At 44.3% G+C, this 288,358-nt stretch overlaps 2 protein-coding genes and 1 long non-coding RNA gene across 6 annotated transcripts in view; 1 reads left to right on the plus strand and 2 right to left on the minus strand.

Annotated features, from left to right (window-relative positions):
- Positions 1 to 29,265: 29,265 nt before the first annotated feature.
- Positions 29,266 to 60,734, minus strand: LOC128831028 (uncharacterized). Its single transcript, XR_008443726.1, has 2 exons — positions 60,645 to 60,734; positions 29,266 to 29,484 (listed from the first exon to the last, which is right to left on the minus strand). It is a non-coding gene; the product is annotated as an uncharacterized LOC128831028 (long non-coding RNA).
- On the plus strand, positions 60,673 to 213,614 carry ELAPOR2 (endosome-lysosome associated apoptosis and autophagy regulator family member 2). 2 transcript variants are annotated; one of them, XM_054017049.1, is made up of 23 exons: positions 60,673 to 61,301; positions 129,512 to 129,632; positions 158,707 to 158,902; positions 159,911 to 160,058; positions 163,984 to 164,070; positions 167,850 to 167,955; positions 168,773 to 168,925; positions 170,880 to 170,968; positions 182,304 to 182,484; positions 183,182 to 183,310; positions 185,198 to 185,288; positions 186,899 to 187,001; positions 187,533 to 187,670; positions 190,976 to 191,239; positions 191,912 to 192,085; positions 193,569 to 193,758; positions 197,017 to 197,113; positions 198,095 to 198,196; positions 201,217 to 201,343; positions 202,615 to 202,793; positions 203,509 to 203,674; positions 205,764 to 205,871; positions 210,293 to 213,614. In XM_054017049.1, the coding sequence occupies exons 1-22, from the start codon at positions 61,116 to 61,118 to the stop codon at positions 205,839 to 205,841; spliced, it is 3,105 nt and encodes a 1,034-aa protein (XP_053873024.1). In that variant the 5' UTR covers positions 60,673 to 61,115; the 3' UTR covers positions 205,842 to 205,871; positions 210,293 to 213,614. The 2 variants fall into 2 exon arrangements, with proteins under 2 accessions (XP_053873024.1, XP_053873033.1); XM_054017058.1 differs by lacking the exon at positions 205,764 to 205,871 and having other exon boundaries at positions 60,675 to 61,301.
- An 8,848-nt stretch (positions 213,615 to 222,462) lies between these two features.
- The window catches only part of GRM3 (glutamate metabotropic receptor 3), a 151,961-nt gene continuing 86,065 nt past the window's right edge, over positions 222,463 to 288,358 (minus strand). For all 3 annotated transcript variants that reach the window (XM_054017092.1, XM_054017082.1, XM_054017076.1), the window contains 5 exons: positions 274,594 to 275,197; positions 257,396 to 258,251; positions 232,270 to 233,336; positions 226,922 to 227,096; positions 222,463 to 223,010 (listed from right to left, as the gene is read on the minus strand). In XM_054017092.1, coding sequence (XP_053873067.1) covers positions 222,937 to 223,010; positions 226,922 to 227,096; positions 232,270 to 233,336; positions 257,396 to 258,251; positions 274,594 to 275,091 — 2,670 coding nt within the window. In that variant the 5' untranslated portion in view covers positions 275,092 to 275,197 and the 3' untranslated portion in view covers positions 222,463 to 222,936. The remainder of the gene's footprint in view (positions 223,011 to 226,921; positions 227,097 to 232,269; positions 233,337 to 257,395; positions 258,252 to 274,593; positions 275,198 to 288,358) is intronic.

Here is a 288,358-nt window from a genome sequence, read left to right on the forward strand (position 1 = left end):
GAGACAGGGTCTGGCTGCGGGCAGGGCAGGGGATGCAGGGCTGGCCGGAGACAGGGTCTGGCTGCGGGCAGGGCAGGGGGTGCAGGGCTGGCCGGAGACAGGGTCTGGCTGCGGGCAGGGCAGGGGATGCGGGGCTGGCCGGAGACAGGGTCTGGCTGCGGGCAGGGCAGGGGATGCAGGGCTGGCCGGAGACAGGGGCTGGCTGCGGGCAGGGCAGGGGGTGCAGGGCTGGCCGGAGACAGGGGCTGGCTGCGGGCAGGGCAGGGGATGCAGGGCTGGCCGGAGACAGGGGCTGGCTGCGGGCAGGGCACGGGGTGCGGGGCTGGTGCGGGCAGAGGGTGCGGGTACAGCCCACTCTGTATGGTAAGTGCCCCCTCCTCTTCCCTCTCCCACCAGGGTAGCAGCAGCAGCCCGGGGCTCGGGGGCTATTTAAAGGGCCCGGGGCTACCCTGCTTCCACCGCCCCGGCTCTTTAAATAGTCCCCGAGCCCCGGGCTGCTGCTGCTACCCCTGGGTTAGCGGCGGGGCTCCAGCGGCTATTTAAAAGGCCGGGGCGGTAGAAGCAACAGGAGCCCCGGACTTTTTAAATAGCCCCCAGAGCCCCGCAGCCATACCCCAGGGCTCCAGCAGTGGGGCTCTGGTGGCAATTTAAAGGGCCTGGGGTTCCAGCCCCAGACCCTTTAAATTGCCCCCTGGGGAAGCCGGGCCACCCGGGTACAGCACACCAGCTCTTGCCGGTACACCATACCGGGGCTTGGAGGTGGGGCCCTCTTAGGGGGCGGGGCCCAATTCAGGGGAATTGGTTGAATTGGCCTAAAGCCGGCCCTGCTCCCACCCCACCCCTGGGTGCATAGGTGCTGGAACTAGGGGTGATGCTGTGGTTTCCAGCATATACAGAGTTTACAGTTTGGTTCAATAGGTCTCCGCACCCCCACTGTACAAATTGTTCCCTTACCACTAACCAATGTGCAGAGGTGCTGGAACAGTTTTTCTAGTGGGGGTGCTAAGAGCCATTGAACCAAACTGTAAACCCTGTATATAATGGAAACCACTTCAAGCCTGGGGGTGCTGCAGCACCCTATTCCACTAGTTCCATCACCTATGAAGTTGCCTGTTGGCAAGATGATGCTTTTAAGTGCCCTGATTCTTGGCAAAAGTCACTGCATTTCTCCTTGTTTAACTGAGATCAGAATATGCCCCTTAAAATTTGCCCTTGATCAATAAAGGAAGAGGAACATTTCAGACAAACTCTCATCTCTTTCCAGAGGAAACTTTTTTTCCTGGTGCTATGTAAGAATTATGGAAATACTGGACTTCAGCTCTCCAGGAAGTCATCATAGAGCCTGATTCTCCCCTCATGTGGACTTGCATAGATCAGGAATAACTCCATGGAAATTCATGGGACTATGCTAGTGAAAAAAGTGATGTATATCCATTTTCTGTCAGTGCTGTCCCATTTCATAGACTCATGCATTTCCCTCTTCACACTTGTACTGTACTGGTGCATCGGGTTCCTTATCTAATACAGTGAAACCTCGCTGTTTGGCTTTAATGACTGGAGGACCTACAGTGAATGAGTGAATTTTGCAAATTAGTAATGAAACAGATACAACACAAAACCAGCCAAGGGACTGGATCCCAAACTGTGTTTTGTGCATTTAGTTTGTATCTATGTAGCTTAATTATTTAGGAAAATCCTGTATGGTACTTCATAATGGGCTCATTCCTGCAACTCCTACTTACTGTGTAGTTCCTTTGAGGACAGTGGGACGACTTGTATGAATAAAGACTATTTGCACCCATGAAAATGGGCTGCAGGATCTGCCCCATTGTACTAAGTGTCCTGTAATATATTCAGTAAAAGGAAAATGAGACTCCACTATGGCGCTTTGCAGAGAACAGGGGAGAGATCACATTTGTTTTGTGTGAATTATAAAATGTGCAAATTAGCTAGATTCTGTTCTTCTCTTCTCACTGTGTCTCAGAGGGGCTTTAAAACTAAGCATTTTTACTTGTCAAAGAGAATTCTCTTTGTCTCCATTTAGTGAATTGTAAGATGGGGATAATATCACATCATGTCTTGTAAGGGTGTTAAAAGGCTTCATTAATGTTTGTTAAGCTTCACATAGCTTGGCAAGAAGAGGATCGGGGAAGGGTTATGCACTGGATATATTGTTATCTGGATCCAGCAGTCAAGAACTAGAGATGTCTGCTAATCCAGAAGGAAAGATCTAGTTTGTAATTGTTAGGTTCCCAAATTTCCTCAGTCATTTTCTGCTTCAGTAACATTATTTCTCTGTAAATATTTCGTGGTTATGGTAGCAGAGGTAGCAATGCAATAGGTACAGTTAAGGGCACGGGTGGAAGTAGGGTGACCAAACAGCAAATGTGAAAAATCGGGATGGGGGTGGGGGGTAATAGGAGCCTATATAAGAAAAAGTCTTATATAAGAAAAAGTCTATATAAGAAAAGCCTCATCTGGAATACTGTGTCCAGTTTTGGGCCCCACACTACAAGAAGGATGTGGAAAAATTGGAAAGAGTCCAACGGAGGGCAACAAAAATGATTAGGGGTCTGGAGCACATGACTTATGAGGAGAGGCTGAGGGAAATGGGATTGTTTAGTCTCCAGAAGAGAAGAATGAGGGGGGATTTGATAGCAGCCTTCAACTACCTGAAGGGGGGTTCCAAAGAGGATGGAGCTCGGCTGTTCTCAGTGGTGGCAGATGACAGAACAAGGAGCAATGGTCTCAAGTTGCAGTGGGGGAGGTCCAGGTTGGATATTAGGAAAAACTATTTCACTAGGAGGGTGGTGAAACACTGGAATGCGTTACCTAGGGAGGTGGTGGAGTCTCCTTCCTTGGAGGTTTTTAAGGCCCAGCTTGACAAAGCCCTGGCTGGGATGATTTAGTTGGGAATTGGTCCTGCTTTGAGCAGGGGGTTGGACTAGATGACCTCTTGAGGTCCCTTCCAACCCTGATATTCTATGATTCTAAGTCCCAAAAATCGGGACTGTCCCTATAAAACCGAGACATCTGGTCACCCTAGGTGGAAGTGAGTTGGTATCAACTGGTACGGCGTACCGGTAAGAACCCGCACCGGCCTGTACACAGCCCACATTAAAGCACTGCCGCGGCAAAGGACCCTGCAGCACTTTAACATCCCTGCCCCTTTTGTCCCAGCTCGGCTGCCAACGGGCAGGGAAGGGAGCAGCTCCCCTGGAGCCGGTGATTTAAAAGGGCCCGGGGCTCTGGACGGTGCTGCCACTACCACGCTGTTGCTGGCACAGAGGGCCCGAGGGGGGCAACAGCGGGGTTCGTTGCCCGGTGTGCTTCGTGCCAATGAACACACCAGGGTGGAGAAGCAGACAAAGTTTATTCAAGAGCTCTGAATAGGCACTAGGAGACCAGCATGTCTCAAATCAAGCGTGCTGATACAAACAGTTTTTCCCTTTTTATCCTCTTTTTTCCTTCCCTACCTCCCCCGCCTTCCTCCCCCTGCAGCAGTTACATTAAACGACCTTGGCTGTGTAGCTTGTTCGCAATGTTCCCTTCTGCAAGTTATTTTGTCCTTCAGCTAGAAGCATGTAGGTTCCCCTTATCACTACCGCTTTCCAGCTGCTGGCCTTTGAGGTTATAAAGTTTAACATGGAGGGGCTTTGGTTCACTTTGGCCTAGAGCGGGGGGGGCTTCACTGACTCTCGTGGTCTTCCACCCCCCCCGAGTTACCTAGGGTGATGCCTAGTGACACCAACAACGCCAGCGGCATCCGGAGCCCCCGGGCCCTTTAAATCACCACTGGAGCCCTGGGCGACACAGGTCAGGGGTTCTGGAAGGGCTGGCTGGGGGATGCTGACCCTCAGCCCCACCCCTTCCACCTGAGGCCCTGCCCCTTCTGGGGCCGGAGACGGCCCATGCCCCATACCAGTAAGTGTCTGGAGTTACTTTCTCCCCTAGTTACGGGTGCCTGACACTTCCCATTATAAGAACCTATTGTCGACTGCTTATAACTTTGCCAGATTTAGCTGTTCAGGCTGAAGTTTTCCGTGCCAGGTGTCTGCCTCAGGCTGAATACTTTGGGGAAATGTCAGCAAAAGTGATTCAGCTGTTTCTCAGAATGAGGTTAAGGAAAACATTGTTTCACGCATGTTAAAAAGTTCTTACGACAGTTTTATTGAGAAGCTTTAGTGCCTCCATCATTTGGAGTAGGGACTTGAAATTTGCCAGAGGATTTTCCCAAGTGACAGGGATGTTCTTTTGCCATTCCCATGAAAATATGCCCAAAGTTAGCCAAGTTATGAGCCTCTGAAACACCTCAGCTTGCACATTTTCAGTAGAGATTTTTTAGAGTTCAGCAGCTAAATTCTCCAAAGATTCCATCTACATCGAGCATGCTCCAGCCCAGGCTCCAGGCTTCAGGCTTAGCTGGAGTTTCCCTGCTTTGTTCCTCCCTGGAGCCAGGAGTTGGTGTGGCACAGTGCACAGGAACTGAGAACAGGGAGTCTGTATAAGAACGCATGAGCATAAAGAGGGGCAAATTCAGGTTGTATAGACCATGTTAATTCTTTTCAGTGCTATACTTTGCAATCTTAATATTTTCTTTACATAGTTTTTTAGAAGTAATATTATTAAGAGCCTGTACCTGCAGTCCTATAGACTCATAACTTTCATAGAAGTCAGTGGGAGTTTTGGGTGCACAAGAAACATAGATTCAGATCCCAGTTACAGAGAGCAAAGCTTCTCCTCTCTGTACATGTCATGTTCTCCCTACTTTACCTCTGTGCCACTCATAGTGGAGGAGCAGAATATCAAAGTAGACTGGATCTGAGAAGTGAATTTTACCCTTAGGCCCCAATCCTGCAGAAATTTATGTGCTTAAATGTATGGAGATATCCTATCTCCTAGAACTGGAAGGGACCTTGAAAGGTCATTGAGTCCAGCTCCCTGCCTTCACTAGCAGGACCAAGTACTAATTTTTGTCCCAGATCCCTAAGTGGCCCCCTCAAGGATTGAACTCACAACCCTGGGTTTAGCAGACCAAAGCTCAAACCGCTGAGCTATCCCTCCCCCTGCTTAACCTCAAGCACATGAGTAATGCCATTGTCTTCAGTGGATTCAGTAGGATTGATCTTGGATCTTAATTTTAAAAATTTCCCAGTATACAGAACAGATATAGAAAAGGATTTCCATTATACTATGAAGTAATAATATTTCAAATAAATTAAGCAGTAATATTTGTAGGCGCTAAGGAGGGAATGAGAAAAAAGAGAAATTTATCATGGCATCACGAGTTAGTACTCTGCTCTTCATTGTGTCAAAATTTATCAGGGTGAGAAAGCTGCTGTGTGGGAAGTGACAACAATCTAGCACAAAGAGAAGGACTACTTGAATACCATACTTATCTTTTCTATATTTTAACTCCTGCTTTGTGAGCGATTTAAAATTGTGATTTTACTCTAGTGTTTCCCCCTTTTTTGGCCATTACTGCCCCGTGTTCGTGTATCTGTATTTACTCTGTGAGAAACAACTGCATTGCAAAATGTGCACCTGCTGGTAATGCTGACATACCAGTGCGCAATAGTGCTATAATGCCAGTATTATGTGGCAGCATTTTTTGATGTGTAGTATAGTGAACTGAGTGTCAAGACCCTTGGATCTTATTCCTAGCTCTGCAAAAGACTTTCTGAATGACCTTGGGCGAGTCACTTCACCATTTTGTGTCTCAGTTTCCGGGTCTAAAATAGGGATGATACCACCTTCCTCACAGGAGTGTTGCAAGACCTCATTCATTAATGCTTTTAAAATACTGTTACAGCATCAAGGTACACAGGAAAAGGTGCTGATTATGAAGGTGAGTTTTGCAACATGATGAAGCCCAAAATTAATTTTGAACTGTTTAAAGGACCTGATCTTGAGAAAAGCCTAGATCCTAGGCCAGAAGAGCTCAGTATTGATCCGAATTGTCCTGTGACTATTTGGATAGCAGGTAATCCTGACCTAAAAGCAGGACCAGTTAGTATCAGTACTATAGACAGGACCTGTTTCAATTGAGCGTGTCAGTAGATGAGAGAATTGCTGGAGTCAAGGATGGACTTTATGTATGTATGTATTTATTTATTTTGCTGAGGCTTCTAGAGCACAGCTGAATCTTGGGAAAACAATAGATTTACTGTAGAGATGCATAGCTCCCGAATCGCCAGTCCACAGGCGCGGCAAACTGCTCCCATGGCTACGAGGCAGGAGTGACCTTCAATCCAGCGTTTGTGTTTGGGAAACTTATTTGGCTGATTTGATTGTACCCTCGCAGCTGGTGTTCACGCGCTCAAGAGATGGGTTCGTTATCTTATGTGCATGTATACTGCCTGGCTCTTCTATGCGCAAGAATGTAACCACTAAGAAGAGTTGTAAACAAAGTAAGGAGAGAAATAAAAACCCCAGGAAAAGTTTTCCTGAGAGGCTTTTTGCAAGAGGCTTGTAAAGCTCTCTAGCTACCACAGACCTGGCGTTCTGTTTCCTTTCCTGCGTCGTCACCACAATTTACCTTTGTAACAAGCAATGACTCTTTTATGGGTACCATCAATATCAGATGCTTATCATCACTGAGGCTGTGTCTACACTGAAGCTTCTGTGAAACTCTCCCACCAACACTGTAACACTAGTGCTGGCAACTGTGGTGCGCGTTAGTGTGTACCCATGAACAGCATTTTGAGCACCATGCTGTCTAACTCTCTTCAGAGAGGGTGTAGATGACTCAGTAATTGGCTGCTGATCTACTCTAGCTCTCCTGCAGTGGAGCTACACTGGCACTGCAGCAACAGTGGGAGATTTTCACCAAAACTCCATGGTAGATGAGGCTCAAGTTAACCAATCTGTATATTTCCTGAGGTCTAAAAACTTTCACTAGATGTAATAATAGATATAGCTCTTAAACAGCATGTTTCATCAGTAGATCTCAAAGCTGTTTACAAAGGAAGTCAGCATATCATTCCCATTTTACAAATGGGGAAATTGAGGCACAGAGTGGTGACATGACTTTCTCAAGATTACTCAGCAGGCCAGTGGCCAAGCAAGGAATACAACCCAGGTTTCCTGAGTCCCAGTCCAACACTAGGTTACCCTGCCATGGTGTTTTAATACTTTGCTGTTCTTTGACCAGAAATGTCTTGGGTTATGTTGCTGTTGTTTTGTGTTGATTCATTTTTAAGTACTGAGATTTGGGGCCAAATATTCCCTTTTGCTTCTGGATGGGCCAGAGGCCCTTGTCTATTCCCCGGGGTGCCCCTTATGGCCTGACAGAAGTATCAGGTGGAAATTCTGAGTGGGCTTTCTTGTTCCTTATGTCAGAATAATCCACATAGAGGACAGTTTGGCTCTTGTGTAATAAACTGGACTGTCTTTGTGCGTTCCTCTCTCTCTGTGATCAGGTCACTCTATAGTGGTTGATCCAACAGAAAGAATAAGTAAAGAAATCCCCATGTGGGTCATGCCAATTGATCATCAGTTAATTGATATGAAAAATCAGAGACACTTTTTAGATCTATATGTTCTGAGTTTATAATTGCATATTGCACATCCAGATTGCGTCAAAGAAAGAAAGATTTCCAATAAAAAAGTTGGCTAATAAGATTTGGATTATATGGAGAATCTTTAGGTCCACCAGGGCTCACTGAGAGTGATAGAACCTTATAGTCTTACATTTATTTCTTGGTTCTATGGATTTATATTCAATTCTGAGAGCCTGATTCTCCTCTAACACTGAATAAACAGAGTTACATCAGTATAAAACTACCACAGGTGACGGGAGAATCAGGCTTCCAGTATTACCTTTGCAGGGTTGTTTTTTGCTGGTTGGTTTGTTTTCCCCTTGAGTACTCAGCAATTTTTCTTCTGATGGCTTTTCCATAACAGCCATCAGATGTCATATCCTTCACCCACTGGTTGCAGCCCATCACTTGTGTTTGTCTTCTTTCACCTAGGTGATGTTAGAGATAAATGAGTATTGCTCTCCAATTACAGAGCTCTTCACCTTGCACAGATAGTCTGTTAATCCAGTTCCCTAGCTTTGTCAGACACTGGGAGAGCACTGAGACTGTAGAACCTGGGTCTGATGAAAAGGAGATACAGGACAGAGGATTACCAACATGTCGATGACTCACCATGGTGCTTTGAGATGGTCTGAAAGCATAATAAATCAATTCAACCCACCCTGAAACTTTAATAAACTTAATCCAAAGTCTGGTTACTTGGGACTTGGCAGAATGTACTACAAACCACAGAGTTTGGTACAGATTTATACACTACTTTTTGTTTTAGTAGCATATGCTTTTTTCAATAAGATACAAGAGTGGATAAGTAGAGGGAACAGAGTTATGAAGGGGCCTTGCAGCTGATGCAGTAGAGATCAGAAGTGTGCGTGAGGGGGTGGGCCATGGTCAGGATGATAGGCAAGGAAGATAATCTTAGCAGCTTCTTTTGTAATGGACCTGTGATAGGGTGATGTCAGTGTCAAGGACGCAACAGAATAGGAAGTTGTGATAGTCAAGTCAGGATAGGATGACCAGATGTCCCAATTTTATAGGGACAGTCCCGATTTTTGGGTCTTTTTCTTGTATAGGCTCCTATTACCTCCCACCCCCGTCCCAATTTTTCACACTTGCTGTCTGGTCACCCTAAGTCAGGAGATAATAGGAGTCTGAAGGAGATGGTTTAGGTCAGAATGCTGGATCTTTGGATATATTATCAAAGAAGTGGCAGGATTTGGACATTGCCTCAACCTGGGATAGGAGACAGAGACTGGAATCAAAGGTGACATATATTTTATAAGCATGAGCAACAGGGGGGATGGTGGTATTGTCAGCAGGGATAGAGAAAGGGCATAGTGGAGAAGGTTTGACAGGGTAATATCTCGGAAGAGAAGTTTGAGCGGCAGACTGAAATGCTGGGTATCTTGCAACACCTCTTTATTTCTCTCTCCCTCTGAGGTTAACTCTATATTTAGTTGTTATTTTGGGATACGGATTTCATGGGAGATACTCTGACAAATCTTATATTTTTACAGCCAGCTGCTATCTGCATTTTCAGAGATTTTCTTTGTTTACTGATGAGAATTTATCTGTTGTATCTCTTTAGCATGAGAGGCTACATCTGTCACTTTGGACTGGTTCAGCCAAATCACCGATCTGACCTGCAAAATGATTGACAGTGCATCTCCATCAAGTCTCTATTAAAGTGACAGGTGTCCGTGGTTCCATACAGTAGTCCAGGGTCTGTCAGGTTTTGCATGATAAAAACTTTTTTTGTGAGTGATAACAATTTGCTCCAGGCAAAATGCAAGTTACTATACAAGGCACAGATTGTACCCTGTGGATTCGCACCTGCGAGTGGTCTTTTGTGTGTGGTCCTACCCATTTTCTTGAATAGGAGATATGGATTAGCTTAGCTGTCTCTGAGGAATTGTGCTGCCCTTCCCCATACCTGTTGAGGGCACCCCCTACGGCTGGGGATCCATGAGTGGGGAACTGGGAAGGAGCAAGCAGGTGGTAGGAGATGGAGGGCAAAGGGCAGGGCTGGGAGGAAAACACATCTTTCCCTTCCACCCAGTCCTGTAGAGAATCTGCTCAGTATTAGGGTATTATTATTATTATCTATTGGTGGTAGGTGCTGTGCAAACACTTTAAGGATAAACAACGAGGAGTCCTTGTGGCACCTTAGAGACTAACAAATTTATTTGGGCATAAGCTTTCGTGGGCTAGAACCCACTACATCAGATGTATGAAGTGGAAAATACAGGAGCAGGTATAAATACAGGAAAAGATGTGATTTGCCTTACCAAGTGTGAGGTCAGACTAACAAGACAATTCAATTGACAGCAGGATACCAAGGGAGGAAAAATAACTCCTCGTTGTTTTTGCTGATACAGACTAATATGACTACCACTCTGAAACTTTAAGGATAGTTCATGCTCTGAGGAGTTCACAGTCTAAAGGGGAACGGCAATAGTAGATAGTGAAGTTGTATGAACTCTCCTCTGCAGAGTGGAACCTCTCTTTAAGGGGGGTTTTAGGAACTGTGACTGGCAAATAAAGCCCTATTAACTTGGCTGCATGGGAGCCAGGCTGAGAAGGAGCCTGGAAAAAGTTGTGGGTCATTTTCAATCCCATTAGGAAATGGTCTCCCAGACTTTGCCCCCAACCATGGACAATCAGTTTCACACATGTTCCCTCAGCTGCCTCTCAGTGCTATCCTAAAAGGACTGATGCTGTCAGCAATGCCTTCTGCACTGCCCTTCTACTGCTCCTTGCTGTAATTTATACCATGGGGCAAACTGGTTTTCCTCCCAGTCTGGAAGGTCAGTGCTCTGGGAAAACATTTCCATATTTCAGCACACTTAGCAAATCTCCCACTGCAGTCTGTGGAGCTGAGGGGAGGGTATTTTTTTTTTTTGCTGAAGGTCTAATTGAGCACAACTGTATATAGACAGCGGAAGCTGCTGCCGGTTTTACCTCCAGTTTAACGGTGCTTTTAGATGATTGTCAAGGGCACCTAGATGGTTGGGGTGCCTGCATAGAGGTTGTCTGTATTCGTACATCTAAAGGAGGAGTAGGAGGAGAGAAAACAGGGGCTGCCCATAAGGACTGCAGCTGTCAGGCACCAGCTGGAGCCATCAACAAGAGGGCATCAGAAGTGCTGCTAGTTGGACTGGATCTGCCAGTGGGAGAAGAACGTCCAGAGGAGATAGCAAGAAGGGAACCAGGCCGCTGGGTAGTACATCCAAAGTAGCAAATGGAAAGGATGGCTGGATAGAATGTCTAGGTGAGCAGCAGGAGACAACCAAGCTGCAGAACAGCATGAGCAGAGGGAAAAGAGGAATCAGTGGACGTGCTTAGTGGGAGAGACGGAGGAGGGACCAGACGGCAGAGAATCACATAGAGAGGAGAAAGGAGAGAAAGGTACAGAACAGATGGGAGCGGCAGATGGAATAAAGAGCAAAAGGCAGACAGCGTGATCAATATTTTTTTAAAAAAGAGAATATTTAGGGCCAGATTCTGCCACCCTTATTCATGTTGGGAAGTAATTTACTATTGCCACTGAAAGCAAACGGAGTAATTGCAGAGTAAAGCAGTGCTCAATGTGAATAAAGGATGGCAAAATCTGGCCCTTATTGCATTAAAGACAGAAAAATACATCAGTACTTTCCCCTGTAATCATCACTGGGATTTTGCATAATTGTGAATGGAAGGAGAAGCTGTATGTGCAGCTGAGTATGGGAGGGGAGTTAGACCATGGGAATGAGGCTGGATCCTCAGCTGGTGTAATTCAGCATAGTTCCAATGGAACAACAGTGATTTACCCACTGAGGAGCTGGCCTGGTATCTATAATAAAAGATGTGCTGCACATTGTGAAAAAACTTTGAGAACACCTGCTTTAGAGCTACACACTGACAACTGTTTAAGATTTGCTCAGCCTAAGTGTAGGCTTGGCCCTTTGTCAGTCAGTGATAAATGTTGCATCCCGTGAAATCAATGGCAAATCTCCCATTGGTTTTAAAGGGACCAGGATTTATCCTTTAGTTTCATTTATCATAGAATTTTTATCCTCTGTCAGCAGGTGGTGCTGCTACGTGTTCAGAATTTACAACCAAACATTCCAAAGAAATAAAGGGACATTGGCAGGTTTAAAATAATACATTAAAAAAAATCTTATTAATAAAATCTTAGGGTTTTTTTTAAATCATTTTTAAAACTCTAATTTGTCACCATACATATTCCTGGCTTGTTTGTTGTTCTGCGTTCAGCTTTCACAATTAAAATAGACAGGTCAGTTTTATTTCTGACTCTTATGCATTAGCACAATGCTGCAGTGTTGGAGTTGCAATCATTGCCAGAGAATCTTTAAATCTAAACCCAAATTTTTCATTGGAAGGGAACATATTCATGGCATTATTTCTACTAATCCTAGATTTCCCTTTGTTTTCACAAAACCAGTACTTTGGGCCTAAGCTGACCTGAGAGTGTTCTTTTAGTAACTGGTTTTAGAGCGGTAGCCGTGTTAGTCTGTATCAGCAAAAACAACGAGGAGTTCTTGTGGCACCTTAGAGACTCACAAATTTATTTGGGCATAAGCTTAAGTGGGCTAAAACCCACTTCATCAGATGCGTCTGAAGTGGGTTTTAGCCCACTTAAGCTTATGCCCAAATAAATTTGTGAGTCTCTAAGGTGCCACAAGGACTCCTCGTTGTTTTTGCCTTTAGTAACTGTTTGGAATTGTTTTCAGTGTGTATAACAGTATTTATCTTACTTGTAGTGATACTGTGGATTTGCTACTTCTCACTTGTTTTTGCTATAGGACATGGTGGGGTAAGAGAGACATCTTGATGGATTTTTTTCTGGGGAGAAAGTTATTGTAAATAATTAAAGTAAATCTTGGAGAAAACTCAATTTGAATGCCGAATAAACAAACAAACAAATTAATCAGACACTTGGGACCCAGTTCTGCAAAGTTCTGAGCACCTCTTCCATTGATTCTAACCCCCATTAACACAATGAGAGTTGAGGGTACTTAACACAAGATTGTGCCCAGTGCCAATTTTCTAACCTGGTCGCTAAATTTGAGTGCTCCAATCCCCCATTTGGGGTGCTCTGATGGATTCATGTACTTTAGTTTAGGCTTTCATTCTGCAATGAGCTCTATGAGGATAGACCCCTGTGCCCACAAGGTGCTCCATTCACTTCAGTGGGGCTTTGTGCAGGTGCAGGGGTCTGCCCACATGGAAAATTCATTGCAGGATTGGGGCCTCAAGCACCCAGAGTTTGAAAACTGAGCTTACAATCTATTGTGCGCAGATGGAGGTGTGGCAAAGTTGGAGAGAAAGAGCTTCAGAACTAAGCAAATAAGAAAAAGAAAATAAAACACTATATAGTGCAGCCAGGATAACACCTGTCTGCATAAGTGACACATTTATACTTTATGCAGGTCTGTATTTCCATGAGGTTTAACAGAAAATATTTTATACTTCAGTTTTAGTCGTAGACCAAGGAAAAAGTGGTTAACTGAATCAATACTGCTACATGACAGCTGTCAAATGAGTAACTATTTGCTGCCTAGAGATAAGATTGGCTGAAGAACATATGTTATGTACAGGGCTCCACCAAATTCATGGCCTTGAAAAACGTGTCATAGACTGTGAAATCTGATCTCCCCCATGAAATCTGGCACCTAGCTAGGAGCTTCTACTTTGCACAGGGCTCCAGCTGCAAGTCCTGGCTGGGGTTGGGGACGGATGGAACTTGTTCTTCCCCTGCAGGAGCTGCTCCCAGGGCAGGTCAGACCCACTTCCGGGAACCTCTCCCGGCTGCAGGAAGCTCTGTGGCTCCAGCTGTCAGCCCCATGACCAGGGTGGGAGGCTGCAGCTCCAGTTGTCACTCCTCCATCATAGGGGGCTGCGGCTCCAGTTGTCACCTCCCGGCGGGCGGATGCTGCGGCTCCTGCTGTCAGCCCCCCACTTGGGCGGGACACTGCCGGGAAAACTGGACATATGGTAACTCACCTCCTCCATCCCTGTGACCCTCACTTCTGTGCTGCTGCTGGCGGTGGTGCTGGCTTTAGAGCTGGGAGCCCAGCCAGCAGCCTTCACCTCTGGCTTCCCAGCTCTGAAGGCAGTGCCCCTGCCAGCAGCAGGGCAGATTTAAGGGTGGCAATCCCACGAACCCCTTACAATAGCCATGGGACCCTCCATCCCTGACCACCTTTTGGGTTGGGACCCCCACGGTTACAACACTGTGACATTTCAGATGTAAACATCTGAAAATGTGAAATTGATTATTTTTAAAACTCCCTGGCTGTGAAATTGACCAAAATGGACCGTGAATTTGGTAGGGACCTAGTTACGTATTCTGAATATGTACTGCTTAGAGGTGAACAAAATAGAAAGATTTTAAAGTTATAAATATGATGATGCATTACGCTCTTTGGACAGCTTGTAAGCTGATTAATGGCATCAGGGTCCGAAACTGAAGTGGTCATATTAATTGCTTTTTTGAAATAAGATTCTTTCCAATGAATTAACTAAATCTGACTCATTTGCAGAAGAGTTGGGATGAAATAATCAGGTTAATGTAAATCTGCTTATTCAGGGTCAGCTTCTGAATTTGTTCCAAAGCGGAACTGCCGTCGGCAAGAATGGATTCAATCGTCACAGGGAGCCTTAAGCGTGGGAGGAGTGTAGAATGTGTCCCTACGCACCTATCTTTCAGTAGTGCCGTGCTTGCCTCCGAGAAAGTTTTAGCATCTTTCAAATCACCCAGCTAAGTGTGTGTTCTAGCTCATTTAAAGAATTTTTCACAGTGTCTATCACATCTAAATGCTTCACTAGCATTTGTAAACAGCTCTGTTGTATAGTTTGCACTCCACTTTTGCCACCGAATTAAAGGTGAAATGTAATGCTCTATGAAAGAGAAATACAGGTTACTGCTTCAGATCGCAAACTCATCCTACCCTGGCAAGGGGATGAACTAGATGTGCTAATAGTTCTTTTCCCAGATCTGAGTTCAGTGATCCGTGCCTAAGTTCTCTCTCTTTTCATCAAGCCCAAGAAAATGGGTTTTGCTCTGTTTTTTTTTTTTTGCAGAAGTGGCATAGGGCTTGGCTGCCCTGAAGCACCCTTGTGCCGGCTGAGCATAGCACTGCCAGCACTCCCTGCCTCAGTTTCCTTCCCCAAGGTGGATCTCGTCAGCTCTCCAGTCATTGGACTGTGCTGGAGATGTGGCTTAGCCATCTGGCCACGTCACAAACAACATCCCCTTCTGGGGCATCAAAAGTCCAACTGAAAAGTTCCAACAAACAAATAGTTTCTTCTGCCCTTCAGGGCTTCTCTTCAGCCTGCCTGCTCGGCTCCATTCCCAGCCCCTTTCTGAGCTACCTTTAAGAGCCTTTCTGACTATGGGGTAGAGCACTCAGCCCCTAGTCTGGTTGTCCTGGAGCACCCAGCCTCCTACAGACCCTTGCTCCAGTCCTTCCACAGAACCCTACCCAACCCCTGTGGTTCTAGTCTCCAGAGAGAGCTCACTCAGCCTTTTTATAAGTCCCAGGCATCCATTAAGTTATCACCTGACCCTCCTTAGTCTTCTGCCCCTCCTCCCCAAGCCTGAGAAGCAGTTAATTGTGGCACAGGTGGGGCTTGCCCCATCTCCTCTTAAAAGGGGCCAATCACCCTGTGACAAGACGTTGGAAGGATAGATCCTATTTCCCAAGCTGTGGATTAGTAACAGCGTTGCTTTGTGATTTCAGTAGCCTTTACTCCTCCTGGGCCAAATCTTCTGCTGGTGTCAATCAGTTCAGCTCCATTGAAATCAATAGAGCTATACTGATTTACAGCAGCGAAGGACCTAGCCACATGTGTATTTGAGGTGGTGGTGACGAAGTTGTTCTGTCCAGGTAGGCATAGAACCACTGACCACATCCCATCTCCTCGTCCACTCCGGAACTCAGCTCTGAGCTGCATGGATGGACCTCCAGTGGCTCATGGACTGCTCTGAACTAGCTCTCTGTAATCATGACCCATCCTCACTTTGTGGCAATCACACTTCAATGGAGCCACACAAGACCTGCTGCCTCTTGGACACTATTCTCCTGCAGAATCAGGGGCAGGAGGGACAGGATATGGGCCTAACAGAATATAAGCTTATACTTACAATTAACAAATAGATGCACTTCATACAAATGAACTGACAACCAATTCCTCATTTACTTAATTGCCAAGACTGGAGTCCAGGGTTTGGGGTGTAATTCTTTGTGCAATGATGCTACACTGAAGCATCCAGAGATGATAAATAAGTCATCAGCTATTTAAGGAGAAAAAGAGCCCTGAACTCAGCTCTTGGCAATAAAAAGCCTTTCAACTCATTAATATACTGTGGCTCTGATCCTTGGTTGTGGCTCAGGAGTGATCACTCAGCTCAGGAAAAAGGGCACACCAGTGGCTTTAAACCACAATTGCACTCCCCTGATCCTGAGGCTGTTTTTCCAGCAGTCTGGTCCGGCCGCCTAAATTAGAGCAGTCCTTGGACTGCTCTGATTTGTTTCAGCTGCCAATAGCTCCAAGGGGCTATTCAGCTGGGGATCACCAGGGCACAGGGACATCCCGATCACATTCCCTAATCACATCCTGTACCATGTCCACAGAGATACACCACCCAAGGGTTGTCCCATCCACACATGGGTTAACCTCCAAGGTTTGGCTAGGTTGAGTTTACATCTACTGTTTGGCGTAAAGCTGCCTCAGTGCAGAGCAAAACTGACCCGGTATTTTTTATTTTTAAATTCACACATTTATTTGGGAGTTTTATTTATTTATTTATTGTGATTGCATTTACACAGACGTTCAAGTCAAGCTTGCTACTCTAAATGTCTTAACCATTCAATAGCCGAGCGGGGAGTGGGGGGGGACATTGTGCAAGTCCATGAGGGAATCAGGCAACTTTTGCCAATGGATACCAGGCAGCAAGTATATGATTTACATCAGTGGTTCTCAAACATTTGTATTGGTGACCCCTTTCACAGAGCAAGCCTCTGTGTGCGACCCCCCCCCCTTATAAATTAAAAACACTTTTTTACATTTAACACTATTATAAATGCTGGAGGCAAAACAGGGTTTGGGGGTGGATGCTGACAGCTTGCGACCCCCCCATGTAATAACATCGCGACCCCCTGAGGGGTCCTGACCCCCAGGTTTAGAACCCCGATCTACATCTTCTAACTGGTCACAGTGGCAAAAGGGAGAGTCATGAAGGTCTCACTTATAGCCATTTTGCTGCACATCTGATCACACTGCATCTGAAGTGATTGAGGTTCACCTGCAGATGGCATGGAAGGGCAAACCAGGGACTGGACAGTTGGATCTGTCATGAGACAGGCATTGGCTATGTTTGCAGCTTGTCCTTGCCACTTAGGGTACGTCTATACTTACCTCCAGGTCCGGCGGTAAGCAATCGATCTTCTGGGTTCGATTTATCGCATCTTGTCTAGACGCGATAAATCGATCCCAGATCGATCCGGGAAGTGCTCGCCGTCGACGCCGGTACTCCTGCTCCGCGAGAGGAGTACGCGGAGTCGACGGGGGAGCCTGCCTGCTGCGTCTGGACCCGCGCTAAGTTCGAACTAAGGTACTTCGACTTCAGCTACGTTATTCACGTAGCTGAAGTTGCGTATCTTAGTTCAAAGTGGGGGGTTAGTGTGGACCAGGCCTTAGTATGCCATATGGAGGTGACATCTAGATTCTTTAAAGGAATTGTCCAGACAAGGTGTCTTGAACTAAAACAGTAGGTTGGTGGATTAGACACATCTTTAAACGGGGTAAATATTGCACTTCTTGAACCTTAAGGAGCAGCGTCTGGAAGGCGACTTGTCAGTGTTGGACAGGACCAGCAACCAGATTATAATGTAGTAGATATAGATCTTAAAAAAGCTTTTCAGTTCACCTTCGGACTTGATTCTTCTGCAGATTTTATACACAGAACCTTTATTTCAATGGGTATTATGTGTGCATGGGGACTACACGATAGTACTTTTGCACTACATTAAAGAATGATATCTAAGGCCCTACTTGAATTGCGGGATGATTGTCAATTGTGGCTGAGTTGCGAACAAGACATGGAAAATTGTGGAAAACTAATAGTGGATCTTTATTAATTGTGCTAATTTGGAAAAGCCAGAGAAGACCTATTTGTTTCAGAAAAATTTGCTGGAACAATATAAACACTCAAGTATTACGTTTTATGCCTGCTAATTTTTTGATAACCAGACATTTTGTTGCAACTATTTTTCAGTCATTAAAGCACGGGGCTGACAGTGAGTGCACCGCTGTGTGTGGGGCTGACAGCTCTCGCCCCCGCCGCTATCAGCTCGGATAAATGGGGTTGTACTAATGGGGAAAAGTGTGTGTATGCAAAATTGTGGACTGTGCAAAGTAAGCTAATTAAAATCAAAATGGCAGTGGAAGCCTAATATTGCAGGATCTGCAATTTCCGCAATATCACAAATTAACTAGGGCCTTAATTATATCCTAATTCATTTAGTACCATGAAATATCTACACTGTCTGTAAGGTAAATCAGATCATATGCAAGCAGAAAACTTTGCTTTAAATTTGCAAATTATTCACTATATTATGATTTTTTCTATTAGTATTATAATAATAAAGTTTTTTTATCACTCTACATGACTGAAATACGTTATTCCTTCACTTTTCTGAAGAGAAAGGAGTGATCCTTTCATGATTTAATGCAGTAGCAACATCTTTTCATTGTATCTGTTTATCTGCTTCTTGCCTTCAGTACGCCTGGGGCCAAATTCTCTTAATTTATGCTGACTTAAATCTGGAGCAATCTCACTGACGTCAGTAGAGTTACTTTATATTTACACGTGTAACTGAGATCAGAATCTGTCCAATGTTTTTTTCAGCATCGTTTTTCACTTTAAGACTAAGGACCAAACCAATAGGACTGTACACATGAGTTAATTAAGCAGGAGTTAGCCCTAAGGTAAATGATTCATTCCCCTAGCTGTTTTGGTAAAGTTTTCCTAATCCTTTTTGAAATATTCAAAATTATATAAAAATGAATAACGATATGATTTTGAGATCACATTTCCTGTATTGTAGCAGTCAGCAGCAGATAGCAACAGTCATCTGTGAGCTCCAGTTCCCATTCTAATTGCTTTTTTCAGCTACTCCTAAGTTTCTGAAACAAATCAATTTTTGAATGAAATTTCCCACAGTCTCAGCCCAAATATAAATAATTTATTTTATTGCATTTTAACTTTTTTGACAGCATTAGCCATTTGTAGTTATTCAATTAAAAATCAGCTGGTTTTAGTTATTCCATCAAAAAACTACATTAAGGGCCTGGATCCAACTCCCGTTGACTTCAGTGGGTTTTGGATCAAGGCCCTAAGAATATTTTGGTGACAGCCAGACGCATTAAGGCCCTGATTCTGCGAACAGTTAAGCATGTGCTTAACTTTATGCACATGAATAGTCCCATTGCCTTTAATGAGGTCAATGGAACTACTTACATGCATAAAGTTAAGTACACGCTTAAGTGTTTGCAATATCAGGGATTAACACTGCTTTGACTGCCTATATGTATGCCCATAACAGGGAGGAATGGAGTCTTTCATGTAGATCTAGAATTTCCCCTTATAGTTGTAACTTCTCTCCTTATTAAATCCAAAACGTACATGAAATCTAAAAACTGCTGACTTATCAAACATTGATGAGAAAATGGAAAAGGTGTCAGCAGAAAATGAAGTCATTAAATCCTGAAAAAAACAGTATTACCCATCAAGCTGATGCACAGTGAAAGCATATCTAGCCTACTTTTAACAGGTGATTTTGAGCTGTCTGTTCAAGAAATTCTTTTTCATCCCCATAGCTGATGAGGAATGTCACCAAGGATCAGAAAATCTGTGTTCAAGGCAAAAAGGCATCTCTGGTTACAGGACCAACAAGAAGAAAAGAAAAGAAATGAAATAGGTTTTTCAAATGAAAAGTAATCCAATGAAAATGTTCATCTGATTTGGAACTGAAGTGGAATTTGTTCCATGTTTTAAGGCCCCAATCCAGCCAAGATTTATGCACCTGCTTAATTTTGCTCATGTTAAGCCTCAGGTGAGCAAAATTAAGCACGTGCGTAAGTCTCTGCAGGAGCGGGGGCAAACTGATCAAAATAATCTCCTGTGAGAGGTTAAAAATAAGCATATTTAGGGTCCCCTATTTGCAAACACTTAAGCACATGCTTAACTTTAAACATTAGTCCCATGAGTTCAGTGGAGCTACTCATGTGCTTATAGTGAAGTGCATGTATGTTCACAGAACCATGGCCTAAATACACTCTCTGTTTTAACTGACATTTGGATATTTAGGACCCGATCCTAAGCCCACTAACATCAACATCTCCACTGATTTTAATAAGTGTTGGATCAGGTTCTTGGGCTGGGATTATCAAAGAATTCGAAGGGATTTAGGCTCCTTTGAAAATTGCAGCTTCCAATGTATATCTAACAGCAGGGAGCACTCCACAGCCTCTTTAGCCATGGGATTAGAATGGCTGGTAAATTCTGGTTCTTTTTAAAAGAAATTTGAATTTTTGTTATAAACTTCAAAAATATACAGAAAAACCCCACCTCAGGAAAAGGAGTCTAGTTTTTAATAGAAGCCACTGAGTGTATCATGCAGTTCCCCGATGCTTTTATTTGTTGCAAAGATGGGTTTTAAAAATTAATTTTGCCACATTCACTTGTAGCATAAATTAGAAATAACAGAAACAAGGGAGAAATAAACTGAAATGTATGGAAACAAAGGATTTGTGTAAAAATAAATCACTGTTGAAGTTTTATAATCAGTACAGATAATAATAAATATCACTGAGGTGTATCTAGCCATGTGACTAAAACTAAGACGCTTTTATTCTGTTTTTTGTGTACTGCACCTTTAAATGTAGAGTTGTTTTGTTGCTTGCTGCCGGAGCAGCTATGAGTCAATGGCCGTGTAATATTTCAGGTCTGATGCAAAATGTTACACCGGGAATCTTCTCTCTCTCTCTCCTATAGAGACTCTGAAGTCAAAAGTTATGCCGATTTACATCAATGTCTGAGGATCTGGCCCTTTTATGTTCTGGTCTTATGTTGATGGAACTAGCTGTGGGGTAAGATGTTGATAATCTGGAGTAAGGGTATTGGAATCTGACCCTTAGAGATAAGTTTACAGAGATAGGGTACAGAGTGGGATCCATCCCAAAGTTGGAGGATATTCATATCTGAGATTTTGGTTCAGCCATAGTAGGGACCAGGTGTGAAGTTCACACTGAAAATCCAAACTTCCCTCAAATGTGGCAGTGTCCAGATCAGGGCGTTTGGTTTGGGCCAATCTCTAAGATCAGTCAGTTAAATATTTACATGAACCACTGAGTGAGACTGTGAAAGGAAGTAACTGGTTCCACTGCCTGCATGGATTTTTTTTTTTTTTTTGAATGCAGCTGCATTCTTTCTAGATAGCCATTGTTTAACTGACAGTATGCAGTATACAGCAGTTGCATTACGCATTCATGAATAGTTGAGATGGATATGTGAATAAAGGGATTTTTATATTCCACAACATGAATAAAAGAAGCACAGCCCTGAAGAAGTGACAAAGGCACTACATGCCCTTTCATAATAGTTCTTTCCTTGCCACTTTATTACATTATTTATTCTTCACCAGCACTAGAAAGATGGTTGAAGAGAGAATTGCTGTTCTTTGTGGATTTAAAAAAAAACAGCTTAAAGATAGTTGATAATGAGAAGATCTTGCAAACACAGAGAGATTGATGTGTGGCTGCTAGAACAGTGAAGAGGGTAATGTTTGTTGCATTCAAGTTGGGCAGAACATTCGGGACCCTTGGGAGAGGAGACTGATGCAAGATAATGTGCCAGCAAGTGTTTAAAAGAACAGCAAAGGAACTTGTGACTTGTTAACACTTACGAGTATAATCATGAAACCCCAGACAGCAAACTTCATTAAAAGAATTAAGTTTGTAAGTGTGTTTTAGCTAGCATCCAATTGATTCCCCCCAGAACAATGCACTTTGTCAACAAACATTCTATGCCTTTAGAAAACCCAAAGTTAAGCCTAGAAATCAGCATTTCAGGGAACTACCTACATTTCTACTGCCATAATCCACCCTCATTCACTATTGCCCCACCAGACTTATACTAACCACCCAACCTATTGATGGAAGGCTGTGTCTTTGAGTGGTGTGACAGCAAAGTGTATGGTTGCTGTATGAATTTGAACTTGTCAATGGAATATCAAAACCATTAACTAGGAGCAGGGTGAGAACCTAAATTGGAACATAGGAGCATAGGAATTTTCAGGATAGGAAAATAGAAGCCATCCATTCAATCCAACTGCAACCATGTATGGGCGCTTTTTAAAGATACCATAATAGAGGCCCAACTTCAATGTATACCCCAAATTAAGAAACACAGTAAAAGAACTAAAAAAGAGCCACCGTGGCTTATCAACCATGTAAAAGAAGCAGTGAGAGATAAAAAGACTTCCTTTAAAAAGTGGAAGTCAAATCCTAGTGAGGCAAATAGAAAGGAGCATAAACGTTGCCAAATTAAGTGCAAGAATGTAATAAGAAAAGCCAAAGAGGAGTTTGAAGAATGGCTAGCCAAAAACTCCAAAGGTAATAACAAAATGTTTTTTAAGTGATATCAAAAGCAGGAAGCCTGCTAAACAACCAGTGGGGCCCCTTGATGATCGAGATACAAAAGGAGCGCTTAAAGACGATAAAGTCATTGCGGATAAACTAAATGGATTCTTTGCTTCAGTCTTCATGACTGAGGATGTTAGGGAGATTCCCAAACCTGAGCCGGCTTTTGTAGGTGACAAATCTGAGGAACTGTCACAGATTGAAGTGTCACTAGAGGAGGTTTTGGAATTAATTGATAAATTTAACATTAACAAGTCACCGGGACCAGATGGCATTCACCCAAGAGTTCTGAAAGAACTCAAATGTGAAGTTTGCGGAACTATTAACTAAGGTTTGTAACCTGTCCTTTAAATCGGCTTCTGTACCCAATGACTGGAAGTTAGCTAATGTAATGCCAATATTTAAAAAGGGCTCTAGAGGTGATCCCGGCAATTACAGACCGGTAAGTCTAATGTCGGTACCGGGCAAATTAGCAGAAACAATAGTTAAGAATAAAATTGTCAGACACATAGAAAAACATAAACTGTTGAGCAATAGTCAACATGGTTTCTGTAAAGGGAAATCGTGTCTTACTAATCTATTAGATTTCTTTGAAGGGGTCAACAAACATGTGGACAAGGACAAGGGGGATCCAGTGGACACAGTGTACTTAGATTCAGGGCTGGCTCCAGCATTTCTGCCGCCCCAAGCAAAAAAAAAAAAAAGCCGCGATCGCGATCGGCGGCGGCAATTGGGGGGGGGGGGGGGGGGAAGCCGCAATCGGCGGCGGCAGTTCGGCGGGCAGGTCCTTCGCTCCCAGAGGGAGTGAGGGACTTGCCGCCCCCGAATTGCCGCAGGTGCCGCCCCTCTCCTTTGGCTGCCCCAAGCACCTGCTTGTTAAGCTGGTGCCTGGAGCCGGCCCTGCTTAGATTTCCAGAAAGCCTTTGACAAGGTCCCTCACCAAAGGCTCTTAAGTAAAGTAAGTTGTCATGGGATAAAAGGGAAGGTCCTTTCATGGACTGAGAACTGGTTAAAAGACCGGGAACAAAGGGTAGGAATTAATGGTAAATTCTCAGAATGGAGAGGGGTAACTAGTGGTGTTCCCCAAGGGTCAGTCCTTGGACCAATCCTATTCAACTTATTTATAAATGATCTGGAGAAAGGGGTAAACGGTCAGGGCCGGCTTTAGGCCAATTCCACCAATTCCCCCGAATCGGGCCCCGCGCTTAAGAGGGCCCCGCGCCCAGTGGCAGGGTCGCCCAGGGTGGGGGGCAAGTGGCAGAGAATCCCTTCCCTGGCTAGAGGCACCTTTTTAATTTTTGCTCACCCGGCGGCACTCCAGGTCTTTGGCGGCGGGTCCTTCAGTGCCGCCGAAGACCCGGAGCGAGTGAAGGACCCGCCGCCAAAGACTAGGAGCGCGGCCCGGGGAGTACAAGCCCCACGTGTTTTTTTTAAACGTGTTTTTTTTTTTTAAGTCATCCCTGTCGGGGCCCCGTCGAAACTGTTCGAATCGGGCCCCGCACTTCCTAAAGCCAGCCCTGTAAACGGTGATGTGGCAAAGTTTGCAGATGATACTAAACTGCTCAAGATAGTTAAGACCAAAGCAGACTGTGATGAACTTCAAAAAGATCTCACAAAACTAAGTGATTGGGCAACAAAATGGCAAATGAAATGTAATGTGGATAAGTGTAAAGTAATGCACATTGGAAAAAATAACCCCAACTATACATACAATATGATGGGGGCTAATTTAGCTACAACAAGTCAGGAAAAGGATCTTGGAGTCATCATGGATAGTTCTCTGAAGATGTCTGCGCAGTGTGCAGAGGCGGTCAAAAAAGCAAACAGGATGTTAGGGATCATTAAAAAGGGGATAGAGAATAAGACTGAGAATATATTATTGCCCTTATATAAATCGATGGTACGCCCTCATCTCGAATACTGCGTACAGATGTGGTCTCCTCATCTCAAAAAAGATATACTGGCACTAGAAAAGGTTCAGAAAAGGGCAACTAAAATGATTAGGGGTTTGGAACAGGTCCCATATGAGGAGAGATTAAAGAGGCTAGGACTCTTTAGCTTGGAAAAGAGGAGACTAAGGGGGGATATGATAGAGGTCTATAAAATCATGAGTGATGTGGAGAAAGTGTATAAGGAAAAGTTATTTACTTATTCCCATAATACAAGAACTAGGGGTCACCAAATGAAATTAATAGGCAGCAGGTTTAAAACAAATACAAGGAAGTTCTTCTTCACACAGCACACAGTCAACTTGTGGAACTCCTTACCTGAGGAGGTTGTAAAGGCTAGGACTATAACAGCGTTTAAAAGAGAACTGGATAAATTCATGGTGGTTAAGTCCATTAATGGCCATTAGCCAGGATGAGTAAGGAATGGTTTCCCTAGCCTCTGTTTGTCAGAGGATGGAGATGGATGGCAGGAGAGAGATCACTTAATCATTGCCTGTTGGTCCACTCCCTCTGGAGCACCTGGCATTGGCCACTGTCGATAAACAGGATACTGGGCTAGATGGACCTTTGGTCTGACCCGGTATGGCCATTCTTATGTTCTTATCTGTTTTTCTGACTGGTCTTAAATCCACTTTCTACTTTATTGCCATGTCTCTCAACCCCCTTTTTTGCAACATAATGTATGTGCTTTGCTTCAGTTACCTTCCCAGGTAGTTTATTCCATATGCTTAGTACACTTTGGTGAAATAGTTCTGCCTGAATTCATGACTTATTCTTAGTGTTTGAATAACCCCTTCACCAATATGAACAGTTTACATCTTAGGAGGAAGCATAGTCTAGTGGAGTGAGCATGAAGGAGGAATCAAGATCTTCCAAGTATTAATTCTTGCTCTGCCACTGAGATACTGAGTAACCCTTGGAAAGTTATTTAGGCCCCATCTTTACTCAAAATTAGAGCTGGTTGACATTTTTTCAATTAAAAGTTTTTAATAAAAAATGAAGTTTAACTGAAAACAAGACATTTGGTGGAAAAATATTTTTTGATGAAAATATTCAGGTTTTCATTGCAAAACCTAAAAACTTTTTTTTTTTTTAGTTTAAAACCAAAAAAATTTCAGTTGCCAAAAACACAGAGTCCCATTGGTACCAGCTGGCAAAGGCTTCACTATTCTGTAACGGTAACTCCTAAGAGTCCTGACAAACTCATTACACCTAGCACACAGCTTTCATAGTATTTACCCATAAAGAATGTCATGTAAGGACCCTAATAAAAGCTTATAGACTTTAAGGTCAGAAGGGACCATTATGATCATCTAGTCTGATCTCCTGCACAACACAGGCCACAGAATCTCACCCACCCACTCCTGTATCAAACCTATGTCTCATAATCATAATTATGATCCTCATAATCATTGCACGATATATGTTTGGATGCTATTTAAGGGGCTGTGTATATGCACTGAAAATATACACCTCTACCCCGATATAACGCGACCCCATATAACACGAATTCGGATATAACGCAGTAAAGCAGTGCTCCGGGGGGGGGAGGCAGAAATGCACACTCCGGTGGATCAAAGCAAGTTCGATATAACGTGGTTTCACCTATAATGCGGTAAGATTTTTTGGCTCCTGAGGACAGCGTTATATCGAGGTAGAGGTGTACTTTAAAGTCTGTTGCCAACCAAAGAGAAAAACAGGTTTCTTCCAGAGTTGGGATGTATATTCACTTATTTATCTCAGTTCACAAGTAAATTAAACATTATAAGCCATCACAATGGGAGCCCAATTTACATATGAAGTCAAAGGGGGATGGGAAGGCACCAGAGACTAAACCACAGAGGGTTGGCCTGTCTTTGGGGACAAAAAATGAACTTTGAAGACTATAGGAACTGCCAGACTTGGTCAGACCAATGGCCCATGTACCCAGTATCCTATCTCCGACAGTGGCTGATAACAGAACTTCAGGTGGAGTATACAGAACAGGGCACGTGGAGTGATCCATCACTGTCTTCCCCTCCTGGCTTCTGGCAGCCAGAGGTTAAGCATTGCCCTGAGCATGGGGTGGCATCTATGACCATCTTAGCATTGATGAACCTATCCTCCATGAATTTATCTAGTTCTTTTTTGAACCCAGTTGCACTTATAGCCATCACAATATCCCATGGTCATAAGTTCTACAGATAAATTGTGTGTTATGTCCTTTCGTCGTATTAAATCTTCTGCCTATTTATGGCATTGGGTGACCCTTGAATTTTGTATTGTGGGAATTAGTAAATAATACTTCTCTATTCACTTTTTCCACATCATTCATGAATTTATAGACCTCTGTCATATCCCCCCTTCGTTGTCTCTTTTCTAAGCTGAACAGCCCTAATCTTTTCATTCTCTCATCCTGTGGAAGGCATTCCATATGCTTGATCATCTTTGTTGCCCTTCCCTGTACCTTTTTTGCAGTTACACTTTATCGTTTTCAAGATGGGATGTCCAGAACTGGACAAAGTATGCAAGGTGGGGGCGCACCATGGATTTACATAGTGGCATTATGATATTTTCTGTCTTATTTTTGATCTTTTTCCTAATAGTTCCTAACATTCTGTTAGCCTTTTTGACCACTGCCGCGCATTCAGCTGAAGTTTCCAGAGAACTGTCCAAGGTGACTCCAAGATCTCTTTCTTGAGTGGTTATATATAATGATGGGTTCTAAATTAGCTATGTGTAGTGGGAATTATTTTTTCCCATGTGTATTACTTTGCAATTATAATATTAATTTTCATCTGCCAGTTTGTGGCCCAGTCACCCGGTATTGTGAGATCCCCTGTCACATGTCACAGTCAACTTTAAACTTAACTATCATGAATAATTTTGCATCATCTGCAAATTTTGCCATTTCATTGTTCATTCCCTTTTCCAGTTTATTAATGAATATGTTGATCAGCACAGGTCCCAGTATAGAACCTTGGGAGATTCCACTGTTTATCTCTTTCCTTTCTGAAAACTGACCATTTATTCCTACCCTTTGTTTCTTATCTATTAACAAGTTATTGATCCATGAGAGGATCTTCCCTCTTATCCCATGGTCCTTACTTTGCTTAAGAGTCTTTTGTGAGTGGCCTTGTTAAAGGCTATTTGAAAATCTAAATACACTATATCCACTGGATCATCCTTGTACACATGCTTCTTGACACCCACAAAGAATTCTAATAGATTGGTGAGGCATGACTTCCCTTTACAAAAGTTGTAATGACTCTTCCCCAACAAATCGTGTTTATCTGTGTCTGATAATTCTGTTCTTTACTATAGTTTTGACCAATTTTCATGGTAGTGAAGTTAGTTTCACTGGCCTATGATTGCCAGAATTTCCTCTGAAGCCTTTTAAAAAAATTGGTGTTACATTAGCTAGCCTCCAGTCATCTGATACAGAGGTTTGTTTCAGAGATGTGGTTATATACTACAGTTAGTAGTTCTGCAATTTCATATCTGAGTTCCTTCAGAATTCTTGGGTGAATTCCATCTGGTCCTGGTAACTTATTACTGTTTAATTTATCAATTTGTTCCAAAACCTCTTCTACTGACACTTCAGTGTGGGACAGTAGTTCAGATTTATCATCCCAAAAGGTTAGCTCTTATGTGGGGATCTTCCCACATCCTCTGCAGTGAAGACCAATGCAAATAATTTATTTATCTTCTTTGCAATGGTCTTGTCTTCCTTGAGTGCTCCTTTAATACCATGGTCATCTAATGGCTCCACTGCTGGTTTGGCAGATGTCCTGCTTCTGATGTTCTTAAAAAGAATCTTGGACCAGATCCTGTGCTCCACTTAGGACTAAATCAGGAATTGTCTCTACTCTTGTGGGTTCCAGGACCATAAGAAGCAGTCATTTGGTGTGTCTAGAAATTTTATCTCTGCATCCCTTCCTGAGGTGATATGTACCCAGTCAATATGGGGATAGTTGAAATCCCCCATTATTACTGAGGTTTTTTTGTAGCTTCTCTAATCTCCCTGAGCATTTCAAAATCTCCATCACCATTCTGGTCAGGTGGTCAATAGTATATTCATACCACTATAGTTTTATTATTCAAGCATGGAATTTCTGTCTATACCGATTCAATGGTACAGTTTGTTTCATGTAAGATTTTTACCTTATTTGAGTCTATGCTTTTTTAACATATAATGCCAGTCCCACACCAGTGCAAACTACTCTGTCATTTCTATATATTTTGTACCCTGGTATTACTCTGTCCCATTACTCTGTCCCATTGATTATCCTCATTCCACCAACCTTCCATGTTGCCTATTATATCAATATCCTAATTTAATATCAGGCACTCTAGTTCACCCATCTTTGTATTTAGACTTCTAGCATTCATATATAAGCACTGGTACATTTTGTCAGTATTCAGTTGCTTGCCTTCATGTATTGTATTTAAATGGGACTCGCTCTATGTCATTTAACTGTTCTTCACTAGCTCCTACTTGTACTTTACCAACTTCTTTCCTATCCTTCATACTAGGATATAGAGATCCCCCTTTAATAATTCATCCCCAGGGGATGTCTCTGCCCAAACCATGTAGTCCTCCACACCTGTCAGCTTCCCCCCAGTCCTTAGTTTAAAAAATCCTCTATGATCTTTTTAATTTTATGTGCCAGCAATCTGGTTCTATTTTGGTTTAGATGGAGCCTATCCCTTCTGTATAGGGCACTACACCATCATCTCATCCACGCCTTGAGACCTTGCAGTTCTGCCTGTCTTACTGGCCCTGTGCATGGAACTAGAACCATTTCAGAGAATGCTATTAAGGAAGTCCTAGAGTTTAATCTCTTACTTAGCAGCCTAAATAACCTCTTTCCTACTTTTCTCTGTGTCACTTTTACCTACTTGTACCGTGACCAATGGCTCCTCCCCAGTACTACCTAGAAGGTTATCTAGATGTCTTATGAGATCTGCTCCTTTGCACCCAGCAGGCAATTCATTGTATGGTTCTCCCGATCATCACAAACCAACTATCGATATTTCTAATAATAGAATCCCCCAGCTACTATTAAAAAGAACAGGAGTACTTGTGGCACCTTAGAGACTTACAAATTTATTTGAGCATAAGCTTTCGTGGGCTACAGCCCACTTCTTCAGATGCACAGTCTCTTCCTTTTCACTGGTCTCCCTGTTCCTGGAGGAATATCCTCAATGCAAGAAATCATGACATCATCTGGAAGGTTGGTCCCAACTATGGGATCGTTTCCCTCTGCTCCAGCTTGATGCTCTCCTGCCCTGAGACTTTCATCCTCCTTAACAGAACAGGGAATATAAAGACATTTTGTTATCTATTCACTGAGCAAAATTTGTGGTGGAAGGCTTGGATCCCGGTTTGTCTGAAACCAGCTAGCTCTGCAAAAGACTGAAAAACCTACTTTATTATAAAGGAAAGGTAACCATTGATAAGCATAGACCCAGATTTGCATTTTATGATTTTGTTTTATGCATATCCATTTTGTTTCTAATTATCCTTATTCACTGTCTCTTGTATCTTAGTCTTTGATAATACTTATGATTGTTTTCTCTGAGAATATAGCTTAGTGCTGTGATTTTATAGAGGAGTTGATCCTTAGTTGCCTCAAACAAGCTAGTGTATGCACTGTCCCCCTGGGGATAGCAAACATGGTAAGATCTGTGAGTGTCCAGATGTTAAGGGCTGGGCACTGCAGGGAGCGCTCTAAGGACTCGGGGTGGTGTGTGGGTATATGCCTATCACTAGCCTGCGCAGAGAGAGTGAGGTTGTCAGAGGCTGTTGGTTTCAGGGAGCTGAGCTTCAGCAGGCACAGACAAGGCCACTTCGTGGTAAGGGTGCCCTGGGTACCTCTGGGGAGCAACATGGTGACATAATCTCAATTTGGTCTCCTGCAGGGCTTTAGTATGTTTCTATAACATGATTATAATGGCTCCATGCAAAGAGACAAGACCAAACTGTGCCATGTTGTCCAGCCACGAACATGTTACAACACAGTGCTCCAACCATCCATAGTGGTGTAGCCTCTCTGTGCCTCAGTTTCTCCCTCTTTGAGATGAAGATACTAATACTCCTCACTCTACCCCAGCGACTGGAGCACATGCTTCTGCCCCTCCCCCATGCTGGGAGTGTCTTCTGGGACCTGTGGTGGCTGGAAGGTGGGGAGAGGAGAACTGTTCCTATCTACTCCCCAGCAGTTGGCCTGATCTCATGGGCCGTGGTGGCCACTCCAGCTTCTCCTTTGAGTCCCGCTCTTGCCTCTGCCCCCTGGTGCTCATATGCAGGGATGGAAACATAGTCGGGTCCCTCCCTCACCTCCGCGAGATATTGAGGGGGCGAAAAACATTGAGGTCAGCAACATACGTCAGCCCTTCCAGTATTTCCACTGTGGGGGTGCTCCCTAGGTCTGCTGTCCCAGCTGCACCAGTTGCTTCAGAGGAAGGGATAAGAGCCACATAGTAGGCAGGTGTGGAGTAAACTGCCCCCACCACTCGGCCTCATCCTGATTGAGGTTAATCTAAGCCCTCAAGCATGTGGTTTAACATCCCTCCAACAACATTTGAGTTATTAATTAAGGTAAATTCTTGATACCCATATAAATGTCCGATCTCCTTTTTGTTAACACTTCCAACAGCAAGGGCCTGGTTCAACTTAAGTCAATGGGAGTCTTTCTATTTTCTTTAATGGACATTGGATCAGGCCTCAGGTGAACAACTCCTTTATTAGCACCCAGAGCCCCAGGCATGGACCTGGACCCCGTTGTGGTAGGCGCTGTACAAACCCAGAACAAAAAGACGGTCCCTGCTCCAAACTTACAATCTAAGGATAAGAAAAGACAGTAAGTGGACATAGACAGACAGGGGAACACAAGGGAACAGCGAGGCAATATTGGTCAGCAGGCTAGGCTGCGGTCTCAGCAAACCAGCAACTTAACCACTGCCAATTTTTTGGTGAGCTTCTGCACTCGGCATGTTTCAAGCTGGGAGAGTTCTGGGGGCAGTGGGGATGTCTGTATTACTTATGAAATTAAACATTTTTAGATTTTCAGCCCTTTGGACCAAATTGCCTTGCCTTATTTACACAAATAGTCCCACGGAAGGCAATGGGAATACTCAGATGAGTTAGGACAGCAGGAATGGACTCCTGATCTTGATTCATTTCCTTATCTTCTAGGTCTTACAGCTTATGAACGTTAATTAAAATTCATATTTGTTGAGTGAACTCTTCATTGACTCTCTAGCTACTGTTTACTTTGCCTTTTGTTTGTCTTTTGGATTTGCATACTGGCAGTAGGGGTTTTATTGGCTTCTTCTTCTTCAGGCAGTCTGGGATGGGGAAGACATACTGTACACATGTAGAGTGGGTGGAGGCAGGCATTCACCATAGTGCACAATTTCCAGTTGTCTGGGGGGGGTCACTACTTGCAGTCATGTCTGGCAGGTTTTGTGTCTTCCCTATCAGGTCTTTTGCTAACACATCACTAGATCTCCCAAAAGCACACCTGTTATGTGAGAGATCAGATTGCATGCAATGACCTATGTAGTGTGAGAGATTATGGGCTAGATTTTCAGACCTTGGCCTCCAATTTCTATTGGGGTCATTTTGCACCTCCTGTTTGTTATCTACAGTTTCATAGATTTTAAAGCCAGAGGGGACCATTCTGATGACCTAGATTTCCTGTATAACACAGGCCAAAGAACCTGACTCGGTAATTTCGGCAACAAGCCATAACTTCTGTTTGAGATATAGCATAGCTTTTAGAAATATATTTTGTCCTGATATAAAGATTTCAAGTAATGGAAAATCCATCACGTCCCTAGGTAAATGGTTCCAATAGTTAATTAACCTCACTGTTAAAAATCTGTGCCTTATTTCTAGACTGAATTCATCTAGCTTCATCTTCCAACTGCTGGATATGATGCTTTTTCCTGCTAGATTAAAGATCTGTCTATTATCAGAAATCTCTTCCCCATGTGGGTGCTTGGAGACTCCCCTCTTAACCTTCTGTTGGATAAACTGAATGATGGAACCTCTTAAATCTCTCACTATGTGTCACGTTTTCCAGACCAATTTAGGTAATTTAGATGTTTAATTTCCTGATTTACAGGCATGATCAGGGACTTGGATATCTATATGCAGGCTCAAATTGCATATTCACAGCCTCATAAAAAGAGACCTGGTTAAGGCTGGGCTGGAAATGTGTCCCTATGACTATCCTGTGGAAAGGGTGGAAATGTACAAACCAGTGTATAAACACTCATGGTGGCTGTGTATATCTGATTCATTGAAGACATCCAGCAATGCTGCTGCTGTGGTTTGAATTAGATGATTTTCATATTGATTAAAAAAGGCCTAAAACAGGAATTAATTGAATGAGCTGAGACTCCAGGAGCTTATGGAAAGTCATCCCCCTTACTACAATTTTGTTGATGTGATATAGTGATGTAACCCTCACGTGATGTTTGCTAGCTTCTGGAACTCTAGCAAATGAACAAATAAAATAGAGCAGAAAGAACAGTGGTCCTAAAGGAGTCCTCCGTCTCTTTTCTGATTAGAGAAAGTTTATGAAAAATACATAGAATATATACACATCTCATCAGATTTAGGCCCCCGGCTTGCAGGCTGATTTACATAGGCAGAACCCCGCTGACTTAAGTGGAGTTCAGCTCAGGCATAAGGGTCCTGCTGCATTATTAAAATTGTGAGACAGGGGCCCTGGTCGTGCGTTCTGACTCAGATTTGCTTTGTGTCTCACAGAATGCTTAGGATAGTCAGTTTTCTGCTCTAATTTTATTAGATTTGTAAGAAGCACATATTGCTGAACCAAAGGGTGGTTCATCCATGCCAGTATTTTAATCAGTATCTAGGGAGTTCCAAGTCACCATTTTTGTACTGTACTTGACAATGATGCATAGATGGATTAGCTGTCTTATTACACAAGTGTTCAGTGCATCAAGATGGGGGGAGGGGTTAACATCTTTTTTAGGTGTTGCAGAAGAATTCATATAAACAGAATCCCCCTTGGTTAAAACGTGAGGGAAAGAAGTCTTGATGGCCCTTACCTAGTAAAACACCATCTGTTTCTATTTAAAAAACAAAAACAAAAAAACATGATAACTGAACCCCAAACACTTTGATCAGCTGTTTAATGTGAATTGAAAAGTTTTAGATTAGTATCCATCTATACTACCAGACCAACTTTGCAAAACCATAACTGCTCATTAATCCTTACCCTGGAAATTGATTGAGAATGAAAAAAGGGATATTTTCCTTCTCCCAGGACAAAAAAAAATGACTCTCCGTACATATGAGGGAGTGTGGTACAGCCACACAAAGAAGCCACAGGGGCCTCAAGGTAAGAGCTGAGTAGAAAAGATAAAATGGAGGGTGGGGTTATGTTGGAATTTTTAGAAACTTCAGCTTCAGATTAATATATTTCACAAGAAAGGACCCAATTCTGCTTGGAGACACCTACATGAATCTGGAGTAACACCACTACACTCAGTCAAAACCGAGTCCAGTGTCACTGAGATCAGAATCTGGCTTTTATAATCCTGTTTATCTGGAATTCGATTTTCTGTTAAAAAAGATTCTACAAATGCACACCAACTCCACAGTGCCTCAAACACATTCACATTTCCCCGCTCTCAACTACAGTTACAAAACAAAATCAGATGTGCAGCACCATAACTGCAACAATATATATGAGATTTTTTATTGTAAATCAAAAACAAGCTGAAAACATCCCCTCTCCTTTATGGAAGAACAATGCCTCTCTCCTGTTGAAACCCAGGTTTCTCCATGTTAAATCTATTTTCTAGACAAGGTAGGGGCAGGAATCAGGTTTAACATGTGTTTGTCTAGTCTCCACTGAACCATGCAAGGCATATTTAACCAGTATTAGGTACTCCTGGGAAAATTCTGCACCAAAAAATAAAAAATTCTGTGCACAATATTTTAAAATTCTGCAAAATTCTGCATATTTTATTTGTCAAAATAACACAATATAATCATGCCAATTTCAATTATTTTGGTAATTTATTTTTCAAGCTTACACTGAAGAAAAGCTCTCCATAAGCTCAAAAACTTGTCTCTTTCATCTACAGAAGTTGGTCCATAAAAGATATTGCCTCACCCACCTTGTCTCTCCACTATGCCTGAAGACAGTTCTTTACAGTTGTGATAGCTAACATGATGCTGACTGGTTTAGCAGTCATTGTAGGCCAGGACAACCCATGTTTGGCATCATTCCAGCTAACATGACTGCGGACAACTGTGTCAGACACAGTAACATTTTCTAGGGTAGACCAGCCTAGATTTACTTTTCCAAACCAACAGGTCTGCCCTGATTACTTTTTATACTTAACACTTCTCAAATATCACATGCATTCTCTTTGCTCCCTGATTCCTCCATACATCTTTAAAAGTAGATATGTTGTTTCCTATCTAATCATACTGAGATTTTTAAGAACATCATTTTTAGTGTCTGTGAAACATCCCCCTGAGTTTTCTAAGTCAACAAATTGAAGACATCTGCTTATAAAGTTCTTAAAGAATAAATTAAAAACCAGGGCTCAGATCCTCACCTGGTGTAGATCAACATAGCTCTAAATTAAATGGAGCTATATTGATTTATACCAGCCGAGGATCTGGCCCAAAATCTCAAAGTAGTCTTTTAAATAATTGGTCCAATTCTTTTTACAGATGGATATTCATGAGGACAGTTTGTAAGCAGAATATCTACACTGCCAGATTTCAGGAAAAGTTTTGCATTGAAAAAGGCAAGTCCTTTATTCTAACCATTCAAATTATATGATGCACTCGAGAGCCTGTGTATGCTGAAATCACTTATAGTAATTCATTAGAACTGCTTTAAGTAGTTAAAGCATCCAAAAATGTAACCAGCGAGAATCTATAATAAACAAAGGCATTTGGTGCAAAGCTAGGAAGACAGAGCAGAGTTGTCTCCAACTTTTTTTTTGTTTTTTGTGGTTTTTGCTTTTTGGCCACCGACAAAACTTGAATCAAATGAAGCTTGGAAAGCAGAAAACATTGTGTTGTGGTCTTTGTCCCTCCCATGCCACTCTGGCCCTACCAAATGTAAAAAATATTTCCCTCATTCGGCAACTACATTGATCTTAGACCACAAATGAGCTCTGAGCTGGAGATTTACCAGGAGAGCTAAATTGATCTCACCGGTATAAAACTGGAGTAATTCAGCTGTCAGTCAAGCCCTTTGAATTCGTTATGTTTACATGTTTCATGGGCTGCTTTTAAACCTCAGGGAGCTGTTTATGGAGCTGAAATAACATAAAACTGGCCTTTTCATGACATTTCAGCTTCTTGATGATTGGTTCATGTTCTGAACACAAGAAAACCAGATTTTATTATTATTTTGGCCCCATAATGGTTCCCTAGGGCATTAAAGTGTCCAGAAAACTTAAACACAAATACCAAGAAACTAAGTTTTATTCTGGTTTACCCAGTACTTCTTTTTGGGCCTTTATTAGGAACCTGGTAGACCCCAAATGGTTCCTGCTCAAGCTGCCTTCACACACTCTCTGATTTCTCCTCCTCCTTCCCTTTACTTCTTCCTAATCATTCGTATCATAAACACAATATAAGTAACTAGGCCACAAATGAGCACAGAGCTAGAGATTTACCAGGAGACTGGAGCCATTTTCTCTCCTAGACAAAAAGCATCAGAGTACACCCAGACTGTTGCTTCCTCTTCCCAGACTTCAGTCATTGCTACCTGGAGCCCGGGATCTTGCTGTGTCTCCTCTCGATGAGCTAGAGGTATAGTTTCCCCACTGCACCTCTTTGCACAGCTGGGAACTCCAGTGAGGGCCAGCCAGGTGGAGGCTGCTCTCACAACAGTCTTCCCAAATTCCAGGCCTGACACATCATTAACCCAGCAAATTGCTTGTCCCTATCACCCAATGCAGAAGCCTACTCCATTCTGCCCCAACCTCTGACTCCAAGCATGCTGGGAAATGGTGTCAGAGGACTCTGGGTAGCCATTATTGTTGTAGTCCATAGGGTAGGAACCCCCAGAGGCTCAGGCTAGACTCCTTTAGGACCACTGTTCTTTCTGCTCTATTTTATTTGTTCATTTGCTTATGCATTACTTGAGTTGTGTGCCCATGCAGTAACTGTCTGTATAAATTGGGTGTGCATCTAACTTAGTTGAAAACAATGTGCCATAATGGGGGGAGGGATAGCTCAGTGGTTTGAGCATTGGCCTGCTAAACCCCGGGGTATGAGCTCCATCCTTGAGGAGGCCACTTAGGGATCTGGGGCAAAATCAGTACTTGGTCCTGCTAGTGAAGGCAGGGGGCTGGACCTGATGACCTTACAGGGTTCCTTCCAGTTCTATGAGATAGGTATATCTCCATATTATGCTCCAGGGTTAACACCAATGATAAATAGGGCAGTTAACATAAATGGAAAATGAAGGAGAGCCTGATATGCAAAAGGGGAGAAAGATAGCCAAACCATGGATCATCTAGTGATTCACCGCCTTCTAAGATCTTTCTTTGGAGGAACATTCTTGATTCATCTCATGTTACCAGAAGCCATAGAATGGATGACAAACGTGGACAGCAGCCTTTAGTACTGCTTTTCAAGTTTGCCAAGTGGAAGAAAAAGAACAGGAACAACTCACACCTTTCTCTCTCCTCGTACAACTTCTTGAGGCTATCTAAAATGCTCCTATATTGTATCTGATCTTAAAGGGGGTCCTGGCAAATCATAATGACTGGAAACTCAATGTTTTGAAAATAAATGTGAACTTGCATCACAGTGAGCCTGACTCACATCTGGGCCAGTGATATGAATTAAGCAGGGTGGATCTGGCTCATGGGCCAGGAGTTGGACAGCAAGATGAAAAGTGAAACTTTTCGTGCAGCACTGAATGCTAAGGCCTGCAGGACCTGTTAGGCTGTTACCATGACTGATGCAAAATGACCCTTGAGTCTATATACTCTTCATTCCTATACATTTTTCATGGAGGTTGAGAAAGATAATGATCTTAGTAAAAGCAGCATCTAAAATCTCTGCACAACGCTGAGTTTCAATGCTTAGAAGGTAGCGGAGGTAGGTAGCCACTGCTCGAGAGATTGTTTCCATTCCTGCATTTCTGAGATTAACAAGGGCTCTGCTTTAGTTTTTCTTGCATATAATGGTACAGCAACCTATCACTGTGCCATGACAGTTCCGTACCTTTTTACACGATCCCTTTGAAATACTATTCAATAAATGACAGGTTTCAGAGTGGTAGCCGTGTTAGTCTGTATCAGCAAAAACAACAAGGAGTCACAAGGACTCCTCATTGTTTTTATTCAATAAATGTTACATTTGCTGACAAACACAAAACTCCATTTTAAAGTCAATTTAGTGCAGGTGAAAGCTGCTGGAATAACAATCCTAGAGAATGAACAACTATCTATCTACAGCTTGGGCAACGGCACTTCATGCTTCCTCGATGCTACCCGGCCATGATTTTTCAGCTGTGGCTTCTAGGGTTGAAAAGCTCGATAAGTCTTCATGTTCTTATCCCCTCCTGGTGAGTCTGATGGCCAACATTCTACCAAATGCTAATTGTGGGGCTGGAACAAGTTATAGCCGGAACTTATATGAGGGCCTGGTCCAAAGTCCATTGAATTCAAAGGCTTCTATTGGATTCAACGGGCTTTAGATTGTGCCCTGAAACCCACAACTCATTTCACACTCACCACTATCAACCTGGAGTAATTTAGAACCTAGATGTGAAATGCTGTATATCCATTTGCCATTTCCTGCCCAGCTGTTATTTATGGGGTTGAGGATGTTAGTGTTGAGTATGGATTTGGCATGTGTACAGTCTTGTAATAAGAACCCTGAGTGTTTTCAACTCCAGGCTCTGCTCCCAAGCTTGCATTGTGCCAATTCACTTGCACTACGCATTCCAGTACCGTGCAGTTCAATATTCTTGCTCTCTGAAAGATTAAAAAAGTTTTTAATGCTGTAAATGGCTTTGTATTATCTCCTTTTGCTTCTCCTCCTTAAATAATATATGAAGTTCTAGCTTGGCTTTCTTTGTCTTCTAGAAAATCAGTGCAACTGGTGACAGGATCCCCAGGGTACAACCTGGAACTGTGGGACCGCAGTGCCCCCTTAACTCTCCAGTCTGGGCTGTCTCTCACAATGCTTTGCTAGTGACAAGCAGCAAACCCCTCCAGGCACTGCTATCAGTCAGCACAACAGCATGTGAAGCCTCACACCCAGCTAGATTGTATGAATGCTCCCAGAGCCACTTATGAATCACAGAGAGAAAGGCACCAGCCAAATCCCCCTCAGCTCCCAGCACTGTACCTCAGGAATATACCCTCTTGCACTGCTCAAGACAAGCAATGCAAATTTATTAATTGGTTCACCACTTCATCAATGGAAAGGGGATATACACCAACCTTTGCGAAACCTGAGCAGATTTACCACACTTCAGGCAAATTCATTGGTAAAGATAAACAGTAAAACAAATTTATTGATTACAAAAGGTAGATTTTAAGTGATTATAAGTGATAGGCAAAAAGTCAGAGTGGTTACCAAAATAAAATAAAATATAAGCACGCGGTCTAAACTCTCAACGCTATTAGACTGGGCAACATCTAGATTAAGCAGTTTTTCTCACCCCACTGGATATTACTAGGGTTACCATACGTCCAGATTTTCCCGGACATGTCCGGCTTTTTGGTCCTCAAATCCCTGTCCGGGAGGAAATTCCAAAAAGCCGGACATGTCCGGGAAAATAGGGAGGGGTCGTGGGGCTTGGGTCCGGGCTGGAGTCACTGGGGCCGGAGCCGCTGGGGCTGGGGGTGCTCGGCCACCGGCCAGCACCGCTCGCCCAGGGCCAGGGCCGGGCTGGAGCCGCTTGGCTGGAACCTGGGCCCGAGCCGAGCTGGGCCGGAGCCGTTGGGACTGGGGCTGGGAGTGCTTGGCCACCGGCCGGCGACGCTCGGCCAGGGCCGGGGCCGGCGCCCCAGGGCCTGAGCCGAGCCGGGCCGGAGACGCCGGGGCCAGAGCCTCTTGGCCGGGGCCAGCCGCCGGAGGGAGCCGCTCAGTCCCGGGGGGCCAGACTGGGCCGTGCCTCCTCACACACCCCCACCACCCCAGCCCCAGCTTACCTGCTGCCTGCCTGTTTCAGGCTTCCCGTGAACATTTGATTCATGGGAAGCAGGGGAGGGGGAGGATCAGGGGGCGGAGCGTTCAGGGGAGGGGGCGGAGTTGGGGCAGGGACTTTGGGGAAGGGGCGGAGTTGGGGCGGGGCCAGGACGGGGAAGGGGTAGAGTTGAGGCGGGGTTGGGGGCGGGGAAGGGGCGGAGTTGGGGCGGGGACGGGGCCCCGTGGAGTGTCCTCTTTTTGGACTATTAGGCCTGGTCCCCACTAAGTCCCCACTTCGGACTAAGGTACGCAAATTCAGCTACGTTAATAACGTAGCTGAATTCGAAGTACCTTAGTCCGAACTTACCGCAGTCCAGACGCGGCAGGAAGTCTCCCCCAGTCGATGCCGCGTACTCCTCTCGGCGAGCTGGAGTACCGGCGCCGACTGTGAGCACTTCCGGGATCGATCCGGGATCGATTTATCGCGTCTTAACCAGACGCGATAAATCGATCCCAGAACATCGATTGCGTGCCGCCGGACCCTCCGATAAGTGAAGACGAGGCCTTAGAATATGGTAACCCTAGATATTACAGTCCTTAATATACAGGTTTGTCCCTTCAACCTGGACCAGTCTCCTCTGTTGGAGTCTTCAGTCTTCTGAGTGTCTTTGTTGCTTGCAGCCTAGGTGGGGGCAGGAGAAAGGCCAAGCCTGGGGCTACCGTGTTCTGTTTTATTCCCTCACTCCCATGTGCTTGAAGAACACAAGTCCAGGCATGTCTGGCATCATTGCTGAGTCCCCAGGCAAGGTTGAAGAATTTCCCTGGTGTGGCCTTATGCAGGTGAGTCATTGAATTGTAGTTCCCTTGCTGGACAATGGCTGTTAATGGTTCTTTGACACCCGCCCCAGTGTTGGTTACTTTCCTTGGCATTGTCTCTGGGGAGCTAGTATCTAGGCACTTCCCAAAGCAAGAGCATATTTTAGTTAAAACCCTACAACACAGTTCTCATAAATTCATATGCATTAATGATATACATCAGGGGTAGGCAACCTTTCAGAAGTGGTGTGCCGAGTCTTTATTTATTCACTCTAATTTAAGGTTTCGCATCCTAGTAATACATTTTAACATTTTTAGAAGGTCTCTTTCTATAAGTCTATATTATATAACTAAACTATTGTATGTAAAGTAAATAAGGTTTTCAAAATGTTTAAGAAGCGTCATTTAAAATTAAATTAAAATGCTGATCTTATGCCACCAGCCTGCTCAGCTCGCTGCCAGCCGGGAGTTCTGTTCACCTAGGCCGGCAGAGGGCTGATCAGGGCCTGCAGCCGGGAGCCCAGACCTGAGGGGATGTTTCAGGGGTCAGGGCAGAGGGCTGAGGAAGGGGGTTCAGGGCAGAAGGGTGGTGTGTGTGGGCGGGGGTTCAGAGATCAGGGCAGAGGGCTGGGGGCTGAGGGGGGTGCAGGGCAGAAAGCTGGGTGTGTGTTGGGGTGTGGGGGGTTCAGGGCAGAGGGCTGAGGGGCATGGGGGGTGCCGGGCAGAAGGCTGAGTGTGTGTGGGGGGGTAAGGGCAGAGGGCTGGGTGTGTGGGGGGGTGCAGGGCAGAAGGTTGGGTATGTGTGGGGGTTCAGGGCAGAGGGATGGGGCTGTGGGGGTTCAGGGCAGAGGGCTGGGGGTGTGTGGGGGTGCAGGGCAGAAGGCTGGGGGTGTGTTGGGGTGTGGGGGGTTCAGGGTAGAGGGATGGTGTGTGTTGGGGTGTGGGGGGTTCAGGGCAGAGGGATGGGGGTATGGAGGGTGCAGGGCAGAAGGCTAGGTGTGTGTTGGGGTGTGGGGGGTGCAGGGCAGAGGGCTGGAGGGCGTGGGGGGTGCAGGGCAGAAGGCTGGGTGTGTGTTGGGGTGTGGGGGGTTCAGGGCAGAGGGATGGGGCTGTGGGGGTGCAGGGCAGAGGGCTGGGGGTGTGTGGGGGTGCAGGGCAGAAGGCTGAGTGTGTGTTGGGGTGTGGGGGTTCAGGGTAGAGGGATGGTGTGTGTGTGGGGGGGTTCAGAGATCAGGGCAGAGGGCTGGGGCCTGGGGGGGTGCAGGGCAGAAGGCTGGGTGTGTGTTGGGGTATGGGGGGTGCAGGGCAGAAGGCTGAGTGTGTGTGGGGGAGTTCAGGGCAGAGGGATGGGGCTGTGGGGGTTCAGGGCAGAGGGCTGGGGGTGTGTGGGGGTGCAGGGCAGAAGGCTGGGGGTGTGTTGGGGTGTGGGGGGTTCAGGGTAGAGGGATGGTGTGTGTTGGGGTGTGGGGGGTTCAGGGCAGAGGGATGGGGGTATGGAGGGTGCAGGGCAGAAGGCTAGGTGTGTGTTGGGGTGTGGGGGGTGCAGGGCAGAGGGCGGGAGGGCGTGGGGGGTGCAGGGCAGAAGGCTGGGTGTGTGTTGGGGTGTGGGGGGTTCAGGGCAGAGGGCTGAGGGGCATGGGGGGTGCCGGGCAGAAGGCTGAGTGTGTGTGTGTGGGGTAAGGGCAGAGGGCTGGGTGTGTGGGGGGGTGCAGGGCAGAAGGTTGGGTATGTGTGGGGGTTCAGGGCAGAGGGATGGGGCTGTGGGGGTTCAGGGCAGAGGGCTGGGGGTGTGTGGGGGTGCAGGGCAGAAGGCTGGGGGTGTGTTGGGGTGTGGGGGGTTCAGGGTAGAGGGATGGTGTGTGTTGGGTGTGGGGGGTTCAGGGCAGAGGGATGGGGGTATGGAGGGTGCAGGGCAGAAGGCTAGGTGTGTGTTGGGGTGTGGGGGGTGCAGGGCAGAGGGCTGGAGGGCGTGGGGGGTGCAGGGCAGAAGGCTGGGTGTGTGTTGGGGTGTGGGGGTTCAGGGCAGAGGGATGGGGCTGTGGGGGTGCAGGGCAGAGGGCTGGGGGTGTGTGGGGGTGCAGGGCAGAAGGCTGAGTGTGTGTTGGGGTGTGGGGGTTCAGGGTAGAGGGATGGTGTGTGTGTGGGGGGGTTCAGAGATCAGGGCAGAGGGCTGGGGCCTGGGGGGGTGCAGGGCAGAAGGCTGGGTGTGTGTTGGGGTATGGGGGGTGCAGGGCAGAAGGCTGAGTGTGTGTGGGGGAGTTCAGGGCAGAGGGATGGGGCTGTGGGGGTGCAGGGCAGAGGGATGGCTGTGTGTTGGGGTGGGGGGTTTCAGTGGAGAGGGGCAGGGGGTGCAGGGCAGAGGGCTGGGGTGCTCGGCTTGTGGGGGTGCTCCCAGCCCCCTGCCCTGAGCGGCTCATGGCAGGGGGCTGGAAGGGATATGCCCTGTTTCACTTCCTTCACCCAAGCTCCGTCCCTACCTCTCTCTGCCTCCTCTACGGAGCTGTGTGCACGCTGCCGCTCTTCCCCCTCCCCCTCGCTAGGGCCATCAGCTGATTGGTGCAGGGAAGGAGAGGAGGAGGGGCCGGAAAGCACCACGCTGGGGGAAGAAGCGGGGGAGGGGGGAAGCTTGGCTGCCGCAGAACCAGAGGCTGAGTGGGGCTGGGGGCCGGGACTGCAGCAGGGAGCTGTGTGCCACTCAGAATCAGCTCGCATGCCATGTTTGGCACGTGTGCCGTAGGTTGCCGACCCCTGATATACATATTTTGATAGAACAGTGACTTTCAGCAGATCATAACCTTTTCCCTGATACCTCATACAGCCTGCTTTATATGCAATATCACAATTATATAAATAAATGAGGAATATGGGGGTTACAAGACGCTCCCCCAAGCATAGGCCTCAACTTCTGCCGGCGCCGGTGGGTGCTCGATCCGCTTCTGCCCCCGGCCCTGCCCCAACTCCACCTCTGCCCCGCCCCCTACTGCCCTGCCCCCATTCCAACCCCTTCCCCAAAGTCCCCGCCCCAACTCCGCTCCCTCCCTGCCCCTATTGGACTCTTTCCCAAATCCCTACTCCGGCCCCACCTCCTCCCCTGAGCACGCTGTGTTCCCGCTCCTCCCCATCCCTCCCAGAGCTTGTTATGCCGCAAAACAGCTGTTTCGCGGCAGCAAGCCCTGGGAGTTAGGGGGAGAAGCGGGGACATGGCGCGCTCAGGGGAGGAGGCAGAGGTGGAGGAGAGATGAGCTAAGGTGGGGGGGCAGGGCGGGGTGGGGAGCTTGGCTGCCGGTGGATGCAGAGCACCCACCAATTTTTCCTCGTGGGTGCTCCAGCCTCAGAGCACCCATGGAGTCGGCGCATATGCCCCCAAGATATAGAGTGTCACAATCTGTTTCAATCAAGAGCTGCAGCTGGTAGAAGACACTCAGTTGCTATCTGGTAGAAGACACTCGGTTGCTCTGTGATTGATCTAAGAATGTTATAAGATTCCTAATCTAAGCACAGGTTCTGGGTTGTCAGTTATCAAACAATGAGCCAGATCCTCATGGGGCAGAGCTCCACTAAAGTCAACAGAACTACATCATCTTATGATCTTGCCTTATTTATTTTTATGATATTCTTATCTGTTTGCCAAAAGGACCATTCAGTGTGGGAGAGTGTAATTATGCTATTGAAACATTGCCTTGGACCTTAGAATGGAAAGCAAAATTTGATGTCAACTCTTCCCTTAAGACAAGCATTTGAAGAGGCAGAAGGGATCTGTATGACAAATTGCAGCAGCATAGGTCAGACTAGAAGATCATAATGGTCCCTTCTGACCTTAAAGTCTATGAGTCTATGGGGAAGGGAACCTTATGAGAAGCAAGAACCCTGATCACAGGCCTATTTTATGGACTTAAGCTCTTTTCCTTGGTGCAGGGATATTCAAATGGTGATGAGTGCGCTATACCAAGACTAGTGGACAGATTGCACATTCCAAGTTTATATCCTATATCCTGATAGAAAAGACACAGCTTCAAGAATTGTTCTTTTGTGGCAAGTTTTCCTTAGCTCGTCAAGTTTGAAGTGGCCACATTACTTACAAGTAATGAAGCTGGGGTATGGATTGCCTTCAACAACTCCATTAGCACAATGGACCTGTCACCAGCAAAAGTAAAACCTATTTTGTGCAGTATAAGGAACAGAATAGAATGCAGTCCTCAGATCATCCTAAATAACTGCCAATAAAACCTTTCTACCTTGCCCCATGAGCCTGCTTTCTGAGTATGTGGAATACGAGATGTTTTCTTTTTTTATTTAATTTTCTTCCAGATTGAGGCTGCATATTTTCCACTGGGGCCTGGGGAGGAGAGCACTTGGGATGATTCATAGTAGTGTGGGTTAGCTATAGAAGCTGGTCAGAGGGGGTGTGGCTTGTGGAGAGAAACTATCGCGTACTAGATCTGTACTTCTGACACATTACTTGTGTTGATTGGGTGCTATCGGACTATAAATAGGAGGCTACAGGATTTGGTGTTTCATATTGGAAAGCGACAGAGTTGTCCTGTTCACTAAGGCTCTCATCAGCTCTTGAATATACCTGTAGTATTTTCATTGCCTTGATAAATATCAAAGGTCACTTTGGTTTCCAAAGCAGAGATCGCTCAGATGAGGCTGTTAACTGCAGGCTGACATTATTCCTACCTTACCGTCACGACAAAGCATTTTTAGAGATTGATTAATACATACTGTTTACTTTGCAAGGTTCATTTTATATGCTGTACAACGGCCTAGGCCCCTGCAGGTCTGCTGGATTTTAATGACATTAGAATTTGCATTCATAAAGTCTAGGGTACAAGAACAATTATCCTCAATCTTTCCCAGCTCCTTAGACTTGTTGAAGAGCAGCCGTCTCTGGGAAATTGTTGGTTAGTTTGTTTTACTGATATGACCACTTCTATTCACTTACTAGCATTCAACTAGACCATGAAGGAGTCTATTGCTTCCCCGAGGTTGAAAGGTTTCCAAGACTAATTTCTACAGGATAGCAATAATACTTCTTATTTATAAAGCACTATGAGCAGTTTGTACTTTTGTTCTACTCCAGAACAATCTAGATGCTGGGTTAATGTGCACCTGCCACATTGAGTCAGTAGGGATCCAATAGCACCCACCTGCAGCATTTATCTTAGTTATTTATATACCCCATTGTCATAGTATCTGAGCACCTCTGAGGTACAAAGAGACTAAGCGACTTATTCAAGGTCATACATGAAGTCTGTGGCAGAGCAGAATTAGCTAGTCCCAGGCTAGCTTTTATAATCACTGCACCATTCTTCCTCTCCTCCTCATTATATGTCTACCGCCTGCTAATGGAGCAGGTCAACAGACAAACCCAGCTGTCCTGTTAGAATCACCTGTCATCCATGTATCTGAAACTTCTCTAGAAAAGTGGGTAAATATTCCCCGTTTACAGAGAGAAACTGAAGCACAGAAATGTGAAGCAATTTGCCTGAGGTTACAAAAGATGATTCACTCCTGTGAAACAGGTCAGAAAAGGACACTGCATTAAGTCCCATTTAAGCCCCATTTTAAGCCCGTAAGTGGCATATAAGCCTTGTGCTGGCACTCTGCAGAAGAGAGAATTTCACCCACACTGAGTCAGTGGAAGAGCCTGGGGAATAGAAAATGTCTAGTAGGTAGACTAGAGATCTCTCAAGAGACATCACTGTCTCTCAGTAGGTTCATTCTATTCTGAAATGCTAAACTTTGTTCACAATCAATGAAACTTAAGCATGCAACTGGTTCATTATTCTTGCTATCTAGGATGTTTCAGAAACTTTTTACAGCAAGAGACAGATCCATAATATTTTGTTCAACTTTTTTGACAGGAAAGAAGGTTATTAGGGAAATGCTTTTGGTGAAGGGGTTGATGCCTCTTTAGCTAAAGTAATAAATAAAGCAGTAGTTTAAGTGGTCAGGGTGAATCCAATATTAAGAAAATAACGTAGGAAAGACACAAGCAAAATCATGAGAAATGATTAATGACACATTAAAGTTAACTTCAGAACTAGCCTATTTTGCTCAGTGCTATTTTAACACACTGTGTGTTAATGTGGCTGGATATTTATATTGCAATATACTCAGTGTACTCCTTAAACTGCAAATTTGCATGCATGTGTTCTGAATATTATGAGGTATTACAGGAGTTTAATAAAGGGCTCCTGAAGCTAACAGAATAATCTGTATCTCCGGTATCAAATCACCTTAATGTATTGAGATTCTATGTCAAAATAATATCATCCCGAGGGATATGGTACAGTAAACAATCACAGGCAAAGGAGAAGTCCATGGTATAAAATTGTTAGATTCTCTGTTCATGTAATGGTTTTAGACTCCTAAAAGCAGATGCTGTATAATGCTTTTTAATCTATGGAAGACAGAACAGCTGTTTAAGAGATAATTAGTTGAGAAACCCATATGTGAAGCAACCAAGACTGACTGAGTCTTCTCTTGAATGTTTAGGTGACTGATTAAAAGGAAAGGAAAGACAAGGTGCGGGAGATATCTTTTACTTCGGTTGGTGAGAAAGACAAGCTTTCTGGCTTACACAGAGCTCTCCTTCAGGAAAGGAAAGGAGGGTGTTAGAGAGAAGCTTTCACATCTGACCCACACTGCCTTGCTTTAGAAGAGAAAGGCAGCATGGAAGCAGCACAGCTGAGCTGCCCTCAGAAGGTACATGGCTCTCCTTTCAGGTTCTGGCGGGCAGGACTGGCCAATATAAAGGTAAGAATGTGCCTTTACATGCAGCCCTGTGTATAGAGTGGCATGTATCTTTGCCACCCCAGTAGCAGTTGATTGCTCCGGGGGAAAGTAACCTGTGACTGCCAGGGCCGGCTCTAGGATTTTTGCTGCCCCAAGCAAAAACAATTTTGGCCGCCCCCCCCATTTTTTTCTTACCCCACCCCCGGCCCGGCCTCAACTCCGCCCCTTCCCCAAATCCTCAGCCCTGCCTCCTCCCCCTAGGCTCTCAAGCCTAGGAGGGAGGGAGAGGGAGAAGCAGCGCGTGCGCCACGGCCGCTCGGGGTCTCCCCCTCCCTCCCAGGCTCTCAAACCTGGGAGGGAGGGGGAGATCCTGAGCAGCCGCGGCGCGCGAAACAGCTGATTCGCGTGCCGCAGCCGCTCGGGATCTCCCCCTCCCTCCCGGGTTTGAGAGCCTGGGAGGGAGGGCGAGCAGCGGCGCAGCGGAGGTGAGTTAGGGCGGCCGGGGCACATTTTTAGGGGCGGCATGGCCCGCGCCAGAATGCCGCCCCTAAAAATGTGCCGCCCCAAGCACCAGCTTGTTTTGCTGGTGCCTAGAGCTGGCCCTGGTGACTGCCCTGACCAGGCATAGATTATATCATCCCACCTTGCAATGGCTCTGCACTGTAAAGAGGCTCTTACCATTCCCTGCTCCTCTCCAATGTGTGGAGATGTGGAAGTTCTGGGCATGCAGACCCTGCTTTCTCCCTAATGTCAATAGAAGAGATGTGGGGAGGTTGTGTGTTTGTGTAGGGTCATATTACTCCTTACTCCCCCGACCAAGCATATAAGGGCTAGTCACACTCTACCTGTAACTCTACCACTTCTCTCCCCCAGCTGAGCTTTTCTTCCTTTCTTTCTTGAAATAGGCCCAAGCCATACAGCTTAGATCTGGAACTGAACTTTCCTAGATTGTGGGGTTTGCTTATATCCATGTGTAGCGGGGTGGTCACTCCACTCTGGGACTGAAGGGGTTAAAGTAGCCCCAGAGAGGGCTGTGGTGGGGGAAAAGCTAGGCTGATTGGGGGAAGCAGCTGCAGCTGCGGCTATGCCCCAATCAGGCCACAGCTGACCCTATAAGAGGGCTGAGGGCCAGAGGCTGAAAGGCCCCCTCTCTCTAGCTTCAGAGAGAGAAGGACCTGGCTGCTTGGGAAGCTGAGAAGGGTATCTAGGGTGGAGCAGTTCTGGGGAAGGGCAGAGGGAGCTGGGGAGCTCCAGCCTAGCAAAGCTGCAGGCCGAGTTAAGGGCCCACAAAGGGGTACTGGGGCTGCAGATGGGCAGCCCAGAGATAGATAGAGGCAGCTGGTCCACTCATCATCGGCAAGAGGGTTGGTTTACAGACTGCAGTCTGCCCCGCGGAGTGGGGGCTAGATGATGACTGGCAATAGCCACTGAGGCGAGATGGGGATGGGGGGTTGGGGTTTCCCCTGGATAGGGAGACCCAGATTGTGGGTTACTGCGGGAGCAGAACCTGATGTAAAGAGCACTGGGATCCAGGAGGGACATGGGGGCCAGCGGCAGGTGAGACACCGGCCTGAAGAGGGCACTCCAGAGGCTGGAAGAGCTCATTCCCAGGATGATGAGCAGGAGGTGCTATGCTGGTGAGTCATTGCCCTGCCACATGGGGGTTTTGCCTCAGGCCCATCTCTCTTCTTGGAAGCTCAGCTTCAATAAGGGTACAAAGAATCGAGTTCAATTCATTTAAAATGTGGTGGAGTTTTACAAGAGCAGTGTTGGTATATTGGCCTATAGCAAGGCAGGTGAACAGTTCGTGTTCTTTATTTCTGAAGGTATAAGGCATCCACCACCGCATCTGGTGTGCTGTAATACAGAAATGAAACAAAAACTGGGCCCAATGGCCCAAAGTAACCAGCCAATTCCTCAAATACAGCTAGGCAACAGAGAAAAAGGAAATCTTAACAGTGACCATAGCCATGTTAAAGCAGAATAACTTTCCAAATGCATGGAGTGTGTGAACAGTCAGATCTGCTCATCAGTTCCTACAGCTGATATAAGTTCACGGTTAAGTTTTTGCATTTCAGTGCAAGTTTGATGAAGCTTGTGTATGTATCATTTTGGGGTATCTGTTGGCGATGGCAGTGAGACTTATGGACATTCAGAGTGCATTATCAACAGCATTGTAAGTTCAAAGCTTCCTTTGGTGGTATCTGCAGTTCATAATTAAACTAATGACTATGTCAATTTTAATTGTTTTCATTCTCTGAGTGTATCTGTATGGCTGGGGGGCATAACTCTTTATCATTAAGATCATGATGCTGCAATCTGATTTGCAGTGCCATACCTCTGTCATTGATTTGATTGGAACTACGTGTAGATTTATGGGTCTACCTATGTGCATCAGATGACATGAATTTGATGTCCTTTGATACTGATCTCACTTACTCTGGGGTAACTACATTGAATTCAGATATTCTTGAGTCACACCAGGGTAAGTTCAATCAAAATGTGGCTATTCCCATGAAAAATGGCATCTTTGCTGTTTTCTAAAATGACTTTGCTATAAGCTCTGAGGTTTACTTCAAAATTTGTTGTGGTAAATTTTTTTTGCTGAAATTACATGAAGCATCCCTTAGAAGAAATCAATGCTGATGTTAATACTTTATTAGTCATTTTCTGCTGTTATGTGCATCAGTGCAGTGCAACTAATTTTACTGTCCTCCATAACCACAATATGGGAATAAATATGGTTAAGTAGGGAATCATGTAAATCTGACAAACATTTCAGGTGGGATTTTCAAAAATATTCAACATGGGCTTAGCTTTACTCCTGATGAAGTCAATGGGAGTGCTCATCATTGGCCTAACTGTTGTCAGTGGGAATCTTACCATTGACTATAGTGGGAGTAGAGTTAGATCAATGCCAAGCACTTTTGAAAATCCATCCTCCTTTCATAAAGGACATGATCTGGCATTCACTGAAGTCAATGGAAAGGCTCCCATCGACTTCCAGGATCATTGTTCTATCCTGTTTTGGGCCTGACCCAATGTCAGAGCTGTGTCATTTAGATTTTATATGGGGATAGGGTGGGTAGGAGGAGTTGGAAATTTCTAAGGACCAAATCCTCTCCTCCAACCTCAAGAAACTGGATTTGACTCAGGGTCTCAGTGGCAGAGGGAATCCTTCCCACCCAGCCATGGGGGGCAATGCTGATGTTTCAGTGCCATGTATGAATTTGAATAATGGTGGATTCCCCAGCCCTGCCTCATTGAGCTGGGCTTCCAAGGTTCTAGCCTCCAGCTGCTTCTCAGAACTGGAGATCCATGGAGAGCTGCAGGTTCTGAGCTGATCCAGAAGAATCATCTTCTGCAGGGACATTGAAATCACTAAAGACTATTGGGCTCATCTCCAGGATCATTGTAACAAGAAACCTGACCAGCCCAGATAATGCCTCTGCGTTGCAGAAGGGCAATCTATGCACCAACCCTACCCTCTCCCTGTCCTGGGGCTCAGACACCAGCTGGACACAGTCAATCTGATATTGCTTTGGGATAGATGATCGCCTGCACTTGAGGTTGAATACAAAAAACAGAGCTGCACCCTTCTTGTGATTCTCTCCTCCTCCCCCCCCCCCCCCCGCTTCCTTTCCTGCTAGATTGTATATCCCTGTGGGGACAACTGTGCCAACAAGGATACTGAAGGGTCATCCAACCAGGCCTTGGTTCTGCATGCAAAGTCAGGGCATTCTCATTAATCAAACTGTGGCTGACATCAGATAAAGAGGTGTGGTGGGAATACTCTGTATGCTAGCGAATTGTTATAAAGCTCAGTCAGCAGTAAAAGGAATGTCATCACATCTGCCTATCACCAGTTTTCTCAAATGTTGTAGCAATGCTGATGTTCTTTACTCCTAACAAACGCACAACCTAATTTCAATGCAAAAACGGTTTGCTTTTTATGCTAAATCCACTGAAAGAAAAGAGAGCTTAACCATGTATCCTAAAATTGAAGTTAAATAGGATTTTTTTTTAATCTGTAGACAAGTAGCTGTCAAATCTTAACAATTGTCGGAGAAGCTCTCTTCCTATGGCTGAACTTCTTCTGATTCAGATTTCAGCAGGAGACATTAATTCTTTAATCTAGCTCTCCAAAACCATGGATAAAAATGATGCAGGATGTCTAGGATCTTTTATGTCTATCATTTCATAGACAATGTTAAATTCTATATATTTATAGACCACCTTTAATATAAAAGCAGTGGGAAAAGTTTACTGAAGAATACAACAGATCACAATGGAGAGCAATGACCAACGAGTAGGTCACCTGAGAGTGTCTCAGTTTACCAAAAAAAATAGGTTTATGAAAGAGAAGGGAATTTAGATTACTAAACAAATAGCATTAAGCAGAGGAAAAGAGCGGGTTTTTTTAAATGATGAAGTTGGTCAAAAAAGCAAAAGGCAGGAGTTCCAAACAGCTGCAGTTAGAAGACAGGAAAACCCAGTATTCAGAAATAGTAATAGATGGATGAATGTTGGTAAGACTATGAGAAGATGATGGAAGGGACCAAGCAGGTTAAAATAGAGGGGGGGAAATGAATCAGTTCAGGGAGAGTGTTAAGTGAAATGGTGAGAATGCTGACATGACAGTGCAGATGGACGCTGTCTCTTCTCCAGCCAGAACTTTGGTCTCTTTTCATGGTTATGATTGTTACAAACCAGAATGTTCTGTATCAGTCTTATGTTACTCCATTCATACAGATCCAGTGGTGGGAGCCACAGGCCTGATCTAAAACCCACTGAAGTCAGTGGAAAGACCCCCCCAAGTGTCTTCACTGGGTTTGCACCACACCCCATAGGATAGCTAAATAGCCCTTTGAAAAGAGATTTGGATTTTTTTTTTGCCAGAGACTCCAACTTTTGAGGGATTTCTCAAGACTATCTCCAAAAACTCAGAATCTTGGTGCCATATGTATCCCAATAACAAAAGTGACATTGAAAGACTAGTATCAGAGGGGTAGCCGTGTTAGTCTGAATCTGTAAAAAGCAACAGAGGGTCCTGTGGCACCTTTGAGACTAACAGAAGTATTGGGAGCATAAGCTTTCGTGGATAAGAACCTCACTTCTTGCATCTGAAGAAGTGAGGTTCTTACCCACGAAAGCTTATGCTCCCAATACTTCTGTTAGTCTCAAAGGTGCCACAGGACCCTCTGTTGCTTTTTATTGAAAGACTAGAGAGTTTAAGCAGCTTACAGAGTTCTTGAGCCAAATTAGCTGTGCTGGTGTTGGTGAATTGAGTGACTTGTGCCTGTTTATGCCCAAATTTAGTTTAGCCCCCTGACATTCTGCAATTCCACTCTTCTCTGGAAGTAGGGGATATAGCTTGCAGCAAGGTAGACTTAAGTTAGATATTATGAAATACTGCCTAACTATAAGTTTAGTTAAACACTGGAACAGGTTACCTAGGGGAGCTGTGGAATCCCCGTCACTGGAGGTTTTAAAGAACAGGTTAGATAAACATCTGTTAGGAATGGTCTAGGTATACTTGGTCCTGCCTCAATGTAGGGGGCTGGACTAGGTGACGTCTTGAGGTCCTTTCCAGCCTTACATATCTGAGTCTGTAGAATTTCCTGGTGTGTGTGTGTGTCTATATTTTTTAAGAAAGAAAACTGACTAAAATGTATTTGGTATTCTTCCCCTCCCCCCAAACCAGAGGGAAAGGTGTGTGTGTGTGTATATCTACAATAATACACTTTTCAGTTTGCCACTGTAGGCAGGCATAGTGGAAAGGGGTTAATGGTTTCACTTACAATATGATATAGTTCCATGCAAGATATTCTCCTCCCAGAGGTCTGACTAATCCTCAGGGTAGTTAACTGTTATCATCTAAACAGAAGTTGGCATCTATTTATTTTTACCTTTCTGCTGGTGTGATTTTAATATTAGAGACATGACTGCCTCTTTTGCCCTGGTTCTGCTGAATATATGGAGAATCTTCACACACTTACTTATGTGCTTAACTTTAATGTGAAGATACATTGACTTTTTATTTTGACTACTCCTGTATTTTAAGGTATGCATGTTGGGCATTTGCAAAATTGAGCCCTAAGCCCCTAACTCTTTAAAAGCTGACCAGTTTTAGGCATAGATTTTACTAGCGTAGCAACAAAAATACAAAGATGAAACTTTTAAGAGCTTCTTTGTCTTATATCGCACTAATGGATAGATATTTGAAAGCAGTTCCAGGCAAATTGTTTGTAATATTTCTCCAAGTTGCTCCAGTATAAACTATTACTTAAAACTTGATGGTTTTTTGTGTGTGTGCTTTAAAATGGAATAACAGGGCAATTATTTTAACCCAAATTACATGATTCTTCTCAGCTGCCTCCTTATCCTCTTGTTTGAATCAAGCTATTAGTCAACTGAAAGATTTCAGCTACATGTCTTAATTTGTCTAGTATCTGTTTATATTGGCGTTTTATTATATTAAGTGCAACTCCCATGCACTAACACATTGGCCTGGTCCCCACTAACCCCCCACTTTGGACTAAGGTACGCAAATTCAGCTACGTTAATAACGTAGCTGAATTCAAAGTACCTTAGTCCGAACTTACCGCGGGTCCAGACGCGGCAGGGAGGCTCCCCCGTCGATGCCGCGTACTCCTCTCGCCGAGCTGGAGTACCGGCGTCGACGGCGAGCACTTCCGGGATCGATTTATCGCGTTTAAACCAGACGCGATAAATTGATCTCAGAACATCGATTGCCTGCCACCGGACCTGGAGGTAACCCATTGTTAAGGTTGCACAGCGTAGCAGACAAAAATCAGGAAACGTGAAAGTGAAAGACCCTGCTTGGGTCTGAATGAGCTCTCCCCTGACAGCTAGCTGGGGAAAGGAACAGCGTCAGGACCAGACTGTAGTTACATGAACAACCCACTCTGCCTAGGTATCCGGCAGACAGAGCTGTTTTGCCAAAGTCGTCAACTTTGGCTGGTGTTGGGTTACAAATTGGAAAGTACAGTAACTGAAATACTTCTCTGGATTATATTTACTAAGGGACAACCTATCCTAAATGCTCAATTACTGAGGGACAATCTACACTCATTCCTATATTTGCTTTCTACAACCAACTCTCTCTAATCTTTCATGAGTGATGTACCTCTGAAAGTAAAATGAATTATATTGTAGAAGTAGAATGAATTCAAGAAATGCTGTATGTTCCTTTACGCAGGAATGAGGAATGTTGAGATAAAGTTGTCAGGAAGAGGAACATTAAGGTATTGAACAATGGGTCCACTTAAGCTGATGGTGGGACATTAACAGGAGATTGGTGAGAGTTAATAAGGGCATGATATGTGTTTAGCCCCGGGAAAACTTATCGATTCTGCTCACTTTGTAATCTTGTTAATTTCGCGCCCTTTTATCTGTATAAATAAGGTGGTTTGAGCCTTGTGTGGTGCTCACATTTTCTGGGTGTATTAGCAGAGCGCTTTTGCTAATAAACAGAGTGGTCTGACAAATTGTGAGTCCTGAGTCTGACTTTGACATACCCGTGTATTCGGCTTCTAATATCTAAACTGTATTGTTAAACGTATTCAACTCAATTTAGGTTATAGCAGATTCTGTACTATAAGTATTTTATGACTTTTAAACCAGATTTTGTACTTTGGGATAATCTAAACTCTATACCCAGATGTACAGCCACTCTTTCCTTAACCTGTGTATTATAGAATTTTAACATTAGCGTTAATAAAACCATTTTAAACTTGAATGCAGGGTTAATGAAAGGTTATCCTTATTGTGTGAGTAAAAGGCAGCAAAACTGTACTTACCCTGTCCTGATTGAGGGGGCATCCTCAGTTGGACTGAACTTGCTAAGCAGGGGGCTCAGATGTCAGACCCCTGTGAAAGAGAGAGGGGGTGGGGACAGATGTCCCTGCTGGGAGGTGTGGGCTCTAAGAGTCCTAGGTATGGTTTAACTTATCCCTCCCTACTGTTCAAAGATAGAGCCTTAATTAGCTCTATTAGGAGTCTTTTGTTTTGTTAAGTGATCACTACAGCTGAAATAGGGCTACCATATGTCCGGATTTCCCCGGACATATCTGGCTTTTTGGTCTATAAATAGCTGTCTGGGGGGGATTTTTAAAAATCTAAAAATGTCCGGGATTTCCCCCGGTCGGCTATTTACAGACAGAAAAGCAGCGGCCAAGCGCCGCTGGGCACCCAAAGCCCCTTCCCGGCTCCCCCCATCCCCTGCAGCCTTACCATGCTGTCCAGCCCCGCAGCTGTCTTCCCCCCTCCTCCCCTCCCCTGAATGCTCCGCCCACCTGCTCCTCCCCCTCCCCTGCTTCCTGCGAATCAGATCTTCACGGGAAGTCTGAAAAGAAGCAGGGGCAAGCAGGAGGCAGCAGCAGGTAAGCTGGGGCCGGGGGGTGCAAGGAGGAGCCCTCCGGGGAGGCGTGGCCTGGGCCGAACAGCTCCCTCCGGCCTGGGCCGAGCGGCGCCTGGCGGCTCCAGCCCGGCGGCCCCGGTTCCGGCCCCAGGGCAGCGACCCCAGTTCCGGCCGAGCACCCCCGGCCCGGGCCCCAGCAGCGCAGGCCCAGCCCCAAGCCCTGCAGCACCGGCCGGAGTGCAGCCCGATTCCTGGGCTCTTTAAAGCCGGCCCTGGTCAGGGGACAGGGAGGGGGCGGTTGGATGGGTCGGGAGTTTGGGGGGGGAGATTGTCGGGGGGCAGGGGTGTGGAGAGGGGTCAAGGCAGGCAGGTAGCAGAAGGGATTGGATGGGTCAGGAGTTCTGGGGGTCCTGTCAGGGGGCAGGGAGCAGTTGGATAGGGCATGGGAGTCCCTGGGGGTCTGTCTGGGGGCAGGGGTGTGAATATGGGGTGGGGGTGTGGATAAGGGTAGGGGCAGTCAGGGGACAGGTAGGGTCGTAGGGGGTTCTAAGGAGGGGGCAGTCAGGGGACAAGAAGCAGGGTGGCTTAGATGGGGGTGGGGTCCTGGGGGTAATTAGTGGCAGGGGTCCCAGGAGGGGGCAGTCAGGAGACAAGGAGCGGGGGGGGGGTTGGAGGTTCTGCGGGGGGCAATCAGGGGGTGGGAAGTGGGAGGGAGTGGATGGGGGCGGGGCAGGGGCAGGGCTAGAGCGGGGCTCCTCCCCCCAGTGTCCTCTTTTTTGCTTGTGGAAATATGGTAACCCTAAGCTGAAATCATTTGTTGTGGGACAGCATTTCTGCCTAGCCAGCTTTAGCAATGAAGTTCTCCCACTCAGAACTGAAAATCACAAAGGGCTTGTCTACACTTACATTTTTATAGTGCTCTAACTTGCTGGCTCACCCTCCTGAGCGCAGCAAGTCTGAGTGCTTTAAAGCGCTAGTGTAGACCGGCTCAGAGCTAACCCCCTCGTGGAGGTGGATTACCAGGAGCGCTGGGAGAGCTCTCTCCCAGCCCTTGCGCGCGACCACATTCGCACTTCAAAGCGCTGCCATGGCAGCACTTGGAAGTTTCCAGTGTAGACACCCTAAGAGCTGGGTGGGACCTCAAGAGACTGACCTGCAGAGGTGACAGTAGAGAAGCAGGTTGCAGTAGAAAGTGATAGTGTGCATCGGTGACAGCAGGACACCCGGCGGGGCGGCAGCAAAGCAAGCAAGCATGTGCCTTCTTCCCTCCCCCACACAGAATAGAAGGTAAAATCACACAGATGGACCTCTGAACTCCTGGTTCTTCATTGAACAAGGACAACCACTGGGAGTGGGGTGTGGTGGAGGGAGAAGAGAGTTAAAGGAACTTTTGGTTGTAGAACTCAAGAACCTGAGGCAAAGGACACTGCCCAAGGTACTCTGGCTGTCTTGTTCAGTTTTTTTTTTTTTTTTTTTTTTTTTTTTTTTTTTTTTAAATGAATCCAGCTTGCAGCGTTTTCCCAAATTAATGTCAGGTGTTGTCTTCCCTCCTTTCATGAAAAGTTTATTTTCTACACTCAGACTCTGTGCTTGCGAGTGGGGAAGTAGTGCCTCTTACACACCACCCCTGGGTGCCCCTAATTTTCCCAGGTTACTGGGTGGGGGCTTGTGGTACTCTGTACCTCAAAGTAGCACCCTGGAATCCCCATATTCATCCTATTATATGATTATGATATATTTCATACAAAGCGTGCCATATAAGAGATCCTATGAAAAGTCATGATCTGCTGAAATCTGATCTGACAAAATATGTATATCATTAGTGTGTGAAGTTATGGGATTTTGCTGTATAGTTGTTAGTGAAATATGCGGTAAGTTTGCTAGTGATGACAAAGGAGGTGATCTGCATCCAGGAAGGTGTTAAACAACCATTAATCAGCAGGGGAGTTGTAAACAAGGGATTTACAATACTGCAAGAGGGCTGCCCAAGCACCACACGAGGGGGGGATTGCTCAATTCTGTGATGCAACAAAGCCCACCAGGACATGTCTGGGCTAGTGTTTTCCAGGCACATGGACTGAGGTTATAAAATAAGGGACACTGGCATCATACCTTGGTCTTTCTTCTCCCCCATCTACACTGGAAGCAACAAGAAGGGTGGGAAGACAGACTTCAACTGAGGAGACTAGTCCCAGGCTTAAAAGGGGAAGCCTGTGTATTAAGAACTGTAACATCCAGTGGAGTGAGAGAACTGCTTGATCCAAATACTGCCGAGTGTAATAAGACTTAAGATTTAGACTGTGTACTTACCTTTATTTTTCTTTGGTAACAATATCTGACCTTTTTATGCCTATCACTTAAAATCTATCTTTCTATAGTTAATAAATCTGTTCTATATTTTATCTAAAACAGTGTTTTGGTTGAAGTGCTTGAGACATCTCAGCTCGGTTTACAAAGGCTTGTGTGTGTCCTCTCCACATCAAGGGAGGGACGGACTGGGTAACAAATTTACATGGGGTCAGGCTTTTGACCAGGGCAAGACAGTACAGTACTGGAGTGCAAGGCTGGGGCTTGGGAGATTTGCTGGTGCCTTTCTCTGTGTGATTTTTGTGAGTGGCTCTGGGAGCATTCATACAATCTAGCTGGGTGTGGGGCTGCACCTGGAGGGGGTTGCTGCTTGTCACTAGCAAAGCATTGTGAGGGACAGCCCAGGCTGGAGAGTTAAGAGGGCACAGCGATATCCCAATTCCAGGTTGTAACCCAGGAATCCTGTCACAGGGCTTGAGCTGGTTCTGTGTTGTGTTGTTGAAAAGGAACCCCTAGATATTGAACCTGGTCCTCGTTGCTGCCGATTCCTGGAAGAGGGTTACAAAAGTTCATGTTGAACCAGCAACCTTAACTCTGCTTTCTTGTGTATATACATTAGATACATTTTTGTGTGATCACGTACTAATTCTCAAATGCAACAATGCTTTCTACAACCTCAGCTCTATATCTCTATCTATATCTATCTAGGTTAAGGTGATTACTTTTACAAATACTGCAGACAAATTATCTTCAGACATCATTCTTCCAAATAAAGTACAGAATGCCTGCCCTTATACCTGCAGATAAGATTTGAAGGATTTATTGCCTGGGTCACATCAGCTCATATTCAAATGAAACAGTAAATACTATGTCAGCCTCAATTTTAAAGATGAAAAGAAATTTTGCTTTGAAATATAGTAGCAAAAAACCTGAATTCATATATATATATATATATATATATATAAATTTTCTTCTTGCTAAGAAATTAGCAACTACCATAGGGGATATTTGAGATTTTTTTGGCAACATGTACTAAGCACTTGAGATTAGCATCTAGTCTTTTGTCAGTTGAGTTTCCCCATTTTCCCTAAATGCAAAAATAAATTAATGAACGATACTAAAGGAAAAGGCAGCAGCTGTTGCTGCTGCACAGCGCCTTCCATTTCCAAGAGTTATCACCAGTGCTACCAGTATGATGACTAGCCGGGAGCTCTGCTTGCTAAAATGGCACTCCTGCTGTTGCTGTATTTAGTGACTTTCAGTTGTGCCTCCTTGAGCATTCCTGTGAAGGAGTAATCAAGTAGTGGAGAACAATCCTGCAAGCAAAAATCTCAAGAACCTTCTTTCCACTATGTAGCCCAGCTCAAGAGCTGGAGAAAGGTGTGCAGTACTTGCGTGTTAATCTTCTTTGCATTAGTATTTGGCTTTCTTGATACAGGGGAGATGTTGAATCCAACAATAGTTGTAGTTTTTTTTTTTTTTTTTTTTTTGGTAGAGAGAATGCCCTATAGCATCCCTTGTTGCTAGGTGTTTCTCAAACTTTATTTTTAGAAATTAGGCCTGCTTGAAGTTGATATGAATTTTGCCATTGACTTAGGACCAAGATTTCACCCTAGGACTTATCTAATGTATACTGAAGCAATAGGAAATTTTGGGCCCTCAGGGGCTAGACTATAACCTTACAGGAGCATGAACTGTGAGTGAGCATCACAATTCCTTTCTTGTTCCTCACGTGCTTTGGGGAGTAATAAGATACTTCACCTTTTATGGGGAGTAGTTCTGTCTCCTGTACAACTTGCTAGCTACTGTAGCTGGTTGGGGGGGGGGGAAGGAGGGGTGTGTGTGTCAGGGCTCCACTCATTCCCCTTCCCTGCCCACTTCCTGATTCACAAACACCTGCAAACACACAGAGCCTACTGAAGCAGGAGACATAGTCCTGTCCTCCTTTGCACAGGTGGGTAAGGGCTGGGACAATGTCTCCCTTAATGAGCAGAGGTGTAGTAACAATAGTTGAGGGCAAACAAATTCATTCAGCAAAATGGAAGGATGGAAAAGGAAATAGACCATCACAGACAGGGTGAGACTGTTGTAGGGAGTGTAGTTGTAGCTGTCCTAGCATATTAGGGACACAAGGTGGGTGAGCCAATATCTTTTATTGGCCCGACTTCTGTGGGTGAGAGACAAACTTTAAGCTATACACAGAGCAGTTCTTCAGGTGAGTCTGTATCACACCTGACTCAGTTTGCTGCCCTAGGGGGTGGGTTATTTAAGTGGGTACCTGAAAGTTAAATAAGAGCACTAGACAGGTATGAGTAGACAAAGATAGGTGAAGAAGCAGCACTTAGGTCGATGACAATGACAGGCAAGATGCTGGCATACACTTGATGAGTTATGAAAACCAGGTCCTTAGCAAACACCAGTTTACCTCCCCTTGCCAAAAATGTCAAACACCTTTTTCACTAAATGGAAACAGAACCGAAGTCAGCTTAGAGCATAGTTCCCGGGGGAGCAGCTCAACCTCCAGCCCTGACAGTGTGTGTGAAATAAACTCTGGGTCTCTTCCCAGTGCCTAGCTGAGAAAAATCCATGTTGCCTGAACCTCCGCCACCGCAGCAGAGAGGTCCAGGATCGATGTGGACAGTGCCCAGCACCACAGGGCCCTGGCCTCTAGGGGCTCCCCTAATGCAGCTACCGGGAGGAGCATGTGAGCGCTCGGCCTCACCGGCGGGCCCTGCCCAGGAGACTGGATGCACCGTGGGGAGGCAGCCGGTGGCCCTCATCTCCCCGGGGGCAGGGCCACTGGAAGGAGCCCGCTGCCCCGGCTGGGCTGCGAGCGAGAGGGGGAGGGGGTGGCCCTTTCCCCCGCTGCAGCGCGTCGCTCCCAACCCCCCGGAGGGGAGCACTGCAGCCGGCGAGCCAAGGCTGCGCCCAGGGCCGCTGCAGGCGCGGAGGCTCCGCGCTCCCCGGGGCTGGAGAGCCTTCCCCAGGCACGCGCCTGCGCTGCCTCCGCCTCCTCCCCCGGGCCCCTCCTCTCTCCGCGCGGTGTCGCTCACCGGCTTTGTCAGCCCTGCCCTGGCGGTCCGGGGAGGGAGCAGCCGGGGCGCAGGCTGGGTGGGAGCCGCTTCCATCCGCGCGGACTGCCTGGAGAGCCGGCTGCAAGCCAGGGCGCTACGGCCGGCGAGCGGCGGGGGCAGCCGGGCAGGGACGCGACGAGCCCGAGCGTGGACACTCTCCTGCCCTGGGTGTCGTCTAGCGGGAGCCCCAGGGAGCCCGGCAGCTTCCAGCCCTTGCGGTGCGGAGAGCGAGACGCCCACTGCGCCCGGCGAGCAAAGAGCCGGGCGGGCTCTGAGCCGCTGCCATCAGCTGGCAGCGTAGGCAGAGGGGCTGGAAACCCGTTGCCATCAGCAGACAGCAGGGGCGGGGAGCGGGGAGCCCACGGCCATCGGTGTGCGCCGGCCGGCCGGCGAGCAAGTTGGGGTGCAGAGGAGGAGGGGCGTCCTGCCCGCTCCAGGGAAGAGTCCGGCATGCAGAAGATGCCGTGCATGGCAGCGAAGAAGAGGTGGTTTTGTGGTCCCGGCTGCTCGGGGTTTCCCTGGCGCTCTTGCTTCCCCTCTTGGATTTGCTGCTGGGCTCTAATCTGCTGTCAAACGGCGCGGACGGGGGATGCTGCTGAGACTTCCTCCGGCGTGCAGCTGCCTCAGTGTCAGGAGGTGAGATTTCCTACCCCCCCTGTCTGGCTCAGTGAGACCCGCTGCTTTCCTTGCAAAGCAGCCACTTCACACTCTTCCCGTTGTTGCAATACGGGGCACGATGCTCCGGGTTGCAGAGCAGCGAGTGGGTTTTGTTCCTCCACCCACTGGTAACGATGCCTCTTTAATGTTGTGAAAGAGGCGCGATGTGCCGTCTGTATTTTAATGCTTTTAAACAAGGGAGCCCTTTGAGAATGCAGTTACAAAGTCTTCTAACCCGTTCCCTGTGCTCTCATAAGTAGTTATAAAGGCTGTGGCCTTAACATGATTGTTTTCATTCTGGATCAAGTCACGCTAGGTTTTGAGGTCTGGCTGCCTGGCCTGCTTGACTTAGCATCGTTATAAAACAAAATGCTTTGCTGAATGCTGAGCTCTTTCTTTTTATTTAATGTCTGCGTTAGGCTCTCAAGGACTTTCTGTTCTCCCCTGGCTTGTAGCACTGTTTCACGGGACAGCAATCTGTAATAATGGGATGGCAGAGGAAACATGAGGGAGCTCTCGAAATGTCTTGGTTGAAACATTTGTAACCAAACCCAAGAGTGAGATGCTTGATTAAAAAAAAAAAAAGCCTCAAAATGAATCCAAAACCACAGAGGTTTCCTCTAAACAAGTGAGATTTGGCAGGTCTCTGGCTATTTATTGTCACTGTGTCAAATACTTGTGGCAAATCAGCAGAAAGGTACAAATTATGAAGAGAGAAGAGATCACGGTCTTTAGCTGATGCTAAATTGGCTGCCTGGAGTTGCAGGGGTAGTTGCAGGGCCGGCCGGCTCTAGGTTTTCTGCCGCCCCAAGCAAAAAAAAACTTTGGCCGCCCCCGGGGCTCTCACCCCCACCCGCACGCCCTGCCGCCCCAGTCCTGGGCTCTCCCTGCCGCCCCAGCCCTGGGCTCCCCCCACCAGTGCTGACTCTGCCTGCTCCCCCCTTGCCTCCAGCTGGTCTGGCACTGGCAGGGTCGGGGTAAGCAGCAGTGCTACCGGGCCGCGCCTCAGCCCAGGGTCCCTCCAGCCAGGGCTCCCGCCTCCAGGACTGGCCGGGACCTGGAAGGGCAGAGACAGGGTACTGCCCCGGCAGGGGGCTGAGGAGCCGGGGCAGGGTAGCCCCAGAGGGAGAGGAGTCCCAGGGAGCGGGATGCAGGCCCGGCACGGCAGCGCCCCGCCCTCTATGGCCCCACTGCTGCTTCTGGCCGCCCTGCCGCAGTCCCTGGGTGGCTCGGGCTGCTTCGCTCAGCCCTGGCTGCCGCCTGGGGGGGGCAGTTGCCCTGTGGCATCTGCAGGCGGCTCCGTGTGCCCCGAGGGGCGGCCCCCAGTCCGAGTGTCCCCCGCTAGGAGCCTGCCCAGCCACAAGGTGCGGGTGCTGCTCCCCCGCAGCGCAAACAGCAGCGGCCCCAGGGCGACGTGCTGCTGCTGCCAGGGCCGGTTCTAGGCTTTTGCCGCCCGAAGCAAAAAAAGAAAAAAGAAGGGGGGGAAAAAAAATGGCCAGAATGCCGCCCTTGAAAATGTGCTGCCCCAAGCACGTGCTTGGTTTGCTGGTGCCTAGAGCCGGCCCTGGGTAGTTGTGTTCTAGATTGAACATTCACGTAGGGAAAGATACAAATTTTGGTTAACTCATCTTTTGCTGCTGCTTTGAGGCAGGAATAGTGGTGACTTTAATTTCCTCTTGAGCAGAGACTATTGGTTTTTCTTTTTCTTTTTTTTTTTTTTTAAAGTATGGCAGATAATGCTAGTTTAAAAAAAAAAAAAGTTGAGTCAGATTGCAAGCTCTTTGGAATAGAGACTTCCTCCCTACATGTTTATAAGACACCATGCATACCTGTGTGGACGCGATATGCTGCAAAATATAATTTTGAACATTTTTTTGGGGAGTGGGAGGAAAGAGACATCCCATTTTAGGAGGCTTGCAGTGAATCAGTGTGACAGATCAGCTGATTTGCATTGTCCTAAGCAGAAAAGTTGTGGTTTATCTATAATTAGTCTAGTTCTGGCGGATATGCCTAAGGCTCAATCCTTCATGTTTTACCATAGCTCAGTCTAAGTTTATGCACCCAGTTCTTTTCCTCTTTAAATCAGTGTCACAGCTCCGATTGTGATTTACTTCAGTCACTGCATGATTAGGCACCATATTTCTGAATCAAAAGATTCAGGCTGTCATTAGAAAGTATTGTAGTTTTTTTTTTTTTTCTTTATGCATGTCAAAATCAAAGACTTGATAGGGGCATTATCACTGGCTATCCCAAGGGCTTGAAAAGCACGTCTTAATGCACAGACATACAGTTCATTTTGAAATTTGTGTACGCCCTTTCCATCCGCTACAGCCACCATTTTTTTTTTTTTTTATTACTCCCCTTCTGTAGGAGAGGAGCAACATTTTTCCAATTTTTGGTCCCCTAAAGCTTCAAGTCCTTGGTCTCTGCTAGAAATAGACTCTCGCCCATTGTTGTGAGAGTATATATTACAATATCAGTAATTTTTTAAATATAGATAATGGACATCCTGGGGTTTAAAGACTTAAAAAGTTATCTGTAACACTGTTTTTTTCTAGTGAGGCATCAACTAGTTAAATGAACTGAGTTTAAGAAGAGTGCAGAAGTCAGGAAATCATCCTGCAAGGCACTAGAGCTATGATAGACTAGGGGCCAAAATTACAGCTGGCGTAAACAGGAATAACTACATGTACTAAAACATCCTTGAAATTGCTAAACATTATAGATGGAATTTCCTAACTCAGTGGGGCAGACAACACAGGAATTCTTTATCTGTTAAGATAAGGGCTAATCTAGAAGAACTGATCACAAAACTACAAATTAATCATAACTTAGGTACAAGTGATCATGATTTGGTCACATTTATAATATGCAACCAGAATAGAGTCCAGACCAGTAATATATATACTTGGTGCTTTAATAGGGCTAATTTCACAAAGCAGAAAACAATTGAGCTAAATCAGCTGAGAGGAAGAATTTAATCAGAAAAATATGATTTGATAATTGGGAATCATTAAAGAACATTTTACCAGCTGCCCCAAAAGCCACAACTGAGGAAGAAAGCTGTGCTGTTAAAAAAACACCCTGGTTTAGAGGGGAAGCAAAGGTATCTGTAAAAACAAAATCTATCCTCTCAAATGGAAGAAAGGGGAAGTTGATAGTAATGAATGTAAATCAGAAGTTAGGAATTGTAGAAAATTGATAAGGGAAGCCAAAGTACACAAGGCAAAATCTATGGCCAGCAGAGTTAAGGACAATAAGAAGGATATTTTTAAAAATATAGTAGGAACAAAAAAATCCTGACAATGGCGTTGTTCCATTACTAGATGGAAATGATAAAATTATCAATAATAATGCAGAAAAGACAGAAGTGTTCAATAAATATTTCTGTTCTGTATTTGGGGGAAAAACAGATGACACAGTCTCATGATATGCCTATGATAACGTTTTTTCCATTCCACTAGTATCTTTGGAGGATGTTAAACAGAAGCTACTAAAATTAGACATTTTTAAATCAGCAGGCCCAGATAACTTGCATCTAAGAGTTTTAAACAAACTGGGTGAGGAGCTCGTTCGACTGTTCGTGTTGATTTTTCAATAAGTCTTGGAGCACTGGGGAAGTTCCAGAAGACTGGAAGAAAGCTAATGTTGAGACAGTTTTTAAAAAGGGTAAATGGGGTTACCTCGGTAATTATAGGCCTGTCAGTCTGACATTGGTCCCAGGCAAGATAATGGAGTTGCTGATACGGGACTTGATTAATGAAGAATTAAAGGAGGATAATGTAATTAATGCAAATCAATATGGGTTTATGGAAAATAGATCCTGTCAAACTAACTTGATATCTTTTTTGATGAAGATATCATTGTTAGGAAACGTTAATTAATAGTCATCCTAAATTGACCTCCTCTTAATTTCCTCTCATCTCTCCTAGTTACTGACCTTTGCACCAGCCTAAATTATTCTTTCCCTCATAGGTGTTTAGATTCATTGAAAAAGGTACAATGTGGTGCCTCCCCTCTTACTTGTCTTGTAGCCAAGCTCTATATAGTTGGGGCCAGGTCCTGATCATCACCTACAGGGTACCACTGACCTCATCAGGAGTGAGGGGGCTCAGCACCTTTGGGGATTCATTTTTTTTTTTTTTTTTTTTTTTTTTTTTACTGTTCACCTTTCTTCATAAATTAATCTCTTCTGAACCTCTTAAACATTTTGTTGTTCTTTTCTGAATTGCTTCCCCCACTTTGTCTTCTGGTCAGGCAAAATCAGTAAAATATGTGGGCTGCTGATGTGGTGTTAACCTCATAGACTCATAGACTTTAAGGTCAGAAGGGACCATTATGATCATCTGGTCTGACCCCCTGCATGCTGCAGGCCACAAAGCCGTCCCTACTCCTTCCCTTGACTCTGATGTTGAAGTCCCCAAATCCTGTGGCTTAGTGACTTCAATTGGCAGAGAACCCTCCTGCTAGCGACCCCTGCCCCATGCTGCGGAGGAAGGCGAAAAACCTCCAGGGCCTCTGCCAATCTACCCTGGAGGAAAATTCCTTCCCTACCCCAAATATGGCGATCAGTAAGACCCCGAGCATGTAGGCAAGAGTCTCCAGCCTGACCCTTGTTAGCCATTATACTATTTACCTGCTATTGCTCGGTATTCCTCAGCTAATATGTTTTACCATTAAACCATTCCCTCCATAAACTTATCTAACTTAATCTTAAAACCAGACAGGTCCTTTGCCCCCACCGTTTCCCTCGGAAGGCTGTTCCAATATTTCACCCCTCTGACGGTCAGAAACCTTCGTCTAATTTCAAGCCTAAACTTCCCCACGGCCAGTTTATATCCATTTGTTCTCGTGTCCACATTAGTACTAAGCTGGAATAATTCCTCTCCCTCCCTTGTATTTATCCCTCTGATATATTTAAAGAGAGCAATCATATCCCCCCTCAGCCTTCGTTTTGTCAGACTAAACAACTCGAGCTCCTCTAGTCTCCTTTCATACGACAGGTTTTCCATTCCTCTGATCATCCTAGTGGCCCTTCTCTGTACCCGTTCCAGTTTGAGTTCATCTTTTTTAAATGGGTGCTCTGTAGTGTTTGCTGTTTGCTGGAGAATTGTAACAGAGAGAGTAGTCCATCGGATAAAGTACAGTGAGCGCCAAGGAAACTTTAAAGCTTGGCACTACGGTTCTAGGGCCTGAGCTTGAAATGCTTACTCACACAGGTAGTCTTATTGACATGGAAATAAGTTATAGGACCTTATCTTGCAAATCTTACTTGCATGATCAATCCTTATGTGAATAGCTTCACTGAGAGGAAGGATGGTCCAATGGTAAGGTACTAACCTAGCACCTGGGTTTAATTCCCTGCTCTGCCACAGACTTGCTGTGTGACATTGGGCAATAGAACTTAGGAACCTAGCTCCTTTTGAGCATTCAACTCTTAGCCCCCATTTTACAGATGGGGGAACTGAGGCAGAGAGGCTAATAGAACTTCCTTACCTCATACAGTGTCATGAGGATAAATACATTAATGATTGTGAGGGACTCAGGTACAACAGTGATGGGGGGGGCCATATACGTACCTAAGGTAGACTGATGTTAATGAGTCCATTCACATGAGTAGGAAATACACTTGCTACTTACTCATAAGCCCAGGAGCAGGGCCATGGTGGTTATTGCAGAGGCAGGAATCCAATGAAAGGCAAAATGGGTCCCCAGGACTAGAGCAGGTTGGAAACTTTCTGATGAAACTGTTATGTTGGAAAATGCCGATTTGTTGTAATGAACTGTTTAGCCGAATTTATTTCAGATTTGACAAAAGCTCACTGAAACATGCAGGCTTCCATTGGAAATCTGCCAATGTTTCAGGGTCCATAACTTTGTCAGGGAGCCTTATTCAGTGAATAGCAGCACATTTAGTTTCAGGAACACCATATTTCGGTGTTTCTGAAACAAAAATTTCAGCTGTCTTCAGTTTGCCAAGTAACTTTGGTAAATTTTTGCTTTTGGTCTGAATCGGAATGAATGCAAATTCATAAATATCGAAATTCCCAAGTTTTGGCCAGCTCTACCTGGAACTGCTGATAGAGTTGCCGACTCTTGTGATTTTTTTATTGCAAGTCTTGCAGTTTTTGGTGATTTGTTTTCTCTTAAAGCCCCAGTTTCTGGACTAAAGAGATTGCATGAGAATCTCAGCTTTCATTTGAAATAAGTTTCTCACCCTCATAATGAAGGAAAACCTGAAGTGACTGCACCCTAAAGGCCCAGAGACCAGAAGGCAAAGGAAAAGAATCCAAAATGTATTTACCCCCTTCCTCTCCCGCATGCTCTTCAAGACAATCTCAGGTAATACTGCTACTAGGCAATTAAGGAGGATAAAGACATTGCAGAGAAGAAGCCTGGGATTACTTTAAGTTAAAGATGCAAGAGCTGTCAGAGGCCTGTATCCCCAAAAAGGGGAAAAGATTACTAAGCAAGAGACTTAGACCGAGCTGGATGAGCGACCGGCTGAAAGGGGCGATTAGGAAAAAACAGAAAGCGTACAAAGAGTGGAAGAGGGGAGGGATCAGTAAGGAAACTTACCTTAGTGAAGTCAGAGAATGTAGAGATAGAGTGAGAAAGGCCAAAGGCCAGGAAGAGTTGGACTTAGCAAGGGGAATTAAAAGTAATAGTAAGAGGTTTTACAGCCATATAAATAGGAAGAAAGCAAAGAAAGAAGAAGTGGGACCGCTGAAGACTATAGCCGGAGAGGAGATTAAAGATAATCTAGGCATGGCGCAATATCTCAATGAATATTTTGCATCGGTGTTTAATGAGGCCAATGAAGGTATTAGGGATACTAGCACCGTTACAGAGGGGCATACGGGATGGGGGATTACCGCATCCGAGGTAGAAACAAAACTAGAACGCCTTAATGGGACTAAGTCGGGTGGACCGGACGATCTTCATCCGAGAATATTGAAGGAATTGGCGCGGGAAATAGCAGGCCCATTAGCGACTATATTTAATGAATCTGTAAACTCGGGGGTAGTCCCGTTAGACTGGAGAATAGCCAATGTGGTTCCTATTTTCAAGAAAGGGGAAAAAAAGTGACCCGGGTAACTATAGGCCTGTTAGTTTAACATCAGTAGTGTGCAAGGTGCTGGAGAAGATTCTGAAAGAGAAACTAGTTGAGGACCTTGAAGTTAATGGCAAATGCGATAAATTACAGCATGGTTTTACGAAGGGCAGATCGTGCCAAACGAATCTGATCTCCTTCTTTGAGAAAGTAACGGACTTATTAGATAAGGGAAATGCGGTGGACCTAATATACCTGGATTTCAGTAAAGCGTTTGATACAGTACCCCATGAGGAACTATTGGTTAAAATGAAAAACATGGGGATCGATAGGAAAATCCAGAGGTGGATAGGGAATTGGTTAATGGGGAGAATGCAGCGGGCCGTATTAATGGGTGAATTGTCGGGTTGGAGGGAGGTTACTAGTGGAGTGCCTCAAGGTTCGGTTTTGGGACCCATCTTATTTAATCTATTTATAACTGACCTCGGGACCGATTGCAAGAGTGGGCTGATAAAGTTTGCGGATGATACGAAGGTGGGAGGAGTTGCAAACTCGGAGGAGGATAGGGATACTCTGCAGGGAGACTTGAATGAGCTTGTGAATTGGAGTATCAGAAATAGGATGAAATTTAATAGTAAAAAGTGTAAGGTGATGCACTTGGGGACGAATAATAACAATTTTAGTTACAAGATGGGGACGCATTGGTTAGAAGTAACGGAAGAGGAGAAGGACCTAGGGGTCCTTGTGGACCGCAGGATGACTATGAGTCGACAATGTGACGTGGCGGTGAAAAAAGCCAATGCGGTCTTGGGATGTATTAGGCGAGGTATATCTAGTAGAGATAGGGAGGTCCTGCTTCCGTTGTATAAGGCGCTGGTGAGACCTCATTTGGAGTACTGTGTGCAGTTCTGGTCTCCAATGTTTAAAAAAGATGAACTCAAACTGGAACGGGTGCAGAGAAGGGCGACTAAGATGATCAGAGGAATGGAAAACCTGTCGTATGAAAAGAGATTAGAGGAGCTTGGGTTGTTTAGTCTGACAAAGCGAAGGCTGAGGGGGGATATGATTGCTATCTTTAAATATATCAGAGGGGTTAATACAAGGGAGGGAGAGGAATTATTCCAGTTTAGTACTAATGTGGACACGAGAACGAATGGATACAAACTGGCCGGGGGGAAGTTTAGGCTTGAAATTAGACGAAGGTTTCTGACCATCAGAGGGGTGAAATATTGGAACGGCCTTCCGAGGGAAACGGTGGGGGCGACGGACCTGTCTGGTTTTAAGATTAAGTTGGATAAGTTTATGGAGGGAATGGTTTAATGATAAAACATAGTAGCCAAGGAAAACCAAGCAATGGTACATGAACAGCATAATGGCCAACAAGGGTCAGGCTAGAGACTCTTGCCTATATGCTCGGGGTATTACTGATCGCCATATTTGGGGTCGGGAAGGAATTTTCCTCCAGGGTAGATTGGCTGAGCCTCTGGAGGTTTTTCGCCTTCCTCCGCAGCATGGGGCAGGGATCACTAGCAGGAGGGTCTCAGCCGATTGAAGTCACTAAAACACAGGATTGGGGACTTCAACGGTAGAGTCCAGGGAAGGGTCTTGCGGCCTGCAGCATGCAGGGGGTCAGACCAGATGATCATAATGGTCCCTTCTGACCTTAATGTCTGAGTCTATGAGATATTAAATGACACCAGCACCAGTCTTCTCCACAGAAGATGTTGGGGGGAGAGAGAGAGCTATCCCAGATCTGTTCCCTTCAGGGAATAAAGATGAGGCACTGTTAGACACTGAAGTATCTAAAGAGGAAATGTTAGAACAAATTGATAGTTCAGCCAAAAACAAGTTACCAGAACTAGATAGTGGTGTTCATTAGGTACTCGGATACTATAGCAATAGTATAGCATAAGAGTCTAAATAGAACAGAAAACAGAATGAAGTGTCTGAGCTGCTAACAAAAATGTGCAATCTCATAAAAATAGCCACTGTGCTGGAGGGTAGCAAAAAAATGTTACACCTATATTTAAAATAGGTGCTAAGTATGATGCTGGGAATAAACCAGTTAGCCTTTCTGGAGTACCAGGTAGATTTGTTGATATGATGATTAAAGATAATCCTAAAGTTTTGTTTGGCCTTTTGACCATATCTGCACACTGAGGTGATGTTTTCCTTGGACTGTCCATAATGATGCCCCTGTCTTGAAGTTTCTCAGATGGTCATCCTCGCACAGATCACACCTTCCTTATAAAGTGTATTAATATTACTACATTTTGCAAAAACTACCAACCAACAGTTCCCTCCCCCACCTGCAAAACAAAAACCTTAAATCAGAAATCTATGACATGTACTTTTTCTCAGGCCTTTTCACTCAGGGCTCTCTTCTGCTGGCAGGTTAATATTATTTATTATATGGAGATATGCCTATCTCATAGAACTGGAAGGGATCTTGAAAGGTCATAGAGTCCAGTCCCCTGCCTTCACAGCAGGACTAAGTACCGTCCTGATCAAATGCTGCTTGTTTCTGGTGAGCTGACCTCTAGCTCTGCATTTCCTTAAAGCCAATGAGGAAAAAAGAAAATAAGATTTCCTGAGCCAGCTACATTCTTCTCCCCTTACTCACCATGTTCTAGCCAAATCTTTAAAGTTGACAAACCTTCCTTTAAAGAGAAAATGCAGGTGTCCTATTAATAGTTCTTTTACACCTGGACTTATGATTAATATATGCAGTTTGAGTGTGATCCAAGGCCCCATGAAGTCAATGGAAAGACTGTGCTGCCCTGAACTCAGTTAAGCGACACCAGTTTGATGTTGGTGTAGTGGAGTGATGACTCAGCTCTTAGAACTTTACTTTTCTTGACAGGCTTCCTCTCTGCACACCATATTAGTAGATAAGCACCCGGTCCTGGCACTTGCCTATTTTTAAGTACTCTGATTAGCGAGGCAATAACTACCTCCACCCAAGCTGCTCAAATAATAGCTGGACTGTAGCAAACAGTTCATAGTGAACATATTTCCTGATTCAGTGAGAATAAGACAAATAGACCAGATTGGCTGGGTCTGTCTCTTAGCACCCATATCTGGCACTGAATACAGGATTTTTAAAAATGCATTATCCTATCCAAATATGGATCACTTTCTTTCCTTTCCTCCGGTTGGGTCATATATCTAGGGTTGGGGAGATATAAAAGGTATTGACACTCTGAATTCTCAATTGGCCTGTTTTGTATTGGGCTCTAAAAAAGGAAAGACTTACACCTATTCTGATTTCATGAGGGAAGAAGTTCCACTGCCAGGGTTCAATCTTTCACCAAGACAATGCCTTCCCAGTTACTTTATGGATTGGATTTCTTTTTGAGACCTGCAGACCAGCTACAATGTGCAGCTGAATGCTTAGTCCTCTAATCCTGAAATGTCATTCTCCAGGGTCTGATTCCCATTTATACTTTTACACAGCCAGAGCAGTGTAAATGGGCCTTAGTGTATGGGAATCAGGCCCCATATCTTTATCCTCTGTGTTGTAGGCACTCAGCGTGTGGCTTGCATGTTGGAAGGCTGTTTGTGCGCGACCCAGGTGGGAGCTACTTCAACAAAACCTTGTAAGGCACCCAAGGTTGCAGGGCAGGGGTGGTGCAGCTACTCATTAGTCTGGATTGTGCCTGGGTCTGTCACCCTGGCCCTCCTGGTTGTGGAAAAAACCTGGAAAATGTGAACCCTAAAAGCTCAAAACCAAGGTGGTAAATAAAAGGAACCCAAACTTTTAAACATGTCTCATGATTTGTGGTGGCCTGACTCATGATTTTGGAATGCTTGGTGTCAAATACTGAAGGTGCACTATGATAAGCAAACTTTGCTGTAATTCTTGTTTAATGTTTACGGTCACTGGCATTTCACCTGGAAACACACACTTTCAGGAAGTAATTGCAAAACACTTGGTGAAGTCCTGATCTCATTGAAATCAATGGGAGTTTTGCCATTGACTTCAACAGGGCCTGGTCTTCACCTCAAGTGTCAAATTAAAGTCAGTGGGCTCATGTCAGTGGAGTTACATTAGATATTACACTTGCTCTAAAGCTACTCTGCGAAACCTTCTAGGCCACAAGACTGAATTGTGTTCTAACAGTTTGGCAGACTACAACATTGTAACTAGGTCCTCCCATAGGCTATAATTACATTGTAGATGGGATCTAAGTGTGTGCCTCTCAACTACTGAAAGGTCTGGAAACAGTTGGGCTAGCTTGATCCTGAAGTGCTAATTTAATGAGTAAATAGTAAAATTAGGGTTACCATATTTCAACAATCAAAAAAGAGGATGGGAGGAGCCCCGCCCTAGCCCCGCCCCTGTCCTGCCCTAGTCCCGCCCCTGCCCCTTCCACTCCCTCCCATTTCCTGCCCCCTCAGAACCCCCAACCCTCCCCTCCACGCCTTGTCCCCTGACTACCCCCTCCTGGGACCCCTGCCCCTAACTGCCCCCCAGGACTCCACCCCCTATCTAAGCCTCCCTGTGCCTTGTCCCCTAACTGCCCCCTCCTGAGACCTTCTCCACATCCTAACTGGCCCCCTAGGACCCTACCTGTCCCCTGACTGCCCCAACCCTTATCCACACCCCCGTCCCCTGACTGCTCTGATCCCTCTCCCCACCCCTGCACCTGACAGCCTCCCCCCAGAACTCCCAAACACCCCCCCCGCTCCTTGTCCCCCTGACTGCCCTGTCCTGGGACCCCTGCTCCTAACTGCCCTCCAGAACCCCACCCCCTACCTAAGCCTCCCTGTGCCTTGTCCCCTAACTGCCCCCTCCTGAGACCCCCCCCACCTGTACTCTGCCCAAAACCTTACACCCCCAACCCCCAGACAGCCCCCCCCCGAATTCCTGACCCATCCAACCCTCCCCCTGCTCCCTGTCTCTTGACTACCCCCTCCAGAACCTCCCTGCCGCTTCTGACCCCCTTACTGTGCTGCAGAGCGGCGCGCTCGGCAGCGGGGGAGGGGAGCAGGGTTGGAGCTCCAGACTGCCGGAGGCCCGAGGCGAACAGCAGGTGTACACCGCCCTGCATTCGCAGATCGCCGGCAGTAGGGAGGGGGAGAGAGAGGGGGAGGGGAGTGGAGTGGTGTCAAGTTGCAGGGGAGAGGAGGGGGAAGTGGAGGAAGGGCTCTGGCTGCCGGAGCCCCGTGCGAGTGGCACGATCCGGCCGGCTGCTCTGTAAGCCCCGCACGCTCTGCATGGGGGGGGGGGGGGGGAGGAAATCCGGACATTGATAAATTCCCCCCGGATGCTATTTTTAACTGAAAAAAGCCGGACATGTCCGGGGGAATCCGGACGAATGGTAACCCTAGTAAAATGGTTTTTCTTAGTGACGGCTTACTACCAAAGACACAATATGGCACTGCAGGATCCATTCATATCTGAGAAATAATTGGCAGCTTTCTGTCAGAGTAAATTTTTGCCAGTGGTGTGTACCAGAGCAAATTGGACATGTACATTCCCGTGTAAATAGTCTGATTCTAGTTTGACACATTTTTTTCAAATAAGCTAGAATTCTTTATGGATTTAGATTGATAACACAAAGTGGGTTTGGATTTTTTAACCTCCTGAAATGATGCTGTTACAAATTGTTGACCCACTCACACTCCCGTTGGTTTAGTTGTGCTGGTCATGGAATAGGGAGGGTTGGTGGCAAGGCTCCACCCATTCTCCATCACTCCTTGCCTGACTGCTCTGGGGAGGGGGGAAAGTGGGTGCAAGGAACGACACCTGCTCACATCTGGACCCAAGGTCTGAGTAACATGTAGGGATGTTAGTGGGATTTCTCATTCCCCTTCATAAGCCTGTAAACCAAGTCACAATGTAGCTGGTAGTAAGCTTTGAATTTGTTACTGCCTAAAAACGGAGCTAGTTTTATGGGTTGGATGGCAGTGAAAGAGAGGGAAAAGCCTTAGGAGAGGGCTTCTCCTAAACCATCCACCCATCCTTCTTACTCCTTAAGCTACAAATTATTCTTAACCAGATAGCATCCAATTTTTATTTGTGCTTTTGGCTGCTTAATATCAGGTATGTGCAGTTGTTATGCACTCACACTGGACCCAGTCCTGCCCTCAGATACACAGGCATAATGCCGATTGAAGTTACTGGGCTAAATTCTGCAACCTACCCATGCCTAGAGGCTGGTAGGAGAATACAAAAAGTGATTCACCAACACTTGACAAGTAATTCATGCCTTTGATATACAGGGGGTCCTATCACATCTCGTGCACCAGTGAAAATGAAATAGTCATGAAAATGTTCACAAATCTCCAGAATTTCCCAAGTTTAGCTTGAATGAATCATCTGAAAATTTGTAGGAAGTGCATTATTTTCTATATTATCCGTTATTTTCTTCTTTGAAAACATTCAGTCATCCAGTCTGGGAGCAGACAAAGTCCCATGTGATGCTGGCAGCCAGTCACTCATTAAAAGTAATGAATAGCAAATATGCTAAATGAACAGTTCCCAAACAATCTATAATCTGGCACTATTCTTACATAAAATACTGGCAAATACTTATGAATAAAGCATATGTTTGCAGAAATCGGGATCTAGTCATGACCTTCAGTTTTGCAAAATTGGGCTTTCACAAACCCTAAAGTCAATAGAAGTGTTTTTGGGCTTTTATTTAATTTCAAAAGAAACAAATTAAAAAAACCCAAACAAACCAAACTATTCTCTTGATATGTTAGCACCCTAACTTTGTAGCCTTTGGGAACAGGAAGCTTGGTCTGCACACAGTTATTGTACTGGTATAACAATTGATTAGGGGTGTGATGAGTTTTTATTGATATAATTATTTATACCAGCACAACCACTGTCGTGTGGATGCAGTTATACTGATCAATCTTATTCCCCTTCCCATACAGGAATAAGCTATACACACATAAGCACACTTATATCAGTATAACTGGCTCCACACGAGGGGAGTTGTACTGCTTTACCGATACTGGAGTAGCTAAAACAGTATAACTCTCTTGTGTGTAGACAAGGGCTGAGAGTGAATGGAAGGAAATGTAAAACTGATTAGTCTATTTCTATTGTTTTGAGCTCTGGGACACACCAAAACTAAACAAAGCTGTGTAAATAGTGACAAAGAAATTCAGGCCAGATTCCGGAGTATATATACATTGGCAGTTCCATTGAAGTCAGTGGAATACCGGTTTACACCAGCTGAAGATCTGGACCCTGATTTTTTAACCTGTTAGCGTTTCTCAGAGGAATAAAGGAAAGGTGAAGAAAATGTGTTTTGAAGAACATCCTAGAAAAGAAGAGAGTGTATAAAAATGGCACAATAGGAGGCAGGTGACCACCATGCAGAATTGCCCTCTGGTAACAAAGTTGTTGCTTTGAAATGTTTTTCTGTCCCCTGCTTTGGTATGAGAAACCCACACAAACAATGGGAAGTTGACTAACTGCTGGTACAGGTGGAACATTGAAACTGATGCTTTGCAAAGCTCCCCATTCAGCAAAGCATTGAAGTGAGTTCTTAAAGTTAAGCACCTGAGTAGTTCCATTGAAATATTTAGAGAAACATCAGCTTAATATCACACCTTTGCCTTGATTTCAATCATAAAACATCCTTCTCTTTTAAATGTCTTGAAAACTTTTTGGCTGATCCTGGGTTTTTGGCAAAAGACACTTTTTTTTGATTTTTACATATGGGGGACCTAAAACTGACTATGTCCCTCTAAATGCTCTTTTAAATTTTAATTTGTGTAGCAGATTGGACCTGTTTCTTTGGGACTGCATTATGATAGAGGAAATGCAATGAAAAGGGCTGCATTGATTCCTCAAATGACTAATGCTGGCACTGGTTCAGAGTCTCGCTAGATTAAAAAGGACAACTTGTTAAATTATATTACTTTTATACTGTTCCAGATAAATACCCTGCAAGCCTTCGTAAGTGCAGAATGAGACATGAGGCTTGTTTGGCAATATTTTGTGCAGCAAATCATTGGAGATTGATTTTCCTTCAGATACTGTAACTGTAGAAATTAAACTTTATTCAGACCATTGACTGAATCACTGTTTTAACAAACATATGGAAAGAGATACACATCTTGTAATATATACACACACATGTGAGCCAAAAAAGATGTTCATGTTGCCATAAATGGATCATTCAAATTGTAGAATCCTCCTAAATAAGTGACACACATTTGTTGTAACTTTTGCCCCAGCTATATATCAATTGGGTAATATTACTCCTATTGAAGTCATAATGCAGACAGATTTTTTTTTTTTTTTTTTTGCATTTGCTGTCTTTTGAAAACAAATAATCCCCTCCCCTCCCCCATCATTAGGGGAGAGATCAACAGGTTTGAAAGGAAAGTAGTGAATTAGATGCAGCATATTGGCATTCTGATTAAAATTATGATTGCATTCAATATTGCCTGGCCTTTTTGATGGTAATGATGATATAACCGTAGTGAGAGGGCATGGCCTCCCTCAGAGATGGACAGAGGGACAGCTGCGAGCCCCCCCAGTGTGCAGAGGCGGGACACCCACAGCCGCCCTATCAGAAGCAGAAGGGCGGAACAGGAACCAGAAGTATAAAAGGCCAGCCCTCCAGCTCCGTTAGAGGGGAGCCACCGGAGGAAAAGGACGTCTCTCACCTGCTGCTGGAGCTTGGACCTGACAGCAACCGCTGCAGCACCTGAGATCTGGAGGGACTGCAAGAGCTGTCGGTCGCCGGAGACCTCGAGGAGTTGCTGGGACTGCTGTTATCTGTTTACCCCAGCGAGACGGACGATGACCCCAGAACCCACGTACCCCCCGCAAATGGGAGTGTAGGAAGTAGCCCAGGAGAGCCGAATATAGTTTGGCTGTGTAGCTGACTGACCGCTGGTCCGTGTGTTGCAGCCGGATTTCCCTGCTGACCCAGTGGCAGACCACTCTGCCCCTGTTAAGGCCCTGAACTGGGACACAGTGGAGTCAGGTGGGCCTGCGTTCCCCTACCACTGCCACCCCACCCTGACTGTTTGCTGCCCCGCCTTGTTTGAGAGCCTGGGCGTAGAGACTCATTATTGCTCGGTCCTGAGTACAAGCCCTGAGCATCCTGACTTTGCTGCCCACCTTGTTCGAGGGCTTGGGCTAATAGATTCCTCATTTGCTCTGTCCTGAATACTGGCCTGAGCCACCTAACTGCTTGCTGTCTCACCCTGCGGAGGCCCGGGGCTTGTGGACATTCCTGCTCTACCCTGACTGTAGGTTAGAGCCCCCTAACTGTTTGGTGCCCTGTCCAGTTGGAGGACCAGGGCCCCGAGACTCAGTACTGGATTACCCTGCTGAGTGGCAGTGAACCCAGTGCTAATTCCCCTCTGAACTGTGATCTTCCAGAGGATTTGTAGTGAGGGGGTGTGGCCTCCCAGACAGACAGAAGGACAGCTGCAACCGTCTTATAATAGCTCTGCAAATATGGTTTGGCTCTTTATTTAGAAGATGAGCATTAAGCCTGTATAATAAACCAAAGTGTGTTCCAGTCCTGGCATGTGTAACTTTTTGTACACTGTATTGACAGTTTGTGTGAGCTTTCATCTTGTGTGAACTCGCACACATTGTGATCTGTAGATGACTTATAGTATTCACTGACTGTGAATAACAGGCACAAAAATGACTGCCCTCAATGCAAAAGGACACAGGTGATCTTGCATATGGAAGTTGTCTTGTGATGAGGTCTCCTTGAGTTCTTGCAACTGCATGATTAACAAAAATACTTGCAAAATTCTGGTGTTCTTAGTTTATTTGTAAGCCTTTCCCAAGAAGCTCAATTGCTTAATCCCTTAATTGCTATTCTCCGTGTCTATTCATTATTACTATTTTTTTTTTATTTTTCATATTGTCGTCATGCCTAGGTGCCCTAGTTGTGGACGAGGACCCCATTGTGCAATATTGACGTGTGCATAGGGCGACCACATAGCAAGTGCAAAAAATCAGGATGGGGTGGGGGTTAATAGGCACCTATATGAGACAAAGCCTCAAATATCGGGACAATCCCAATAAAATCGGGACCTCTAGTCACCCTTCAGCTGAAGTATAGAATATGTAAAGCTTGTGGGCTCCATTCTCTGTTGCCTCTCACCTCCTGTAGTCAATCACACCCACTGCAAAGTGAGTGAAAATGCTCTGAGGTTAGAATGGTAGCATATTAGACCCACTTTGCAGTGGTTTACATGATTAAATGAGATGCACCGCAGCAGAAGTTCAGAATCCATATGGATAGGTGAGAGGGAATGAAAAGAACTGGGCAATTTATTGAGTGATCCATCCCCTATCATCCAGTCCCAGCTTTTAGCTTGGGTTTAGGGACACAGAGAATGGGGCTGCATCTCTAGCCATCTTGGCTAGTAGGTCCATAAATGACTATCTTCCATGAACTTATCTAATTTTTGTTTGTACCCAGTTATACTTTTGGCCTTCACAATATCCCCTACCAATGAGATCCACAGGCTGACTGTGCATTCCTTATGTTTTAAACCTGCTGCCTATTAATTTCATTGGGTGACCCTTGGTTCTTGTGTTATGTGTAGGGCCCTACCAAATTCACCGTCCATTTTGGTCAATTTCACGGTCATCGGATTTAAAAAATAAATTTCATGAAGGCAGCAGCGTGGAAGTAAGGGTGGCATGGCATGGTATTGCCATTCGTACTTCTGAGGTGCTGTGGATGAGGCACTGCCTTCAGAGCTGGGCGCCCAGCCAACAGATGCCACTCTCCCGGCGGCCCAGCTCCGAAGGCAGCGCGGAAGTAAGGGTAGCAGTACCGCAACCCCCCTAAAATAACCCTGTGACCCCTCCTGCAACTCTCTTTTGGGTCAGGACCCCCAATTTGAGAAACGCTGGTCTCCCCCGTGAAATCTGTATAGTATAGGGTAAAAGCACACAAAATACCAGATTTCATGGTCTGTGGTGCGTTTTTCATGGCTGTGAATTTGGTTGGGCCCTAGTTATGTGAAGTGGTAAATAATACTTCCCTATTCATTTTCTCCATACTAGTCATGATTTATAGACCTCTGTCATTCCCCCACCCCTTAGTCATCTCTTTTGTAAGCTGAACAGTTCTAGTCTTTTTTTTTTTTTTTTTTAAATCTCTCCTCATATGGAAGCTGTTTCATGCCCCTAATAATTTTTGTTGCCCTTCTCTGCACTCTTTTAAATTCTAATATCTTTGGAGAAGGGGCAACCAGAACTGCATAGAGTATTCAAGGTGTGGGCGTACCATGGATTTATATAGTGGCATTATGATATTTTCAGTCTGATTATCTATCCCTTTCTTAATGGTTCCTAACATTCTCTTAGTTTTTTCAACTGCTGCTGCACATTGAGCAGATGTTATCAGAGAACTGTCCATGGTGATGCCAAGATCTCTCTTTTGAGTGGTAACAGCTAATATAGACCCCCATCATTTTGTTTGAGTAGTTGTGATTATGTTTTGTACTGTGCATTACTTTGCATTGATCAACGCTGAAATTTCATCTGCCATTTTGTTGTCCAGTCACTGAGTTTTGTGAGAACCCTTTAACTCTTTGCAGTCAGCTTTGGACTTACAAAATTATGCAAGATAGTTATCATCTGTACACTTTACCACCTCACTGTTTACCCTTTTTTCCAGATCATTTAGAATATGGTGAACAGCACTGGTCCCCAGTACAGATCCTTGGTGGGAGAGGGGTGGGGGGGCTGGCTCTCTCCACTGTGAAAACTGACCATTTATTCCTACTCTTTTCCTATCTCTTAACCAGTTACTGATCCATGAGAGGACCTTCCCTCTTAGCCCATGACTGCTTACTTTGTGTAAGAGGGTTCCTGAAAGGTTTTCTGAAAGCCCATGTACACTATATCCACTTGATCACCTTTGTTCACAGGCTTGTTGACACCTGCAAATAATTCTAATAGATTGGTGAGGCATGATTTCCCTTTACAAAAACTGTGACTCTTCCCCGACATATTGTGTTCATCTAAATGTCTGATAATTCTGTTCTTAACTATAGTTTCAACCAGTTTTCCTGGTACTGAAGTTAGACTTACTGGCTTGTAATTGGCAGGATCACATCTGGAGCCTCCAGTCCTCTGGTACAGAGGCTGACTTAAGTGATACGTCACATACCACAATTCATATTTCTGCAATTATTTGACTTTCTTCAGAGCTCTTGGGTGAATACCATCTGGTCCTGGTAACTTAATACTGTTTCATGTATCAATTTGTTCCAAACCTTCTCTTACATCTCAAAAAATAACTCGGGTTTTTTCATTAAACTCATTTTTTATTTTCAATGAGCTTTGCTACTAGAGAAAGGAAAATCTTAGCTATGTCACTAGTGGAACCTGAATGAGGAGGTGCATTTTACAGCACTTTTGAAGGGTCATCAGGTTTGGACTAAGGCTAACGTGTTTTAATCTTCTATTAAAAATATTTTGTATCTATCTAAGTCAATGGAAACTGGATCAGACCCCTGGTGCATTCCATCTGAGGTTCCCAAAGCTGTTGTAAAACATCAGTTAAAGGCTCAGTCCTGCAAGACCTACACATGGGGAACTTGAGTGGGAATTTTTCACCTACCCGGCTCGTGGGATCTTACCTTAAGCCTCGCAACATGCCGATGAAATAGGTAAATATTACTACAGCAGTATTACAGGTGAATAAACTGAAACACAGAGAGGTTCAGTGATTCACTTCTGATCGCACAATGAATCAGTGGTGGCAAGACAAACAGAAGCTAGAAATCCCTATTTTTAGTCCCCACTCTAAACACTAAGGGACATTCTCTTTCTCCTAATGAACTCCAGAGGACTGTCCTTAATCATGCAGCATGCTGCCATTGGCTCCAGGGTTGTCAATGTTTTGATCTGCTCTCATGCTGATGCTGCTGAGAAAATCTTTAACCCCCTATAACTCAAAATCAATATTGTAAACAAATTATTTTCATGACTTTCAGTCAGTATTTTAGGAGCTACGATTTATTACAGAACCACAGGCTTGATTCACTTTTCTGTGCATCTGTGAGTAACCACGCTGACACAATGGTGTAAACATTTTCAAGATTCGCTGTAGTAGTTTCTTAGCTTCAAAGTGAAATCAATGCGTAGTTAAAAGTAACTGCCAGACTTACCAGTGGATCAAAAGGATCCAGTGGTGGGAAGTGGATGTGTTTCAGCTAAATGGTTGAGGCTTAATTATTAGTAGACTTCTGTGGAAGAGAAATCAAAATATGTAACTGATGAGCTGGAGAGGGAGGGATAGCTCAGTGGTTTGAGCATTGGCCTGCTAAACCCAGCATTGTGAATTAATCCTTGGGGGGGTCACTTAGGGATCTGGGGCAAAAAATCAGTACTTGGTCCTGCTAGTGAAGGCAGGGGGCTGGACTCGATGACCTTCCAGGTCTATGAGATAGGTACATTAATTGTAGAATCTGAAGGCTGGTCTACCAAAGTTAGACAGACAAGGTGGGTGAGGTAATACTTTTAGTGGACCAACTTCTATTGGTGAGAGACAAGCTTTTGAGCCACACAGATCTCTTCTTCAGTTCTGGGAAAGGTATTATGAGTGTTAAAGTTAAATGCAAGGTCCAGTAAAAGCTATTACCTCACCCACCTTGTCTCTCTAATATCCTGGAACCAACATGGCTACAACTACACTGCATACTACCTAGAAAGTTACGTCAGCTTAACTACATAGCTCGGGGCTGTGGGGAAAAATTCACACCCTGTGTGATGTAATTAAGCTGACCTAAGCCCCAGTATAGACATCGCTAGATTAATGGAAGAATTGTTCCATTGACCTAGCTACTGCCTCTCGGAGAGGTGGATTTACTACAGGGACAGAAGACTCCTTCCATTGCTGTAGTGTCTACAATACAGCACTACAGCGTCGCAGCTGTAACATTTCTGGTGTAGACATACCCTGAGTAGTACCAAGTCAATGACTTCTTAATTGTTACAGGACTGGGATGTGAACACTGTGGACAGGTCTAGTAGTTTAATTTTGGCATGATAAATTCCCTTTTCCCTTCTACTATACAAAAACTAGCATCTGCCAACTCAGTCATTATTTAATCTGTGAGCAATGTTTCTTTCTTAATTATAAATGTCAAGGTAAAGTCAGCTCTTCTGTTAAGAGATTGAGATGCCTATTGTCTTTAAAAGGCTAGTGAGTTCTCAGTATATGATAATATATTTTAATTAGCAAAGATCATTTCATAGTTAGCTAGCCCTGCTGCACTAAACTCTATATAAAGATTTTTGGATGGCCTTCTAAGTAAGGTGTGAAAAATCATTAAATTTTTTTAGTTGATCCAAGTTGGCAATAATAGGGGATTGAAATGCATAATTTTCTTACTGCATTAAAATAATCTTCCTTTTAAAGTGATAAACACTTCTATAGTGGATGCATCTAATGAAGATGATGATAAATATTACTTCTCATTTCATGTTCTGCATGTGTCAAAAAATCCTTATTTTAATTTGAACATCAACAGGTGATACATATGATGTTTAGGATCACCCCTGATTAGTTTGATACAGTGCCTTCCCCACTGGCACTCTTGCAAACACTCTCAGGAGAAAGTTCAAGGAGTGAATGGATATGAAGTCTGAACAGCCCTTGCTAATTTTTTATTTTTTGTTTTTTTTTTTAATAATGGAGATATCCTGTCTCCTAGAACTGGAAGGGACCTTGAAAGGTCATCAAGTCCAGCCCCCTGCCTTCACTAGCAGGGCCAAGTATTGATTTTTGCCCCAGATTCCTAAGTGGCCCCCTCAAGGATTGAACTCTCAACCCTGAGTTGAGTAGGCCGATGCTCAACCCATTGAGCTATCCCTCCCCCCTTTCATATTGCATAGTTGCACCTTCCTTTGGAGAAAAACATGGGAGGGGATAAAAACTCAGCTGGGCCTCCACGTTTGCTGGACATAATTGCTTCTGTTGGGAGGGACTTGGGTGGCCATGGAATGGGCAGGGATGGGGCTTTCCAACCACACAGATTTAGAGTACGATACCCCCAGATCCATGGAGGGAGGAGCTAACCTGCATGGTCAGCTGTACCTCTAGATGGCTGACCTACACCCTTCTCCTGGTGGCCTGGCTCCAGTAGGGTTGCCATGTTGCAGTTGACTTAGTCTCCCTTGGCTGTGCAATAGGAGTGTGGAGGGGTTTGTGCAAAAAATAATGCTGCTTTAAGCATTAAAAGGCGGCTGGAGGAAATATCACCTATGCTAGGGCCTCTCCACTTAGGGGATGCTCAGGGCCACTAAATGTGTGGGAAGCTTGCCCTATTGCTCCCATGCTGTATCTGGTCTGTGGATAGATAGAGGCCTTGACCTTCCAAGGCTGTCAATCCTTGACTTGTATCCTTAGCATCCCCATCACTAAATGACTTGGTGAAAGGGAAGGGAGCAGCTATAACAATAAGGTTATGTTTAAAAAAATAATGGTAGAATAAAATCCTGTCCTGCACCATGAACTCAGATGAATCCTCCCGTTGAAGTCAATGGGATGACTCACCAGAGTCAAGGTCACTGGTTCTTAAGTCTGACTGGCTTAGTGAAAGTAGAATTGTTTTAATAGGTTTCTGCTCCTTCAGGGCCTGATCCTAAGAGGAACTGAGTGGCCACAACTCACTGCACAGATGGGAATTGTGGGTCTTCAGCATCTCTCAGCGTCAGACCATTGGTGGAAAATTTTAATTAACACTAAGGGACTGAGATGGAAAAACTGCCTCAGGAAGAGGTTTCCATTATGTGTTTCTTTGTACTAGCGCAGTGCCCAGAGAGCCCAGGCAAGGAGCCGTTCTGTGTTTTGCTGGGTGCTGTACACCTATGATCTCGGGGCCAGATCCTGGGCTGGTGTAACTCAACATCCCTCCATTGAAGTCAATGTGCTGCGCTGTTGATTCTGTCACAATTTCTTCAGCAGGTGCAAATGGTGCAGATGGACTGGCACACAGTGGCACGGTTCTATAATTCTACATGAAGTGTCTCGAAAGTGAGCATGGGATAAAAGCCACCCGGGACATATGATTATAGCGACGTGTCCAATTAATCTCAGAGGGCTTTAGGTGCAGTTCTCTCTCTCTCATGCTTCAAGTTGCAATTTACTGCCGGAAGTGACTTGCCTGTTTGAATAATCAGGCTGGTAAGGGACGGACTATTCTTTTGAAAAAGACTTGCTTTGCATAGTCCTGTGAACCTAATACCTTTGCTGCACTTTAATTTCATTGTTATTCCCTTTTGAGGTTGAGTTCAGCAGACTTTTAGTATTTGTAGCATAGTGAGCTTCAATAGGTGATTCTTAACATTCAGAAGAATATGCCTTCCAACAAGAGTTGCATATGCACCAGAATATGAAATGTTTTGAAACACTTTCCAGATGTTCTGAGGGGTTAATAATGTTACAAACAGTTTTTAATTTCTGGACTGACAAGACTGGGCAGTAGGACCTGATCCTATTCCATTGGTGCTGATGGTGCCATTCTTCTAGACCTGGATTCAGGAAAGCAGTTAAGCACCTGCTTAGATCCATCCCTATTCACATTCATGGCTTCAGTGGGACTTAAGCACATGCTTAAGCACGTGCTTAAATGCTTTACTGAGTCAGTGCCTTAATGAGTAAGGTGTAATCAAAGGGATGGTTCCAAAATCCTAGTGTGGCAGCGGGATGAAGGATCTTAAACACCATATTAGTAAGGGCCAGCAGACTAGAGTTCCTCTGAAAAAGAAACAAAAAATGTCCAACTGGATTCACATGAGATCCTGGGGATAAAAATCACTGTACTGGAAATGGAAAAGGAAAAAAGCAAGCACACAAGGATATAGAGGGTCATCCCTGGCTATTAGGGAAAAAATAATAGCACCAAAAAAGGGGAAACGGTCACATTACAAGACATAAAATGTAATTCTGGCCAAAATGAATCAGGGAATTTGGAAGGGCTTTTACAAATGTATCGGGTGGGAAATACTGGTACCTCATTTGCCTTTTTCAAGCTCTCCAGATTTTTCACAACTGATTCATTGACCAAACTCCTCACACCATAGAACATGTACGAGTCAGACGTGCTCATTTTTATATGTTCATATCAACCCACAACCTCATTTCATAAAGACTGTTGACAGCCAGCAGAACATAAATGCCTTCAAAAATCCTGGCCCTATGGAAGTCGATGGGAGTTTTGCCATTGACTTCAGTAGGATCCAGATTTCACCCAAGGTCTTCAGGTCTTGGCTGTCATCAAAGAATTCACAACCCAAAAACATATAAAACAAAATGTATGTCTATTCTTGAAAGAGCCCTTTCAGAGAGCAAAGAGCTGATCTTCCCTGAGCAGCAGCAGCCATCCTGTTACCATAATGGCTGCCTTATATAAAGCTCAGTTGGGTGTAGCCTTCTCTTCTTGGAACACCTGAGAAGATCCCTTTGGATCCAGACATCCCCTTACAGTTAGATGTTGCTATGCTTTGCTAGGGAAACTGAAGTGAGGGTGGGGGGACTAAAACCACACGGGCCCCCTTTTGGATCTCTACCACCCATAGCAGGTTGACGTGTGAAGAGAAATTGAAATCCCTAAATAAGTATAACTTGGCAAAGCAATGTCTGCGAGGGGAGCATGCTAATTTGAGGGGTATGAACACCAAGGATGGCTGTTGATTAGGGAAGTACAAAGAGATTCAACTAGGATTAACTGGATACAACTAAGAGGGAGAATGCAACTGTGAGAGCTATTCTGCTGCAGTGTAATCTCCCAAGAGTGGTGGTGCAAACTAGACTGTCTGAAATACTAAATGTGTTATGAGGACAATCCTACCTGGCAAGAGAGACCTACATCAGTGGTTCTCAAACTACGGCTGCCGCTTGTTCAGGGAAAGCCCCTGGCGGTCCAGGCTGGTTTGTTTACCTGCTGCATCCGCAGGTTCGGCTGATTGCAGCGCCCAGTGGCCGCGGTTCGCCGCTCCAGGCCAATGGGAGTGGCAGGAAGCGGCGCAGGCCGAGGGACATACTGGCCGCCGCTTCCCACAGCCCCCATTGGCCTGGAGTGGCGAACCGCGGCCATTGGAGTTGCAATCGGCCTAACCTGCGGACGCGGCAGGTAAATAAACCGGCCCGGCCCGCTAGGGGCTTTCCCTGAACAAGCAGCGGCCCTAGTTTGAGAACCACTGACCTAGATGACCTAGTTGTTCTGTTCCATCTCTAACTTGATTGATTCTAAGACTTCCTGAGTCTGTCTTCGTAAATCGTAAGGAAAAGCCTGTTCAGTTCTCAGGATCTTTTTCCTTTGGGAACAAAGGCCCAACATATCAATATTTTCCTAAGAAGAATTTTTACTTTCTAATATAATGTAAATGCCCTCTGGGAAACTGATGATGGAACTGCTCTCATTTGAATACTTTTAAAAACAACACCCACTCAGCAAGGCCAGATATTATTGAAATGTTCTTAGCTCCATTTCCCAGCCTCTTTCACGTTACCTCATCAGAATATTTTTATTGGCCATCATTCTAGGACTCAAAGATTTGGTAAAGCATGCAATTGCATTATACCCTACATCTCACTGTGTTCAGTTGTCATTTCATTATGGAAGGATGGTTCTTGAAAGCTCTGCCTCTGCCTAATGTATTTATATGACCCTCATTACCATAGTATTTGAGTGCTTCACCATCTCTAGTGTATCTGTCTTCACAACACCCCGGTGAGGTAGAGGGCCGCCTGGGGGCGGGCAAGTGGGGCAATTTGCTCCAGGCCTGGGGCCCCACGAGCCCTGGCCGAGAATCCCGTCCCTGGCTACTCACCCGGTGGCGGTCCGGGTCTTCGGCGGCATTTCGGCGGCAGGCCCTTCAGTCACTCCGGGTCTTCGGTGCTGCCGAAGCCACGGAGCGAGTGAAGGACCCACTGCTGCCGCCACAGACTCGGAGCGCCGCCAGTGAGTACAAGCGCCGCAGCAGGTGGCGCCTTTTTTTTATGTCCGCTCCCCCGCTTTGCCCCAGGCCTCCTGAATCCTTTGGGCGGCCCCGGTGAGACAGAGAAGTGCAGTTATCCCTATTTTACAAATGGTGAATGGTGCCACAGTTCCCCAAGTGACTTGCCTGAAGAAGTCTGTGCTAGAGCAGGGAATTAACCCATGTCTTCCAAATCCGAGCTTAGTGCCTTTTCTACTGGACTGTCCTTTGTCTTAGGTCTGGTCTATACTACCCGCCTGAATTGGCGGGTAGAAATCGACCTCTCGGGGATCGATTTATCGCGTCCCGTTGGGACGCGACAATCGATCCCCGAATCGGCGCTCTAACTCCACCAGCGGAGGTGGTAGTAAGCACCGCCGACAAAAAGCGGCAGAAGTCGATTTTGCCGCCATCCTCACAACGGAGTAAGTCGGCTGCAATACGTCGAATTCAGCTACGCTATTCACGTAGCTGAATTTGCGTATCTTAAATCGACTCCCCGCTGTAGTGTAGATGTACCCTTAGGCTATATCATCACTGACAAAAGGGTGTGTTGTTACAGCAAGTTAAGTAACACAAGTTAGAACCCTCACTGTAAAATCCTAGTGCAGAAGAGGCTCTGCAGTTTTTATCACTATGGAGCTAGAAGAGGTCAAGCACAGATCAGGGAATATTATGTTCACTTCACATAGCTGCACTGTGGTAAAAACTACCTGTGCCTTGTCTCCTAGGATTTTACAGCGAGATAGGTAATGTGCATTAGCCATCTTGCTGTAACCCCACTTCACCCCCTTTTTGCACTGAAGCCATAGCCTCTTTCCTGTTTCCATCTCTGCTCTCATTCCCTCCCTCCCATGCTGCCTGTACTCATCTCAAGCCTCCCTCTTACCAACCCTTTTATCTCTTCCTCCCCCTTTCAGCTGTGTGCTTCATTCTAAGACGTTCCACACCTGGATTTGGAAACCATTGGCTTTTATAAAGCAGATATGAGTTAAGCTTTTCAGAGATAAAGGCCTGATCCTGTAAGGCCTGTGTGTGTAGATTGATTTTCAGGATCGGGTCTGAAATGGATCTGTGGGAGAGATCTAATATTTATAAGTTTCAGGTTGCATTTAGTTTTGCATCTGATTATTTCTTCCCTGCTCTTTCTCTTTTTAAAATGCATCATTGGGTCAGATTCTGCTCTTGGTTATGCTAACTCCATTGACTACAGTGGTGCAAAATTGGACTTTTACCCTTTGAATTGTATTGACATTGGCGTGGGATGTTTTCCAGGACAATACATCTACTGGAAAAAAACAGAATTGCTGCAAATGTTAAAGAAGGATCACTGAAGAGGAAAGGCGGCTCTTTCAATCGAGAGATTAAGAAATCCTTTCCATTTTAATTTTTGTATTGCTTACTGTCCTTGGTGTAGAAGTCAAATTGGCTTCAGAAAATTAGAATTAAATGACTAGAGGGTTAGTTTACAGATCATCTTTGAGCTATCAAAATACACTTAGCCATCTGCTTAAGACAGGAAAACAGATAGCTAGGATATATTTTAAAAAAAAGTGGGCCAAATTCTGCTCTCAGTTACACGGGTAAATTTAAAATCATTTCATTGATTTAAATCCAGAAAAGGTTCAATTTATGGTTGTGTAACAGAGTTGAGTTGAATCCCTAGCATCTAAATGCACTGGTGGCCCAACATAAAAAAACAAACAAGCCCTTTGCAGTATTTAAAATAATAGTTGAATTTTATTTCAGGAAATAGTTTCTTGCTTTATTAAGAACAATTTTACCAATGTTTCAAGAGTAAAGAGTTACAGGCCTGAAATTATTGCAAAACTGATGCATTATTTTCTTTTTATGTAAATTCTATATTAAAATGAAAATAAACAGGAATTTTGAGAAGGGCTGAAATGATCATTTGCACATGGAATCATGTTTGGAGTTGAAAAGAAATCACACGACGGAAAAACAAGGAAGGAAATTGTTGGCGTAGCAGGAAACGGATAAGAAAGCAAAAGTAAAGGGAAAATTAGACTAGGAATTCCTGCAAATTGGTATATCCTTGCTAATCTCAATGTGCTTCAAAGGCCCAGTCCTACAAGGGTCTGAATTTCCATCGATTACTACTGAAGTCAGTGGGAGTTAAGAACATTCAGTATGTCACAGGAGTGAGCCCCAAGAGATGTCAAAGTTTGTCACAATATTTTTAGTTCTTTTAAAAAAAAAAAAAAAAAATTAAAAGGAGGAAAAAAAAACACCCCGATTTAAATCCTACTCAAATAGGGACTGATCCAAAGCCCATTGAAGTCAATGGGGATCTTTCAATTAGCTTCAATGGCCTTTGGAACAGGCTCATCCCTTTTCTTTTCTCTGTCTCCTTCATTACACACATCACCCCTGGCAGGGCCGGCTTTAAGCCGATTCGGCCGATTCCCCGGAATGGGGCCCCGCGCCTAAGAGGGCCCCGCAACGTCCGGGGCTGCCGGTGGAGCGAAAAAAAAAAAGGCCACGTCCTGCTTCTCCCCCTCCCTCCAGCGCTTGCGCTGTCATACAGTTGATCAGTGCAAGCCTGGGAGGGAGGGGGGAGGAGGAGGAATGCGGCGTGCTTGGGGAAGAGGCAGGGCCAGGGCGGGGATTTGGGGAAGGATCCAATGGGGCAGAGAGGGGGTGGGGCCGGGGCAGAGTTGGGGCGGGGGGTGTGTGGCACGAGACAATTCACGTCCCAGCGTGGGGCCCCACACCTGCTAAAGCCGGCCCTGACCCCTGGCTGGCATTTTCATTACCTGTATAGCTGATTCCTCATGTTACACCTACTGCAGCTTTTCTTTCTAGAGAACACTTTTACAGGGTGCCGTAAAACAAACAATAATAAAATGATCCACACTTAGGAAAGTGACAAGCTAGACTGAAGCTCTTCTGCAGTCTCTTCTAAATGGCAAGCCAGGCTGTGCATTCCACAGTCACTAGGCAGAAAATTCTATAGTAGGAGTACAAAGTTCTGGACAATCCTGCTCCCATTAAAGTCAATAGAAGACCTCCCATTGGTTTCAATGGTGTGTTCTCAGACTCCATAGATTCTTTTTTTAAGGACAAGAAGGGACCATCAGATCATGTAGTTTGACCTCCTGTATAACACAGACCATAAAACTTCACCCAGTTACTCTTGTATTGGGGCTAATAACTTGTCTTTGACTAAAGCGTATCTTCCAGAAGGCATCCAGTCTTGAAGATCTCGAGAGATGGAGAATCCGTGACTTCCCTTTGTAGTTTAATGCCAGTGGTTAATAACTCTCTCTGGTAAAAGCGTGTGCCCTATTTCTGATGTAATTTGTCTGGCTTTAATTCCCAGCCATTGATTTTAGTTAGGCTTTTAACCACTAAATTAAAGAAATGTCCAGAGGTACCAGATTATAACTTGAGCAAACCAAGGGGCCTGATTTTGTAAGATGCTGAGTGCCCTGAATTCCTAATGAACTCAGGGTGTGAACTTCCTCTTTGGTTTGGCCTGTTCTGTTCTGATCATAGTGAATGATGTTCCTTCCTCACTGAACCCTAGTCCATTCCCAGATACTCCCTAACTTGCAACTTGTTCCTATGTATTATTAATCTGGTAATGGCGAGAGGCCCCAACCAAGATGGCCCTATGTGAGAGCTTCCACTGGGAGCTGGGTTGCAAGGCTGATGACCTGCAGCTCTCCTCCTTCTGCACCTCTAAGAGTAACGAGTTTCTTTTGGAATGATCTAAACCAGGGAAAAACTACGGCCTGTGGGCTGGATCCAACCTGCCAGTCATTTTAAACTGGCCTTCGAGGTCCCGCTGGGGAGCAGGGTCTGGGGCTTGCCCCACTCAGGTGCTCTAGCCAGGGAGCAGGGTCAGGGGCCGCTCCACACGGTTCCCGGAAGCCGCAGCATGGCTCCCCTCCGGCTCCTATGCGCTCCAGTGGCCCCCTCCGGTGCTCCAATGGGAGCTGCAGGGGTAGTCCCTGTGGACGGGGCAGCGTGCAGAGCTGCCTGGCCATGCCTCTGCGTAGGAGCCGCAGTAGGGACATGACACTGCTTTCGGGAGCTGCTTGAGGTAAGCGTCGCCCGGAGTCTGGACCTCTGAGCCTCTGGTTGGGGGTGCGGGTTCCAGGGTGGGACCAGAAATGACCCCCTCCCCTAGCCCCAGCCCCAACCCCCTCCCCCAGCCCCGATCCCTCTCTAGCCCTCCGAACCCCTTGATCGCAGCCCGGAGCACCTTCCTGCACCCCAAGCCCCTCATCTCTAGCCCCACCCCAGAGCCCACACCCCCAGCCAGAGCCCTCACCTTCTCCCCCCCCCCCCCCCGCACTTCACTCCCTAGCCCGGAGCCCCCTCCATAATCCTGAACTCCTCATTTCTGGTCCCACCATGGAACCCGCACCCCCAATCAGAGCCCTCACCCCTTCCTGCACCCCAACCCCAATTTTGTGAACATTCCTGGTTCGCCATACAATTTCTATTCCCAGATATGGCTCTCAGGCCAAAAAGGTTGCCCACCCCTGATCTAGACCTTCGTTTCCAGGTATGAGTCTCTTTCCCTGTTACAATTATTTGGATAACGTTCCCAGTCCTGTCACTGTTGCACTTTACAGTTGATGCGCCTGGTCTCTATATGGTCACATAACTCACACTGACATTAACAAGAATTACATATGTACATGGAGAGACTCCTAAGAAATTATATGTTGACCATATGTGTGTGGGTGCTTTAAGTGCTTGTCACTCTTTGTTAGCCTGATTTCGTAACCTTTGTCTCCATTTCAGCGTGCTGGGAAAGGGAGCGGCTGAAGTGACAGCTACGTGGGAGTACTCATTACTGATTTTTCTGTTAGCAAATTAGAGCTGCTGCATGTGACATAGTTCACTGCATCTGAGTTTGTGGCACTAATTCTATCCTGGATCCCTGATATTTGGGCTTTGTAACTCAGTCATAAACATCGGCTCTGAGCTGAAAGTTGGGGAAAATAGTCTCCTTTGCAGTGACTCTTTTCGTAAAGAAAATTTTGTGTTGCATGCATAATTTTTAGATGCTCCCCCCCCCCCCCCCCGCCTTTAATGTCTTCTCTGTGGTGATCGCTGTAGGTTGGCGGCTTTCAAACTTTTTGAGCTGACTCCCCCACTCTGAGTTAAAATTTTTGGTTGCACCCACCCAATCCAGACAAAAATAGACGCATGTAAAAAGTATGCTTGATAGCCTGCTCAGAAACCGAGACCTTTAAAACAACTTTAATTAAATTACCCTACCCCTGTAAGTTACAAATACTTATTAATTAGTGTGAAGGGGGTGTGCCTGTTTCTCTGGGAAAAGTTTATCAATTTGTGGGGAGATTTTTGAAACTGACACTCTGAAATTGTCATAGAATATCAGGGTTGGAAGGGACCTCAGGAGGTCATCTAGTCCAACCCCATACTCAAAGCAGGACCAATCCCCAATTTTTGCCCCAGATCCCTAAATAGCCCCCTCAAGGATTGAACTCACAACCCTGGGTTTAGCAAGCCAATGCTCAAACCACTGCGCTATTCATATTCTGTGGAATCATAAAATCATTGTCCTGCATTTCCACGCTTGAATGGTACTTTGTCTTTAGTACAGCCAGTGCGTAGAATCTGATCTCATACAAATAAGATGAACCAAATGGTGAAAGAGCTTTGATCGCACAGTTTTACAAAGCTGGATCTTCTGAGACAACTTTCAATCAGAAATCCCCCCCAAGACTTTTTTAAATTGAATGTCCAGTGTCCTCTCACTCTGACCTTCAGTTAGCTTCTCCCGACTGTCATTTATGAGATGAGACAAGATCACTGTCTCAGTTACAAAAGGTTGGATAATCCAGTCATTCAGGGGTGCATTTCCTTCAGGAAACTATTTATCCAAACTCTCTCTGAGAGAAGTCAAGTGATTCTTGATTGGCTTCATAACACTCAGTAGTTTAGATTCCCTTTCACCGATAGTTTCAGTTAACAATGCTTAAACCAGTTTTGATCTTTGTTTTCCAGAGATCCAGCTTTCTCTTGAATGATGATATCTTGTTGTGCAGGTCAAAAATAGTACTTTCCGCTCCTTGCAATGAGACATTTAGAGAATTCAGTTTGACAAAAATATCAGCAAGGTAAACCAAAAGCACAAGCCAGCAGGAATCACACAGTGTTTCTATGTTGCTGAAATTCAAATCCACTAGAAAAAAATCGAACTTTGTTTCTCAGTTCATAAAGGTGTTGCAACACTTTCCTCCCGTTAGCCACTTGACTTCCATGTGAAACAACAGAGTATCATGCTCCGCTCGCATTTCTGTACAAAACATTGCAAAGAGCTTTTGTGGGCTGTGTCTTGATAAAGTTCATGATTTTAATAGCAGAACTCAGAATACGAGTAATTTCTTGATCCATGTTTTGAGTAGCAAGGGCTTCGCCATGTGGCATTCAATGAGTCCACAATATATGTGGAGCAATTTCAAACACTTTGGCTTTCAAGCCTGCTCTACCTCCAGACATAGAACAGGCTCCATCCATGCAGATTGTGACATAGGCTCCCCGCTTCAACTTGTGAGAAGTTAGGAAGTAATTTAAAATGGAACAGTTCAGATCCAGTTGTACACATCTTAATTGGCTCGCAGAACAAAAAATCGTCCAATATTGATGTTTTGCAATAGTACTGAACGTAAGCAATTAAGTTAGCTTCTTTTGCTATATCCATTGCTTCATCCAACTGAATTGCAAATAAACTAGATTGCAATCGAGATCAGCTGTGCATTGATATTTTCTGACATGTCAGAGAGTCGGCGGCTGACCGTGTTGTCTGACAGCGGGGCCTTTTTCTAACTTTTCTGCCGCACTGTCACCAAGCATCATCCTGCAAATGTCATTTGCTGCTGGGAGAATCAGTTTTTCCCCCAGTTGTGTAAGGCTTTTTTTTCTTGGCAATGTGGTACACAACTTGATATGCTGCTTGTAAAGCACTTGCAAGAGTGGATACCACATTTCATTGTGATTTTTCTTTGTTAATTTGTTGTAGCTTTCATTCGAAAAAATCTCTGTTCTTTCCTACTAGATTGCCATGTGTTGTTTCTAAATGGCATCTTAATTTTGCTGGCTTCAGGCTATCGTTTGCTAAAGTTACTGCACACACTACACATCGAGGCCTAATTTCTCGATTAACTGCAATGGACGCGAAACCAAAATCTAAATATGCTTCACCATATTTTCTTGTGTATTGACTGTAGCTGTTTCAGTGTCTGTCTTTCGTTTCAGAACACTTCCATCTTTTGGCAGTAAGTTCAGACCCATTTTTCACCACATAATATGAAAAAATATCCAACTCACCGGCCAAATAAGCCCTGCACAACTGCTTGTTGTAACGACAGGATATGATATATGAAACCGGAAAGGCAGAAAAAGTAGTTGTTGCTCTGGAAATGATTGTGGCTTCCACCGCAATTTTGTCAGCCACCTGGCTGACAGCGGGAGTCCTGCCATGCGTGGGGCTGACAGCGGGAGCCCCGGCCGCTAGCTGCCTGGGGCTGATAGCAGGAGCTGTCCGGTGGCTGGGCCTCCCGCTGTCAGCCCTGGGGGAGTGGTGGCTGCCGCTTCTGAATGTTCCTCCATTCCTTCTCCCCTGGGAGTGCGCCCCACAGTTTGAAAACCTCTGCTGTAGGTTATATAAGTCAAAGCTGGGACACTTCTGTCAGCTCTGTGCTGTTCACTTTGGTTTGCTGCTTAGAACTTGCAATATACCAATGTGACAAACACAGTCATACTGAAAATTGGAAGTGAAGTGTGGATTGCACTGTGGCAGGCAATAGTAACTTTCCAGCTACTTGAGATAGCTTCTGTGCTGTAGTCTCAAAGGTGACATCATGGTGGACTTTTTCTTGCCTGTTAAGAGTGCTAAATCTTCACTTGCAGTAAGAACACTGGCCCTGATCCTGGATGCTTTATTCAGGGTATGAGCCTACATGGTGCACAGCCTCTTGAGACAGTCGGAGTTGAGAGAACTCAGGACCTGATCCAGTGACCACTGAAGGCAATGGAAGGATACTAGTTGACATCAGTAGGCTTTGAATAAGGCTCCAACGTCCTTACTCTTGCAAAATATCTATTATAGTCCAATGGGAGTTGTGTCAGAGTAAGAACTGAGTAGGACTACGTGACTGAAAGTGCTGGACAGGAAACAGTTTTCCTGTCCCATGAAAATCTCAGATTTTGAAAAAATGTCCTGCCCTGAATCAAGAATAAATATCTTGAAAACTGTCATGAACCAAAAATCCAAAATGTCAGTTCGGGTCCATTGAACCATTTCATTTTACTTTCAACCGCTTGTTATTTGTATCTACTGTAGTTAGCTTAAATTTCTAAACAAAAAGACATTTTCAAGTAGGAGACTGGAATTTTTCATTTAAAAAATGTCAAAATGAGATGTTTGAACAACTTTTCATTTTTTTTTCAAAATTTTGAGTTGTCAAATGTGATTTAAATCTGACCCTTTTCCCTGAAAAGATTTGATTTTGACAAATTTGACATTTTTTTGGTTGAAGAAACATTTCATTGAACAATTCCTGACCAGCTGTAATGATTGGGCCCTGTCTGCATTTATTAAACATACGTAGCCAGATTCTTAGCTGTGTCAGCGCTGTGCCCAGTGTAGCCAAGTGTGAGTGTGGGGTCATAGATGGCTTCACTCCACCTTAATACTCCCCTCAAACCCAGCACAATTTGTAGCAGTCCCAGGACTACTCTAAGCTGCATCTGACTGCAAGGGTTTCCCCAAGGGGTCTCACCAACAGCCAGAGATCACCAGAGTGCTGCAGGCATGCCCCATATTTCCAGGCCATGCCACTGACATCCACCCTTCTACCAAAACCCAGGATGGAATCTGGCTGTAATCCAGTTAGCATTGTCATATAGCAAGAACATTGTCGGGGGGAGGGGCAGAGGGGAGGGTTACTGTCGTCTATACCAAAGCAGGAATCTCCTTCCTTAGAGGAATCTCCTTCCTTAGAGGTTTTTAAGGTCAGGCTTGACAAAGCCCTGGCTGGGATGATTTAGTTGGGAATTGGCCCTGCTTTGAGCAGGGGGTTGGACTAGATGACCTCCTGAGGTCCCTTCCAACCCTGATATTCTATGAATACTATTTTAATCTTCTCACCCAAGTTTAGAAACAGCCACCTAGCCTCCCGGATACTCCCCATTCCCAGAACAATGTAATTTTTTGGGGTGGGCTCTAAGCATTACATTTACGAATGCACCGTATTTGTGCTGAATATAATCTATTTAACAGAATGTTCACCTGAGGCTACAGAATTCGCCAAAGCGTTGGGCAAATCTAATTCAGTAGCAGTGCCCGCAGGCCTGCAGAAACCATTTTTTTTCCTTCTCCTTGGCATTAATCTTCAGAGAATCCTTAGTCATGTGTTAAGTCTTCTTTGGCCCGAGGCGTTAATCTTTCCCAAGACCGGACTCTCTCTTGTGTGTGGTTACAGATGAAAGCTTGCTCTAAATCCATAAAACTCAGTACTCCAGAAAGTCTCACAGCGTTGTGCTGAGCAGACCACTTCCCCCATGCTGGAGGGCTCTGGTGTTTCACCAGTGTCTTCTAATCTTCGTGACCTTCCTTCACTTCAGTTATTTTGCTGAAATGAATTTAGTGCTCTTGAAACATGCCAGCTAGTCTGTTTGTAGGGGAATTTAATCTTCTTTGTAAAACAGGTACAAGCCCTGCCAGCACACACTTCCTTGCACTTCCCCAACTCACTATGTGCCTTAACCCTGCGCTGTAGAGCAGTAGAGACATTCAGGGTATGTCTACACAGCACAAGCTGTGGCCCAGGCTCACCTACCAAAGCTAGCCTAAATTCAGGTCCTACAGGTAACAATATCACTGAAAACAACATGGGCTCCAGAGCAGGCTAGGGAGCCAAGAATGTACCCAGCGTCTGTACCACTGTGCTGTCTTCATTACTATTGTTACCCCTCCTAGCTGAGTTCAAGTTACCTTGGGTAAGCTAGCCCATGCAAGCTTTTGTTCTGCTGATGTGCCCTTAGTCTGCATGTGAGCTCAGCCCTTGGCCTCTCCACTAAAATAGCTAGTGAAAGTGACTAGAACAACTTTCCGAGTTTAGAATTGTGCAGATGCCAACACCAGGAGCTCAATAGTCATGAGGCAGGTCCCCCAGAGTTGGGAGACTGTGTCATGACCCCAGCTAGGAGGCCGTGGGTTGAGGTCGTAGCCTGGATGGGGCCTTGAACATGGTCAGGGTTCAGTCTAGAAGGTCAAGGCCAGAAGCTGCAGTCTGTACCAGTACCATGCGGTAGGATCAGGTTGAAGAGCTGTGCTGAGTCAGAGCCAGGTGACTCAGCTGAAGTAGAGTTAGTGGAACGGAGGCAGGGTGCGGAGTCAGGAGAAGAGCAGGGGACCAGGAGTGAGGCTTGATATCCGGAGCAGGGCTGGGGCCAGAAACAAGGAGCAAGGCAAGGTATCAGGAATGCACAGAAGGGTCTATTTGCAGCATCAAGTCAGGGATATGCCTAGCGACACAGACAGCCGCCAGATGTTTCCCCTAGGCCTTAAATAGCATACATGAGCCACTCAGGGAATGCAGTAGGCTACATCAGTCAGGACCTCTGCAGGCAGGACAGCCAGTGGTGTTTGAACCCATAGGGCTCATAGGCTGCTGTTTCCTACTTTGCCAGGGTTGGTAGTGTGGTTATGGCAGAAGCCAGAAGAGCTGGGTTCTAGGCTTGTGGATCCTCATAGATTGGCTCAAAAATCAGGGGATTTAAAAAAAAAAAATTAGATTCTTTTTATTTCCCTTCTGGGTTTTGAGCCTTTAAGGTTCACATTTTCCAGCTTTACTCAGCAGCCATGAAATACTTTTTTTAAAGAGGAAATCGGAGATTCTCACATGATTCCAGGAGCTGGGGTTTTAAGAAACACATAAAAAGTTACAAAAGTAGCTCACAAATTTTTGGGAAATGTGTTTTGCATGCCCTGATGTTCAAAAAGGTTCAATGTTCTCATGAAACGTTTCCATTTCCCATCCCCTCCGCTTCTCATGCCAAACCTGTAGGTGAAATTTCAGGTGGTTGGGTTCATGTTAGCTTCAATTAATTCACACTGGTTTGCTGGTTCATCAGTACTGGAAATGAGACTAGCCTGATGTAACAGAACTCTGATCCCACGGGGGAAACAGAAAGCTTGTTTTTATAACAGAGTGCTATAATCATGCGAACTGAAATACACAATGAGACCATTCCTGACAATTAGGGGAACAGTAGGCAAATTGCTGCTAGATACAGGGACAGATACTACTCCAACAAAGGGACTAGGAGAAGTTGTGTTTTAAATTTATGCAGCTGGATCACAGAATTTCCTCTCACTGAGAGACCCAATGAAAATGTTATCAGCTGAGTTGGGCCTCTTGACCAGATAGGACAGGGGTCAGCAACCTTTCAGAAGTGGTGTGCCGAGTCTTCATTTATTCACTCTAATTTAAGGTTTCGCGTGCCAGTAATTCCTTTAAATGTTTTTAGAAGGTCTCTTTCTATAAGTCTATAATATATCACTAAACTATTGTTGTATGTAAAGCAAATAAGGTTTTTAAAATGTTTAAGAAGTTTAATTTAAAATTAAATTAAAATGCAGAGCCTCCCGGACTGGTGGCCAGGACCCGGGCAGTGTGAGTGCCACTGAAAATCAGCTCGCGTGCTGCCTTTGGCACACGTGCCATAGGTTGCCTACCCCTGAGATAGGAGAATCTCAACTAATCAGGGACGTAGGAGAAATAGCATTCACTAAAATCCCTCTGTCCTGCATACAGATGTGATTTCTAGATAAAGGTTCACAGGGTCCTAGGACTGGACCCCTGGTACTGGGGGTTTAAGAACACAAGCCTTTACCATTTGACCTAAATGTGATCTACCCTAGTATGTAGTAGGTTCCTTTACCTTTGAGGTCAACAAATACTCTTGTGCACAGTCAATATATTATAGTGTGACTTCTACCATGTGATTAACAGTATTTCAGTTTGGACCTGGAGTTGTTAAAAGAACAGGGACACAGGTTTGAAAGAAAAAAAAAAAAAAAAACCCAGCACTTGACTTCTTACTTAGTTTCAGAATTCACACTAATTAAGAAACACAAAACAAAAAGCCCTTATATTGGGAGTGAGAATGCAGTGACCTTGCAAAATACTGCTAAGCCAGTAACTCCCACACTAGCTTCAAAACACAGATTTCTGTTGAAAGGTGTGAGAATTGCCATTAATATTCCATTTACATTCATCTTGCTCTACAGCTTGGCTTTTTGTGTGTGTACACTTGGAAGTAATTACTGTAGGCCCAGTCATTCCAAGTGCTGAACCCTCAGCTCCTTGGAGCCAATGGGAGGTGAGCCTTCCCAGGGCTTTGCAGGATCCAACCCAGTGTCTGTTACAAGCTACCTGGGAGAATGAAATTACAATGAGAAACTGATGCTTTCTTGGTGACAATAACAGCCCCACCCCCCATCTCCATGACGGGGCAGGTAAACTGTAGCTAAGACCATCTCCACTGAGTGACCAGGCTTTCTGCAGTCCAGTAATGTAAGAAAACAAAAGGCTTCTCACAGCCAAGATGTCTACATTAAATTGAGTCAAGTTCTGCAGCCAAAGTTCAATCCCCCTTCATTGGCATCCTGTCTTGCTTCTGTGCCAAGTTAAACTGCTCACCCTTGCCTTCCAGGCTGTGCTCACCTCTGTTCACAGTGATTCACGCTCTTCCCTGGCCTTCTCCCTGAAATAGGGATGAATAACACCACCGGCCCTTTGTCTCTCTGCTGAGATAATAAGGGCTTTGGGAGAGGGACTGTCTCATATTAGTTGTGTGTACAGCACCTCAAATAATGAGCTCCTGATCTGGGTGGGGCGTCTACATGCTATTGTAATACAAATAATAATTAATAATACACTCTTAGCCCTTTGCCAGATGCTTTCCTAGAGCAATTCTCCCTTGATCTCTGTTGTCGCCCTGTTTCACTAGCACTCCGATAGCCTGTCTCATTATCTGACTGATGTGCTGGGGACATATTCTCTTATTCCTTCATATACCATAATGCGCATCAATGACTCCGCATGGTCAGTAATACACTTGAAAGGCTCCTGATCAATATTTTTCCCCATCTCCACAAGAAGAATGCAGCTCTTAATACAGACGGGACCAAACAGAGAATCTACCCCAAGTGTGTGCTGCTCTGATAGTTCCTTTGGGATTCACTGACTCACTCCAGCTGAGCCCAGCCTCATTTTCCCCAATGACTGAACTCCCTGGTAATTTCTTCACTGAGTGAACAGCTGTGTTGTTTTCTGTGCTCAGGGATAGCATGTTAACCCTTTCCCTGCTGCCCACAGAATGGGTTCGGCACATCCCATCACACATTCTCTGTTTTTGTCACTACTCCTATTAGTTCTATCTATAAGAGCAAACTAAATTGCTAATACCATCTGTCTGCATATGGTATTTCCAAAGCACCTGTCACTGTGATATGTAAGGATCCAGAGTAGCTCACTTCTTTGAGGCTGTCTCAATGAATCATCATAATATTGTTGTGTGGTGGGAGGAATCTGAGTTAACACAGCAGCTTAAATCAATCCGATTGATTTAATCCTCCTGTTTATATTTTATGCTATTTACATGTTGAACAGGATCTGTTTTAAATTGCATATTTCAAATCCTGCTGAATTATCATTCATAAATCGCAAAGTTCATTTGCATTTTGTTTTTAAACCCACATGCTGGTGTTCTACGGTAATTCTCTCAATGGCAGCGTCGTGTGGCAAAGGATAGGTCACTCTTGGGTTTCATTTTGCAATCATTTTGCTGCTGCATTATACAATTAAAAAAAAAATCTACAGGCAGATGGTCTGTGCTCATAATCCTTCATTGTAATGGTGCCTGCTAGGGCTGATATAGGTCTGCATTGGTCAGTGTTTTCCATTTACAGACAATGGTTTTTCCAGGGTTTGTAAACTGAACGTATCATTTTTGTTTCAGACTAGAACATTTCACACAAAGGCCCAGTACAGTATGAGGGAATTATTATTTGGTTAAACTAAATATAATAGTGTGTGTGCGGAGTTAATCCCTAAATAGTTTATCAGGATTGGATGCTTTGTACTCCATTATTTTTTTAAAATGACCTCCCCTTTTAATATGCAGTGTTTCAACCCGCCCATCTAGGATAATATACAGCAAGCTAAATTCAGCCCAGGGGAAGCTGGGCATAGACTTTGATAGAGACCAACTGGGGAGGCTGCAGGGGTTAGTATTGCTCAGAAAGTGGGAAGTGCTGGTTTGCAAGGGGATGTGGCCCAGATTGCTAGGAGATCGTTTGATTTAGTGCCTCTCCCTTCATCAGTCTCCAGCATTGTGGCTCCTATGGACATAAAGCTGTTTGACACCCCAAGGGAGAGCAGGTGGCATTGCCTTTCCTCATTTCTGCAGGAGGTGCCAGGTTTGTGCAAGGGGCTGTCATTTTACTCCTCGCTGCATTAGGTTCCATGAATCTCTGTGTATGCGTGAGGGGGCGTAGCTATGTATATTTATTATCATGCTTGTGGTGGAGGGGTTATCTTTTATTACTATGCCTGTCAGCGCGTAGTTGTATTTTGATTTGCTGGGGATCGAATAGACTAATTCTGACATTTTGTTGTGAACATTAAATTATGTAAAGCCCCCGGAGCAAGGATGGGCAATCACTTTATATTTTATAAATGAAAAATAAATAGAAAAGAATATTACACATACACACTAAACCCATCAGGTCAGATTTTCAAATAATAGATGCAATACAGAAAGGGCAGGGCATTTCTGTGACTTGATTCACTGTGCTAAAGCGCTGAGTAGCAGATCTGCAGCCATCTCCCGGGATGCTGCAGAAGACCTTTAAATCTTGTTGAATGGGGTTTGCATCTAATATGTATTAAGGTGGCTAAAACTGTATTGATTATATCTCCATTCTATGTGCTAATTCTTTGGCTAGCATCCCTGTCCCTAGCATGACAGTGGGTCCAGAATGACAGCTTGTGACAGTCCTTAGTGAAAAATCTGGACAAATTTTGAGATATAAAATACATTTGAGGCTGGGAAGAACTTGATAATTATGACTATAGAGGTGGCTGAACTTTTCTGTCCAAAAAAATGTTTCCATCAGAAAATGTCAATATTGACTAAATTTTCTGATTTGGAGAAATTAAACAAAACACCATGTTTTGAACTGACATTTGGAAATGAAACAGTGTTTTTCATTGTGAAATGAAAAATGTTGTGCCTTCCTTCTCCTCCTGCCTAGAGAACTAAATATCCTGATATTAAGTATTGTGCTAGCGCAGGGAACACCAGATTGTGTCAAGCACATTGGCAGTGGTCTCCCCTGAACCTTGAGTGGTGGGGAAGAGCTGACACCAATAAAAAAGTTATTGCCCCCAAGGTCAGCTAAGGCTGAATTATGCTACATCTGATTCTGATTTTCAGAGACGATGAGCAAGCACCTTTTGAAAATAAGGCCTTCTATGGGGACTCAAAAATGAGGTGCCCAAACTTATAAGATACTTGAAAACCTTGGCCTGTTATATTGCCTAATGCTTGCCTGCCACACATGGGTGTGGTGAGGTTTGTTTAATGTTTGTAAAATGCAGTGAGATCTTTAGCTGACAGATGATGTAGAATCACATGCTGGTATTATCCTATGAAATGATGAGTTAACAGTATTTGGGAATCCGCTGTTTTAACATAACGTAAGAATGGCCGTATTGGATCAGACCAAAGGTCCATCCAGCCCAATATCCTGTCTACCAACAGCGGCCAATGCCAGATGCCCCAGAGAGCGTGAACCTAACAGGTAATGATCAAGTGATCTCTCTCCTGCCATCCATCTTCACCCTCTGACAAACAGGGGCTAGGGACACCATTCCTTACCCATCCTGGGTAGCCCCTCTGTCCCCAACTGCTTTCTACCTCACCATGACGAGCTCCCAGACACACACCAAACACCATTCACGTGACTTTGAGAACTAGGTAACTCTTAAGTGAGGGTCACTTCCCCGAAATGACTTCAACGGAGGAATACAAAGCAAGAACCATTAAGCCATTAATGGACTTAACCTCCATGAATGTATCCTGTTCTCTTTTAAACCCTGTTATAGTCCTAGCCTTCACACCCTCCTCAGGCAAGGAGTTCCACAGGTTGACTGTGCACTGTGTGAAGAACAACTTCCTTTTTGTTTTAAACCTGCTGCCCATTAATTTCATTTGGTGGCCCCCTAGTTCTTATATTATGGGAACAAGTAAACAACTTTTCCTTATTCACTTTCTCCACACCACTCATGATTTTATATACCTTTATCATATCCTCCCTTAGTCTCTTTTCCAAGCTGAAAAGTCCCGGCCTCTTTTGTATGCACACAAACTTCCTTTGTGGTGGTGGTATTTTTTTACACATCTAGACTACATTAACCTTGTGCTGGCTCCAGGATGCAGACTGCTATAAGATAGATGGTGACTGCCGCTGTGAGCTGGGTATTATGGTCCGCATTCATGTGCTACCAGAACTCCCATTGACCTCAGTTGGAGGAATTTTGTTTGCACTATGAATGCAGGATTAGAAGCAAGGTATGCATAAGTGACTAGAAAGTCCATGGGCCTGCTTTTATATAATGATCGTGGCTGGAAATTAGACATGTGCTTACGCAAACCTTGGAAAACTAAAGAAACCGGCCCAACTGCTACTGTGGTGTAAATATCAAGATCAAACCTGTATATAATTTAAGGAGTAAATTGAGGTTCCTGCAGTGGGACCTGCACCAGAAAATGGGGGATGGATGAGGTGTAGCAAACAGAGACCAGTAAAGGTATTATGGTCTAGGGATTGCGCTTGCTGATTGCCCAAGTGACACCGTATAACAGCACTCCCAGCCACTGCAGTACCATGGCAACTGTGACATGGACAGGTCCCTGTCTTGTTCAGACATGCTTCCTTTGGGACAATGTGTTATTGCCAGTAGTGTTAGCTGGGTTCCTGCCCTTGATCTCCTGGGGCGAAATTTACCTGTGTCAAGGACTAGCATAGGCTATGCATCACTTAAGTGCCATTTAAGTCCTATTTCGTGGGGCTTAATTGGTGCCTAGGCCTTATTCTGGCCCTTTGTCCAGGGGTGACTTTCATTCCCAGAGTGAAAGCATCTTCTCCCTTAATAGTTCACTTGTGCAGGGTCAGCTGTAGCTTTGTACTAAAGACTTACTGAGGATTTAAAGAGGAAGGATAGTCCAGTATGGAGGCGCTAGCCTTGGATTCAGGAGACCAGTGATCAATTCCTTGCTCCACAATACACTTCCTATGTGATCTTGGACAAGTATTTTAGTCTCTCTGTGCCTCTCTTTCCCATCTGTAAAATGGGGTTAATAGTACTTCCCTGCCTCACAGAGGTGTTATGAGGATAAATGCTAGGGTGAATAAAAATCAAAGATTTTTACATAAAAACTCCAATTTAAATTTAAAAAAACTGATTTTTTTTAAATCAATCTAAAGATAGTTTTAATTAAGATACATTATAGCTCAAAGATCTCTCATCATGGAATAGGGATTATAAATTCTAATTCTATAGTATGAGACAATATATTCATGTAATGTTTAAGAAAAGTTTTGTAAATGAGTTCCAATAGTTCATGGATTAGGGACCCAATCTTATGGGGTTCCACAGGCTTCTGTATAGATTATTTAGGTTAATCTTTCTATCTACCCAACAGGACTCAGTGCTCAGTCTAGAAGATACCATATGTGTGCAATAGATGGCACACATGTCCCAAGTTTGGCCCCAGACCATCTTGCGACAGAGTACATCAACAGAAAGGGCTACTTCTCTATGGTATTGAAGGCGCTAGTGGATCATTGGGGTCATTTCACTGACATCTACCGGGGGTGGTCAGAGAAGGTGCATAACATATGCATCTTCAGGGATACTGCCAGTCTGTATAGAAAGCTGCATGCATGGACTTTCTTTCCAGACCAGAAAATTCCAAATAAGGGGATGTGGAAATGCCCTTAGTGATCCTAGTGACCCAGCCTACCCCTTACTCCCGTGACTCATGAGGTCATACACTGAAAACCTTGACAGCCGCAAGGAGCACTTCAACAGGCTCAGCAGGTGCAGAGTGACATAAAATGTGCATATGGCAAATTAAAGGGTTGCTGGCATTGCCTTTTTGGCAGGTTAGACCTCACTGAGGAAAATATTCCCATGGTCATAGCAGCCTGCTGTGCTCTGCATAACATCTGTGAAGCCAAGGAGGGGAGTTTTCCCAGGAGTGGAGCATTGAAGTGGATCGCCTGGCAGCTGATTTTGAGCAGCCATACACCAGGGCTATTAGAGGGGGTCAATGGGCAGGGGGGATTCGAATCAGAGAGATTTTGAAGCAGCATTTTGACAATGAGCACTAGTAATGTGTCATTCTGTAATGAATTGAGCCAGGCATTATTTACTTGCTACCTTGAATGACCCCTGTAATGATTCCTGCCTTAGCATTAATTGTAGTCGGCAAATGTGCCGATTGCTACCGTATGTGAATTTCTGTTGCAAGCACCCTGTGTAGGTTGCAGAAAGCTCTATGCCACTCATTGAGGTGGTTTTATTATGTCAGCAAAGCAGGAGAGTTAAATCAGTGGGAGGAGCATTGTTGTGTGTACACCTCCAAGGTTTTGTTGATGAAACCTGATTTTTGTCGACAAAACTCTGTAGTGTAGACAAGGCCTAACTAAGAAAGGCAAAGACTCTATAGGAAGGGACATTACCCACAGTACTCACTGCCCCAATCCTTTCTGCAGGGGGAGGTATGTGACGGGGTGTACTGGGCCCTTTGAGGTCACCTGCGGGAGGCCTCATGGTCCTACCACACCCCCACCCTAGAAAAGGAGCAGTAAAGGTGGGTCCTCCTAGTCTGCCTAAAGAGGCTGCAGCAAAGTGGCTAATCAGCACACAGCAGGTTCAGTTAAATGGCACTGCTGGGCCCGAGCAGATCAGTTGCAGGCTGGGACCAGAGGAGCAAAGAAGGTGCTCCTTGCTGGCTGCTGGAGCTCAAGTGAGATCTTCAGCCCTGAGGGAAGGGTGAAGCAGAGGGGCTATGTGGGAAGTGGCCCAGGGAATAGCAGCAGCAGTTATTAAAGGAAGCAGCATGGGGCTGTTATTTGTAGGGACCCTGGGTCAGGATGCAGAGTAGTGAGTGCCTTTCAGGTCCCCCCATCAGCCACTGGCAGAGGTGCCAAAGCCCTGGAAGCAGACAAAAGTGAAGGCGTGACTTGGCTGGAGAGCTGGGGACATCACAGGACCACTAAAGGACTCAGGGTTTTGGGTCATAGGGTTCTGGGGGCACTGTTCTGTAACAGGGCAGGGACAGATTGGAAACTATCCCAGAGACAGGGCTAAAGACATTACTGAGAGCACAGGGCAGCTTGTTTGTGCCTCCAGGCACATAGACTGTGTGGCTTAGCCAGAGGGCGGAGTCCCCAAAGACCCACCTGACAAAGTTAACTGCTGATGGTGGGAGGAGGCACAGCAAGCAGAGAGGGTACAAGTCTGCACACACCCGATGGAGGTGCTCACGAGAGGTGAGTGGCCAATCACAGTGAGCCAGAAGGGTGGGCCCAGAAGAATATGAGCAAATGCTGCAATACCTAGTTTGTTGTGAAGTAGCCTCTGTAGAGTGAGTTGAAAGCAGAGAGTAGGAGCTACTTCTCTGGCTATGTATGTAGCCTGGGAACCATCTGGATGATACAAGATGATCTGGACGACCTTGAAAATTGAAGTAATATAAATGGGATGAAATTTAATAGTGCATAGTGTGAGGTCATGCACTTAGGGACTAACAACAATAATAATTTTGCTATAAACTGTGAACTTTTCAGTTGGAAGTGACAGAGGAGGAGAAAGACCAGGGTGTATTGGTTGATCACAGGATGACTATGAGCCACCAATGTGATGTGGCCATGAAAAAAGGCTAATGCAGTCCTAGGATGCATCAGGCAAAGTATTTCCAGTTGAGACAGGGAAATGTTAGTACCATTATACAAGGCATTGCTGAGACCTCATGTGGAATACTATGTGCAATTCTGGTCTCCCATGGTTAAGAAAGATTAATTCAAACTGGAATAGGTGCGGAGAAAAGCTACTAGGATGATGAGAGGAATGGAAAACCTACCGTGTGAGATGAGATTGAAAGAGCTTGGCTTGTTTAGCCTAATCAAAAGAAGGCTGAAGGGAGTTATGATTGCTCTCTATAAATACCTCAGAGGGATAAATACCAGGGAAGGAGAGGAGTTATTTAAGTTAAGCACCAATGTGGACACAAGAACAAATGGATATAAACTGGCCATCAACAAGTTTAGGCTTAAAATTAGATGAAAGTTTCTACCCATCAGAGGAGTGAAGTTCTGGAACAGCCTTCTAAGGGGAGCAGTGGGCGCAAAAAACCTAACTGGCTTCAAGACTGAGTTTGATAAGTTTATGGAAGGGATGAGGCTGCCTACAATGGCATGTAGCCAATCTGCAGCTGCTAGCAGCAAATATCTCCAACGGTAGGTGGTGGGACACTAGATGAGGAGAGCTCTGAGTTACTACAGAGAATTATTTCCCAGGTGTCTGATTGGTGGGTCTTGCCATATGCTAGGGGTCCAACTGATCACCATATTTGGGGTGGAGAAGAAATCTTCCTCCAGGTCAGATTGGCAGAGACCCTAGGGGTTTTCTGCCTTCCTCTGTAGCATGGGGCACAGGTCCCTTGCAGGTTTAAACTAGTGTAAATGATGGATTCTCTGTAACAAAGTCTTTAAATCATGATTTGAGGACTTCAGTAAGTCAGCCAGAGGTTATGGACCTCTTACAGGAGTGGGTGAGTGAAGGTCTATGGCCTGCGATGTGCAGGAGGTCAGAGTAGATGATCATGATGATCCCTTCTGACCTTTGAGTCTACACGTCTCTCTGTTCCTTTTCAGCTAGTATTACTGTTCACCTTTCAACTGTCTGATCTTTCTTTAAAAAACAAGGGGCTAGATCCTCAGCTGGTTAAATCAATGTAGTTCTGTTGAAGCTCCTGGAGCTTCTTGAAATTTCACCAGATGAAGAGGGTCTGGGCCTACAAGTTAAATGCAAACAAAAGGTAGATTTTGTGTGTGTAGATCAGTGGTTCTCAAACTTTTGTATTGGTGACCCCGCTCACACAGCAAGCCTATGAGTGTGTCCTCCCTTATATATTAAAAACGCTTTAAAATATTTAGCACTAGTATAAATGCTGGAGGAGTTTGGGGGTGGAGGTTGACAGCTCGTGACCCCCCCCATGTAATAACCTCACGACCCCAAGTTTGAGAATTCCTGGTGTAGCTGCATGCACATGCATGCATACCCATACAGCTGGGGATAACTGTGTATTTATTTCTACATTTATATTAGCTGTACTTGGGTATCCTACATAAATGAAAACAGTAAGTGACATAGCAACAGAGCATAATAGATGCGCCTGCTTGTTAAATGATGGGACAATTTTTGTTATGAAAAAAGCCAGTCAAAATCCTGACACTAAAATGCACTCCCTCCCCCGCCCAACATCTTACAAATCAATGTAGTGTAAAACACAGGACAAAGAGGATCGATAGCAGGTTGCAGTGCTCTTCATTACAGTGAATTAATTGATCGTGTCTAGCAGATGGTTTTTCCTGACAGAAGCTGTATATATCAAACGTTTCTCTCTCTCGTTTCTGTCCCACCATTGTCATTGGGAATACAGCACACAGCCATAGTTCAGAAATCTGAGAGAGCCTATCTCACACTTGAGGAATCCTGTTAACTTGCAGCAAAACACTTCAGTGGTGTTGCTCATGCTATTGGTAATGGACAGGGGTTAAGACATCTTCTTACATGAGGCTCATGCTTTCCTTCCAGGTCAGTAGTTACTGTCCAATGGCTGTTTTGGTGGCTTGCGTGAACTGGATTTGGTGTTGCCAGTTCAGCTTCCAGGTGGCTGGTATCCCATTATAAAACCAACATCACAACTAACTGGCATTACCTAGCACCGTTGTTCAGTCTCAGGCAGAAGAGGCAAAGGAGTGAATGGATGTGGAGAGACAACTATCAACCTCTATAGGTGGCTTCCTCTTCCCTGTCCATCTGAGGACTGGTGGAGTAGTGTGGGGAGGCTTTTGCATTGCTGCTGGCTACGCTATGCCCAGTTTATGGCTAGAGAGAGTTCGTTCTCCAGGGTGGTGGTTCCAACATTCTTCACAAGCAGTAAAGCCACCCTTGAAACTCAAAGGAAAGAGGAAAAATTTCAATAGAGACTTAAAGTTCATATTTTAAACTTATGCCCATAGAGATCTTTCCTGATATAGACTTCCGCAACCTATTGGCACTGAGGCTGTTTTAAAATTCCACACAAGGAAAACAGATGTTCTGAACCTTTCATTGATAGATTCGCTGCTATACTGGTAATGTCTGAAACATTGTAGAGTTGTATTTAATTTATGCCCCTTTCTCTTTACGCAAAAGGGCAGTCAATGTGGTGTTTGGCTATAACAGGGGATTAGGAGTCAGGACTCCAGGGTTCTATCCCGGACTTTGCTCATAATTTGACTTTAGGTAAATCATAGTCCATGAAGGGGCTGTAGAGAGACCATCATGGGGCTCCACATTTTTTCTCCCAGCTGTTTCCAGCTCATATTTTCTCAAGACAGAAGTGAACATTGCCTTTTTTACATAGTCACTCTACTTTTGCATGTCAGGCTTTAACCTCCCTGTGCTATATTTTTTCCACATGTAAAAAGGAGGCAATATGTGGAGTTGTGGAGGCTTTAATTGAGGCTAGACTGAGGGCTTGTCTATACTTACGGCTAAATCGGCACTGATGCAATTGATGCAGCGGTTTTGATTTAGCAGGTCTGGTGAAAACAAGCTAAGCCGATGGCAGAGCACTCTCCCATCGTCATCTGTACTCCACCTTCCTGAGAGGTGGAAGGTCAGCCAGCGGGAGAACGTCTCCCGTCGACATAGGTCAACTTACAGCGGTATCTACACTGCGCTAAGTTACGTCGACTTCAGTACGTAACTTGCGTAATTGAAGTAGCGTAACTTAGGTCGACTTGCAGCTTTAGTGTAGACCAGTTCCTACTCCCAGTTCTGTGAAAGAAATATAATACTTAGCACTTTACTAGAGCTAGTTGAAAAAACTTTGATGGAACTATTTTGCATCAGAAAATGCAGTTCCATTGAAATCAAAACACTTTGCAAAATTGACACAATTTCACTGAAATTTAATGTAGGGCAAAAAAGGTGACCCCCCCCCCCCCAATAATATCAAAACGTCCTGTTCTGACACTTTTGAAATGAAACATTCAAATATTTTGTTTCAATTTTGACTTTTTAAAAATTTTATAATGCAAGAGTAAAAAGTATTACATTCAAAAGGAATCGTCATTTCAAAAGGAAAAAAATCAATCTGAAATTTTTATAAATATTCTTTCGCAGTGAATTTTTAAATTTTTCAGTTTAGGTCCCATGAGAATCAAACCATTTTTAAAAATCTCATAATCCTTCTCCAAATGGAATTTCTGTTCTCCACACAGCTGTGCATTTTACAAAGGAGGGTGAGTATTGTTATTCCCATTTTACAGGTATGGGTGTGTGTGTGGCGGGGAAACAGGTGCAGAGAGGGCAAGTGTTTTGCTCAATGTCACCTAGCAAGCCAGTGGCAGAACGGAGAACCAAACCCAGTCTCCTGAATCCCAGTCAGCACTTGAGTCCTAAAACAGCAGTGCCAGAATGACAATCCAGTCCTTATGATAAGGAAAGTAAAGTTCACTTCAGTTATTGGAAGTACCAGAATGCCCTTCCGGCTCTTCAGAAATGTGCGGGAACAACATTCCGGAGCATTCCAGCATAACTCGAGCCCTGCACTGCTCCAATGACTGCATTACACCGTTGTGAGAAGGCAGTCCACACCTGGAGCGACCTTCTGTGGCAGGTCATGATATGACAGGCATGTCTGCCTCAGTTTCCCCCTTCAGGTAACCCAACGAGCTCCACTTCAGACTCTTGCGTAAACAAAACCCCTCCTGGGGAACCAGTTTATCATCAAACATAGTGCGATTAGCCTATAGCAAAAGTCCCAAAGCAAAGTCCAAATAACCTCCCACAATGCATGTAGTCCTTAAAACCCCACTCTTTCCAGCAGGAACCTCCTACAGCCTCCCTGCTGGGAATACCCCCTCACTATACTCCAATGTCTTCCACCACACCTAGGCTCCTTGTCCATCCTCCCCTATTCCTCTGCCAGGACTGCCATTTCTCCCAGTCAGAGTACAACACTGTCCTTCCCAGCAGGAACCCTCACAACCTCGTTGGTGGGAGACCATCCTTCCCAGGGGAGCATCCCTCACTCCCCTGGGTCCAGCACTCTGGTGTGGAGATGTCTGTGGGTAAGTCCCTCTGCTGCTCCCCTTTCTTCAGTCCTCTCTGGCCCTTGGCACCATCTATCTGGTTTAGCCAGCAGGCAACTCCCTCAGCTGCTGCTCCTCTTGCCTTCAGTCCTCTCCAGCTCTGGCTGTCTGGCTTGGGGAAGTTAGCTGGTAAACCCCTGTTGATGCTCTCCTTGCCTTCAGCCTTTCCCCAGAAAACACCTTCTGAGACCTCCTCCAGTTGCCTGGTTTCTCGCAGTTCTCACCTACCCCTGACTGACCCAGGGCAGCTCCTGTACTCTGTGCTCTCAGGCAACCCTGACTCACCAGGTCTCCCTCCCTCTCAAATTCTCCCTGCTTCTTTTATAGCCCCCAGGTACTGGCCCATCCTTTTAACTGGCCAGATGGGAGCACCTGTTCCAGCACAGGGGAGCTCAATCTACTTCATTTACTGGGGCCAGCCACCCTGTGACAACTGCCTACCAAGTATAAAAGATCCACAGTTCCTTCCCTACTCGTGCTCCTACGTGGTTAATCTGTGCTACCCTTTTACAAGGCACAGATTACTTATTGCACCTTTATTTGAGGGGAGGCATATTTGACATGCAGCTTCTGCTCCACCCCCATGCCCAAACTAAGATGTGGGGAAGCCATGCAGGGGGGAGGGAGCGGGGGAAGGCCTATTTCCCCCATACTCCCTTGCCGCCTATGTTGGGGCCAGGCATTTTAGAGTCTAGGGATGGAAGGCACCATGCCTGCCTTTAATATTCTGCGTTTCCTGGCAGTTCCTTAGTATAAAGCAGGATAATGAAGCAGGATCAATGTCTCACCAAAGACACAGTCTAATTGCAAGTTAAATAATTAACTCCCTAATTTTATTTTTATAGCCTGACTGGCATCAAAAAAGTGTCTTTTAGCTACAGATGTGAGTGGTTTCCTTGCTAGGGACTAGAATTTCGTTTGGGAATTCTGTTGCTGTAGTTTGCCAGCTATGGAGACCTGTGTCCTTAGAGAATGTCTTAGTCTCTCATGTCATTAAGGCCACAAATCTCTGAGGCTGTACAAAGCTGAACACACCAGTATTCTTGTAAACCCAAATGTGTGGGTGCACTTCTCTTCCTGTTCCTGGGATCAGGGGCGGTTCTAGCTTTTTTGCCTCCCCAAGCACGGCAGGCAGGCTGCCTTCGGTGGCGCACCTGCGGGAGGTCCCCGGTCCCGCGGATTTGGCGGCATGCCTGCAGGAGGTCTGCCGATCCCGCGCCTTCAGCGTACCCGCCGCCGAATTGCCACCGAATCTGCAGGACCGGCAGACCTCCCGCAGACAAGCCACCGAAGGCTGCCTGACTGCTGCCCTCGCAGGGACTGGCAGGCGCCCCCCGCAGCTTGCCGCCCCAGGCACGTGCTTGGAGCGCTGGTGCCTGGAGCCGCTGCTGCCTGGGATTAGGGGTAACTTCCTTTCCTGGTCTAGGAATGTGATCCCTAATCATGGCAGTGAGCAGACAAAGGCCAGACTTCTGGCACAGCCAGTGAGAGAACTAGGCTCCGTAATAGTTCTTCAGCACCATAAAGCCATTTTCATATTGTGCTCAGTGGGATTCCAGTAGAGGCCTGTAGCTCAGTGAATCCAGCCTTTGGGGCTCTGTGAAATAACTATTCCTCTTCTTTCCTTTTCCTACACCCTTACTTCCTACCTCTACCCCCAACTAAAAATCACCCCCCTCAGCCACACACAATCCATGTAACTAACAAAGCTGTGCCAATTCTTCACCATACTCATGCTGCAACCCTACTTGCAATTCCCTACCTTTCATCTGTTCGTGTCTTCAGATTTAACCCCTTAGTTCAAGGTTTTTCCCTTGTCTATTTGGTACCACGTCCAGCTCAATGGGGCTCCAGCCCTGATTATGGCCTTTGGGCACCACCATACATACATTTGTACTACTGACTACTACTAAGGGGGAAATCCCCGTGTTTACCAGCACTCTGTTAAGGGCCAGTCCTGGAAGGTGCTGAGAGATGCTGAGCATCTTCAACTGCCATTTTGGAAGTCCCAACTCTGAGAAGTGCTCAGCACCTTGCAGGATCAGGTCCTAAAGGAGAGCAGGGCCCTTATGAAGAAATAACCCCTGCCTTGAGGCAGACAAAATCAGGTAGTAGTGGGAATTCCTGTACCACTCTGTTCCTGTGCTGTCACCAAGCACTGAAATAATGCTGAAAATGCACAAAGGGTCACTCATCATGGACTCTCTCTCTCACACTCACATACACACGGCCTGAGTCTTCTCTCACCTTTGCATCTGTAAATTGGGAGTAACTCCATTAAAGTCCTTGGAGTTGCAGGGTTATAAAACTGCGGCAGGTGATCCCAGACTCAGGCCTCAGCCCAAATCTGCTGATTAGGAACTCATTGGACCCTTTAGGAAAAGCCCTATAGAATATAATAGGGGTGAAACCAATAAGCTTATGCAGAAATGTAAAGAGGTTCTCTAGAAATGACTCTAAAATACACACACAGAATTTTAAATAGAAAATGTTAAGCTTTTGATAGGATTTTGAACCACACTACAGAATTCTATAAAGGATATAATTCTCTATTCAATTTAATAGGATGGATTTAGAGAATGTATAGAAAGTGTATCTTTTTCTATAGGATTCTTAACCACAAGGATGGCAACATCCACCCTCTGTTGTGTAATATATATATGGTGTTGTGAGAATATGTACTGCTCCGTTGGGGCCCATTCCACACTCCATAATAGTGGTATCTTTCCACTGACTTCAGTGGGCATTGGATCAGGCCCCAGATGATAGTGCCATGTGTGGCTTGTCTGTAATGTTTTGTTGTAAAAGGAAAAACTTCTTCTAGCTGAAGGGCCCACTGTCTAATTTGAATTTTTTATACTGAAAATGACCACTAAGAGAAAAATGAAATAAAATAAACCCAGTAGTCACTAGTGGGCTGCTGCTGAAGAGAATTTGGCAGAGGCTGAAGGTGTCACTATGACAAACAGCAGCATCTTCGCCAAAGCAAACCGTGTCTGATTATTTGGGATCTGGTCCCATGTCCATTGAGTCAATGGAAAAATTCCACTGATTTCAATGGGTGTTGGAATTGGTGAAACATAAATGAAGACATTGTGCAGTGTGTACACACAATGCTTCATACCTGGCTCTGTGATGCCAAGTTATGTGGGGGGTGATACTTCCTAACAAGTAATGGCCAAGGGGCAGCAAATGTTGTTTCTGATGGGGACGTGGATAGCATTCACTACCAGGCATGCATCCTGAACCTAGTGATTAGGAATTCACTGGATTACAGTAAATTCCCGTCGTTATCTGCTGGGTGGGTGATCCATGCACATAGTTATCATTATATCCGAGTCATTAAATATCTGAGGATTATTATTATATATTATTGTTATTAGGAAGCACCTAGGAACCTAATCAAGATGCAGAGCCCCGTTGTGTTAGGCGCGGTACAGATGTGTAACAAAGACATTCTCTGCCCCAGAGAGCTCACCATCTAAATGATTGTCAGGATGTAACAGGTGGACAAAATAGTCAAAAAGGCTGCGGGTGGATTGGGAGGATGGTAAAAAGTACAGAATTAAGCAGGAATCACAGCTTGTCATTTGCCTAACCAGTGGCAGATGGCAATGAGCTGTAGGCATCATAGCAGAGGTAGATTTTTAAAGAGAGGTGGAGAGGTAGCATTATGAAGGCTGGTTCAGTGATTAGGGCACCAGATTAGGACTTGGGAGACCTGTGTTCTGCTCCACATGACCTTGCTTCACTACAGACTTTCTTTATGACCTTGGGCAAGTCACTTAGCCTCTCTGTGCCTTAATTTCTGATCTGTAAAATGAGGATAATAGCACTACCCTTCCTCCCAGGAGTATTGCGAGGATAAACACATTACAGGATTATGAGATGCTCAGATACTACAGTGATGGGGGCTGTATAAGTACCTAAGAGAGAAGCTTTACAGATGGTTTGATGGTCTATATCAGTGTCTCTCAACCTTTCCAGATTATTGTGCTCCTTTCAGGTATCTGATTTGTCTTGTGTTCCCCCAAGTTTCACCTCACTTAAAAACCACTTGTTTACAAAATCAGACATAAAAATACAAAAGTGTCACAGCACACCATTTTTGAAAAATGGCTTGCTTTCTCATTTTTACCATGTAGTTATAAAATAAATAGATTGGAATATAAATATTGTACACATTTCAGTGCATAGTATATAGAGCAGTATAAAGAAGTCATTGTCTGTATCCAATTTTGGTTTGTAGTGACTTCGCTAGTGTTTTTTTATGTAGCCTATTGTAAAATTAGGCAAATATCTAGATGAGTTGATGTACTCCCTGGAAGACCTCTGCGTACCCCCAAGGGTATACATACCCCTGGTTGAGAACCACTGGTCTATAAGGCAACAAAGCCTATGGACTGGAGCCACTTCTCAAAGCTAGGGCAGTTTTTTTGACCTAGTTTATATGAGAACTGGCTAATTATAGAGCTCTCTCCATTTTATCTGGGTCAAAATATTCCAATGTTTTTCTCTGAACCAGTTGTTTCTAAATACTGATAAAGACAATCTATCTCTGTCCTCTTGCCTACTTCTAGAGCAGCTCAAGGCCCTTTGAGTGACCCTTTCTTTCTGCAAGGGAAAGCCTAGCGCCCATTAGCCTGTTTGGACTAAACATTTATCGGCATGTCAGGGGGTGTGAATACCGGGAAGATATCAAAGATGCTGCCTGATCCACTTGCAGTAAGGAGAAGTGGCTAACGAGGAGGGGAAGATTATGACTGCACGAGCGATTGCTACTCAATCATTCTGACCTGTAAATGACAATGTATTTTATTGAATAGAAATCCTGCTTCAGCAGAGTGCTTATGCATATTCTCATCTTCAAGTCAATGGTACTTAAGCATGTGCTTAATGTTAAATACATGCTAAAGGGCTCTGCTGAACGGGATCTCAGTACTCCAGAAAGGGGATGGATGGGGCAGTTCCGTAGGCCTAGGCCAACATTTTTAAACTTGCTGCTTAAGAATAGGCTCTACGTAATAAGTGGGGCTGATTTTTCAGAAGTTCTGAGTCTGTACAGCTGCCATTGACATTGCCTGGAATGCTGCACTCATTTCTGGGCGTCTCATTGCCTAAAGCCTTAAACAAACTGGAGCCAGCTCAGAGAAGCACAGCAGAAGGGGATGGAGAGACTGACATAGGGGGAGAGACAGAAATAACCATGGACTCAGCCTTCAACTGAATAGAACTTACTCATATAAGTAACCCCATGGACTTCAATGATTGTATTTGTGTGCCCAAGAACTACTCCACGTGAGTAACAGCTCCAGGATCAGGCCCTAAATCTGTGTGTTATGGCTGATTAGTGGCCAAGGGTGGACATGCTGCTCGTTCACAAACAGTGGAGAGTGTAAACATAAAGAGAGAAGAGGAAATATTTACTGCACAAGAGGCTATCATTAGGAGTAATGGGATGCAGTTAAGGAAAGAAGAACATAGGCTGGATCCTGAGAGGAACTGAGCATCTGCATCTCCCCTTCCAAGCCCTGAATAGCAGGAAAAACATAAAATACCTATAAGGGCTCGTCCACATGGGGAGTTAGTCCACAGCAAGGCAGTGTATGAATCTGCAGCGCACCAGCCTGCTGCACACTAACTGGCAGTATGGACCCTGCTGCCACGCACTAGAAGTTCTGTAGTTTGAAAGGGGAGTACAGTATGTCAAAACGTGCTGAAGAACCTCTGGTGGGTCCACATGGCCAGTTAGTGTATGGAGCGCTTGCGCGCTGTAGATTCACACCCAGCTTGCTGTGTGCTAACTCTCCATGTAGACAAGCCCCAAGTAACAGGTGAAATAGTCTCCTGTTGGGAAATGTTAGAAGCCTCATCCCTGGACACATTAAAACTAGACTGCACAGAGCACTACACAATACATTGCAGGGAACCTCCTGACCTGGTAGGCGGACTGGGGTGACCAAATGAATCTTTTCCCCTTCTCTGATTCCTGTGATCCTTTGGGATATCACATCCTTGTGCACAAAGGGAGTGAAAGTGTCTTCTCTCTTTCAGTCTGGCGGGATCACTAGAGTGTTTGACTAGGTTGAAATCTCTACTAATCCCTTCTGACTTTGTTCTTTCCTCAAAGAGGCTTTTTTAATGCGCAGCTAATCCCTATTTCACATGTAAATATAGATAGCTCATGGGTCTCTAAAGATTATGGATGCCCCTTTTGGCAAACTGTATCTTTTAATAGCATAGGGTGCACTTAATTGGATTAAGCTCAGCAAAAGTATTTCTGAAACAGGTAACACAAATTCATGCACCCTGCAAAGGGAAGGAAGAAACAGTATTCTTGGGGTGAATTGTGTTACAGTAACAGGGTGGCAGGTAAGATGGCAGCGTACTCTGGCTCCTTGCCAATGTGATCAGAAGGTAAGATGAGCAAAGCAGCCTGCAGAGAATAGAGTATAGAGGCTCTTTTCAGTATAAATCCTTATAGATTTGGTAACATTTATGGCTTCTGGACTTGATTCACCCTGTCTGTCTAGATCAGGGATCAGCAACCTTTCAGAAGTGGTGTGCCAAGTTGTCATTTATTCACTCTAATTTAAGGTTTCGCGTGCCAGTCATACATTTTAACATTTTTAGAAGGTCTCTTTCTATAAGTCTATAATATAGAACTAAACTATTGTTGTATGTAAAGTAAATAAGGTTTTTAAACTGTTTAAGAAGCTTCATTTAAAATTAAATTAAAATGCAGAGCCCCCCGGACCAGTGACCAAGCCCCGGGCAGTGTGAGTGCCACTGAAAATCAGCTTGCGTGCCGCCTTTAGCACATGTGCCATTGGTTGCCCACCCCTGGTCTAGATCAAAGTTTCTCAACTTGAGGGTCATGACCCCTAGTGGTGTCAAGGGGTCGTGACCTTCCAGCCCTCCTTATATTGTTAAACGGGAGCAGGATCCTGGCTATATTCCAGCTGGATGGAAAGTGATTATTGGTTGGTCTCACTATGGAAAAGTTTGTGAACCGCTGATCTAGATATTTACCTGGCTTCTTTCAGTGTAGTATGTGAAGCTGTATCCTAGAGGGAATCCACCAATGAGGGAGGGCAGGGATCGTCCAACATATTGATAAATGGTCTGGAAAAAGGGGTAAACACAGTGAGGTGGCAAAGATTGCAGATACAAAATTATTCAAGATAGTTAAGTTCAAAGCAGACTGTGAAGAGCTACAAAAGGATTTCACAAAATTGAGTGACTGGGCAACAAAATGGCAGATGATATTCAATGTTGATAAATGTAAAGTAATGCACACTGGAAAATATAATCCTAACTATACATACAAAATGATAGCGTCTAAATTAGCTGTCACTACTCAAGAAAGAGATCTTGGAGTCGTGGATAGTTCTCTGAAAACATCTGCTCAATGTGCAGTGGCAGTCAAAAAATCAAAGCGAATGTTAGGAACTATTAGGAAAGGGATAGATAATGAGGCAGAAAATATCATAATGCCACTATATAAATCCATGGTGTGCCCACACCTTGAATACTCTATGCAGTTCTGGTCCCCTGATCTCAAAAAAGGCATATTAGAATTAAAAAAGGTACAGAGAACATCAACACAAATGATTAGGAGTATGGAACAGCTTCCATATGAGGAGAGATTAAAAAGACTGGGACAGTTCATTTTGGAAAGGGGATGACTGGAGGGGGGATATGAGAGATGTCTATAAGATCATGAATGGTGTGGAGAAAGTGTTATTTACCCCTTCACATAACCCATAAACCAGGGGTCACTCAATGAAACTAATAGGCAGCAGGTTTAAAAGAAACATAAGGAAGTACACCTCTACCCCAATATAACGCGACCCAATATAACACGAATTTGGATAGAACGCAGTAAAGCAGTGCTCCAGGGGGGGCGGGGCTGCACACTCCGGTGGATCAAAGCAAGTTCAATATAACGCGGTTTCACCTATGATTTTTTTGGCTCCCGAGGACAGCGTTATATTGGGGTAGAGGTGTACTTCTTTACACAACAGATGGTCAACCTGTAGCACTTGCTGCCAGGGGATGCTGTGAAGGCTAAAAGTATAACTGGGTTCAAGAAATGAATTAGGGAAGTTCATAGAGGACAGGTCTATCAGTGCCTATTACCAAGATGGTCAGGATGTAACTCCATGCTCTGGGTGTCCCTAAACCTCTGACTGCCAGAAGTTGGGACTGGACCACAGGGGATGGGTCACTCAATAACTTGCCCTGTTCTGTTCATTCCCTCTGAGGCATCTGGCACCGGCTGCTATCAGAATACACGACACTGGTCTAGTTGGACCATTGGGCTGACCCAACATGGCCATTCTTATGATCGGATATTCTCACCACTGCCCTCCCTGGGGGTTCCACCAAGCCAGCCACTTGAAGACACGAGAACACAGGAACCCATTTGACAGCCTGTACAGGGGGCCGTGCTGAATCAGTGCACCCTCTGAGTCTGCTGGCCAAGCCCTGCTCTCTGGACAAAGCACTTGTCGGGTGGCACTATTTAGCTGTGGGCCTCCCAGTGCAGCAGGGATTATGGTTGCCTTGTGCCACATTGACCAGCTGTGACAGGGTAGTCTGCCTCTAAAGGGCAGTACCGCTTACTGATCAGTCCTCCCCATCATATGGTGTGGCTCTTTAAGAGACTGGGGTGGTCTGATACACAAAGCCTGAGGAGATATGGGGAGAGAGGAAAGGGGTCCCAGGAAGAAGTAGCATTTAGAAGGAATCTTGTTACTATATCTTTAGGACTTGGAGAATTGCAGAGAGGGTAGGGGTAGGGCTTCCTCTCACTGAGCCAATAAGGAATTAGCTGGGAGAAGGGCCCAGCATAAATGCTGGCTCCCTCCTTCACAGCAGGGTAGATGCCTGTAGCTGTTGCAGGGAGTAAGAAGGCTCCTGCAGGGCCCTGAGTTAGCCGGGAGAAGACAGCAGCAGGACTGCTATCGGGGAGGGTCTGCTTGCTGAACCCTCCCTGCCTGAGGGTGGAAGGACTGATTGGGAAAAGGGCCAACTGGGGGACAAGCTGCTTGAGGCTCTACATCTGGTGCAAATTACAACTGCCACCCCAAGGAGGAGAGTGAGGAGGCTCCTGCCTTAAGGAGAGGGACAGAGGGATTGTCTGAAATACAACCCAGCCCTTGGAGAAGGGGTGGGACCTCGTGAACAGAGGAGGAAACTGCCCAGAACTCTTACATGGGAAACCCAGCTCTTCAAATTCAGTCTTCAGGCTGGCAAGATCCGAGAGTTACTAGCTGAGAAGGTGAGGCCAAAGCTACGTACTAGAATAAGTGCAGCTAAATAAGTGAGTTACCCTCTCCAGAATGCGTGAATAAACCAGACCCGCAAGGAGAGGTTGAACTAATCTGGATAATTGTCTGTAAAGACCCAAGGGGTGCTGTGTGCAGTTGCCTGCAGGGCCACGACAGGCCACAAGGGGGCATGCTGGAGAGACACGCCCTATAATGCTATCGTCCATGCCAACATTCCTCCACCAGGGTGTGCAACAGCAGATGTTGGAGCTGACTCTCAGCGAACAGAGCCTTCTGTTTTAATTCTCTGCTCTTCCTCTCACCCAAGTAAGTTTCAGGACATCATGCTATTAAAACTCAGCCTTTTTAAAGAGGGTGCATCACGGACTGGAGTATTTTATCCAGTGTGGAGGTTGAGCTCTAGATTTCAGAGCCTGCTGTACAAATTGTGCCACAAGGCTCTGTTCTCTGCTGCTCTGAGATACTCCCACACACATCCACAGGGCAGTGTTTTTATTCCCCATTAGTGCTATGCACTAGCACTACTGGCATCACAGATTGCGCACAAGGGTTTCTTTTTGCCAGTACATAGTGTCCATCAAAGAAGGCGAATGATTGTCAGAGATTCTTATAACATTCTTAAATATGTTGCCTTATAATACACAGATATGTCTCAACTAACTCTCGGTCAAGAACAAGGTAAAATTCAATGTAGAGTGAAATAAATGAACAGTGTTGAGTGAATAAGCCTATTTTTTGGCCGCACTGCCCCAGTTGCTATTAATCTGTCATTTGAAATTTAATGTTGCAGACCTTATACGTTGGTGCTTTTCCAAGAAACCAACCAGAATCAGTCTTCCATTTAGAATTTTTTTTTGTAACCCTACAGTGGGTTTTCAGTAGATACTGGGAGAAATTTTCATATTGAAACACAATCTGCTCAGTGGTTTGAGCATTGGCCTGCTAAACCCAGGGTTCTGAGTTCAATCCTTGAGAGGGCCACTTAGGGATCTGGGGCAAAATCAGTACTTGGTCCTGCTAGTGAAGGCATGGGGGCTGGACTTGATGACCTTTCAGGGTCCCTTCCAGTTCTGGGAGATAGGATATCTCCATTAATTATAAATCTTAATACCTGAAATTCAAGCCAAATGTGCCACCTTTTGTGCAATAAAAAGACGGGATGGAAATGACAGCTGAACTGGAGGAGGGACCGATTCACATCCTGGAGGTAAATCCCAGAAAAGTAACCAGGTGTCAGACTATGGAGTAAAAGAGAAATAGGCACGTTGCCAAATGTAAAGACTATAAATGTGAGACGCTTTAAAAGCAAACATAGCTGAATGTGAGATGCCGTAATATCTAGCCATAAACTGCACAGGAAGGACAGATGAAGTCAGGGAGGTGGGGGACTATGCCTAAAAAATTCCATAGACTCTAGTGCAATAGTACTTTTGGACAGAGTGGCTCATTGTTGAGCACATACATGCAGAGCCCCAATAGAGCTCCCTGTCTGGCTGGGTGCTCCCCAGTCTGTTGAATTTGGAGCTCAGCTCACTGGGCCCTCTGTGGTCTTTAAACTTCTTGAGCCTGCACTCCCCCTGGCTAGGGCTGTAGGCTCACTCTCTGAGTGCAGATCCCCCTCACCTGGGAGCTGGGAACCCACAGTCTGGCTGCCTAGCTCCTGGACTAGTGCTGATCCCTCAGACTCGCCCATAGATTTAGCACATCCTGTCCCAGAACTATAGGCATGTGGTTACTCTGGGTTTACAGTTTGCCTCCTTAGGGGCACATGATGGAAAGGCAACAGACAGGCAGACTTGGCCCAGGATTCTAAAACACCATTGCTCTTTAATTAATAGCATAGAAGTGTATACATGTAGACAAAATAATAAACCCACCTCTATGCATTTCCCTGCTTCAACTTCCTCATCACTCTGTATAGTTCTTTAGGGTTGGACAGAGCCCTCGGGGCTGCCCAGAATCCTTCCCCTGCAGCGCATGGTTTCTCTTGTATATGATACAAATCCAGTCATAAGAATACAACTATACTCTAATAGAATTATAGAACTGGAAGGGGCCTTGAGAGGTCATCTAGTCCGGTCTCCTGCACTTTTATCAGGATACATTTAGGAGTGCACAGTACTGAGGGAGAGCAAAGAGGCAAACCCCTCCTTAAAACTCTTTTGCTGTGAAGCCTACAAAAAACTTTGCAGTTTGCAGGTGACGCAAAAATTGGGGGAGTGATAAATAATGAAGAGGACAGGTCACTGATTCAGAGCAATTAGGATTGCTTGGTAAACTGGGTGCAAAAGCAAACGATTGTGTTTTAATATGGCTAAATGTAAAAATATATATCTAGGAACAAAGAATGCAAGTAGGCCATACTTACATGATGGGAGACTCTATCCTGGGAAGCTGTGACTCAGAAAAAGATATGGGGGGTCATGGTGGATAAGCAGCTGAACATGAGCTCCCAATAGGATGCTCTGGCCAAAAGAGCTAAGGTAGTACTGGCGTGCATAAATAGAGGAATCTCAGGTTGAGTAGAGGGGTTATTTTATCTCTGTATTTAGCACTGTGTGACCATTACTGGAATAGTGTGTCCACTTCTAGTGCTCACAATTCAGGAAGGTTGGTGAAATATTGGAGAGGGTTCAGAGAAGAGCTAATAGAATGATTAAAGGATTAGAAAACGTACCTTATAGTGGTAGGATGAAGGAGCTCAGTCTATTTAGCTAAACCAAGAGAATCTTAAGGGGTGACGGTCATGGAGTGTGGGGGAGTCAGGGTCCTGCACCCTCACTTCCTGTGAGTCACCATGACTCTCAGCCAGCCAGTAAAATGGAAGGTTTATTAGAGGACAGGAACACAGTCCCAAACAGAGCTTGTAGGTACAACCAGGTGGATAGAAAGCTGGCTAGATCGTCGGGGTCAATGGCTCCATGTCTAGTTGGCAGCCGGTTTCAAGTGGAGTGCCCCAGGGGTCGGTCCTGGGGCTGGTTTTGTTCAATATCTTCATTAATGATCTGGAGGATGGCATGGACTGCACTCTCAGCAAGTTTGCAGATGACACTAAACTGGGAGGAGTGGTAGATACACTGGAGGGTAGGGATAGGATACAGAGGGACCTAAACAAATTAGAGGATTGGGCCAAAAGAAACCTGATGAGGTTCAACAAGGACAAGTGCAGAGTCCTATACTTAGGACGGAAGAATCCCATGCACTGCTACAGACTAGGGACCGAATGGCTAGGAAGCAGTTCTGCAGAAAAGGACCTAGGGGTTACAGTGGACGAGAAGCTGGATATGAGTCAACAATGTGCCCTTGTTGCCAAGAAGGCTAACGGCATTTTGGGCTGTATAAGTAGGGGCATTGCCAGCAGATCAAGGGGCGTGATCATTCCCCTCTATTCAACATTGGTGAGGCCTCATCTGGAGTACTCTGTCCAGTTTTGGGCCCCACACTACAAGAATAATGTGGAAAAATTGGAAAGAGTCCAGCGGAGGGCAACAAAGATGTTTAGGGGGCTGGAACACATGACTTATGAGGAGAGGCTGAGGGAACTGGGATTGTTTAGTCTGCAGAAGAGAAGAATGAGGGGGGATTTGATAGCTGCTTTCAACTACCTGAAAGGGGGTTCCAAAGAGGATGGATCTAGACTGTTCTCAGTGGTACCTGATGACAGAACAAGGAGTAATGGTCTCAAGTTGCAGTTGGGGAGGTTTAGGTTGCATATTAGGAAAAACTTTTTCACTAGGAGGGTGGTGAAGCACTGGAATGGGTTACCTAGGGAGGTGGTGGAATCTCCTTCCTTAGAGGTTTTTAAGGTCAGGCTTGACAAAGCCCTGGCTGGGATGATTTAGTTGGGAATTGGTCCTGCTTTGAGCAGGGGGTTGGACTAGATGACCTCCTGAGGTCCCTTCCAACCCTGATATTCTATAATTCTATGACCCCTCAGTCAGGTCCCTCAGGGTGATTGGGGAGGGGGGGGGAAGGAGGGAGCTTAGTTCCCAGCCTTGGGATTCCCTCCATTTCCCCAGACCGCTCCAAACTGAAACCCCCTCCAGCAGTCTCACCCAGCCTCCCCCTGGCTCCTCCTCCAGCCTTTGTCCAGTTTCCTGGGCAAAGGTGTCGCCTGGCCCCAACCCTCTTCCTGGCTCAGGTTACAGGCTCAGGTATCATCCCTCAAGTGAAGTCACCCCCTGCTATCCCATTCCCAGTGCAGAAGGTCCCAGTAAAACTTCCCTGCGACATCCCCAGGCCAATCCTCCCCACTCCATCCCCCCCACAGTGACTTATTACAGTCTGTAAGTATCTACACAAGAAGCTAATAATAAATAATGGGCTCTTCAATCTAGCAGAGAAAGACATAGCATGATTCAATGGCTGGAAGTTGAAGCTAGACACATTCAGACTGGAAATAAGGTGTACATTTTTAATGGCGAGAGTAATTAACCATTGAAACAATTTACCAAGGGTCATGGTGGATTATCCATCACTGACAATTTTCAAATCAAGTTTGGATGGTTTTTTTTTTTTTTTTTTACAAGATCTGCTCTAGGAATTATTCTGGGGAAGTTCTCTGGCCTGTGTAATACAGGAGATCAGACTAGATGATCACAATGGTCCCTTCTGGCCTTGGAATCAGTCATCTTGGCAATGGTTAGTCTGCTTGTGTGTAGAGATCATAGTCTGTAATGCTGACCTGTCTTACTGTTTCTTTGTACTCCCGTGTTGTCTGTCTCAATTTCTTGTCTCTTGTCTCATACTTATTAGATTGTAAGCTCTTTGGGTAGGGTCTGTCCTTTTGTTCTTTGTTTATACAGCACCTAGTGCAGCAGGGCCCTAGTTCATGACTGGGGCTCCTACGTGCTCTGACTATATAAATAATAAGTGAATCCATTAAAACAGTAATAATGGGTGAGTTCTAATATCTACCTATGTCATATCAAGAACAAATTTTAAAAAGATATTTCTCGACACGTTTATTGTTTGCTTCTTGGAAAAGCTAGTTCTAGAGCACACAAGAGGAGCGATGTAGGAGACTACAGGGCTGCACAGGTGTTCCTGAGGGCAGAATTTTACTTGCAGATTTTTTTATTACAGGTGATTAATGTATGAGCCAGAAAGAACTCAGATTAATTTTTAAATACAAGAATGGGTTGCCTTTCACTTGAAAACTGATAAATTCTGTGATAGATGCCATAGAGGGAGGATGCTTTAGGAAACTAGTTAAGTTTTGTATCCCTACAGGTGACCTTTTTAAGTCCTCCACCAATCTGGCTTTCCACACATGTGGTGGGGCAGGTCAGGGTGAGGGAAATGCACATGTCCTAGAAAGCTTTTGCAGAAAAGTTAATGAGGCATCTGCCCCTATCCTCTTCCACAGGGATCTCTGCAGGAGGGGTGGGGGCTAGCCCATTGATCTCAGGCAACCAATGACTTTCCACCTGCCTTCAGAATGAGCACTGAAAATTACCTTTCTATGATTTTTAATTCATTTTCCCTACTAGAGAAATTATTTTTGTCATTGCCTAAAGGTGGGCTAACATTCAGACAATGAGACTCAATTATACTAGGAAAAATGTTACAAGACCAACATGTGTTGGCTCGCACTAAACCTGCTCTGTATAATTTTGCTGATCTGATGTGAAGCAAAAAATTAGATCTGAAGATGTGAGACAATTATAGGGTTGAAATGTTCTCTTACATTTCTTATTCCAGTCTCAGATATCTAATTCAGACTGTAAATGAATTTTCCATGCATGATATAAGCCATGAGATGGTTTCAATCCATTACCTTTAAGTTATTTATATATTCTGCTTGCTCTACAGGAAGGTTTCAATAAGGAGGTGAGCAAGGACTGGCCTATTTTCTTGAAAATAATACGAGAAGGGGAGAAATGGACACTGAATATGTTCCATAGTCTTGAGATTGCAATAAACTTATGTCTCTTGCAGCTCAAGAGATAGTGTCTTATTCTCTATTATTATATCATTTAGAAGACAAATATTTTCCTGAATCCATAGTTTCTAATGCATTGTTGATGTTTTGTTTGAAAACTCAAGTTGAGTCAAACATATTTATTCTAAAGCAAATCAGACTCACTTTCAGCTTTGTGTAAAATACTAAAAACTTTAACAACATTAAATAGAATTGGATTATTGTCCAAAGATTTCAGGAGATTCCCAGTAACAGCAGCAGAGATATTAAACCTCAGTGTTGCTTGTTTTTCTGTAAGTAACCGGGAAGGAAAGTTGGAACTCTTTTTTTTGTGAAACAATTGTGCATCTGGGCTTTGATCTGATCTACATCTGTGCCAGGATGGATCTCCATCCTTAGAGGTTTTTAAGGCCCGGCTTCTTGACAAAGCCTTGACTGGGATGATTTAGTTGGTGTTGATCCTGCTTTGAGCAGGGCGTTGGACTAGATGACCTCCTGAGGTCTCTTCCAACCCTAATATTCTATGATTCTATGCCCTGGGAATCTGGGAGCCACAACAAGTGACTCGATCCCTTCCCTTTTCTCCTACACCAAGTGGAAAGTCGGTGCAGTGGAGAATCATGGAAAGCAGTGGTGCAGGATTACCCACAATGCCCTGCCAGTGTGCCTGGAGGAATCACCTTTAGGGCAGCATGGACTGGTGTGGGCTGGAATTCGTGGAAGCTGAGTGCCATTCCTCCTGCAAGTACCTTTCCTATGCCATCATTAATCTGATTCACTGCCTGATCGTAGTCCACAAGATGTGTTAAAATGAAATAACCACTAAAAATAAACCTGTCACTTCCATGGGTCTACAAGATGTGCCCACATCAAAACAGAGTGATCCTGTGATCTTGTTACTGTGACCCTGATCTTTCCTGACCCTATTGTTTTATTCATTGGGCCAGGTTTTCAAAGGGCTCGGGTCAGATTTTCAAGCGCTCAGCACCCACGACTGAGGTCTGATTTTCAAAAGAGTTCAGCTCCCATTTAGGCACCTGTGTAAGGGCCAGATTTCCAGAAGTGCTCCATAGCCAGCTGCTCCCATTTTGATACTGATGGTCAGATTACCACATAAGCTCAGCAACAAATGGCCACTTATTTGGGTTCTTAGGCGAGAAATGAGCACTTTTGAAAATCTGGCCCTTAGGGTCATGCCTCAATTAGAATTTAAAGGGAAGATTTTCAAAAATACCTAAATGATTTAGGAGCATGTCACTGACTTTCACTGGGGCTTGTACTCTTCTATCCCTTGTGTGCTTTGCAAATCTCCTAAATTGTGTGGGGAAAGGAAAGTGGCTGGGATTTTCAGTGACGCGGGAGCACAATTTTAATGGGACTTGTGATCTTGAATCTCTTATGCTTTTGAAAATCCCACCCCAGTATCTTTCTGTTTGCTCCTGTCAAGGCTGGTTCCCCACTAGGAACCTTAGGGTACAAATTTGGGGGCCTGCATGAAACTTCTAAGCTTAACTACCAGCTTAGATCTGGTCCGCTGCCACCACTCCCAAATGCTAATTCCCTTCCCTGGGTAGCCTTGAGAGACTCTTCACCAATTCCCTGGTGAATACAGATCCAAACCCCTGGGATCTTAAAACAAGGAGAAATTAGCCATCCCCCCTCCTTTCTCCCACCAACTCCTGGTGGATCAAAATCCAACCCCCTTGGATGTAAAAACAAGGAAAAATCAATCAGGTTCTTAAAAAGAAGGCTTTTAATTAAAGAAAAAGGTAAAAATCATTGTAAAATCAGGATGGGAAATAACTTTACAGGGTAATCAAACTCAAAGAGCCCAGAGGACCCCCCTCTAGCCTTAGGTTCAAAGTTACAGCAAACAGAGGTAAACACCCTAGCAAAAAGTACATTTACAAGTTGAGAAAACAAAGATAAAAACTAACACGCCTTGCTTGGCTGTTTACTTACAAGTTTGAAATATGAGAGACTTGTTCAGAAAGATTTGGAGAGCATGGATTGATGTCTGGTCCCTCTGTCCCAAAAGCGAACAACCACAAAAACAAAGAGCACAAACAAAAGCCTTCCCTCCCCCAAGATTTGAAAGTATCGTGTCCCCTTATTGGTCCTTTGGGTCAGGTGTCAGCCAGGTTACCTGAGCTTCTTAACCCTTTACAGGTAAAAGGATTTTGGAGTCTCTGGCCAGGAGGGATTTTATAGTATTGTACACAGGAGGGCTGTTACCCTTCCATTTATAGTTATGACAGCTCCGTACACAGCCTAGCACACTTGTGCATGCAATATGGAATAATAAATGAGAACAGTGTGATGGGAATGATGCATGATATGTTTTAGTTTATAAAAGAAATGGCAAAATATTGGATTCTTGATTAATGATCCTGGTTAAGTGGAGGAGCAAATGTTATGATGAAACTGAGACTCTTTGTAATTATTTGCAGACAGATTACCACTATGAATACACAGAATGCGATAGCAGTGGATCCAGGTGGAGGGTGGCTGTCCCAAATCAGTCGGCGGCGTGCTCTGGATTACCCGACCCTGTGAAAGGAAAAGAATGCAGTACGTTTGCACTTTTCATTTAACATTTTATCTTTATTAGTAATGCATATTATTTCCCTGATTTAATGTTACTGCACTGGCATAAACCATCGGCACTGGTTAATTTCAGTTAGAAAGGCAATGTGGGCTATTGGATAGTGCACTGGAGTGGGATTCAGGAGATGGGTGCTATTTCTAGCTCTCCCACTGACCTCTTATGTGATCTTGAATAAGTCATTTTCCCTCTCACTGCTTTTGTTTCCCTTCCCATCCTGTCTTGTTTATTTAGACTGTAGGACAGGGACTGTCTTTTACTATGTGTAACCCACAGATGAGTATGTGGTACACATTCCCCTCTGTGCTGATCTATAGAGATTATATGAGTCTGTCACAGTACCACTCAGGCAACCACAGCTCTGTAGCTCATGCTTCTGTGCAGGCTCCTGTTTAATACATTTAGGACTCTTCTCCACTGGATTATCTCCCTCCCTCCCTCCTGGAGCATTGCTGCTAGGATCACAAGGCAACTCAACCAGGTTGGGAACCAGCTGGATATGCCACTTGTTTTTCCCTTTTTTCCTCTGCTGAGTACTTCATTCAGTCTCAGCTATAAAGGATCTCAGGATGCCGCTCCGTTCAGTGAGAACAGCTGGTATTGCCCAATTTTTGTGTTCATTTGGTTTTCTCTGTGGTTGGTCTCCTGGTTTAACTTTGACAAACTTCTGACTGAATTCTGATGGTTAAAGACTTCTTAGATTTGGCACCTCTCGGATACGCATCCTTTAAGGATAAGGCTAGTTAAGCTCTGGAATAGATTTCCAAGGGAGATTGTGGAATCCCCATCATTGGAAGTTTTAAAGAACAGGTTAGACAAACACTTGTCAGGGAAGGTCTATGTTTACTTGGTCCTGCCTGAGTGCAGGGGATTGGACTAGATGATCTCTCGAGGTCCCTTCCAGTCCTACATTTCTATGAGTCTGTAAGTAGAATTTCAACACATCTAGAAAAGTAATCAGTGGCTTTTTGATAGGGATGATCCCTCTCTTCACACAGGTCTAGTGCTATTCTTTCCCAAGGCCTGTCCAAAAAATACTGTAACGAGGAGAAACTCACGCTGTGTCTTTCTGGACATTCTACAAAGTTAGTGTAACCTACATAGAGGGGAGGTAAGTAAATTTGCTTACCAATTCTGTGCTACAGAACTCCTCTGACAAAGTATTTGCAGAGACCTGGAATTCATAGCTTTGTGAGAAACTACAGCTGGATTTTCTATAAGAACCTTTTAAATACTAAAAGTGGAAATTATAATGGTGTTCACTTTGTTTTTCTTCTTATGAATCCAGTACCAGTCTTTATCATAATTCAGTTACACTTACTTATACACCCACCCACCCACTTCTTTTTACTGAATAACACTCTAAAGATAAATTGTTACAGCACTGCAGTTACAATGCAGCCTAGCTAAACTAACATCACTAACTAGAGTTTTTTTATTTTCCTTTAAAATGAAGTATATAACACAGGGCCCAAACCCTATTTAAATCTCACAAGAAAGTACAGAGATTCTGACTTGACAATCGGAGATCTTCTGCTTTTGTAATGCCGACAAATCCCCATTGTTGGCGGGCGGGATCGAACCTTGGACCTCTGGAGTTTAGTGCATGAGCCTCTCCTGCATGAGCTAAAAGCCAATTGGCTGTTAAGAAACTCTCTCTCTCCCTCTCCCCCCCCCCCCCCTTGGTGCCACCACACCCGGGAGGTGGGTGGGTTACATACTTCCCCTAGCTGAGGAAGCACATCCTGATCTTCAGAGACTTCCCAGTTGAAATCCCGGACGAGCCCCGACTTGTAACGCCAACAGACCCTGGTCGTCAGGATTGAACTGGGGACCTCTGGAGCTCAGTGTATGAGCCTCTACTGCCTGAGGTAAAAGCCAACAGCTTGTTAGGTAAGGCTGTAGAGCAAATCTCTCACTCTCACACTCACACACCCAGGAAGTGTGTGGGTTACACTTTCACATGGGCTCACCCATTTACAACTAGATAAAACATGTAGTTGTACCACAACTAGTTGTTTTAGCATCCATGATATTGAGCACAAACACAACTGTGAATAAGAAAAAACGGACAATTACTGTAGCTGTTAGGCTGGCAGGGTGTCTTTGGTTCAATGATGTAATATAGCTCACGAAGACATTTGGCCTCCAGTCTGCGATTCCTCCTTTACGGTGTTTTCTCAATCCCAATGAGTTTTGTAAAATTACAGGAAACCGTATTGAGATCCAGCCTACAGATTCAGTCTGGTTATCCAGGGGAGCCCTATCTTCTCTCGGCAGGGCAGGGCTGGATCTGACTGGTGCTTCCTGTTCCTGCCAGACCACTTGTCTGAGCAACTAGTGACAGTTTTCTACCCTTGATTGAACTCGCTACTGATTGGCAAGGAGCTTCCAGCTTCTAACTAAGGGGAGCGTGTGTGTACATTCAGGAACGTCTGCCCTTAATAAACACACAGCTTCAACACAGCTATTGAACATGGTTAATCACTTCCTTCACCCTGCTAGTGTGCTGAAATAGCACCTGCTTATTTGCAGCCACTCAAGGCTCCATACTGCCACCTTGTCTGGGGATGGTTCCATATCAACTCAGAGCAGCTGTAATTACTGCGATGAGGTTTTTGGCTCAACAGAAAATAGCATGATTCCATTTTAGCTCCTGCCCTATGCTGGGCCAGCATATTGACATTTGGGCTCCTTCCTGCCATTTTGTGGAGTCCCTTGCATATCCCTTCGACTGTGTCATACTGCAATGGCCATGGGACTATAATTAAATTACTGTAGGTGACTCAGGTTCAGAGAACTCCCCTCCCATTGCTCGAAAGTCATGCACTGCATCTGGGACCCCTGATAGGTGACTGAGCCAGCCGTGTCTGATACTCTTGGAAACAGGTTGCTGTTGTGTATCAGCGGTAGTGGCTGTCCTCATTGGTTCTGATTTATGCAGTGAGGCTGGCAGACTATTCAATGGAACCCCAGTGCCTGTGGCACGACTCAGTGTGTGCTCCTGTATCATCCCGGCTCAAATTCAGGACCATGAGGAGTGCATAGCTCAGAATATCCTGGATTCCCACATATGCAGAGGAGCACTGTATTATCTGATTGACTGGGAAGGTTACGGGCCTGAAGAATGTTCTTGGGAGCCAGTCCATCATGTTCATGCCCCTCCAAAAGTATGGACCTTCCACAAGGATCACCCTGAAAAACCTGGTCCCAAGGGACTGTCAGGGACCACAGGTCTCAAACACAGGCCCCAAAACAGGAGCTTTACTGTTTATGGCACTGTGCTGCAATGCCAAACAGGGAAACCGTAGATGATACCCTGCAAACAGAGACTACACCCGCTGCTTCAGTGGGATCAGCTGACTAATAGCTTACTGCTAATTGGTCACCTCCTAATATTAAGCTTCTTGTTTCTGCCAGACCACTTGTCTGAGCAACTAGTGGCTAGGCCTGCTGCTGACCAGATGCCCCAAGACCAAGTTCCTATCTCCTTGCCTGGTTCCTCCTCCTTGTTCCTGTTACTTCACCTTGCTCCATGGTCCTGCTCCTTCATACTGACCTCAGTTATTGACTGTGGCTTAGACTCTTGGTGTGACTTCTGATTCTGGTTTGACCCTTGGTGTGACTCTTGTCCACGGCCCTGACTCTTTTCTCTGAGCTTCGACGGTTATGTCAGACTGCCCACAAACAGCCCCTGACACTCACTGCTAAGAAACACTCCCCAGACACCTGACCATCTGGCTTCCTACTAGACCTTTAAAGTTGCATTATGCCTATCCTCCCAGGGACTAGTTATGTGTAAGGGCTTGCAGGCAAAGACCTTTAATTAGTAAAAATCCATTGGTTTTCTGCATATTGTTTGAACCTTTCCAGTCCTCCTTTTTGATATGGAGCACACTTTGCTTATTTTTTGGCTCCTGATTTTTAACTTATCATTTAATTATATCTAGATCTCATTCTGAATCTGATAGCATGGCAAGAACTTTGCTAATAAGAATGGCTAGCACTCAGGGCAGCCTGATTTATTGTTTTTTTTAAATGTAGAATATTTATCTCTATCAGCAACTGAAGTAGTTTGCCTTTTGGGCTGGCCTTTTGCCTGTACCTCCAGTACTGCTACAAGCTTCAATTTCTCCTGGAAACCCTCAGTTTTGTCTATGCAGTGAATTATGGGGCTCTCAGTGAGCACGGAGGGGGGAACTGGATTTGTCCCTATGGGCCAAATTGGGAGTATTGACATTAATGGGAGTATTGCATTTTATTTCAGTGGGAGCAGAATTGGGCCTTTTGCCAACTGTAACGTCATGTAATACATTTGTATAATATGACTTAATCCTGACTATAGACCATCTAGCCATACATCTTATACGGCTCACATCAGCCTAGTCATGTGAATGCCTAACCTAGACTTTGAAGCTGTCAGTGATGTGAGTAGTTCCACTGACATACCTGTGTGAATAGCTGCTCGCCGGTGAGGGAGTAAAGGGTTCACATTCTGACATTTAATTCTTTTTAACATTAAACCTTTCATTCGATAGAGCAATAAGCACCTTATTCTGCTGCCCTAAGTCGCAGTAGGTAGTTTCTTCTTGCAGGAATAGTTCCACTGATCTCAGTGGAACAGTATGCAGCATTGGGTACTGTTCAACCTGAGCAAGCATGGCAAAATGGGACCCTGACAAAAGCAGTGGATTTCACTTTATTTAGGAAGGCAAAGTTTAGTAAAGTCATCGGTCGCAGCTAGCATCCAAAGGCCACTTACAATGAGCTGGGTTTTTTCTTTTTTTTTAATAAAGTGGTGCACAAACAATGTTAATTGTTTAAGTGACTTTAACTTAGACAATAGAAAAAAAATTGATTGTAGACCTAGTAACAGAGAAGAATTTGATCAAATGCAGTCCACTGAAGTTGACGACAAATTGGGCCAAATTCTGTGCTCACTTAACCCCCGAAAGGCTGAAATAACTCCACTGAAGTCAATGGTATGATTCAGTTCTGAGCCTGCGTTCAGCAAGTTATTTGAGCATGTGCCTCGCTCCATTTAATGAAATGGGTCTTCAGCCCCTCTTTAAAGTTAGGCGCATGCTTAAGAATCTTGTTGAATTGTGACCTGAGAGCAGAATTTGGCCTGATCTGTTGTTAGGGTTGCCAACTTTCTAATTGCAGCAAACCGAACACACTTGCCCCGCCCCTTCTTCGAGACGCCACCCCCCACTCACTCCCTACCCTCTCCCTCTGGGTTCTGAGCTGGGGAAGGGGGTCGGGGCGTGGGAGGGAGTTTGGGGTGCGGACTCCAGGCAGTGCTGACCTCAGGCAGCCCTGGCATTTCCCAGGGATGGAGGAACTCTGCACGGCTCCTGGGAATTGGTGATATGTCCCTCCAGCTCCTAGGCGGAGGAGCAGCCAGGGGGCTCAGTGCGCTGCCCCCACCCACAGGTGCTGCCCCTGCAGCTCCTATTGGCCCCAGTTCTCTGCCAATGGGAGCTGCAGAGCTGGTGCTTGGGACGGCATCTGCAAACGGGGGCAGCAAACAGAGCCCCCCTGGCCACCTCTCTGCTTAGCAACTGGAGAGACATGCCAGCTGCTTTCCAGGAGCCGCGTGGAGCCGGGTAAGAAACCTGCCTGCCCTGCTGCGGCCAACTGGACTTTTAGCGGCCCAGTCAGCTGTGCTGACCGGAGCTGCCAGGGTCCCTTTTCGACCGGGTGTTTCGGTCAAAAACTGGACACCTGGCAATCCTATCAGTTGTGCCTTTGCTCTGTTTATTTGCAGAATTTATTCTGACTTGTGCAATCTACTTGTAGGCAGTCACTGGAGGGGCCATAGATTGCCCTGCCAAGTACAGTGCACTATAGACAACAATTGAGATAAATGACCGTTTTAGTGGTTGAGGATTTTATAACTCTTGAAAGCAAACAAATGACTGGGACAACTTTGATTTTAACTGACTCTGCTTTTGGGAGTGGAAACTTGTTTATAGATTCCAAGGCCGAAGGGACCATTGTGATCATCTAGTCTGACTTCCTGTATAGCACCGGCCAAAGGATTCCCCACAAATAATTCCTAGAACAGATCTTTTAGGAAAAAACACCCGATTTTGATTTAAAAATTGTCAGTGATGGAGAATCCATCACAACCCTGGGTAAATTGTTTCATTGGTGAATTACTCACTGTTCAAAATGTACGCCTTATTTCCAGTCTGAATATGTCTAGCTTCAACTTCCAGCCACTGGGTCATGTTATGCCTTTCTCTACTAGACTGACAAGCCATTATTAAATATTTGTTCCCCATGTAGATACTTGCAGACTATAATTCACCCCTTAACCTTCCCTTTAAGCAAACTAGATTGAGCTCCTTGAGTCTGTCACTAAAATACATGTTTTTTTTAGTGCATTAATCATCCTCTTGGCTCTTCTCTGACTGCTTTCCAATTTATCAACACCCTTTTTGAATTGTGGGCACCAGAACTGGACACAGTATTCCAGTAGTGGTCACACCAGTGGTAAATACAGAGGTAAAATAAACTCTCTGCTACTACTCAAGATTCTCCTGTTTATGCACCCCAGAATCATATTAGTCCTTTTGGCCAGAGCGTCACACTGGGAGCTCATGTTCAACTGATTATCCACCATGATCCCCTCGTCATAGATTATTAGGGTTGGAAGAGACCTCAGGAGGTCATCTAGTCCGATCTCCTGCTTAAAGCAGGACCAACCCCAACTAAATCATCCCAGCCAGGGCTTTGTCAAGCCTGACCTTAAAAACCTCTAAGGATGGAGATTCCACCACCTCCCTAAGTAACCCATTCCAGTGCTTCACCACCCTCCTAGTGAAATAGTGTTTCCTAATATCCAACCTAGACCTCCCCCACTGCAACTTGAGACCATTGTTCCTTGTTCGGTCATCTGCCACCACTGAGAACAGCCGAGCTCCATCCTCTTTGGAACCCCCCTTCAGGTAGTTGAAGGCTGCTATCAAATCTCCCCTCACTCTTCTTTTCTGTAGACTAAATAACCCCAGTTCCCTCAGCCTCTCCGCGGCAGCGCTTTAACGTGGCTTGTGTAGTCGCGGCATAGCTGAAAAAAAATCACCTCCACGAGGGGAATAGCTACCAGCACTGGTGCACTGTCTACACTGGCATTTCACAGCGCTGACACTTGCAGTGCTCAGGGGGGTGTTTTTTCCACACTGCTGAGCGAGAAAGTTGCACCGCTGTAAAGTGCCAGCCTTAGACTGTGCAAATGTTGGTTGAAAGAATAGAAAATTGCTTTTAGTAGTTTTAATAGTTTGATATTTTTACCCTCTACTAAGCAAAAAAGGCCATTTATTAAAGAACGACATAACCAAGTGTTTACTGCATGGTCACTGCTCATATATAGGAATTACTTCTCACAAGTTTTTAAGAGGTTCCTTGAAGCAAATGTGTAAATCATAAGAACTCAATATACTTTTTTCACCTTTCTCCATTTGACACTTGCTGATTTGGTTTTCTGCTCTCACTACCGGACCTTGAAATGAACAGGATTACTTTTTGGCAGCGTTGTTGTAGCCATGTCGGTTCTAGGATATTAGCGAGACAAAGTGGGTGAGGTCATCGCTTTTATTGGCCCAACCTCTGTTGGGGAGAGAGACAAGCTTTCAAGCTACATAGCGCTCTTCCTCCGGTCTCTCACGATTACCTTGCGTACTTCTTTGAATGAGCACCACCAGTGAAATTGGCAAAGCTCTTAGAATAGGGCATGTCCATTCACACTCCCTCTCTTGGATCTGCAGCATTAGGCTTTGACTTCACTGGCTTTGTTCCCCCAATATTTTTCATCTTTGCTGTCACCAGTGCAGCTCCATCGTTGGTAGCAGTGCTGGGGCCCCTTGTGTAGAGAAGATGTTAATGACTGCTCGTGTTTAATCACCATGTCTTCTAGAGATGACGTGTGTACATATACACTTAAATACTTACACATAAGGACACATGCTTTTTGGTATCCATATTTTAAAATGTGCTTCCTGGGTTGTAGGAAATTGGATATTTTGAGATTATTCACTAAAAATGTACTGAAGGCACATGCCCTTTCATCCCACCTCCTCTGGAGCTGATCACTTACTCTCTTACCTGCCTGTCTCCACTCATGGTCCCATTGACATCAGAGGAACTGCTCAGGGAGTAAGGTGCTACTCAGCATGAGTAAAGGTATCAGAATCTGGACCTGAGGATGAGCACAGGTAGCTCCCATTAAGTTAGTGAGAACTGAAGGTCGCTTAACGTATAGGTTTGGCCCCTGACTTACTAGTTTTTCTCTTTTAACTGTTGAAAGAGATGAACAGAAATAATTCAGAGGGTCCTATGACACCTTTAAGACTAACAGCCTTAAAGGTGCCACAGGACCCTCTGTTGCTTTTTACAGATTCAGACTAACATGGCTACCCCTCTGAGAAATAATTCAGTGGCCCAGTCCTGCAACCCTCACTTGCATGGGAAGTACTTAATGATTCAAGAAATCCCATTTACTTCAAAGGGGCTACTTGTGTAGGGATTATTTTCATAAATACAGGCTGCAGGACTTGGACCGTTGCATTCATTCTCTCTCTCTCTCTCTGTCTTGCCTGTGAGAGGGTTTTATCTGCTTTCTAAAGAAGCTCTGCTGCACTAGCTAAAAAGGAAGATTTGCTTTCTAAGGCCCTGATTCAGAAAAGCACCATAAGCACGTGCTTAACTCCATCTCTGTCTAGGGCAGCACTAATGCATGTTTTTAACTTTAAGCATACTCACTGAGTCCCATTGACTTCATGTGTTGAAATGCTGCCCGGAATAAGGATGCTTTTCTTAACTGGGGTTCAAAACTGTGTTTACATGGCTTTTCCCCCCTAACATATCTTGTTATCTGAGGAGTCACCAGAGGGTGCTGTTATGCATAGTCTTTCAATGTTGTATGCAGTGTTTTGTAGCCCTGTTGGTCCCAGGATATTAGAGAGTCAGGATGGGTGAGGTAATATCTTTTGCTGGTCCAATAAAAAAATATTACCTCACCCATCTTGTCTCTGTAATAGTCTTTCAGGTTCTTTTAGTATATGAGCAGAGTACAGTCTTTGAAGTAATGCTGTATTTGTGATGTAGATTTTTTGCAACAGCTTCTCCAAAACAGGAAGAGAGTTTACTCTCTGCCTTTATCTCTGCTAGAGTTAATTATTGGGGGTGGTGAAAATTATTCTCTGGGAGGAATTGGCATTTAGACTAAGATTTCTGAAAGGGGAGGTTGCCCACATGACATTTGTGACCACTTCTGTGGTCTGACTGGTATAAATAAACAAATTACACTAATAAAAAAATCCCTGTCTCAGATTCACGAATTTCTCTTCCAGCATGAAGCCAGCCTCTAGGCCCTGACATCTGCTAGTACTCAGCAGAGGGGTGACAATATGTAAATGTGAGGGAGAGAGAGGGAGACTATAAGAGGAGGCAGAAGGGACTGCTAAATAAGTTGGAGGAGATGTCAGTATATTTGTATTACTTCTCAGGGTAAAAGTGATGTATCGCTTTCTTTCCTTAAGAGGAGGAGATGTCTATAATGTGGAGGACATTCCCTCCCAGATTACACTAGTTTTCAAGGTGATCACAGACCTGACAGCATCCTTTTAAAATGAAGATTCAGTCTAATCACTGATAACACATCCAATATAACTATTGGCGAAAACGAGCAGGAATTACTCATACTCTGTTGCAGACGCCTCACATAAATTATTCACATCAGACATTCTGAATCAATAAACGGAGGTTATAGGAAACATTACTAATAACAAAGCAACAAGTCCTGCTTTCTTTTAACTTTCCTGTGCTTCCCCCCCTCTCCCTTCCCTCCCATTGGTTCTTAGATCTGCCTTGTGTCTTGTGGTTTGGACCTTTTGTGGTGTAGAGAATCTCAGCTGGACTGCCAGGAAGCCCTACTGTAGACAGCTCTAAATAAAAGAATATATCTGCTCTTCACACTGTGCCTTGCCCACTCCTCTCTTGGAGGCTTGTGCATTGGCATCTGTACAATCAAACTTAACAACCATTAAGAGCTGAGTGACAACCGCATATTGCTGCCATCTGGCTACCTACCACTCCTCTCCCGAGCTGCAGTTTTAGCCCCTGGCCTCACCAGGGTGAGACAACTCAGCAGAAGGTTTGTAGGCAGAGTGGAAAACCCCAGACTACTACCTGGAGCTCAGGCAGATGAGCTTTGAATGCTATGAGAATGAAGTGGAGCGATCTAAAGAAGTTGGTGGGGCTGATTCTCTTCTCATTAAAACCAGTGTATCTCCATTGACTTTAGTGGTGCTACTCTGGGCATTCACTGTTACAATTGTTAGTAAAGTGAGAAAAGAATTGGGTTCTGTCTTTAATAGTTGGACTCAAGGTTGTGGGAGCTACCCATGGTCTCCAGTGGAAGGCAGAAATCCAAACAGAATACATGTTTCTCTATTGCCACTCAGTCAAGGCACAAACAAGTCATGGCTGGGGAAAAGGGCCTGATGGGAAGTCTTAAGAGGGTAGAATTAGAAAGTCTGAGAGATTATGGGGAAAGGGAAAGAGGATAGAAGGGAATGATGGAAAAAGATTCAGGTGGGTTAGAAATGAAGAAAAAATGAAGAGGCAATGAGGGATGGCAGATGACTATAGTGTGAAAAGTTGGAACACAGGTAAGAGGAGAATGAGATTGGGAGGTGAAAGAAGAGGATGAGAAGGGATAAAAGAAATGACACAGCAGGGTAATGTTAGTAAATTCTGTTTTATTGCAATATTTGATGCCCTTAAGATTCAATTTACTAATGTAAGCCTGATGGAGTGATTGGGAGTCTGGGGTCCTTGGGTAGATGGAGTGGATGGAGCAGAGTAGGAAAGAAGCAAGCAGACTGTTGTATTGAGATAAGTGAGGGAGGATCAAGGGTACTACATTGCTCTCTTATTTTCCTGTGAGCTCTCACACATCATGATTCTACTCCCATAGTAAAAATAATTAATCTTGATTCTACCTAAATACATGAGAAAATGTATATGAAGCATGTTTTAGATCTGGGATCCTAGAAAGTAGCGATAGCAATATTTACATTGGAGTCTAGGAACGATTTACACTTGGCATTTTCATTAACAAGCCTCCATTAACCATAGAAAGCAAAGCAATGTTAGATTTCTGTGTGAGTCACTGTAACGGCGTGGACTCACCACTGCTGGCGCCTCCTGGTGGTTGTTCCGGGAATTAGGTCAGTCCAGCTCCAGAGCACCCTCCGCAGGTGGTATTTTGCCTGTTATCTGCTCTACTCCGCTGTTTCAAAGCTGCATTGCTGCCCCGCTCAGTGGTGTCCTCTTTTTCACTCCCCTTCTGAGGGTCACTGCAGTCCTTTGGCTTGCACCCACTGCAGGTGCCAACCACAGCCTAAAGTCTAGCCCCTCACTTCAGGGGCAAGTTGCAGTCTGTATTGGCTATGCTCCTCTGTGGCCAGGTGCAGTGCAAGGGGGGGACCCAGGCCTACCCACTACTCTGGGTCCCGACCCAGGGACCCTCTAGCGGCAGCCTCTCTGCCCGCCTTCTCTCCCCTTGTCTGCCTATCATCCCTGGGCCACTTCCCCTTGGCCCTTGCACCTCCTTGGCCCTTTCTGGCAGGGGCTTGCAGCCTAGCAGGTAGCAGGTAACAGGCCAGAGCTCACCCTCCACTCCCCTGAGCCTGCCCAGTACTGCTCTATCTCAGGTGCTATCCCTGGGAGCCAGTCCTCCTCCCTTGCTTGTCAGGGAGAGACTCTCCTCTGCTGGGCAGCTCCTTATATCTGGGCTGCCCCAGCAGCTGCCTCCTGTCTGGCTCCTAACAAGCCTCACCCTAATTAGCTGCAGGTTTCCACAGCCTCCCTGGCTGCTTTTGCCCCACCCCCTGCTGGAGTGGGTCACCTGCACCACTACAGTCACTGAAGGCCAAATTCCACCCTGAAATCCACTGACTACGATGGATGGTGCACAAGTATAACTACGAGAGGAATTTGGCCCTAAAAACCTTTTAGTAAGAAGTGAACTGTTGCATGCCTGAATCTCTGCCAACTTTCTCATGGTATAGTCAATGCTACCAAAGGGAATTGGTGGTGCTTTGCATCCACTTAGCCTAGATGTATATAATTACTTAAAGGGCAAGGCAGCAGAGAAGGAGGCCCTGGCAGTATAGCTTGACACAGTGGGGCAGTGAGAGATGATATGTAATAATACATAATAGCGCCTTTTATCCCGGAGACTAGCAAGCTGTACAAACTACAACTACCTTTGCTTGGTTTGAACGAATTCTGCTCTCACCATGCCGTAAATTTGAAGTAATTCCAGCTGCTTCAGTGGAACTACTCCAGATTTACACCAGTGTAACTGGTAGCGCAATATGACCCATGGTTTCTAATTGCCACTGAAAGTATTTTCTAATCTAAAATACCCATAACTAGGCATGGCGGGAAAACAGCTCCCTTAGATACCTTCATGCCTAGTCGTATGTCTTAGAAATACTTCCAATAGACTGATGCAAGTAGTCTCTAGATATCTAATTCTTTGTATCCACAATTTGTATTATTACATATAAGCTGGTGTGTGTGTGTGTGTGTGTGTGTGTGTGTGTGTGTGTGTGTGTGTGTATAGGTATATACCCAGAGTTAATCCTTGAACTATATCTAGAAGCTCTCTCTGCTGCCAGTGGCCTTCCATACCAGGGAGAATATGTTCTAAAGCAGGGATGCCCAAACATTTTCAAAGTGTGAACCATGGGTAAAATTTTCAAAAGTACCTAATTGACTATCGAGCTGAATTCCCATTTTCAAAAGTGACTTAGGCACTTAGAGGCCAGATTTTGAAAGGTATTTAGGCACCTTACTCCCATTGATTTTTGCATCTAAGTCACACTCAAAGTTCACATTTAGGCTCTTAAATGCCTGTCACTTTTGAAAATAGAAATTAAGCCCCTAAGCCTCTAGGACACTTTGGAAAATTTTACCCCCATTTTAACAGTGAGATTATCTTGGGGACTCCTCCTTTCTCTTCACAATCACCCACCTCTCTCAGTCATGCTTATGTAACATTGCTTTGGCAACAGCCGCAATTCATGTGAGCAAGTAGTAACAGGAAAGCATTGAATGTATGTTTAGCTGTATTTTAATGAATTTTTTTAGCAGCTGTGAACAACAAGAAGAGCCAGCACCCTACAACCAGTTGGTTCTCTTTTTGTGGACCACTAGCAGGTGCCTCATGGACCTAGAGTTTGGGGATATCTTTTCTACAGAATTCCCAGCGGTTCAGTCATAACCCACTCACCATCAAAATAATCCCATCACCATAACAGCTGACTGGGAGACAATAGATTTAAAAGGAACTTCTACATTTTGATACATGTGGCTTAGATTCAAAATAGGTTGGCTTTTTTTTGTTTTGTTTTCCTTTTTTGTTAATGACTGCAGGCAATGAGACCATATCTCTGCTTATCACACAGATGCTTCCACAGCAATACGCTTCTCATCCCATTCCTCCCCACCCCATCGCCGCTCGGTACTGACTGGAATAAACTCAAGTTATGCAGCTGTTCCAATGTCAAAAGTGGTTCATTTTGCCATTAACCACATTCAGCCTCTAACTGAACCTGGCAAGCAGCTGGCCTGCACAGAGCTAGTTTTGCTTGTAGATGTATGTGTTTTGACAGGAAGCACAGCCTCCTGTGGAGTAAGGTAATATCTGGCTGATATAAGCTAGCAAATTTCAAAACAAAATTAGAGTGGGTGGAGCAAGGGGGCGTGGCCTCCCTCCACACCTGATGGGAGGAACCACCCCGCACCCCCTAGTGGGTGGAGCCAGGCAAGCCACCTCCACCCTGCCCAAAACAGAGGGGTGGGACAGAAAGTATAAAAGGCAGGCCCTACAGCTCAGTTGGGCCAGAGCCGGTGAAGGAGACGGCCACCTCATGTTTGCTGCTGGGGCTTGCACCCAAGGGGGTCCTCTGCAGCACAGAGGACCCGAAGGGACTCAGAGCAGCCAGCAATGACGCCAAAGAGCTACTGGGATTGCTGCTAGCTGTGTACCCCAGGGAGACGGAGGACCTCTACGAGCTGAAGGTACCCAGCGAGGGGATCATAGGAAGTAGCTCAGGGACACCAGATAATAGTTCAGTTGTGTGGCCGGAATACTGGTCAGTGTGTTGTGATGGGATCCCTGCAGACCCAATGGTGGAGCCCTCCGCCACTGTTAGCCCTCTGGGTTGAGACCTGGTGGAGTAGGGTGGGGCTGGGTCTCCCTACCCACTGTTGCCAACCTCACCCTGGGGTGGCAGCCTCCCCACCTTAAGCCAAGAGGCCTGCATTTGTCTGCCATCTGCCTGAGCCAAGATGGTAGGCCCTAGACTCTTTGGTGCTCCGCCCTGCCTGAGGTCCTGAGCCCCTAGCCTGTTGTTGCCCCTCCCTGCCTGAGGGCCCAATCCTCTGGACTGTTTGGTGCTCTGTCCTGCCTAGAGGGTCAGAGCCTGGGCCCTTTACACTGGCCTTTACAGACACGCAGTAGTGAGGGGGTGCGACCTCCCTCCAAGTCTGACCGGGAGGGACAGACATGACCCTCTACACATGGTGGAGAACACGGGTAACCCCTGAGACAAGGGGACTGCACGTGCTCCTAGCCCGCTGCCCACCTGAGAGACTACGATGGAACTGGCCAAGTTTATAAAATGGTGGGTGGAGAGCCAGATGCAGCAACAGGCAGTCCAGCTCCAGCAGCAGCAGGTGCAGCAACTTGGGGCCCAGCAGCAGCAGTTGATCGGGTAGGTGGGGACCCAGCACCAGGAATAGCAGCAACAATGCTTTCAGCAGCTGGCCACCCTGCTTCCCAGCCCCTCCGGCCCCACTCCTGGAGGAGCAACAACTGCCATAAGGCCGGTACACCTCACAAAGATGGGGCCTGATGATGACCCAGAAGCCTTCCTGAAAGCTTTTGAGTGGGTCACTTCAGTGGCGGGATGGCCACCGAACCAATGGACCACGCTCTTGGCCCCCTACCTAACGAGGGCGGCCCAGGCTGCTTATTGCGGGCTCTCCAACGATGAGGTCTGCAACTACAGAGCAGTAAAGTTGGCCCTCTTTGGCATCACCCCTGAAACCTTTTGGTGCCAGTTCTGGGGCGAGACCTACCCGCTAGGGACCCGACTCTGGGTCACGCCACAGGAGCTCAAGGACATCTGCTGGCAGTGGTTCCAACCCGAACAACACTCCACCACTGAAGTAGCCAAGCAGGTGTTCGTCGAGCAGTTCATTCACATTCTCCCACTCTGAGGGAGAGCCTGGGTCCTTCAAAATCAACCCACCACCTCGAGGATGGTGGTCGGCCTAATGGAGGATTTTCTGGCCGCAGAAACCACAGTAGCACCCATAGCTGTGGCGGCACTCTGGAGCCTCCTGGGCTCGGATAGACCCTCCTACCCTAAGACAGTGGCCTGGACAGGCTCAAGCCACAATGAGGGACGCAGCAGCGGCTACCTGCCACAACCCATCCCGATATCCCGTGGAACGCCTGCAGGCCATGGCAAAGGAGGGAAATCCCTGAACCAGAGCCCTCCAAATCATCCGCAGAACCCCGAGAGCTGGGCCAGCCACACTGAGATTGGTTCCTGTTTTGCTTGTGGTTGATTTGGACACCTCCACCGACAGTGCCCAGTCATGGACTGCTCCTCTGGCCAGGTTTACACTGGAGAGGCCCATGCCCGCTTAACTGTCCCCAGGGGCCTTGGCAGGAAACAAGTGCATGACCTGGTGGACTCTGGCTGTGGGCAAACCCTAGGGCATCAGTGACTTGCCCCGGCAAGCGACCTTGCACCGGGCCAGATTCAACTCCTCTGTATCCATGGGGACTTGAAGTCATATCCAAGTGCCCTGGTACCGCTAACTGTGGACGGAGTGACCCAGGAAATGACGGTGGGGGTTGCCCCGAAGCTGCCTACCCCATCATTCTCAGATGAAACGGGCCAGAATTCACTAAGGTTCTGCAAACTGCGAGCCTCCGGGATCTACTGGTGCAGATGGCTCTCGAGGGAGACCCCCTTGAGGGCAAGGTTGAGAGCCCCAGGAAGACTAACCCAGGTGACCCCTCAGCCCCACCTGGGGGCCTCAACACCCCAGAAGGAGACGAGCTACCCCGGTTGGATGGGAGGGAAGCCCCTTGGACGCGGGAGTCAACTTCAGCAGGGACCAAAGAGAGGACCCCACCCTCAGCTGGGCCTATGAACAGATAGTGTATATCAACGGGATGGCGACGGATCTGCAGTGAGTGGCCCAGTGGCCACGGTTCACATTGACAGGGGAGCTCCTGTACCAGGTCGACTGAGACCCTCGGACCCGTGAGCCTCATTCCCAGCTGGTCGTGTCCTAGTGTCACTGGTGGGCAGTACTGAGATTAGCCCATGACATCACTGCGACTGGCCATTTGGGACAGGAGAAGACCCTGGCCTGGGTCTTGGCCCGGTTCTTTTGGCAGGGCATGCACTGGGACATCAAGGATTACTGCGCTTCCTGCCCAGAGTGCCAACTGGCAGCGTCTCTGGGGTTACAGAAAGCCCCACTGATCCCCTTGCCGGTGGTAGGGATGCCCTTTGAGAGGGTTGTGATGGACCAGGTGGGGCCACTCATGAAAAGCGTTGCCGGCTTCCGCTACATTCTAGTAGTGATGTACTATGCTATCCTCTTTCCAGAGGCTGTCCCCCTAAGGAAAGCCACCAAATGGATCATCGCAGCTGAACCCCTGAAGATCTTCACCTGGGTGGGCTTACCCCAGGAGACCATTACGGACCAGTGGACAAACTTCACCTCCCAGCTGCTCTGCAAAGTCTGTGGCCTCCTAGGGATCAAGACACTGTGGACATCAATCTATCACCCCCAAACGGATGGATTGGTTCAGCCGGGCCCTTAAAGATATGTTCTGGAAGATCCCAACTAAGGACTTGTGCCACTGGGATCAACTGATTCTCCCCCCCCCCATTACTGCTTGCCATTAGGGAGGTGCCACAAGCCTCCATCAAGTTCTCACCATTTGAGCTACTGTACGGTCACGAGCTTTGGGGTTTGCTCGACTTAATGTAGGAGACCTGGGAACAGGCCCCATCCCGGACCCAGGGGCTCCTACAGTATGAACTGCAACTGCAAGGTCCCTGTGGTGGCGGAGCGCGAAGAGCCCCTGCTCAGGGATACCCCCACGAAAGAGTAGTGGAAGCAGACAAAACGGCTGCTGGAGGCCTTTCCCAAAACCTTCATAGCCTTACCTGGACAGCATACCATCCAGACCAACCCAGGGGAAATGGTTCGTGAGGTGACGAGACCTCTTCCGCATCGAATGTGGGATGTGATAGAGCAGGAAGTCTAGGCAATGGCAGACCTAGAGGTAATCGAGAAGTCACAGAGCAAGTGGTGCAGCCCCAGAGTGCTGGTCCTCAAGCCAGATGGGACCCTCCGGTTCTGCATTGATTTCTGGAGGGTCCACACTATCTCTAAATTCGACGCATATCCAGTGCCCTGGATTGACGAGTAACTCGACCGACTCAGAGAGGCCCGCTACATCAACACCTTGGATCTGACCAAGGGCTAATGGCAGATCCCACTGGAACCTGGATCGAAGAAAAAGACAGCCTTTGCTACACTCAGCAGGCTCTACCAATTTACCAGGATGACCTTCAGCCTTCATGGAGCCCCTACAACCTTCCAGTGTCTGATGGACAATCTGCTGCAGCCCCATGTTGAGTACGCTGTGGCCTATCTCAATGATATAGTGATCTACAGTTGCCACTGGGAGGACCACCTGGACCAGGTGGCAGCTGTCATGAGGACCCTCCAGCAGGCAGGGCTGACTGCAAACCCTAAGAAGATCCAGATCGATTAGCAAGAGACCACCTACCTCGGTTACACCCTCGGGCAAGGGAAGGTGTGCCCCCCCTGGTCAGAAAGGTCCAGGCTACACAGGACCACCCAGCCCCAACCACCAAAAAACAGGTGAGGCGACTAGTGGGGTATTATTGCCGATTCATTCCCAGCCTCGTCACAATTGCCGCACCCTTGACTGACCTACTCATTAAGGACAGCCCGCAATGGGTACGCTGGTCCCACAAATGCGAAGAGGCTTTTTGGACACTGAAGGACCACCTATGCCAAGAACTGGTACTGTAAAGCCCTGACTTCACTGATGGCTTCGTTGCCCAAATGGGGAGTGTCATAACTATAAAGGGAAGGGTAATAGCTGTCCTGTGTACAGTACTATAAATCCCTCCTGGCCAGAGACTCCAAAATCCTTTTCCCTGTAAAGGGTTAAGAAGCTCAGGTAACCTGGCTGGCATCTGACCTAAAGGACCAATAAGGGGACAAGATACTTTCAAATCTTGGGGGGGGGAAGGCTTTTGTTTGTGTTCTTTGTTTGGGAGTGTGTTCGTTCTCGGGGACTGAGAGGGACCAGACATCAATCCAGGTTCTCCACATCTTTCTAAACAAGCCTCTCCTATTTCAAACTTGTAAGTAAATAGCCAGGCAAGGCGTGTTAGTTTTCCTTTGTTTTTCTCAACTTGTAAATGTACCTTTTACTAAAGTGTTTATCTTTGTTTGCTGTACTTTAAACCTAAGACTAGAGGGGAGTCCTCTAAGCTCTTTAAGTTTGATTACCCTGTAAGGTTAATTTCCATACTGATTTTACAAAGATAATTTTTACCTTTTTCTTTAATTAAAAACCTTCTTTTTAAAAACCTGATTGATTTTTTCCTTGTTTTAGATCCAAAGGGGTTTTGGATCTTGATTCACCAGGAGTTGGTGGGAGGAAGGAGGGGAATGGTTAATTTCCCCTTGTTTTAAATCCAAGGGGTTGGATTTGTTTTCACCAGGGATTTGGTGAAGGTTTTTCAAGGTTTCCCAGGGAGGGAATCCATTAAAAATGGTGGCAGCCGAACCAGAGCTAAGCTGGTAATTAAGCTTAGAAGTTTTCATGCAGGCCCCTACATTTGTACCCTAAAGTTCAAAGTGGGAATCTCAGTCCTGACATGGTGGCAGCGGTGGGATTATTTTAAACCCAAAAGCCAGTAAGATTTTTTTTTCTCCTTCTAGCTGCTTGGAAAGCCGAGCTGGAAGTAGATAGATGCATATCTTATCTCTCCTTGCCTGAAGGCAGAGGTGTTAAGTTTTTTTAACAGGTCCTTTGTTAAGAGAAGTGTTCAAATGAGCAAACAAAGCTAAAGGGAATTTACAAGCTGAATTGTTTTTTTTTCTTTTTACATCCTCCGAGTAGCTACTTAAAAAGTTTCTGTTAACTCAGCAGCAGCCAGAGCTGAGAGCTTCCCAGTTTCAGTCAACTGAAAAGGGGGTGACCCAGCACAAAAAAACAGGAAAATAACTATCAAAGAAGTAGCTAAAAAAATAGAACTGGCCAAACTAAAAGCAGAAGAAAATAAAAGAAAACATCAAAGACTGCTTCAATTAACAAAACTCAAGACAGAGCAGAGAGCAAGAAAAGAAAAAGCCAAAAAGGAGGCCCATAAAAAAAAAATGGAGCTGAAAAAAGCCAAAGAGAGGGCCCACAAGAAAGAAATGGAGCTGAAAGAAAAAGAGATGGAGGAAAGAAAAAAAGAAAGGAAACATAAACTGGAACTAGCAAAGGCTAAGCAAGTTTTCACCCCCATCCCTGTTCCTGAGCCGTCCACCAGGGCCCCGTCTGTGTTACCGGAGACCCAGACAAAGGTGGTGGAACTGGATCCTCTGCCAACGACTGCAACAGCCGTAGTGGATCCAATCCCAGAGACCCAGCCAAAGCCAGTCCCAGAACCGGAACTGGCAACGCAACCAGCACCAGAACCATTGCCAGTCCTGAGTCCAGCCCTTGCAAACCCGTCTACAACTCCAACGCCAGAGGGCACCAGCGAGCCTAAACTGGCAGAAGCAGCAGATAACCCTACCCAAGAGGCTCAGCCAGAGCCTAAGATACCACATAGTGCACCAGCGGACAGCGGTTCACAGTCAATGAAAACAGCCCCAGCACCTGCATCGCTTCCAAAGGGACCAAGCCCCAGTCCACAGTCCAAGGAGGAACTGATGTCTCCAGCATCAAGGGAACAGTTCCAGGCCGAGCAAAAAGCAAATGACAGCCTTCAGAAAGCTTGGGCGGCGGCGCGGAGCACCCCACCGCCTCTCAGCTCTTCTAACCGATCCCAGTTTGTTGTAGAACAAGGACTTTTATACAAGGAAACTCTTTCTGGTGGGCACCAGGAAGACTGGCATCCTCAAAGGCAGTTGGTAGTTCCCACTAAGTATCGGGTAAAGCTCTTGAGCTTAGCCCATGATCATCCCAGTGGCCATTCTGGGGTAAACAGAACCAAAGACCGGTTGGGGAAGTCCTTCCACTGGGAGGGAATGGGCAAGGACGTTGCTAATTATGTCCGGTCTTGTGAGGTGTGCCAACAAGTGGGAAAACCCCAAGACCAGGTTAAAGCCCCTCTCCAGCCACTACCCATAATTAAGGTCCCATTTCAGCGCGTAGCTGTGGATATTCTGGGTCCTTTCCCAAAGAAGACACCCAGAGGAAAGCAGTACGTACTGACTTTCATGGATTTTGCTACCCGATGGCCGGAAGCAGTACCCTTAAGCAACACCAGGGCTAAAGGTGTGTGCCAGGCATTAACAGACATTTTTGCCAGGGTAGGTTGGCCCTCCGACATCCTTACAAATTCGGGAACTAACTTCCTGGCAGGAACCATGGAAAACCTGTGGGAAGCTCATGGGGTGAATCACTTGGTTGCCACCCCTTACCACCATAAAACCAATGGCCTGGTGGAGAGGTTTAATGGAACTTTGGGGGCCATGATACGTAAATTTGTAAATGAACACTCCAATAATTGGAACCTAGTGTTGCAGCAGTTGCTTTTTGCCTACAGGGCTGTACCACATCCCAGTTTAGGGTTTTCACCATTTGAACTTGTGTATGGCCGTGAGGTTAAGGGGCCATTACAGTTGGTGAAGCAACAATGGGAGGGGTTTACGCCTTCTCCAGGAACAAACATTCTAAACTTTGTAAGCAACCTACAAAACACCCTCCGACATTCTTTGGCCCTTGCTAAAGAAAACCTAAAGGATGCTCAGGAAGAGCAAAAGGCCTGGTATGATAAACATTCCAGAAAACGGTCCTTCAAAGTAGGAGACCAAGTCATGGTCTTAAAGGCAATCCAGGCCCATAAAATGGAAGCGTCGTGGGAAGGACCATTCACGGTCCAGGAGCGCCTAGGAGCTGTTAACTATCTCATAGCCTCCCCCGCCTCCAACATAAAGCCTAAAGTATACCATGTTAATTCTCTTAAGCCCTTTTATTCCAGAGAATTAAACGTTTGCCAGTTTACAGCCCAGGAAACAAATGACGCGGAGTGGCCTGAAGGTGTCTACTACAAAGAAAAAAAAAATGGTGGCGTGGAAGAGGTAAACCTCTCCATGACCCTTGAACGTCTGCAGCGACAGCAAATCAAGGAGCTGTGCACAAGCTTTGCACCAATTTTCTCAGCCACTCCAGGATGGACCGAACGGGCATACCACTCCATTAACACAGGTAATGCTCACCCTATTAGAACCCCACCCTACCGGGAGTCACCTCATGCCAAAACTGCTATACAAAGGGAAATCCAGGACATGCTACAGATGGGTATAATCCGCCCCTCTAAGAGTGCATGGGCATCTCCAGTGGTTCTAGTTCCCAAACCAGATGGGGAAATACGCTTTTGCGTGAACTACCGTAAGCTAAATGCTGTAACTCGTCCTGACAACTATCCAATGCCACGCACAAATGAGCTATTGGAGAAATTGGGACATGCCCAATTCATCTCTACTTTAAACTTAACCAAGGGGTACTGGCAAGTACCACTAGATGAACCCGCTAAGAAAAGGTCAGCCTTCGTCACCCAGGCAGGGGTGTATGAATTCAATGTACTCCCTTTCGGGTTGCAAAATGCACCCGCCACCTTCCAAAAACTTGTAAATGGTCTCCTAGCGGGATTGGGAGAATCTGCAGTTGCCTACCTCGATAATGTGGCCATTTTTTCTAATTCATGGGCAAAGCACATGAAGCACCTGGAAAAAGTTTTCAAGCGCATCCAGCAGGCAGAACTAACTGTTAAGGCTAAAAAGTGTCAAATAGGCCAAAACAAAGTAACTTACCTGGGGCACCAGGTGGGTCAAGGAACTATAAATCCCATACAGGCCAAAGTGGATGCTATCCAAAAGTGGCCGGTTCCAAAGTCTAAGAAACAGGTCCAATCCTTCTTAGGCTTGGCTGAATATTATAGGCAATTTGTACCCCACTACAGCCAAATCGCCGCCCCGCTAACAGACCTAACCAAAAAAAAACAGCCAAATGCAGTTCAGTGGACTAATAAGTGTCAAAAGGCCTTTAACCAGCTTAAGGCAACACTCATGTCTGACCCTGTGCTAAGGGCCCCAAACTTTAACAAACCGTTCCAAGTAACCACAGATGCGTCCGAGCGAGGCGTGGGAGCAGTTTTAATGCAGGAAGGACCGGATCAAAAATTCCATCCTGTCGTATTTCTCAGTAAAAAACTGTCTGAAAGGAAAAGCCATTGGTCAATCAGCAAAAAGAAATGCTATGCCATTGTGTATGCGCTGAAAAAGCTACGCCCATATGTTTGGGGACGGCGTTTCCAACTACAAACAAACCATGCTGCGCTACAGTGGCTTCATACCGCCAAGGGAAATAACAAAAAACTTCTTCGGTGAAGTTTAGCTCTCCAAAATTTTAATTTTGAAATACAACACATTTCGGAAGCTTCTAACAAAGTGGCTGATGCACTCTCCCGGAAAAGTTTCCCAGAGTTAACTGGTTAACAATTGTTTTTAAAATAAAACATATTGTTAGTTTTTATATAATCAGTAGTATGTCTAAAGGTACATGTGTCTTATTAACTCTGTTTTCTCCTAGAACTCCAGGAAGAAATCACAGCCAGTGTGGAACCAAACATCCAACACTATCTGTGATTTGGGGGGCGTGTCATAACTATAAAAGGAAGGGTAATAGCTGTCCTGTGTACAGTACTATAAATCCCTCCTGGCCAGAGACTCCAAAATCCTTTTCCCTGTAAAGGGTTAAGAAGCTCAGGTAACCTGGCTGGCATCTGACCTAAAGGACCAATAAGGGGACAAGATACTTTCAAATCTTGGGGGGGGGGAAGGCTTTTGTTTGTGTTCTTTGTTTGGGAGTGTGTTCGTTCTCGGGGACTGAGAGGGACCAGACATCAATCCAGGTTCTCCACATCTTTCTAAACAAGCCTCTCCTATTTCAAACTTGTAAGTAAATAGCCAGGCAAGGCGTGTTAGTTTTCCTTTGTTTTTCTCAACTTGTAAATGTACCTTTTACTAAAGTGTTTATCTTTGTTTGCTGTACTTTAAACCTAAGACTAGAGGGGAGTCCTCTAAGCTCTTTAAGTTTGATTACCCTGTAAGGTTAATTTCCATACTGATTTTACAAAGATAATTTTTACCTTTTTCTTTAATTAAAAACCTTCTTTTTAAAAACCTGATTGATTTTTTCCTTGTTTTAGATCCAAAGGGGTTTTGGATCTTGATTCACCAGGAGTTGGTGGGAGGAAGGAGGGGAATGGTTAATTTCCCCTTGTTTTAAATCCAAGGGGTTGGATTTGTTTTCACCAGGGATTTGGTGAAGGTTTTTCAAGGTTTCCCAGGGAGGGAATCCATTAAAAATGGTGGCAGCCGAACCAGAGCTAAGCTGGTAATTAAGCTTAGAAGTTTTCATGCAGGCCCCTACATTTGTACCCTAAAGTTCAAAGTGGGAATCTCAGTCCTGACAGGGAGGAACACCCAGTCCTCTACATGAGCCGGAAGCTATTCCCCTGGGAGCACAACTATTCGGTCATTGAGAAAGAAGCCCTAGCAGTTAAGTGGATGGTAGAAGCCCTCCATTATTACCTCCTGGGTGGGCCCTTCATTGTAGTGACAGACCATGCACCCCTAAAATGCTGACAAACCATGAAGGACACCAATGCAGGGCTGATGTGGTGGTACCTTATCCTCCAACCTTTTGCATTTACGGTGCAGCATCGTGCTGGGAAGGAACACGCAAGTGCGGACTCCTTGTCATGGCTGGAGGACGGGGACCAGGCCAGCCCTGAGAGCGGAGCCAAGCAAGCTATGCTCATCCTGCCAGAAACAGTGGGGCAGGACAGAAAGTATAAAAGGCAGGACCTACAGCTCAATTGGGCTGGAGCTGGCGAAGGAGACAGCCGCCTCCTGCCCACTGCTGGGGCTTGCGCCTGAGGGGGCCCTCTGCAGTGCCGAGGATCTAAAGGGACTGCCAGAGCTGCCAGTTGACAAGGACGCTGAAGAGTTGCTGGGACTGCTGCTAGCTGTGTACCCTGGGGAGACAGAGGACCCCCACGAACTGAAGGTACCCAGTGAGAGGATCATAGGAAGTAGCCCCAGGGACACCAGACAATAATCCGGTTGTGTGACCAGAATACTGGTCAGCTTGTTGTAGTGGGATCCCCCTTGACCCAGTAGCGGAGCCTTCCACCACAGTTAGGGCCCTGGGCTGGGACCCGTGGAGTAGGATGGGCCAGGTCCCCACACCTCCAGCTGCTGCCCCACCCCTGGGGTGGCTACCTCCCCATCTTAAGCCAAGAAGCCTGCATTTGTCTGCCTGCCAAGACAGCAGGCCCTAGACTGTTAGGTGCTCTGCCTTGCCTGTGGGCCTGAGCCCCTAGACTGTTGGTGCTCCGCCCTGCCTAGGGCCTCCGAGGCTGTTAATTTCCCTTTACACTGGTCTTTACAGAGACACAGCAGCGAGGGGGCGTGGCCTCCATTCAGGCCTGATTTGGGGCGGGAGGGGGAATGGACAAGACCCTTTACAGTGGTCTTTGTCTCTAGTGCTGAAGGTAATGAGCTTTAGCCTCCGGGACAGCAGTCAGTCTTGTCATTCAGGCTGTTCCTCCTTCAAAAGGTTGCAGTGATTTTTTTTTTTTTTTTTTTTTTCCCCCCCCCCTTCCTCCTCATCTGAAGTTATCAGAGCATAAGGAATGCAACAATACTACTCCATTAAAGCGGGAATCTCCGGTCACCTCCAATAGAAGCTGAACAGGAGGCTTTGATACCTGCTGTGCTGTCAGTATGGCAGTGAATTTCCCTTGGATACCGATCCCCTATTTGAAGTTCACAAATTTGGAACATGTGGTTCAGCAATATTCTCAATTTCTTTTTTAACAAAAACATTAAAAAGATTGTTGGGAGTTGATAACGGGCTTAAACAGCACCATGATATGTCTTGCCATTTTTTTCCTGATGCCTTCTCTTCCCACTCTTCAAGAAAACAAAACAGGGAAAGATTAAAAAAAAAAAAAAAAAAAAAAAAAAAAATAATGGAGATATCCCATCTCCTAGAACTGGAAGGGACCTTGAAAGGTCATCGAGTCCAGCCCCCTGCCTTCACTAGCAGGACCAAGTACTGATTTTGTCCCAGATTCCCAAGTGGCCCCCTCAAGGATTGAACTCACAACCCTGGGTTTAGCAGGCCAATGCTCAAACCACTGAGCTATCCCTCCCCCCCAGTATTAGTATTAGTATTTATTAATGATGCTATAACATCTTCATGACTAATCAGGGATCGGGGTGCCATTGTGCTACTCTCTATGTACACACAAATTGAAAAGTTACTCTTTGCCTCAAAGAGTTTACAATATAAGGCCCCAGTTCAGGAAAATTCTTGAGCAAGTGTTTAATTTTAAGCATGTGTTTAAATTCAGTTGAAATCAATTTCAGTGGGACTTAAACACATGTTTAAAATTAAGCATCATTCCTGAAGAGGGATGCTTTCCTACTTCGAGACCTAAATAGATTCCTCTCCATTTCATGAGTATGAAGACTGTATTAGAATGGATACAATGGTTTGTTTGGAAAATCATACATTCAAATTCATGGAGGTTGTATCAAACTTATGGAGAGGAGAATTTGGCCTATCTACTGATCTTTCCCTCTAGCCCTGCCAGTCAGGGATGATTACACAAAGGAATGCTGTATGTGAGTCAAATACATGAGTGGGAACCTGAAATTCAAGCTTAGCTGGGATTTGGATATGACCTGTACTTTCTGCTACCGTACAACAATTTTCTCAAAGTGTTTTAAGTCCATCAGATTCTTCTCTTGTGAGATAGAGATCAGTACATATGTACAATATCATGCATTACATCCTTGGCTGGTTTGAACTGATTTATGCCAAGTTACATTAGCTGAGGCTCTGGCCCCATGAACATAAATGGTGCTTTACCAATCGCACAGGATGGGGCTTGCAAAATCCATTTGCCCATGAAAGAATGCCTGGCTTGGGGATGGTAGAAAGCAAAAGTGGATGGTTTAGGGGTCATGGAAGGGCTTGGGAATTCCTCCACTTGGTTATGGTGCCTCATTATATATTTTTAAATAGTGGAGATATAAATCATGGTAGTGATTAGTTTTATTGAATATATATCATTGTAGAATACGAAATTCATGATATTTTCAATAAGAATATATAAATAATATATAAAACCTATAACACAGCTGGCCACACAGAGCCTGGCATTTAAAATGGGAGATATGACGTGCAAATAAGATATGATTGTGACAGGTTGCCCCCCTTCTGGGGTGCCACCTGATGTACTGGGGTACTACTGAGCCCACTTGTTCCACCAGTCTGGGCTCCCTCACCCTGTCCTGCTAAGCCAGACCCTCAAGACTTCTGTAGCACACACACAGGTAGGGACACACCCAGCTTCCGAAAGACACAGGTAACGAAATCAGTACTGCATGGGAAGGCTTTCAGCTAAGGAATTGCCCAGTGCCCCCACTCTCCCTCTGGAGAGTAAACTCAAAATTGTATTGTGTTGCTCTGCACCGAGAACTGTACAGCATGAGCTAATTGAAATTCGCCCTCTCCCTCACTGTGGAGAGAGAGATGCACAGCTTTTTGCCCCCCCAGTTATGAATTACACAAACTGGGTTTAGAATAAAAACAAGTTTATTAAAGTACAAGAGGTAGATTTTAAGTGATTATAAAGGATAGCCAACATATCAAAGCTGATTACCTTAGTAAATAAACAAAAACTGCAAACTGATCTTAACACACTAGATAGGTAAGATATAAATTAGCAAATTCTCACCCTGAGTGATAAACTGGCTGGCAGACTTCTAAGGCACAAGTTGTCTTGGCTTTCCCAGGTTTTCATATACCAGCAAAAGATCCTTCTAGCCTGGGACTATTACTTCCCACAGTTCAGTCCTTGCCCCTCAGGTGTTTCCAAGTGTGTTGTTGCAGGGAGAGTGAGGTCCCCCCTTTTATAACTTCTTCCCACTTGCTGGAAAGTTCTTATGCTGTGACGTGCATCAAACATTTCCCATTGTGTAGAGCTAGTTCTGAGAGGTTTCTATTGCACACAAGCACAAGGATTACCCCAGGAACTGTGTACATTTCCTCAATAAGCCATTAACATTGTTTGTTGTACCTGAAAGGCTGCTTGTGGGTATTTTCAACCTCACAACATGTTTCAGTAACACATACATAGCCAAACTTCATAAATTCACATATGACGATAACACATACAATCCAACGAGATATTAATGTCTAGCAGATGAAGACTTTTAGAATGATGCCCTACAAGACATACTTTGTACAGAACATATCCTAAGTACATGACAGTGGTGAATATTGGGGTGTCAGGGTGTCACAATGATCATGGAGGCTAGGTCCATCAACGGGTATTAGCCAGGATGGGCAGGGATGCAAAACCATGCTCTGAAGTGTCCCTGCCTCTGTTTGCCAGAAGCTGGGAATGAGTGACTGGGGATGGATCCCTTGATCATTACCTCTTCTGTTCATTCCCTCTGAAGCACCTGGCATTGGCCACTGTCAGAAAACAGGTTACTGGGCTAGATGGACCTTTGGTCTGACCCAATATGGCCGTTCTTATGTTCAAATTGTCCATATTTAGCTATACATGCTTATGTTAGCCATATTGGCACTATTAACTTAAAAATACCCAATAACAGATTATTAATGACATCATATATTTTTTCACTGAAAAAGGATTCTGGGATATTAAATCATGAGAGGAAAACGTGATGGTGGAAGGATGGTCTAATAGTGGTCAGAGCACTGGACTGGAACTCAGGAATCTTGGGTTTAATTCCTGGCTCAGCCATTTCCATTGTGACCTTAGGCAAGTTACTTGATTTATGCTGAGTTTCAGTTCCCCATCTATATAATAGGGACATTTCCCTTCCTCACAGGACTGTTGTGAGGATAAAATTAATTAATAATTGAGAATGGTTTGAACACTACAGTGATGATGGCCATAAAAGTACCTAGATAGTGGAAGAGTAAAGTTGGTGGTTTTTGAATCATGGGTGGAAAAAAATTGAAACCCTAACCACTAAATTATGCTATCATTTATTCCATACACTGAGGTACTGTACTTACCCTAGACATAGCTGAAATTTATTTTGAGTGTTGTTATTTTTATCCCAGTAGTGCCTAAAGGCCCCTATCAAAGATAAAGATGCACCATATTGGATGCTGTACAGATAATAATGAAAGACAGGTGCTGCTCCAAAGAGTTCACAATTTTAGTCCAACACAAGATGCAACAGGTGGGTGAAAGGAATTGGGAGGATGATGAAGCAGAATGTGACAACAGTGATACAAATATATTTTTGCAAAGATTAGCTACACTTGCAGTTTGTAGGTGTAGATTTTTTAAAAAATTCCTCTTTGCTAATGGAGACAAATAAGATGATCAGTAGCCGTAATTTGAGATTTGGCTCCAGGGCTGTCAGTTAAGTGAAAAACAGAAGTCAATTTGCACCTCAATTTTTACAGTGGTTTTCTGAGCTAATTAATCGTGTTCCTGATTTTCATGGGTGGGACTTTGGTGACTGGTTGCTTTAGTGACAGCTCACCGATGCTGCTAATTGCCTTTCCAATTAATCAGTTGTAAATGATTGTCTTCACAGCTTTTTCATGTGCTTCTGGTGAATACCTAGAAATGAAGAATCAAATGTGCAGTAAATGTGCCGCGGGGACATATTCCTTGGGCAGCGGGATCAAGTTTGATGAATGGGATGACCTGCCAGCAGGATTCTCCAATGTGGCAACTTTCATGGACACGGCTGTCGAATCAGCTGAGAATAAAGCAGATAGCTGTGACAAGTAAGAGGCTTATGGGCTGGTCTGTGGCCACACTGGTGAAGGGGTTGGTTTGACTCTCATGGATTTCAGTGGGCTTTGGATCAAGCTCATATTTTGCTGTGGGAACCAGTTGCTCCGGTAGTATAGTAACATGTAGGTGGTGCTCACTGAAAACAGTGACAGGTAGACTACGCCCCTCAGAATGGAATGCTGGTTATGTGTTAGTGAAAGCTCGTGGAGTTTGATGCCATCAGCTGGTTAACGGAGAGGACAGTTGAACCTGCTATGCTGTGTAAGTACAGAAAAATACATTGTGCAATAAAAGCAATCTCTGCACATTGCCAAGAAGCACACTTCAGGGATATTGAATAGTTGAGAATAAAGGATAAATAAAATGGGCCCTATTTGACCCTGCTGGTCCACTGGGACAAAGTTAGTTTCATCATCTACCCGAGCCTTCCTCTGTGCTGGAGAACTCCTCAGGTAGCATAGAGCCAGCGGAGTAGCATGACAGGAGTGGCTAGCGAGCCACTACTTTCAGCCAATCCCCTGCTGTCATAATGGCCTCCTGGATATCATTAGCAACCAGTGAAACTTGGAACAGCCCTGAACTGCTTTAACTTGTGCCTGAGTGGCTCTGGGATCAAGGAGGAGTAAAGGTAGCTTAAAATTATGTTTACACCCGGCATGATCTGTGCTGATTGCAGAAGGGCTGTTCTTAAGGATATGGCCCTCTGTATCCTAGACAAGCCTTCCTGATTGGGATGCATTAGAAGTTTCCAGGAAACAACATACGTTTGCCCCCATTCACAATTTTGATGTGCAAAAAGGTACGTTTTGACAGAGAGCTCATAATCCTTTGTGTGAAAAATATGTGGGAAACCGATGTGAAAGGGTTGGGGAGTGAATCTTGCTACAGTGGGGTACTGTGTCCTTTACTGAGCAATATATTTTAAAATAGGAATGTTATAAATGTCTTCAGGGTTCCTGTGATCTAAAATAAGCCTTGTTTTGTTTATCTTTATCCAGCTCTTCGTGGACTCCTCGTGGGAATTACATAGAGTCCAACAGAGATGACTGCACTGTTTCTCTAATCTATGCTGTACATCTGAAGAAATCTGGTTTTGTCTTCTTTGAATACCAGTATATTGACAATAACATCTTCTTTGAGTTTTTTGTAAGGCTTTTATACGCTGCATCTAACCTCAAAGTAAAGAGATGTGTTCCAGATAAAGACCTAGTTTGGAATCAGCTTAGTTTTCTCCTCATCCAAGTTATTAATGTCTTTAGCTTATTAAATCTGAACAAATTTTAAAAATCTCATTTCCCCTCTACCATTTATGCTGCCTGTCTACTTTTTGCATGTCATTCAGCTTTGACAACAAGCCTAAACTGGTTGCTTTTGCTGTATGGTACGTTTTTCATAAGTGCCTAAGGGAGGTAGGAGCACAAAACCCATTGAAAGTCACCTTAATTTCTAGTCCCTTTCATAGCTAGGTTGTCTACAGTTTGCACAGTGCTATCAGTGACATGCCATCTGTGTATGCAAGGCATGCATTGCATGTCCCAGGACCAATTATGCCCATGGGATGATTCCGTCTGACCTCTGAATGCACATGGAGAATGCCATTTTGTGAAGCCCTCCACACAATGTGACCATGCATGCACTGTACATGTGAGGTCACGCCTCATGGAGGACATTTTGTGTGCAAGTGTAGAATTGCATGCCTGATTAAGAATGCCATGGCATGCCACTGAATGCCAGGACGTTTGGGTTCCTAGAACCAAATGGGAATGTTTAAATTCTCACAGAATCCATTTTTTCATATTTCTTTTGAATGTCATGAAAACATTCCTGGGCCTTGATAATATGTCTGATCCTACAGCTCTTCCATATGTGAGTACTGTTCACTCATGTAGGTAGTTCTATAGATTCCAGTGGGAGCTCTGGCATGAGGAAGGCTCTTAAGTTTGGGTCTAGAGTAGAGCTGGTGAGAAATGGTTTTCCCATCCTGAATGCTTTCGAGAGATCGAAATTTTGTCCCGTCTCAAATACGGATGGAAAGTCAGAATCTTGAAAATATTCACAAACTGAAAAACAAACTTTTTTTGGTTCAAACAATTCAAATGTCTTGTTTTAATTTAGCCCCTTTTCTTTAGTCTGATCAGCTGAAATTTCAAAACGAAAAGTTGTGTAGAACCAGAAAAATGGGTCAGTTTTGAACATGTTGAAACAAAACAGTTTTTTGAAACTTTTTTCCTCAATGTTGTTTTCAAGCCAGGAAATCCATCAAAACTGACCCTCCTGTGCCAATAGTTTCGGTTTCAACGAATGGCCTTTTATGCCTGCCCCCCCCACAAAAAAAAATTGTTGAAAAATTCCTGATGAATTCTTGTCCAAAGTCCCTTTAACTTGGAAAAATATAATCTAGTTTGGCCAGCATTGTTTACACAGACAGTTGTGTGGGACTCTAAACATGTGAATGTCCTTACGACATTCTGGAAATGAGAATCCCAGTGTCAGACAGGTGGCAGCTTAATCCCAAAGTTTCAGAAATGGCTAGTAATTTTGGATGCCTCTGTTTTTGGGTGTCTGATCTGAGACACCTTCAAGGGACCTGATTTTCAGAAAGAGCTGTGAACCTGCTTTCTGCTGAAAAGTGTCTCAAGTTGGGCACTCAAAACTCAAAATCACTAGTCACTTTTGGAAATCTTGGTCTCCATCTTTGGGAAAGGATTGGTCTGTGTCGCTACCAAGCAGAGAGAAGGATGAAAAGTGAGCTATTTCTGAGGTTTAAGAAAGGGATTTTTTAAAGAGCTCCACGTAGCTTTCACTGCCCACTTGGTACTTCTTCAGACAAGCACCTTCTGTGCTTTCTTCCATGCTTCCTCTCATGCTTGAGAGTTGCTTCCTGTAACTATCCACAGAGCTACCTCCTTATCCACCTTCAAATCCCTCCTTAAAACTCGCCTTGTGACGCCCACAAAAAACTTGACAACTTACAGAGACCACTGCCTATCATGGTGACAGACATTGCCATTCTAAGCCTCTTGGGGCAGAGACTATCTTTTCGTTCTGTGTTTGTACAGCACCTAGCACAGTGGTGTCCTGGTCCATGATTATGGCTCCTAGGTGCTATTGTAATCCAAATAATAATGATAAAAAGACTTAGGAGTGCAGATCCCATTGATTTTCAGTGGGACCTATAAGTCACTTATGTGCTTTGAAAGATTCTACCCTGAGCTATCTCGCTTTGCCTGTCAGTGTTGCATTTGCTGCTGAGTGTTGAGAAGGGGGCAAATGAGGACTTAAAACAGAGAGAGATGGCAGCTCAGAATAAGTGTGCTGGAAATTGTACATCTCCTCTGTCTCCGACTTTCTCTTGCTGTCTCTGGCGGGTGAGTCATTGCCATCTGCAAAGCACTGTCATGCTATTTCACAGCGGGGCTAGGCCTTAATTAATGTTTTTACTGGATTTTGAGATGCTGGGATGAGAGCCTCTCTATCTAAGTGCAAAGCACCATTATCCTTAATAAGGGATAAGAGAGGAAGACAAAAAAACCCTTGATTTTGATGCCTGAGGCCCTTTATTGCTGCGGCTGTTACTTGAATAAAATCTACTGCACTTTGATAATAGAAAGTGCATACTGTATTATTAAACCTCTTTCGCTTTTTATCGTATGTCCTGCCTGATTCATAAGAAGTAAGCAGCAAAATGTGCTTTTACCGCCAGATGCATGTAGCAGAATATGATCCTCCCTGTGGTTTCTTGACTGACTAGTGATTGATTTTTCTCCTGCAGAGGAGCAAAAACATTGTTTATTTGAGCACTGGGTCTGAAAGCTGCTTCCCACATATGATTTGCTCTGATCAACATAGCACTGATGGTTGGTCACCTCCTTACATCTGTCGTTCCCTTTATATATATCAATTAGCAGGCTGTCATTTTAAAAGCCATTAACCAAATAATTGTAACTTGGCAGCTAGATTTTCATCCTGATGCTCTGAACTTCAGGGCTCCATATGTAATAGGCCTTTAAGCATGCACTTTTCCCCAGAATGCATTGTTGATTAAATATTTTCAGTCATTACATCAGCATCCCCCTATAGTTTGGGTATAGAATCTATCTGTCTTAGATATTTATATGGCCCCCATGGCATCTAAATACCTCATAATTTTTTCACATATTTAAACTGCCCACACCTCTGTGAGATAGGGCAGCCCCATTAACCCCATTTTAAAGATGGGAAACTGAGGCACTGAGAGACAATGGCCCAGCTCCACTTAGGCGCCTATCCCCCAGTTTTAGTGCCCAGTTTTAGGCAAAACCCCTGCTCAGCTGCCACCCTAGCCTGTTGGTGCCTAAACTCATTCAGCACCTATTGTTTTACAGTAAAAGTTCCCTTGGTGTCCAAGTCTGTGCTGTGCATGTGCACTGCTGCCCCACTCTAGGCATCTGGATGCTTGTCTCCCGCCTAAGCCTCAGTTTGATCCACAAACCTGGGAAAAATAGGTGTTCCTCCCCTTAACTCACCCATGGAGCCTAATCTGACAGGTATGTTCAGAGGCCACCTATCTCTACCCAAAATAGCAGCACCTGGAGGTGCTCTAGAGGGTATTCCCTGGGGAAGTGGGAGACCCCAGGTTCAAATCCTGTTCTGCCTGAGAAGGGATTGGAATAAGGATTTGCTGCTTCTCAGATAAGTGCTTTAACAGCTGGGCTATAGGGGGATTCTATAGGAGCCACCTAGGTCTACACAAAGCAGCAGCATGAGGAGGAGATCCTCTTCCATACTTCTAGCTCAGTGGCTAAGGCACTCAGCTGAGAGGTGGCCCATCCCTGTTCCAATCCCTTCTCCTCAGGCAGAGAGGGGAATTTAGCACTATATTTGGAAGCCCCCTCTTAGACTGCTAGTGATTTTGCATGTGTTTTCCGGATGTCCTTTGCAACAAGTAACACAGCCCCTGTCCTGAATGCTGTGAGATGGGGACAGACAGCAGAATCACACAGCCTTTAGTCTATAGGCATCCTTCTGCGGTGTGTCCTGACCAAGACCGTTAACCAGATGTCTGATTGTGGCCACTGTTTTTAATTGACAGATTCAAAATGATCAGTGCAAAGAGATGGATTCCACGGCCGACAAATGGGTGAAATTAACAGACCACGGCGAATGGGGCTCTCATTCCGTAAGTGCTAAGTATCACTCCACAGAGCTTTCCTTTTGTTTATAAATTAACATTGATTCTTTTGAGCGAGAGAGAGCCACATCCCGTGAATTCAGTGGCTGTGAAAGGAGCGCAGCTTCTCTCAGGAGCAAGAGATGTGTGCTCCAAGCTGATGTGTGCTTTAAGGGCCTGATCCAAAGCGTGTTCAAGTCTATGCAGGCCTTCCCACTGACTTCACTGAATCAGGCTCCTTAAGAAATCAAGTAGATATATGGGAATCCAAATTCCACAGGGTGCTCCCATTCATTGTGATCCATATCTTCCAAAACGCTTGCTCGTTCACTTGCACCAAAGATTGTTCCCTGCCATGTGAATGACACTGCAGTCCACGGGCGTTGTGTGCACATTTGAGGATAGGATTTGGCCTTTTAATTTCAAGTGCATTTCTAGGGGCTGGACTGCACTGATTTTTCTCAGCAGTTTGAAAACCAGCTGTGACCGGGTTTCCAGGGGTGCCAGGCTGAGATTGCTCAATTAGGGAGAACTGCAAAGAATGGGGCAGACAATCCCCAAATACTTAGATTTACCAAGCCAGCAACAAAACAGCTTCTACAATACCTTACTGGTTACCCAGAAGCCAAAAACAGTCCCCTTAAATAATGACAGGTTTCAGAGTAGCAGCCATGTTAGTCTGTATCCGCAAAAAGAACAGGAGTACTTGTGGCACCTTAGAGACTAACAAATTTATTAGAGCATAAGCTTTTGTGGGCTACAGCCCACTTCTTCAGATGCATAGAGTGGAACATATATTGAGGAGATATATATACACACATACAGAGAGCAGGAATTGATATGCAAACTAGATACAATCAATTTAGGATTGAATAAGGACTGGGAATGGCTGAGCCATTACAAACATTGAATCTATCTCCCCTTGTAAGTATTTTCACACTTCTTATCAAACTGTCTGTACTGGGCTAGCTTGAGTATCACTTCAAAAGTTTTTTTTCACTTACTTAATTGGCCTCTCAGAGTTGGTAAGACAACTCCCACCTGTTCATGCTCTCTGTATGTGTGTGTATATATCTCCTCAATATATGTTCCATTCTGTGCATCCGAAGAAGTGGGCTGTAGCCCACGAAAGCTTATGCTCTAATAAATCTGTTAGTCTCTAAGGTGCCACAAGTACTCCAGTCCCCTTAAAGCAACCCAGCCTGGGCCTTCCTCCCAGACAGCCATGTCAAATAGGATGAGGATTATTGAAAATCTTGTTCATCATATGAAGAAGTTCTACCAATCCCAAAGGATCGGACACATTACCCACCAAGTTAATTAATATTTCAGATCTTACCCAAATACACGTTTACAGCCAATTCTTATTAACTAAACTTACATTTTTTAAAAAAAGAAGAGAGAGTATTGGTTAAAAACTCATTATACATACAGACATGAATATAGTTCTTAGGTGAGTTTCGTAGCAGAGATGGTGAGCTTTAGAGTTGCAAAGAGTTCTTTCATAATTAGTTCATAGGTTCAGTCCAATGTTCAATTTCAGGGTATCCCAGAATGAAACTGGAGATCTCAATCTTGTGGCTCAAACTTCCCCTGACAAAGCATGAGCGGATATGAGAGAAAAGGATCAGGGTCCCAAAAGCCCTTTATACATTTTTCCGGGCAGCCTCTTGACTGCATGCAGTTCTTGGGTGACCAATAGTGTCTTTTAAGAAACCTCCTATTTCCTAAACATCACCGGTAAGTAGCTACATGGACTAACATAAGGCAATTGCCTATCTCCCACCATTTGCAGATGATTTGCTGTATACTTCAAAGAGAAATCAAGAGAGTGATATCACTACGTTCACAGTTCATTTAAATGTTAATATCTCCTTTTGATCTCTGAATTAACAGAATACAGCAACAGACAGGAATTGTCTGGTTACATTTTGTTAACCTCTAACAATATATATGTAAACACACAAAACCACAAACATTATCTACTAATATGTCTCTAAAGGTTGAATCTGGGTCAATTAGCCTGCTAGTTGTGTAACCCTTTCTGGCCCTGTGTCACACAGTTTAGTTGAATTGGTGCAACCGCTCCATATGCAGCTCCTCTTAAATCCGATTGGAGGTCCCCAATAGGGGGCCCCCACTCATTTAACTAAATTGGTTTCTACATGAGTTGTGTTCAGTCAGTGCCCAGAGCACGTAAACTAGCCCTGAGTTTATTTGTGGTGAACAAATTTCATCCCTCATTAGCCCCCAGACTGAGGCTTGGGCTACCCAAAAAGTTTTGCTGGCATAGCTATATGGGTTAGGAGGGTTAAAAAAATCACATCCCTGATTGACATAGCTATGATGGCAAAAGCCCCAGAGTAGACACTAAAGAGTCCTTTTGTTCAGGGGACTGGTATAAGCTGTTCTTTTTGCCAGTATAAGCTGCGTCTCCACTAACAGGGTTTGCTGGTATAGCTCCACCAGCGGCAAACCCTTTCTCATGTAGACAAGGCCTCCCACTGGTGGGTTTTACTCTGGAGTGCTTTCTGCTTAGACTGTAACAAGAATGCAGTTTTTAGTTTACCTGTCTGTGAGCCTGGCTGGGCTGTTTGCAGAGCCGGTGCAAGGCATATGCAAACTAAGCAATTTCTTAGGGCTCCAAGCAGCTCAAGTGGGGTGGTGGTGGTGGGGGCTATTCACTTTTTATTATAAGTACTTGCCTGTTTTAGTATTGTTGGGGGAGGCGGGGGACGGAAGGGGGCAAAATATTCCTGCTTAGGGCCTCCAATGGGCTAGCACTGGCACTGGCTCTTAGCTCAGTAGCCCCTTTATAATTCCTCACCTTGAGCAAACACAAAGCATGAGGTTTTGAAAAGTGCTCAGTGTTAGCCTAACCCTAGCCCTGCTTGGGCCTGTTCTGCACTTGAAAATGGTACCTGTCTAACTCTGTCAGTTAGGAGGGTGAATTTTGTATCGAGATAGTTATACCAGTGCAGCCCTTGTGTGGCTGCAATGATACTAGTATACAAGTGCCGTATCCTGGTGTAGCTTATTCTCTTTTCCATAGGGAATAACTATGCCAATACAAAGCACCTTTATTACTTCATCCACACTGGAGGGTGGGAGGGTTAAAGGGTGGTACTGCTTTTACTGTACTGATATAGCTAAAATGGCACAACTTTCTAGTGCCATCAAGTCCTTGGTAAATGGGAGCAGAGATAGGTCAACGGTGAGCACTTTTGAAAATCCCAACCCATATAGCATACATAAAAGTATGGCTTGTTAAAATACTGGACGCTGTTTTTTAAAAGGTGAATTGTGTGGCTTTTTAAAAAAAAAAAACTGATTGATTTAAGATCCTAGATCCGGAACAGAGTAGAGTTTAAAATGATTGCGCATGAGCACCAGGGGAATGCTATCCACTCCCGGTGTACTGGGCACCTGCAGCTGTGGGTTGGCTGGATGGGACATGACTCTTCCCGCCCCACCCCCACTGCTTTCTGTTGGCTCAGGGGGACTTGCAGTGCACCTCTTCAAGGGAGGTGTCAGAGCCTCCCTGCCTCCATAATACCTGCATCTGCCCTCCATAAAGAGGGCACTGCTGTATATTCCTTATCTATCTGTGCCTCCTACAGCCCATGACTTACAAAACAGTTGACCCACAGAATCCCCAAATGCTCCAAGGATGTGAGGAAAATGAGTCACTGAAATGAGTGACATGTATTAGGAGATAAAAGAACAACGTCGAGCAGGTGGTCGCTCGAAAGATGCTGATGCGAAGTATCATTCTTTTGTTGTTGCAGGTAGCTTTGAAACCAGGAACTAATATATTATATTGGAGAACAACGGGGATTCTTATGGGTTCTAAAGTGGTGAAACCTGTTCTGGTGAAAAACATCACAATTGAAGGTATGGAATAGCATACTATCAGCTAATAACTAAACTGTCTTCTGTACATTGCAATAATAATTGTTTTATTCCAGCCACTGTCTTTAAGGACAGATACGTTGTTTTTGGAGAAAAAAATTGACATCATAATCGCAGTAAACTTTCTTTCTTTTTTAGCCTTATTTAAAGTAATTATTCCATGCATTCTTTTTTACTTTTCCAAATCTCTAGGAAAAGATTTAGTCCACTGGTGTCCTGAGAAATATGATACATGGAATTAATTAGTAAATGGTGACGCCTGCTGGGGAAGATTGGAATTGTAGAAGAAAAAAAAACCCCCTCAGGCTGTCTGCAACAGCACAGCATAGCAGACCTTTATTACAACTGGGCTTGTCTACACTTGGAAATGTACCAAAATAGCTATTTCAGAATCAGAGTGGAGACTAATACTGAATAACTGTTACAGAATTATTACTCTAAAATAGTCCATTACATTATAGAACACTCAGGACTTGGAAATTTACTCTAATATTCCAGAATAGCTCTGTTGGTATATTTCCAAGTATAGATAAGCCCTTAGTTTCATATAATGTAATACTCATCCAGATCAAACTCTCGTTGAAGGGAATGGGAGTTTGGCCTGGGTAAGGACTGCAAAACCAGAGTCTCCGTTAGCAAAGCCCAACGGACTCAAACTAGCAATGACTGTTTGTGACTGTTCAGTGATCTTATACGGTGTCTGTTTTTCCCAAAACAACTGTGTAGGCCGGAGCTGCAGGTACTGCTGCTCTCTATTTTTGTGCCTATTTATGTGCTTAACTTGTGCTTTGCTTTACAGGAGTTGCATATACATCTGAATGCTTTCCATGCAAACCTGGTACATTCAGTGATAAGCCAGGGTCTTCCAATTGCCAGGTGTGTCCCAGAAATACCTACTCAGAGAAAGGAGCTAAGGAATGTACCAACTGTAGTGAAGAAACACATTATGCAGGTACAGGGCATAAGCCAAAAAGAATACATGAATATGCGTCTGCTTCAGTATTATTATCAGCTCTGCATGCTTTTATGGAGCTCTGTACATACATACATACATAGGAATAACTTCGCCCACCACTGAAAAGTAGTCAGAAGAGATTGGGACACAAAAAGAAGGTTAATATGGTGCCGATCTGAAACTGCAGAGGGAATTTGTTTGCAATTTATAATGGCTCACACTGGAATTTGGCCAGGGTACTTTATAACTCCCATGCTCTAACAGAAAGCACCATGAGATCTTCAATGGCCCTGGTTTTAGATTTCCTCCAAATTATGGTAACCCCCAAGCTAACCTGAGGCATTGGTTCAGTACTGATTCACTGGCAGCTCCCAACTGCTTCCTTCGGCACCCGAGTGTTTCCTGGAGATCTCTTATTCAAACAGTCACCTGGTCAACCCCTCCTTGCATTGGGAGATCTGACTGGATCAGAGCACATGGTGGTTTGGCTGCACACTGGACACGTGATAGCCTTCAAAGCTCCTCTGTTTCCTTACCATGATAGCAACTAGAAACCACTAAGTAAAATGGACCACATTCATCCGTGACATAGCTCCATTGCACTAAGCACATGCTTAACTTTAGGCATATGAGCAGGGTCGGCTCTAGGCACCAGCAAAACAAGCTGGTGCTTAGGGCAGCACATTTTGAGGGGCAGCATGGCCGGCGCCAGAATGCCGCCCCTAAAAATGTGCCCCGGCCGCCCTAGCTCACCTCCGCTGCTGCCGCTCGCACGCCACGGCACGTGAAACAGTTGATTCGCATGCCACTGCTCCCCCTCCCTCCCAGGCTCTCAAACCTGGGAGGGAGGGGGAGATCCCGAGCGGCCGCAGTGCGCGGAACAGCTGATTCGCAGGCCGCTGCTCACCCTCCCTCCCAGGTTTGAGAGCCTGGGAGGGAGGGGGAGACTCCGAGTGGCCGCGGCACGCGTGCCGCTTCTCCCCCTCCCTCCTAGGCTTGAGAGCCTGTGGGGAGGAGGAAGGGCTGGGGATTTGGGGAAGGGGCGGAGCTGAGGCGGGGCTGGGGGTGGGGTAAGAAAGAAAACCGGGGGGCGGCCAAAATTGTCCCTGATAGGTGTTTATCCAACCTGTTCTTAAAAACCTTCAGTGATTCAGAAGAATTGGACAGAGTACTCCAGATGAGGCCTCATCATTGTGAGCATATGAGAAATGATAGGTAGCATGGGGATAGGCCATGAAAGTGAAGTCAAATAGTCTGTTTGTTGCATATACTGTGTATAAGTAGCATATTTGATGCATGCACATACACAGTACTGTGATGTTATCTCAAATACTGCCCATTTGCTTCGATGCTCTTGCAGACTAATTAGCATCTACAGTTCTTTTTCTTATAGATTAACGTTTTGTATAGAGAACTGATTATCTGCCAGAAATGTCTCCTATCACTTTAACTGCTAACATTAGTATGGACATCGATTAGGGACTTGTGCCTGCTCACATTGAAGTTAGTGGGAATTTTGCAATTGACTTCAGTGGGAATAAGTCCGGGCCCCAGCAAAGTAAAACGTTTCTGAAGGGACAGACAAGTCAGTTTTCATTTATTATCAGATAAGAATTTGATCACAGTGCTTGCATGATTGATGCAAACTGGGGTTTACTGTTATCGCAGAGAAAAAGGGTTAGGTGCCGGTCTGACTGTACGGCTGTCTCAGTCCGTGCCAAAGAAGAGTATCGGACAGTACAAGTAATGCCTGAGCTTGTCAAAGGAACCCGCTGGATTTCAGTGGGAGTGGGGTGCCTGATTCTCATAGGCTCCTTTGAAAATCCCAGCACATGTATTTTTGTTCCTGAATTAGCATTTTTCCTGTCCCATCTTGCAGTCTGGCTGGTTACCTCAATTTTCAGCCCTTTGGAAATCCTTTACCACTCTGTTCCTCATCCTTCCTTTTCAGATGAAGGCTCCAGCCAATGTACAGCACGTCCTCCTTGTACGAACAAAGACGTTTTCCAGATCCATACGCTGTGTGATAAGGAAGGAAAGGTAAGTCAAATGTTTACTCAGATTCATATTATTCGCCAGTTCATTGAGCCATTTGTGATCTAGTGGCCTGAACACGGGACAGGGAGCCTTGAATTTCTGAATTCTTTTCCTGCTTCCAGCACTGACTCTCTTAGTGGCCTCGGGCAAGTCCCTTAACCACCCTCTCTTATCAGTTTATCCTGTAAATGTCCATTGCTCTTAGGTTTTTCTAAGACATCTATCATCGTGGTATGGAAGAGCCTAATCTTGTAAACACTTGCATGTGTGATCAGTCTGACTGGGTCATTGGGATGATTCATGAGCATAGATGTTTGCAAAATCAGGGCCTTGATAGAAATAACAACATATACGTGCCTCATAGGAGCATCTTGAGGATTCATTGACTAGGGCTAGATAGTTTAAGCCAGGGGCAACCAGATCTACTGGGTCTATTAGAAGGTGAGCTGCATTAGGAATGTGCCAGTTTTGTGGCTTTATTCTCATTCCCCTCTCCCCTAGTCTCATGGGAACGCCTTTGCCAAAGCTCTGTGGGATTGTAGGTTGGATTTAGAGGTTGAAGCAGCTGCTCATTGCAGCATTTTCCCCTGCAGCTCTTGCAGAAACTTGTCTGATCTGAGAGTTGATCCTTCAGAACTACTTTGCCCAAACCCTAGATCCTCTGACCCCAAGAGGCCCTTCCACTTCCCTTAGATGCAAGGGAGGAGGTAGCAAGTGACCTGCCTCAGCAAGTCCTCAAAATCCACTTAATTGATGCCCAACTAGAGCAACACCTGCTAACAAGATGGAGCCTTTCAGCTTAAGGTTGGCAGTCGATTATACCCCTCTTTGTACCTGCACCTGCTTTAATAAAAATCATATTAGAACATTCACTTTCAGAACATGGCAGCATGTGTAACCTTGACTTATCACACACATTTCAAACCACATAGTACTTGTACTCTGCAACCTCTTTCTGATGATGATGATGGGCGATCACTCGTTACCGAGTATGATCATCTTCCATGGGCGTTAAGGGTCCTCAGGTGGCTAATAAGGCCAATCCTTGAGCCACAAGCTCTATTGCAATGAGGGCAGATGTTTTCAGGCTCAGCAGGAGGTTGCTGACCATGACTGGAAGCCAGTCTCTCCTTCCTCCTGCACCTCTTGTCCTCTTCAGCCTGTTGGCGAGCAAGTTCAAAATGCAGGGGACCATCACGTAGGACTTCACTCCATTTTAAGCGATCCTGGGCAAGTGTCTCCCAAGTGTTAATGTCAATATTACACTTTTTTAGGTTATCCTCCAAGTCCTTATAACACTTCCATTGTCCACACACGTTACGGTACCCTTCTTTCAGCTGAGAGAACAGGACCTGTTTGGGGAGGCGATGGTCTGGCATCCGGACAATGTGACCAGTCCAGTGGAATTGCTGATGGGTGATCATTACTTCGATACTGGTGGGCTTTGCCTATTCCTGTCTTCCCATTTGATCTTCAGAAATTTACAAAGGCAGCATTGATGGTGCCTCTCGAGGAGTTTCAAGTGATGTCTATAGGTTGTCCAAGTTTCGGACCCATGCAACAGTGTTGGGAGAATAACGGCTTGATAAACAAGAAGCTTGGTGTCTGTTCAAATGTCGTGATCTTCAAAAACCCTGTGCCATAAACGAGAAAAAGCTATACTGGCCCAGTCAGGCGATGTTGAATTTCTGCATCAATATCTGCCTTGGATGAAAGATGACGTCCAAGGTAGAGGAAATGATCGACATTCTCCAATGCCACTCCATTGATTTAGATAGCTGGCGCATGTAATATCTCATTTGGAGAGGGCTGATAGAGCACTTTAGTCTTCTTGATATTAAGAGTGAAACCAAGACACGCGTAAGCATCGGCAAACACATTCAAGATAGTTTGAAGATGTTTCTCAGAGTGGGCAAAGATTGCGTTGTCATCAGCAGACTGAAGTTCCACAGTAGATATTGTGGAAATCTTACTTTTGGCTTTCAGCCTGTTAAGCCTGAACAGCTTTTCATCCATTCTGTAAATGATTTCAACACCAGCTGTAAATTTCCCAGCAGTTAGATAAAGAATGACGGCAATAAAAACCGCAAACATGGTGGGAGCGATGATACAGCCCTGTTTGACTCCTGTTTGTACTTTGAAAGATTCAATCTGGGAGCCAGTGCTGCTCAGAACAGGTACACAATGTCACCAAGCAGATGAAGAACAACAAGGCAGCAGGTCTAGATGGGATCCCCGCTGAAATGTTTAAAGATAGTGGACCAGAGCCAGTTCGGCAGTTTTACATGCTTATCCTTAAAATCTGGATAAAGGAGGAGATGCCCAGTGAAATGAGGGATGCCCTGATTGTCCCCCTCTTCAAGAAAGGGGATAAAGTGGATTGTGAAAGTTATTGTGATATCTCCCTCCTTGCCATTGCAGGCAAAGTTCTGGCGTGGATCCTTGCAACCCGCCTTCTGAACCATCAGAAGAAATTTTACCAGAGTCACAAAGTGGTTTCTGACCATGTCATGGAACTGCGGATATTATCTTCACAACACGGCAGCTGCAAGAAAAGTGTCAGGAGCAAAATCGACCACTGTACATGGCTTTTATTGATCTAACTGAAGCCTTTGATTCAGTGAATCGCCGTGCCTTCTGGACTGTACTCTCTAAGATTGGATGTCCTAAAATTGCTTCATGATAATATGAAAGTGACTGTTCTGAAGAGCACTGGCTCCCAGAGTGAACCTTTCATTCAAAAGTAACCTCTTTCTAATGACTTAGTAAATTAATAGCGTTTACCGCTACACTCAAGGTAGCAGGCTGTAATTGTAGTCTCCTACAGATTGCACTGTAATTGATCTGTGAAATTCAAGTCCCTCCTCAAGGCTCACTTGCTTTGATTAGCCTCCCAACGCCGACCTCCAAGTCCACCACTCCTGCCTTCTTGATAACCTTTCCCTCAAACTACTATCCAATGAACTCATCACAATTACATTTCAGGGTATAGAGCAGTATAAAAAAGTCATTGTATGACATTTTGGTTTGTACTGACTTCGCTAGTGTTTTTTATGTAGCCTGCTGTAAAACTTGGCAAATATCTAGATGAGTTGATATACCCCCTGGAAGACCTCTGCTTACCCCTGGTTGAGAACCACTGTCCTAAGGGAATGCTCCAAAGCCTGTTGAAGTTAATGGAAGTCTTTCCATGAGCTTGAGGTTTTCAAAGGGGCCTAAGGGATTTAGCCACCCAGTTCCTTTTGGGTTTCATTGACTTTCTCCTTTGAAAATCCCAACCTGATTGGCTAAGTTCGTATGCACATTAAGTTCAATGGGATTACTTATGGGTGTAATGTTTACTCAATTGCATGAAGTCTTTATACAAGAGCTAGTAGTAGTAGTAGTAGTAGTATTTTATTTTAAATGACATGCATACCTGCTCCAGAAATAACAATATGCTGGCAAGTCCATAAGGCCGTGTCAACTGCACTGCAGCTTAGAACACAAAAAGGGCTGCATATTTACCTTGGATTTCCCCTATTACTACGTGGCAGTTATCTTCTATTGTGACAGTCCTCTCCAGAGAGGTAAAAAGAGACGTACATGAAATCTATAATTTTAAAATGCTGCCAAATTGAGGCCTGTGTATATTGTTCCACTTTGGAACCTATCTACTTTTCTTCTCTTGAGCTATTGAATCTTTTTGGGCCTAATCCAATGCCTAATGCATTAGTTTTCAAACTGTGGGGCATGCCTCCCTCCTCCTCCCCCTCCCCCAGGGTTAAATTCAGGAGTCTTAAGAGGGGATCTGGATTGAGTAATGTGGCTTATGTAAATGAAATGAGAGATTTGGTAGATAAGTGGGTGAGGGGGAAAGGCATTATAAACTTTGAAGGAATGTGTGATTTGGTTACTTGGGAACAATTCCTGAATATGTGCAATGATGATGTAAAACCGTATTTGTGGGACAAAAAGGTGAATGCAGTGGGTGAATTAGCTGTGTTTGCAGACTTCTATGAGCATAGAGTGACCAGACAGCAAGTGTGAAAAATTGGGACAGGGGGTGGGGGGTAATAGGAGCCTATATAAGAAAAAGACCCGGGACTGTCCCTACAAAATCAGGACATCTGGTCACCCTATATGAGCAAGGACAAACTGCAATTAAACATAAACCACTGGCAGAGGGGTACAGGGTTGGGGGAAAGCAAAATCACCATTTTACCCCTGGGGAAAAAGGAGGCTGGGCATTTGCCTCCCCATTCCCCTATTACTCGTCATAAATTTCCTGTACAAGCAGAGGAGCCCAAAAGGTGCTATCATTGAGGAATAACTGTCCTTGGCTAAGAGGGAACAGGCAGCAGGTAACACATGAAGCTGCTGCTTCTCAGAGCCTGGCTGCTGCCTCTTTCCACACAGGGTTTGTAAAGGTTGCTTCTACCCAGCCGAGCAGTGAGCATATGCATGCTGTTAATCTTAATGGTAAATTACGCGTTGGATTGAGAGATACGGGGGCTGAGGTTTCTGTGGTCAGGAGGGACCTGATCCAGAACAAGGATTTGTTGCCAGGGAAAATGGCAGAATTAGAACTGGTGGGAGGTTACAAAGTCCTTGCACCCTTAGCTAAGGGTAAAGCTTCACAAGGGAGTGGGGTCCAGCCCAGAGAAATTCCAGAGGGAGGGGCCGAGGGCAAGCATGGTTGCAGTTCACCCTTGCCAAAGCCTCAAACACATGCCTGAATTAAAAGCCTTCTCCAAAGAGGCAGAAGAATCTGCATCAGGGCACCTATCATGGTTCACAAAGGAAGTGAAAAAGGTAATGGACACTAAACAAGACAAATTGTGTGAACAGAGTGTAACGGGTTGGATCACAGAAACCCCCTTGGGGCTGCCAACTGATGTGCCAAGACTACTTCTTCCCTTGCTTTCCCTGCCAGCCTGGGACTCCAGCACCCTGTCTTGTTGAGCCAGACATGCCAGTCTGCTCCAACGCAGACCCAGGATCTGAACCACATGCCCCAAAGCTGCAGACTTAACTGAAAGCTACTTAAGAAATGTTCTTGTCTAGAACACTCAGATGCCCAACTCCCAATGCGGTCCAAACCCCAAATAAATCTGTTTTACCCTGTATAAAGCTTATACAGGGTAAACTCATAGGTTGTTCACCCTCTAACACTGATAGAGAGATATGCACAGCTGTTTGCCCCCTGCCTGGGTATTATTAATTAACCCAGAGTATGTATTAAGTAAAAAATGATTTTATTAAATACAGAAAGTAGGATTTATGTGTTTCCAAGTAATAGCAGACAGAACAAAGTGAGTTACCAAGCAAAATAAAATAGAACACGCAAGTCTATGTCTAAGAAAACTGAATACAGATAAAAACCTCACCCATAAGCTTCCTTTTACAGACTAGTCTCCTTCTAGTCTGGGTCCAGCAATCACTCACACCGCCTGTAGTTACTGTCCTTTCTTCCAGTTTCTTTCAAGTATCCTTGGGGGCAGAGAGGCTATCTCTTTAGCCAGCTGAAGACAAAATGGGGGTTTAAGTAGACTTTCTCTTGTGGTTGGAGACCCCCTCCTCTCTCCTATGCAAAGTCCAGCTCCAAGATGGAGTTTTAGAGTCACATGGGGAAGTCACATGTCTATGCATCACATGTCCATTCAGCATGGACGCATGTCCCCTGGAATGGTGGTTGAAGATGAAGGGACATATGAATCTTTTGTGCACCTGGCACGAAAATAGCTTGCGATGTTGGCTACAACAGTACCATGAGAATGCCTGTTCTCACTTTCAGGTGACATTGTAAACAGAGCGGGCAGCATTATCTCCTGCAAATGTAAACCAACTTGTTTGTCTGAGAAATTGGCTGAACAAGGAGGACTGTGTGGATTTGAAGGCTCTAAAATTTTACATTTTTATTTTTTTGTGTTATTTTTTACCAGCCAAGCCACATTCCTGGAAAAGCTCCAATGTGATTGGTGTCTTCGAGTTCATTGTTGGCTTAAGTGGTTCTTGATTGGGCACTTAATTTGCACATTCCTTTCTCAAGAAGCTGACCAAATGCTTTACTAAGGCTGCTTAGAAATCAAGCAAGTATACAACCAATATTCCTAACTTCAAGTACAAAAATGATACATGCATACAAATAGGAGGAATGTGTTCAGTAGATCATAACCTTTACATAGATATGTTACATGACATATGTGGCATAAAACATATTCCAGTTATATCATATATACATTCATAAGCATATTCCCATGAAGCCTTATGGGGTACACCATCACACAGAGCCTGTCTGCCCTAGATTTGCTGTTAATCTTGTGTCTTTTGCTACTTCATCTATGGGTCAAGACAAAGGAGTTAATACTAGTGGTAAACCCTTTAAAGATGTGGGCCATACCTGATTTGTGGAAGAAACTGTTGTACATGCTAGGGATGGTGACAAGACAGTCCCACAATCCTGTTACCCTTCATCTTATACCTTTAAACAGGCTGGAAGCTTGGCACAGCAGCAACAGCATAACAGGCTCATGCTGCTGTGTAGAAGGGGAAACTGAGGCACACCACCTCATGGCATTGGTGGCTAAATGCCAAGACACCTACACTTTAACAAATATTTCTGTTTGCATTCTGTTAGCAACACTACACCCCAACCTGTTTTCAGGCACCAGGGGACCAGGCATCCCAAACCTTGCTAGAACACCTATGAATGACATCATATGGTTTAAAGGTACTGAAAGGGAGTGTGACCAAAGACAAACAGGGATTTTACATGTACTGCCTCCATCGTGGACAGTGCCCAAGTCTCTGGCAGTAAGTTCAGGAGGAGGGTGTGATGCTGCACCCCATAATGCTTTATGGAAATATGCTTATGAATGTAAATATGACATAACTGGAATATGTTTTATGCTACATATGCCATGTAACATATCTCTGTAAAGGTTCTGATCCACTGAATATGTTCATCCTATTTATATGCATGTGCCATTTTTGTATTCACAGTTATGAATATTGGTGTACTGGTTTAATTTTAAGTAGCCTCAATGAAGCAGTTGGTCAGCTTCCTGAGAAAAGACTATTCTAGTAAGTGCTCAATCAAAAAACACTTAAGCTAACAATGAATGTGGAGATGCCAATCCATATCTGAGCTTTCCCAGGAATGTGGCTTGGTCTGTAAAGTTCTGAGTCATGCATGGACATGTGACTTGCCCATGTGACTCCAAAACTCCATTTTGTAGCTGTAATTCTATACAGGTGGAGGGAGGGGCTTAGACCCACAAGGAGAAACTATATAAAGCCTTGGGAGACCCCTCCATTTTGTCTTCAGCTGGCTCAAGAGATGGGCTCTTCACCACCAGAGGATACCTGAAAGAAACTGGAACAAAGGACAGTAACCATGGGGGTGTGAGTGATTGCTGGACCCAGACTAGAAGGAGGCTAGTTTGTAAAATAAGCTTACTGGAACATTGCTGAGGGTGAGGTTTCATCTGTAATCACTTTCTTACTGTATTAGGCATAGACTTGTGTGTTTTATTTTATTTTGTTTGGTAATTTACTTTGTTCTGTCTGTCATTACTTGGAACCACTTAAATCCTACTTTTTGTATTTAATAAAATCACTTTTTACTTATTATATTAATTAACCCAGAGTATGTATTAATATCGGGGGGGGGGAGGCCGGGGGTAAACAGCTGTGCATATCTCTCTATCAGCGCTATAGAGGGTGAACAATTTGAGTTTACCTGGCATAAGTTTTATACAGGGTAAAACGGATTTATTGGGGGTTTGGACACCACTGGGAGTTAGGCATCTGAGTGTTGGAGTCAGGAACTCTTAAGCTGCTTTCAGTTAAGCCTGCAGTTTGTGGGACATAGTTCAGACCTGGGTCTGTGTTTTTAGTCGGCAAGCGTGTCTGGCACAACCAGGCAGGGTTCTGGAGTTCCAAATTGGCAGGGAAAGCAGGGGCAGAAGTAGTCTTGGTGCATCAGTTGGCAACCACAGAGATCCACCTCTGACTCATCTCCCCCCACTTAGGCTACGACTCCCATGGATTGCAATCACTACTCCCTTCTGCTCTCCCAACATGGCTCTGACATTTCCCGTGATCAGCCTGAGTTCTGCTATGGGATTCCTCACTCTGTTTTCTGTTGTTTCAATCCAGACACTTCCTGTTCCAGCCTGTTACTCTCTCACTCACTGTCACCCCCACGCTTCTGCAGTCCTACTATCTGAGCTGCCCTGTTCTACCACCCCCTTCTCCTATTACAAGTGAGTTTTTTGTTTTGCATCAGTCCTTCCCTCTTCTCCACCACTCCTGGCTGGCTTGCCAAATCTGTTACCCAGGATTTTCAGAACCCAAAGCAAATTTCACTGTTTCACTCCAGGCAATGTCAGGAATAAATCAGTGGGAACACAGCAATTCTGCCTGATGAAATATCAATACAAGTAAGCATGCTCTGATCTAAAACTACAATTTATTAGATATTAAGCAAACACAGACATAAGCAATAGGTTTAGGACATCCCAGCTATAGTTACCCACGGCCTGAGACGGTTTTGAGTGATCACCAGCCAGGCTTTCAGGGACACTCTTTAGAAGTCGGCTCCTTTCTGGAAGAAAAGCTCCCTTGGATTGTTGTGAGGTATTTACTTTTACCCAATCTGTTATAGTTAATTCTAACAAAACACGCAACCTACAGTGACTCCTAGTGGGTCGGCATAATAACCTCTACTGGGTCACCAGTTCTCCTAATTTCAACAAACTACTCATTATCTCAAAACATTTCGAGCATTTCTAGCCATAACAACAATATGTCAGGGGCACCTAAAACCAAGGTCATTATCCACTCCGTCTCTTCCATAACTTTCTATCCCATCCTCCCATTCTAATTAACAGACTGCAAGTATGCACCTGTCTAACCTTGTCTCACAAAGGCCTAAGATTATTCCTAGCTATGCGACAACATGGCTGAGTGCAGTACTGCCAAGTTCTGGGGTACACGCAGGAATGTCAAGGGACAACAGGAGGAGAGAGGTGAGGCGGGAGGGGGTGTGGCCTCTCCCTGTGTTGGAGATGGGGAGGGGCCCATTCCAGTTTGCTCGCCTCTCTAGAGCTTGATACATAAGTGCCCCCCCTCCCTATGTGGGAGGTAGTTCTTCCCTGCACACACAGCCTCTTGCAGATGAGTGCTGGAGGTTGCACCAGGGGCCAGAGGAACCTGTGGCCTGTGAGTGATTCTGGGGATCCCAGGGACATGAGAAAAGGAGTGCAAGCCTATCTGTCTGTGTCCTGCTGGGACTGCATACCCAGAATGTGCCCTGGGCTGGGGAGCAGCAGGGTGCCCTGGCCGGGATAGGCTTCTGACCCTAGGCATCTGTGGAAACACTGTTTCTTAAAAAGAGGGGGGGCATGCATGGTGGGATGTGACTTTCTGAAGGGGGACCCAGCAAAAAAAAAATTGGGAACCTCTCGCCTAATGAAATCCTGAAACCAAAATCCTGCAATGATCTATCCCTTAGGAACCCTTGGGATGGCAACTGAGCTTTGCACGGACTCAAGTCTGCTCATGGGGGATCGAATTGCACAGTCTGAGCTGTATGTCAAATGAACAAATAACATTTCACTGCACATAAGTCACTCCTGGGGGTTCAGGAAAAGGCAGCTCATGCTACCTGATCTCATTTCCCTTCTAAACATGTGTTCGCTGAAAGGATTGGAGAGTCAAAGTATTGGCAAGTCTTGAGATAATGTTCAGCTTGTGAAGTTCTCATATACAAATGCCTCAAAATACGCTCCGTTTTCAAAATGGGGGAGGGGAAGGAAGTGTTTTTTGTATGTGTTCTTTATACAGAGTAACCCAAACGCTTCACAGAAAAAAGTCAATAAAATGCTTCAGGGAAAATAGAAAGTTTTTGTTTTTAAAGTCTGGTTTAAAGAGGGAAAGTGATTAAAGCCGACATGTTCCAACGGGAAGTCAATGGAGATCTGCTGCGGTGCCTAAAAGAAATCAACCAAGTAAGGCCTGATCCAAAGCACATTGAAAAGACTGACTAATATCAGTGGGTTTTGGGTCAGGCTCGTATTGATGGGAATGGTAGTCGGAGATAACTGATATTTGTTTGTTAATAAAAGAGAAACATATTTTCAACTGATTTGTAGCTATCAAATTGTGCACATGGACAGCCTATGTAACTGTGCGATATTATTACTGTTACTCTCGTCCTTTCCTCATATTGCTTATTACACTCACTTTTTGCATCTAGTTTTAAATTATATTGTAAGCTCATCAGAGGAAGGCTGTAGATTCTTATGTGTATGTACAGCACCTTGCACAGTGGGATGCTGATCTTGATTTGGGCCTTTGCATGCTACTGCAATACAAACAACAAATAATAATTAATAAAATCAGATGCGTGTCCTCTTGAAAATCAGGTCACTTATTTTGGTGCCTTGCTATGGATTTAGGCTCCTGTCTTCAGGCATCCATGCTGGAAGATGGCTTCCATGTGTAGGAGGAAATGAGGGAGGGGAAGAAAGCTCCAGATGTGGCATCCAAAGTGCAAAAGAGGCCCCCTATTTCCAGTGGTGAAGAATCCTAACTTATGGGAGGGGATACAGAGAAGCGTAGGGCAGAAGGAGGCTATGAGATCATGGGATTAGAGTGGAGAAAGTGCAAGGAGAGTTTCTAATGAAGGTGACAGAGGGATGGGGTGATGCTACTGGAATGAGAAAGCAGTCTGTGCTGCTGGATCTGCTGGAGGTTAGAGTGTAGGGATTCAGGAAGCCTAGCGTAGGGGATTGCAGTAGTCCTTGTGTGATTGATTTCAGCAGTGTGAACCTAGCAGTTTTGTCAAATGACCCAGGGATGAGTGTGGGTGTGTGTGAGCTTGTGTGCAAGTGTGTGAGTGTCTGTGTGTGCAAGTGTGTATGATAAAATGACATCCCACCTTGTCAGACTCTCCTTTTTCTGCCTGTCTTGACTCTCTCGGCTCCTGTCTACACCATAACTTGCGCCTAATGAATGCTTCAGGCACGGAATCCTTTTCCTAGGTAAAAAGTTCTCTTTGTCCCATGTTTCTGACTCCACTAACACTCTTCACAGTCAAACCTTTGCTTTGCTCTTATAGCCTAAAATCTTGGAGTCATCTGTGACCCCAGTCTCCTCTCTCCTCCCATGACTCCCTTGTATTCACTTAACATTATTGTCCAAAACTCTCTGATTGGTTTTCATTTTGTCATGTCTGGGTCCCACCGAAAACACCCAGCGCCTTCAGGTGAACATTAATTAGGAACTTAATCAGCTTTGAGTCCTAATGCCATCTAATGTAATGTGTGACTCAAATACTTTTCAATTTCAGACTCAGATAATGTACAAATGGATAGAGCCTAAAATCTGCAGGGAGGATCTTCCTGGTGCGTTGAAACTGCCTCCTTCTGGAGAGAAGAAGGATTGTCCACCATGCAACCCTGGGTTTTACAACAATGGATCATCTTCCTGCTCTCCTTGCCCTCCGGGCATGATTTCGGATGGAACAAAGGGTATGAGGTCTATTATCTGGTGAATACACCATCTCAATAACTTATGGCAGTTAGACGCCTACAGACTTTGTTTGTTTTTATGGAGGCTGTCACTTGTTTGTGTGTGGTCTACATTTCTGTGACATGTCCCTGTCAGTCAGTGTTCTGGTCTGTAAAATAGATATTGGTTAAATGACATTGGAGCAGGATTGGGGAAGGGAGGGAGAGATGGAGAACATAAAGAACAGGAGTGTCCCAGTTGATCCCCAGAATGCTTTGTTATAATGTATTGCTGCCGTTATTTACTGTGATGTCTCCTGGATATGTCTCTTGGCTGGTATGCACATATTTAAAGTTATTTTTTAAGCTCTCTGAGAATGGAATCAGAACCATTCCAGACAAAACATTCCATCTAGTCCATCCCTCTGCTGGTGCCTATTTGTTCCCTACAGTTCATTAGTCCAGCTGATCTGATTCAAAGTATCATCCGCAGTGAGGCCTCTGTCATTCCAGCTGGGAGAAAGTTCTGCAGGTCTGATTCTGTGTGATCATTGGCTGTTCATTTTTAAAGGGCTTAATTGTTTCTTTTGAACTGTCTTCAGATTTGCTCACAGCTGCCCTGAATGAAACGCTAATGGTTATGGAGTTTTTTAAAGCGCTGTGTTTGATATTCACTTATTGTGTGTAATTTTCTTTTTCTGCCTTTCTCTTCCTGTAGAATGCAAGGCCTGCCCTGCTGGGACTGAACCAGCTCTCGGGCTTGAATATAAATGGTGGAACGTTCTGCCAGTCAATATGAAGACTTCTTGTTTTAATGTTGGCAATTCAAAGTGTGATGGAATGAATGGTGAGCCGGTCTTTCTATCTTATTACTTGTCTGTCTTTCATGGGTGCCACTCACCATAGTATTTGAGTGCCTATCCCAGTGAATATATGTGCTTTATGCAGTTCATCCCAACATGCAGCTCCTTTTCGTCCTCTCACTGCACAAGGATTTGATACCTCTAATAGATATAAAACTTGTTGAATACCAAAAAGGAGAAAATAAATATCCTCAACTGGTGTAAACGTTTTGGCTCCGTTGACTTCCCTGGAGCTACACCGTTTTATACCAGCTGAGAATCTGGCCCATAGTACACTGTTATGCATCTAAAGGTCTATATTAGAAAAAAAGTCCTCTCCGAGTTCTATTTTTGGTTCTTTCCATTTGTGTCTTCATGATCATTGTGACTTTCAAGGACATTTTATTAGTGTTTTTGAAAACATACAAAGTTTTCAATCTTTGCATCAAGCCAGCCTAGTGCCTTCAAAGCAGTCTCCCTGCATGTGCGCTGAGATGGCAGCAGAGAGCCATCACAGAACCCCTATGAAAATATTCTTGTTCAAAAATTTTCCAACCCATCCTTCTATTAGTGCCTATGAGGAATTGTTCTTGTTCTGTATAAGGATCCTGGTGAACAACTGTTCTCTATTTTACATGCTAAAACTGCTAGGATGATGTAATTCAGTCCTTGATTCAGCAAAACACAGACTTAACTTCAAGTGCTTACGTGCTTTGCTGAATAGGGATGGACTTCCACAGATTTGTAGATTTTTAAGGACAGAAGGACATTATGATCAAGTAGTCAGACCTCTTGTATGTCACACTCCATAGAATTTCAGTTGCTTTGATAAATCATGACTTCATGGTAATATTTGCCTGTGAAATTGACAATTAATAGCTAACTTCCAGGAGATGCAAGAGAATGATGGGCTCTTACCACTCCAAAAAAAAAAAAAAAGATCTTGGAGTCATCGTGGATAGTTCTCTGAAAACATCTGCTCAATGTGCAGCAGCAGTCAAAAAGCAGAACAGAATGTTAAGAGCCATGAGGAAAGAGATATATAATAAGACAGAAAATATCATAATGCCACTATATAAATCCTCCACACCTTGAAAACTGCATACAATTCTGATTACCCCAATTCAAAGAAGAAATATTAGACTTGAAAAAGCTATAGAGAAGGGCAACACAATTGATTACAGATATGGAAGCTGTTCCATACAAGGACTGATTAAAAAGACTGGAACTGTTCAGCTTAGAGAAGAGATGACTAAGGGGGGGGGGATATGATAGAGGTTTATAAAATCATGAATGGTGTGGAGAAAGTGAATAGGGAAGTGTTATTTACCCTTTCACATAACACAAGAATCATGGGTCCCCCAATAAAATTAATATGCAGCAGGTTTAAAACAAACATAAGGAAGTACTTCTCCCACAATGCTCACTCAAACAGTGGAATTTGTTGCGAGGGGATGTGAAGGCCAAAAGTATAAGTGTGTTTAAAAAAAAAAAAGAATTAGATAAGTTCATGGAGGATAGGTCCATCAGTGTCTATTAGCCCAGATGGTCAGGGATGCACCCCCATGCTGTGGGGTCTCTAACTTTCTGACTGTCAGAAGCTGGACTGGACAACAGGGGATGTATCATTCAATAACTGCCCTGTTCTGTTCATTTTCTCTGAAACACCTGGAACTGGACATTGCTGGAAGACCGGATACTGGGCTAGATGGACCATTGGACTGACCCAGTACAGCCAGTCTTAAAACAGTTTATTAGGACTTTACAATTTAGTCTAAAGATTTTTTTTTTTAAATAATTAACTAAATTTTGAAAAATACATTATATAGAGAGACTTGCATATTTAAATAAACTGACTGTTTCTTGTACAAAAAATGGCCTTTCCTTTGCAGGCTGGGAGGTGGCTGGTGATCACATCCAGAGTGGGGCAGGGGGCTCTGACAATGATTATCTTATCCTGAACCTGCATATCCCAGGATTTAAGTAAGGAACATAGTTTCTTTGTCAATTTTTCTTGTATTTTTTCCTCTTGTACCTGTTTCACGTTGGCTCATGCTTGGAATACAATGGAAAGAAAGTTACTATGGGCTAGTCTACACTAGAAGCGATACAGCTGCACCGATGCAGCTGTGCTGCTGTAGTGCATCTGGTGAAGATGCTCTATGCTGACAGGAGAGAGCTCTCCCATCAGCATAATAAATCCTCCTCCACGAGAGGCGGGAGTTATGTCAGTGGAAGAAGCTCTCCTGCCAACATAGCGCTGTCCACACCAGTACTTAGCGTGGTGTAACTTATGTTGCTCAAAGGGATGGCTTATTCATACTCCTGAGTGACATGACTTATACCGATGTAAGTGGTAGCATAGACCAAGCCTGATTCTCCAGTACTACATCATCCATAAGTAACTCATTATCCAGTGTTTTATTGTGATTGGGACTGTTGACAACATAAGCCTTGAATTTCCAATCAGGCTGCTTCTTACAGCTGTATGGAGTGAAGTCATTGCACAGGATAACAGGATCAGGGCCTTGGCCAGCAGCTAAGGGCCATATTGTGCTTTCACTTAGGCTGGAGCAAATTGAGTGCAATTCCATTGAAGTCAAACCAATGAGATCTGAATCCGGCCTTAGGTTGTGACCCTGCAGAGCTTACTTACGTAAGCAATCCTACTGAAGTCAGCGGTATGATGTATTCCCATACACAACGCGCAGCCATATGGCTGACTTTTATTTTAGAATAAGGGATGACAACAAACAAGAACAGTCTCTAAGAGAGAGATCACAGTGACTCTGAATGTGTGTGTCCTCTCTGACATGCTCAGTCAGCTCTCCTTCACTAGGGTCTTGCCTTCACTAGGAAGAAAGTTGTTGTTGAACAGGTGGTGGATTTGCAAACCAGGGGACTACAACTCCCATCAGCCCCCTCCCCACCGTACATCCCCTTTCTCCTGGCTATGCAGAGATTATGTATCCCATCAGCCTTCTCCCCGTGCACTTTCCCCTTCCCCTGGCCAGGCACGGAGGAAGGTCCGAAAGGGGAAGTGGCCAACCTCTGTTTGGAGGTGGGAGCCACGTGGCAGCAGGAAGCTGGAGAGAAGCCGCAGGAATTGTGGACAGAGCTGCACGTGGAACAGGTGGTGGCTGCCAGACCTCACAGCTGGGTGCGGATCTGCATGGGACTTATAGGGAGCAGCAGTGGCTGGGCAGGAAGCCAGTGCAAAGGGGCCCAATGAGAGACACTAACTGAGCCTGCTTGGAAACCTGCAAATGCTTTTTTGCTTGAATAGAGACTGGGCTGGAGAGGGCACCCCAGGCATTAGGCCTGAAGAGCCCTGACAGCTGACTGGACTGCCCCAGGGATCCAGACAGGTAAAACTGTATGTTCATTGTAAAAAAATAATAAAAAATCACACACACACCCCTCCCCCCGAACTGAAGTAGTGATACCGGTACAAAAACCGGTTACATTAGGACAGGTTTCATGTGAGTGAATTTCTTCACCTCTCTTGTTGATTAAAAAACCAATTGGCATAATTGACTGCTAGGTGTCCTTAGAGCACCTGTTAAATATTTCATTTCCTGTCTGTTAAACAGACCTCCAACATCGGTGACGGGAGCAACCGGGTCAGAACTAGGACGGATTTCTTTTATTTTTGAGACCATCTGTTCAGCAGATTGCGTGATGTACTTTATGGTGGTAAGTGAGACCTCTATCTGTATGGCGGAGGGATATGATCTTGGTTTTCCACATATCTCTTTCATAGTTGTATATGGGCATGAATTAGCTGCGCTAGGTTTATTATCACTAAGAGTAAGTGTGGCATTAGTTTAATATCTGCAGTGCCCTTGTAGGGGTATTTATCTGATGCTCTAGCAGGGCTTCTCCATCACTCATGGTAATGATCCTGTTCTTTTCTGCTATCTGATTATTTTAAAAGAATACAAAAAAGGACTAAATTCTGCATCATTCAATCCATTGGCAAAACTCCCATTGACTAAAATATGATCGGGATTTTGACCTCTCAAGTATAGTAGTATCGTGATTCAGGATACAGGGCATGGGAATTGCACTCAGAAAAGTTGAGTTCTGTTCCTGATTCTGCCACTCACTCACTGTGTAAGTCTGGGGAGTCGCTAAGGCCTCATAGCTATTACTGTAACACACTGGCATTTAATATTTCACAGCTTTATTCCACGGTATTGTTAATTCTACTATGTACATTTTTAGGATATTAATAGAAAAAACACGAATGTGGTGGAATCCTGGGGCAAGACGAAGGAGAAACAATCTTACACTCACATTATCTCCAAAAATGCTTCCTTCACATTCACATGGGCCTTCCAGAGGACAAACCAGGGCCAAGATGTAAGTATTAGATGCTTGCTTTTTTAACAACATAGCCTCCTCTTGACGTTTGCTCGAAGTGCCCAGAACTCCCAGTCCACTCCAGCTTGTTTCTCAGTTCATTTATAGAGGAAGCTGGCAGATGGTAGACCTCCTGTCCAACTTAACTGCCACTTTCTGCCATCTGGATTTGTGGTTGTGGATATATCAGACTTCCAATAGTGGCTGAGTAGGGAGATGGAAAGTGGATGGGTAAAAAGGAAGAAATGACATAGAAAATAGCGAGGAGCTGGAAAAGTTGAGTAAATTTCTAAAAGCAAAAGATCTTGGGCGATCTCCAAAAAAGGTGGTTGATCCAATTGACTCCCCCTTATTGGAAGAGATGTCCCTCATTTCAGATCCAAATTTGCTTCCATCTGACACAAAGTAGGTGTTGTCTTGTTTTAATAATGGTAGAGAGTGACATGAAAAATGCTGACTTGGGAAACTGAGGGGACAGAAAATGTTAGAAGCATAAGCTTCCTGTGCTTGCACTTGTACATTGTCCATCCTGTTATGTCTTTCTCAGCACCTTGCATTTGGGCCATGATTCAGCAAGGTACTTAAGCGCATACCTAGCTTTGACCTTGGGAGCAGCTCCATTGGAAAAAGTGTGAAAGAATTGTCTGTGCAACTATCTCGTGCTTGAAATTAGGCATCTGCTTAAGAACTTGGCTGAAATTGGGGCTTTTGGCTTTATCAGGTTTAGAGGCATGTTGGGGAAGCTCTAACTTGTGTGAGCAGCATCTACATTGCACTTAACCCAAGGTCTCCTTAACCCTGGCAGCGTTAGGAGGCAATCTTTATATACAGATGAACTCCCCTTGCATAGATTAACCTCTGAAGGTAGCACAATGCTTTTCTTCAACACAGGTTATGTGTTAATAGTTGGTTCATCTCTTCCACCAAACTCAGCCCATTGAACAAACATCTTCGTTGAGGACACCCCAAGGAAGATTTCATTTTGTATTTATCTCTGCGTTTTCCTGTGTTCTTCATAGGTAATTCTGGAGTAATGAGGCACTGTAACACCATATCTTGTCTCACGTTCATAAGCCAACTGGTATTGAGACTTCCTCTGCCAATAGTTCTTCTTTTCGGGTTTTCAAAATAGTTTCACTGATTGTGGCCTGGTGCCCAGTGTCCCAGGCAGCATTTCCATCTCTTTGTATAATCTACACTGAGGCATTTCTCCCACAATTTTCATTTCGATGTCCTTTTCCTACATTTTTGGTTAGATTTTAGTAATTGTGAGAACTGAAGGAGTGACAGCAGTCAACCATAAACGTGGGCATGTGCAGTGCTAACCTGCACACACAACACTGTTAATCTACCATTGCAACCCTGGAGCTCTGCTCAGCAGAGACTGCCATTCATGCTGATGTGTTACAAATTCTGTGCTGGTTTTGTAATAATAGGCACATGCCTCTTGGAGCTAGTTGGAGGGAACCAAGTATAGCATCAGGGGCTTGAGACAAATCCCAAGATCTTTGAAAGCAAAAGGCTCGCACATTCATCTACTCCACCACAAACCAAGAGACGCTGTTCCTTTGTTATTGAATTAAGCATGAAGGCCTGCTCAGTCCAGAAAATATTGTAAGGGGCAGTTAAGTGCCATAGTTTTCTGCTCTCTCTTCTAATCCCGACTCCTGCATGTAGGACACCAGCAGATTGCTCCACTCTCATTATAGCAGCTCTTGCAGTCCATATTGACTAGTTAAGGACCACTTCTGTACCAAATATACATTGTTTCATTTATAATACAGAATAAACATGCAGTGTTGGAATTAAGACCAAGTCATCACCATCAAATGACTGATTGGTAGCTTATGTGAAATGAATTGGTAAAGCGGTTCTTAGTAGACACAAAGCCCCTATCACCAAGTTGGCACCAGGGTCAGTGATCTCAGTAGAGATAGGACTGACTCAACATGGAGACTAGGTCTCCAGCGGGTACCTTGGTGATGTGATTGTGAGCAATCATGCCTGGCTGCTGCCTTTTGGGGGTGGGGGAGAGATAGCTAGTGGTTTGAGCGTTGGCCTGCTAAACCCAGGCTTGTGAGTTCAATCCTTGAGGGGGGCCACTTAGGGATCTGGGGTAAAATCAGTACTTGGACCTGCTAGTGAAGGCAGGGGGCTGGACTCAATGACCTTTCAAGGTCCCTTCCAGTTCTAGGAGATGGGATATCTCCATTAATTAATTAAAAAAAAAAAAAAGGACTTAGCCACCAGGTCTGTCAACCCAGCACAAAAGTCACTACACATTTTTTTTAAACAGTTAAAAAAAAAAAAAAGAAGAAGACACTCCCTTGCCTAATTACATTTCCCTTTTCTTCAGCCTCAACACATGATTTAGCTAAACAAATCATTTCAGGTATGATCTTCTTATCCCTTAGATGTGAATTTAGGAATTACATTTAGACCAGTCAGGTGCTGGTAATCATATGCTGTTAGAAGCCAACGTTATGGACTTCAGATGGAAACAGACTTGCAATACTACAGGCTGTGAACTTGGTAATCTAGAATGAGGTGGAGGTGGAGAATGGCCAGGAGTTTTAGGTATTTGTCAGTTAAGAAATGGTCTGAGCACACACTGTTAGTCTGAGTTTTAGTCATTGCTGTGAAGTTGTCTCTTCCTGTAACCTTGGGCAGTGAACCTTCCTGCCTCAGTTTCCCCATCTGTTAAATGTGAACTCACCAAGTCACTATTCAGAAAAACATCTTAAGCAAGTGCTCAAGTGCCATTAAAGTCAATGGGACTTAGGCCCATTGTAAACCAGTGGGTAAACACACCAACCAGTGCATTAAATAACATTCTCAACAACAGAACGATTTCAATCCCTTTACTTCAGGGTTAAGTTTCATTTTCCAAATCAAACCAATTAAACCTAAATCAAAACAGACAAAATAGGCCCCTTCCCCTGACCCAGGCTCTCCTGGAAGAGCAGGTATCACTGGTGCCATGCTCAACTAAGCTGCTTGTTGGCCTTTTATCTTAGTCTGCAAGTCACCTATTCCTATCCCCTGATCCCTTGCCTCAGCCCCATCACCTGAGCCACAGCTTATTAGTCACAGATAGGGGCTAAGCCCAACTCCCTTAAAGGGCCATCCCACCCTGTGACACACATGTTTAAAGCTAACTACATGCTTAAATATGTTCCCATATTTGGGACCCAATTGCACAGAAGATGAGCATTCCGGATTCTGATTGTGCTATACTATAGGTGAAGTATTTAACGTGTGACTCGAAAGTAGCTCTAGGGTTATTTCTTCTGCACTTGTTTCAGAGCAGGCAATTCATACACGACCTGGCAAAGATCTACTCGATAACAGTGACCAATGTGTTGGATGGAGTTGCCTCGTATTGCCGGGCCTGCGCACTGGGGTCTGAACAGTCTGGGTCATCCTGCGTACCCTGTCCTGCTGGACACTACATTGAGAAGGAAACCAACCAATGCAAGGAGTGCCCAGCCAACACATATCTGTCCATACATCAGGTGTACGGCAAAGAGTCTTGTATCCCATGTGGGCCTGGCAGTAAAAGCAACAAGGTACAGAGATTGAAAGTGGTTTTAACCCTGACTAAAGGCAGAGATGGGAGGTTGTAGTATAAGCACTCTAGGGGCAGGTCTTACTGCTTCACTGTAGAAATGCCACCAGGTTGCTTGTCCTGCAGTGTAGTTAAAACCAATGTTTCATAGCTCTAAATTCATCCCTGGTGTAACTTCTGTTTGTAAACATGAGATGATATGCTATATTTGTGTTTCTGTGCAACGAAACCCCCGTCTAGTCCATCTGCAGGGATCGAACCCAGGACGTTGGGATTCAAAAGCCCAAGCTTCTATTGGCTGACTGAAAGCACGAGATCCATTAGTGAAAATGTAGTAATGGACTCGTAAACTGCTATGTGTTATCTAGCTACAGTAGGGGACAAAGACCAACACTGGATTAATTGGGGTTGCATACACTTGCCAATGCCCTCTGCTGACTGGAATTCTAGACTCACGTCAGATTGCGATATAATGGTGGTAGCCTGCAGCAGATATAAGCTGTGGTTAAAATAGTTTGGAACAGGAGTGGGAGCTCTCACCTCACCAACCTAGGAGAGGGGAAGATGTGAGCCAGGGAGATAGGAGGGACTCTCCCTTTACTTTTAGCAGAGGAAGGGGAGTTGTTGGGGTCAGTAGCTGTTCTGTAATATTTACCTTCTCTCCTTCCCAAAGGACCATTCCGCCTGCTTCAGCGACTGCACGCTCTCTTACCTCAGGGACAACCAGACCCTGAATTATGACTTTACCAACCTCAGCGGGGTGGGGTCATTAATGAATGGACCCAGCTTTACATCCAAAGGGACAAAGTTCTTTCATTTCTTTAACATCAGCCTGTGTGGGAATGAGGTGAGTGGTGGCTTTTGCAGGTGGGCGTTTGCATTTCCTGACATTGATACGTTGCAGTACCCCACTGGTCAGTTGGGACTTGATCTTGGGTGGTGCTAATGGTCCTTGACTCCCTGAGCTACTTACAGAAATGGGCCCTGCATAGCACAAGCACTTTCCAGTGGGCTTTGAATCCAGCCCCGAGTGAGGCTGCTGTATATGGCAGAATGATTCTCCGGCGAGGGCACAGGCGTGCTAAAGGCTGAATTGATGCACAGAAATGGAGCTTGCTGACTCCGTAGCTTCACTGATTTTTCCTTTGCTCTCACGCCGTGGGGGGTCTCCTAAATCCAGTCATAAACCCGAGTTTTCGGCTGCTAACGTGGTGTGCCGCTGAGCTAGCAGCTGAGACTCTTTCCTGTTGACTTCTTTCTTCACGGCCCCGGTGTTTCTGTCTATGGCGTCCCTTGATGCCCAGCTGTCTGCCACAGCTGTGCACTTCCTGCGTCTGTACTTGACTTTCTGTTTTCAGACTTTTGGAGCAGTGGTGAAAAGTGTTTAACCGATGCAGTTGAAAACCAGGATTTCCAGCAATGGGGGCTTAATCTGAGTCTTGAAATGTCCCGACACAATGCTAGTGTGGACCCTGATCTGTCAAAGCACTTAAGCCCATGCGTAAATGAAAGCATGTAAGTAGTCCCATGGATGGCAGTAATCCAAGGGGCCTAGTTGCATGCTTAAAATTACGCAGATGCTTAATTGCTTCGCTGGATCAGAGCCTCAAGGCTCAGCCCTGTCAGGTGCTGCACACACTTCCTGATCCAGCAAAGCATGTAAGCACCGGTGTGACATTAAGCAGGTGAGTAGTCCCATCAGCTTGGAGTGACACACCTGCTTTGAGTTAAGCCTGTGCTTAAGTGCATTGCTGGATTGGGAACATGGAGTGCTCATTAGCTTGCAGAATTGGGCCCTTGATGAGTAAATTGCTTTGTCCTTTGTTGCTGTTGCTCTAAAATTTTACTGTAGGTCTGCGTGGAAGGATATGTAGGACTCCATGAGACACTAATGCAGGCTTGTGGGCTCGAACCTAATATACATGCATTTATGCTTTGCATGCATTTATACTCTTTCAGAGAACAGCTTTTCCGGATTAAACCCCAGATAATGAGGTACTAAGGGGAAAACGCTTTTCTTTTACAAGGCATTTTATTATGCTTTGCAAATAAACACCATGTTGTCAAGATAAACAAATAAAGGTGCTTAGTATCACAGGTTCTGGATAGTACATATGGGAATGCACAGCGGGTAGGTGACTGGCTGTTTCAGAATTTGCACCAGAATTTAATTGAAAGCTTAATGATGGCAAAGTAATGTTGCATGTTTTCTCTTTCTTGATGACCATTGCTAATGGGGAATCAGCACCCTCTGTTTGCATCCCCTCCCTCACAAGGCTGCAAATCCTGCCAGAAGTTAACATCTTCTCTTACTCGTTTAATATCCATAGGGAAAGAAGATGGCGATTTGCACAGACAATATAACAGATGTCACAGTAAAGGATATGGTAGCTGAATCAGAAGACTCTTCAAGCTTGGTGGGAACTTTTGTATGCCAGTCTACGATCATCCCATCAGACAGTAAGGGGTTCAGAACAGCACTGGCTCTGCAGTCCAACAGCCTTGCTGATACATTCTTAGGTACATGGTTTTGTGCCTTTTACTTTTTGTTCATGAGGAAGATTCTGTAGGCTGTTCAGCTGCAACTAAGAAAAAGGGCGATATTGTTTTATGGTCTAATCCCGCAAATCCTATGCGCATCAGTGGGGATTGCAGTGGTTTAGCCTCTCTGTGGAGAAGGCTCTCTATTTATTAGTTTATACTTGGTCACTCTTCTGGTGGTGCAGTTCAGACTAGTAAAGGGCTGTGTCAGCACTTACCCTGCAACCTGGCGTGCCTTACAGTGCTTTGCTGTTATACCTTCCGAGCTGGGATGCTCACAGCCAGCCTGCAAGCATGCAGGTGACACGCTAAGGGTATGTCTACACTTAAACCACTACAGCAGTGCAGCTGCGCCACTGTAGCACTTCAGTGTAGACACTACCTATGCTGACGGGAGGTGTTCTCCTGTCAACGAAGGTAATTCTCCTCTCCAGAGGCAGTAGCTCGGTTGATGGAAGAATTCTTCTGTTGACCTAGAGCTTCTATACCTGAGAAATGTAGCTATGCAATGTAAGTTCCCAGTGTAGACCAGCCCTGAGTGTCTGTGTGCTAGGCAGCTCTAACCCCAGCAGTTCGTCTACAGCCCCACTCTGGCTTCCACCAGCCTTGGTTACAACCAGCAGGGTGACCCCAACACACTCCCAGTCCCGAATTTCCCCAAAACTGTGTGCCCTGAAGTGTCCATCCCTAGACAAAAGCACTTTACAGGTTGTTAACTTAACTGGAGTAAATACGCCACCCTTCCCTGAAAACACAGCACTGAGTTCGTTTATAGAAATATAAAACCAGTTTATTAACAAATATACATAGGATTAAGTGAGTTCACATATAAGGAATGAAAATAGAAACAGTTACAAGTAAAACAATAGAAAATATCCTTTGTAATAGCTAAGACTCAACAAGCTACAGTCTTTGTTCAAGATTGATTTCTTACCAGTCTTTCTTCTTTCCAGTCATGGCTGCCTTTCTCTCAGTCAGGACCTTCCACAGAAACAGAAGGGGCTGGTTTCCCTTGTCTTCCTAGGTGAAAGATCTTTGCCTAAGCAGGTTTCTCACCTATATTCAGTTTCCAGAGACTTCAGTCCCCCTCGGCTGAAGGACCAATCTTTCTCAGCTCTGTTCCCTTATGTCTGTCTTATGCTGGATGCCAGCATGGCTTTCTGTGTCTGCTTGTATCTTCCAAAGTTCAATGATCTTGTTTCAGGAGGTAGGATGACCTCATGCTGTTCTTCCCTTCCTGTGATCTTCCCAGCCTCACACTGATTTGCATGTAAATGAAACTTCCATTGTTTTTGGTCACACCTTGCTTAATTTCATTGGAGACCGTTAGATAGCTGCCTTCCTTCCTGTCTGAGTGAAACCTGTTTCTCCCTTTGTTTGGTCACAGACTGTAAAGCCCAATATCAGTGAGTATTCACAGTTCCAGATACAGTGCTAATACATGCATTTCACAATGATATTAATCACTAGTGTGTCATTAGTTTTCAGAAAAGAACTGACTTGATACACTTTTATAACACAGTAATCAGTTGATTCAATTGCTTATCACCTGACGTTCAGACCCTCTCTCTTTATATCCCAGATAAAGTTTCATTTCCCTACTGGAAGCTGTCTCCTCCCTCGCTTGTTAGCTTGATCACTTTGTTTACCTAATATGTAAATGGACCTTTCTTGTCTTTGCTTGATGACTGGGCTGGCCAGAGAAGCAAATAAACATTCCTTTGCCTAGGGCAGACCTCTTTACCAACTTCCCCTGACGTGCCTGGTTTAAATACATTTTAGTCATAATTCCAGCATATATCCCTAACTCTTAATACATACCCCATATATACATCACACAAGAATACCAAGGCTCAGTGAGTTATTAGTTTTCCAATGACATCGGCCATGACATCCATTAGATACAGATTATGACATAAGTAAGTCAGGGCACACTGACCTGGTCTGGCCAGCTGAAACTCATTACCCGAGACCACCGTGCCCTTGCTCTCTGACACTGGGAAGCTCTCAGGGTCACACGCTCCTAATGTGTTTCCTCCTTCTCTGATCACTGAGGAGATGGTGCAGAACGGATGCCCTGTGCAATAGGTGGGGAGTGCCCAATCTATGACAGATGTCGATACTTTTCAGGCCCAGCAATGAGCAAGGAAGACAGCAGAGAAACAAAGGCAAGAAGGCTTTCAGGCACCTTGCTGGAAGATATTTGGCAAGGGGAATGGAGGAGGTATTTAGGGAAGAAACCTGTTGTCATGGTTTCAAAATAATATATTTAGGACTAGACTGAGAGTTTAGTCTCCACCCAGAGTAAGGGGCAGTGAATAGCTGCATCACCCTAGAAGCAAGCCAGTAGAGTCACAATTCAATCTCTGGCTCCCCCTTTGCTCCCCTCCAGGGGAGGTTAAGCAGCTACTGGTCTATACCATTAACCAGTTTGTTTTCCCATTGTGTTGGCTTAGCTGTGTTGGCCAATGCAAGGCAGAGAAGAGCAAAAGCTCCTCCCATTCCCTGCCTTTCTCCTCCTCACCTGCGCAGGAGGTGGAGCTGCAACATGTGGAGTTCATTGTCTCCCATGCTACCCTGGGTAGGCCCCCAACCCCAAGGGTCACAGTGCAGGGGGATAAGGGAGCTGCTCAGGAATTTCAGCACAAACTAATGGGCGAACATTTATTGGGAAAAAAAAAAAGTTTGTGAATGTGTCCCCTTACTTTTCGCCTGTCTCTAGTGGTCTAGGGCCATCCTCATTGAAAGTACAACCCCCCCACATTGGCAGTTCTGCAGACACAGAATGAGCATGAGCACAAACTTTGAACCCCCAAGAGGCGGTCCACCCATGTATTGGTAGAGGAGAGTATAGAGCAGCGCAGGGAAGCTCACACTGTTAATTCCTATGCAGGACCTGTTATTTGGACAGAGGATTCCACTCGTTAAGGTTGTAGATATGGAATCCTCCAAATTGCACATTCCCTTTGAAAAACGTAAAACTCTATCTCACACCATGAATTTTAGTATTAGCTCTTTGTTTTATTGCATACCCTTCGATAATAAAATTGTATCTTATGAGATGGGTAGAAGTTCACATGGTTTATTTTTAAAAAATTGTGCATAATGCAAAATTACAGGACAAATTCTTAATTAGCAAATCAAATGCCATTCTGGAAAGCACACTTTGGAAAGCATGTACCTTTCAAAAACCACATGCTTAATTTGTTCTCTTTTTTTGTTTGCTCTTATTTTTAGGAGCTACGGTTGAAACCACACTGGGAAATATTAACATTGCAACAGAAATGTTTCCATCTTCCCAAAGGACAATACCTGATGTGAATTTCTTTTTCAAGTAGGTGGAAAATTCTCCGTAGGAGGAACATCAGCGCTCTTTAATTGTTTAAAGGGAATGTAGACTTAGGGGGAAGGTCTTTAAGGCACTCTTCCAGGGCTCAGACTGATGGGCGTGCTGATGAGTAGGTTGTGAAATCAGTTAATGCAGCAGCTTGCACAAGTCTGAGTTATTCCTGATTTACACAGAGGAGAGCCTGGATATTTCCAGGTGCCATCTTCAACCTTGTTTTCTGGGCCCTGGCTTCTCCTTAATTTCTTTTTTAAATGTGCGCTTTACATTTATATACTTCCTTTTGCATTCATTTTTATTTTTACATTTTTGTTACAAAAATGAACTGGAGAAAAAAAAATCACTTGGTTTGAGACACGCTCAGCCTACAGTGTCCTCTTCCTAGTTTGTTCCTCCAGGTACTATCCCTACCAGTAAGGTGACCAGACAGTAAGTGTGACAAATCAGGACAGGGGGTAGTGGTAACAGGAGTCTATATAAGACAAAACCCTAAATATCGGGACTGTCCCTATAAAATCGGGACATCTGGTCACCCTACCTATCAGCAACCCTGCTGTGGGTAAGGTCATTGTAGTTTTAAGCCGTTAGCCTGCAGGGGGCATATTGATGCAACATATGTCATTCTCTGAGTCCTGCCCACCTTCTGCAATTGCAGGGAAGTGTAGTTTGCAGCTTCCTGGGGTAGTGGAGTGAATGAGTCGACTGTAGTGTTTCCTGCAGAGTACATTCAGACCATGATCTCTGTGGTTATGATTTTCTAATACTGTTATTTTGGATTGGGGGGAGGCTGTTCCTCAGAGGCGAGCCCAGTGGTGATTTGGGTCAGAATGATTCAGACTCTCGCTAGCTCTAGGTGCACATCTAGGCAGAATTGTGTGCATACATGTAACTATGCATTTATTGTGCAATACGTAATTTTTTAAAGTAAAATCAATATTCATTGAAAACTTTGCTCTTATTTCATATTAGGTCTTCTACACTTACAACCCCCTGTGAAAATGGACGTGCAACTGTTGTGGTGATGAGGTGTAATCCCACCAAACCAGGCCAAGGCGATATTTCAGTCCCCAGGTATTTAATTAAGGGTATTACAGTATTGCCCAGATGCCTAGTCCTCTTAAGCCATCCTTGGCAAAACTCTTTTAGTTGCCTTAGATTAGCAAGTAGTGAGAAGTGCTTTCTCCCATCTGTGACTGTCCAGGAGATGACACACATTTCTTCCAGGTGAGTACCTGGCCACAGTGGTCCATATATATGTCCTCTCCAGGTGAACTGCAGGCAGCACATTCTAGCTGTTGCTGGCCCCTGCGGTAGCACCTAAGACAGATACACAACAGCCTGCTCTTAGGCAATAAAGCCAGGAAAGAGTGCACAATAGGCAGCTTATTTAACCTATTTTGTACTTGTGCAACCTCTACTTGAACACTGTGTCCAGTTCTGGTGCTCACAATTCAAGAAGGACGTTGATAAATTGACAACAAGGAGTCTGGTGGCACCTTAAAGACTAACAGATTTATTTGGGCATAAGCTTTCGTGAGTTAAAAACCTCACTTCTTCGGGTTGATAAATTGGAGAGGGTTCAGGGAAGAGCCAAGAGAATGATTAAAGGATTGGAAACCTTATAGTGATAGATGCAAGGAGCTCAGTCTGTTTAACTGAACAAAGAAAAGGTTAAGGGTTGATTTGATCCATAAATACCTACCCGGGAAACAGAAATTGGATAATAGAGGGATCTTCAATCTAGCAGACAAAGATATAAAAAGATAGTTAAATTCAGACTGGAAATGAGGTACAAATTTTGATCAGTGAGAGTAATCAGTCATTGAAACAATTCACGAAAGGTCATGGTGGATTCTCCATCATTGGAAATTTTTAAATTAAAATGTGGATATTTTTCTAAAATATAAGCTCTAGTTTAAACAGGAATTAAGCCTGCTCCGCCACAGACTTCCTGTGTGACCCTGGGAATGTCCCTTAGCCTCTCTATGCCTCAGTTTCCCATTTATAAAATGTGGTACTTCTCTAACTCAGAGGGGCGTTGCAAGGATAAATACATTAAAGACTGTGAAGTGCTCAGATATTATGGTAAAGGGGATCATATAAGTATCTTGGATTGATTGAGGAAGATCACGATCCAATAACAGTTCAAGCAGAGCATTTAATATCAGAGTAGACATCTGTATTTGTAACAAAAATGTCTAAATAAGCAATGCCTTCTTTGTAGTTTATTCCTGGTTTAGCCAGGGTGTGAGATGAAAGGAACATGGGAAATAGGCCTACCAATGTTCCTGAGAAAATACTCTCTGATTCAGAGGTGGTGGTCTGAATTAATCAAATCAAGGCAAGTGAGGTTGGTCTTCTAGCTCTCTGGATTTTGTTAAGATAAGTCAAATGTGTGACAGATTTCAGGGTGACACGACAAATCTCTCTTAAGTCAATTTTTCTATAGCAAGTATGATCCAGATTTAATGAACCAATTGTGTATTTTTGGCTGTTGAATAGACTTCCAGTTACTGTCACTGTTAGAACCAATCTAGCTGCGGGTAACATCAATTGAGCAAGTGTCGTAGAAGTGCAGATAGTATTCTGTTCTACTAACTGAACATGGAATAGGGCCATTTGTACTTCTCAGGTTTGTGGAGAAGCTGTTACCTATTCAGTAGGCTAGTAAACATCCTTCCGCTAAGTAACAATTACGGAGCATGTCTGCTACCTACGGAGGAAATCACTCAAAGCATCACAATTACAATTAATGTTCCCCTATCAACTCAGAGCAAGAAGAAACAGCAGCTGTAATTATTGCAATACACGTTTTTGCCTGAACACCTTGAAATAAAAAAAAGAAATGGGGTTTACGCAAGCTTCTGGGTATCGGGGTGGCAGCAGTGGTGGGGTTACCCATAACATAATAGAACACTGGGGTTCTGTTTCTAATTCACATAAATATCTGAAACTGTAGGGGAAATGCTAGATGTTACTAGAAAAATAGATTGGGACAAAATTTAACTTTTTTCCTGCCAGTGGGGTTACACCAGGGATGAACTTTGTCCAAATATATATAATTTTTTCTAGTAATTTATAGCTTTTCCCCTGTAATTCTAGATATTTGCCAATGAAATCATTGGAGTTACATCAAGGATGAATATGGCCTGCTATTTTTCATATACATTTTGTTTCTCAGCTTTATTCAAATATAAAATTTATTCTGAAAAAGAATTCAGAGTCACTAGAGCAGAGGTCTGTATTACCTGGCCACCTAGTGGTAGCTGTATAAATTATGCTGATGAAATACAGCTGTAATTTTGATATCTTTATAGAACAGTGACATCTACTTAAACTACTGACAACTTTCATTTAGGTGTGGCAGGCAGTGGGGTACAAAGTTAAAATTGCTTAGCCCACAATTTTCAAAGGCAGATACTGATTTAGGTTACCTCAATTTTGGCATGTCCAACTTGAGACATCCCAAATCATTGGCCACTTTTGAAAATTTGGCCTTTGGTGTATAGCAGTCCATGGCAACTTGGCTCAGTTAGTCAATTAATAAATCTTCGTTGTTTAGTCACTCTAATTGATTGACTGGAACACATCAGAAAGACACCCTCAAGTACAAAAGATATACATAAAACACAGTTATGAAATCAGAAGTTGATGCAACTTCATCTTAGGAAGTGCTTTTTAAGGATATTAGAATATATTTACAAAGCTGAACATTATGGGCCAGATTCTCCCCCTTGCGTACATTGGTGCAAATCTGGAATAACTCCAGTGCTTTCAGTGACTGCTTCTAGTTTAGTTTATAGAGTTTTATATCAGCGTAGTATCAGTGGTATCTGGACTCTTATTGCCAGTAATTTGCGAGACTCACACCTTCTTTATTTGAAGCTAGATATTTCACTGATTGAAAAATCTTTCCCTGGGCTTTTTTGGTTTGTTTTGGAAATGTTGAATCAATAGGTGGTTATTAATTATCATAATTATTATTAGCGCTCTTGAGCAGTAGTCTGGAGGCAGAGAATCCAGACCGGTTCGCCTTTCCCCAGATTGAAACCTGTGTCACAAGTGCTAACCAAACTTTGCTTTTCTCCTAGCACATGCCCCGTTGGCACCTGTGATGGATGCACCTTCTACTTCCTGTGGGAAAGTACAGAAGCCTGTCCTTTGTGCACAGAGCATGACTACCATGAGATTGAGGGAGCTTGTAAAAAGGGATTTCAGGTAGAGGACTGAAGTCTTTTAGTGAAATTGGATGAGTTGTGTGGGCTCGGGGGTGCTGTTAAACTGCCTGTGTAAAAGCCACAGGGCTAGATTGTGCCTGTACATCACCTAGCCGTGCTGCTCCAAGAGCAGACCAGGGAAAGAGTCACAATTCATTCCACTCCCTCTTTGCTCCCGGGAGAAGTTATCTGCTACTGGCCTTCTCCATTTGCAGATTACTAACCCTTCCCCATTCCAGATCTGCTCTTCTGAGCACCATGTCAGAGGCAGGCTCCACCCATTCCCCTCTCTGTCCATCCCAATCTCTGCTAGCCTGTGTGAGGAGCAAGCATGGAGCGTACATCCTTTGTCCCCTCCCCGTGCCTGCAGCCATGACGCAGGGGAGTGCAGTTGGGTCTCATTCCAAAATTATTCTTACTGTTAAATCTCAGGTTACTAGGCCAAGCCATTTTGGAGACATGGGCTAGATTCTGCCCTGCACGAGAACTCAGCTCAGCACAGGAGCAAGGGGTCGGGGCGTTGGGAACCCTGTTACAGCTCCCTGATAATTAGGGCTGTCCCAAGCCCCTGTGTAGTATAGAGTACCTGCCACACTGCTCTAAGGGTACGTCTACACTGCAATCGGAGGCATGATTGCCACTCATGTCGGTATAGCTGCACTAGCTTTAGTTTAGCTAGCACAGAAGACACAGCAGCATGGACTAGTCTGACCAGAACCAGGGTGCGCACTGTTGCAACAGCGCGGGCTTGCATCGTCTTCACTGCTATTTTTGGGGATCAGGCTAGATTAGAGCTAGCATGGGTATGCTACCTGGGGTGCAGTCACGCATCTGATTGCAGTGTAGACATACCCTAAGTTGCTCCACTGGGGTAGGGTCCTGGACGTCGTAGCCAGACTACACCACACCTACTCCCTTTACCCTACATCTCTTCTCCCAACACACTCCTCCATGCTGAATGGGGCGGGGGGAGGGGGCAGCATAGGCAGAGGACCTGAGAGCAATACACTTGTGCCAGCAGGGATTTCTCCCAGGCATTTACAGCCAGTATACGTCCCTGTAGTGTATGGAGAAAAGGTGCATAACCCAGTGGAGAATCTGGCCCTCACATGAGTAAAAATATATATATTTTTAAAGTAAATAACACCTCTGTTTTCTGTAATTTCACTGCCTCAAAAACATGTTGTTGGCTTAACCTCAAAATGTCCATAAACGTTCTCTACATTCACATCGCTTTTCCCTATTCTCTCTCATTTTTTTTTTTTTTTAAAGGAAACCTTATATGTCTGGAATGAGCCAAAGCAATGCATGAAGGGGATTGCCTTGCCTGAGAAAAGGGTCAGCACCTGTGAAACCATGGACTTTTGGTTAAAAGTTGGAGCAGGTGTTGGTGCATTCACGGCTGTGCTGCTCGTAGCCTTAACCTGCTACTTCTGGAAGAAAAATCAGAAGTAAGTACTGCACTTGAGGTGACGTACAAAAATAAATCAAAAGCCTGATCCAGAGCTCATTGAACTCACTAGAAAAACTCCCATGGATTCCACTGGACTTTGAATTAAACCCTAACACAGTGTAGGAAATGTCATACCTGATCAGTCCAGTGATCCACTTAGTCCGGTTTCCTGTCTCCAGCAATGGCCATAATAGATGCTGCAGAGAAAGGTGCAAGATACCCTGAAGTAGGCAGTTGTGGGATAGCCATGAGAAGTTTCCTCCTAACCCTTGACAGAGGTTGGCTTAAGGCTGGAAGCAATAGAGATGGGTAAGGTCATAGATTTTAAGACCAAAATGGACCATTATGATCATCGAGTCTGACCTCCTGCATAATATAGGCAACAGAATTCTACCCAGTGATTCCTGAATCAAGCTCATAGTTTCTGCTTGGTCTTGAGTGTATTTTTTAGAAAAAGTCTTAAAAAAAAGTCTTTGATTTAAAGACCTAATGGGACGGAGTTTGTTCTGTTCTAGTCTGGAAAACAGGAAATGGCTAATGCAGTTCTAGTCATGCTTTCTTACTTCTGGTTCTTAAAATATAACTTCTGATTCTTTATAAATGCTTAACAAATAACCCTACGGAATAGCTGCAGATAGTGTTCTGACCACCTGCACTGTCGCAGCTAGAATATGGGGTATTAAGAAAATAACTGTCCAAGTTTGTACCTTTAGGTTGGAGTATAAATATTCCAAATTAGTGATGACAGCTAACTCGAAAGAGTGTGAGCTTCCAGCTGCTGACAGCTGTGCTATAATGGAAGGAGAAGATAATGAAGAGGAAATCGTATATTCAAATAAACAGTCATTGCTGGGGAAGCTCAAGTCATTGGCAACAAAGGTGAGCATTAATATTATTATTTTTTTATTGACACTGATGTAGCACAGTTAGTTTAATGTAGCTAATTAGCTTATTTTATAATTTTGTTGTATAATTGTTGTAGTTACGTTATTTCATATGCAGTCAATGTGTGATGAATAGATAGAAGTAGGACAGGATTATATGAATATAAATTTGACAAGTATTTAGGAGTGACAAGTGTGTATTAGCAAAAAGAACAGGAGTACTTGTGGGACCTTAGAGACTAACAAATTTATTTAGTCTCTAAGGTGCCACAAGTACTCCTGTTCTTTTTGCGGATACAGACTAACACGGCTGCTACTCTGAAGTGTGTATTAAGTATACAAGTAAGGTAAGGCAGTAATGCAAGGCCTACAGGCTAAGGCTGAAAGATTTCAGCTTTAACCACACTAGGCCTCAAGGTTAAGGAGACTTGACACGAGTGAGCAACCTAAGACTGACTTTATGCCAGTAAGGTTACCTGCTCCTGAGGGCATTCTGTGCCAAAAAATTAAAAATTCTGCGCACATTTTAAAATTCTGCAAAATTCTAAATAAATGGAGAGGCTCCAGCGTGACAGTGGGGAGCACAAGCCACTGGCTGCATAAAAGTGGGAGATCACCCTGCAGCCCCCACACCCATGGGACATGGACTCAGCGGTGAGGCTGCACCCGACCCTGACACAGCACAAGGCTTGGGCCTGCCCCAGAAACACCCTGTGGCTCTGCCCCTCTGCGCCAGGTGCACCAGGTGTGGGGCAGGCAGGCTCAACCAGGCAGGATCCAAGTGTGAAGGGGCTCAGTGTGGGGGGATCCAGGTGTGGGGTGAGAGGGTTTTGTGTGGAAAATATGGGTGCAGGCAGCTCAGTGAGGGGTCTAGGTGTGGGGGGATCTGGATGCACAGAGGCTCGTTGGGGAGGCTTCTAGGTGCAGGAGCAATGGGATTCTGCCTGGGCTTCCAGGTGAAGGTGGTTGGGGCTCAACAGAGGAGTTTGAGTGTGGAGGTCTCAGTGGGGAAGTCTGGGGGCTGGGGGAGTGGGGCTTAGTGGGGTGGGAGTCTGGGTGCAGCTAGTTGGGGGTCAGTGGCATGGGGGTCTTCAGGTGGGGGCTCAGAGTGGTGCAGGGAGGATGTGGCTCGTCAGTGGGGGGGTTTGAGTGCAGGGAGTTCAGTGAGGGGTGGTTTGGATGCAGGAGTTGAGGTCTGGGTGCAGGGGGGCTCCAGATGCAGGGGTTGAGGTTCAGTGGGGTGGGGTTCGGGTATGGAGGGGTAGGGGGGTTCTGGGTGTACGGGGTGAAGCTTGGCAGGGGTGTCTGAGTATGGGAGGTCCAGATGCATGGGGGTTGGGCGGATGGGGAAGCAGCTCCCCATACAGTGACCCCTCCCCCCGCAGTTGAGGAGCAATGGGGGCAGGAAGCAGGGGAGGATGCTGAGCTTCCTGCTGCTGGGGGAGGTTTCTGGGGGTGGGTCTGACACAGCCCCAGCCACTCATTGCAGGGGAAGAGGAAGTCCCATCCTCTCCTGCCTCCAGCCCAGCTGGGACTAGCAGCTGATCCTAGCTCAGGGTAGGAGCCACTGGTTGGGATGTCCCCACCCCATGATGATCAACCTCTCTGCCGGCTGCTCCGAGTGCTTAAAATGATGTACCTGCACTGCTAGGGAGTGGTGCGTGACTGCTCTTGCAGCTTCTCTTTGCTTCCCTGTCAGAAAGTAATATTTCTGTGGGGAAGTAAGGAAATCTGCGGGGACATGAATTCTGCGCATGCGCAGTGGCACAGAATTCCCCCAGGAGTAAAAGTGACATGATTACTGTAAAGAATGTGCTAATAGGTGATGTTCTGGAAAAAGAGACCGAAATGTGCCCACCTAGACTGCAAGGCATCTGACCGCAAATCACCATGGAAACATGTTTACATAAATGCTAATGAGAAAAAGGGGAACTCAGAGAATAACCTGTGTAAAGCAGAGCACCCCAAACTGGATGGGGTGTGGAAGTACAGATAAGGAAAAGGAAGTTGGAACCCTCATGCATAAGCATAAAGTGTTAAGCATGGTCAGAACAACAAGATAACGGGTTGGTTGGTATGGATAGGGTGGGAAGACCCTGAGGGAGGACCTCATTGGGATGACCCCAGCAAGAACCACTCCTCTATCAATGACCACCTGTTGAAAGATCCATCAGACTCTGTAATATCCTTGGGTATGTGAGTATGAATACAGCATTAGCGAGTGCATGGGATTTCTGAGGTTTTTATATATTTGTTTATGATTATAATTTACAAGTGAAAAATCTTGTTTGTGGTCCCTGTATTTGTTCTTGTGTGCTCCTAAGAGTCTCCCAGTCTAATTGATCTGAAAACTGTAGCACCACAGGAGCCGAACTCACTTCCTAGGGACACGACAGTTTAACACAGAGTTATTCATTCAGTTTTAAAAAGAGGCTACACTTAGGGTGACCAGATAGCAAGTGTGAAAAATCGGGACTGGGGCGGGGGGTAATAGGTTCCTATATAAGAAAAAGCCCCCAAAATCGGGACTGTTGGTCACCCTAGCTACACTAACTAGCCTGCAAACACACACACATCAATAGATCTAGGGCTCCATTAATGTCAATGGGACTGAGTTGCAGGATTCTCTCTTGCCCAAAGAACTTATAACACGGATCTTCAGAGTATGGAGAACAACTGAAAAGAGTTTGTCTGATGGACACCTCACACAGGTCACCTCCCATTGCTGATTAAACATCATCCCAGGGGCTTCCATAGCAATTGCTTACATGGAAAATTAACATTCGGAAAGCGCCAAGTGTCTAGCCAGCTCTCCCTGGCTTATCTGTAAGTGCTCTGTAGACACTGGAGGTCCATAGACCACAGTTTGAGAACTGTGGGCTTCCAGTCTATACATACACATCTGCTAATGCTTGGTGTCGTGCTTACTGCCCTGAGAAATCCCAGCCATTTCAAGGGAGAGCGCAGTAGTAAGCTGTAGTGTTTGCAGGATGGGGCCCTATATTAGACAAAGCCAAAAAAACACAAGCCAAAGAAGAGGGAGATTCTAAGGGTCTGCGCTTGCAAGTACTTCAGTCCTTTCCCAAAGCCCCAAAGACATCCACTGCTTCAAAGTGGATCAGGCCTGTAGTGTACAACCAAGTGTGTGTGTGTGTGCGGGAACCCCACATCTGGAAATCATTCATTTTATTGTAGTGAGTGGCAAGAAGAAAAAATGGGAGGGGAATATAGCATATTGAAAATTAAAAATGTCAAAATGTGATTTTTTTTTTTAAAAAAGCAAAATATTCTGTCCCTTGCCCCCTCAAAAAAGATGTTTCCCCCCATTTTGAACCTTGCAAAAAAGAAAATGACTCAGAAGTGCTGATTTTGTGAAAGCTCTCTACTGCTGAATGTAGTGAAAATTTTTGACCACCTCTGCTGCTGTATTTTGCGTTTACTACCATGAATAGTCCTGATGAGTTTAAAGGCTTGGTTGAAGTATGCAGGACTGGGCCTGTAATGATTAGAAGAAGAGAGGAAGGATTGCTGGAAGAAATAGGTTTTGTAGTTTAAAAGTAGGCTTAGAGCTTTATATTGAGAATAGCAATCACTTGCACACCTGAGCACTGTTTTCAAACAGACTATTCTTAACTCAAGTTCCTATGTTCATTTTAATAGGCTTCCCTGTACACTGTTACCTTTTCAAATAAGGCTGTCAGATATCTCTGGCTTTTTTCCCCATCTGCTGGATAATCAGAGCTGCCAAACTCAGCCTCCAAGACCTCATTAGCTTGCTCAAGTCTGCATCCTATATCCCTGCAGATAACTGGGATTTATTATGTATTTCCTCAAAACACATGTGATAGGCATCATTCTTCATTACTGCAAAAGATGAGAAGTACAACTTCTTAAAAAAACAGAGAAAAGAGAGAGAGAAAAATATGGGGGACAGGGATAATGTAAAGATGTATCAACAGAGAGAGAAAAAATCAAATATATTAAAAATAGGATCAGACCCTAGGTGATTACTTTTCTGTGTTCCAAAACTTCTCATGAAGTTATTGAGAGCTTTGACTAGATAAGAAATGCAGAGCTGAGCCCCTAATGTAAAAAAGGAAAACTATTTATTTGCAGTATTATTGTAATAACAACACAGAATATAGGAATTGCTGTGCTGAATCAGGCTGAGGAAGTGCAAGAAACCCTGCAGTAGGCAGCTAGGGGAGAATCTGACCCTGCACATGCATTAGGTCTCATTGTAATAGTTAGAGAGTGATTTTAAACCCCAAAGAGTGAGTTTAGTTTCCTATCTCTTTCCAAAATATTTGTTAGCATTAAGTAATATAGGTGTAGATTTTCTTGCCTTCCATATACACGTCCACTCCATTTTTTAAACAAGGTCTGTATCGTAGGTACACCAAGGCAAGTTTGGTATTTGTATTAGCATTATGAAGACCTAATTTAATCAATGTGTTGATGCATGAAGCTTCTACAGTTGCAGGATTCTCAGCCTTTTCCTACCAATAACCTCAAAACCACCCACCCTTTTTCTTCTCTCCAGTATCCTGGAGTTCTTGTCTTCAGCAGCCTCCTGTGGCAATGAGATCCACAGTCTAATGACACATAGTGTGAAAACGTATTTCCTCATCAGTTTTGAGTTTGCTACCTTTTACACTAATGACTCTCTTTGCTCCAGCTAAAATTATCTACAGTGTTGTCAGTGAAATGTTCTGCAGGAGAATCAACTTGGGTGTACCCACACGAGGTAAATTATAGGGCAGGCTAGAAAACAACAATTCCACTTCAGGAAAAATTTTGAGGTTTTGACATTTGTTTTCATTCTGTGGGATATTTTTTGTTAACAAACAGGAGAGAGCTTGATGTGCCACAGAATAGCCAATGTCCTGGGGGGTAGGGCCCTCACCCAGAATGTGGGAGACTCAAGGTATGTCTACACTACCCGCCGGATTGGTGGGTAGCGATCGATGTATCGGGGATTGATGTATCGCGTCTCATCTAGACGCGATACATCGATCCCCAAACACACTCCCTGTTGACTCCGGAACTCCACCAGGTCAAGAGGCGGAAGCGGAGTCGATGGGGGAGTGGCGGCCGTCGATCCCGCGCCCTGAGGACGCGAAGTAAGTCGATCTAAGATACGTCGACTTCAGCTGTGCTATTCTCGTAGCTGAAGTTGCGCATCTTAGATCGATCTCCTCCCCCCCCACCTCCCAGTGTAGACCGGGCCTCAGCTTTGAATCCTTCCTTTGCAAGAGGGACTTGAATCTGTGTTTCCCACATTTCAGGTAAGTGCCCTAACCACAGTGCTGCAGACTCCGTCTCGTTTGTTGGCTCAGTGAATATTAAAGTATTTATATATTTGGAACACAAGAAATTGAACTAGAAACTGACTCTGCAGGCTGGTGGCTAGTGCACTAACCTAGATTTGGAGGGGGGGACTTGCACCTGGGTTTCCCACATCCCAGCTGAGTGCCCTCTCTCACTTGTTTTTCAGGACAAATTTCCAAAAGTCACTGGTTTCTCCTGGTGCAGAAAGGAAATTTTTTTTGAAATCTCAAAAAATTTCACTGGACTGGAAAAGCATTTCCCCCCCAGCTCTAGTTCAATCCCCAATTAAGCAAAATGCATAAACGTGGGAATAGTCCCATTTTAGGCCCCAAACCTGCAAACACTTACATGCTTAACTTCACTACTATGAGTAGTCCCAATAAAATCAAAGTGATTGCTCACTATAGTAAGTTAAATGCCTGGGTTAAGTGTTTGGAGAATTGGTACCTCAGGGCATGTCTGTATGTACAGAGCTGTACTGGCGCAGCTGTACCGATGCAGCTGCGCTACCCATCAGCATAATAAAACCACCTCCACGAACGGCAGAAGCCGGTCGATGACATCGTGCCGTGCACATGAGCACTTATATCGGTGTCACTTACGTTGCTTGGGGGGTGGTTTATTCATATCCCTGAGAGACATAAGTTATGCTGACATAAACTGTAGTGTAGACATAGCCTTAGTGAAGGGGGTGGCGATTCACGCTCTGAAAGGTCAACACATGTTAAATGCTCTGCTGAACTGAGGCCTAAGTGGGTTGGTTAAGGCTACCGAAGGAGTCAGTGTCAGAGTTCAAGAGTTTCTCATTCTCAGTTCTTTGCTCAAACTGCTCTCACTCTTGAATGTTTTGTATTTTTTTTACAGTAATTCATCATAATTTCTTTGTAATTCTATCATAAAATCCATAACCTTGACATCTCTGTTCAATGCTGTGCAAAATATGCCATTTGTGTATGTACCTGTGGACCTATCTATATACTTCCTATAAAGGAAACACTAAAAAATTCATATCCTTTCTACCTCACAATGGAATTTTGAAGTTTGTACAATTTTTATTTTTAATTTATAGAGATGTTACCATTTAGTTTAAAATTAAAGGCCAAATTCTACTCTCATTTACTGTGGCACAATCCCAGTAAAGTCTTCAACAGGAGTTGCATTCAAGTTACTGAGAGTAGAAATTTGTTCCAGGACTTTTTATACTGAGTGAAGAGATGTTCGTACACTTCAGAATGAATTTGAGAAATCATGATTGACGGGAACTTGTCTCTTTACATTGCAGGAAAAACAAGATCGTTTTGAATCTGTTCAGCTGAAATCTTCAAGATCACAAAATATATGAGGATTAAATGCTACCTTCAAAGAAACAAACCTGATTTCTATTTTTACGGGACCATATTTTAAACATATTCCTGCAGAGTAATGGTTGCAGTGAGAAATGCTGAGCCATTTAAGAAAAAAGAGGGTTGAAATCAAAACAAAAGATTGGATTGCCTTATTCTGTGGTCAAGTACCTTGCCAAAAACAAGAAGCAGACTGCTTGGATTCCAAATTAGGAATGAAACGTAACTCAGGAAGAGATATACAGACTACAACTGACATGAGTTTTGTATTCACCTGTGCATTGCTCAGGCATGCTGTGATTTATTGGTACCTTTCAATGCATAATCACTTCGTCCATATGCATCATAAGAACTAATTTTCTGGGAGATTCGAAACTTTCTGAAAAGGTTCTGTACTGTCCTTTTTGTAGCCTAACTTCAAGTCTCTCTTAAAATCAAAATGGAGAATGGTACTTGAAACAGAACCATGGATGACTTTTGATCCTTGGATAAAATAATGCTTTTGGGGCAAAGGGCTGGATGTCCTGCAACAGCCTTCAGTGTGGCAGGGCCAATTTTGCACCCATGGATCAAACCCACTTAGATGCCAACATGATGACCATCTGGGTTGGCTTGAACATGACACTCCTGAATCTAAGGCTATAGCTATACCTACAGCTAAGGGTGTGATTCCCAGCCTGTATAGACATTTTCGCATCTGCTGTCATCAATCTAGCACACTAAGAATAGTAATGTAGCCATGGTAGCACAGGCAGCGGCCGCACGGGCAAGCTGTGCCGAGTATGTACCCACAGGGTTCAGGTGGATTTGTACTCAGGGTGGCTAGCCCATGCCACTGCTTGGCACTGCTTGTGCTACTGTGGCTACACGACTGTATTTAGTGTGCTATTTTGAGAGCTAGAGCAAGTCTGGCTACGCGAGCTGAGAGTCACACCTCCAGCTCCAAGTGTAGACATACCCTAAATGTGTGCGCTGCCACTGCCGGAGTTGAAAGATCAGAGCCATCCGTTTAGAAGCAGCAGCAGCAGCACTCAGAAATCTTTTGACGTGGTTTAGACACTGGGGGGACCAAAGATCCACAATGTGAATTATGCATTCTCCCTGCCTGGGGAAGCTTGTCCTGAGCATCGAGGTTGACAGCAGTTCAGTACCCGGTTCGAGATGTCATTTGTGTGTCAACCCCCTGGGATGAGCATCTATAGGGATTGAATCCTGGACTCTTTGGGAGCGAGGGGAACCACAAACTTCTAGTGTCTAAGCTAACCGAGCCAATTTGCAGTTGAGAGGCAGTATCAGACTCTTTAGCCTGTATGTGGTCTAAAAAGGGACAAGGACCCCCCCCCCCTTTGCAGGTATTAATGTTGGTTACACCATCATGCATCTTGGCATACAAATGGGTTCTACTGTCGATGCAAGTTATTGTACATTTAAATGAGGGGACAAAAAGGTGCTTTGACTATTGAAGGATGGCCTGAGATCCTTTTTCAGGGCTAAAAATCTCTGACTTATCAATCACATTAAAAGTATGTGATCTTCCTAATATCGAGTCTATGAAAAACTGTAATTTCCTGAAATTCCAGTGCAAATTGAACTGAAAATAATCTACTAAAATGTGGGTATAAAATCGTTGATGAAAATTATGAAGGAAAGAGTTGCGTAAAGCTAGGAAGAAATGAGGCTCCAATCTTGTCCCTCTAATCAGACCTATATCTGCATCACAATAAAATGACTGAATTGTGAAATGCATATAAAACTTTGGAAAAGACACAGGCAAAAATGGTGTTTTTACTATAAAGGATATATAGATTTGGGCTTTTGTATGACTCAGTTGCATCAACCAGTCTGAGAAGAGTCCACTTCTAAATTAAATTGAATCTAAAATGAAAACTGAATATTTTATTACACTATGAGATGTGAAGGAGATTTTATGAAGATTAGAGCTTCTTTTTCTTGTTTAGGGAAATTTATTTCAATTATTTTATATATCCAGAAACTGAGATCTGTTCTTCTGGTTGGAGTTACGTTGGGCATCTCATCAGAGGTTGTGTACATTTCTTTTTGTTCTTGAAACAGCGTTTCATTTTCCAGAAAGAAGGGATTTTTATGAGGTATTGAACCATTTTTTGATGTTTTTGAATGTATATTAAATACAAGTTTCTTTTTTTGTATATTTTGTACTGTTGCACATTTATTATCTTACATTGTATTTGTCATCATCCTATCGTTTACACGCAGTCAGCAATGGTGACATGCTCCCTTAGCAAATGCCAATTGGGACTTTGAGATTTCAGTTCTTTGCTGATCTTTTATGAAGAGGATTTTTTTTGATGTCATTGGATTTTATTCAGATAGTGTGTTGTAGTGTCAAAGGTTTTCAGCTGGTCAGCATTTGTACAGTGAAGTGAAAATCTATTTGAACTGCGAATTTGCAATCTTTGGAAGAACTGCAGCCTGCGCTAAATTTGGCAGTGTTCTTCAATGATGGGTGGAGCCATGGAACGTCCCACCTTGCACAGAATTACATCTGTCACCACTGTTTTCATCTATTGCTCTTATCTGCACCCGTTTCCCAAGCCATAGAGATATAATTGGGATTCATTTCCAGGAACATCTTTTCTTCTGCTGCTGCTGGAGTCATATTCCTGACATGTTAAAATGCCTTAAATTATAACAAACTACCTTTCAGTTTTATTAATACAAAGGAGGGGTTTTATATGTTTTGTTATTTCCCTCCCCCCCCCATGACTTTTTCAAATTTAGATATAAAATAGCATTTTTTGTCAGCTCCTGCAGCCTTTGCTATATGACACTTCTTATATGAGGTTCCAAATGATCTGTCATATTATTATAAGAAATTCTTCTGGGCACCGTGAAGGTACACCTGGTTGAGCACTATGAAAAGCCGAAACCAGCTAAGCCTATAGAATTGATTTAAGGCTAGCGTAAAGTATTGTAATGGAATTTTCCAGACATAAATAAGTTTGTTCTGATACCTTTTAGCTGAGTTTTGGCTGTTTCTCTTTTTCTTTCCCTAAAGATAGACAAAAAGGCTGTTTTCATGTTCCCATAAAAGGCACAGTTTTGAAGTCTTGAAACACTTCATTAAGCAAACTGTTGCCTGTGACATCTAGTATTCTGCCAAAATGTACTCACAGCAACCATCCCATCAGCAACGTTATGTACGAATTTGTTATTTAAGGCCATAAACAAATGCAAAGCGCTCTGTTATGTGTTCAGTTGATTAAACGGGATACATTTTTATCGCTGCAGTTGCCTGCTTTTCTTTTAAATCTGGATCCGAGCAACTGAATCTTTTCATGGATTAAACACATTTAAGTGGCCTCACTGTATAAATTATTGGCAAAGTAAGTATGGATGTGATTGGGTCTGCTCTGACGCTGTTTTCTCAGAAAAACAAAAATGTGCAGAGAATTGATCTGCAGTCAGCTTTGCTAAGTATACTCGGCCACATCCAAAGCTGGTGCAAATTGGGGTAGCACCACTGAACTCAATGGAGCTTCTCTGATTTACACCAGTAGAGGATCTGGCCATGAAGATTAAATCAGAATTTGACCTCCCCACCTTGGTTCTGACTACTTTTGTTGGTTTTTGCAGTGTATTATATGATTGATTTGGAGTCCAAGCCTAGGAAAAATTAGGTCTCTCAAGGCCATAACTACCAGCCATTGGGTAGTTGTAGGCAGCTGTTAGCCCTTCTAATAAAAGGAGGAGGTTCTATTGTTTACCCTTTAAAAGGAGACTCTGAGATTGGGGGCTTGTCAAGGAGTGTGTGGGGATTCTTGGTTTTCCTGTCCCAAGGGTGGGATGGCCAGAAGGATAGCAACAGAGTTGCAATGCAAGAGCCATTTCCATCTCCAACAAGGGCCAGTACCACCAGATACTTCAGAGTAAGATACAAAACTCGCACAATGGATGAAGTTGCTTCCGAACCCCCGACTGTTAGTTTTTGGTTTATGTCCTGAAGCATGAGGGGGGCAATCGCTCTTAAACTGTTGTGTCCTAGCTAGTGTAACTGTGAACGGTTTCTTGAAATGTCTAATCCTACCAAGCTCTCCTACAAGGCAGTGAGTATCACTTAATTCTGGGGGTTTAACCTCTTACAGCTTTCTCCTTCTCTGTAACCATTGGCCAATGTGTCCTCCTTATTGTCTTCCTTTTTTGATGTCATTGGATTTTATTCAGATAGTGTGTTGTAGTGTCAAAGAAGGACATCATGATCCTTTTGAGAAGTAAGTGTGTAGGTCGGAGCAGAAGAAATCAGACTCTTATTTGATGGCTTGTGTGATTTGCTGCAGCTTCTCCTGGAATATGCTGGGTAGGTGATATGGTTTGGTGGGATCACCAGTGACCTCACCGGCGTGCTATTGGTTAAACAGCAGAGATGGGGAGGGGCTACAAAGAGATCACGAGCGTCTGCCGTGGTTTGTGCGTACCTCCAGGTGTTAAAGTTGAAACTGACAAAGGAGCAAACTGCCACAGGAAGACATTTTGGATCGGACTCATGGTCCATTAAAAAGGACTTGAAAGCCAGAACGAGGTGAGATGTGTGTTGTTTTTTTTCCTCTGTGTTTTTTGGTGAAATAAAGGGTGTGAAAGAGTGAATTCTGGGAGCTTTGGTTTTATGTATCACCCCCACACACACACACACTAGTATTCCCCACAAAAAGTCACTTAGTCTCAGAGTTTCTGCAAAAACTCTGCCTGAGACACTCCCAGGCCATGGGGAATTTGAAACTGCATCTGGAATCTTTGTTGTATCATTGCAGCCATATGCTGATTATGTTGCTGCTGCTGTTTTATTTTATTTGAGTTTTTGTTTAAACCCATTTATTTTGACTAATAAAAGTCTGTCAGACACACAAAAGCAACCAGCTCAAGTTGTGCCCGTCCTTCCAGCAAAGTCATCAAAAAGGTGTCTTTCCCCCACACCCACTATCCTCAAGTGACATTTACAGAGATGATGTAGACTTGGGGATAGTTCGACTGCAGCAGTACTCAGAAACCTGCAGATAGGAGTATGCTGCTTGAATTTGATTTTCTATGGGGCTTTTAGCAAGTGGATAGCTTAAGAATTTGAACCACACATGGAGCACTGTTGTGAAATCTGCAGGTCAGTCTTCACCACACACTTCAAAGGCTGCTGCAATTTTTCTCAGCTCATCACATAATATTAGATTTCTAAAATCTTTACTAGGATTTGACAGCTGGAGTTGGGAGAAGGGAATGGGCTTTACTAACGTTGCTTCATCGGAAATGGGTTTGAAATTGCTGTATACTTGGAATCACTGGCATTCGCAGGTCAAAGTGAGGGGGCAAAAATAGCTGCAAACTCCATTTTGAAAGGGCAGATTTTTGTCTTTTCTGTAGTCCTTTCACCTCCATGTAGGACCTAAATTCCAACAGGGCGGTACAGGGCTGACAATAGATAATGGTTAACGCTGGAGTGGGCTCCTATTGAAATGGAATAGGTCTGAACACTAGATGGCTCCCAACAAGCAGAACTGGTTTGTCAGGGGAGAGGTCCCCTTGGCAACAGTCACTTGTCAGGGGTGGCTGGTCACCTGAGCACCTGATACAGAGGGCTAAAGGACAGGAGCTGTGTAACTGAGGGGCCATTTTTATTTCAGCTCAAGAGGAAGGAGAAGAAACCCAGCATGTAGGGGCCTGATGAGGCAGGGTCCCTGCCTACCTTTGGGAACGCACTTGGTCCCCCCTGGACTCCCAATAGAAGGGCGAGCTACCTAGAAGGCTCACAACTTTGGGTAGAGCTCTGAGAGAGGGTGTATTTAGGCTACAGGGAAGTCTGAAAGGTCAGCAATGAGCCCAGGGGCTAGACAGCTGGACAACAGGTTGCTAGACCAAGGATCTATGCCCTGACAGTGTGGCTAGTGACCCAATGCCAGGTCAGTGGCTGGACACTGTTCAGGCTCAAAACACACTGGGATCCAGAGGTGTGGATTCCCTCCCAAGCAGTCTAGTCAGTGGCCACGAGGAAGTGCACAACTAGAACTGTGACATCCTACATCAATGATGGAGGAATGCTGAATTCACGTGGAGAGTAAGACTTTGTGAGAATGTGGATCAAGTGCTTCACTATAATCCAGATGCATTACCACTACTCCGTTTCAATTGGCCACTGGCTCTGGAATGAAAAACAGTCCCTTGGCTCCAAAAGCTCAGCATCTCAACCTCCTGAGCTAAAGAAACTCCTGCATTAGTTGGCAGACGGGGAGTGTGAAGGGACACACCCTTCCATTGGCCGGGAGGCTAATGAGCTCCTCTGGACCTGTGCTGCACTAACAAGGCACACCTGCATGGCTTGTTCAACACGGAGAAGGAAGGGCTTAAAAAGGGAAGCTTACCATAGGAAGGGGTGGTGACCAGGAAGAAGGCTGCTAGTAACAGAGGCAGACCAGCCAAGGAGGAGAGATCCACAGAACATCGTTTCTGGAGCCGCCCCAGGAAAAAGGGTAGGAGGTAAACCGTGCAAAGGGGCAATAGACTTTGAGTGATGGAGCCTGTAAAGCTGTATCCAGGGGCTGTTTGAGAGGCTGACCCTTGTTCCAGCCAGACTCTCCTCTCCTGCAAGGGGAAGGGAGGAAGAAGAACCAGCCCCCTGAGAACTCTCCAAAGTGCAGCCACTGGCGGAGTACAGGGGGTAAATGATGGACAATCATAGAATCATAGAATATCAGGGTTGGAAGGGACCTCAGGAGGTCATCTAATCCAACCCCCTGCTCAAAGCAGGACCAATTCCCAACTAAATCATCCCAGCCAGGGCTTTGTCAAGCCTGACCTTAAAAACCTCCTAAGGAAGGAGATTCCACCACCTCCCTAGGTAACCCATTCCAGTGCTTCACCACCCTCCTAGTGAAAAAGTTTTTCCTAATATCCAACCTAAACCTCCCCCACTGCAACTTGATACCATTACTCCTTGTTCTGTTGTCTGCTACCACTGAGAACAGTCTAGATCCATCCTCTTTGGAACCCGCTTTCAGATAGTTGAAAGCAGCTATCAAATCCCCCCTCATTCTTCTCTTCTGTAGACTAAACAATCCCAGTTCCCTCAGCCTCTCCTCATAAGTCATGTGCTCCAGTCCCCTAATCATTTGTGTTGCCATCCGCTGGACTCTTTCCAATTTTTCCACATTCTTCTTGTAGTGTGGGGCCCAAAACTGGACACAGTACTCCAGATGAGGCCTCAGCAATGTCGAATAGAGGGGAACAATCACATCCCTTGATCTGCTGGCAATGCCCCTACTTATACAGCCCAAAATGCCGTTAGTCTTTTTTGGCAACAAGGGCACACTGTTGACTCATATCCAGCTTCTCATCCACTGTAACCCCTAGATCCTTTTCTGCAGAACTGCTGCCTAGCCATTCAATCCCTAGTCTGTAGCAGTGCATAGGATTCTTCCGTCCTAAGTGCAGGACTCTGCACTTGTCCTTGTTGAACCTCATCAAGTTTCTTTTGGCCCAAACCTCTAATTTGTCTAGGTCCCTCTGTATCCTATCCCTACCCTCCAGTGTATCTATCACTCCTCCCAGTTTAGTGTCATCTGCTAACTTGCTGAGGGTGCAGTCCATGCCACCCTCCAGATCATTAATGAAGATATTGAACAAAACCGGCCCCAGGACCGACCCTTGGGGCACTCCGCTTGATACCGGCTGCCAACTAGACATGGAGCCATTGATCACTACTCATTGAGCCCAATGATCTAGCCAGCTTTCTAGCCACCTTATAGTCCGTTCATCCAGCCCATACGTCTTTAACTTGCCGGCAAGAATACTGTGGGACAATAAGTCCTGGGGGGCACTAGGAAGTCCTGCACCCTCTTACAGGGAGCTTATAAACCAGGGGTGGCCAAACTGTGGCTCATGAGTCACATGCAGCTCTTTTATAGATAAAGTGCGGCTCTCGGCACTGCCCCCCATGCCCTCTGCCTACCAGACTGGGGAGAGCTCGCGGCTTCTGCCCTCCGGTGAGGTCGTGGAGCTAGGTGCTTCTGCCAGAGAAGACTGGTGCTTGCTGTGAGTGGGGGGCACAATTTAAAGGTTCAGCACCACAAACAGCTTGAGTCATGCCCCCCCCCAGGCACACTCCCTCTCTTTCTCTCAGCAGCCCTTCCCTGCAGCTCCAGATGTTAGCTCTGCCTGGAGAGGCAGCGGCAAACAGCTGGGAGCTGCAGGGAGGGGCTGCTGCTTTAGCTCTGTGGCAAGAGGCAGCAGCTCTCCTTACAGCTCCCAGCTGTTTGCTGCTTCCTCTCCCCACGACTGCAGTTCCCAGCTCGCTGGCTCCAGCAGCTACCATGCAGGGATGGGGCCTGGCGGCACCATGTGACCGAGCCAGCAAACCCTGGCAAAAATCGGGGGGCATGTGATCCAGGTGCCTCCCCCCATGCATCGCCTCTGGCAGTGGGGAGAGGGGGGGTCTCGGGGCTTCAGCCCCGGCTCTCGAACTTCTGAAGATTGTCATATGTGGCTCGGAGGGTCAGTAAGTTTGGCCACTCCTGTTATAAACACATGAATGGATCAGGTGTCTTCCATCTGGTAGTGGAGCCCTACATTTTCTAAAGTGTCTAGTGATTTTGAGCGCACAACTTGAGAGATCTTAAAGAGACTAATTTTGAAAGTGCTGGTACTTAGCACCCTCTGAAAATCAGGTCCCTTTGAGGTAGCTCAAGTTAAGTGCCCAAAATCGCTGGCCTAGATTGAATAGTACGTCAGAACCTGACCCTAAACATTTAAACCTGTCCATGTACAAGTGCTTATGGATCACTCCAAAGATTCACAGTTCCACAGATAAATGGATTCTTCCGCCTCCCCTCCCCCACATCCCCTGCCCTTTCTGTATAAAAGCAGAGAGATCTAGAGCCTCAGCTGGTGTCACTGAAGGCAATGAAGGTATGTCAGATCACACCAGCTGAGGATCTAACTGTCTCCATTGGCTTCAATTACACCCATTAAGGAAATGGCCCCAAGTGTCTCTTCTGAACATTTGTTCTGAGTAGGCAAAAAGTTTGGAAGCCATTGGTGTTTGCAGCTGGCTCAGTCATACGTAAAAGTGTCCTAGCTGATATTCAAATTGTGCTGCTCTCTGAAACCTGTTGGTCCTGGTGTTTGTTGTATTTTCCTGTGTTTGTCTTGAGTGCTTTATGTTACTCTCATTTGGATTTCCAGGGAATTCAGATCATGTGATACTTGCTGATGTTTGAAATAAGCCAGTGGCAAAAGAAGAAAGGAAAATATCAAAGTTTGCTTGTACCTTTGCAGACACTGCAGTAACGCAGCATAAGAATCTGTTGCGCCTGATTCAAACCAGACTTCAAAATGGGCTTTTGACTCTAGCCTGCTACGCGGGTTCAATCAATACCTTTTGATATTGTCCTGTTGCAGAAGACTCAAGGTAGATTTTACTCTTTGGAAAAATCTTCTTACATTCTTGATAGTCCATGTGCTGTAATTTCTTTACCCTCAAAGTGCCATGCTCGAGGGGAGTGTGCTAATTTTCCTTGGCGCGAATCAAATTTATTTTGTACGGGATATTGGCCAGATTGCTAATTTGGCGAGACTACACAGGTAACACTACTGTCAGCTCTGTGCATTGTCTGTCAGGACTTCTTCTCTTAACTCTGCTTTAGCAAGTACTATTGATTCCATTACTAAATTGAATCCTGCTTGTTTAATTCCATTTCATTTCACTGGAGGGGAAAGAGAAATAATTACAGCTAAGGAGCCAGACACCAGGTTTGTTGAGTTATTATTTTTTATTATCAAATGCACATAGCACCTACCAATGTGCTAGACAATTTCAAGGGTTATGAAGAAAAGGGGCCTGATTCTCAGTGACGCTAAGACTCATTCCTAACCACGCTGTCAATGTGAAAGGGGCCTCGGTATCAGTCAGAATCTGCCTCGGAAGAAGAATTTACCCATAAATGGAGATGTTCAATGCTACCTAAAGGATTATGATGCCCAGTTCCCATTCATTTTAATGTGATGGATGTCGAAATCCCTGCAGTTCTCAAACTATGGGGTGGGCAAGGGAGGCAAGGAAATGTGTCCAAAAAACTCTGTCTGTCAGCCCCAGATGGCTGGGTCTCAGGCAGAAGGGCCGCGCACACCTAGGTGGCAGAGATAAAGGGGACAGCTGGAGCCCTGCCATCCGCATTTGTCCCCCCCACACCAATTCCTCACCAAGAGGCAGCCAGGGCTCTCCACCCAGGAAGTGGTGGAGTTTTGGCTATCAGCCCCCAGGTTGGCAGCAGCCGCAGCGCAGAAGTAAGGCTGGCAATGGGGCGCTAAGTCTGCTGTGAAAAGTGAAATTGACTTTTCACATTGCATCCCTTACTTCTGTGCTGCTGCTGGCACGGCGCTGCCTGCAGAGCTGGGCACCCAGCCAGCAGCCACAGCCTCTGCTCTGCCTTCAGAGCTGGGTGGCCGTATATGTGCTTATGGAGGAGGAGGAGCCACAAAAGACTACAAACACAAAGAAGGGGGGGCCTGATCAAATACGATTGAGAACCGCTCCCTTAGATGGATTTGAATGTTTCAACCACAATCCAAATACAAGAAGGGAGCTGGGAAGCAATGCAAAGCCCCACGTGTGATTGAATGGGGATGTTTAGCACATGCCTCCTTCGTTCCACAATTTCCTGGTTTGTTTTCTAGTAAATATTTTCAAACATCTGCATAGCCAAAAATTCTTTGAGGCAAGGCTTAATACCTGTCGGAGGAAGTGTGTTTTAAAGGGAGGTGTTAAGAAATTGTGGCATGAGAGACAAGGAGAGAGATGGTTTCATCTGTGTCCCATAGGGGAATGGAGATCTGAGGCCTGATTCTTGTTTACTTCCAGGATCTGTACAATGCCACAGCCATGTGTGTAAAAGACTCTGGCCCTGGAGAGTTTATACATTCGGCATACCTTGAATTGTACCTGTCTTTAACCCCAATGTTTCAAACCCCATTGGTGCTTATGCTGGTGTCAAGGGAAACTTTGCCAATGACTTCAGTGGGAGCAAGTCCTTAGCTAACATATGTTTACTTTCCTGAGAAGTATGTTTACTTTCCTGAATGATTTATTGGAGTTAGTAGCATGTAAGATATGAGTGTTTCAATAGAAGGGGAAGGACTTTGGAACAAGGTTCTAAAGGTTACGTTATTTGTTTTGTTGAAGATAGTTTGCAGCTGGCTTCAAGAGAGGGGTGGCTCCAGGCACCAGCGCACCAAGCCTGCCGGCTGCCGTGAGGACGGCAGTCAGGCTGCCTTCGGCAGCATGCTTGCGGGAGGTCCGCCAGTCCCGCGGCTTCGGCGGCAATTCGGTGGCGGGTATGCCGAAGGCATGGGACCGGCGGACCTCCCGCAGGCATGCCACCGAAGGCTGCCTCGCTGCCGTGCTTGGAGTGGCAAAATACATAGAGCCGCCCCTGCTTCAGGAGCTGTAGATTTCTATTTTGAATACACATAGTTTAAATGCAAATATTGCCATAGAGATGCCAGCAATTTCTTTCTGGATTATCCTTCTTATGAATATATTTTACAGGCCACATTCGCTGGTATGCTCCAGCTGCGTTGCACTGTTCCAGTGATGCAAAGCAGCTGCACACCCAGTTTAACTGGCAGACTTAACGGGCTGTAGAGCACCTTCATGTCACCAGATCAATACAAATCAGCCCTAGTATATATGTATCTTGTTTTGTCTGGTTTTTATCTAATCTGTCTAGATTTTTATACTGCATCAAGGTATCTTGAGTGCCTTACAACAGTACATCAATCTAATGAATGATCTACCAAATAAAATTGTCAATAACCATTTTGATAACGGTTTCAGTATAATTTGATTAAGAAGTTCATTTAAAACGTTGTGAAAACTTTCACAAACATCAAGAATTTTTTCAAATTTTTTTTGTTTTGCTTTTGAAAAACAGGCCATTTTTCAACAATAAACTTATTTGAAATTTTTCAATGAGATGTCTTTACTCTCTAATTAAAGTCACGGAGCCAGAATGTGGAACAGTGCGAGTTCATGTCAGCTGAGGATCTAGCCCATTGTCTTTGAATCATAATTACCATGAAGGGAAGACAACCATGGAGACAAATGTTTACAGTTTTATTATTGGCATCTTTACATTAATACTGCTGTTTTGTGCTGAGAAAACAATCTGTTACACATAATGTAACTGTTATATATAACATAGAAATGCAGTCTAAGTTAATTACAACAAGAAGCTACAAAAAATTTCATAGGAAAGAAAGTCACCTAACACTGCAACTGTGCTTGCAGCAAATCACTCTCCCACTTCTGAGTCAACACTGCAGAAATATGTGCGCTGTAAACCATGGTTATTTACATGTCCCTTAGAACTGTTAATAACAGAGGCGCTAAAATCAGTCTAAAAAGTTCTAGAACGTCACTATATACTGTACAGTCCTCAAAAATAATTTATTATACGGTTTCTAAAAAAGGTACTAGTTTTGTTTTTTGTTTTTTTTCTGGAGTGCACAACATGTGCAAATTTTGTCTAACAGTCTAAAAGCTCGAGAACTGAACTGCGAGTCACAATCACAGAGATGAGGTGGTAGAATCTAGGACTTCCCGTCCATTGCAGACTGTCGGAACGTACGTACTAGCAGATGCTGGAAGAGAAAGGAGAAAAAAAAACAACCACCACCATTATTAGCCACCTAGGAAAAAACATTGGGGGCCTGATTCTAATTTATATACCGGTCACTTTACACCTCTCTGGCAGTGCAAAGGAGCCTTAAAGTGGTTATGACTCTAATTTATTCAGAGTGACGTAAAGTAGCCGCCGTGTAAAGAAAAATCACATCCTTAGATTTTTCACGTATCTTATATTAGGGCCTGATTCTGTGAGGTGCTGAATGCTGTCCAGCCTCACTAATGTCAATGGGAGAGAAGAGCACTCAACACCTTACAGGAATAGTTCATTAGCTCGCATTTTCTTCATCCAGTCCATCTTTGCATTAGGTAATGCATGTCAGCCTACATCTGAATGTAAGGGAAATGGGTTATTTTATATGTTGAATGAATGGAGAAGGGAAAAGCTTTTATTTTAACAATTGTATGAGTTTGCCAACACATTTACTCCCCCTTTGATAATGTTCTGGCCTGGATCCCACTGACTTCCATGAATGCAAGATCAGGACCTCAAGATGTAAAATGTGTCCAGACGTAAGGGCCAGCTTATGATACCTTAACTCACATTGAACAGTACTTTACTTGACAAGTAGTTCTATTGGCGTCAGTGGAGTTACTCAATGTGGATATGGGTGTCAGAATCTGGCCCTTGATGCTTCTGCATCTTGGCCGTGGGCTATAGTGTTATCTTGTAAAAGCCCAGGGATTTTAATTTTAAAGCAAACAGTTTTGTCCATCCCAGTTAGAATTGTCCCTTCGGCATCAAGAATGTGTTAGCACACAATTTCGTTGATCTGCCAGTTCACAACAAGACAAAGCCGTGTTTGCCAAGATACATTAGGTTAACAATAGCAGTGACCCAGAGAAACCTGATGCCTTCATCAAAGCATTTAAAAGAAAAGCACGCATCAAGCATTGATTTTAAACTTGATCACCTGGTGTAAAAGGCAATTTATGCATGATGGATACTGGGTTTCAGACCAATTCTGTAAAGACAGAGCCTTATATTTCTTCCTGTCCTGAATAATGAAGAGTCCAATCCAGTCCTATTAAGGGCCTCAACCTGAGAACCGCTCACATGAGCTCCCCTTTTTAGGGCAAACACAGCAAACCACATCTACGGAGAGAAGGAAGGCCAAATGATTGGCTGGACCAACTGAGAAGCTGGCAGGAAAATATCCATTTGGATGGACTTATGCAGTGCCTTAACCAAAAAGCAAATTATTTATATATATATATATATATATAAATAACAACATACAGGGCCCTGGTTATTAGACTCAATTTCTAGAGCAGCAAATGGATGCTTGGAGACGTTAGGTTACCTATCTATTGTCACCCAGCAAATCAGTGGCCGAGGTGGGAATAGAACCCAGCACTTCTGGTGCCCAGTCCCTTAGACTAAGCACTAGAGAGTACCTGGTTGTGAGCAAGGATTGTGGCCATCTCCTAGGTTTTCAGATGGCTGTGTTCAAAGCAAAACATGCAGCTGGGCGAATAATATTGATCAGACATGTGTTAAGCCGTTTGTGACTGATGCAAAGTGCCATCAAGACTGATAGGAAAACAAGCTGTCAGCCCAGGACGGATGGGGCAATTCTTTGGATCATTTTTAAAAAGATGTCAGGGGCTTATTGGATTTCTCTTGGTGTCCTCAAGCTTTAGTGCTGCTATGTTGAGAATCATCTCAGTGATGAATTGGATGTGGACTGACGCAGAATTTCAGCAGACGCAGAGAAGACCATGGCACCAGCGAGGATCAATTTGGATGACAAGTGCTTGGCATTTTATGAATGAGGGCCGTGCAGTTCAGAGGAAAAAAAACTTTTAAAAATAAATCTCTTTATCAAAAAAATACTTGCAGGTGAATTGCAAAACAAATGCTTTGCCTTTTCAAATGTTTATGACGTGCATTTTTGGGGGGTGGGGAACCCTCATTGTTTCCTGCTAGTTTTATTTACACTGGAAATACCAGGTCCTCACTTTTCTCTGAGGAAACCCACCTGGGATGAGGGGTGGAGGAGTTGTACCGGTGGCTTAGAGCATTATGGGCCCAATGCCAGGCCCACTGCTGTGACTAGGGCTTTCCCCACTGAATTGAACACGCTTTGGGTCCTGGCTCAGGTGACAGCACTTTCCAGGTCCTCCCAAGGTTTGCCAAGGTCCTTCATATTCCAGTTTTGAGGCCATCTTTTCATACCCGAAAGGGCAAGGATGAAGTTTTTGCTCTGATGTTGCACTTTACCTTTGAGACTTAAAAGATTTTTTGAATGAGTGTTCTTCAGGTGGTTATAGATGGGACAAAAAATGCAGGATAACCTGTTTCAGTTGAATACAGTAGCATCTGTGTGTTATATAAAGGTGTAGTAAGGAGGAGAGTGTCAGACGCCCCTCATGAAAACACCAGTCCCAAATACTGGCTTTCTTTTATTCTGTATCCATTACAAAGAAACGGAGCATATTCCAGGGTGAAATAATTGCAGAAATGTTTCCTTAAATAGAAACAGCCTCTTAACCGTCTCAGATACAAAATAGGATGTAAAAATGCAAAGACCAGTTTTCAAACACCATCGGCACACAACAGCTTCCATTTAGGCATCTTGATAAGTGGTCAAGATTTCCAAATGTGCAGAGCTCTGGGGCCAGAAGCTCTTGAAAATCTGCCCCTAGCTGAGAGTGCTGAGCACTTCTGAAATATTTGCCAGCCTGACCTATCTACTTCATCTAATTTTTCAAAAGTAATTAGTGATTTTTGGGTACCTCCATTTTTTGGGGGTGGGACAATTGGAGACACCTTAAAGGGCCTGGTTTTCAGAGTGGATTCATAGACTCTAGGACTGGAAGGGACCTCGAGAGGTCATCGAGTCCAGTCCCCTGCCCTCATGCTCAGCTATTTTGAGTTGTCTCAAGTTGGCCATCCCAAAATTGAGGCAACTAACAACCACTAATCACTTTTGAAAATGTAGATCATATTGTAAAGCCCAGTGAATGGTTCATAGTTAATATCCTTACAAACCACTTCTTTTTCCTCCCCAACCCCCCCTCCCACTCTGGGATGTGGTGCTCCTTCAATCGGTTTTCCAGGTTAGACATTGTGTCTGCTTTACTCTGTGAATGAGGTGCCGTTTGCTTGCATCCTTGACTAGTTAAGCTTGACAAGGAAAAAACAAAAATAAAGCTGACCTATTTTTTCCTAGCCAAAAACAGCAGCAACTGATAAAATCCCAAATATGTGAATCTGACTGGGAATAAGAGACTGAGATGGGAAAAGCAGATGGACTGCATTTTGCACTGATGCATCGATTGATATCCCAGGTTGTGACACTTATGTGGGGTACAACACATACTGGATATACAGAAGCAGTTTTTGCTGTCCCTTATGTGCATTGTAGGGGAATTAGCTGAAGTGGTTTGACTCAAAGGATTTTCTTGAAACCCAGGTCATAACAGCCATTGAGAATGTGCTGCATGGGAGGCCAAGTCCTGCCATAATGTTGTTCTGACAGGAAGACTCCAGGGCAATCTGCTCTGCCTGTTGTTTTGAGAGGCACAGGAACCGTGGTTCTGCAGGCACTGTGCAATTATGGGCCTGATCCAAAGCCCACTGTATTCAGTGGAAGTGGTTTTTTTCATTGTCTCTAATGGGGTTTGGATCAGGCCAGCTGTGAGCAGAACACAGGTACAGTGAACAACGGTTGTTTTGTTCTCACCGGACCTGAGTGATGTATTCGTGGTGGTCCATAGCCAATCCAACACTCAGGTGAATGCAAAAATGTCCTGCAGTTCTTAATGACTGCGGATTCCACTACAAATGAAAACTCCCTAGCTCTCCTTTACCACACTTCCTGCACAAGGCATGCCATACATAGGTGACAGATTCTTTACTTACACTGGGAATAAGTGGTTCCGGTCCCACTGACGCTGAACCTGTTGAGATGGAGTCTGTGAGTGACCACGTTCTTCTGTGGCTGGAAGAGGATGATGTGCACTTTGGGCGCGAACAAACAGCCGAGCACAACAAAGCCACTCAGACTGACAGAGATGCACATGGTCGTGGTCTGCACCTAGGAGAGAGTTATTGAAAAGTCAGTGCTTAGCTGTTAAATGCCGGGCAGTGAGGCAGCATGTACCACAAGCCAGACTGCGACCAAGGTAGTCACCATGGGAGCTACTTACTGCTGGCAATTTGTTTTTAATTTCTATAGATTCCGTGGTACCAAATTCACAGCTGTCTCTTCAGAAGGTCTAGAAATGAGTGTGGCTTCAGAAAGTACTAATGATATGACTCTGAAACCCCTCTAAAAACCCCAGCTCTGTATCAATGCCTTCTGCAGTTTAGGGTATCAGACAGCACACCCCAGCATTCATGGCACAGTTTGTTACTGCATACTGTAATGCAAATTGTTTATGTATTTCAGCATGCTAAACTCTGAGCCAAATAACACAGAGGCAGAAATGCAAAATTCCAGAACAGACATAATACAGCAGTAGGAGGAAACATCTCAGTCTTGCATCAGCAGGGGTCTAGCCTGGACGATCCATTGACTTGTTCCACCTCTAACTCCCACGACCCTGTGATTCCCAGTGATTTACCTAAGGCCTAGATGGTACCCTGCTGATCTGCACATAAGGGGCTGCCAGCTTCAGTGTATGACAGCTAGCCTGGGCACAAGAAGGCTAGTCAGATGCTCTGCAACACTACTTTGCTGGACAAAGCAGAGCGCTTTCCGTAAAGCCTGGGATCTATGCGTGGCAAGAGGCAGGCTGTGTGGGACCAGATTAGGTCCTAAGAGATGGCTGTGCTATGCAGCGAATCCACTTGAAAGTTAATTCAGCCTAAGGCCTCAATCCTGCTAAGTGACAAGCAACCCCTTGCATTCATGAAGAGGGCCACTGACTTCAGTGAGATTTTGGGCAAGCATAAGGGTCTGCTCAAACAGGTCCGTTTTTGAGACTTGGGTCTTAAAGCTACATAAATGTAGACACAATTTCTCTGTGCTGTGAAATCCCTTTGTGAGGGGTCAGAAGTTTCTGGGGGCAGCAGCCAGTGGGCCAATGTTTGTCCTTACAGCTTCAGGGAGCCATTATCTAATCTTATCTATGTAACAACATTCATCATTGTGATAACTGGGTGCCAGTTCGCTGCCTCAGGTTCAGTTTAGTCTCTTTCCTTCAGAGCAGATTCCTCAATTAAAAGGTAGAATTACACTTTCTCAAACTCCATTACTTAATCTGGATTATTACACAAGTAGGGACAGTTCTGCCTTCAGTTACATCCATGCCAAACCTACAGATTAACACTGCTATGGGGCTCAACTCTCAAAATAAACTTTCAAGTATCAGAGGGGTAGCCGTGTTAGTCTGAATCTGTAAAAAGCAACAGAGGGTCCTGTGGCACCTTTAAGACTAAGGTGCCACAGGACCCTCTGTTGCAAAATAAACTTTGTAAGGGAAAAACTAGAGCAGGGGATGGCCTTTGTCATTATATGTAGTGTTGTTTTTGCCATGTTGGTCCCAGGACATTAGAGAGAAAAGGTGGGGGAGGTGATATCTTTTATTGAACTAACTTCTGTTGGTAAAAGAAACAAGTTTAGGAGTTTACACAGAACTCTTCTTCTGGTCCTTTCTTTGGCTGCTTTATCTCAATCCTGCTAAGAGACCCTGGCCAACAGCCATTTGTATCCATGTGGAGGATCTTTCTTTCTTTCTGTCTTTCCTTAGCATCATCTTCGTCATTATATGTATTCACAGAGCACCAAGCAGATAGTCAACGGTCAGTATAATTAATGTAATAACATAATAACCCTTTACAAAAGGAGCTTACTTCAAGCTTTGCTCAGTGCATAGTGCTCAGATGCCACATGGCGGGGGAACCACTTAGGAACCCGAATGGACACAGAAAAAACCCGAACATCCCGCCACATTTCCATTCATTCCTCTTCCTTTGCTTTCTACTGAGCCAAAGCCCACTAAAGTCAGTGGCAAGACTCCCATTGATTTTAATGCAGTTTAGATCAGACCTTAACCAAGAAACTACCACACACCTCCTTTCATGAGAGCACAGTAAGCTGAGTGGTAGGACAATTTAACATCTGACTGTGTTAGAACTTATCTAACCCGCAGACTTTTCCCTTCCGGCACATCTCTTGCAGTTGCATCCACTAAGGCTAGGCTAAGATGAATCTTCAGCTGAAAAAAATGAAATACATTAACTGCTCTAACTCATGCAAATTTGTGAGTGATTATTTAATAACATCAGGTCATACTGTGCCATCGATTCTGAAGTGGGACTACCCCCTGAAATCAAAGTGGAACTGTGTGTAAAAATCAATGGTGTAAAATAGCCCTTTCCCCTCTAACATAGGAAAGGACAGTTTGTTTCTTCCCATGGTATTTGTATTCATTAACTGGGTGAATTCTACATTTCATTTTATTTCTTTTTCAGTTTTTAAAATGTGCCCAAATCTCTGCATACATTTCCCAGTAGCTTCCCATTTTTCACCCTTATTCATGCATCCTAAACCAGTTTCAAATATAATATTAAAAGCTCAATCCAGTCACCATTCACTTATTCATTGTTGTTATTATGTCTCCTTGGTTGTTTTTTGTACTAACTTTCCAATAATAGCTCCTGAGAATGACCCCACCAGCATTGTTTTACAGGAGAATGAGATAAGTAGATTACCGTTCGACTATAGATAACAAAAGCATCACTTATTATGTATAAAATTTTAGTCCATTTAGTAGGATCAGTGACTGGAATTTAAGTGAGATTAACAGTGTTAAGATACCTAGAGTGGGAGTTGCCAAAGCACCTACATTAGAGTTCCATTCACTTAAGTCCCTTCCTGAATTTAAGTCAATGAGACTTGTGCTCCTGACTAACTTTAGGTGCTTTTGGAAATCCCACTGCAAAAACTGAGTTAAATTCAATGGAGGTTTTGCACCCAAATCCCCAGGGTTCCTTTCAAATCCCTGCACTAGATAATAGAGTTGGAAAATATCACTTGAGTCATCTAGTCCTACAAGCACATTGTAGGACTACTCTCTCTAGCATACCCACTAATGTCTCATTTTATCTGTCCCCACCCATTAAACACTTTGTGTCTACCTCCCTACCCAATTGCTTTTAGTGTTAAGAACTTTTCCCCAATGCCTATCTTTCCCTTCATTAGCTGCATGCCATTTCTCCTTGCCCTAACTTCTTGTGAGACTAAATAATCCCTTTCTTGTTACCTTGAAGTTATTTATAGACTGTAATCATATCTCCCTGGGTCTTCTCTTGTCTAAACTAGACACATTTAGCTCTCTTAGTTTCACTTTGTGTGACTTTTGTTATCCATCTTTGTATTGTCTCTAGTCTTTCTATATCTTTCCTAGGCTAAGGAGACCGGAACTACACATAATATTCTTGGTCTGGCCCCACCAAGGTTGAGTAGAGTGCAGCCAGTTGAACATTTTTGACTACACTTCCTGTTGAAAAATGCTGTTTTGTCAAAAACAAAATGTTTTGCAGAAACATGTTGATTTTGACGGCAAGGTTATACAGGTGCAGGAGGGAATCTCTGGCGATAGATAAAAGACCCAACCCCAGAATAGCTAATAGCCCAGTGGCTAGGGTACTCGCATAGGATTATGGGAGACCCAGATTTAAGCCTCTGATTTGGAATAGGGACTTGAACTGGGGTCATCCACATTCCTGATGATTGCTCTAACCACCAGGCTATTGGCTTTTCTGGGGTTGGTCTGTCTCTCTCGCTCTCTCAGGAAAAAATTCAAAAGGTCTCATTTCATTCCACATTGGAATGAAACCAAGTTTTGAAATGAAAGAATTGTTCCCTGGCCAGCCCTAATGTCGAGTGATGCTATTAACTCCTCTGTTATTTCTCAGACAATGTTATCTCCCTGACATATACCGCCAGTTAGATCTGGACAAAAATTTTCAGTCAAATAGCTTGTTTGCCAAAAAACGCAGTTTCAGGGCAACCAAAATTATGAGTGAATGCACGTCGAATCTGGCAAATAGTTTTGGCTGAATAAATGTGAAAAAGTTCAAATTAACCATTTCAACTATTTTTGAAACAAAATGTTTCGACTTTTCATTTCCAGTGACATTTTGTTTAGAACTGTTGCTAGATTTGTTTTAAAAAAAACCACTTAAAGGATAACAAATACCTGAAAATATAACAATCATTTAGAGTCCAACAAAATGTTTTGTTTAACCTGAAATTCTTTTTCTGGATTTTTCGGATCAGCCACCGAATAAAATAAATAAATGAACATTTGTTCAACTCTACTGCTAATGACAGTCTTGTCTTTTGGTTAAGAACATAAGAACGGCCATGTTGGGTCAGACCAAAGGTTCTTCTAGCCCAGTATCCTGTCTTCTGACAGTGGCCAATGCCAGGTGCTTCAGAGAGAATGAACAGAACAGGTAATCATCAAGTGATCCATCTCCTGTTGCCCATTTCCAGATTCTGCAAACAGAGACTAGGGACACCATCCCTGCCTATCCTGGCTATTAGCCGTTGATGGACCTATCCTCCATGAATGTATCTAGTTCTTTTTTGAACCCTGTTTTATAGTCTTGACCTTCACAATATCCTCTGGCAAAGTTAATCTTATAAAATTGACAGAAAGGTAATGAATACAGTGAAACTTGGTGTGAGGACCATCTATCACAGCTACCTCCCTCATCTGAAGAAGTGGATTTTTTACCCAAGAAAGCTTATGCCCAAATACATTTGTTAGTCTTTAAGGTGCCACCAGACTCCTCGTTGCTTTTGTGAATACGGACTAACATAGCTACCCCTCTGATACTCCCTCATTTTAGTAATCCTGAGGTTTCCTGTACAATTTGGTTCAGCTTTTAGTTAAAGTTCACCTCTATTAGATAACTGTTTTCTGAACCCTTGGTCTGAGCTATTGTAACTGTGGCTATCAATAGTAATATACCAGTGCATGAATATTTTACCCATGTGCTTCTGCCTCCATCAGCCAGATCTACTGTTTAGTGTAAAAACATTCTCTCAACAACCATAGTTCAAAGCAAGTCCATCGTCTGCTTAGAAGTAAAGTAACAGCTGATGTGTCTCATGCTTAGCAGGCATTAACAATGAAAAGGGAATGTTTGCTGGGGCACTGGATAGCACAAAAGTGAAAGACGCTTTTAGGAAATGCCAGGTTCCTGCTAAGGTGATGCACACAATTTATAGGAACAAATGTCCAAAGACTTACTCTGTAGTCACTAGATGTCACATAAAATATGGGGAGGAAGGCCAGCCAAATGATGCACGTTGTGTACATTGTGAAACCGATAAACTTGGCTTCGTTGAAGTTCTCTGGGCACTTCCTTGTTTTGAAAGCATATACAGTGCATAAGACCACAAGGATTACATCGTATGTTAAGGAGATTAACATACTGGAATCTTTGACATTGCATTTCAATATGACAGTCTCCCTTTTCTCAGGAAGAGTATACCGTCTGGTGCCCGGAGACTCTACTATGAGCCACACAGACACCACCACGATCTGTACCAAGATGAGGCTCAGGCAGATGAAGACCTGAGAGCTGGGGCTGATGAATTTAGGCCGTTGAGCACCATTCTTCACACCGTTAAATATTCTGGCTATGCAGTTTGTCTTTGTCAGGAGGGCAGCATAGCAAACTGAAAAAGAACTTCCCAGTCCCAAACGGCGTAAGGTGCAGATGGCCGGAGAAGGCTTGGCTATGAAGAAGAAGGTCATGCTGTAAGACAGGAAGACCCCGAAGAGTAATATGTAACACAGTTCACGGCCAGAAGCTTTGACCAGGGGAGTGTTGTTGTGCTTGATAAAGACTGCCACGACCATGAAGGTACAAATAAAACCCAGACATGCAATGGTAACAGGGCCTATTGCCCAGGCATCTTCCCACTTGACATAGTCTTCTGGTAGGTCATAGCAGCCAGTTAGGTCAGCAGTGGGCCACTGCCCAGACCCGCAATCTGCACAGGTAAATTCATCAGCCAAGTATTCAAAGGGCTCACAGGCAATGCAGATCCAACAGCAGACGTCTCCTGGCTGCATGTTCTTCATTTCATTAGGAGCACAGGGGTCACTACACTGGGAAGTGGGGACAGAGCTTCTGGACCAGTGAATGGAGTCTACGTCCAGTGACAAGATTTCTGCCCAGTGACCAACCTTCAGGTAGGAATATCTGCCTCCGGCGTACTGGAAATTGAACACGTTGTATCGGCCTAGCCCATCTCCATAGGTGTCAAATTTGACCACGCTGTCCGCAGCATTGGGAGGGTTAAATGGAGCTGTCAAAAACAGAAAGAGAGGAAATGAACAGTGCAACTCTAAGCATTTTTCTTTCCTTTGGCAGGCATATCTATCTAGCAAGACACTGTCAGTTTTTTAAGACCATCTAGAGCGAGTGAGGTATTTTGATCCCAAACATCAATTATGAAATTTTCTTATTGGTAGAAGCACCTGTTCAAGGAGCAGCTGTGTTATGAATGACCAAAAGATCAAGGTCAGGTCTGAGACTTTCCTGCAAATCTAAAGGAAGCATTGCTTTTCCAAGTTGGTCTTGCTGTGGAGGTCACCTATGAAAAGATTTCTCAATTACAAAGTGGCATCCCATGCTAAAGCTATGCACATGGGCCACATTTCAAAATGATACATGGCCCACAGTATATGGAATGCACTGCAGAGCACTTCGTACGAGAGAACTCCTTTCAAGGGTCTCCTCCTTTACTAACATCTCCATTTCCCACTGTTTTGGTTTCAAAATATTTCATTCTACAGACTGTCAAGAACATCGTTGCAGATCATTGGTAGCATGTGGACCAAGAATCACTGGACTAGAAGCAGTTCACCTCTGACCACTCTTTCAAATGCACATTCTAAATATATACGGAGTCAACCTGGAACCCTCCCTACACTGTTAAGAATGGGAAAATGTAGCATTTATCATTTGTAAGGCTCCTTCCCCCGGATTTACAAAGACTTTTTGACCTAAGAGCTAGGCTCTATCCAAATGTACAATGGCTCAAATCCTCAGCTGATATAAAACTGGCATAGCTCTGTTGGAGCCAGTGGAGCTATGACAGTTTACACTGGCTGACGATCTGGTTCAATACTTTTTTGAAGTTTGCTAGGCTCCTATTAACTTACAAGAATGAACTCATTTGACAAAGCTCATATTTAACTTCTTTTCACTGAATATGCCATTCTTTGGATGGACAGACTAGAGATTGTATCCTGCTACTTCCCTGTTTAAAAATATGCATTTCACTGATCTACATATTTTCTGAATTTTTTCTCTTGGACCCAGTTGAATTAAAAAATACATTGAATGTGGACAGCAACTGCTTGGATATCACACATTCTACATCCTCCGTTGTTACTGGTGCAAATGTCTCAGAGGTAAGTCATGCTCATAGCTGGTTTTTCCCAAGACGGGTTTCTAGTAACCTTAGCGATAAAGCATAATAGCCTCCACCTTTATCCCCTATTCAATTGCATGCTGATCCTTTCCCTCCCACCACAAGGGTATTGTCCCACGTTCGTTGCATGGAGATGCAAGAGGAGAGTTCCCTTGTAGCCTGTGACTATAAAAAGACCATCAAATAGCATGAGAAATTTAGCAGCTCTGTAGAACCTGGAAAGGAAGTTGCTAGACTAATGCATGTTATTTTAAATCTTTCATATGCTTGGAATGGTTATAATGTCAGGAGAGAGGGGGAAGAAGGGGAAGGGAACATTCTCCAACCCATTCAAACCCCTCTGATATCCCCATTGTATCAAAACCTTCGCATTGTCTCTTGTCGTTCAGGAAAGGGGATCATTTTTGGCAAGAGCTCAGTGTTATTCAATGGAATTCACCCTGCAGGATAGAAGGCATTTTAAAGGATCCTCTCGGGAAGAAGCAGTTTGGATCTTGACAGTGTAAAATGAAGCCAAAGAGAGGATTTATTTGGAACGATCTGATTGAGAGGATGATATTGAAGTAATTATAAATTCCATAACAATTTCCTGCCATGCCTTTATATCCTATTATTATTGCATCCTAAACAGTTAGGAATCCATCATACTTTGCTTGACTCTATTGATTTTGTTACAGCTCTTTGTTAAGCTGCCCGGCATGCGCGGCTGTGGTTCTATGCCGCGCTTGGGGAATGGATAAAAACCCATGAACTGGAACTGTGACCTTCGGTGGGGAATCAATATTGTAGCACTTCAGACTGTGAAAGCTCTGGAGCGTTTTGGCTTTTCCCACAAGCTGCGTTTCACAAAGGGAATGAAGAATTATTAAAAATGTAAGAGGAAATGGCAGTTACCATGTGATTTATTGTACCTCTCTCACTGCAGCACAAAAGGTGGACAGCATCAGTGACAGGAAGTGAAAGTGTATTTACTCTTGGTGGGCAATAAAAGATTTTTCTGCTGGTGTGTCTGGTTATGGAAGTGGTTCCACTACCCTTGTTAGAATAAATCTCCCCTTCCCTTCCTTTCCCCCCATATCTTACATTGCCGTTGGTTAATATCTTGAATTCTGTCAAACTCTTATTTACATAAGCAAAGCCCTTTAGTTAAGGATGTAATTTTCCCCTCCAGCTTACAATCCATTTCCTTTGGATGTCTTGGGGTGGATGGATTGTATTTTTTAAAAGCATTCACGGCCAAATTCTGTCTCCCTTATGCGACGGCTGCCTCTGGGCTGACACCATGGGCACTGAAGAGACACCTCCAGAGCTTAAAGCATGAGCTAAAGCTTTGTGGCTGTGGGGTGGCACTGAGGGGCAGGGGGGAACTTTCAAACACACAGATCTATCTAATATCTAAGTCCGCAGCTCCTCCCATTGTTTTCACTAAGACAGACGGTGACATTAGGCAAAGCCCTGAGCAAAGAAGTGGTGCATAAACTGCACTTGTCTAGGAGCAGTCCTGGAAGGCGCTGACACACAGGTACCCTCTTCCCTTACTTGCACCGAGGAGGGGTAGGGAGATAGTAATTAGGGCTACCATATGTCTGGATTTCCCTGGACATGTCTGGCTTTTCGGTCTATAAATAGCCAGCCAGGGGGGATTTTTAAAAATCTAAAAATATCTGGGATTTCCCCCCGGTCGGCTATTTATAGACAGAAAAGTGGCGGGGTTTGGAGCCGAAGCTGCACCCATTGCTGTCTCGTCCCAGCCCACTTCCTGCCCGTCTGCTTCAGCTTTTGCTTGTGATGCTAATCTCCAGGCCTGGGTAGTCTGTGTAGCAGTGGTAAGGGGAGTACTTATTCCCCCATGTTGGGGGGGAGGGGGCACAATCTAGCCCAGTGAGACTCCCCACCGAGCAAAGCACTACCCTGCATGAGTAAAGGCAGCAGACGCTTCCCCAGAACAGCCAGGCCTCCCTGAAATGACATCATCTCCACGAAACAAGTAGCAAACTCCCAATACAGGACAACGAGAGGGAAGGTTAAACAAGTTCCTCTCCCCGCTCCCTCAGCCAGAAGCACCATTAATATAAAATCATAATGCAGCACTTAACAGCGCTTCAGCAACATGCTGTCATTGCCACCGTCTCATTTCATTATTCAGAGTACGTATGTAGATCGTGGAAGCTGTTAGCACCCGCTTAATTTTGACAGTTTATTCACTGGGCAGCAGTGGGTCAAATCCTGTGAGGTGCTGAGCCACTGGAACTAGAGATGCGCAACTAGTTTCAGAATCAGGGGCTGGCACAGGCAAGCACTTAGCGGTGTGCTCAACTGGAAGCATGTGGCTTCCTGGGGCTGCTCATGTGCTGACATTTAGGTAGCTGCTTAAGTGCTTGGCTGATTGAGGGCCAGAGTTCTTGGCATCCTGCAGTAGTAAGCCCCAGCACTGCAACATGGTTAACAAAGGGGATTATCAATATTAAAAATAGTACCTTTTACATATGTGTATAAATATTGGCACTCAGGCATGGCCTTAGACAGCCTTGCACACTGGTTGCAGAGAGCTACAGAAAGTAAGACCCCCCTATTCTATAAACAGTTACACATGTGCTTAACTTTAAGCATTCAAGTGGTTGACTGCAATGAAGCATGTGCAAAAATGTTTGCAGGATAGGGGTCCAAGTTTGTAAAGACAATTAGTCTTACAATGAAAGTGATTAACTCAAGGAACTCATCTAGGGTGACCAGATGTCCTGATTTTATAGGGACAGTCCCGATATTCAGGTGCCTATTACTCCCCATCCTCTGTCCTGGTTTTTCACACTTGCTATCTGGTCACCCTAAACTCATCTATTTAGATTAAAAAAGAGAAGATTAATGGGTGACTTGATTATAGGCTATACGTACCTACATGGGGAACAAACATGTAATAATGGACTCCTCAGTCTAGCTGAGAAAGGTAGAACACTATCCAATAGCTGGAAGTTGAAGCTAAACAAATTCAGACTGGACATAAGGCATAATTTTTTAATAGTGAGTGTAATTAATCATTGGAACAATTTAGCAAGGGTCATGGTGGATTCTCCATCCCTGACATTTTAAAATCCAAGATGGGATGTTTTTCTACAAGCTCTGCTCTAGGAATTATTCTGGTGTGTGTTATGCAAGCGGTCAGACTAGAGGAGCACATTGATCCCTTCTGGCCTTGGAATCTATGAATTACAGTTGTCTTTCAGCATATGTACATACAGACAGATGTGTGCATTTCTGGTGGCAGTTGATAGATAAAAATAAACTACAATGTTTTGTGGGAGGGTTGAGAGACTTTAAATCCTTTGGATAAAGAGGCTGAAGTCATTTGACCAAACGGTGATTAATTAAACTACAATATGGGGAACCAAAGAATACAAATGAAATCCTTTGACTGTAGTAATTAATGTAGCTGTTGATTAGATACAAAATTACTGAAGCATTTTTCACTTAGTATTTATCAACATAATGTAGCTGATGTAGCAATGTACAACTCAAGGTGTACTAGAGAAGCTGACTTCATATTACTAAAAAAAACCCCACCACACCAAAGACAAGAATGCATAATGATAATAAATCAGAAGTTTAGCCTATAGAATAAAAGGAGTAATTTTTATATGACAGCAGTGAGTTTCCCAGAAAGGAAATCCCAGGCCAACTAATGAGTCACTCAGCGAGGATTTTATTCTTCTTTATTTTCCCAGTTTCAATTTTAAAATTAATTTGGGCAGTTAATTTGGGGATTTAAGTCACAATCTTTAAAACAGCTATTTATAAAGGTATTAGCTCAGTTAACTAATCTCTCCTGTCTCTTGGAAGGTAATAAAAAAAGATGATATTTGCAGCAGTAGTCTTGAATTCATCCTTATTTTGCATTTTGTGTGCCTGTGGCAGGGGACACTCACCTCTCGTGAGCACTTCCTGTCGGTTGGGTGTGAACCTGCACACTCACTCTGTCTGCTCCTGTTGCCTCCTGTTGACTGTTAACCTCATCAGGTGGGTGTTTAGCAACTCAGTCCTCTGGCTGTCACACAGAGTCTAAACGCCTGAAGGAACCCTTTCCAGGGTATAAGGTCCAACAGGGCTCGTCCCTGTGCCCTTGTTGATGTCTTTAGCCTTGTTTCTGGGCTCAGTTTTCAGCCCCTTCTGGGTTAGCTCTAAGTCTGTGCCTGTCCTGGTATAGAGCAGTGAACCCAGGGCTTTCTCCCTGGAGACTCTTTGTCCTCAGCGGTTCTCTGGTGTCCTGTTTAAATTCTAGCCTCTTTTTGGGGCTTTTAGTAGTGAGTCTTATCCCCTTCTTGGGGCTTAGGCCACTTCTCGAGTGATCCATGGGGGGATCTGGCCCACCCACTACTCTGGGCCCCAACCCAGGGACCTGACAAATAGCAGCCACGTGCTGCTTCCTTTAATAACTACAACTGCTATTCCCTGGGCCAGTTCCCACATTGCCCCTTCCTCTTCACCCTTATCTCAGGGTTCTCTGTCTGTTCCTAGCCTGCACCGGGTCTCTCCCAGGCCTCCTCGCCTGGAGAGTTTCACAGCCTTCCCCACCTGTTTGGTCCCAGCCAACAAATGATCTGCTCAGGCCCTGCAGCTCCTTTTAACTGAGCCAGCTGGGCTCTGATTGGCTGCTTCCCTGCAGCCTTTCTAGGCAGGTCTGGAGGACCCATTTTCATTGCTCCTTTCTGGGAGGTGAGGTGTGATAAGACCACAAGGCCTCCAGCAGGGGGCCTCAAAGAACCCAGTCTACCTCGTCACAGTGCCCAATTATGCCTATGCAAAGAGGGTTAATTAAAGTAAAATCTGTAAACCAACTAAACCAACAAAACAATATATAATTTAAAGGCACTTAAAGGTATTACCTAGTTCTGCCTAGTGCCCAGTTACAGAGCTAACCCCACCAGTCTAAAAATAGAGGTAGGATGCCAGTAACATATTTCAGAAAAAAAGAGCTGCCCAGTTTATTGCACAGGTTGTAGAAGGTACGTCTCCTAGCCTTGTGGCCAAGTGATGCATTTATGTGCTTGGTGCAAACAGCTCATGGCCTGGGAGCCTACCACGGGTCCAGTATTGTTGAATTGGTGGAGCTGAGAGAAATGGATTTACAGAGACTGCCCATAGGTACAGAATAGACCCTCCTTAGAACAGGCTGCATTGATCATCCAGTTGAGAAAGCCTGGCTCAGGATGGGAGGGGCCAATGTGGAATTGACAGACAAACTCCTTCAGATGGAACTAAGATGCCACATAGGAGTCAAATCAGACACCAAAGAGGCTGCTCCAGGAGATGGCGGTTACAGCTGGGAGACACAGAGAGGCTGTGGTGATCGGAATCCGAACAGCAGAAATATTGATAGCTGAGTATGTGGTGCTTATGAGAATAATTTGGTGACACGTTTTCTGGGTGTTAAAGTGCCAGATCTCACGAGAAGTTTAAACAAATGTCTAGTGAGTATTGTGGAGGAGCCTGCAGTCATAGTACTGATGGGACATAGTAGGTACCCATGATGCAGGGAAATGTGGTAGAGAAGTCCTAGTAGTGGAATGTGCATTATTAGGGGAAAAGGTTAAGTTAAAGGTTGGTGTGGTAATTCTCTCTAGGGTAACCAGATGTCCTGATTTTATAGGGATAGTCACGATTTTTTTCTTATATAGGCTCCTATTACCCCCCACACTCTGTCCCGATTTTTTACACTTGCTGTCTGGTCACCCTAGTTCTCTCTGAAATGCCTCCAGGTCCACACATGGGGCCAGCTAGATGGAGAAACTGCAGGATCTCACTGCATATGTGAGAGGAGAGTGAAAGAGAAGAGGCTTCAACATATTAGGTCCTGGGCAACTCTTATGAGAAAGGTGAACCTATAGAAAAGAGATGAGCTTCATCTTGAGCAGACTGGAAGCAGGCTGTTAGATATGGTTTTATGTGTAAGCAGTTACCTCTTTGGTCAGGGATGGACTCTACAGACTACCTAGCATGTGTTTGGCACGGTACTTAACGTATAAACGTCACTTTAGAGAAAATAACACTTGTAGCAGCTGAGCCTGAGTGGAAATAACAGCAGCTATGCCTAAATCTGAGAAGATACAGTGTCTTAAATAAAATAAACAGCTGTTCTGAGCTTGCAGTATGTAATCTTCCAAAACAAGGTGCAGATTAGAGACAGAGCTCAGTGGCACAGAGACAGCTCATTAATAACATGCCTTTACAAAAGCGTTGCATATTCTCAGCCCTGCCATTTCCTAAGCCTTGATTTCATGTGGTTCAGAAACAAATGTAGGAATGCATATTGTGCATACTAGAGCTACCTTCCTCAGTAGCCCCACAGCCCTGTGGTAAGTGGCACCTCATGAAGCTAATCAGGAAATGAAAAGGTAAAGAACCGATTAGATCTCTGGAACGCTGGTTTCCTGGAAAGTTATGTAAAACCCCTTTAGTCGCACTAGATGGCGCTCGAAAAACTACCAATAGCTGATGTAAGTGTGGAAAAGAAGACATTTATGCAAGTAGATAATATGAAAACTGTACTTTCTATTAACCCCTTTCCCCCTGTTTCAGGGGCCTATTAATTGTCTTGGCAATGCCTTATAAGGAAGATCCTTGATAATACAACAAGACGTATGGTGCCTGGGGCTCCCGGGCTCCTCTGGTACCTGACCTTACAAAGTATCCTGCAGGACTCAAAGAGTTAATTTAGCTTTTCATTCTCTTTGATTAAGCTACATAAAATCTGGTGAAGTTGAAGTGATTTATTTCCCGTGTGATTACATAGAGCGTTGCCTCAGAGCTCACTGGCACTTGTTTCTACACCAGTGTAACTCCACCGAGTTCAGCAGGGCTACTCCTGGTTTACAGTAAGGTCACTGAGGTCTGGTCTATATTACCCGCCTGAATCGGCGGGTAGAAATCGACCTCTCGGGGATCGATTTATCGCGTCCCGTCGGGACGCGACAATCGAGCCCCGAATCGGTGCTCTAACTCCACCAGCAGAGGTGGTAGTAAGCGCCGCCGACAAAAAGCGGCAGAAGTCGATTTTGCCGCCGTCCTCACAACGGGGTAAGTCGGCTGCAATACGTCGAATTCAGCTACGCTATTCACGTAGCTGAATTTGCGTATCTTAAATTGACTCCCCGCTGTAGTGTAGATGTACCCTGAGAGAAGACTCACACCCAGAGTATTCTCTGCACTACTGCTCAAACGGTCTCACTTTATATTAAGATCCGTTTACAAATAGTTTATAAAGGGTTAGTAAATAATTAATAGATTTAAAAGAACAACTTCAGTGTTACAGTGTCCAGAAGGTTGCCTGTAAACATCTTATAACCGCCTATAACACTTTCTCCTGATGTGCTTATACCTATCTGTAACACATAATGCTCATGTCTATCATATAACATTTATTAACCCTTTATCAATGTAACCTTACTATCAACTGTGACCGATTTTATATTCAGCTCCGTGACTCACATTTCAGCTAAGCATCTTAACTGAGTTGCTGTTGGGAGCAGAACATGCAACTGTCAATCCTCACACAATTATTAATGGAGGCCTGGTCTACATTAGAAAATTAGGTCAGTTTAACTTGGTCTGCTAGGGGTGTGAAAAATCAACACCCCGGAGCGGCGTAGTTAAATTGAACTAAATCCCCGTGTAGATAGTGCTAGGTGGAGGGAAGAATTCTTTTGCTTGACCTAGCTACCACCTCTTGGGGAGGTGGATTACCTACACTGATGGGAGAATTCCTCCTGTCCATGTGAGCAGTGTCTACGCTGAAGTGTAGACAAGCCCAGAGAGTCAAATAGGAAAGTTGTGCCTAGTCTAGTCTCAATAGGGGTCAAGGCCTCAATAGCGGCAGGCCAAAATGGGTATGTTTACACTGCAAACAAAAACCTGCAACTGGCCCAGGCCAGCTGTCTTGGGATCACTGGGCTCGGGCTAAGGAGTCGTTCAATTGCAGTGTAGCCGTCCAGGCTTGGGCTGGAGTCCCGGCTCCAGGACCCTGCAAGGTGGGAGGGTGCCAGAGCTCGGGTTGCAGCCTGAGCTCTGCAATTAAACAGCCCCCTAGCCCCATGAGCCCGAGACAGCTGGCCTGGGCCAGCCACAGGTATCTAATTGCAGTGTAGACATACCGAGTGATAGCTGTATGAGCTGTCAGAGATACAGGCAAGAAGCAGTGTCTTTCCTGAAAGCAGGCCCTGTTGCCCAGCTCTGCCAGCTGACCACACTCTTGGACAGATGTACCTATGCAGACAAAACTTTGTAAATTAACTCACTAGCCGTCTCTGCTATGAGCTGGTTGCATGAAAACAATGCTATATGTTTTCCTTTCTGTCTTGTCCACCTACTTACATGATCCTTGGGGCCTCTGCTGTTGAAGAACCATTGGCTGGTTGCAAGGTGGCAACCCATAACCAAGGTGATCTTATTCTCATCACATCATTCTTACTCGGGACATTTTGAAAGTTGCTGGTGGAGCTGATTTATCAAAGAATATTCGGTTTGATACATGGAAAATATGAAACATTAACAAAAAAGATTACAGTTTTAAAAAAAATGTAAGAAAAATCTCATGAATCCTTAACATTAAAATGGCATTAATATAATTTTTAAAAATCAAGCAACACCAAGTCTAATTTTGTTAAAGAATTCTGTTTAGCTGCTAATGGACAAGCCATGGGAATGCACTGTGGGGTTTCAGCATTGATGCCTGTGGATTGATATCAGGCTTTTAAGTTAAGATTATTCACTGTCAGAAATGGCTGGCACAAAAGGCAGCAAGCATGCAAGGTAATTTATACTAGCAATCAACTTGTAATTACAAAGGAAATTGAAGCGCGACTTTAAACAGTCTAACTCCTCCCTCAGGCCAACTAGTTGTTTTGTAAACATGAGCAAGGGGAACCCAATCCCATTATGAAGAATTATGGATCTTTTTAGGGTGACGGTGTGAAACTTTAGGAGGGGGAAAGCTATATTCTAAGGTTTCAGAGTAGCAGCCGTGTTAGTCTGTATCCGCAAAAAGAACAGGAGTCCTTGTGGCACCTTAGAGACTAACAAATTTATTTGAGCATAAGCTTTCATGGGCTACAGCCCACTTCTTCGGATGCATAGACTGGAACCTCAGTACCTCAATATATGTTCCATTCTATGCATCCGAAGAAGTGGGCTGTAGCCCACGAAAGCTTATGCTCAAATAAATTTGTTAGTCTCTAAGGTGCCACAAGGACTCCTGTTCTCTTTGCTATATTCTAAGTAGGTCTTTAAAAATCCTTTGTGATTCTTTTACTCAATCTGCAAGCTGATGCCCTTGCTTGTACAAATGCTGAGGATTATAAAGTTGCTTACACAGGCCTAGATTCTGACTTGGACTATCTGCCCTATGCAAGGAAGCAAGAAACCCCTTTACACTCTACACAAGCTACTCAGATCGTTGGACCAGGCATGAAGGTCTAAGCAGGGGCATGTCCATTTACTCCTTCCCTGGAGCAGGCGGGTTGGAATTTGGTGGGGAGAGGGATGGGTAGAACTTTGGCTCAGTTTCTCTAATGCACTGGCTAGTGTAGCTGAGCTAGCCTGGAGGTTGTGCTGTAATGTGCTGCTGGTATAAGCCAGTGGTAATGTACCAACACCCCCTTCTCACTCCTGTGTCTTTGAAGTACAGTGCCTCTAAGGGTCTGCAGATTATGCACCATCCCTTGCTCCCTTAAAATCTAGCCCACAGATTGTATTTGCATATAATGGAAGATGGGTGGTCAGGCGCTGAATATCTCTCACATTCATTCAGTCCCTCTTAATCTGTGTCTCTTTGGATAAACCTTAAGGGAATTTGAATAGACTCAGAGATTAAGATAATGAAGCATGATGATGGTGAAGACATTTTTCTCCTGTGTGGGGGACCTGGAGGATCAGAGAGATGTTTCCAGAGAATGCTCAAAGTGTTTTTAATTAGCTAGTTTCAGACTTTAGAAATAGGAACCAAATGAACCTTGAAATAGACCCTTTGTCTATTATTGTCTAATTGACTTGATATAAAGGAGCTTCCAAATTTGACAGCTGTGGATTTTATAACTTGTAATGCAATAATATTTGTTTGTTTTTTTACAAAACTACCAAAAATTCTCCAGCAGTTACTATACAATTTGATAATTCTGAGAATGTTTGCAAAGGTAAATTGTGTTTCCAATAGGAAAATATAGTGCACTCTAAGAAGAGCAATCCCTTTAAGGTAATTAAGCTTAAATGTAAAATGCCATTCGTATAAAGGATAAGAGAATGCTGTACAGTTTGAATAGTGACACAATGCTATGTTGTTCTAGGTACAGTAACCCTCGTGCCCATACAGGGAGGAATGGACATGCTAAGATGGAGAAGAGTATAGTTCAGCAGATCAATTACAGTGATTGGGACAGTGGGTGTAACATTGGTGGAAGGGAAGATGACCTGAGTTTCACTTGGAAATGTAAACAGATTCAACACCCCATAATAATCTCCCACACAACATGCAGGGGTTCAACTCCCAGAATTTTTTTTTGTACACAGCTGCTTACTCTAAGGTGAATTTGCCATGCACATGAGTGTAGAGGAGGTGCGAACATATAGACTCCAAGTGAAGACTCAAGTGAGCTCATGCTTTCAGTGGGACTTTTCGCATACATTTAGTGCAGTGGTTCCCAAACTGGAGTTCGTGAACCCCTGGGGGTTCGCTAAATGTTACAGTATCAAAGGGGTAGCTGTGTTAGTCTGGATCTGTAAAAGCAGCAAAGAGTCCTGTGGCACCTTACAGACTAACGGACGTATAGGAGCATGAGCTTTCGTGGGTGAATACCCACTTCTTCGGATGCATGTAGTGGAAATTTCCAGAGGCAGGTATAAATATGCAAGCAAGAGTGAGTCAGGCTAGAGATAATGAGGTTAGTTCAATCAGGGAGGATGAGGCCCTCTTCTAGCAGTTGAGGTGTGAACACCAAGGGAGGAGAAACTGCTTTTGTAGTTGGATAGCCATTCACAGTCTTTGTTTAATCCTGAGCTGATGGTGTCAGATTTGCAGATGAACTGAAGCTCAGCAGTTTCTCTTTGAAGTCTGGTCCTGAAGTTTTTTGGCTGCAGGATGGCTACCTTTAAATCTGCTATTGTGTGTCCAGGCAGGTTGAAGTGTTCTCCTACAGGTTTTTGTATATTGCCATTCCTAATATCTGAATTGTGTCCATTTAACCTCATTATCTCTAGTCTGACTCACTCTTGCTTGCATATTTATACCTGCCTCTGGAAATTTCCACGACATGCATCCGAAGAAGTGGGTATTCACCCACGAAAGTTCATGCTCCTACACGTCTATTAGTCTATAAGGTGCCACAGGACTCTTTGCTGCTTTTAAATGTTACAGGGAGTTCTTGGGAAAAAATTCCCTAATGGCGGACAGAGCTGTCTCTAGGGACCCCAGGCAGCATGGGGGCAGCAGCCTGGAGCCCCTGGACTTCCAAGAGCTAAGCAGATCAAAGCAAGCCTATCTATCACACTGAGGAGATTTAAACTTCAAGACTCCTTATAAGAAATGGAAAGGGAGGTGGATATTTTTTGCTGTTTTTAAAATTAAATAGGCAGCTAGCATTATTTTTAAAAGTATTATGAAGAACACTTTTAAGCTTTGTTGTAACTTGCGTTGTTTGCCTGGACTGCTCAAGACCTGAATGCTTGTGTAGGAGGAACTCTTTGAGTTGGCTTCTTAAATACCTTCATACTGTTTCAGATCTGAAACATAGGAGTCTTGTCTTATAACAGGCTTATTCAAAGTGATACAAGCTACAAAAGTCAGATCTTGGAAGAGTGTTGCCATTTTCATAATGTAATAACAATACTGTAATGATAAATAATAATGAATAATAAATAGTGTGTAATAAGCATGTCATAAACACAAATTTTATATTTCCAAGATCACTGCTTTTATCATTTATACTCAGGTAAAGGAGAAAATCCCTGGAAATATTCATTTTTAGGAGGGAGTTCGCGAGACTTGACATTTTAGTGAAAGGGGCTCACAGGTTGTTAAAGTTTGGGAACCACTGCTTTAGTGCCTTGCTAAGTTGGGTCTTGGGTTAGTCAATACCTTTTCTGTGGGATCTTTCCTGCCTTAGACATAAGATGTAGGAAATTACATCTAATATCATGAGGGGTTAAACCACCATGCAGGGAAACATCTTACTAATGTCCAAAATGCCTAGTCAGCCAGTTCAGATGTGAAGTTACACTATGCACACCAATGAATAGCAATAGAGGGATGGTGAAATAAAAGATGCCCACTACTGCCTTTTAAGTTATTTGTATGTATCACATCCTCCCAGATGCAAAGCTGACAAGTCACCTTCCAATGCCATCAGAGTTCATTGGAGTCTCTTTTCCAACAACGTTGCATATCCTGTTAATACTTCTGCATTCCTCCACTCCCAAAGATAGAGGGGAAACCACAATGCACAGATTTCCCCCCTCCACCCAATTTTTTGCTCCACTGAATGTTCAGCAACAGCAGGAGCAATCACTGGACTCAGGGGGAAAGACAAAAAGGGAATATTGATGTATTTCCCTGCATAAAGGTGGAAGCATAGACCAGCAAGAGGCAGAGGTTGAAAAACTGTTGTAGAGAACTTAGAAGGGTACTAACAACATAGCTTCCAAACCTATTGTGACACAACATATTTCTTTCAAAAAGAGTCTCAGAAGAGGATTTTTGTTCTTCAGGATACTGGAATTCCATGTGGAGACAGTCACTCTCTCTTTGTTCAAACTGTAGTGGTCCTTGCAAACCAAAAGAAGAAGCTTAACAAACTTCCCTGATAAAAATTTCTATTTAGCATTAACAAGAATCTCTTTTGTCATCATTCAGTGCTGATCAGCTGGAAGCAGGGCCGGCTCCTGGCACCAGCCCACCAAGCATGTGCTTGGGGCGGCACCTGGAGGGGGGCGGCACGGCGTGGCGCTCCAGCCCAAGAGCGGGGCCGCGACTGGGCTCGCCGCCCTCCCTGCAGCGCTCTGGCTGCCGGGGAGAGCAGAGCCGCAGCAGGCTCACCGCCCTCCCCCGGCGCTCTGGCCGCCGGGGAGAGCAGAGATCCGGCCGGGCTCTCCGCCCTCCTCCCGGCGCTCTGGCCGCCGGGGAGAGCGGAGACCCGGCCAGGCTCGGTGCCCACCTCTGCCGCGCTCCCCACGGGGTGGGGGGGCGGCGGGAGGCTTTTTTGCCTGGGGCGGCAAAAAAGCCAGAGCCGGCCCTGGCTGGAAGGTGGCATTCTTTCCTCAGCACTGAATCGATGTCCCTAGTATGGGTACATGTATAAGACATTAAGCTGTTGGAGGTGTAACATTTTAGAGATGTATACACGTGAAGCCTTGGGCAAATTCCACTTGGGAATCAATATGGGGGAAATTCACCCCTGTGCAGAAGGCCAGTGCAGGGCATAAGTGCCACTTATGTCTCTACCCAGCCCTGAGAAATAGGGGTTAGGTAGGACTTAAGTGGGTGCATATGCCTTGTGCCAGCCTTCTGCACCAGGGGAAATTTCACCCATTGTGCCCACCTGAAATTGCTCCCAGTTCTATTGGGTATCCTACACTTCACTTCTTGTTGGGTTGTGGCCTAGAGAAGTACTTACATTTCCTAGGAACCTAGGAATTGCCACACTGGATCATTTCCATTGTCCAGTTAGTCCAGTAACTGGTTTCCAACAGTGGCAAGTGCCAGCATTGGTGGTGAATGGAGGGACCAACATCCGTGTGGGCCAATAGAGTATGAAACTCCCATTGACTTAAAAGAGAGTTGTGCACATGCATCTGAGAACAACGATTCTAAAGTGGGATCTTTCTGGATAAAATGTACTATATAAATATAGCCACTGTGCTAAATTTAGAGGTGACATAAATGATTGCTTAGATTACATGTTGGCAAGTGGAAGAGTGGGCTTGAAGTCAGAAAAACAACCCACAGACAGGGATAAGGAGGTGCAAGATAAAGTGGGGTACAGCCCTGAGTATGTAAGTTACATCAATTTACACCCACTAATCAATGTGTAACTTCCACCATCATTTGTATGACTTCTGTATTTGGCCCTGTGCCATTATTCCTGTGTATTAAGGAATTGGTTGTTTAGGCCTTAGATGGCATGCTAATGAGCCTACAAGTTCCCTCTGCTTTATGCCCCTCACCCTTGAAGGCCCAATATTGCAGACACCATCTTTCTGGCTAGTTAGTAATGGACACGTTTCCCTTTGTGGCCCCATCAATGGTGCATATCAATTGACCAGATGGTTTGCTATTGACTTGACCTAAGACAGTCCATCCCCTTTCAGGACTCAGCATGTTCCTGGTCTCTGTTCCGTTGTTAGTGCAAAGTGTGGGAGAGGTCAGGTCAAAGAAACATTCCCATGTCTCCACCATAATGTGAGAAATTGCAACTGAAGTAACCAGCCTGTAGATGTTTCTTTTGCAAGCTCTCTGCTTCTGATCCCTGAGCTCAGCCTTTCCTTGGAGAAGTATAGTATGTTAGCTAGTCAAGTCCTTGTATAAAATATGATTTCATGGCAGGAAGAAAGGAAAACAAGGAAATGACTCTCAGGATAAAAGCTATGAAATATTATATTCCATTATTACCAATTTCTGCTAATAAAAATGCACTGATGCTAAACTAGGCTCTGTTTGAAATGCTTTATACATGTTTAAAATGTGTATCAAACAAACAGAAAAGAAAGACACATTGTCCAGATCCAATTTCTACTGACTATAGTGGGAATTGTGTGGGAGGTCAATTTCAGAACAATGATCCCACATAAAATATTCCTGCCTAGCCACCGTGTAGAGCTTGTTGCTTATTGAATTTGCTTTCAATAAATACAGGTTGTCTAATGGCTGGTTCTGAGAGTATACTACAGATGATCAAGAATTTTTCAATGTTTTTTTAATTTAAATAAATGCTGATTTGTTGAAACTAAAACTTCACAAATCAGGGTCAGGTTTGATGAATTTCCTGACTTGAAAAAATGTTGAGAAAAAAGGTTTCAAAATTATTAAAATGTTTTGTTTTGACATTTTTGGAACAAAAAATTCTGGCTTTCTTGTTTGAAACAACATTTTGTTTAGAAATTTTAAATTAAATGTAAGCAAAATACTGGAAGTGAAATGAACTGTTTTGAAACTATTAAAAGGTCTCAATTGACCGCAAATGAAAACATTTTTCATTTTTGGGGTTAAAAACACTCGTGAGAGTTTGAGATTTTTATCCTAATTTAGGAAAAAATGTGAACTCTTGAAAATATTAGTAGGATGGGAAAACCATTTCCAGGCTAACTCGAGTGAATAGGTCAATGGAAGCATTCATAAACATTCACATGAACAATAAAGGTGAATTTGTTAGAATAGGACTCCCAAACCTTTTTGTTCATTCTCCTCAAACTTCTATACAAGTGACTTTTTTATTCATAAGAATGTTGCAAAAAAATGAAAATCTTGTGAATATTTGCACAAATGTGTAGTTGTGCTAAGATTCGTGTTGGAAGTGTTTGCATGGCCACCTCAGAACTGCCTTGATTTCCCATCTCCTATTTTTTAAAGTTCCCGTTTTCCAGCCAGGGAACAGAAACAATGTCATGTGACTTCACTGACCAATCACACACTAGGAATAAGGAATAAATAATAACTAAAGACAGTTGAAAGGAACGACAGATAGTCTGAAATAGATTCACATAAAATGTTCTGAAAATTTACAAATAACAAATGTCTGTAGGGTTATTCCTGATTTACACCAATACTTTTGAGATCAGAATTGAAGACGTTAAAATAATGAATATAAATATTAAACTATTTTATAAAGTAAGAAAATTATATATTTAAAAATCTAAATATCCAACAAAAACATGCAAAAAAAAATATGCAAGACTACCTTTCAACCTGCCAAGGCTCAGATGCGGAATGCAATGTGAGATGCAGACCCAAAATATGGGACATAAAAAATGATTCAGGCAGGAAACTTAAAATGCTGCTGGTGTTATCCTTTAGGTGTAAAGGTCCCTTTCCATAATCTCAGTTTCATGATGCTGCATTTCTGATGTAAATAATACCCACCTATAAAAGTGAGGAGACATTAAATTTGTGAATGACCAATGTTCTTCCAAATGAGCAGCATGGCTCTGTGTGCGGGGATGGTGTGCTAGCTGTATATGAGTACTAACAGATACAAATAAATCATCAACTCAAACGACTTATTTTCGGTGGACCTGATCCAAAGTCCCTTCAAAGTCAATAGGAGTCTTTTGGATTTGCATCAGGCTCTTATGAAATAACTGCCCTCCATAAGAGGTGTACTCTTCCCAATCCCTGTGTATGCTGATATCATTCCTCTCATTAACTATTGGAACAACTTACCAAGGGTCATGGTGGATTGTCCAGCACTGACCATTTTTAAATCAAGATTGGATGTTTTTTTCCCCTAAAGATCTGCTCTAGGAATTATTTTGGGGAAGTTCTAGGGCCTGTGTTATACTTGAGGTCAGACTAGATGATCACAATGGTCCCTTCTGGTCTTGGAATCTATGGGTACGTCTACACTTACCGGAGGGTCCGGTGGCAGGCAATCGATGTTCTGGGATCGATTTATCGCGTCTGGTTAAGACGCAATAAATCGATCCCGGATCGATCCCGGAAGTGCTCGCCGTTGACGCCGGTAGTCCAGCTCGGCAAGAGGAGTATGCGGCATCGACGGGGGAGCCTCCCTGCCGCGTCTGGACCCGCGGTAAGTTCGGACTAAGGTACTTCGAATTCAGCTACGTTATTAACGTAGCTGAATTTGCGTACCTTAGTCCGAAGTGGGGGCTTAGTGGGGACCAGGCCTTTGAATCATCCTTATTTAATCATATCCATCAATGTCTTATTTGGAAACCAGATTCTGCCACCCTAACTCCTATAAAATAGTGCCTTACTATACACATAACCCCATTGACTTCACTGTGACTACATGTAGAATGAAGTACAGAACAAGTGTGGCAGCATCTGGCCCTTTTTACTGGGTTCATGATCCCAAATTAGATTGTAAACTCTATGGAGTAGGACACAGAGTCTGTCTCTTCTCACACACTGTGTTTATTCCATTTAAACTCAGTGGTGTTACTTTGTGTGGAATCAGACCTACTCCCTTTTCATCTATGTGTGAATGCTGTGCACATGTATGGTGCCACAGAGATAACAAATAATATAATCCCATTGAAATGCTTCTCTCTCCTCCTGCTCTGGAAGCCAATGAAGTTGCAGAAGTGAATTTAGTGATTTGAAGATGAAAAGTGCCAGATGAGTGTAGTTGCTACTTTGAATCTCTTCTTTTGTGGAGTCTTTTGATATTTAGAATTTAGGATGATATTTGCCAGTGAAACAAAAGATGAAATAATAATAATAATTATAAAACATGCAGTAGGCAAAACATAGCAAGCCTGTGATTTAGGGAAATTAGGTTACTGAGCCTTCTGGCTCTCAGATATGTGATCTGAAAGCTGAGAACATTGTTCAGTTTTTCAGACATATGTGCAATGCTCAATAAACAGAGTGCCAAATTCTGCCCTCAGTTACACTCCTGAAAGGGCAGCGTATGCCCTAGAGTTTATAACATCGAAAGGTTATTTTATCAATATGGCCAAGGAAACTGACGAGAAGTCAGGAACCAGGCAGAGAATATTTATATTTATATTCAGTATGTATTTTTGATCAGCTCAGCTGAAACAAGTTGTGGGAAATATAAATATTCAAGGGAAGGAAACTGAGATCAAGAGCTGTTTGCTGTATCAGAAACTTCAAAGTTCAGTCATCTAACTATGTTGCTATTACCATTTTGGCTCTGTTGCTGTGTTTGTGGTTTCTGCAGACTTTTTAGGAATGGAGGCCTGCTGGGTGCTGTCCAACTGCAACATACTTCCCAGAGTCCTTTGAGAATTGTGAAGCACTGAGATGTATCTTTGCTGCTCAGTGTCTGTGTAATGCTGCATTTTCCCTTCTTTGTGGAATAGGGGAGTTTAGTGTTCATGCCAGGCAGCAGGTTGGTGGCATCTGGAGACAGACGTACTTTGGCCCAGATCCTCAAAAGTATTTAGGCGCCTAACTCCCACTGAAATCTGAGTGTTTGTTCATAAAGCAGATAGGGCATATGAATCATAAAATGTCAGGGGTGGAAGGGACTTCAGGAGGTCATCTAGGCCAACCCCCTGCTCAAAGGAGGACCAATCCTCAACTTCCCCCCCCCCCCGGATTGAGCTCACAACCCTGGGTTTAGCAGGCCATTGCTCAAACCACTGCACTATCCCTCCCAATGAACATTACTGGACCCACTGTACCTCAGCCTTGACTAGCAAAGACTACCTGAAAGGGTAAGAGGGTAGTTCAATCTCCAGGTCCATTCAATCCTTGTGCTCAGATTGTCAAGGAAGCTACCCATTAGTGCCAATTGTAATGGCAGTTTTTTATGATGGGACTGGACTAGTGGACAGACACCACCAATTCAATGTACGTAGGCCATTAAACTGCTATCCCATCATACGAATTTTTGGTTACCACTAACCTACATGTGATGGGACCTAGAGATGAAAGGGTATGGCATGTGCAATCCACTAAAGCATCCAGTCTCAGTGCTACAGTGCATAATACAAATGGCATGTAGGACTCTGTGGCTGTCACTTGGTTGCACACCATGGCCATTCAGAGCTTTAGGCAACAGCAAGCACTGTAGCCAGATCCTCCAACACCAACATCCCATGACTCAACTGACTGTGCTACAGGGGACTGTGACGCAGGGACATCTGAACACTAAGTATTATACTTCTGTTTTCAGGGGGGATTATGGGGATTTTAAAGATCAGAAGTGGAGTCAGTCTTTGCCTTTATGGGACCCCAGCCAACAACTAAGGAGTGGGTAAGGGTGTGTGTATCTATACATATGAACTGGGCTTTGAGTTCTCCCATCCAATTACTTGCGGTGAGCATCTGGATATAAATTACTCTTCCCTCCATTCACACCGATGGAAGCGTGACATGAGAAATTGAGTTATCTCCTCCCTCTGCTCATGCTGCTGAAAAAGGTTAATGTGCAGTGATATTTAAGGCCCAAAGGGATCATCTAGTCTGACCTTCTGCATAACACAGGCCATACATCTTCCCTGTATTAATTCCTGCTTCATGTCCAACAACTGCGCTTGAACTACAGCAGATCAGAAAAACAGCCCATTTTGTTTTAAAAATTGCCAGTGAGGGAGAATCCACCACAACCCTTGTTAAACTGTCCAGTATTTAATTACTCTCACTGTTAAAAATTTGCTCTTAGTCTGCATTTGACTAGCTTCAGCATCCAGCCATTGGATAGTCTTATACCTTTGTCTGCTAGACTGAAGAGCTATTACCAGATTTCTTTCAGAGTAGCAGCCGTGTTAGTCTGTATCCACAAAAAGAACAGGAGTACTTGTGGCACCTTAGAGACTAACAAATTTATTTGAGCATAAGCTTCCGTGGGCTACAGCCCACTTCATCAGATGCATAGAATGGAACATATAGTAAGGAGATATATATACATACAGAACATGAAAAGGTACAAGTAGCCATACCAACTCTAAGAGGCTAATTAATTAAGATGAGCTATTATCAGCAGAAGAACAAAAACTTTTGTAGTGATAATCAAGATGGCCCATTTCAGAGAATTGACAAGAGGTGTGAGGATATGGGGAAATAGATTCACTCTGTAATGACTCAACCATTCCCAGTCTCTATTCAAGCCTAAGTTAATGGTATCTAGTTTGCATATTAATTCAAGTTCAGTAGTTTCTTGTTGGAGTCTTGTTTTTGAAGCTTTTCTGTTGCAAAATTGCCACCTTTAAATCTGTTACTGAATGGCCAGAGAGGTGGAAGTGTTCTCCTACTGGTTTTTGAATGTTATGATTCCTGATGTCAGATTTGTGTCCATTTATTCTTTTGCGTAGAGACTGTCCGGTTTGGCCAATGTACCAATGTATATGGAATCATATATTCAAAAACCAGTAGGAGAACACTTCAACCTCTCTGGTCACTCAGTAACAGACTTAAAGTCACAGGAAAACCCTCTGACGTAGGCAAATGTGTTATGTTAATTTTACAGATGGGTAAGCAGAGCCTCAGAAATGATATACATGTCAGTGACAGAGTTAGGACTAGAATGTAGGAATTCAGATGTCTAGTCCTCTGTTCTAACCATTATACCATATACTAATTCCCCCATGCTGTGTTTTATCTTACATATTCCTGTTATGCCTTTATTGTTATGCTATTGTCACGGGGTTTGAATTGCATCTACATATACTGGTGGTATACATTACATATAGTCAAACTGGTGTTAGCTGGCATATATGAAGATGCAACTTACAAATTTGTAAAAACTGGAAGTGTGTAATAAGGATCAATATTTGGGTCTTTACAGGGTGACAAACCATGAATACCGGCGGCCTACTTCTATGCCTGCAAGGCTTGTCCATCTGTACTACAGGCTTTCAGCACAGATGGTGAGGCAGTGTTCTCCCTAACAACTCTAAAGTATTCAATAACTATTTGTGTGTGTATTTCTGAATATGATTATCGTCCTTGTTACATTTCTTTCCTGATTCTTTTGGAGAGTCATGAACTATTAACAAGGCTAAGGACACTTCAGCATTCAGACTCTGACTTGGCACTGGTATAAGTGATGGGTAAGTAAGTTCCACACCATCCTCCATCCCCATTGGGATGCATTTTCGGATGTGTCCTTTGGTGTGATTTTGTGTTGCAAACAATGTAATCCCAAATGCTGCTGCAATTGATCTGCCCTTGAAATTCCCAGAATATAATGTGTGGTCTATACATGGAATGGATGCAGGTAGAATTTACATAGCCTGTGACAAGATGGAGCAATAGGTCTAAATAGGTCTAAAGGGCAGCAGTGATAATGACATTTGCAAGTGGGTAGTCAAAAAATGCCAGGTAATTGTATTCTGAAAGCTTTCTAGTATCTGGTAGAGATTGTATTAATGTCACACCCAGAGCCTAACAGCAACTAGTAAAGATCATGGGTGAAATCCTGGCCCCACTGAAATCAATAGCAAAACTCCCCTTGGCTTCAATGGGCTAGCATTTCACCCATCCCAGTTTATAACTGAGAACTGACTCCAAAATAATAAGAATTAATCAGATCATATAGCAGGTGTAGCTCATTGTTTTTGATAATACCAATGAGACACCTCTGCAATAGAGCTGGTAGGAAATCTTTCGACAAAATGTTTTTTTCATCTGAAAATGCCAGTTCACTGAAACTGAAACTTAATGGGAAAGGCTTGATTTCAATGAATTTCCTGTTGTGAGCAATTTTTGAAAAAAAAGTTGCAACATTGTCAAAACATCCAGTTTTTACATTTTCAAAATGAAATGTTTTGCTTAAAAATTTAATTTATAGTATAAAAAAATCAAAATAATTTTTTTTGATTAGCCTGAACCAATTTTTTTTTATTTTCAGTTAGCGAAAATGTCTAGGATTTCAACTTTTTGTCCCAATTCAGGATGTGAAAATTTTTCAAAATCTCGAAAATGTTTGCAGGATGGGAAAACTGTTTCCCATCTCACTTTAATTTGTGATCTTGAATTTGATTGGGTAGCAGTTTATTAGTCTGTGATGTTAGACTCTATTAGTAGTATGTGAATTTAATTTCATAAAAGTAACTAGAGTTTAACATAAATGCTTGCTAATAATCTAAAGATTATGAATTCTGCATTCTCACTGGTGAGCTGTTACTTATCTGAGTCGTCTGACTGGATAGTGGAGCTAGTTAGATGAGTAACTGCACATTATTGGGAGTAAGGAATTCAAAATCTGGCTTAATTAACAAAATAAATAGAAAACATTCTGCTCACGTTAAAAGGGGGAAGATTTGTATTTCTCCCTTTCCATTAGATTTAAAACCTAAAAAGATATAACCACCATGTTATTTCCTGCTACACATAAAATAATAAATAAATAAAATGTAATCACAATGCATCGGGATTCTGTGCATATATTATCTATGTGCTTGTGTGCATGGTATTTACTGATGTGTTCAGGAGGGGATGAACTAACACGAGCAACTATCTAGTGGATGGCCCAATCCATTGTATGAACATTTCTAGGAACAGATTTTTGAAAGTGCTCATCTCCCCGCTACCCCCATTGAGAACACTTCTCATTCTCAATGAGAAATGCTGGCTTCTGCCGAACTCTTTTGAAAAACTCGGTTTCTCTCAGGCAAATTACAGCAGGGTGTTCCCTTTGCATCAAACAGGTCATCCAAGCAACTCACTTCAATAATTCATATAAATGTGAGTGTGATATATGTGCCTAGGGAGGGTGATAGACATATAAAACCAAGGAATTATAATATTGTACTTTCTATTTGTTTGCCCTATGGAACTACTTTGTCTTGTTATGGTGGTACATTAATAAAAGACTAAACAGTGCCAGTGACAATGGTGAGGCCGGCAGTGAGCTACATTGTGAGCACAGCTTGTCCCCATGAAAACATCATTATCACATTATCCACCTTCTGCCACCTCCATATGTTAGTTTCACCCAGCTTTTTGCATTTTGTAAGCAATTTAAATGGCAAGATCTGTAGAGCCCGGCTTCAGTGAGGTCCTTAACAACGTGCATAGTCAATAGGACTCCTCACATGCTCAGTGTTATGTCTGTATGTAAGTATCTTACTGCATCGGGGACTAATGTAAAGAGTGTCTCTTTACTCTAGCACCTACCACAAAGAGGCCTTGATCCCTATCATATAAGTGATAAATAATATAAGAATAATAAAGGTATTTAACTTTTCCAATCACATTAGCAAACATCACACACTGCATGCCACAAACAAAAGCTTTCTTTTACCTGTGAAGTTAACTTTCAGTAGGTAATCTTTATACAGCTTCTTGCCATCCAGAAGTTTCATGGCATCACACAGTTTGGTGGTGTTGGGGCACAGTGTCCGTTGCATTTTGTGCAAGGCGTGGGCCATCGCGTACACAGCATTCACCACAAACATGATCTTGGATTCCTGCTCGTAATTGGAACTGTTGATATTTAAGTGTTTGTCACAAGCTTTTCTGTGCGGCTTTCTGTTCTGGAGACTGCACTGGAATTTTTGCTCCCAAAAGTCCCTGAACCAGGGATTGCGATGATTATTATAAGGATTGAGGCTTTGGAAGTACCTGTCAAACTCTTTAACTGGGTGGGAAGCAAGTTCCAGGGTTATTGCTCCATAAGCTACGTGCTCGTTGCCCTTGACAACGCTCTCCTGGGCCCCCCACCCATCACTGGCGACCCACGTAAAGGAAACGTTGAATCGGTTAGCGGCAGCAATGAGCTCCCGAGAGTCATCGCTTCGCATGAAGAGCACGACCACCCTTGCGTTGGGTTTCTGGAGCAGCTCTCTGATCACGCTGTCATAGGACTTCCTGATATTGGACCTGCCAACCTTCTCTGAGGTGGCAATGCAGATGTTCCGGAGGCGAGCCTCCTGTTCAAAGGCTTCGATCCCTGTCTCTCCATAGTCTCCTTCTGAGGCAACCGTTGACACGTAGGTCCAGTTGAAGAACCGTAAAATCTCAGCCATTGCTTTTGCTTGATAGAAGTCGGGGGGGACCGTCCTTGCGAAATAATCATAGCGGGACTTGTCACTCAGCTTGGCACTGGTGGAAGCATAGCTGATCTGGGGGATCTGGAATAGCCTCAGCAAATTTGCAACCTGGAGGGAATAGGGAAAAGACACATTTTAATGGGTGGTAATCATGAATTTGAACCAAACATACCTATGAAGCACCAAACAATGGCTGTTATAGTGTGAGTTGCCCTGGAGGAAATGGGGTATCTAGCAGAGGCTACAGGTCCACTCCTGTTTCTATCTCTGGTGGCATCAATGCACTGGAGGGATCCTGAAGTCCTGCTGCCCCATTCACTTGCCCCAAGTCCTTCTGGAGGCATAATGGACTGTATTCACTGCTGCTGCAAAAGGGCTCCACTGGCTTCGGTATAGCTGTGCCCGTATACACCAGCCGAGAATTCGACCCAGGCCACCAGGACCACTGTTTGGTTGGAGCATATCCAATCTTGGCATTTATACTGGCGGGACTGGAGTGTCCTGTCCCGGCACAGTGTGATTCGGTTTTTCAAGGGCCTAATTAGGCATGTGACTGAATATCCCATTAGGCTCGGAGCAGCCTTCAAATGAATTTATACAAAGCCTCCTCCTCCAAAGAAACACCTCAAGCCCCTCCTGTTCGGTGACACGCTCCAGTTGCTGTGACACCCTCCCACCCCCTCCTCTTTCTTTACTGTATTGGGCTCTTTGTTCTGTACTGTTCTAGTCAGTGCTCCCCCCAGGGTGGTGACCTGTTATTTGTTTGGCATGGCTCTCCAACTATACAGTGCCATGTTCTCCTACAGTGCTATATAAATAGTAAATAATGATAATAATCCCTAATTGCACTTGCTAGGAGATTTATGTTGTGCAATGTACCGCTTTTTTACACACTGCCATTTCCCTTGCTAGTGGGCAGTTATTACACGTAAATGTGTTACTATCAATCTATCCAGATCATACGGGTAGCTATGAGACAGTGTTGCTCTTGGATCGTATCTGGAAGGAGAAGAGGAAAGATATGTTCTTCTTTGTTTCCATTGTGATGTTACACTCCATATGCTTTATGAATATATGCTTTGAATGTGAATATAATGTAACTGGAGTATGCTTTATGCAAAAGGTCTCTTATAAGGTATCATTACAATGCTTATAATCTACGGAGTGTGTTCATCCTATTTGTATGCATATATCATTCTTGTATCTGAAGCTAGAAATATGAAGTATATCTCTGAGGTCTTATTGTAATTATGCAAAGTGTGGGCCATTAATGGTGGCTTAGAATCTTGATGGCTCCCATTGACTAGGACAATTGGTTGTACATGGTTTATTTACCTGCAAGCCTTCCTGTATACGTGTAGGGCAGTCCAGGAAGAATGGAGGCTGGGGTCTCACAGGACATATGACCATGTCACATGATACTGAAATCCATCTTAAATCTGGTACTTTTCCATTTAGAAGGAGGGGTGGGTACCCAGAGAGACAAAAGATTCTGGCCTTGTGCCAAAGCTATAAAAGGGGGTGGAACAGAACAAAGGAGGCTTCCAGTCATGAGAAAAACCCTAGTTTCCACCTCAGATGACTGCTGGAACTAACAAGGACTGTACCAGGGGAAAGAATTGGGCCCAGACTAGAAAGGAGTCTGGGAAAGAAACTTATTGGAACATCTCTGAGGGTGAGATTTTACCTGTAATCAGTTTCTTAATGTATTAGGCTTAGACTTGCGTGTTTTTGTTTTATTTTTCTTGGTGACTTACTTTGTTCTGTCTGTTATTACTTGAAACCACTTAAATCCTACTTTTTATACTTAATAAAATCACTTTTGTTTATTAATGAACCCCAGAGTAAGTGATTAAGACCTGGGGAGCAAACAGCTGTGCATACCTCTATCCGTGTTATAGAGGGTGGACAATTTATGAGTTTCCCCTGTATAAGCTTTATACAGAATAAAACGGATTTATTTGGGGTTTGGATCCCATTGGAGCTGGGTGTCTGTGTGCTGGAGATAGGTGATTTGCTGAGCAGTTTTTGGTTAAAGCCTGCAGCTTTGGGGGCATGGACCAGACCTGGGTCTGTATTGCAGCAGGCTAGCGTGTCTGCCTCAACAAGGCAGGGTTCTGGAGTCCCAAGCTGGCCTGGAAAATGGGCTCAGAGGTAATTTCAGCATGTCAGGTGACAGTCCCAAGGTGGTCTCTGTGACCAAACCCATCACAGCCATGTCTTGCTGGTCAGTTGCAGTGGGTCTCATGTGACTGAAAGGGGGTAGATCTGTTTCCATTGTGCGCTAGTAATCTTGAATAAACCAAATTTAAAGTTTCTAGTATAGCCAGTCTTGGAATATGGCCCAATAAAAATGTTAGAAGAATTTTCCTACAGCAAATCATACTAATTAAATCTAAATAAAAAATGGCATAACCAAGTCACTTCAGATTTTGACCCCGAGTTGTCTTCTGACCACAGACCACACCTGAGAGATTTCAGGTGCAGTGGACTTTTGAGAAATTTAGAGTAAGGATATTTGTAAAAGAGGGATGACTAGTCTTGTGGTTAAGGTTGTCCTCTGGGATTTTGTAGACTGAGATTTAATTCATGTGCTACCACAGAGACGGCCTGTGTTTACTGTCTGGAGTAGATGCAGGGTGGTGATTCACAAAGATGAAGGAAGCCCAAGAGAGTTTTCAAAGGTGGTGGTGGTGGGGCACTAAGAGACAATAGCCTAGGATTGCATAAGAGCAGAAGATTGGCCTAAGTGGTTATCCATTACAAGAGGAGGCTCTGTGTCAGGGTGTGTGTGTGTGCGTGCGTGCGCTCGGCTCATGAACAGTGGATCCCAGCTTTATGGGCGGGACAAGCACTGGAAGAACTAATCGTTGGGTGAGAAATACCGTATTAGGCAGGAAAGTACCTTGTTAATAAGTACAGGCTATAGATTGTGTTTTATGTTTTTCATTTACCTGTAATCTTATGTTTTCAAAACCTTTTATTTGAATCTTTATCTCAGACTCTGTTAAATAAACCAGCAGGTGGGGTGCACTGGTTCCTCAGAAACAGAGGATCAGTATACATTGTGGGTGTCCAGAAGACAGGGGATTGGGCACTTGAGTGTAACAAAGTGGGTTGTGTCAATTGCTAGCTTACATCGGAAAAGAGTGGGGCTTGTGGAGCTGGGACCCTGTGATGCCAGTAGCCAGCGGCTGGGAAGAGTTTTCCCTCGTGGAACACAGACAGGGCACCCTCCCGCTGTATGCAGGGGGTAGTAGTTCACCTGACTCCTCAGGTAACCCCAAAAGAATGTCACAGGAATCTAACTTGAGGGTTGAAAAAGCTGGCCTAGCTGTACGCCCTTTCGATATATAGACTCTGCGTGTTATGTGCAAATGGAAGTCTGTCATTCGTCAGTCTAATGACAACCGAGACGCCAGTTCCTTTCAGAATCTTTGAGCCATTTCCATAAGTGCCTTGCATTGAACTGCACATGCTTGGCAAAAATTGCCTGTTTTAAAGTCATCATTCCTACTCTTTCACTCTGAAATAGTCTGTGTTACACACCACGGTGCAGTGAAGGTGCCGGTAGGGGCTCTTTGTCTGTACTTCTCAAGCAAGTGAAAAACAAGAAAAATAATCATTTAAAAAATGGTACCGCCAGGAGCAGTGACTTAGGCACCGCTATTCAACATATAATTTTGTTTCCCCACCCAATTTCCTTGTCATTCATTCATCTAAATGGTGGAAAGTCTAGGTTTCAGGTTTGCGACACCTAAGCTTTTCAGAAACCACAGGTTCAAGTCTTCCTTTTCCAAGTTGAGCTAGATTTCCTGAGCACCAATGAAATCTGAACATATAATATTTTGTCTATGTAACGCTGACAGACCGGGGACCTCTGGAGCTTAGTGCATGAGCCTCTATAGCATGAGCTAAAAGCCAACTGATTGTTAGCTAAGGCTGTAGAGTGGACTCATTTTCTCTCTCTCTCTAAGTGGTCTTGGTGCCACTAGATGGGACAGAACACCACACCCAGAAGGTGTGTGGGTTACATCTACCCTGTGCAGGCATCGAATATACCATGGCCCTTTTGGCTAGAGATGGGGTTTGCTCTAATGTCTTTGGTCAAAAATTCCCCTTTTCTTTATCACCAACATACTGTGCAGTGCTCGGTTATATGTAAATACATGTATATAATTGGAAAGCATTGTGGGATACTTTGGTACGAAAATGCTACAATAGTGTTATGATATACAATTGCTTTACCATGTGTCAGGTCACATTCAATTAACATACGAGACATCTTGTTAGATAACACTACTTTGTTCTCCTTCCACTGAGAATCTCATAGCGCTTTACAAACCTTAATGAATTTAGCCTCACAGCACTCCTGGAACGAAAGGTAGGTACTAGAAATTACATTTTACACAGGCAGGGTAAGTAACTCATCCATGATCTCACGGTGAGCCAGTGGCAGAGACAAGGACCCAGGTTTTCTAAGAAACAGGCACAGCTGCCAATATACCTTCCAAGTAGCTTTTAAACTGTTTTGTTTGCAGTGTTTTCAGGGGCAAATGTAGGTCAGACTGTGGCCAGCAAACACATTTATCCCTATATGCAATGATAATGCCTTCAATTACTTTTCATGTTTGGCCTTTTCATGCTATTTTTCTTCATCCAAATATATATATATTTTTAAAAGTGTGTAAGAGGTCATTTTAGGTAGGTAGATAATAGGGAAAATTGATTTGCAAAGGAGCGATGTGCATGAGAGAGTTGAAGCAGATGTTCCCTACAACAAGGCTGCTTTTCCTTCAAAACACTTGTGAGTAAATGTAGTGCTCATGAGAGTGAGGGACTCAGTGACCTGGGTTTGTGTCAAGTCTCATCATGAGTAAAAAACGGGTGTAGGCTCTGTTCCTATATCGTAGTTCTGAACTATTCTTTCTTGCGCACTACTTGTGATCTGGACTGAGAACACCAACTCCTTTCACACAGGCCATCAAACAACCTTCAGCTGAGAACCTTCAAGCTGTTCTAAGGTCACCAAGGGCCAAACCAGCTCTACAAACAAGGGAGTAGTAAAGGGAAAAAAAGAAGGATGGTTCAGAAGTTAGGGTGCTGATTTAGGAGACTTGGGTTCACTTCCCTACACCCCGCCTCCACTTTCCTTGTGATCTTGTTCAAAGTTACGTAGGCTCTGGCTGGGGGTGACACTGTATAAAAGAAAGGTGACCATGGTTACACTAATGTAACACGACTGTTGCACAATTGTGATAAATCTTGTACAGAATATGTCTTGTAAGGTACCAATAGAAAAGTTATAGTCTGCTAAGTATTATTATCCTGTTTAAATCCACATATCAGCATTGTCGCTGAAGTTATAAATATTTGCTATGTGTTTGTATCTCAAACCTGTTGTGTTTCTGGGTAACACCCACAAGGCAGATTTACATCTAGACTGGCCAGCCATGCATTGATTGCGCTTTAAGGGCAATCAGCTCTTCCAGGGACCCCCTCCTGGGGTTGCTTCAGGCAGCAGGTAGGCAATGAATGTCTCATGACTCAGCAAGACACATGTGACCCAGGACTCCATGTTTGTGCCAGTAACTTTCCATGCACCTGGACTAAGGGGTATAAATTGCAGACTGTGACATCATTCTTTGCCTTCAATCCTGCTCCATTTCTCTGGACTATGATTTTCCAACAAGAGGGAAGCTTTCAATAAAGGACTGATGACCCTCAATCTTTTTGGGTGATCCAGAGAGACTTATTGCAAGCAAGCAGAATGACCATCACTGCTATTATCCTGACCTACAGACTCTGAAATCAATTGTAATGTATATGATTCCTTTAATCATTTAATAAGGCTCTCCTTTTTTTTTTTTTTTAAATAAATGTTTAGTTGGTTTACTTAAGATTGACTGCATTGTGGTATTTGGTGAGATTCTCAAAGTACGTGTTGATTTTGGGATTGGAAGAACCTAACGTGTGGTGAATTTTGATTTTAATAACCTTTCATCACTAAGTCCAGCTGTCTGGGTGGTAACCGGGGGTTGGAGTGCCTAGGGGTCTGTTGTGTGCTCTCTGTGAAGTAGCGCAGTGATACAAGAGTTCACTTTTGTTACTGGCTTGATGAAATCTTAGGAGAGCATGTACTACCAGTTTAGGGTACATGCCCTATATTTTGGCAGTCTGGCCTGAGCTTGGCGCTCTTTGCTGTGTCCCATACCAGGCAGCATAACACTAGGCCACCACCGGAAGGGTTAATTTAATTTCCATGTGTGTAGACACACCCGTGCCAGGTCTGATCAAACCAGTGTGCTAAAGGTAGAAGTGTAGCCACAGTGGCACAAGTAGCGAGAGAAGCTAGCCACCTGAGTATGGAGCCAGCATTTCCGGTGGGATCTTATTCAAGGCTGCTGTAGCTACAGTTCAAGGTCGATCAGCGGTAGTGTGGGATGTCTGCTCACGCTGGAAAACACATGCAGGCATATCTGCCGTGCAGTCTGAGCCTGTGCCTCAGTTCCCCATCAGTAACACAGGGAAAATAGTACTTCACAGGCGTGTACACTAAAGACTGTGAGACACTCAGATCCACAGTAATGGGGGCTCTACAAGTACCTAAGATAGAAAGGTGGCTTAGGGTTATCTTCTCTCATACGTTTGGGTTCTGCTCTGTGCACAGCTCACCTGGACTAGAGGATCTCGTCCTGAGAGCATAACTACAATGCACGAGTGTTGCTGTTCCAATTTAACCATTGAACTATAACTTCAGTATCAAACACACAGAGCCAGATGCTGTTAGGAGTCCCAGCCCACCCAGCCCCATGTACGGCATATGAATTATGCAGAGGAATGAAGGAGCAATCAGCTGTAACGAAATCTCTATAACATTGGTTAAGTTGCTTATTGTTGTTCATTAATGTATTCCATCTAACAATATTCCTGCCAAAAGGGAATAATTAAGAAAAAGCAACCCCACAAACAAAGAAAAATGCCTTTATTTAGCGTTTTCTTCTGCCAGAAGTCTTAGAAATTAAGCTGTAAACATCTAGCTACATATTCACTAGCGGCCATTATAGCCCTCTAGATAGGCAAGGTCTTAAACAGCATCATGACATCACCTGGGAAATGTACACCAGGAATCAAGGGTCCCTTCAGAACAAACAGCCTGATTTTGATCTCATTTGTCCCATGTTTACACAATTGTCTTCAATGGAGATAGAGGTTTACCTGAGAGATGTATCAGGCCCAGCTAACTTATTTGTATACAAATATCCCCAGTAATTAATAAAAAGGAGGAGGATGCGGGGAGAGAAAATATTTAATGGAGGAGCGGAACTGTCTCTAACCAGAATTTTTTGTCCCTGTGATAACACAGTGAGTCTTTGCATATGCGGCCTGCAGCCATTTAACCTCAGCCAGTGATGGTGTCAGCTCGTGTAAGCTGTCAGCACATCAGTAAGAGACCTTCAAGGAAAACCTAGATGTTTGTGTGAGCAATTAGTAGGGGAGACCCTTCGCTGGGAGTCAGCAGTCTGCCTGTGCCTAATGCGCACCATGTCTGGAACATGATGCCCCTCTGTAGTTGTCAGCAGCAGGGACTGATTCTGGGACTTCTGGATCTTAAAGCATGAGGCTCTCCTGCATGAGCTAAAATAATTGCTTCTGTTAGTCAGGGGTGTATCAGGCTCACCAACCTCTGTCTGTGGCTCAGGCACCATTGCAGGGGGCCAGTGGGCCACATGGAGTATGTGTGAGTTATGCCAGGGTAGCCCTGCCTTGTTCACATCAGGTTTGGCAGAATTTGATTTTTATTCTTTTATCATTTCAACAGATAATATCAATGCTTATTTTAAGCATCTTAATTTTTTTAATTGATTTAAATTTTCCCTGTTGTGAGAAATTATGGAGGAGGGTCAGAAACTGGGGCAGACCAGACATTAGTTATTCCATGACAGTACACACTGAGATTCAAAAAGTTACGGGTTGATCACCATGAAGACATAAACTGTCAACATCATCTGTCGCAATATGCAAAGTAAAGAGCCTTAAATCAAACTCTAATAATTTCTCATGCAGTATTTTTCTTACTGTGTTTCAGAGTAACAGCCGTGTTAGTCTGTATCCGCAAAAAGAAGAACAGGAGTACTTGTGGCACCTTAGAGACTAACAAATTTATTAGAGCATAAGCTTTCGTGGACTACAGCCCACTTCTTCGGATGCATATAGAATGGAACATATAATGAGGAGATATATATACACACATACAGAGAGCATAAACAGGTGGGAGTTGTCTTACTAACTCTGAGAGGCCAATTAATTAAGAGAAAAAGAAAAAAAACTTTTGAAGTGATAATCAAGCTAGCCAAGTACAGACAGTGTGATAAGAAGTGTGAGAGTACTTACAAGGGGAGATAGTCAACGTTTGTAATGGCTCAGCCATTCCCAGTCCTTATTCAAACCGGAGTTGATTGTGTCTAGTTTGCATATCAATTCTAGCTCTGCAGTCTCTCTTTGGAGACTCCAAAGAGAGACTGCAGAGCTAGAATTGATATGCAAACTAGACACAATCAACTCCGGTTTGAATAAGGACTGGGAATGGCTGAGCCATTACAAACGTTGACTATCTCCCCTTGTAAGTACTCTCACACTTCTTATCACACTGTCTGTACTTGGCTAGCTTGATTATCACTTCAAAAGTTTTTTTTCTTTTTCTCTTAATTAATTGGCCTCTCAGAGTTAGTAAGACAACTCCCACCTGTTTATGCTCTCTGTATGTGTGTATATATATCTCCTCATTATATGTTCCATTCTATATGCATCCGAAGAAGTGGGCTGTAGTCCACGAAAGCTTATGCTCTAATAAATTTGTTAGTCTCTAAGGTGCCACAAGTACTCCTGTTCTTCTTCTTACTGTGTGTATCTGTACATTTCGATTACTATTGATGGACATATTTTTTTCCTTCAGTTTGTGTTTGTATGGTGAAATTGACCTTTTGATTGACATTTACCAATAAAAATCGAATCCTTCCAAGCCCATTCAAAGCGCAGGTCAAATCTTAATAGACTGATTGTCTCTTGGTTACCTCTCCTCATTCATGGCACTGCAGATCACCTTGCCTCCCATTCATGACTGCATGCACCATCTCCATTCCCATTCACAATCATATAATTCCCCTATGACAACTGCAGCAAATGCTTATCTGGAAAAGCACTGCTAGGAAATAATTTAGGCTGTAATTTGCAAAGGAGCCAAAGGGAGTTAAGCAAATCCACGGGGAGCTGGAGTCCGACTCCCTTAGGCAACTTTGAAATCCGATCCTTTTTAGCTTAAAAAAAAATATAATTTAGAAACAAGGAGAAGGAGCCAGCACCACGTGTCTAGTCAGCTGTCTGTAGACCACAGTTTGGGAAACTGATCCATGCATATTTAATGCTCCCATAATCATGATAGCTACGTATGAAAGCAGTAGCTTGGTATTATGGGTACTGTGCTGTTTGTGGTATTCAGGGACTACTCACTGCTTTTTTCTGTGTGTGGTTCCAACTGGCTGAGCATAACAATAGCTTCATAGCATCTTGCCTAGATTCTCTGTCTGGGAAGCTCAGCCCTTAAAGCTACAGTCCCCAATACCACACGGTTGAATGTTCTGATTGTTGGATGATCCACAGAACTGAGATCACATGTGGTCATGAAAGCTCCACAGTGCTTTTTTGTATGTTAATTTCATTTTCATGGCTAAATTACAGTTTTGTAATACTTATCATCTATGTATCTATTCTAATTACATCCTGCCTATTTTCCAGTGGATAACAATAATCTTTATTTCCTGACAGCCCCAACTGCTCACAGCAGCCATACCCATTGCTGATATGGGCTGCCACAGTCTGCATGAATCATAGAATCATAGGACTGGAAGGGACCTCGAGAGGTCATCTAGTCCCGGCCCCTGCACTCAAGGCAGGACTAAATAGTGTCTAGACCGTCCCTGACAGGTGTTTGTCCAACTTGCTCTTAAAAATCCCCAATGATGGAGATTCCACAACCTCCCTAGGCAATTTATGCCACTGATAAACCACTCTAACAGTTAGGAAGTTTTTCCTAATGTCCAACCTAAACCACCCTTGCTGCAATTTAAGCCCATTTCTTCTAGTCCTGTCCTCAGAGGTTAAGAAGAACAACTTTTCTCCCTCCTCCTTGTAATGACCTTTTATGTACTTGAAAACTGTTATCATGTCCCCTCTCAGTCTTCTCTTTTCCAGACTAAACAAACCCAATTTTTTAAATCTTCCTTCATAGGTCATGTTTTCTAGACCTTTAATCATTTTTGTTGCTCTTCTCTGGACTTTCTCTAATTTGTCAACATCCTTCCTGAAATGTGGCTTGCAGAACTGGACACAATACACCAGTTGAGGCCTAATTAGAGCAGAAGAATTACTTCTCGTGTCTTGCTTACAACACTCCTACAAATACATCCCAGAATGATGTTCACTTTTTTTGCAACAGTGTTACACTCACGTTTAGCTTGTGATCCACTATGACCCCCAGATCCCTTTCTGCAGTACTCCTTCCTAGGCAGTCATTTCCCATTTTGTATGTGTGCAACTGATTGTTCCTTCCTAAGTGGAGTACTTTGCATTTGTCCTTATTGAATTTCATTCTATTTACTTCAGACCGTTTCTCCAGTTTGTCCAGATCATTTTGAATTTTAACCCTATCCTCCAAAGCACTTGTAACACCTCCCAGCTTGGTATCGTCCGCAAACTTTATAAGTGTACTCTCTATGCCATTATCTAAATCATTGATGAAAATATTGAACAGAACTGGACCCAGAACCGATCCCTGTGGGACCCCACTCGTTATGCCCTTCTAGCATGACTGTGAACCACTGATAACTACTCTCTGGGAACCATTTTCCAACCAGTTGTGCACCCACCTTATAGTAGCTCCATCTAGGTTGTATTTCCCTAGTTTGTTTATGAGACGGTCATGCGAGATAGTATCAAAAGCCTTACTAAAGTCAAGATATATCACATCTACCGCTTCTCCCCATCTACAAGGCTTGTTACCCTGTCAAAGAAAGCTATCAGGTTAGTTTGACATGATTTGTTCTTGACAAATCCATGCTGACTGTTATTTATCACCTTATTATCTTCTAGGTGTTTGCTTAATTATTTGCTCCATTATCTTTCCGGGAATAGAAATTAAGCTGACTTGTCTGTAATTCCCTGGGTTGTCCTTATTTCCCTTTTTATAGATGGGCACTATATTTGCTCTTTTCCAGTCTTCTGGAATGTCTCCCGTCTTCCATGGCTTTTCAAAGATAATTGCTAATGGCTCAGATATCTCCTCAGTCAGCTTCTTGAGTATTCTAGGATGCATTTCATCAAGCCCTGGTGATTTGAAGACATCTAACTTGTCTAAGTAATTTTTGACTTGTTCTTTCCCTATTTTAGACTCTGATCCTACCACATTTTCACTGCCATTCACTATGTTAGACGTCCAACTGCCACCAACCTTCTTGGTGAAAACCGAAACAAAGAAGTCATTAAGCACCTCTGCCATTTCCACATTTTCTGTTATTGTCTTTCCCCCCTCATTGAGTAACGGGCCTACTCTGTCCTTGGTCTTCTCTTGCTTCTAATGTATTTGTAGAATGTTTTCTTGTTTCCTTTTATGTTCCTAGCCAGTTTGATCTCGTTTGGTGCCTTGGCTTTTCTAATTTTGTCCCTACATACTTGTGTCATTTGTTGATATTCATCCTTTGTAATTTGACCAAGTTTCCACTTTTTGTAGGACTCTTTTTTGAGTTTTAGATCATTGAAGATCTCCTTGTTAAGCCAGGGTGGTCTCTTGCCAGACTTCCTATCTTTATTACACAGTGGGATGGTTTGCTCTTGTGCCCTTAATAATGTCTCTTTGAAAAACTGCCAACTGTCTTCAGTTGTTTTTCCCCTTAGACTTGCTTAGACTTCATGATCATTTTCACCCATGTTGCCTTCCACTTTCAAATTCTCAACCAGTTCCTCCCTATTTGTCAAAATCAAATCTAGAACAGCCTCCCCCCTTACTAGCTTTCTAAAAATTGTCTCTAATACATTCCAAGAACTTGTTGGATAATCTGTGCCCTGCTGTGTTATTTTCCCAACAGATGTCTGGGTAGTTGAAGTCCATGATCACCACCAAGTCCTGCGCTTTGGATGATTTTGTTAGTTGTTTAAAAAAAGCCTAATCCACCTCTTCTTCCTGGTTTTGTGGTCTGTAATAGACCCCTACCATGACTTCACCCTTGCTTTTTACTCCTTTTATCCTTATCCAGAGAATTTCAACAAGTCTGTCTCATATTTCTATCTCAACCTCAGTCCAAGTGTATACATTTTTAATATATAAGGCAACACCTCCTCCCTTTTCCCCCTGCGTATCCTTCCTGAGCAAGATATACCAATATTCCAGTCATGCGTATTATCCCATCAAGTCTTCGTGATGCCAACTATGTTATAGTTATGTTTATTTACTAGCATTTTGAGTTCTTCCTGCTTATTCCCCATACTTCTCGCATTAGTATACAGACATTTAAGATACTGATTTGATTGAGCTGCAGTCTCTGCAATACTGCCACCTTTAAAATGAGCTAGTGACCCAGCCAAGAGGGGATGAAAGCTCTGGTTTCTGGGTTCAGACCTTGGAGGAACCAGTCAAGCTTCCTAGTGAAGGAGAAATAGAAGAAGCAATTTTTTTTGTCACTGACCCTTCTTTGTAAGTATTGAGAATCTGTAATTCATGCTATTTTGATTGGTTACACAGGTCACATATTCTTTATGGTCTCTGATTGGATGGCTGTAGATTTTTTTGTTTGTTTGTGAAGGGGATAAGTTTTCAGGCCATACGTCCTCTTTTCCCACTTTTGCTGGCAGACTTGCATGGTTGAAGAGATCTGTCAGTCAAGGAGAGAACACCGCCTTATCACCACAGTCTCTCTCTGAATTTCCCTCCCAGAATTATAACAGTCATTTAGGCAGTAAAGGAAGACCCCCATTCCTAGGTATAGATGTGGGGGCTCTTAACAGGCTCAGTGATATGCCCCTAATCATTCCCCAAAGCCTGGTTGCTACATGTCGCAGTTGTACTGGGCCTAGCAAAAAGTTCTGCGCCCTGAGATGAAGGCAGCATAGAGAGGCTGCTCTGACATTGTTCTGCCACTAAGGAAGGGCTTACTTCAGAAATAACTTTCATGGTTGTATCCCAGGAAATGTTATGGATCTGCAGCGTGGAGGCATTTTCTGGCAGGATCAAGCTCTATATTGTTGTGGAAATACCTACTGTCCGATATGGAAATGCATATAGTCCACTTAAATCAATGTCTTTATACTCCTAAGAAAGAAACCTTGGTGGTAGGGTGAATGGGTCTCAGTCCTACATTAAAGACAGCAGGTCGGTCCAGTTTTCAAAAGTGGATGTGAATCTGGACATACAAATCCAGTATCTGGACACTTGAATCACCACTTACACGTGTAAATTCCTGTAAGTGCTGACCTGAGTGTCTAAATGTGGCATTTGGACATAGTATTAAAGTGCCCACGTATGGAGATTGGGCTCCCCTTTCCCCCCCTCGCTTAAAACGGAACTTAACATAGACTCTTTAATGATCACTACATGTCAAAAAATCCTGCTGTAGATTAGCTGAGACCAGGATGTCTGAGCTAGGAACCAACCAAGCCCTAACGTGAACATCCCTGAACTTTGGAGAATCCATCTCCAAATCTGGATGAAACTCTGGGCCCAATCCCAAACCTTAAATCATGCAAACTTATGCAAGTAGTTCCATAGACTGCAATGGGATTGCTCACATGAGTAATGAAATATTAACCTCCTGGGTAAGGGCTTTCCAGGATCAGGGTGTGTGTGGATTGGGCTCATTGCTAATTTATATACAGCATCTGAAGACTAATTATACCAGTTTTCATTAATGATAATTAAGTCTGACCAAGAAATTAAGCATTTCACATTCTCTTGTAGTTTCTGCTATCTGCAAAAAGTGCCTGTTGTGTACACTGGCTCTGGGGGACATATGCTTATTGCTGACTTACCAAAGAATTCTCTTTCCTGAGTGGAAGGATAATGAAAGAAGCAGAAATTTGACAGTGGGAGCACCGTGAAGTGATTGGGCAGACAGCTGTCCAGACAGAAATCTAGGGGGGGAGGAGGGGAGGTTCAGAAATACAACAGCAAATTCACAAGACACAAAAGACAGAAATGTTTTCCTGTCTGAAAGGGCTCTGCACAGATTATGTTGTGGCTTTCCCAGAGAAACTGGTGTGGATCTGTAGCTGCTTAATTCTTTGAGGTCAAATGTGGGTGCTTAAAGTCAGACACTTAAATCCATATTTAGAAACGTGGTGGGCCTGATTTTCGAAATCTGAACGCCTCCGTTTCTAACTGAAGTCATGGGACCTCTGTGTTCTCAGTTCCTCTGACATGCAGGCCCATCCAGTCATGAACATGGCCTGATTTTCAAAGGAGCTGAATGCCCACAACTCTCACAGAAGCCAATGGGAGCGGCACCTCTAAAGGTCAGGCCTCCTTAGCGAGATGCCTAAATATGGATTCAGGTATTTAACTTTAGGCCCCTATGTTTGGAATTCTTGACGTTTGCACTCACACGCCTTGAACTCTTGGCTTGTCCAGTCCTACTGATGTCAATGGGAGCGTCCCAAGAATCAAGAGGCGCTGCTGGGTGAACGGAAGCGATAGAGTATCAATTATTATTAAGCTTACCGCTGTTTCATCATCCACAACCAAAGCTTAGGGAGGCTGACACACTGTTTCCCAAGTGCCTCAGAAGGCATCGGACCTAATCCTGCCCTTGCAGGTGCCAGAGGCTGGGGGCAAAGAGGTGGAATGATGCTGGCAGTGCAGTAGTTCCTAGGGCCATCCAGATAGCACACAGCAGGATGTCTCAGGAATGTTCCTTTAGGGCTAAACTGTCGAGGCCTGTGTATTGGGCAGAGCCTCCAACGGTGCAGCCCAGGACTCAGGAGTCACAATCTGCTTCCTGATTTCTCCCCTGCTCTGGTGGGGAGAAACATGCCCTGCACCAACCCTATATCTGGCACAGAATACATCCTCTGGCATGGCTGTCTGGTACATTGTGGGGCAGAGTCAAAGCCGAACCCACACTTTATGTGGGAGAGGGTAGCAGCTTTCCAGAGGCTGCTCCTCACCCCATAACTCCCCTGCATGTGCATGCCAAACAGGCCACAGTCTGCACCATAAAGAGGAGGCTGTATTCTCACTTAGTGGCCATTCTAAACTCTAGGATGTTAGCATGGGGACCTGGCTGTCCTCCCAAGCCAGTGGAGCCTTGGTGTGCTGGCTAGGGTGACAGTCAGTCCTTAGCTTAGTGCTGGTTGAAGTTAGCACTAACTGAAATCTTGTCCTGTTTCTGCAAGGGACAGATGAAGCGCCCTATGACTTCTTTCTCTGCTAGTAGCACGGGGCAGGGTTTTGTCCTGTTTGATACTGATATAATACAGTGTGTAGCACCTTACTGGCAAGTTGTCCCATCTGTTTAGATGGGACTGTTCGAGGAGTAAGACAGTGCTCATTTGTGAATAAGGAGGGTATATTATGGTTCAGCAGAAAAGAACTGAAAATAGATCAGCCTCCACCAAAGATGCAAGAGGATTTTTATAGTGGTGGGTATTGCATTCCAAGGCAAGAGATGAACATTTTAGAAGATGCTTGGAAGAAGTCTCAGCACCCTGATCCTATGGCAATAGGTGCTGTAGACATGCTAGATAGGTAGAGGAGCAGACAGAATCTCTGTAAAAAATGGAGGAAAATATTTGTTCTTTGCAATCACTTGATGTACAAAACAAAAAGTCAGGGTTTCTTCTCTAATTCAGCTAAAACCTAATCAGCTGTACTCAGACTTCTTATAACGTTTAGCCTTATAGGCACCTCTTCAGACACCTTCCCCATTCATACACAGCAGAGATTTGAACACATTCTTGTCATGAACAACACACATTAATAAGGAAAGGACTGCAAATTTAGAACCCATTAAAATTGTGGCTTCTAGATATAAGATCTCATCAAATGAGCATTGAAGACATTTGAAGTGGAAAAACTTCTGTTGGCTTAAGTGGTGTGAACTGAAATTTAAAAAAAATCATGATATTCAAATTAAAGACAAATCTTACAATATATTATCTATTTTTTTCTAAATCACAAATTCCCACAGGTTCTACCATCACTAAAGGAAATGCCCAGCCTACCCATATTTAAGTTATAGCAGATTTAAAAAAAATCAATGTGGTTTAGATTCATCCTTGGTGTAAATTCATTGGTTCTAGGAACAAATGTGACCCATGATCTGTACCATATTTAGTAGGTTTTTCTTTCAGGGAAGCTCAAGATGAATAGTTCTCTCTGGAGGGTGTAAGTTTTGAAATGTCTTACCTGTATGGAGACACTGCTATAAGAACCACCTATGACACCTGCAATGAGTAACGGAATGTTTTCTTGAATGGCATAAGATCCATCGGGGCACATATACTCCGCTTCGTCCACTTTAGTCAAAGATGCCCTGACAAACTCCAGAGACTGTTCTAACGCGTATGTATCCCTTGAACATGTGTCCAAAATATGAACTCCAAGCTTAATTCCTGGGAGCAAGTAATTGTCTCTGTTGATTTCATCAATGGCAAACAACATAGCCTCCAAGCGCTGGATGCCTCGGTCTTCATTGATTCTCCCACATTCTTCCGTCCCGGTGCCTTTTTCATTAATTGGGAATAAACCACCTAAGACTAAGTCTCCTTCTATCTTAATTTCCTTTCTTAAAAAGTTATGGTCACTTAGGGAAAGGAAAACTCCTTTGCAGAGCAAAGCAAGGGCAAGCACCTGCAGCCTGGTGAACATCTTCGTTGGTCCTGGTTTGGCAGCTTTAAGAAGCATGAGCAGAAGTAGACATGCCCCTTAGTCCTCTTGACCCATTGCCAAATGTGAAGTGCTGTCCCACAAGCAAGGGAAGAACAAGCCAACAAGACTTTCCATCAAGTCCCTAAATAGACAAAAGGAATTAGAAAAGGCAAAAGGAGACATCAGTTATTATGTTCTTTTCATCAATAAAACATTCAGAGCGGTGTTAAAAGGACATGATTTGGGAAAATAGAAAGCTCTGGCAATGAGAAATAAGATCGGCTTACATGCGCATAGTGTCTTTCATCCCAAAGGACCCATAATTGCTTCACAAGCTGAACAAATTTTACACAGCAACTACGCACAAAATTCCACGGAAACACAACCAACTCTGGGGTGAAACGAGTCAAATGTGTAATGTTGCTGAGTGCAACAAGTTAGGACAGGAGATGAAGAATAAATAAAGCAGATTCTCCCCATATCTAGCTCTTACACTCATGTCTAAATGCTCTTCTGCTGTCTCCCCTAGTCTGAGAGTCGTACTGCCGTTATGTTTCCTTCCACCCTCCATCCAGGCTGCAGCTCCCTCTGTGGCTCACTGCACTTGTCAACCTCCCCTAGGTTTTATCTTCCCTTCCTAGTTAAAGCTATCTCCACCCACTGGATCCCACTTGCCCCTCCCACAGCTTCAGGATTCTCCCATTGCTGCCACCTGGGCCTGCAGGTGCTGGGTAGTTAATTTTGCTCTGCTCAGCACAGGACCTTTTCTTCCAAAGTGCCAGGCTGAACTCCAGTGGTCCCAGCCTCCATGGGATAGGGGAGGTACACCCTTACCACCTTCTGCCTGGCTTGAGGGAGGGAGACATTGTGGGAGGGAAGCTCTGGATACCCTTCCTGGGCTGGACAAGATAAACAAAGGGTGGGAGAAAGGAAATATTATCAACCCAATTTTAAAGATGGGGGAACTGAGGCTCAGGGAGATTAAATAACTTGCCCAAGGACATGCAGAGACTCTGTGGCGGAGCTGAAAACTGAACCTAGATCCCGTGAATCATGGTCTAGTGCCTTAAACACCGGATCATTTGTCTTTAAAGTTAAAAACCTTGCAAGCAAATAAAACCTTGCAAGCAAATAAAAACCTTGCAAGCAAATAACTCGAGGAAAAGCAACAAAGATGAGCTAGAACAGAAAGGATACGCATATTGAAGTTTGCCCAAGGCAGAAAAATGCCTAGGGCTGAACTTACTCACTTTAATGTTAATCACAGTTCAGTGCATGGGTCAGGGGGAAAACAGACATCCAAGCATGCATATATTTGGGCTGATTCTACTCCCATTGAAGTCAATGGGCGTTTTGCTATTGATTGCAAGGGGAGCAGGATCAAACCTTTAGATATGACCATGTTATGCTACGACAGTCTCATGACTATATGTATTTGCCTGTAAACTCCTTGATAGTGTCTCTTTAGAGCATGAATTAATGTGGCCACCTTGAATTCTAAGTCCTTAAAAAAATCAAATATGGTAATATTTAAGTAGAGCACTTTAATATTTCATTATTGTACTTACCTTTTCCTTAAAGCAAAATTTATTATGATTAGGCTTGCAGGGCTATGTATAATTTAGAAACACTTAGCATTATTTAAAACAGAGTGCTAAGAAATTTAAAGAAGAGACAATTAAAATTTAACACTGAAAGATGGATGAACAAGCTTATTCCGATGCAGCTGTTTATCCTGGGGGAGTTTCTATATTGCTCTATCGGATTCTGGCAAAGGACAGAATTTTATTTATATTTACTCCAGCAGCTTTATATCATGTCAGTAGCAAGCCAGCTACACAGTTAAACATACTTCTTTATGGCCATATTGATGTGTATATAACCTGAACCGCAGCCCATTTCAGCAAAGTTCTCCATTCGCAGATAAGTGGTATGTGAGCTGCAAACAAACAATTTCACCCTTCACCATAGGCAATCAGCCATATGTTTTTTTTAACCAATGCAGGAACAGAACCTCCCAGGTTAACATCCACTCTGGGGAAAGCTGGTAGGAATAATGAAATAAATATATTCACAAATAATTCAACAACAAATTCAGTCAAACAAATTATTTGCCAGATATCATTCAACCATCTTCAGAGTGCTTCAAATAATGAAAAATATTTGTTTGCAAATAATTTATTGGACAAAGTTGTCAGATTGAATGATAAGATGGCAATAATTTATCAGATCAGCTTCCGTAGTTCATGGTAGTAATCTGTCCTCTGGACTATAACGTGCTTTGAGATTTCCTATGCATTATCTATTCTGTGCATTTGTATGGCCTATGTCATCCTGGTATCTTAGGGCCTCAACAAACATTTAATGTATTTATCTCCACAACAGCCCCATGAAGATTGTTATCCCCATTTTATAGGTGGGGAAATTGAGGCATGGAGCTTAAGGGCCAGGTTTTCAATGGCTCACGACCCCGGCTGGGGACCAAATTCGAAAAGCACTTAGCTCCCATTTTTGCACCTACATAAAAAGCTGATTTTCAAAAGAACTCTGCACTCTGCAGCTCCCACAGTAACACTTATGGGCAAGTTTTCAAAAGAGCTCCATACCCAGCAAACTGAACACTTCTGAAAATCTGGCTATTTATTTAGGTAACTAAATGGGAGCTGAGCTAGGCTGCTGAGACTACTGCTTATCATGCTGGTGAATTTTTTCCTTGTACTCCTGCATCTGTTTGTATCCATTTGTTGTCTCTTGTCTTATACTTCGCTTTCAAGTTCTTTGGGGTGGGGACTGTCTTTTGGCCTGTGTTTGTACAGAGCTCAGTGCAATATACAGTAATACCGATAAGAATGAATGACTCACCCAAGATTATTGTAGGTCAGCTCAGAATCCAACCCAGATCTTTTGAGCTCTCTGCCAGTCCCATAGCCAGCCAGCCAGCCACCCTTCCTTCCCATACCTGCCTTCTCCTTTTGCTTGAGGTTTTTATGGGGTGATATCAAAAGCAGTTTGTCACAACAGCACTCCAAGGCTGTCAGGAACAAGTAACTTCCGCTCAGAAGTTAGAGACAACCCTGTGTTCTAAATCCCATAGACAACCTACACAAGACCCTATGCATCAATGCCATCTTAGGTGGTATTTAGGGACATGGGCAGGCCTTCTGTCTTGGGATAAATTTCATCGGGAATGAGCCATCCTGCAAAGTGAGTCAGCTTTATTCCAGCCTTTCGTCATTCATGTTCATTTCTTTGGCTACCAGCTTTTTCAAGTGAGAAACATAGCAGGGGCAAGAGTTGGCATTTTCCATGGGCATCGGGGAGTGGGTGTGAAAGGCAGAGAGATGGGGGTAGGCCCACTCCTCGTGCTCCGCTGTCAAGCCACCTCACTTCTCTGGCACTTTACATGTGGAGCAGTCCTGGTCCAAAGGACTTCTGCCGAGAGAAGGATGGGGGTGCTCCCAGGGAGGTCTGTGAGGGGACAGAAGGTTGACAACATGTGACACACTAAGGTTCCTGATGCACACGGGCTAGCTAGCCCCACTCAGCAGGCCAGTGGCTCGCTCAGGTCTCCAAGCTGCAGTGGAGTCCAAAACCAGGGCAAAATTCTGTCTTTTGTAAAATGGACAGGAACACGGGAGCAGATTCCTGGTTCCCAGGAAAACATGATCACCGTCTTTCAGTTGTTCAGTCTCTTAGCTTTTAAATATTAACCAGGAACATAAGCTTCAGTAAAAAAAAAAAAATCTACTTCCTTTTGCAGGCACAGCTCTTCTCTCATCCTGCAAACCAGCCAACCTCGCTTTCAAACCTCTGCCTCCTCATTGCTGCTGGAGCCCCGTGTGGCTTTGGCTTCTTTTTGTGTCACTGTGCTGCCCACAAGAACAGGTGCATCAGGCATGTCAGTCTGGGAAGGGGAGGGGCAGCTTGTCAAAAATTGTTCCCTCTAGGACTGTCAAAGGGGGATGCTCACAGGAGCAAATGTTTTCCCGTTGGCTATGTGATTAGTAAAAGAACAAGCCTTAAGCGGCAATGCAGATTCAGGTGGCTAGATGTTCAGGTGGGGAGTCCTGCCCAGAGTGCTGGCTGTGAAGAAGAAAAGTTGGTTTGAAGCCATTAGCGAAGATGAGCTAGGATTTTAATTTTCCTGCACATCTCCATCAACAGACCCCTCTGACATGCTGGCTTGGTTTGGGGTGTATTAGCTCTGCAATATACATAAGTCACTCCTGGCCGTGTTACATGTAAAAGAAAGTGGGCCACATTCTTTCCCTTCCCTGCAGTTCGAATAGCACCACTAACTCGGAGCTGAATTGTGCCACCTGCTTCTGGAAGTGATATCACCATTCTGCCCAAATCCATGCTGGCTGACATTAAAACACTTTTCTGAGATGGTGCATTTGAATATCGTTTCAATTGGGAGTGGCTATCCATCAAACATTTATACTGTGATAGCATTTAACTACCCAACTGAGGTCAGGGCCCATTGTGACCGGCATGCAAACATGTAATTAGAAACAATCCCTATCCCAAAGAGATTACAGTCAAAATAGACAAAGTGAGGGGAAACAGAGGCAAAGAGAAAAGAAGGGATTTGTCCCAGGCCACAAAGCAAGTCAGTGTCAGAGCCAGGAAGAGAATCCTGATCTCCCAACTCCCAGTCTAGTGTCCCAGCTACCAACTAGGTGCTGTCTCCAATACGAGATTACTCATCATCTCTAGCAGTAAGGCCTTTTTTTAGAAAGACAGATTCATGGTGAAAACTAACTTGGCCCCTCTGTTAGAACAGAATCAATCCAAATACCGAAATGAGAAACCAGACAAAATAGATATCGGATCCCAATCAATGCCCAGCCCCGGTGTTTTCAATCAATCCCAGGGAATTCTTATTCTTCCTGAGTTAGTTCTTGCTCAGGTCTTTCCATGTGGCTCAGAACCTTGGGCGGTAGTTTCAGTTATTTCAGCTATATATATATATATACTCAACAAAGGAGCTTAATTGCTTATTCCGTTCAGCCTGAATGAATGGTACCTAGCATAGCCATTAGTTTCAGTGCGGTCTGTGATTGCCTCCATCACTCTCCAGCATAACAATACCACCGTTTGGCAATGACAATCTGTCTAACAATCACGTAGTTTCAAATCTTCGGTTTTGGTTAAGATTATAGTGAAGGTTCTAGTGAGAACTCTCTGAGCACCTAGATGCCTCGGATCTCCTTGAGCCTTGTCAATCTGGCTACACACCTGGGTACTGGACTGTAACCGCACTAGCGGCATTAGCAGGTGATCTCCTCCTGGCAATGGATGAAGGTCAAGTGCCCATGCTGAGGCTGTTAACTCTATCAACTCTCTCCAATACCATTAATCATGAGGTAAGTTGTTCTCTATGAGGGTACCTCCACTTTGGATACTCCCCAGATCAGAAGTAGCCTGAATTTGTTGATCTTCATGGCATTCTGCACGGCTCATCTTTTTACCTACACTTTTGGAATAACAAAAGCTGATGTCTGCATGGAGAGGGTTAGCGCTTGGGTTTGATTTGACTGTGCTTGGTTACTTTTTGGCACGGGGTGAAGAGCAGCTGCTGACTTTGGCGGTATTATTAATTACTGGCAAAGGTAACTAAGGGATGGTCTGCTCGGCAAGTTCCTGTGCAGCAAGCCAGGGTGTGCATCTATAGTGCACCAACTTGCTGCTGCTACAGTGCAGTGAAATCCAAGTGCAGTCTGGCGTATTTCTTAATTCTCACCCTGGCTGGCCATGCACTAAGTTGCCGTGTAGACGAACCATAAGATAGGTGCCTTTTTCTCCTGAAGTACATTTCTAAACAAAATTCTATTTTTCCTTGAAATTTGATGTGTCTAAAGATCGACTCACAAGTGCTGACATGGTTAAATGCTACACTATACCCTTCTTGAAAATGATGGACTACCAACACGCTAGCACTGCTAATCCAACACACCTGGCTCATTTATATTGGCTCTGCCAGAACTTGACCTTAATGCTTGATGAGAACTATGCTGTAGGATAAGGTACCTCACTTCACTGGAAGTGAGTGATGGACAAGCCTGAGTCTCCTGACTGGTTATAATTAGAGATCCAGTCACCTTTTGTAAAAGTCTTTTCACAGAAACACAAGCATTAGAGTGACAGATATATGCCAGGTACACAAATGACTCACATACTGATAGTGGTTGCCTGAACTCTGATAGCTCAGACCTGGGTGGAATAGAAAAGGGAAAATTGCCAATAGATGACAAGGTAAAGGAAACAAAATTGCATTTTCTCTGTAGTTATGGCTGAAGCTAACTTTCCATGAAACACTAGAGTTTGACACATAGCTTAGCTGAAACTAAACCAAACTGCTGGAAATTTCACATACTGGAGCATATGCCTTCGAATTTTTCTGAAAAGACAGAAGTAAATTGTATAAAGCATACGTGAGATATGGGGAGTCAAAATATAAGGTGTTTTCACTTGTAGAAAATTTTGCTAACTTATTTGGGCAGTTATTCAGTATCTCAAAGTCAGTCGAGCTAAATATTGTGTTTCAGTTCTGTTTGCTTCATTGAGGACTGGTGCCTTTGATGTCCTTGGGGACTCATGAGGGATAAATTATACAGTTATTAAGATAAGTCTATTGCCAAAATCCAGCAAAGCACATAAACATGTGAATAGTCCCATTGATTTTAATGCAACTACTCATGCTTAAAGTTAAGCATGTTCTTAAGTGTGCAATTTTCATAAGCATCTATGGGCATGTTTACACAGGGATATTCAGGAAAGTTATTCTGAATTAACTAAAGGAGTGAATTTATAGTGGATTAGGTAAACTGCATTAAACCCATTGGACAGTTTTATTCAGAATTTAAATGGACTTAATTTAGCTTAATTCACTTTGGAAGTGAATTAAGCTAAATCGAATCACATCCACTTTAATTCTGAATAAACGCACCCACACAGAGGTTTAACACAGTTGAACTAAAGCTACATCACTCAGGGGTGTGAACAGTCCACATCCCTAAGTGACATAGCTAAGATGACCTAACCCCTGGTGTAGACAATGTTAGGTTGACAGAGCTACTGCCTCTCAGGACATGGCATGTCTACACTGAAGTGGTACAGTGCTGCACTGCTGTAGCATTTCAAGTGTAGACAAGCCCTAATCCACTTCAAAAATTAATTTGAATTAACTTTCCTGAGTGTCCCATGTAGACAAGCCCTTAGTAATTTAGGAGCATAAGTTCCACTCTTTTAGTACCAGATTTCCAAAAGAGTACTGCACTCACAATTGGGGACAGATTTTCAAAGGCTTGCTGGCCTCTGTTGAAAATCTGATTCCAGTTACGGCTGTTGAGCACTTGGAAATCTGGGCCTGTGCTCTTTTGAAAATCTGATCCTAAATCACCCTGAGTGGTTTATTGGATTGGTACCAGTTTGTGTGTATTAGAAACTAGAGCTGGTTGGAAAAAAAGGAAAAGACACTTCCATGAAAACTTTCCACATTTTGAAGTTCTTTTCATTTGGATAGAGATTTTTTTTTTTTTTTTGCTAAACATTATCTTTAAAACATGTTGAAATTTCATTTTTCCCTATTTCCTCCTCTCCCTTTTTCTCTTGTTTATCCAGCAAATGCAATGGAATCGTGATGTCCACGGTTTAGTTGATTTCCTTCACTTTTTCATTTTTCTTTTCTTTTGTCACTCTGCGACGTCTCCAGAATTCAGCCACCTTTGACAAGGTGGCAGCAGATGAGGAGGAACGGCAGCAGCACTACACATCGTTCATTAGGAAGTAAGGAGTCCTATGCTTCATTTGTAGTGAAAGAGGTGCTGGGACTCAAGCAATTAGGTACCAGGGCTCAAGCAATTTTTTTACTTTCATAATGGACACGGCAAGCCTAGAGGTGCCGGGTCTCAGCCTTGGCGAACCCTGTCACAAATTAAGCACTGAAGGGCTACTATATCCAATTACAACTTTAAGGGCAGTTTAGGGAGGCAGAACATAGAATCAGAGAATAATAGAACTGGAAAGGACCTTGAGACAGAACAAGGAGTAATGGTCTCAAGTTGCAGTGGGGGAGGTCTAGGTTGGATATTAGGAAAAACTTTTTCACTAGGAGGGTGGTGAAGCACTGGAATGGGTTACCTAGGGAGGTGGTGGAATCTCCTTCCTTAGAGGTTTTTAAGGTCAGGCTTGACAAAGCCGTGGCTGGGATGATTTAGCTGGGAATTGGTCCTGCTTTGAGCAGGGGGTTGGACTAGATGACCTCCTGAGGTCCCTTCCAACCCTGATATTCTATGATTCTATGATTCTATGATCTAGTCCTGCACTCATGGCAGGACTAAGTATTATTTAGACCATCCCTGACAAGCGTTTGTCCAACCTACTCTAAAAAATCTCCAATTATGGAGATTCCACAACCTCCCTATTCCAGTGCTCAACCACCCTGACAGTTAGGAAGTTTTTCCTAATGTCCAACCTAAACCTCCCTTGCTGCAAATTAAGCCAATTGCTTCTTGTTCTGTCCTCAGAGGTTAAGAAAAACAATTTTTCTTCCTCCTCCTTGTAACAACATTTTACATACTTGAAAGCTGTCATCATGTCCCCTCTCAGACTTCTCTTTTCCAGACTAAACAACCCCAAATTTTTCAGTCTTCCCTCATAGGTCATGTTTTCTAGACCGTTAATCATTTTTGTTGCTCTTCTTTGGACTCTCTCCAATTTGTCCACATCCTTCCTGAAATGTGGCGCCCAGAAGGGGACACAATACTCCAGTTGAGGTCTAATCAGCGTGGAGTAGAGCAGAAGAATTACTTCTCATGTCTTGCTTATGCTGATACATCCCAGAACAATGTTTGCTTTTTTTGTAACAGCGTTACACTGTTGACTCAGATTTAGCTTGTGGTCCACTATGACTCCCAGATCCCTTTCTGCAGTACTCCTTCCTAGGAAGTCATTTCCCATTTTGTATGTGTGCAACTGATTGTTCCTTCCTAAGTGGAGTACTTTGCATTTGTCCTTATTGAATTTCATCCTATTTACTTCAGACCATTTCTCCAGTTTGTCCAGGTCATTTTGAATGTTAATTGTATCCTCCAAAGCACTTGCAACCCCTTCCAGCTTGGTATCGTCCGCAAACTTTATAAGTGTTCTCTCTATGCCATTATCTAAACTATTGATGAAGATATTGAACAGAACTGGACCCAGAACTGATCCGTACGAGACCCCACTCGATATGCCCTTCCAGCTTGACTGTGAACTACTGATAACTACTCTCTGGGAACAGTTTTCCAACCAGTTTTGCACCCACCTTATAGTAGCTCCATCTAGATTGCATTTCCTAGTTTGTTTATGAGAAGGTCATGTGCGACAGTATCAAAAGTTTTACTAAATCAAGATATATCATTCTATCGCTTCCCCCCATCCACAAGACTTGTTACCCTGTCAAAGAAAGCTATCAGGTTGGTTTGACATGATTTGTTCTTTACAAATCCATGCTGACTGTTACGTGTCACCTTATTATCTTCTAGATGTTTGCAAACTGATTGCTTAATTATTTGCTCCATTATCTTTCTGGGAGCAGAAGTTAAGCTGACTGGTCTGTAATTCCCTGGGTTATCCTTATTTCCCTTTCTATAGATTCAAGATTTTATAGATTCATAGATTTTATAGATCCCTTTTTATAGAATCAAGCCATTGTCATTTACACAGCTGAGGATGCAGCTCAACAGGCTTTATTTGCTTTGTGCCATGGCAATGATTTATTAGGGCAGCAGAATTTTGACTTCCAAGGAGCTACTCCAATTTACACCAGCTGAGGCTCTGGTACACTAGGAGTTTTCCTCTCTGGTATTTAGTTCTGCAGGAGAAAGTTGGTTAGTTTGGGGATGCACAATGGCCTTGTAGATTGAGCATTAGTCTGGGATTCAGGAGATGAGGTTTTTCTAGTCCTGGCTCTGCCACTGATCTGCTAAATAACCTTGGGAAGTCACTTTGCCTCTCCATGCCTCTCAGTTTACCCATCTGTAAAACAGGGAAATGGTACTTTACCTCCTTAATAAAGCATATTGACATCTACTGATGAATAGAGGTTGGTATTGCTATTAATATTGATAATATACTATAAATGGAAAAAAAAATCTGTGGAAATTTAACACTGAATCAGTGCTTTCTTGTACTTGATTGACATCTGATATATTGCAAAAAGGACATGATTAAAATGTGGAATACCTAAAATGTGCTTTTTTCCCCACCATAAATTAAAAGCTTTATGTAAACTCTTTGTTGAGTGGTTTCAGTGGTAGCCGTGTTAGTCTGTATCAGCAAAAAAACCAAACTAAAAAACGAGGTATCCTTGTGGCACCTTAGAGACTAACAAATTTATTTGGGCATAAGCTTTCATGGGCTAGAACCCACCTCAAGCTTATGCCCAAATAAATTTGTTAGTCTCTAAGGTGCCACAAGGACTCCTAGTTTTTTTTTTCTTTGTTGAGTGGTAGCCTTCCAAGTATGTAGAAATGGATTTCAGTGTCGATCTGAAGCAATTTCTGCCCATTTGCAACATCACTTTTCTCCTAGGATCTAATTATTAGTGGTTTTGCAAGCTTTGAAATTTGAAGCCTCAAGTAAAATTACATAAGTTCATCACATGGTTGGCATATCATAGAAGAGCAGACATTACTGTCAAAACTCCTGGAAAGTTTGTGAAATGCTTCAAAATACGGAATAACACACAAGACAGGAGGTATTATGCCAAAGAAGGTAGACTCAAGAGTGAGTTATCCCTGTACAGATGCCCATCTTGAAATATGTTATTGCATTTATAAATGTTACCTTATATTTTTAGAGAGAACAAATAGTTATTTCAGAATAAAGTCTATTAGTATTAGCACTGGGGTAATGCCGAGGCCCAGATAAGGGATCGGGGCCCTTCTGTGTTAGTTTTGATGCAGACATATAATGAAAATTCAGTCCTTGCCTCAGAGACTATACCCTATGATGATCTTGTTGATATGTATATAAAAAGAGCCTAAGTGGTTTTGCATAAAGAGAGGGAGACATAGAAGCCCTTGATAGGACACTGTTGGAGTTAGCCAGCTCCCAGACATGAAGGGACCCTGTATGTTAGGACTCCGATCAATAAAGGGGAGCCAGTGGAGTTTATACAACATTGATGCAATGTGGAAGCATTGGCCTGTGTTGCTTGGTGAAGCAGGGTGCTGCATTCAGCACCAGCTGAGCCTTGGGTCTAGTGGTTACATTCGGCCCCAGCAGAGTGAGCTGCAATAGCATGTGGATCACCAATGGCCATCTGCTCCAATGCAAGGAGGATGTGCAGTCTTCTGGCCAACTGAAGATGGAAGATAGCATTCTTCAGTACTGTAGCAATCTGAGTGTTTTGGGTAATGGGAAACCAGCATGAGTCTGAGACTTTGCACTATCTGGATATCTTGTGGTGTGACGACCTTGATGTAAAATGAAGTTAGAGTCTTTGCAAGTCCCTCAAAGAGTTACTGCCTTCCCACCATCATCCCTTCTGTCCTTCCTGGATTGAGCTGGGGCCTGACGCTCTTCATCCATCTGCTTATTTCTTCCAGGAATTGGTGACAGCTGAGACTGCACCAGTGGAGAAAACAATGTACAGACAAGTGCTGCCTGCATTTTGGTAGCACTTTAAATAGTCTCATAAAATCAGTGCGGCGAAAGGAGGAGAATACTGAGGACCTCTGGGTCTCTATTAGATGAGGAGAAGCAGGTGCCCGTCATAACCTTCTTTAACCTGTGGATACCACACAGTGCTACCACATTTATTCCTGATAGCTGTTGTATGTATGTCATCAGCACTGCATGGTCAATGGGGCCAAAGGCCAGTGAGCGCTCCCTGTGTAAATATAGGGGTGTGTATCCTGCCCAACACTAGAAAACGATTGTCCCTCAGTGCTGTTGGGGATGTCTCTGTGCTCCGGTCTGAGATGAAATCTCTGGCAAAGAAGAGAGAAGAGGTGTAAGGGACAGTCACCAGATACAGATACCAGATGACCCCCTTCACTTTTCTCTCTGTCTGCAGGACCAAAGACTTGATTCATTGGACAAGTGTTTAGCATTTTCCTTTTAACTTTTCTGAAGTGTCTTCCTGTCTTTTCCTAGTAAACCCCATCCCACTCCTTTGCTCGTGATCACTTGGCAGCTCTTTGGAGCATCTGCAGAGGTCTTCTTGAGCCCCGTTCTTGCTGTGAACTTCTGTTCACCCTCCAGCCCTCCAGCTGCTCTGCAGGCAGAGTCTTGGCTTCTGCCCGATAGCGACATTTGAATCTGCCCGTTTCACTTTCACCACTGCTCTGCCAAGACAGCTCCCTGGTGTGACAGCAAGAGGCCCAAATTATGGCTGTCTCTGTGCCTGTAGGAGGGATACAGGAAGTCCCTTTCCTAGACTGCTCCTGTGCAGTCAGCAGCTGTAATTACATTTGCCTTTAAATGTTCTCTAATGCAGAGGGGAGGGCTGTCTGATGTTTCCAGCAGTGCTTACTACCCCAGAAAAGGCAGTGCATGACCCTGGGCCGGTCCCCTACACACCAGCTAGGGCAGCAGATACTACAGCCGCTCTCCTGGAGTAGCAGGATTCTGTCCTGACAGGCAAGGAGACCCCCAATGACTGCCTCTCACCACTACTTGTTCTCACCCCAATACAGCTCAGGAGCGATGAGTCTTGAGCCCAGAGTATTAGATGAGAGCCCTGTGTGTAGGTGATGAGGAACTACCCATGGCAGTGCGGTATCCAAAGTCTCTGCTCTGTCTAAGGATGGACTTGTGGTTAAAGTAAAGTGATCATCGGAGGGTTAACTGGGTTACTCAGAGTATTATGGGATGGAGCCATCTCCATCCCTCCCTTACTTCCTGTTTAGCCAGTGGGATTTTTCTCCCACCCCCTCTCCACATCCCCCACTCTGTTCTGTGGTTGAATAAAGCAACACGTTCCGAACCTTCAGTCTTGTGGACTTTAAGGACAGAAGGGACCATCATGATCATCTAATCTGTCTTCCTTCACATTGCAGTACCTCACCCACCGACTCCTGTAATAGACCCCTAGTCTCTGGCTGAGTTACTGAAGTCCTCAAATCGTGATTTACAGGCTTCAAGTTACAGAGAATTCATCATATACACTAATTTAAACCCTCAAGTGACCCATGTCCCAGGCTGCAGAAGGTGAAAATTCCTTCCCTGACCCCAAATACAGAGATCAGTTGGACCTGAGGACGTGGGCAAATCCCACCAGCCAGACACTTGGGAAAGAATTCAGTGTAGT

This window comes from Malaclemys terrapin, chromosome 1, assembly GCF_027887155.1.
Source record: "Malaclemys terrapin pileata isolate rMalTer1 chromosome 1, rMalTer1.hap1, whole genome shotgun sequence".
NCBI lineage: Eukaryota > Metazoa > Chordata > Testudines > Emydidae > Malaclemys > Malaclemys terrapin.

What these genes read in the sequence shown, in the direction of transcription:
- ELAPOR2 (XM_054017049.1), top strand. Translation starts at nt 61,116, where the DNA reads ATGCAGAAGATGCCGTGCATGGCAGCGAAGAAGAGGTGGTTTTGTGGT. An exon ending in GCGAATGGGGCTCTCATTCC is followed by an intron (nt 164,071 to 167,849) that starts GTAAGTGCTAAG and finishes TTGTTGTTGCAG; the next exon opens with GTAGCTTTGAAACCAGGAAC. An exon ending in GCGTGATGTACTTTATGGTG is followed by an intron (nt 187,002 to 187,532) that starts GTAAGTGAGACC and finishes GTACATTTTTAG; the next exon opens with GATATTAATAGAAAAAACAC.